Below are 279,131 nucleotides of genomic sequence, written 5' to 3'. Positions count from 1 at the left end.
TCTGGTTCATCGCATCTCCGTTTCCGTGCGCGCCTGTCAGTGGACGGACGGCTGATGGAGTTTTCTGGAGCTCTGCTGTCTTCTGAAAAACAGAATCATGTCTGTGTTGTAAACTCTGCTGCTGGAACATCTGAGCTCCTGCAGGAGCTGTTCTTACCTGAGTCCAGCCTGGGTCTTTTGGCTGTGGGAGCGTCGCTGTCTGGGCCTGTTTCATCCCATCTCCTTTTAAGTGGGCGTCTCTCAGTGGATGGACGACTTGTTGAGGTGTTCAGAACACTGCCGTCTTCTGAAAAACAGAATCCTGTGTTGTGGAACATCTCAGCTCCTTCACGAGATTTAGCGCTCATTGCTGTTCTTACCGGAGTCCAGCTTGGGTCTTTTCACTGCGGGGACGTTGTCCTCCTCGTCTTTTTCAACTCATCTCCGTTTGAGTGGGCGTCTCTCAGTGGACGGACAGCTGGTGGGGTTATCTGGATCTCTGCCGTCTTCTGAAAAACAGAATCCTGTGTTGTAAACTCCTCTGCTGGAACATCTGAGCTCCTGCAGGAGATTTAGAGCTCATTGCTGTTCTTACCTGAGATGCTCTCTTCCACACGTCCATCAGGAGGCGTCGTCTCCGGAGATGGCTCCTCATCCTGCAGCTCAGAGCTTCCAGAAACAAGACAACAAGCAGTTTCTCCGCATTTCCTGCAGTAAAGAATCAGCGCAGTGAGAAAGTACAGATCAGTACCTGCTGCCACACCCCCGAGTCCTCGCTGTCCCACTCGGTGTATTTGCTGCTCCGATAGGAGCTGCAGGTGCCGGAAGAACTGTGAGCAGGTTCTTCCTCCTCCTCCACTCCATCGGAGCAGCTCCACATGAGCTGGCTGGCCCTCTGCAAACTGAAACACACACACAGTCAGTCACCGAGTTCAACAAGGAGAAGAACCAGACGTCTAAGAGACTCTTACTAGCTGTCATGGCGGCTTCTCAGATGGCTGAGTGTCAGGAACGGTTGTTCCAGGATGGCGGACGGAGCGATCCGCTCACTGGGGCTGACGCTCAGCATCTTGCTGAGGAGGTCCACGAAGCTGGCCCGGTCTGCCTGCTCCGCCGGGACGTCCTCAGCCGGGGTGTCCTCAGGAACCTTCAGGGACGGAAGGAAACAACCAGAAGTCAGAAAAGACATTCAGACCATAAAAACAGGAGTTTTCCAGGAGACGCTGCATCACTCACCGTCAGAAGATCCCTGAGAGACCTGACGGGGCTCGTCCTGCTGGTGCTGGTCTCAGCTGTTGACTGAAGAGAGGAAACATTTCATTTAGACAACGTGTCAATGATGGTAGTTTAGAGAAAATCTCCTCTGATCCAACAACATTCAGAGAGAGACAGAGTGAGTTTTACCTTCAGAGTCCAAGCTCTGGTCATCCCCGAACAGCTGAGACCTCAAAGAATGTCTCGGTGTAATAGCTGACGTTCAGCACGGCGTTCGGGAGCATCCCAAGAACTGATACGATGACTCGCAACTGTGGGAAAAGCACAGAGTTAAATTATACTTTCTGAATTCAACATCGTCATCAGAGCAGACACTGCAGAACAAACCAGCTTCACCAGCTCTGAGTCCAGCAGGGAGACAGGATGATCTGTATCAGAATGAAATATGATCCTACCATATCAGCCTTGGTGTCCCCGTCCACCAGACGAGCCCTGAGCAGCATCTCCGCCGCGATGCAGCCCATCGCCCAGACGTCGATGGCCTCGCTGAAGGGAGCTCCAACCAGCATCTCCGGAGAGCTGAGGACGACACAAACACACTTCAGTCACTACGAGCTGCTCAAATGCAGCTGTCAGCCTGCGCTGCTGACACAGATGTTCCACATCTGGAGAACAAAGTCTGGTTTCTTACATGTATGGCAGAGTTCCCTGCACGTGGCCGGTCCTTCGGTGGGGGTCGGTGTGGGCCAAACCGAAATCAATCAGTTTGACCCGGAATGGATGCTTGGTGTGGTCCACCAGGATCACATTCTCGGGCTTCAGGTCCGAGTGGACCAGCCCGATGCTCTTGAGGAACCACAGAGCTTTGCACATCTGAAACAGAATGCAGAGCAGCATTAAAACCACCGGCATGTCCAGGGTTCTTCACTCATTTCACAGAGCTGAAGACACACGTGGATCAATTATCAATAAACCTGCTGCAGCTCTTTACTGTGACTCAGAGAAGAAATCTGTCTCAGGATGTTTCAGCTGGAATCATGAGGAAATCAGCACATGAGAGAAAAACAGAGCAGGACACATTAAAGAAGGTCAGAAAGTCAAACCTGTTGGACGATTGGGCGAATTTCCTGCAGTGCCAGAGAGTGAGCAGCCATGAAGTCATGGAGCGTGACCTCCAGCCGCTCTAACTCCAGGCACTGACGCTCCCCGACCATGAAGGACTCGACGAAATGGACGATGTTGAAGTCGGCAGAACCCCGACCTCTCATCAGCGTGAGGCAGGACACCTGGAATCACAGCAGATCACAAGAAGCCTCAGGTCAGACTCAGTGGTTTAACGGAGAGAAAACAGGTGAAATGTGACAGAATTCTCCTCTACTTCACCTCATGCTGAGAATCCGCGATGGCTTTTTGGTCGCTGATGATCTTCAGAGTGACCGAGCTCCGGTCCGGCGTCTTGGTGCAGAGGGTGACCGTCCCGAAGGACCCACTGCCCAAGATCTGCTCCACCTGGTAGTCCGAGGTGGAGGAAGAGAGCACCTCTCCAACGACTACCATGTTGGACTGGCCTGACCTGTCAGAGAAGAGTTGGTTATACAGAGACACCGAGATCACAAATAAAACTGCAGTTAAAATTCCTCCAGCTTCAAATAGAAATGATTCATTCATCCAGAACAAGCTTGTATTCAGACATTTCTTTCCTTGTGTGAGCGCCTGGCTCTGAAATAGGTGAACAGCAGTACCTGTTATACCTACATCCCCTTCTTTCCTTCTTCGCATTATATTTCCTCCACCAAAAATGTTTTGTTTGATATATTTTAACTACGTCTGGTACTTTACTGATACTTTTTTCTGTATTGCTGCTATTTTAATTAAACCGTCCACTATTACTGGGACTTTAGTGATAATGTACCATGGTTACTAGCACTTGGTACTAGTTCATAAAGTTCAGGTGAACTTACCAAAGTGTCTGCAGCTCTGGTGGTCAAAATAAAAGGCTTTGAAAGGCTCAGGGCGAAAAAAAAAACTCCGAAAATACTCATGTGGAGGTCTCCTGTGGGAGGGGCGTAGTGCACCCTGAAGCTTTGTTTGTTTTTCAGCCTTTTAAGCGTCCTGTAATTTCTGGTATTGAGCACTGGTGGATTTCACAGGGATCCTGCTCGGACCCTGCTCTTTATGGGCGGGGATGTGACAGCCCCCTCTGCTGGGGGTCTGTAGTAAGCTCCTGAGTTTGAGCTCGTGTGGAGGTCTCCTGTGGGAGGGACGTAGTGCCTCCTGAAGCTGCGCCACCTCCGGCCGCCCTTGTTAAAAGCCAGGCTTCCGCCTTCCTCTTGGCGCGCTCTCTCCACCTGCCTCACCCTCTGCCGCTATCGGGCGAAGTCGACACGCCCAGGCTGCCGTCCTCCAACAGCACCATGCACCGTGACTGCCACACCGCCTTGTTTTCAGGTTAACTTACTGATATGCTCGCACGCAACACGCACCTCAGCTCACTACACTTATACTAATTCCTCGCATACACATCCGCACTCTGACAACACCACACACACACTCACCTGATGGTGATTCCACTTACTGATTGCAAACCACATGCACTGCAGCTTACTGCGTTATGCTCACATCTATACTGACAACATACTGATAGCTTTTGTACTTGCTGCTTTTAGATGATTTAATTTAAAGAGAAGGAACCTTAATTAATGATTAAATAAACTATTTAAATCTTTTGCCATTGTCCTGTCCCCTCCTTGTTTGTTGCAGTCTTGAGCTGGGCCATAAAAAGGTGGGGGCTCATCGGGACAGTTATGTTTTAAATTTGGCCTTTGATCGGTTCTCCTAGACGTAATTATCAGTAGGTTTTTTTTCTCCCACGTGGCGTCTCCACGCCTGTTTCGCATGCTGGATAATTTACCTACTTTTGTGAATGGACTGTGATGTCAGCAGCCGACTGATGCTTGTGCAGTTCACTGGCGGGGAGGACAAGGCGCTTCTTGCTCTTTTTCATTTAATAAGGCGGTTTTTGGCATGTTTCTGCAAGGGATACAGGTGAGTGAAGTGTTTTTTGTTTTTTTGTTTTGTAGTGTGCATGAAGTTTATGGGTTTTGCTTTATAACCTTGTCTCCTGGTAGGCTTAGAGGACTGGTGCTTCAGCCGGACTCCTGGGGGGTGGTTTAGTGTCGTGGTGGTTGGCGGCTAGTGTTCAGTCGTTTTAACGACGATCTCGGGGACACTTTCAGGAGATCTTGGTCTCACTGAGCTCTGTGCTTAATCCATCCCACTGCCCGATCCACGTGAAGAGTCAGGGGGTCCTAATTTAGGTGAGATTCGGGTAGGCAGGCACAAGACTAGCGGAGGCACGGTCGTTTGACCCATGTACTGTGCACCTGTATTTTGATAGCACTTCACTCCACAATGTACTTCTTGTTGTTGCCTTTAGTGCGTTTTTTGTGGCTTTCTTCGTTCTGGCATGCGTGCGTTTTTTTGCGTGGCTCAATGGAGTTGGTAGAGGAATTTGTGGCTAACCCATCAGTGGGAAAACTTGGAGAACTAAACAAAAATGATTTGGTTGAAGTTACAAATAAATTTGAAATTCCGGTTAAAAGGCAGGATAGAAAAGCTGAAATTAGGAAGCAAGTTCATTTGACTTTGGCAAAAGAAAATATTCTTCCTCCTTTTGATGAAGATACTTCTCCGATTAAGGCTGGGGCCTCTGATTCAGAGTTGCGTAAATTAGAGTTGCAACTGGAAATGCGTCGCTTGGAGCTTAGAGAGAGAGAAATTCAACAGTTTGAGCTTCGTAAATTAGAAATTGAAGCAGAGGACAGATGCAGTTCAGAGAGAGTTTCAGTTCACTCAAGCCGAGTGGCTGAGGTAGTTTGACGTGAATAAATGCATTCGTCTCATCCCACCTTTCACTGAGAAGGATGTTGATACATTCTTTGTTTTATTCGAGCGGGTGGCTAAAACTTTAGCATGGCCTGAGAATGTGTGGCCTTTACTTTTGCGGTGTCTTTACAGGCAAGGCTCAGGAGGCTTACGCAGCCTTGTCTCCAGAAGAAAGCTTAAAATGTGACCAAGTTAAGAGTGCTGTAGAAAGGGCCTCAGAATTGGTGCCAGAGGCATATTGGCAGAAATTTCCAAACTTTAAAAAGTCAGACAAACAGAGTTACGTTGAATTTGGCCGTGAGAAAGTCGCACTGTTTCACAGATGCTGTGCCTCACAAAATGTAAAAAACTACGAACAGCTTCAGGAGTTGATTTAGATGGAAGAGTTCAAGAACTGTCTACCGGACAAAATTGCTTCATATATCAATGAGCAAAAGGCTTTAAATGTGTTGGATGCTGCTACATTGGCGGATGAATATGTGCTCACTCAAAGAGTTTTTGCACAATGTTGGGCCTAGTTGTAGCCTTTTCTTCAGCAGGCCTGAACCTCCAGTCGAGAGCGAGCAGCATAGTGGGGTTAAACACTTTGAGTTCAAAGGGCCTCCTATGTGCGAAGGGACAAGTTTATGTCACTACTGTCAGAGGCATGGACATGTTAAGTCAGACTGTCCTTTGTTAAAAAATAAATCCAGAACTTTTCATGCAAACCCTAAACGGGCTAGTTTGGCCGCGCCTGTGCGTAATGCTTTTAAACAAAAAGCAAAAAACGAGGGATCTGGAGTGCTCGACTCGTACCTCCCCTTCATTCGTGAAGGTTTTGTGTCACTGCCTGGTTGTGACAAGAAGGTGCGCGTTAAAATACTCAGAGATACAGGGGCATTTGACTCTTTCATCTACACTGACATTTTGCCATTTTCCAAGTCGGAAGCAGGCACTTGTGTTCCAGTTCGTGGAATGGGTTTGAATGTTCTATTTGTCCCTCTGCATAAAGTGTCTCTTGAGTGCAAGCTTTTTAACGGTGAGGCGGTTTTGGCTGTACGACCAGCGCTGCCCATTAAAGGAGTTTCCGTGATCTTGGGTAACGGACTGGCAGGTTCACAGCTGTGGTCTGGTGCTCCTATGTCAGCTGTGCCACAGGAGGCGGAACAGTCGCCGTTAATAATTCCTCGAGACGAAAGTGGTGAGAAGTTCCCGAATGTTTTTACAGCATGCGCAGTGACACGGGCTATGGCGCGCTGAAACAGTTAAAACGGAGAAGGATTTGACCAGTGTTAAAATGCCTCTGTCTGACTTTCCTTTATCCATGTCTCGCAGTGAGCTGGTGGCAGAGCAGCAGACTGACGTGTCTATGGAGGGCCTCTTTGAGCAGATGCGCTCCGTGAGCGACCTGGCAGACTGTGCGTGCGGTTACTTTGTCCAGGATTCACTCTTGGTGCGTAAGTGGTTACCGCATGCTGGTTTAGTTGGGGATCCCATGTTCCAGATCGTTGTGCCCACTAAACTGCGCTCAGATGTGCTAAAAATTGCACATGACCAATCAGGACACTCTGGTGTTGGGAAAACGTACGACAGAGTCCTGAGGCAGTTCTTTTGGCCGCGTCTCAAAAAAGATGTTTCTGCTCATATCAAGACATGCCATTGGCAGACATGGTCAAAACAGAGCTGTCAGCTTGTGTTGCTGACACGCATGTTCCACATCTGAAGAACAAAGTTTGATTTCTTACATGTTTGGCAGAGTTCCCAGCAGGTGGCCGATCTGCCTGTGAGGGTCGGTGTGGGCCAAACCAAAGTCAATTAGTTTGACCTGGAATGGATGCTTGGTGTGGTCCACCAGCATCACATTCTCGGGCTTCAGGTCCGAGTGGACCAGCCCGATGCTCTGCAAAAACCACAGAGCTTCGCCCATCTGAAACAGAGTGCAGAGCAACATTAAAACCACTGGCATGTCCCGGACTCCAGGGTTCCTCACTCATTTCACAGAGCTGAAGACACACGTGGATCAATCATCAGTAAACCTGCTGCAGCTCTTTACTCTGACTCAGAGAACAAAACTGTCTCAGGATGTTTCAGCTGGAATCATGAGGAAATCAACACATGAGAGAAAAACAGAGCAGGCCACATTAAAGAAGGTCAGAAATAGGGCTGAACGATATGGGCAAAATTTCATATCTCGATATCCATGCCAGATATCTCGATATCGATACGATATATTACAATGGATTCAGTGAAAGTTAAGCATTTTTCAGAAAAATAAAAACATACAGGGCATGAAATTCGTCAAAATTTTAACAGGCCCTCCAAATATTTTCAGCAGGTCCTCATAAAATTTTAAGAGGTCCTCACAAGTTTTAACAGGTCCTTAGTTTTCAATTTTTTAAAATGCTGATCAAAAACAGGATCCAACAGTAATTTTTTAATTAACTGTTGTATTTTGTTATGCTTGTTTAGTTCTGTTTATATCTATTTGCTGCACTGTGTCTGGGATGGTATATCTTCTCAAGCTATATGGCCCACCCTCAGTTGCAAATTTATAAAATGATTTTTATTTTGTTGCAGGTATGCATGTTGCTAATTGCTGATTGAAGCATCCCAGCTTTGACAAGTTCCTTTGGTGGTGGTGGCACATTAACCCTAGAATCCATACCAGCACAAACCACATTTCATACAATGTAGCTGCACCAAATTGAAACAAAGTATTTTAGCTGAGATCCTGCTGATGGCTGTGAATGTTAGTGTAGATTCTGATTCTATTCAGTTCTTAATCTGACCAGATTTTGTCTCTGTATGTATCAGACCCTAGAGGACCTCTCTCACTGATGTTCATGGATGTCGTTCTGTATTTGCGCCCATGCCTGAAGCTGTGATTGCCTCATTCAGGGGTGGAGAACTGTAGTATCGCAGTAAATCAATAACTGTTTCGGCAGATTTGCATATTTACAGTTACTACTGTTTACACCCATTGCTGTCCTTGTGTTCTAAAGTATTTGTTGTTTGGAGTTCACAGCAGCGCCTGAATCCAGCAGTACCTCATTCAATCCAGCAGAGGGCGCATTGTGATTGTTAGATGCATAGTGCAGCGTGAAGCACAGAGAAGAAGAATGCAAAAATGGAATCCCAGAGTTACGAGGCGTGTTGGTTATGATTGATTCATTAAAAGAGACGCAACGCAATTTCATGATAAAAAAAAACCCAACAGGCAGTAAGGACCGACTTATATGGCACCTAAACCGGCGGAGATTCCATCTCAATTGGTCCCCGCTGCCATTTTATAGGGAATTTCGCGCCCTGATAATACGAAAGAATGTAAAAAAAAATGCATTTTTTTTTTTTTATGAGAACTCACTGCTGCTACCACCAAATTCGTTTCTGCAGATTCTGAAACCGCCCTCTCTTCAGCTCTCATGTTGTTGTTTTGCTTACTCTCTCCTGCCCCTCCCTCTGATGTTTCTCATTGGCTGCCATCAGCTGTCAACCAGTAAACGAGGTTTGTGGTTGGCTGGCCTTACCTGTACACGGTAGGCATGTGCCGATATGAAAATTTGATATCACGATATTGGTGGCCCAAAATATCACGATTCACGATATTATCACGATATTTGGCGCGTTGCTTTTAATACTATTGAAAATGCCCAAAAACAGTGTGAAATCCATCAACATCTGTCAACAACACTGTGCATTTTAACATGCCTGAGCACATTTTGATAAAGTAGAGGGAAAAAATTAAACTTTTACCCTCGCCTGTTTTTTTTTCCAGATTCCATACTGAAAAACACCATGATAACAATGAAGCAGCCATAAAGCTGCCACTGACTACATTCAGCAGCTCCTGGACTACAACTGGACCAGGTTTTTATGAGATCAGCATAAAGCACACAGATTTTATAGTGTTTAGTTTGGATAGAACCAGGAGAACCCTTCATTTGGCCATTTGGAGACCAACCTATGCCAAACTATAATAAGTAGGTTTATAAGTTATTTGAAAGGAATCTGACTTTAAAATACTTTTAATTTCCACTACAGGAATCTGTATGCAATGCAGCCTTTGGCTCTGATATTTAGCCACTATATCATACATTTCTGCACAGTTTTTGTGCAGAAACTTATAATTTTGCACAGTATTGTGCACAGTATAAAATACTTTTTTTAATAAATGACTGAGCCATAGCATTTAGTTTCCAACTGAAATATATTTATAATAATAAAATCAATACAAAAATAGCCAATTATATGACAGGGAAAACAAAAAAAAAATCCCCTTTGCAACATGTAAACACATGAAGAAAAAAACAAAAACAATGTGCAATAAGCTGTAGAAACGCACAATGAAGATAAATGTGCACGTTTCAGAATAAAAAAATTGCCAAATATCACAGAAACAATCACTGATTGTGTGTGTCGCGTGTGTCTCGCTCTGCGGTGCGCACTGCTGCGTCTTTTAGAACCAAGATGGCGGCGGCGCTTGTGCGGTTATGCTAAAAGATGTCTCCCAGCTGGATGATGCCTCAGTCACGTGTATCATATCGTATGAACGCTCACCAGACGCGAACTTTATTTAAACTCCCAAGATTAACGACAAGCCCACAAGATGGCGACAATAACATTCAGGCGCGTGACGCGCTGTCACTACTGCAGAGGATTATGAAGTTAATTTTGGTCAGAGGAGAGCGTGGATAGATGGAAAATGACCACAGAACGGTAAGGAAATAAAACATGTTGTGTTTGGTGTGAATAGCTTTGAGATTTGGCGAAGAAGTGTGAGAGAAACGTGCAATCTGAGGCGCTGGCTGTGAAATGTAAAGATCGGTTTTGGGTTTGTTTTGCCGCTGACGGGAGGCGGTCGGCTCAGAGAAGATTCTGCCTGGTGTCTCTTAAAGAGCAGGTTTTCTAGTTTCACGCGAGGCCCAGTACGTTGGGATGGAGCACACGGATCTCTGGTTCTGTTGCGTTTTGTGTCGGGAGGTGCGCTGAGGGGGGCGGTACAGTGTCTGTCGGGCCGAACGCTTTAATGCCTCGTTTTAATCATCCTGGCATAAAATCACTTACTTTAGGGGTTTTCTATGGATGTGGGACTTTTGTGGTGGTTTGCAGTACATTTTGCTGCAGAGGCTTTGACACCTTGGGTAAGATCAGTAGCTGTTTCGGTAACGGGCTTGTCTCCAGATGAAACAGACGATATCTTGTAAATGACGTGATATGATAATCTCGGCTGTCCAATATCGTAAATCGCGATTATATCGTAAATTGGCACATCCCTAGTACACGGGCAAGCTTACATGCAGGGCAAGCAGGGGAAATCTTGATATCGTCGATTTTGAGAAACTAATGTCCTGAATGTTCATATCCCGATATCGATATGATAACGATATATCGTTCAGCCCTTGTCAGAAAGTCAAACCTGTTGGACGATTGGGCGAATTTCCAGCAGTGCCAGAGAGTGAGCAGCCATGAAGTCATGGAGCGTGACCTCCAGCTGCTCGAACTCCAGGCACTGACGCTCCCCGACCATAAAGGAGCCGAAGAACTGGACGATGTTAAAATCTGCAGAACCCCGACCTCTCATCAGCGTGAGGCAGGACACCTGGAATCACAGCAGATCACAAGAAGCCTCAGGTCAGACTCAGTGGTTTAACGGGGAGAAAACAGGTGAAATGTGACAGAATTCTCCTCTACTTCACCTCATGCTGAGAATCCGCGATGGCTTTTCGGTCGCTGAGGATCTTCAGAGTGACCGAGCTCCGGTCCGGCGTCTTGGTGCAGAGGGTGACCGTCCCGAAGGACCCACTGCCCACGATCTGCTCCACCTGGTAGTCCGAGGTGGAGGATGAGAGCACCTCTCCAACGCCGACCATGGTGGACTGGCCTGACCTGTCAGAGAAGAGTTGGTTATACAGAGACACCGAGATCACAAATAAAATTCTTCCAGCTTCAAATAGAAAAGATTCATTCATCCAGAACAAGCTTGTATTCAGACATTTTTTTTCCTTGTGTGAGTACCTGGCACTGACATAGGTGAATAGCAATACCTGTTATACCTACATCCCCTTCTTTTCCTTCTTCTCTATTCCTTCTTCACTATTACTGGGACTTTATTGATAATGTACCATGGTTACTAGTACTTTATTGATGTTTTTTAATGATTACTGCTATTTTACTTGTAGTTTTCCACTGTTATTGGTGTTTTATTGATCGTTTTTCACTTGAAAACCTGACACAAAAGATCTTTCTGCTCTTTATTAAAATTTTAAAATATAAGCCTCTCTCTTATACATGCCTCCTTCCATTAAAATCCTGGTGCCAGCTACAATTGAGACAAATAAAAGCCCCAGCTACTATAAGAGGATTTAAGGTAAGAGAACTTGCTTGGCAGTGAAAGAACAAGACTGCGCCACCAGGCTGTGCTCCTTGCATTTGAGGTGGAGGTCGTGGAGTTTCTCCCTTTTTCCCACTGACCAGTAAACTTTCTCCTCAATAGTCTTCGTGTTCCCATTATTCCTTATTTCAATATGTTGGACATACCCCTCCCTGCATCTTGCCTCCATCTGGAAGATAGTACTCTGGTATTGCTCCAAAAAGAGTCACTGACTGGCTCTAGTAATCTTCTTCCTGCCTTCAACTTCAAGAAGCTTGTTGGGCTAGAACCAGTAAATAAGGGGGCGGGGCTTGTACGAAAGGTCAATTAATTCATTCAGTTCATTGACGAGACAATGCTACTTTTTTTCTTTTTTCGATACAATGGAAATGAGGCTGCAAAGGACGTTTGTGTTGTGACCACTTTTTAAGTTTGAAATGAATAATTAGTTTGCTTAAATGAATCCTCCGACGTTCCTGTCCCAATACGGTGTGCTGTCTGTTTTGAAGACTCAACGCTCTCCAGCCTGAGCAGCTGTGTATCTCTTCCACTTTTTTCCCCTCCGCAGTGAACGAGTGAACGAGATAAGAGCCTTCAGAGGTAAGTGGACCTTATCGAGTGGACTGAAAGGTTGTTCAAGGTTGATCTGTTTGTGGGCAATTCTGACATCGGACAGCCAGCCAATCAAACTGTCCCGCAGATACCTCGACGAAACCAGCACACACACACACACACACACACACACACACACAACTGGAGCAAAGCAACAAACTCAACACACAGAATTACCGTACTAGACTTCCCTTTCAATATTTCACTTTGCGGAGCATTTCTTCTGACGATCAGACAACCATCTGCGGCCTGTTGGCGCGGAATCGGTGTGCAATGGTGTATCTGTATCTGCTGTGTGTGTGTGTGTGTGTGTGTGTGGGTGGGTGTGGGTGTGGGTGTGTGGAAGTCTCTCCTGTCTGCACGAAGCCTCTGGGGGTTGAAGAGAGAGAACGAGAGAGAGGGAGGCAGGAGACCTTTGGCCCGAAAGGGAAGTCCCAATACAGCCGCTGCCTGCCTCTTCTCTCTGACTCTGCATGCTCTGTCAACCTGCACACACACACACACACACACACACAGGAATGAAAACAAGCTCTTGTCTTTACACTGCCATAAATGTGTGCGAGTGTGATGGAGGGAAAGGCAGTCCCAGCTCCGAATTCGTCGATTTCATGCTTAAACCCTTCTTCTCGGCCCCGTGATAAAGAAGGTTACTGATCTCGGTCTCTCTCTCTGACACACACACACACACGCACACACTCCTTACCCAGTGGAAGTGTTTAATTAATGCTGACGCCGTGCTCATCGCAGGAGAAGTGTGTGTTGGTGTGTGTGCGCACACGAGACATTGTGAGTCCAGCTACATTATGAGGAGCACGAGTGGCCATTTAAATATTATGCAAAGCCCATTCTCACACACACCGAGGCCAATCTCCCGCTCAATGTCACCTACACAGTCTTAAGAAGCCCTCAATTAACTTATTAGTGATTCTGCGGAGCTTAACACGGGGAGCTAATGAGGGGAGAGTACGGGATGGCAGGAAACGGCCGCACGCTCTTCTCTGCATTTGGAACAATGTGTTTCAGATTGAGGGCGATCGCGGCATTTCTAAGCCCAGAAGTCTTTATGGTGAGATCCTGCAAAATAGTGCACTAATGGCGGCAACTGCAATGTGTAGTGTGATTTATAAAGTTTGCATTTCTTATATCTTTCAATCTGAAATTTGGCTTTTTGTGAAGATTTAAGTCATTTTCAGTAGTTCTGTGAAAACATGTTCGTCTTGCATACTCTGCAGTACAATAAAGAAAACTTTAAAGTTTATCGTCAAAGGTGATTGGAGCAGTATTTTACTGGTCCGGCTCACTCAAGAGCGAATTGAGTTGTATGTGGCCCAAGAACTGAAATGCCTCTTGTGCCTCTTGTTATCCGTTACACTCCGTCACCTCATTTTCTCTGTAACAGCTACTTGAGGTCACCTTCTTTCCAACCAGTGAGCTTAATAAAACCAACCCCCCCCCCCCCCACCAGCAGCATTATCATTCAGCATATCGTTGCTTTGCAGACTCGTACAATGACACGGCTTTTTTCTGAGAGTCTGGGCCGAGGAGCGAAATTCGCTGAACTCGCAGTGAACCCCACTCGATGTATTCTCCGTCTCGGTACAGTGACTGGAGGTGTTCACACCTGCTCTCTTTGAAATCAAAAATCAGTGCCGGGCGGCGCTTCCTTCTATTCATGCTCACACGTTTGGGACGGCCGGTGGTCGCAACATGGAGCCTGAATAAACAAGCGCTGTCCTGGTATTGACTCATGACCGCAGCATTACCATAATAATATATATTATTTATAAAAGCACACAGGTTATTATTGTGCTCACATCCTCCAGAACCTTCTTTTCCTTGGAGAGTAGACTGCTCGTAGAGATCCTTGTTGTCATATAGCTGATATCAGACGTCGGGCCTGAGGGCCCAAAAGCTTCAATAAATAGATAAAACTGCTTTATAGGGAACCATAATGCTGAAATTGAGATAAACCACAGTATCTGTAAAACCATTAAGTTTCAAAGAGGATGCAAACAAGGAGATCCTTTATCTCCTTTACTAGTTAACATGGCTGTTGACAACAGACAAACATAACAGGCACATCAGCCGGACAGCAAGAACAAGTCTGCAGTTACAGATGGCATAATATCTTCCAAAAATATGCAGAAATCCACACCTGAATTCTCAAAAATCACAAATACATTTGAGGAAAGTTCAGATCATAAAACAAAAAAAAAAAAAATCAAATCATCAACAATGTTATCACAGCAAACAGTTAAGAACCACTAATGTAAGAAATCTCACCTGTACTGGATCAGTGCACTCTAATTACCAACCTCACCTCCAGGGAAAACAAATGTCCTCAGGTTAAATATACTGACTAGACTATTATCTCTGTTTCTAAACCTTCCTCTTCCTCCACCATGAAAATTCAGCTAAAACTACTGTTAATTAGGTAGTTGTGGAATAACAGGCGTCTGAGGCCATTTTTAAAAAACAATACATGTAGTAGGCACATAAAAAAAGCAGAATGTTTCTTGTAGCCACTGCAGAGGGGTAGAATTCTCCTCCAGGAAAAGCAAATCATAATGTTGAGCTAAAAAAGTACGATAGAAAATAACAGGTCTTTAGAACTAGCAAAAGGTACTGACTGAAAAATGTATTATATCTGGCAACCACTTCTTTAAATACCAGCTAAGAAGAGACGGAATGTATAGAGACTGGACCGAGTTGATAACGTCTCTGTCGAGGAGTGGAGGGAGGCTTGAAGCACAATCAAGAACTATTAAAATGCATTCAAATAAAACATTTGACGTTGAGAGAATACAAATATAGATTGTAAAATCAAATAATGCACACATCTAAAACTGCAAATGCTTTTAACTTCAGTTAATGATGTTAATGATAACCTTCTGGAGTTTCTCTCTCCGTCTCTCTTGTGCATGTTGTGATGTGAAGAATCCTCTGAATCCTCTGAATCTCTTCTTCTCTGCAGATTTATTTTCCCTCCCTCTCTCTCTCTCTCTCCTACTCTCTCTCCCCCTGCAGGCAGTAACCGTCTTGCACAAAGTGACGCGATGGTTGTAATTGGCCGCCCTCACCGCCGCGAATCAGATCACGGCCGGCGCTGGGAGTGCTCTGCCGATTACCCACAACCCCCCTCTCCAGCCTCCCAACCCCACCCTGGAGATCAGCTCCGACGACAAGTTGGAGATGGCGGGAGGGGAAAGATGAGACACTAATTTTCCTCATCAGCCCCCCCCCCCCCACGCCACTCCGGCGCTGTGACAGTGGTCATCCATCGATCCGGGCATTATAAACAACCGCCTGTTCTTAAGTGGCTCCTTTTCAGATTAGCGCCGAGCTGATGGCGCCGAGCGCCCAAACGCTGTTTTCCCAGCGTCGGCTGTCAGCCACCTTTCTCCCGGTGCTCCGTTTCTCATTCCCTGCCTCGCCGCCTTTTCTCTCTGCAAAGAGAAAGCGCGGCTGATGAGATCTTTGAGCCTGTGAGCAATTGACTTGAGATTGCTCTGGCTCCTCAGACACTCCATCGACCCTGCGATGCCGGCGAGGGGTCACGCCTGATGTGCTCCTTTATTAGCTCAAATTAGGCCTCTGTGTCTCCGAGAAGGGAACATCCATCTCCGTATGCATTTGTTCTCCTTGTCCCATTTATTTACTTATTTGGCCGGGCGGCGGGGGGACAGAGAGCGCCGGCCGCCGCGGGCGGGGGGAAGTAAACAGCATCTTCTTCACGTTAGTTACGAGTCGCCAATGAGGGGTGAAGGTCGGGGAGCAGGAAGTAGTTGAGGCTCCGGGAAGCGAGGGAGAAGCACGCCGTAACAGCACCGAAGCGCCGTGTTTGGTTTTTCTGGGAACACACCACTGACAACGAAAGTCTTCTGAAATTCCGAAGAATTAAATCCCCACTCGTATGATTACAATATTCTGCCTGATTATCTGTTCCCTTCACTTGAGTCCTGGCCTGGTTTCAGTGAATGCAGTCATTTTATTCCTTCATTATTGGGGGCCGTGTCACTCCTGATTGGGGGGGCCTTGGCTGAAAACTCCTTCAAGGATGGGTGGACATCCATTACTGGAGAATTAGCTGCAGAAGACACAGCACCAGTGTGAATGAGGTCCAAAAAAAAGACATTTGAAAGTCCAAATGTTGGAAGTTTGACTGAAATTGTGAAAAAGAGACAGACTTAAACAAAAATACTGAATTTTATAGGTTTTATGTCATTAGTTATTGCATAAAATGTAGAAATCTTTTAAAACTTGTCAACTATAAGACTTTAAAGAGCATCCAGTAAAGGAAATCTTTTTTCTTTACTCTGTTCTGGAGACGTTTTGATCGTCTTTTCTTCATAAATTCTATGAAGTTTCTTCTGAGCTGCTGTTGTAATTATTTCCACCACTAGAAGTCCTTTTATGCATAAACACGGGATGTTTCTTCACCTTTTGAACCTCTGTGCAGAACACTTGTGTCCCACGTTGAGGGTTGTGTAACGCGGGAGTCATTTCTGTGTGAATAAGATGTGTGAGGCCTGCGAGCGGAGTATGAGCGGCGCTGCCGGGTGTTGACGGAGCCGCGGTCCGTGACGCCGTGAGGCCTGCAGATAGGCCGCCTGCCGGAGGGGGACCGTTGGAGAGAGTCTGGGGTTGAAGCCCTAAAATGCCTCGCTAATAAGGTTTCTCGCTGTCACATCGCATTCATCACACTGGGAGGAAGTTCTGCTGACTTATCATGAGCGGCAGAGTCGGACTCTCTGGCTTTGTTTCAGGCGCTTTTGGCTCCGACTACGATCGCTGAGTGCTTCCTCTCGTTATTAGCCGGGGGGACGAAGCGCGGATCCTCCATCAATGACTCGCCGCCGCCCGTTTCCACAGCTGATTCACAGCTCGATTATCGGCTCATTAACTCCCCGTATCAATTTATGGATTGATGGCCATGAGAGGCGGAGAACCCGGGGGGGCCGGAGGGATCCGGCTAAAGAAACAACTGTTGAGCAGGAGCAGTTTGGGAGGCGGCGCAGCATTTCCTTGTAAATGGAGGCTGGAGGTGCCCCGTGGCCTGACGAACAGATGGGGATCATCACGGGGACATTCTCCACCACAAAGACGGATGTTTAGCATGTGGTTTATGTGTGTGAAAAACTCAGTAAAAACAAAGTTCTGCGTGCTGCAGACAGGTCATGCATGATAATATCGCCGCATCTGGTGCAGGTGGCAGGAAATGATTCACCTTTGTATGTTATAAGGCTGAGACATGTAAAGTGAAATTTTATGGACGTTAAAATTGGGTAAAGTTCTAGTTGCCTTCACAATGACCTGAGATTCCATCCCTATTTTACATTTTCCGCCTTACTCACATACCTATTACAGGGCGCGAAATTCCCTATAAAATGGCGGCGGGGACCGATTGAGATCGAATCTCCGCCGGTTTAGGTGTCATATAAGTAGGTCCTTACCTCCTGTTGACTTTTTTTTTTATCATGAAATTGCGTTGCTTCTCTTTTAATGAATCAATCATAACCAACAGACACCACAGAGGAAGAAGGGCGCCGCAGCCGCTGCAGGCTCTCTCTGCATGCTGTTAGAAAAAGAGTGTGAGCCGGCAAGACGTGGTAAAATGTGCATTGATGCGATGCACCGTTTTTTCAATAAAAGAGAAGAACTGAACGATCGTTTCCGCACATTTTCTTTACGTCGTAGCAATTAAACTGTATCACAAGTAGTTTGTGTACTCAAAAGACCAAGATTCCTTGCAGATGGAACATGCGCAGAACAGTTTTTCATGTCCCTTTCGACCGTGTTTTTAAATATGAATATGACCATATTCAGGGTTTTGCACGTGTTTATATGGCTGTGCGCCATGCAATGTATTATTTCGTCAATATTCCAGTTACAAAGAGTTATTGCCTGCATATAAACGTACTCAATCTCGCATCATTCGATCTCGCGAGATCTCGTCCCATCCCTATTCAGAACACAATGACAGCAATGGGTGTAAACAGTAGTAACTGTAAATATGCAAATCTGCCAAAACAGGTAATGATTTACTGTCGGGGTGTAACGATAACCGATTTTGGATCGGTTATCTTTTTGTAACATAAAAGATCCGAGTGGATCGGACCACGGAGCCGAGATCGGTTCAGATGCATTAAGAACGGTCCGATGGCCCGGATTTATGCCCGCGCATCGGTTTTTTAAATTCAAGTGCATGTTATACCCAGTATGTATACATAAACACTGCCTCCGGTGCAAAACGGCGTCTCACGTCGCCGCCATGTTACTGCTTTATCTCTGATCTGAAAAGAGCCTGATTGTGACTTGGGAACCTGAACGCCTCACAGCTGAGCGACTTTCACCTGCTGCATCCAAGAGCAACACGATGATCACTGAACGACAAGATGCAGATAAAACAACAAGCAGAACAGTAAACAGCCACGCTAAACCCAAAAATTAAACCTACCAGAACAATGTTTCCCTCGTTCTCTCCAAGCCGCCGCTACGCCGCTCACATACTTCCTCTCAGAACTGAACTGTCCGTCAACAACACCTTTCCCGTTCTGTCTCGAGTTTAAATCTTCTTTCCACCGTCTCAGAAGTTGAGATGCGTCCCGTCGACTGATGTTGAAGCATGAAAGAATCGTTCAAATCCAGCTAGTTCGTCGGTGGCTAACAGCTAAGCTAACCTCTGACTGCAATGTTTCGCAGCAGGACGCTTTTACGAAGTGTCCCCGAACGCAGCACGGCGCAGGTTGTTCACTGAATCAGAGGGTTTCAGGTGTTTCACAGGTAATGAAGGCGGTTTAGGAGGAGCTGATACTGACAGGTTAATCGATGGCGTTACTGCCTCTGTGAAGCAGCTGCCTCAGATTCTTAAAATCATCTGGTGGGCCAGATATGATTGTTCGCGGGCCACTTTTTATTTATGTTTATCATTATTTTATTGATTTATATTTATATTGTGGCGTTCGAGCAGCGACTTGCGGGCAAGAAGACAAGGCAAGGTCTGCTCTATTGCCCAACCAAAGCTTTATTGTGAAAACAACCAAGCAAGGGAACATACACACCAACACTGAGACAAATTATGGCGGCCGTCGGCCCCAGGTCACCCCCCAAGCAACCCCTCTAGCCCACAGTCCGACACATAATAAACATAAAGGCAACACAAATTAACTCACAAGACAGTAACACAAAGGTGGAACATGACCATAATAAAAGCAAACAGCAGGAGCCAGGGCCGGCTCTAGGCATAGGCGAACTAGGCGGCCGCCTAGGGCGCCACGTCCCGAGGGGGGCGCCGCAGTCGTACAAGGGGCGCCACGACGCTCTGTGTTCCTTTTGCCCCGCTGTGCAGCGGTCCGACGCACTGCGCTCCTTGTCCTCGGCGCTGCCCGGCACTGATCGGTATTGTTCGGCATCGCTCCTCAGCGCACCCCCCCCCCCCCCCCCCCCCCCCCCCCCCCCCCCCCCCCCCCCCCCGCTCAACAAATGTCGGGACCGCTTGAAAAACACGCTCCCAAGGGGCGCTCGTCTCGGGCTCGCCTAGGGCGCCTCTGAAGCCCGGGCCGGCCCTGGCAGGAGCGCAGAGAAACCCCGCAAATGGCCCCAAAAGTCCCGAACGGGGAGCTCCCATAATGCCCCGCGGCTCCCTGGAACACTCAGTTCTGGGGCAGTGGCTCTCTAGCGCCCCTAGCGACCGCCGCGGTCGCTTCAATATATTATTTTTATTTATTTATATAAATTATATGTATTTATTTTATTTTGTAATAATTAATTTTTTTAATGTATTTTTTTATTCACTAGTTTTTTTCATTGGGATTGTATTTTAAGTACCGGCAGAGTTTGAAGTTGTTGAAATTACTGTTGTTGTTGAAGTCTGTTTTGGTTTACTCTGAATACAAAAAAATAAACAAAAGCTGTTTTGAAGTTTAATTTCTGTTTTTCTCTCTTAGTTACAGAGTGCCTGACAGTTACATTAAATTGTCAATTTGTATCGAATCGGATCGGATCGGATTGGATCGAATCGAATCGCTAAATATTTTTTATGAATCGTCCTTGAATCGAATCGTAGCCTGTGAATCGAGATCGAATCGAACCGTTTTGTGGGTCAAAGATTCACACCCCTAATTTACTGCGATACTACAGTTATCCACCCCTGAATGAGGCAATCACAGCTGTAGGCATGGGCGCAAATACAGAACAACATCAGTAAACATCAGTGAGAGAGGTCCTCTAGGGTCTGATACATACAGAGACAAAACCTGGTCGGATTAAGAACTGAATAGAATCAGTATCTACACTAACATTCACCGCCATCAGCAGGATCTTAGCTAAAATATTTAGTTTCAATTGGGTGCAACTACATTACATGAAATGTGATTTGTGCTGGTATGGATTCTGAGGTTAATGTGCCACCATCACCAAAGGAACTCGTCAAAGCTGGGATGCTTCAATCAGCAATTAGCAACATGCATACCTGCAACAAAATAAATAAAAATCATTTTATACATTTGCAACTTAGGGTGGGCCACATAGCATAAGAAGATCTACCATCCCAGACACAGAGCAGCAGATAGATACAAACAGAACTAAACAAGCACAACAAAATACAACAGTTTAATTAAAAAATTACTGTTTTTGATCAGCATTTTACAAAATTGAAAATTAAGGACCTGTTAAAACTTGTGAGGAACTGTTAAAATTTTCTGAGGACCTGCTGAAAAAATTTGGAGGGCCTGTTAAAATTTTAACGAATTTCATGCCCTGCTATTAGTCCACTTTCACATACATTAGTGCTATTATTTCTGCTTATCTAACTCATCGGCTTTTATTGTGTTTGTTTCATAGATTTACAGGTGGTTTCAGTGAATTTCAGTCCTGTGTTGATGTGAGATGTTTTGCTCAGGATTGGAAGCAGGATGCCTTCAGTGATTTACAAGCAGCCCATCATGAATTGTGATACCACTTCGAATCCTAAAGTTGTGTGAGTCATTCTACCAGACGTTGCCCTCAGTTCAGCAAGAGAAGCACAGGAAGTGAGACTGAAAGTGAAATAACCCAATGTCTTGATCGCTATTTTTCCACTAATACATCCAACTCCAACTGATGCATTTCAGCTAATGAACCTAAATTTAACAAATACAAAACACAATAAATGTTGACGGTACAGCAGAAAAAAATCTTCAAATAAAAGTCATGGAGAGCCAGTTGAGGAAAACTCTTCCCCCTCAGCAGGGGGCGCTCATCTGCTCTTCCTGTAATGAAACAGCTTTTCTTTCTCTCCTCCGACTGAAAGCTAAATGTCAGGCGGCCGACGTCACTCCGTCTCTTTCCACACGGCGAGAGGTGGGGATCTGGGCGGGTTTTGCTCACGGCGGTGACCTCGCGTCTCGTGCCCGAGCGCCCGGGTTTGTTTTTTGCTCCACCTGATCTTCGCTCGTCTGTTTGAGTTTGGGTGGAGGGAGCGCCGGCCGGGGGCTGATGGGAGCAGACAGAAGAGCACCGGGCTTATCTCCACCCCTCCCTCCCTCTGATCACAGAGAGGGCGAGGACCGAACCCCCCTCCCCCCTCCCCCCTCCCTCCTCCCTCCTCCCCGGCTCCGGCCGTGCGACTCGGGGCGGTGCGCTGGCCTTTAAAAAGTCAAACTTGTAATCTGATAATTAACAATCTGCTAAATTTCTCAAAAGGAAAACAGTCATGAGAAATGTCTGCCTCGTGCCCGTGAGTGGGATGACCTTTCGCCGGGGCTGGAATGGCAGGCGAGGCGAGGCGACTCACTTAGAAGCATTTAATTAGCTCTGCTCACGGCCGTGTGGCGGCCAGTGGACGGAGGAAGAGGAGGAGGAGGAACAGCACACACTCCAGTTCATCTGGACACGCTCATCTCTCACACTGTGGAACAGATAAATACTTTAATGGACACCTCTTGATATGTTAAACGCTGGACCAAAAGTTTCCAACTTTATATGTAAAAATGAAGCAATAGATGAGAAAATTAAGGCCTGTGGGATAGTTTAAAATATAGTAATTTTTTAGCATTTTCATCATGAAGAAAACGCATCGTTATTCTCTAAATGAATCAATTTAAATCCGGTAGTTTTTTTAAAGTGTGGGCGGACAGTCCCAGAGGCTGCCAGGGAGCTCATGGAGGTCAGGACAGTGCTCTTTCTCCTCACAGAATTTTGACTCTGAGAATTAATTATCATGGAAAGAACTAATTGGAGAGTAATACTAAGACAAATTCCGCTCAAACAATTTAGTCACTGAAGTTGCGAAAGATGCGATGGAATTAAATTAAAATAACAAAGTAGGCTCAAAAAACCCCACAACTGACGTCTATTTAAAGAGCAGTTTTTTCAAAAGAAATGCAAATGAATCTCAACAGCCAATCACATCATGAATCATAAATATACCGGAGCAACATGATCTGAAAAGTTTAGGTTTCAGAATCGAACCAACTTTTATTATCCCAGTGGGAAGCTCTGACTTTCAGCCAGTCATCCATTTTAGTTTGAACCGTTTTGCATTTTTATTTTTGAAATTTGTGTACGAATTTATGTTTTTTTTAATATTTTAGTCACTTTTTTTTGCAATGGCAATGTCATGCATTATACTTGGATTTGTAACTACTAGCTTTAAAAAATCAAAAAAGTTTCAAAACACCTTCCAGCAGCATCATTAGGTGGAAATTCTTCGGTGAGAACTCTGTGATTTCACTGGTTTTAGTACTTTTGCAAGAAGTTAGACGGAGAACAGGAGTGAAGGGAAGTCAGATTGTTAGAAAAAAATGTAGGTAGAGTAATTTGCTTTTTTTTTTGGGGGGGGGGGGGGGTAAGCAGGTTTTGCAATATTCCAGGTTTTCTTGTTCTTGCTGCCTCCGCGGGGAGTTTGGTGCTGCAGCCTCTCAGGTCACACGGTGCACCTTCAAAGTGTGACTCTGGAAAATGAAAAAATAAAAACAGAGGAGCTTTGATTCTGTCCTCCTGGTCTGTGTTTGTTCTCGCATGTGAACATGGGTTCGGGCCAGTCCCTCACCCCGGCGGCGGCGCGGGAACATCGCAGCCCGTCGGCCTCGTCCGGCGTGTCGGCGCTCATCTGCTGCAAACACGGCGAGCGGCGAGGAAAGCTCTGCTTCCTCCTGTGTCAAGAAGGCTCCCAGCCTGCTACAATACCTCCACTGCTCCCTTTACATACTGTATCCTGTTGGAATTAACCAAACTTTACTCCTGAAATCACTCCTGACGCAATGTCGGCTGTGATCTATGGGCTCTGAAAGGAGATGAATATATTTGGCGGCTCCAAGAAACAAAAACAGCCGGAGGAATCCATCGGAAGTCAATTCAGCAAAGTCAATAAAGGATCATTATTCCACCTCATCTCGAGCTCACGCAGACAAACGGAGTGGCAGATATTAGCGGCGAGAAGCAGCCCCGGCTAACGCACTTAGAGGGTTAATCACCACATTTGTATGCAAATATGTATTTAAGTGTGTGTGTGTGTGTGTGTGTGTGTGTGTGTGTGTGTGTGTGTGTGTGTGTGTGTGCGTGTGCCCCTATGGCAGGGCTGAATGAAGGAACGGGGCCCGGGCGGCAGGTGACATTCAGCGCCACTGTAACCTCCGCCGATAGCTTCCCCCAATGCTATTTGTGAATGTTAATTGCTTTTCGGGCCGCCGCCACCGCCGCCTCCGCCGCCTCCCCCGCCTCCCCCGGTCCCCTTCTTGTCCCTCAGCGGCGGGCTGGCAGCGCGGGACCCTCCCCACCGCCGTCGCCGCGTTTTGAAAGGTGAGAAAATCCTCCCCGGGATAACTTGAGCATCTCAAAAACTGGCACCTTTAAGATAAAAGCTCTGAGAGGAGAATAAAAATAAAGCTTCAATTACTGAAGGTGAGACTTTGTTTTCCATCAGCTGGACTAAAAAGGGTTTTTCTTTTGAAGGAAATACAGCGAGGACGTGAATATCAAGGATCTAAGCGTCTATATATTAATTTGTTCGTCTTTTTCTCATCTACAGTGAAGTTTGAGATCTTTTCATTCCTGACAGGAAAGCTTTGAACAAGGTAATCCAAAGGACTGCGAAAATTAAAATCTCATCTGCAAAAAAAAAAAAAAAAAAAAAAAGCCTTTTGATTCAGCCGTAGACAGAAATTCAGAAGATTAGCACCAATAGTTGTAGATTACGTTTTCCTTTTTGTTCTCAGCCTCCTCGTTTTCCGCCGTTCATTCCCTCCTAAACACGGATTCTTCATCTCCTCCATCCAGCTTTCCGGCTGAGGAGACGGAGGCGGAACATGAACTCTCCCTCTGATCTCAGTCTGACCTGCAGCACTGAGATCATGAGCACTTTTCTCACAGCAAATGAAATATTAAGGGTCCGAATCCCCGTCCTTCCTGTGACAGAAAGCCCGTTAATAAAGACTGGATGAGCCCTGGAGTTAGCCCGGCGTGCCATTGGTTAAAAGCCACTCTAAACATTTTATGAATGCAATGAATCTGCATTAAAACGCCGGCCGTTTAGTCTGGAGTGCCTTTTAATGGACTCTGTTAACCGAACAACACCGCTAACGCTGTTTCACGGCTACCACCTGCTAACAACCTCCCCCCCCCAACCCTCCGTTCTGTTTGCGTTGCTCGCAGGCTCCCCACCAGCCAGCGATATTCGAGCAGAAGCCATATAAATGCTAACAACAGGCCATTGATTTCCCCACGCATGCAGGCCGGGATCTCAAACATCAATCTTGTTAACAGACGAAGATTAGGAGGGAGGAACAACGCCAGATGTAAATCTCAACTGTCTCTTGTACAATACAGCAGCGCGTAGCGAACAGGGGGGGGGGGCAATTATTTGCCCCCTCCCCCCGATTAAAGCGGCAGTGGGCAGTGTGAGAGAAGAATCTGGAAGATCGGTCCATTTATCTTCGCTAACATATGAAGTTTAATGGCGTGATAAACTGAGAGGCGAGGGGGAATGAAAAGCAGCGTGCCGCAAGCCGTCGCCGCGATACGTCAGGAGGAGAGGGCACGGGGAGCTGTGTGTGCGTGTGTGTGTGTGTGTGTGTGTGTGTGTGTGTGTGTGTGTGTGTGTACAGTGAAAACAGTGTCCTGACAACAACCCTTTCACACTTTATTGAGCCCAGAGAAGTATGTGGCTCCGATGGGTTGTCAGCCAAGATACATCTCACAGTGCAGTACGTGTGTGTGTGTGTGTGTGTGTGTGTGTGTGTGTGTGTGTGTGCGTGTGTGCGCGTGTATTGAGAGCCAGGGAGAATATAGAAGCAGATCTGCTCATGTGAAATAAGATTTAAACGTGTTTTTAATCGTAAATATCTGCATATCTCCAGCCTGCTTTCGCTGTTGTGACGCCTCTCCGGATGAATTCTGTGAAAAAACATTGAGTAAAAGTAGAAACCCGCTGGTCTGAGAACATCACCTAAATAACAGCATGATTATTTACTTACAGAAACACATCTTTTCTTACGCAGTTAATTCTGACAACATGCACAACACAAGCAGTGTAATTTATTGTTTTACCAGTATGGGACTCACCCTGTGTTGCTGTGCTGCACGTTGTCTGTAACAAGTATGAGTACTTTCTCCATGGGGGAATTCCATGTCTCGTCTATCGATATTATCCAATATCCTTCATTTCTAAGCTCGTTCAACCTCATTTGACATTTTTCTATTAGTCAAATACAGTATTAATGTGCTAGCATTCTGTCACCATACAGTGACATCTAGTGGTCCCAGATGGTATCTACCAGGATATCTATAAAGTAGAAGAATAATCAGCCAAACAACAACAAAAAGTGCAATTTAAAACTGTTAAACTACTGTCAATAGAATGTTACACATAGTGTTGGTAAGGAAGTGTTCAGCTATTAGCCCGAGCTCACATGAGCCGGCTGTTATGTAACTTCATAATAATGACTGACTTGTTGTTTATTTTGTCTTCCTTCCGTGTTTTCCCTGTGAATTAGAAAATAAGTGAATTACTTTGCACAAGAATAAATGGTTCACTTGCTAGAATTACCAACCAAGTCCATTAGCAGGCATGTGCTAGCTGTTTCCTATCCTGGAGAGATGGATCAAGGTCATGTAAGCTGGCCGGATAATTAATGTGGACTTCGGTAAATACCTGAGAGGTGTTCGACGCTCTAGGAGGCCACAGAGGTAATGCAATGTGCTTTTTATTTCATTTTATTCCCTTTTTTTTTTTTTTTTTTTTTTTTGTCCTAAAAGTCTAATGACAAATACACGCTAGCACTGGTTTAACAGCCATAACATTTGAAGCTATTTATATCACTTACAAGACAAATATGCGGCCGATCTGCTGTTTCACTTTACGATCATTAGATCGGTGGAATCGGGGGGGGGTTGATGTATATTTTCCTGCATGTAATTTGAGAGTGACTCTAAAGATGGCCGCTGACTTCCTCGCCGTCCTCTTGGCGCTTCTCAATGGAGGACGAAGGCATCATAAGGCGTTTTAATCAGCGTGAGAGATTGCCCACATATCTGTTCGCTCTGTCACTAACGGCTATTCTTCCTCATTAGGGGAATGTTATCGCTTCCTCCCCCCACGTGCGAGGCGTGATCAATTCCTTCATCATTTAGGAGTGAATCAATCTCACGTCCCCTCTTCCTTTTTAAACTTCGATATCTCCATCGAGACGCGTGTAACGGCGTCTAATTAGCGTTGTAGCCTCGGGAGGGGAAGCGGCGCGGCGCCGGTACCTTCAAGGTGGGCTCGTGTGGCTCAGATAAGTCTTCATTAAAGAAACAAATCCCACGCAGCGGCACGGAAAGGGCAGGCACACAGTCTCTCTCTGGAAAGTTCACAGTATCCCCACGTTCGGACAGTTTGTGGGTTTCTGTGGATTTTGTGCACGGTTGCATTTTCATCACTTTTTGCTTCCTAGCGTCTCTTTTGTGAGTGTTTCTCACTCGGCTGAATGCCTTTCACCGGTCCCAGAAAGAGCATCTTTTTTATTTGCAGTCACAGCTGGGCGCATTGGCATTATGTGCTGTACCTTGCGCGACACAGCATGTTTTTGTAGCCTTGTATCATTTTCATCTGTTGAGGTTGCTGCCGGTGCAAAAGAGCCTCTGCACTGCTCTGAGACCTCGTTAGTTCAGGGTCTGCATGGAGTCGAAACTGATCCCAGATGTCCTGGGAACCAGAGCAACGATGGCACAGTGACGTGGAATGTGTTGATGGGAGGAATGAATAAATTCAAATTTGGTTCAGAAACAGAGAAAAAATGTGACACGGGCAATGATCTGCCACAAAAGAGAAGCTGTGGGGAAGAGAAGAGCAAAAGAAGAGAATCAAAACAGACTAAGAAAGACCTAAGAAAGAGTTCATCATAGAAGATATGTGATCACAAAGTCGACAAATAAAAGTCATGGTGAGCCAGGCGAGGAAGTGCTTGCATGAACAACGACTCTTCTGAAGGCTGAACCAATTCACACCTCCTTTTAGAACATTTAAAATGTTGTTTCAGCTGTTGAAAATCACATTGTCTGCTATTAGTCTCAAAGTAAAAGGCCCAAGTCAAGTTGTCACATCATGATCACATGGACATTGATCTATTAGCATAAATACTTCCAAGTATTTTATAGGATCTAAGACACACCTCATGTTCCATCAGGATTAACACAAACAGTGAAACATTACCCCTTTTCATACGCCAGCCGTGTTACCGCTGCTTGTGTAGAATCCATCGCGGCTCATGAAGCAACCTGCAGATTTCCTCTGAACCGGCTGACGACGGTGTAAATGCACTGAAACTGAGATTTCCCCACGTTAAACAGCAGCTTTGTCTTTAACACTTTGGGATTTAAGCGGCGCTACTTTAGCTTTGATCTATCTCATATTAAAAGGTGTTCGGACTGAAGGGGAATTAATTTTTGATTCGCCGCCGTACAGAGCTCAGATATAAAAATCTGTCCGGCTAAGAGGAAATACAGCAGCCGCACAACCTCAAGATCATGGATGAGCTTCGACATATGTCTTGATTCGATGCAGCGAGCTCTTCTGTCACCAACAGGTCGATCATTACCAGAATCAGTCACTGCACCTTCAACTAAAGGCTAATTTGCACATTAAGATATTGCACAATTCTGGTTTAGAATAATTTATTTATTGTAAACTTTTCAACACAAACCTTACTCCAGTAATTCGGCTACAAAACCACAACATCGGCGAAGGAACCAAGAGAGCTGGAACCATATGGGAACTTTTTATCAAGTCATTTCTGCTGAACTTCCTGTTGAATAAACAGGCGTGTTCGCTTCTTCTCTCTGAACAAAACTCTCATCTTCATCTTGGATTATATTCATTCTATTAAAAACACTTTTTTTTTCTCTGAGAGACTTGGCAACTGGAAGTTTATCCTTTGAAATAAATGTCTTTTAATATGAAGAAGTTGTCTTCCCCCCCAAAAAAAAATATTTGGCAGTTATTTTGTTAAGAAAAACAAGCTGAATTTAAAACTGTCCCACTTGGGGAAAAACAAATCTTAGATCAACATAATGGAGCTCAGCACTGAGAGCTGTTATATTGAGATTATTTCTGTTGTTTCAGAGCAAGACAGAGATTTATCCTTCAGGTGGAAAGGAACGAGCGGGCTTTTAGCGAGGACGTTCAGGAAGCATTGTTCCCTCAGCGTTTCCTTCTGTTGGGAGGTCAATACGGCGGTGAAAGCTTTAGAGACGCTTGTAAAAGCCGGGTGTAAAGTCTCGCCTTGCAGCACAGCAACAAAGCCAAAAGCTCAAAGCTGCATGTGGCAGGAGAGATACAGTAAGTGAGAATAAAGGAAGAGTCAGATGAGCTCATTTAGTTCTGCTTTTCAGCTTCTAGTGGAAATGTCAAGTTTATTTATTTACTCCAATCATGATCACGCACACCGTTTCCATTAAGATTTTATCTGGATACTGACTGGATTAGGAAAGTTAAAAGAAATAGCAACCCACCAAGTTTATTTAAGGATAAAAATGATATAAAATTGAATTACATTGGATTTTCAGACATATTTCACCATGGTGGTTCTATTTTGAGACGGTGTGACTTAGGCCCCATTTGCACAGAAACACTGTAAAAATGACCCTTTACAGGAGAAAAGGTCCTGGTTAACATGGTAGTGTTGTTGGTTGTTTTCATAATGTAACTAAACATGTGCTCAGAAAACAATGAGCTGTAAACATTAACGTTGTGGACAGACAACGAGGCTGGACTGTCATTATGGCGTCTGTCAACTCTAAAAATACCAAGACAATAATGATTTAGTAAAAAGCATGTTGGTTTTTGTATTTTATTAGAGTTTTTATCTTCTGCTGGTTGGTGTGAACAAAAGAATGAACTCTCAGCTGTAGTTTCTGAAGCTCCTCTGTTGGAACACCCCCCCCCCCCCCGGTCACCGGGACCTGTTGTTTCCCTCCCTCTGCTCTCCGTCTTGCTGCAGCGTCTGCGGCGAGGCGCGGAGACGGGACAGAGGGGAGGTATTATTTATTAATAGTCGGGCTCCCCAAAGCTCTGTAAAACATCCTGTTGAGCTCCCCGAGGTGAGCGCTCAGCTTCAAAGCAATTAAAAGCAAGGCTACGAGGGCGGGGCTGGGAGCGGAGGAGAGGTAGAGGGGGGGGGGGACGCCGCCGCCGCCGCCACCACAAGGCCACTGCTGCTCGGTCACACTGTGTCGATTAAAGCTCTCCAGCCTGGGGGAGCAGCGGGCCCCGAGCAGAACCGGCTCCCCAGGTCAGGGATCCCCTGTCAGAGTTTAAAGCCCCGCCGAGCCCCCCGGGGGCAGGACCAGGCCTCTGCAGGGGATTATGGGACCACAATGAGTGAAAGTAATGATTCTCTCCTTTTCTGCACTTCTGAGGTGAAGAGAGGTGAAGCCTTTTCTTCTTTATTTTATTTTATTTATCTTCAAGTTCTTTACTAAAACGTTAAACAGACATACTCAGAGAATATAGGAAGACGTACTACATCAGAAGCACCCAACTCGCCTGAAAATGGTTATTTTTATTGATGCCCAGCAATCGAATAAGAGGAGCCAGATTCTACTATTCATTACTGTTCTATTCTACTAATCCCAGCTGACTGGGTGAAGGCAGAGTCTCCAGTTATTCCCCGTTTCATGTTTCAAGTAAAAATTAATAACTTTTTGCATTTTTGTTTCAGAACCGTTTACGCAGAAATGCTGAAATCAGTGTAGTTCACACGCCAGGCCAATAGTCGGTGCTGTTGGTTGCTTTTGTACTGAAATCACAGAGATAATACCTTGGGGAAAATGCTGCTAAGCGGCGTCCTGGATCTGCAGTGTGAATATGAGCTTTCAGGATGATCTGCTCAATCATCTGGCGTGTGTTTACCCGGTGATATATCGGCGGCCCCTGCAGGGTGTTTACCCGCCCACAGCCTGCATGCTGGGATACTTCTGAGCCCTCGACGGTCTGTAAGTAGGAACGACTGGTCAGACAGAAGCAGATGAGCATCCAGCACAGTGACGTACAGAGTGTGGCTCCAGCAGCCTGAAGCCGGCCGGGAGCTGTGAAGCTCGCTGCATCGTCCAGTTATGAAGTGTTCCTCCTTCTCGCCGTTCTCCTCGTCAGCCGTAAACCTCGTAAACCCATGTGGAGCGGGGTTAAGCCTATATCCATCAGAAAACGCTGTCAGGCATCATAAATGGAGCTTAAGTGCTCTTTAATAAAGGTGGGCTTTACATGCCTCTCGGGCGTTTTCTCATAAAATCCTGAAAGGTTTTTGGCGAATCATCCTCACTTATGGGCCTGTAAATCCTTTGCATCCTGCTCTGGCCACAATGACAATAATAACATCTTTGGACGGCTTCATTGTGCCTCCAGGAGCCTCATAAAGCCCGGCGAAACGGCCCTCGGAAGAGGCTCTCCTCCGGCTCGCCCTGTTAGCCTCACATCCTCCCTCCGTCCGTCTCCGCCGCTCGCCGTCTGCCTTTCTGTTTGCTGTGAGCTTGATTTGATCAGAGAGGAAAATGAGGAGAAAGAGAAGGATCTGTGAATAACTCAGCAGCGCTCCCCGCCTGAAATTGAGACATTATGATCCGTGTATTAGTTCCTCTGCTTTGCCATTCCGAGCCACAGTCAAGGTGGTTCTGCGGTCTGTTGTCCTCTGAGGCACGAAGGAGGCAAGAGTTTCCCTCCAGGACATGAAAATCAAACTAAAGTACTCCAGAATTGATATATATTTTTGTGTATTAGTGAAGACATTTATTTAAAGCTGCAGAGGAGAACCAGCGTTACATTACTCCAGTCATTATTCGTTTATGTCGGTTCACTTCCTGGTGTCAACAGTCCGCAAGTTTTTGTGCAAAACAACGTAGCAGTTTAAAAGATCACATACCATATGTCAGGCGATACGTTTCTTAAATGTCAGGAAACGTCCACAGACGACTCGAGTGCAATGTTTGTTCCCGACGAGAGGAATCAGAAAAACCTCAGAGGGAGGCGGAGCTCGATGACACACGGGTGGAAACTGTCAGGGTGCGTTTTAATGGCGACATTTCAAGTGAAAATGTCTCATTTTTGAATTTTTTATCTCAGAAATGTTTTGCATTTACACTGCAACGTTTCAGATATTATGTGTGTTTACGGGAAAATACTGAGACAAGTTGCATTTTCACCGCCTACTAGCCCCCGAAGAGGGCGCCGCCATGCATCCAAGTCTCAGCTGGGAGTTAGTTCATCGTTTGTGTAAACAGCAGCAGTTACATCTTACAGACCATATCACACTGCGAATATAATTAAAAGACCGTTTTTCTGCCGTTCTCCTGTTCTCTTTAGGCAATCCGCTAATCGGCCTGGACGCCCAATTTAAAAATAATAACAATAACAATAATTACAGGAAGAAGAAGCCTCCGCCTGGTCCCTCTTGAACCAGGAGCAGTCAATATCAGCTTCTAGAAATATAAAGAACCTCGGGGTGAGGCATCGCAACAAAGGAATTAAAAAAGAAGAAGAAGAAAACTAAATTCTTGAAATTGAATTGAAGGTTTTTTTTTCTCTATGAAGGGAAAACATGGTGAAATCAAACTTATTTCCGATCACGATTCAGTGTAATGATGTTCTTGTCCAGAAGAGGGCGCATGTATAGTTTGAGTTCCAGTCTTATCTGATCTCCTGCTGAAAATGTTCTTCCCTTCACTTTCCATCTCAGCTCATCACTTCCCAGGAAACATTTTTTTCCAATATGTCCTAAAACTTTGGCAAGTTTTCAGGTTTTTTCCTTCGACAGCCTGCGAAATCACCCAGAGGCCTCTCAAGGATACCCAGCCCTTCAAAAGGAGGAACATTGTTCAGATTTTCAGCTCAACGGCTTCGTCCAGCAGGAGGCTTTAGGTAGAAACATAACTCTGGTCGGAGCTCTGCGGTCGCACTGATGCTCTGTCAACCTTCAGTGCTGTATTTTGTGTGATTTCAAAACAACACGGAGCTTTAAATCCAAGATGTGTCCACTGGAAAACTTTACATTCGTGAAATATGTACAGCAAATGGCTCTCCCATCTTTAAACATCATTTTTTTGTAAAGTGTCACTCTACTGACTCAGAAAATCAGTCAAAATGCTGAATCTGCTGGTGAATCTTATGTAGTTTTGTTTGGATGTAGAAGTAAATTAACAATTCAGCAATGTGTCCATTAAAGAAAGAATAGCTTTAGAATTGAAGTGGAAAAATCACATCCATAATAGCCTCAAGACGTAATCCACCAAGCAGAAACTATCCTTGATATCTGTGCCGTGTTCTTTCAGATTTAAATAACTCACACTCCACTATAATCTTATTGGCCTCAATGGGATCTTTTTTTTTTTTCCCTTCCTTCAAATTTATCCAAACAATGACACAAATGCACGAAGGCTCGTAAATGTTGGAAACGAATTTGTGTCCTTGGGGCCTAAATAAAGCGAGTAACCTCCAGCGAAGCCGAGTGAAAGCGAGAAGGACGAAGCCCGACAAAGGGCGGCAGGAGCGGCGGGAGTGTCGAGGCGCTCGGGACTGAAAGCAGACTATTTGATGCATTCAGTGATGAAATATAACTCACCCTTCACAGAGATGATAGCCCGCATTTAGAGAAAGCGCTTTATTGCAGTCATTTATGCATGCATACTTTTATAGCCTATCATAGTCGCTCTTTCATGAATACCTCAAAGGCAGAATGTTATGTACTCTAAAGTGCCGGGTTTTAATCTTCAAAAGCGCCCGGGGAAGGAAAGGTAAAGTACACCCAGGTATAAGCTCACTGTGTGTCCTCTCCTGGTTTTATGGGGGACTCTTAACAAACGGCGCCGACCCGGCCGCGGAGGTCAGACGCAGATAAGTCCGTCGGCGACGCCGGGGTCGCCGGATACGATCTGGAGTCCATCAGTCAGGCACGGGCCTCACTCCCTCTCCGCCGGCGTCCGGTAGCGTTGAATATGTGAGCCGTCCCCGCCGCAGATGCAAAGCCATTGATTTCGTGCCAGTCCTGGAAGCGGCGGTGGCGGCGGCGGCGGCTTGATTCGGTATCAGAAACGACTGAAGGAGCTGGCAGCTCTTCTGATTCCTCAGCGGTTTGGGTGATATTCGGTATCCGAGGTGAGGCGCGCGACCTTGGTTGCTGCGGCTTGTTCTCTTTAATTTGGACGGTTGTTAAAAGGCCCCAGGAGTGTTGATACAGCGGGGTCGAGCCCGGCGGCGGCGGTGGCAGTGGCGCCGCACCGGGAATTTTTGAAGTCACGCCGCCGCGGCCCGAGGTTGAATCCCACCGGGTTTCCTTTGGCATGAGCGAAATATTCTTTAAGCAATATTAACTGAATCCTCTCTAATGAGGATACACACACACACACACACACGCGGCGCTCAGTGCTTGATGTAATTAGAAGCGCCGCCGCTTCCACCGTTTGCTCCGCTGCCTCCAGAATGTCGACAGAAGCAGATACGATGAAGCAGCATCAGAGACGTTAACTCCTCGGCCTCTTCGGCCTCTTTCTACAACAATCAGCCATAACATTATGAACACCTCACAAACCGCCACACACACTGATTTCCCACCAACCAGAACCAGAACCCGGTCCAAACCCTTCCAAATCCTCTCACCTGCCTGTTCTGTAACACATCAAAGTTGAGGACGAAACGTCCATTCGCCGTCTTCTGCATCCCGCCCACAGCCAGGTGCCACCGCTACTCACTTCTGCCGTCGGTGGTCATAATGTTGTGGCCGAACGACGCTCGCTCTCGCCCTCACTGTCCTTTTCTTTGCCGTTTGAAGAGGCTGATGTAGGATTTAATGCACTGGTGTTTTGTTTTTTTCAAGCAAAAAAAAAAAAAAAAAAAAAAAGGACAAATGTATGACTTTATCTCTGCAGAAGTGGAGACACCTGCGCACCGTGAAGGTAAAATCATTTTCCAGCTGAAACGCTATCAGAAGGTCTCCTTCCTTGGCTTGTTTTTTGTGTGTGGGCGAAGAAGAAAAAAAGAGAGAAAGAGAGAGAGAGAGACTGTAGGATAACTGACAGCTCATGAAAAACTAGTATGAAGCAACATTTGGCTGGGTTTACAGTATGTGTCCTCTTCTGCATATGCGCGGCTTTGATTTTTATGAGGAGCAACATGAGAACGGCGGAGGAGCGTCGCGCTGCGATCTGCATTGTGATGCTGCATTGTGATTCACCATAAACCCTGACAGCGGCCTCTGTTTTTTGCCACATCACTGGCAGCGTCCCCCTCCTTCCCCCTCCTTCCTCCTCCTCCTCCTCCTCCTCCTCCTCCTCCCTTCCTGGCTGCGCCTCCCGTCCTGAAGCTCAACATTACCACCCAGTGGCGGCGAGCGGCCAGGAGCTCCAGATGCCGGCAGCCGTGGCGCCGGCGCTGCAGACAGGTGTCATGGCGGGGCTCAGAAAAGGATGCAGAGCTCGACCACGCTTTCTTTTCTCTTTTCTGATGAGCCGACGTCAAATCAATAATGGGTTCATTAGTCCTACATGAGAAAATCCCAGAGTGATCTGCTGCTGGGAAAATCAATACGGCCGTGCCCGGTCCCTTTCCTCTCCGTCCACGCCGTCCCTTTATGTCCCGTTTAACTGTGCAGCATAATCTCCCTTCAAACCGCTCTGTATCGCCTCGCTTTTGTATTGGAGCGGCGCCGCCATCTGTTGAGGTGGGGGCTGGAAATGACATCCCCCCCTCAAAAGTCTTCCCGCTTATCAGGCCCCCAAATCTTTTTTTTCATTCCTGTTCTCTGCAATCAAGGTCATGGTGTGAGCGTGCTAACAATGTGTGAGGTTATTTGCCCCCCTCCCGCCTTCATTACTATGCAATTAGCCGCGGCGCTATTCAATTTCCCCTCATTTCAGACTCTGCAGATCAATATCGCTCCGGCTGCCGGCTAAATGGCCTGTGCTGCTAGGAGGGCTTCTCTGCAGCTGAATGGGAGGTATCAATCACCGCGCTAAAAGAGATGTTCGATGCTGTAGTGGGCTATGGCCACACACACACACACACACACACACACACACACACACACGCGGAGGCTGTGGAGGAACAGTGGTGGGTGTAAGTGTGTGGGGAGTGTGTGATATTTGAGAGCGGGTGGCGTTGGGTTCGCCAGGGCTTGTTGTTGAGTCTTCCCTTTGTGTTTTCCTTCCCTTTGTGAGCGTCTTTTATGCAAAACAGCTCGAACGATGAGAGGAAGCAGCTCAGGTGTGTGGGCTTTTCTTTCTCTCTACTCTTTTATTGGCGGCGGACGTTCTTGCTGTGAGAAAAACAGTGTTTCGTATGATTGTCTATTTAATGCTGAGACGTCTCTCGAGTTTCCTGCAGACTTCCGCTTAATGAGGCGCTTCTCCTCCAGTAAACAGGAGTTTAGTGAAATAGTAACCTTTGCCACAAGCACTCTACGCCTGGAGATTTAAACTCATTTCAGTCCACATCCATATTACCTTGAGTGACCAGAATAACCTTTCAGACAGCTCATCTTGGTTCCTGTTAATTAGCGCGCTAGCGATTGCATTTAATTAAACGTTGTTTGACAAATCTTAACAAGTAAGAAAGTTTTAAGAAGAAAATGAGTGCGGGGTCAACACTGAGGCATGTTTACGGCTGTGTTAAGGTCTTCCGTTTCTGATGTTTTGCAGCATTCACAACAGATTTTACAAGTTTACACTCATTTTACGGCTTTAACGTTGACGATGCTTCGCATTAAGAGCCCGGATTTCCTAGATCTAACAGCTTGGGACTGAATTTTATTTGTTTTCCAACCAAATATTAAAGACATTTAAATACTATCAGTAGTTGTTCCTACTTTTGAAATCACGTCTTTCTCTGCTTATCGTCACCAAAACAAGTGAAGAGACGTTTTCTTCTGGATGGAGCCGGGTCAGCAGGCCGAGTTATGAACACATCACCTCTGCAGTCCATCAGCTCATTGTTAGCCGCCGCCGCCGCCGCCGCCGCCGCCGCCGCCGTCTCACATGAGAGCATTTAGCGGTATCACGGCTCCGGAGGAGCGATACGAGCCGCCTCGAAAGGGCCGGGTGTAACCAGATCAATGTCCTCCCATTGAGCGCCGAGTGCAGCGTGGGGGCCGGGGCAATCAGAGACCCAGACCGACTTCATCTCTGAAAGTAATTAGATGTGGCATCGACTCCGAGGCTCATTCGGGCCCGGTTATTAATGCCTGTAATAGACAGGCGGAGGGCGCCGGATCATGGTCGCGCAGAGGGTAGCGAGCCGGCCTCGCTCTCCAGCGGCCGCCGCTTCAAATAGTTTTTAATTTTCTCCAACTGCTGGGGAACAGTGTGTGGAGAGAAAAAAAAATAGTTGCATCAATATTTTAATGTGCTACAGGCTATACAAGCTCTATTAAAACGGGCTATTTTGTATTAAATGTGGGAAAATGTTCGGCTATTAGGCAGCTCTGCAGCCGGTGTCAACTGAATCATCCCGCGCCTCCTTAACCGCGCCACGTCTCCGCTTCATGTTTTATTCAGCGCCGCCGCTATACTGTATTTTCAATTTTGCAGACTCGCGCGGCGGAACAATTACTTTACCGTCACCAAAGAAAGACTCACAAACATCTTTAATTCAAGCCGGACGCCTGTGCTTCTCGGTGGGGTTATAACCGCGCTCACCTGGTTCGACGGGCGTTTGAGGAAACACTTTCAGATGAAAGAGTATTTTTTGCTGTTGTGCAAACTAAGGAATAGTTATTTAAGGCATGTGTTGAAAAATGAGCTGTTTTCAAAGTTAGCGTACCATCTATCTACAAACTGTACCTAATGCAAATTGTAGAAATATACAGAGATGCAGCTCATGATTAGCATGTAGCATCTTCTTATGCTGTTATCCCAGTCAATCTTAACCAAAAAATACCTAAATGATACTTTTATGAAAATAAAATTCATTTTATTTTACCATTTCTAGCACTGAAAAACTAAATAGATTAAAACTGAAGGCTTTCCTGATCACCTCACGGTGCTGTTGTCTTGCAAAACAGGATTCATTGTGCCAAATAACACATAGAACAAATTCAAACAGTCGTTAACATGAGCGATATGATGAAATAAAGTTAGTTTTTGCTACTTTTCATAAAGTACAGGCATTACGATATAAGTTACTGGTTGTAAAAACTACTAAGTTATTTGGAAAAGTAACTTTTATCCCTTCCTGTTGTCATTGTTGTGTTGATGAGATAAAATATTGATGCAGTCATTCAGCCGGAGGAGGAAGATGCTCTAATAACTGGATGTTTGTGTTTCTTCAGCTCATTTGTGCAGCAGGGATTTTGGTGTTTTACCATTTTTTCTGGACTATAAGTCACACTTTTTACTTTCTTTTCTTTTTAAAAAATAATTGGTTAGTCATGTTATCAATCTATCTATCCAATACACCTGTAGATACCACCTGAGACCACTAGATGTCACTGTGTGACAACAGAAAGCTGCTACTGCACCTAAATACCTCCATTGCTACTGCATTTTATTTTTATGCTTTAATTAAAAACTGGATTACAGTCGAGGGAAAAACATGGATAAATGCTACAAAATTCTCCTAATTTGTGTTGTTAGAATGAAATTTTAAAAAAATGTCAAGTCGCACACGCTGAAATGTGATTTCTACTTTCTGTGACGTTTGTGTTTTTAATCGATAGCAATTGTGAAATCAGGCCTATCAAACATGGGATTTCCACAAGGTTTTAGCGAACTCTTCATTATTTAAAGAAAAAAATAAATAAATAAAATGTAAACTCGGATACATTTATGTCAATAATTAGACAAATAGGATCAGATGTCCTGGTGTTTTCACATTTTATGTACATTCTAGAAAGAAAAAAAAAGACAAAATCCACATTTGTTTGTCCAGTTTCATTCTTATTGAACACAGATGTTTAACACAAACACGTTTATAAGATGTCTGCTGCTTTTAATACTGAGGAATCATTCAGGATTAGACTGCGATGAAGAGCGTGACAGAAGAAAAACGTCTTCCAAGTGGAGACACAGAGGGGATCCACGTCTACGCAGCCGTTTGTACAGGAAACAACAAAATATATAGATATAAATACCAGCAATGTGAGGAGTCTCATTCAGTTGTTAATATGGCACTCAGACGTCTGAATTCATCTCTCCGCAGGCACAAAGACACACCTCTTCTGTCTCCGAGATAAATGATAATCAGGTGTGCTACATCCAAAAGTAAAAACAAAAGAAGAAGAATGAATGAATGAATGAATGAATACAGCTGTGAGAAAGAAGGGAGGAAGCATGCAGGATTTATAAAAACACAAGTTGCATTACAAGAGATTCTCAGGATGTTTTGGTGCTGCTGTCACATAAAAAAAAGTCTGTTTTTCTCCATTTTTATGTGGTTTTCTTTGATGATTTGATGAGATTCTTCATGTGACAGCAGATTTTTTTTTCTTTATTCCTACATTCACAGTCACAGCGAGAGGCTGGGTCAGAACTACACCACAGCAACACACTGATATCCAGGTAAACATGACAAAAATATACCGTTCTTCAAAGTCCAGTGCTAATTATAGCCAGATTGTTAGGGTTTTTTTTTTCTTTTCTTGGCTAAATGGCCGCTTTTGTTATCACACTTCAATAACGACCATCACAAATCAACATTTTTTTTCTTTTAAATCAGACGACGAAATTGGTCCCATTATTGGTGTGTCTGGAATGGATTTGAAGAAAACAAGACGGTAAACAGAAGCAGGGGAAATAAAGCTGCTCGGATAAAAGCTTCGTCTTGACATTCTTAAGTGTTTCATAGATAGAAAGAGACAGAAGAAGAAAAAAAAACAGCCATGCCGATCACTCACAGTCTGCTCACACTATAAACTGTAACATTCCACCAAGAAAATACAATTTCATGGATTTTTTTTTTCTTCAAAACACACTAAAGTTTTCACACGAACACTGAATGCTTTGAGAGGAGGGGTGCAGTGGCAGTGTGTGGCCACTGGGCGGCAGTGTGGAGGCGTCCTGGCCTGTGTTCAGTGCAGCCTCTCCTCAGTGAGAGGGAGGTGGGGGGTGGGGGGGGGCTCCTCCGGCTCCTCGTGCACCAAACTGGAGGAGAGACTCTAAAGAACCGAGAGAGAAATAAAGATGAACAAAGATTTATGGATAAAGATTTCTCTTTGATTGAATTAAAAAAAAAAGATGTTTATTTTGTTCTGTTCTCCACCGTAGCTGCCTTGATGCCTTCATCTGTTTACAGTTTAGAGAGTGACCTTAATTTTCTGCCATGTGCTTCTTGTATTATTGTAATTAGTCAAACTGGCCTCATTAATCTCAGGAGGCGAAACATATCTGAGAGAAAAACAAACACCAAAAGGTCTGATTTCCTCCTTTCATCCTTCTAAAACACTGATTAATTTAACTTCTGAAATTAAAACATCTGCTCGCAAGTCACATTTCCACCGAGGTTCCAGGCTGTAAAAGCCACTGATGTTTTTTCAAAGGACCTCAAGCTGAGAAAAGGTTGTTAGATTTAAAGACTTCGGGGTTTTTCTTGTGCAGCTCGACTTGTTGCTGTACTCATCTTTTTTATTTTGATCATTCATTCAAGAAATGAATAGTCAGTTTTGGAAATTTTGCATCGTGGCTGAAATCCTGAACGAGACAGTGACAAAGCTTATGCATGTATGGAACAATCTGACATGCAATAAACTTACAGTGGCAGCATTTATTACTCTTTTATTTAAAAAAAAAAAAAAGGAAAATGTTCTGATTTTATTCAAGAAAATTTGTTTAAAGGCAGATTTTTGGGGGGCTTTAATTGTCAAACAATAACTAATAAAAGGATAAAAAACCTGCAACATCATTTCGAGCACTGATGTTTAGTGCTGCAATACCACTTTGCGCCACAGGAGGGTGTATTGAGTCATTAAAAGAGGGAGCGACAGCAGATGGTGGAAATAAATAAAAAAATCAAGAAAATCTCAGCTGCCAGAGCTCCAGAGGGAAAGCCTGGACGTTAGGGTGCCTCACTACCACTAGCGCTGGAAGGGGGGTGCTGCCGGGGCGCCACCGTGAGGCTATGTAAGAAACATTTCATTACCAAAGTGGCGGTGATAACATTAAAAATTGCTAAATCTATTGCATTTCTCTGAGCCACTCGTTAAGATGAGATAATGCGGTTAAACAATCTGTGCCTCCTTTAATTCATTTGGATTACATAAGTCATGTAATAGCTGCAGACATTCTAAGTTTCTGGCCACGGTGTTCGTCACGGGAATTCTGCTTTTCTGTTCGCCGTTTGCCGCTGGCTGTTCCATATGTTCATCTGTTCCTCGCTTGCTGTTGGTTTGTGGGACCTGTGTTCATCTGCTGATGTTTTTTTAATCTATCCTTACCGTCATGTCAGAGGTGGTGAGTTTTGGGGTTTAGACCCACCTGACTGTTTTTTTTTTCATCTTCAGCACCAAGGACAGTGCCTAAAATGGCAGCGATTTACTGCTGTGAAAGTGTTTTTGTTCTCCTCTGTTCTTGTCGTATAGTGAATTGCTACCGACCTCCTCATGGAGAAAAAATGTAATAGATTGTGAATTTGTTAGAACTTCTTAATGTTTATTTGAGTGTATCATGTGGCTTCCAGCCGGTAGCCTGAGTGGCGATGCGCAATCCAGCAGGGAACAAAATGCAAAGCCGTCACTCCTTCGTTCATTCAGCTGCCAGCCCCCTCTACTGAAGACACCTTACTGTGTTTTGCTCCTGCTCACTACCGCCACCCACTGGATGATAGAGTGACTCACTACTGCCACCCAGTGCACAGAAGCCATACTGCCTCAGGAAGGACTTATATGGAGTTATATGGTCAGGAAGGCATCTGTGATACTGAAAATCAGAAAATTACCATTCCTGCTGTTAGCTGGGAAGCTTTACGATGGAACAAGCCCGACCGTCTCTCACCTGGTTATAGGTGGACATCGAACACTCCTTCCTCCACCGACTCGATGTCCTCCTCGGCGATGACTGGCGGCGGCACAGAGACAAAGAGCAGACCGGTCAGTGCGAATGAAAAACGTGGATGACCTTCAGTCCCGTCTCGCCCACTACATCTGGCAGGCTGACATAAAATAGAGCCAGGCGGGACGCCGCTTGGGCTAACGTCGGATGAAAACACGGCCCCGGTGAGTCACCGGCCCTCCCCGCAGGGGTTCCCCGGTGCATTTCCATTGCAAATGGCTCTCGACTGTTAGAGAATCTCTCCAAATGTCAGAGCTACATATGTCTGGGGGAAGACAAAGGCGCAGAAAGCGCTGCGGCGCCTTGAAACTTGGCGTCCTGTGGGAAGAACGAGATCTTCACACTTAAAGGTGTGAAAAGAATTTCAGCCTTTTGAAAGTTTCCAAACTACGGCCAGAATGGACAGAAAGGCTTTACCCGTGTTCTGCAGGCTGGGCGGGGTGTTGGCGGGCGGCGGGAAGCTGTAGGACCGCGCCTGCAGCGCCGGCGGCGTCTCGTGGCTGATGCTCTTGGTCCTCTTGCGGCACTCCACGGCCAGGCGGCTCCGGCAGGCCTTGTGGCAGTTGACCCCGCAGGCTGCGTCGCGGCAGGCGTCCATGCGGAGGGAGAAGGACGACGGCAGGGACAGGTGGCGGGAGAGCAGGAGGGGCGGGCGGCGAGGGGAAGGCCGCAGGGACGGCAGGGAGAACCGCCGGGACAGGAGGCGGGACGGGAGGAAAGGGGAGGAGGAGGGGGGAGGGGACAGCGGGTCAGACAGAGGGACCGGCGCAAACAGGAAGACGGGGGCCAGCGGGAGCGCCAGCGGCGACAGGAACCTGCTCTGACACGCCATGCAGACACAGGCGCACTGGCACACACACACCGTGAGGCCCAGGGCGCCCGACAACAGCTCCCTGAGCTGGGGGGGGTCTGAGAGGGAGGGGCGGCGAGAAGACACAGGACATTTACACCACTGTCTGAGGCGGATGGGGGGGGGCCTCGAATAACACACACTGACGGGAAAGTCTCCGTGGAGAGTTAGCATGTTCTACCTGTGGCAGTTTAAGTAGGATTCAGAACTTTCAGGTTTGACACGATGTGAGAGCGATCCTGCTGTCATGTTGATTTAAAGTGAGATAAATAGACGGTTCTTCCAGTCTCGGCACCGTAAGTCAAACTGAAAGTGATGAATGACTCATCGATTGACTCTGTGAACCTGAAACTGGGTCGCTTTGACCTCAACTCCTATAAAGTGTGTGAAAAATGTTTGAAAATATCACAATTAATGTAGTTTTCCATCTCGTTCAGGGGAAATATTGTGGATTTTAAAACATCATGATATAATTGGTGTCTTTTTTTGTGTGGAAAAAGGGGAAAATAAAACTTTTAGATAAAGAAAAGATCAAAAGCATGAGAAATCATGTCGCACTAGGCGCAAAAAGCAGACGCTCACATCCTGAAGGGACACACACTAATGTTGCCTCAAGTTCTAATTCATAATAAATGAGGAAATTAGCTCAAATAAACGGCGGTCTCTGCGGGTATTAATACTTGATGACAGAAAATGTTGATTGGAATTAAAACTATCTCAGAAATTGAGTCTTTTTTGGGGATTAATGTGTTTTTAAATGACTGTGTGACTGTTCAGCTGGTCCAGATAGAGCCAGCACACACAGAAACACAGAAATCCCCAAATAAACCTCATTTATGTTGGGAGTTGATGTTGTGAGTTTTGCAACTTAATGGTTTCACTTCCTGTTGTGAGTACCGGCGCTGCGCCCTCTCGCCCCGCAGCACACTCCCAGCTGCCCCTGCTGCCGCGCCTCGGCGGGCGATTCGTTTCAATTACGCTCCCGCCGCTCCGCCCCCCCCCCCCGCCGGGGCGCGGCCGCACGGCGGTGACGGGGATGAACGGCCGCGGGGCTCGCTCATTGACTCCATCCACTCTCATTAATGGAACACGCCTGGAGCCGGCGGCCGGACTCACACACCCTGCTCCTTCACAGCAAAGTGGACGTCAGGGAGTGTGTGTTTCCACACAGAAACGCACTTTCATCGGACGGCGGCTGTTTAATCCCTTCCTAACTGACTGACTTTCTTTAACTTTAAGGCCGCAGCCGCCAAACTGCCACTCCTGCGGTTAATTAGCAAATTAGTCTGTGATCAGACGCCTTTGTTTTTTTGTTTGTTTTTCCTCACAGCACAAGGTGCGGAGTGCTGTGAAGGCAGCGAGAAACAACCTCAAAGGCCCGGAGGAGCATTAATTAGCCTTGTTGCCATGCAACTGGGATGTTTGATGAGGAAAGGCAGCGGCTCGGCGGACCTGAAAGCCCCGACAAACGAGGCGACGGGAGTAATGGAGCCGGGAGAGACGGCGGCTGATGGATGGAAGAACCTGAATGCGTCACGTTCTCCGAAGTGGCTCTGAATGTCTTTTAGAGAAACAGGCGGCGTCGGGCGGTACGACAGCTTTCAGGTCGGGTTATTCAGTATCGGTATTTAAAGGCGAGTCTGCAGGAGATGCGTTGAGCGTCTTCCAGTTGCATCCGCGTCGATGCAGCGTTTACGTTCGGTGGCGTCTCGGGGAAACGTTTGAGGTGAAAACGCATCGATTTTGCCTTTCAGAGAAGTTTCAAAAAGTTGTGTCCGCGGTTAAGTGTTGCCTTTTCACTGGAAAACGTGTGAATGTGGCCTCTGAAGGCATCTCACAACCTGCAGGGAGCCACTTACTTACCCTAATTTTGTTAAACCAATATAATCCTCACAAAACAGTCCTCCAGAGGAGGAGAACTCCCTGCTCGTCTGACTCAGTGAGAGAACGCAGAGCTGGAGGCGGGGAGCACACGCACGCACACACACACTCTGATATCAGATATGAGATCTCTGCCGGGGCCGAGCTGTAATCAATCAGGACTCCGGCAGATGGGAACCTTGCTCTTCATTTGCATTCCAGATCTGGCTCCGTTCCCAAAAAAAACCCCTCTTCTGCTTCGACATCTGGACGCCGGCATCTGCAGCTATTTAGAGAGCGCAACGCCTCGCCGATTATCACTGCTTACTTTAACGGCGGCGGCGCGGACCACCGGCGGCCCGTCCACTGAGGACCGCCGCCAGCCGGGCGAGTGTTTATGGAGCTAATGACCAGCAGGGGGAGGAGGAGGAGGAGGAGGAGGAGGAGGACTGTATGTACATTTGTGAAATGAAGCAGCTTCTTCAAACACTCGCCTCACTCCTGAGAGCCCTCCCGGTGTGTGTGTGTGTGTGTGTGTGTGTGTGTGTGTTGGTGAACAGGGCTTTCCTCTTGTCGACAGAGGCTGGAAAGAGGGCGGGGAACTGTTTGCCCTGGCTTGGATGACGTTTGCTTAAGCTCTCCTGAACCGGAGATGGTTATCTGGAGACGGTTCTGTGGACGGAGGGGAACCTACCTTTACACTTGTAGCCTTGCTTGTAGAATCCCCATATCTGCGAAGAGAAGAAGAGGGAAGGGCAGCTCATTAATTGTCATTTTTATTTCCTTTAACGGCACGCAAAGCTGGAAATGTCCTCTGATCTGACGGGTCACTATTTTTTGAAGAGCTTCAATATGTTCAGTATATTTTCAGCTCCAGTCGCACGATCGTCTTCGACACAGAGAAGTGGTGAAGTGGTAAATATTCATACACTGACACCGTTTCATCGCAGTGGGTATTTCACTTCCACTTCCCTTCCATTTCCTACATTAAGGAGATTAATTGGCGGCTCGTTAGCCTCCGTCCTGGACTCCAGGCCTGAATAAACTGAATATAGAGGATGAATTATGGAAGCTCGGGGTCATGCTTTAGCAGCATCCAGGTCTGTTATAGTGACATAATGTGTTGGTTTGGTTTTTCTTCATCATTTAGAGCTCAATATAACATATATATATATATATATATTTAGTAATAATGTAACTCGTTAAAGTGTATATACTATTCTTCAAGTTCAAACTCACTGCTCTTAGTTAAGAATAATCAAATTTATTGAATTTTTGTGATTTTAAATTGACTGATAAGGACACCATCAAAGACTGATTGGATTTTTTGCAAAAAAGTTCAAATTGATGTCTGATAGTGACTGTAAAAGTCCCATCAGTTTGGATAATTATTATTATTATTACTATTCGCCATCTTTTCGACAGACCGAAACATTGCAGTGAAGCCAAACACTGACTCCCACTGAAGCATGAACGCTTCAGGACCAATATCACTGATCTTTTATTCAGCCACACAAAGCAGTTCAGGAGTCATTTGCTCCATGATCAGACATTTCTGAGGACGTCCTCCAACAAAAAGCTGAGAGAAGTTTGAGTTTCTCTCTCAGACATGTAGAACCGGTGTCGCTGCTTTACTGAGCACATCAACAATGATGGTTTTTTAATGGATTTTGAATTTAACTGCCCCTAAATCCACTTTATTACTTAAAAAAAAAACGGATTTTCTACAATATTCTCCAACTTGTGTTGAACTGAAATGAATGGGCGCCGACGAAATAAGTAAAAACCAGGAGAGAGAGGGAGTTCATCTAAAAATTTATGCTTTGGAAAACGGTTTGCAGTAAAAGCCAAGGTACACACAATTAGCAATTTATGGGCTAAAACGTGTTGAAACACCCACCGGCTTCCTGTTTTACTGCCTCCCGGCGAGGCTGAGGGGGAAACGGGGCGAGGGGGGGAGAAAGAGGAGGTCGGCGGGACAGAAGGGGGGACGGAGGGGATGGAGGGGGGGGGGGGGGGGGGGGGGGGACATCAAGCGGGATGCAGCAGTGGGAGGGGAACAATGACATGAAAGAGCCGGCGTGGAGATCACACACCGCACTGCCACATCTGAGGAGGCACCAAACATCCTGACCTCTTCACACACACACGCACACACACACACACACACACACACACACACACACACACACACACACACACACACGGCCCGAGGCTCCACAACAAAGAGAAAGAACTCGCTTGAGCAACACGACTATCACCTGGGCCCTGCCTACACCGGCTGACCTTTGGAGCCTCGGCAGGCTGTGAAAACACACCGACTCGCTATTTTCACCGTTTTTTTGTTTGTTTGTTTTTTGTTTTGTTTTTTTGGCAGCGATGGGAAATGTGTCAGTCTGAGCAGCCGGTGGGACGACGGCGCCGAGTGTTTTCAGGGGTTTTGCTTTGGAAGAACAGGCCGCTGGGTGTGAACGAGGGCGAACGCTGAGCTGTGTGCGATCCCATCGGGGTCGAGACATCTTCAGAACGGAGGGCACGGAAAACAGCCCAAACAGGACGAGCATCCTTGAAACTGTTTTTGTTATCGCTTCGCTAACGTTCGCTTTGCAGAGTTTGTGGCAGAACTGCCGTCCTCCGACATCTCCTGTGCTGTTCGCAGCTCGTTTCTGACGTTTCTTTTTTTTTTTCCTGCAGCGGCAGTTCTTGGCTCTCCTGGAAGGTTTGGATTTAGATCCAGACTCAGAGTTTTGACTCAAATCCAGTTTTCTGAAACTACTCAACACACCTTTCTCTAAAATGAGACTCTAATCGACAGATCTATTTGCTATTTTGTGTTGTTTTTTTTTTTTCAGTCAAAGAAGTGTGATAGGCAGAAAAGCAGCCCTAGGGCATGATGATACCTCCGCCATGCTTTACAGTAGGTTTCTTTAATGCATTGCCAAAAAGCCCCATTTTCACAACAATTATTGAAGTTTAAAAAACTTCAAGTTTAAAAATGCTTTTTTTGTTTCAGTAAACTTTTGTGGTCCTGGATGTTGGAGTCCTGACTGGTTTGGTGTTTTCTGTATGTTACAGGCTGTAAGTCGCACTGTTCCAGCTCAGCAGGAGGCTTTCTTATGTCCTGCCTGCTGTTATTTATACCCACATTCTTCTTTCAATGATATTTTTATTTCTTTTACATCTAGGAAGCATCTGAATACTGAATACTAGGATGATAGATGATAAATTACCCTGCAATCTTTACAGTTCGGTACTTCTAATGCTGCAAATTCACCTTCATTCAGGCGACATGAGCTCTAAAATTCCCTATCTTAGATTTGTCTGGTTGCTTTTTATGAAAACTTCTTCGATATGTTAAAATACAGCATGCAGCCTTTTTTAAAAATCGAATCTAATCAGATCTCATGTTTAAGCTTCCAAACTTTATAGCTGTGAAAAAAGAAATCACATATCTTCCTGTCGGAATGACAAAAAAGAGCAAGAGAGTAAAAATTACGCTTTTGGAAAAGTTTCCGTTTGCTGAATTCACATGGATCTTTCTCAGTAATGGGTTTAAAATGAGGCGATAGAAAGTTTCCCGAGGACACGGTGACATTTCAACCATTACCAGGATTGCAAAAAAAAAAAGAAAAGAAAAGAAAAGAAACAGAGAGAACGACTGTATTGTGGCTTCATCACTTTCTAACGGCCTCCTCTCCAAAGCTGGAGCGGGTAAATTGTGTGTTTTTAGCTATTGTTTAGGATTTTAATAAACGTTAGCAGCCTGAATCTGAAGCTTCTGTGGATTCCTGCTCAATTATTGTTCTTTCATGAATGAAATGCGCTGCGTCTCCCCCCTGCTTTACTTCACTGCTCTGCTCTGTGTGCTTTCAGAGAATCTAATGAGCCTCCCTCTCCAGGAATAAGTCTTTCTTTGAGCTTTACTTTTGATTAACTCCACGAACGCTGGTATTTATTCTATACGTGCGCGTCAGATGTGATCCTGCAGCCGGCAGCCAATTAGGACGACTGGAAAAAATCGATTACAGCAGACCCACCGGTGTCTCAGACCGCCGATAATTAGCACATTTTGTCAGCCGTTCTTCGAGAAACAACACCACCAGCTCGAGAAAGAGTTTATCGTCTCTGCTAAAAGACAACTGACTGGATTTATGCATGAGATACAGTCCGGTCATTAGCCGTATTTAAAAGGGTGGTTCCTGCTTCATGATAAATATCTACAGTTCCAGAAAAGCTCGGGACAGAGCGGAATCACCACGAATAAGGAGTGTGTGAAGTGAAGAAACCGGAGGGCTGAACCGGAGCAAACCTCACTACATCGGGCAAAATATTGGGTCTGTTGGGTCACTCTGTCCCAGTGATGCCAGATTAAAACGTTCCGGTCCACTGTGTGGGAAGCAACAATTACATCTAAAAGCAGAAGAACGCGGAGTCAGGAGCTAATTATCCACGCCATACAGCATCAAGTGGAAGTTCCCGATCCGAGAGAAGGATTACACACAGCTCGATACTTCAACACGGGTTCATAAACACACCATAATCCACCATTTTAGCTAATTCAAGCACCTTGGTTTGTTGCGCTGTTTGTTTGTCTCTGCGTGACAGAGAGCTGAACTCTTCCTTATGCTTACTCCAGAGCCACTTTGCCTCTAAAAGATTGATTTTTCCACTAATTTAAGTTGCTAACCTGTTTAGCATTGATCTTTCCCAACAGAATTGCTTTCCTTGCTGTGTCTCTGGATGCAGAGAGACAGCCCAGAAAGGATTTGTGACGGCAATAATCTGCGAAAAGTCCTCTAATTGACAGTTTGGCAGCACCGTGGGGTCTTGAAAACAAACTGGGAATCCCCCGGGTTCCTATTCTGTCCTGCACATTTTGATAAACTGGACAGACGTGCATGCAGCACCATGTAAAAAAAAACAAAAGAGCTCCGAGCTTCCAGATGAAGTTACGCCGCAAAACGCTTAGAAAAACCCATCCAGGCTAAAGGAGAGCATGATGAGGACCGTTTTCACACAGAAGCCAAGAGGAAGAGTACAAACACACACACACACACACACACACACACACAGAGAAGTACAGATATCTTCCCAATCCTCATCTTTCCCTGCTGCTTCTCTGCAGAGCGGATTGGAAATGCCAGCGTCTCCCGGAGGACACGGCTGTGTTAATAAAAGCCCACACAAACAGCGCGCGCCGCGCTCGTCTGTTGAGCGGCGTGTCGGGCGCGTGCAGCGCCGGAGAATAAATGGCACGTCCGGGTCAATACGAGCGCTCCGCTCCTCGTCTCATTACAGCTGACTGGCTGTCTGAATAACACACGGCTGCTTCCCCTGACTTTTGGGAATGCTCAGGCCTCACACACACACACACACACACACACAGAGGCAGAAGAACAGATGCAACTGTTATCATCTTGCCCAATTACCTTCTTCCCATATTTCCCAGAATGCACCTTGAGCGTCTGTAGCTGGCAGTAATTGGCGCTGCCCTGACCTGACAGGAGGAGCCTCGGAGAAATGCGCCGTCACGCGCCGCCGAGGCTCATAATCAAGCGCGGACATTCTGCGCGGCGACGAGGCGGCGGGCGATCGGCGGGACCGACACAGAACACACCCCCGACCTTCTTAGAACCGCGGAACTCACTATCGATCGATACGAACAGAAGCAGAACATCAATGCATCTGATAGCCAGTCAAGAAAAGATCAATGTTTTGTTCAGAAGGGTTTATGCATCATGCAGCGACGGCGCTGCGCTGTAAAAATCTGAAACACTTCGCGCTGCGTTCGCCGGCTCCTCTGTTGGGTCGGGTCTAAGAAAGTGTGTGTTGCCATGATGAGACGTTTGGATCAGTTCATCCCACACCGTTTGATCACAATCCTGACTCAAAGTATTTATTTATTTATTTAACATTTATTTATATAAAATATGAAAACTGATATAGGGTTAAACCTGTTAAAAAAAAACTTAAATTCTCATGAGCTAACTGCTAAAGTCTGCCAGCAAACTGTAGCAATGAAATGGTAAAATAGCACCAATATAGCAGGTAAAGCGGGTCTATTTAATTGTTTTATTGCTTACTGAACATTTACTTTGACATGCAATTGTCTTTATTGTTATTTACTTAGTATTAATATTCATTTCTGGTATCAAGGAGGAGAGCTGTGCTCCGGAATAGTTTTTTACAGAACAATAAGAAAGTTTATCTATCAATAAATTTAACATAATACCAGAAGTAATTTTGTAATATTAGTTTTTTTTTTAGCTAATTCTTAATCTGTGCAAGCTAATTAACAATATATCAGTTGTTACCGTTCAATGTTTGACAGCATAGCATTCACTCATGCTAGCTTAGCAGAAGCTAACGCTGCTGAGTGCTAGCTTTCCCTGGCTAACCAGCTAAAACTAATAGGAAGAGAGTAAAATCTCTATCTAAAATATGACTTCTAAAGATGTAGTAAATAAGCTAAGATGTCTTCTCACTCTATTTTTAACCTCTTGACAGGCCAAAGCCAGCACTTTTTGCTAAAATTTTGCATTAAAAATAGTCCCGAATCTTCAATTGTGCTGTTTTATGTCATTTTCAGATAAGAATCCCTTCAGAAGAGACAGAAACCTCGTCAAAAAGAGGACTATTCCTGACATGTGAGCGGTGGGCGTCCACTCACAAAGCCGGCGCAGTGCTCGCAGAACGTGGGCTTGACGTAGGTGGCCTCGGTGAACGTGTGGATGAAGCCCATCTTGCAGTTGAGCAGCGAGCTGGCCTGGATGAAGTAGTCTATCATCTCCTCCCTGCTGATCTGCCCGTCTCTGCCGGTAAAGACGGAAAGACGTGAGCTCCGCGGGAGACGGGACGTGGGCGGGCTCGGCGCTTCAGCGACTTGGAGCGACTGTGTGGACAAAGTCTGCGGGAGCTCACTGATTCTTGTCCAGTTCGCCAAACTTGCTGAGGTAAGGGAAGTTGTTCCGGATCGCCTCGAACTCGTCCCTGGAGATGTGGCCGTCGCCGTCCGTGTCGAAGTTCTTGAAAACTGACTGTGAGCAAAAAATGTTTCACAAATTTAGAGAAGAATCTTGATAATTGCAGCAAAAATTAGTGAAATACATTGTGATGCCAATCTGCGTAGATGCATTGTGTACGGAATAATGCTGCCCAACTACTGCCTACTAAAGCTGAAGCCACTTTCAACACCAAACAATTGATTAGTCCAGTAACATAGTACAATAAATTCACAGACAAAAAAATTCGATCTCGTCTCCAGCCCCATTAACATAACGTGAAAAGTGAGATTTTGTTTGCATTTTTGTTTCATTAAAGTTTCATTTTTACACGACGACGCATTGAAAAGGATGTGGGTCATGACACTCTGCAGGCAAACGCTATTTTCCAGCTACCCGTGCACGTGCAGGAGAATGATTGACTTCGGCCGTAGCAGCATTTCAGAAAACTTGACACTTCCCCCCGTTTCCATGTAGACGGACTGGGAGCACTTTTGAATAAGTTCCACTTTGAAAGCCATTTTCAAAAAGCTGCGTTTTCGGTTCCTCGGAGCAATGTGGTCGAATAAACAGACCCGCAAGGAAGGTTTTGTTTTTACTTGAAAGCATTGTTGAGAAAACGGGATCTTAACCTGGTTCCTGTTGACATAGGTATAAGAGTTAATAATAATGCTTTCATATCTGGATTTTTTCTTTTTTTATTTTATATTCTCTGCTCACACTATTCTTTCCATGTGTTTGTTTTGTTTTTATACACAAATGATTCTGTTTCATATGTGTGTATCTTTGCGTGACTGCTGCTGAGTTTCTCTCCTGAGAGAAAACCAGGCCTGTCTTGTCTCATCTCTGTTAAAAGCAGAATAGCTGAGCTGTAGCGATGGATTCGCTCATAGTGACAGATCTACCTAATAAAGCGTCCGGCACATCTTGGCCGTTGGATTGACAGACATCTATCGTTCACATTTTCCCAGGAAAGGATTTAAGGTTTAACCAAGTTTTAATCCCTGAAGAACCGTCTAATTAATTTGTTAGAGAAAGAAAAAATGTGGAAAAGCCTCCAAAAGGAGTCAGTGCTGGTTTTCAGCGTCTTTATGATAGTGGGTCATGACGATGTTTCCGATGTCCCGCAGCCTTCACCGGACGTCAGGACACTCACCTCCACCATCTTCTCGATGTGCTTCTTGATGATCGTGGGGTCGGCGTTGGGCTTCACCGACACGGCCCAGTCGTCGATCATGGTGGGTTTGGGGTCCGGAGCGGCGGCGGGGCTGGAGTTCTGCTGCAGCCGGAGAGAAACCACAGAAATGTGAAGGAGGGGAAACAGGAGCGCAGCTGGAAGGTCAGTGGACGAGCGACTCTTCTTACCGCCGGTTTGCGCGGTTCTCTCTGCAGAGACATCTGGTAGATCTCCTCCTCTGTGTGGTACTGGTCCAGAGAGACCTGCAACAGCAAGACCGTGTGAGAAAACCGTGAGGAAATACCACGACAATGATGTACACACTGAGCTTCATGTATCGATGCAACAACACACACCAGTATGGTAGCTAAAAGGTCCACGTTCTGTTCTGTTCAGTTCAGACATGATCATCTCACAATACGTTCACACACACGTTCGTTGATTTAAAAATATTCTGTCTCCTCTTTAAAAGGGTTGCTGCCCTTAATAAAACTGTCTGCATCATATGACAGAGGCAAAGGTTGCAATCGTTCACTCATCACCTGATGTAGTTCAATTCAAAACAATGTCACCTGACTGGCTGCCCGTCACAGTCATAAAGTCTGTATTTAACTGCACTGCTGCACAGTATTCTGACAGTGACTGACATAATTACCCAAAACTTAGGGAAACATTCAGCGATAGGCTTTTTTTAAACGACCATTTCAGTCCTGGATGTCCTCATGAAACGGGCCGAAACACTCCAGGATGAATGTCAACAGCATCAATCTCACAACGGCACAGCCTGGGCGGGGAAAAGTGTTGCTGTCTCCATGGCAACAGGTGTATTTTGGTCAGGTAATCCGTCTGCAGGACTGCAAACGACACGTTTAGTCCAGAATCAATACACAAACCGCTGCTGAGCTATCCGCTCTGCTGACACTTCCAGAGATCGTCCAATCGGAGGAGAGCACAGCGAGCTAGCAACCTTTAATTAAAAATCAGGCGACCTCGAGATATAAAGAGCAGAAATATGAATATGGCCGCTGAGAGGTGAAGACATGAACTCTTTTTCATAACGCCTGAACCATCAGTCGGCGATACACTACAGAAAGCAAGACAACATTTTGCTCTCAAAGCTGGTGTGTTAGAAATGGAACCAAAACGAGGAAGAAGGAGTAAACTGGTGGCAGCGGCTCGCCGGTGCACGCGGTCCTGTTGAGGCCCCGCCCATCTGCTCTTAACGTCCATGTGTCAGATTTCACAGCACACCTTCAGAAACGAGGGACTCATGCCTGAGTAGACAGACAATAAAAACACCGTTTCCCTCTAGAGTTGCGTGACTCCCACTCTGTGTTCTCCTGGGACTTAGTTTAACAGCTGAGACACAGGTAATCGCAATCCAACTTCAAGCATCTGTGTACTCGCCAGTGTGAATGTTGTATTGTCCTCAGTTGTGTGTGGTTTCCGTCTCTCTTGCATGCCTGTGGGCTCCGTGGCTGAGGCAGGGTGTCAACACTACTCACCAGGTTGGGCTTTAAAAAGCTGAAAATGATATATTATTAATGACGATTCGAGAACTAAGCTTATTTCTGTTGTTCTGCAGTAAGATCATATATGAGATAGTGTTGAATTAAGCCAAAACCACTACTTGTATTCGCATATTCTAATTAAAGTGCTTCATTATTTGAGCGAGTTGCCCCCGTATGCACTTGAAGTTACCTTTAAAACCTCAATATTTCTTCAGACCGCGCCGTCTCTCTAACCGAAGCCTCTGAACACTGAGCACTATGGCAACAGGTGAGAGAGCCACATTTATTTTCGCCCACCTGTTAAGACACTACAACCGACGGCCGCAAACAATCATCCGCCGCATCCATTGTTGGCCTGGAATTGCTTTCCTGTGAGCCATTCTCTCACGGTAATTGTGTTTCCTGTCTTTTATTGAGTTGAACTAGTAAATAAGGAAAGACAAAGACCGTGTTTTCCTTGTTTGGGCGCGCTCGTTTGACGCTGCTGACGCTATTTCAGACCGACTGTTGACATGAAGTAACTCACGATGTTCAGGGCTCAAACGTTTTCAAGAAAACTGGTCGCAATTATTGAAAAGAGGGAAAAAAACAGGAGGTAAAACCTGCATATTTGAGCCTTCCTCTTTTCCTTATTTTGTCAGATTTATTGACTTTCCTTCCGTCTTATCGCTGCTAGATTCACTCATGCTGGATCAGCGCCAATAAGCACAGGCATAAGGTAATTGGTTATTGACTCTGTCCAGCAAACCTGCTCTGTGCGCCTTTGCTCCACAACCTGAAGCTGTCAAGATTTCTTCGCAGAAAACGAAAGAACAAAAAAAAGGAAACGAAAGTCGGACGGCAGCTGCAATCTCACACCAGCACCTGAAACTCAGAGGCAGAAATTGATCACCTGGGATTGTTTGAACAACTCGGAAGCCTTCCGCCTCAAATTCAGGAAATTCGTCTCACTGTCAGCCAAAAAAATGCTAAAACACAATGTTACTAAAACATGGAAGACAAGGGGTGTCAAACGTGAAGCCCGTGGGCCCAAGAGTGGCCCGCCAGAGAGTCCAATCCGGCCCGCAGGATGGAAGTTGATAAATTACATAGTTTGATAAAAAAAAAAAAAAGAACACTGAGAATGGTTCTTAAATCTAAAATTACAGGAAAAGGTTTTATTTATCCAAAAAGAGGTGCAACTGTTAGCGTGCCAAAGGAACAATCAGGGAGCTTTTAGAACACGAGTCAACATTTTAATTGAGAATAATTATTCCAAAAGTAATTCTTCAACCTGCTCCAACCCATTTGCACAAGTATGCACGCCAAATACTGTTTATCATGGAGTGGTTGGTAGCTTTCAGCCACAAAATGATAATTTACTGTTAATGAATCGCATTGGTCCCAACTGTCAGTGGCTTAAAAAGTTCATATCACATCCTGGCATGCACGTATTCACACACTCACTGCTTCTCACATCGATTAATTACTGTAACTTAACTTTGTTCTTTCAGTGCTCAACAGATCTGGATGCAGCAGCTCCCCTCACAGTCATTTCTCTGGTCTTTGCTCGTTTCAGCCGTTCTATGCTGTGTTTCATGGCTGACCAGTGTTTGTTGATGATTTTCATTCGTGCTCCACCACAGTATTGCACAAGACGCAAAAAGAGTATCGCTCCGCTGTCGTGAAGAACATTAGGAAACTGTTTTTCACGGTATTTAGCAGTCATTTTTGTTGGCAAATCTCATGTCAAAAGAAAACACCTTTACTAACATTGTTATTTATTACAATTTAACAAAATATAACGCAATGGTTACAATCCCTGGTATATGTCATCAGTTATTTATGTTTTATAAAGCTATTTGCTGGTCTTGTCCACTTGAGATCAAATCGCTCCGAAAGTGGCGGCTCAGGTAAAATGACTTTAACACATCCAAACTCCATGCAGTTATTCACCCAAACTCAGTCTCAAACTGGGGCTATATTCAGTGTGAAGTGACAGGATGAACCACTCCGCCACTATGTGACACACGTGGTCGGTAGCCTTGGCAAAGTTGCACCTTCACACAATTACAAGCAGTAGCTGCATAAATAGGCTGTAGAAGGTAAAGAAAGGGCTTTTTACAACATAGAGATGCAGCTTTTAACATGCACAGGCACTTGCACAGGCACGTGCTGCAGCTTATTGACTGAAAAGTGCTTTCTAAATGATCAATTGATTGATTTCTGCAGAGGTTGCCACCGTCATGACTGTAACTATTACATAAGAGCACTATTATCAGTTCCAAAAACACAGATTTTAACACGGATTTTAATGTTCCTCTTTGTTTCTTTGCAGTTTAAGTTAAATACTTGAGAAAACACCGGACAAATGAGTAAATTTGAGTGATTTATTGTTGAAGGCTTTACTAAACCTGGTGATATTTACATGGAGTCTGCGGGTCTCGCTCTGCGGGTCGTTTCAGAGGTGAAGCGAGCCGACAGGCTGAGCTCCACACTCTGCAGTGGGAGAAAGGAACAGTCAAAAGGTTCCGGTGCAGGTTAATAATTTAAAGTTCAGCGGTGAGGACTCTTTGTTCTGGATGAGAGTATCATTATTGTGGCAATAGAAAACATTTAAAAAAAAAAAAAAACACTCTTTGGGTGCTTTGAGTGTAAATGGAAAAGGGCTCTCACCCTTTTTCATGCATAAAGTTCAATTTGCTCCTCATTTGGAGCGCAGCGCTTGGAAATGATTGCATAAATTACTCTGTTCTCACAACAGAAACAGTCCACTCCAGTCTAAAAGTAGTTGTTCATTTGAGTGAGTTTTCATAATTCTTTATTGGATCAGACGTGCTCTGAAAACGGCTGCAGATCAGGTGTATCACACGCTGGTTCAGGGGCCACAAACATCATGAAAGCCCCTCCGAGTCAAACCGACATGTTCAACTCACTGTCTGGTGACTTTCTGAAATCATGATTGCAGACACGTTCCATTATAAGCACATGGGACATGAGACAATATTAAATATCAAACGACGTGTCAAAGAAATTTTCACCAAACTTCTGCCGATGTCTCAAATTTTTTAGGTTGCTTAATAACACCTTGAGTGTTCATCTTTATTTCATATGATCAATTCATTTTTCATTAGTTTCTTGAGAATTTTTGTCTCAAGAAAGTGTTTCTACCACTTCATAGATACATAACTTGTCCTACCACACCTAATCCAGTCAAACAACCAACCAGCCAGCCTACCAACCAATCAACCAGCAAACCAACTAACCAACCAACCATCCAACCAACCAGCCAGCCAACCAACCAATCAACCAGCAAACCAACCAACCAACCAACCATCCAACCAACCAGCCAGCCAGCCAACCAGTCAACCAGCCAGCCAGCCAATCAGCCAACCAACCAGCCAGCCAGCCAACCAGCCAACCAACCAGCCAGCCGATCAACCAACCAGCCAGCCAGCCAGCCAACCAGCCAGCCAGTCAGCCAACCAACCAGCCAGCCAGCCAGCCAACCAGCCAGCCAGTCAGCCAACCAACCAGCCAGCCAGCCAACCAGCCAGCCAATCAGCCAACCAGCCAGCCAGCCAGCCAACCAGCCAGCCAGCCAGTCAGCCAACCAACCAGCCAGCCAGCCAACCAGCCAGCCAACCAGCCAACCAACCAGCCAGCCAACCAGCCAACCAGCCAGCCAACCAGCCAACCAACCAACCAACCAGCCAGCCAACCAGCCAGCCAACCAGCCAACCAACCAACCAACCAACCAGCCAACCAACCAGCCAGCCAGTCAGCCAACCAACCAGCCAGCCAACCAACCAGCCAACCAAGCAGCCAGCCAACCACCCAACCAGCCAACCAGCCAGCCAACCAGCCAACCAGCTAGCCAACCAGCCAACCAGCCAGCCAACCACCCAACCAGCCAACCAACCAGCCAACCAACCAGCCAGCCAACCAGCCAGCCAACCAGCCAACCAACCAACCAGCCAGCCAACCAGCCAGCCAACCAGCCAACCAACCAGCCAGCCAACCAGCCAACCAACCAGCCAGCCAACCAGCCAACCAACCAGCCAGCCAACCAACCAACCAACCAACCAACCAGCCAACCAACCAGCCAGCCAACCAGCCAGCCAACCAGCCAGCCAACCAGCCAACCAACCAACCAGCCAACCAGCCAACCAGCCAGCCAGTCAGCCAAGCAACCCCACAACCAGTCAGCCAACCAACCAACAGACAAACAATCCAGCCAGTCAATCAAACAACCAACCAAACCAACCAACCAGCCAGTTAATCAGCCAGGCAACCATGCAATCATCCAATAAGACAATAGGCAGATAGTGTCAGGGTTTTCCTTCCTAGCAACATTTTCCACTTCATCTTAACAGACCTGGAGCGAATCCTTTGCCACCTGAGAGATCTATATTCCCCAGCATGCCCTGCCCCGGCCTCAAGGCCTCTCTGATTTAGTCCTTTTCACTACCGGGGCTTAGTTGATAGAGCAGGACATTTTTCAATCCGAAGATTACAGATCTTATCCCTCATCTCCCTGTGTCCATATGCTGGCATGGCCTTCGGTTTGATGCTGGTATGTGAATGGGTGTATAATAAATAATAATACAAAGTGCTTTGAAAATTGGCCAAACAGTGAAATAGTGCTATATAATTGAAATCTTAATCCAGGGCCTTACTACCTCAAGGTTAGTCAGAAAACAAACTCTTCACCATTACCTCACACTTAACTACAACAGCTTATCTGTGACTGCACACATTCTGGACGGGAAAAAAAAAAAAATCTATAAATCCTATGCCAGCGAGTGAAGTCAAACCGACTTAATGATTTTCTGCTCTGTTCCTCGTATTTCTATCGGATGATCAGAAACAGATTTCTAACATGTATGAGTTCAAATTGATATTCTGGATGAGTGACCCCTCCAGGCCGAGGCTTTGAGCTCAAAGGTTCATGTTTTGAATCATTCGGTGACTTCTTTTTTCTGGCTCTTGTCTGAACGCAGATTTTTCTCCCATTTGGCCGCGACAGTCTCTTTGACCGCGAGCCAGTCAAATCACAGCGGAAGAAAGTGCATCAAACAGGCAGCCTGTTACACTGGCTGGACACAAAGTGCTTTTCCATAAACCAATCGCTTCCTTCTCCTTCATCTCCATCCGAGTGATCAACAGAACTTTCGAATTAAAACATTTTTCTTTGAACTCACTGTGAGCAGGTTGAGCAGGTCCGTGTTGGCGTCCACGTTGGGGGGCGTGCTCTGGACGAGCGCCAGCTCTTGCAGGATGGCGTACAGCTGCTGCGTCTTGGCCAGGTTCACCCGCGTCCTCTCTTTGTCGGCCCAGTCCGGCAGCGCCACGTGCACGGCGATCAGGTCCTTCAGGTGCACGCCGAGGATGGGGAACCGGAAGCCCGAGCACTCGGAGAAGCGCTTGCGGTACTGGCTGTAGTTCCCGCAGGACGTCACCAGCTCGATCAGGCTGTTGAAGACCTGAAGATGGACAAATCGAGCAGGAAGGAAGTCACTGAAGGAGGCAGAGGGTGGACATGGGAGTTGGCAGCTGGCCTCAGGAGACTAAAGGAATCTAAAACATTCTGTGAATCGTTGCTCCAGATGGACTTACATAACTGTAAAGAGACAGTAACTCCCCCAAACCGATGCCTTCAACTCTGCGGCTCAAACTGAGAGCTTTAAAAGAGGCAGTGTGTAGGTGTAATGGGCACGGACTAGAGGCTTGGCAGGACCGACGGAGGAGATCTGGATCCCTTAACCGAGATTCAACACAACTTTCTCAGCAGAGTGCATCAGCGAGGCGAGATGCAGGGAAACGGCAGCGGCCGCCGCACCTTGTTGGTCTCGGCGCTGATGTGGGTTTCCGTGTCTTTGAGACGAGAGATGGAGCTGTTGCTCAGGCCGCCCACCACCGCCATCAGGGTGTTAAAGTTCTGCAGCTGAAGCAGCTTCTGTCGACGGGAGAGGAGAGAGAGAAACGAGGGGTCAGGGTGGACGTTGCAGAAAGTTCGCCAAAGTGTGAGTCACGGCCCAAAACGAGTGATGACCAGGAGAAACAGAGGTGCAAAGATAAAGGTTTACATGAATAATAAACAAATAAGAAGGGAAAGTGGCAAACTTTCAGAGTGGGCATGAAAAGTCACATAATGGTGTGAAGTGCTGTGTGTCGAGCTCGGGCTGACTCTTTGTGAATGGCTCTCAGCAGGGCTCCACGCTGCCCTTCAGCCTGCTGGCTTCTCGCTGGAGATCGATGGGGTCGCAGCTGCGTGGGAGGCCTGCCAGAGGGGATCATCTGATTCAGCTCAAACACCCTTTCCAATCAATCCGCAAAGCGGAGTGGAAGGCAGCTGCTGTTTGCAGAGTGTAGCTTTGCTTCCATGTCAGCGCGATAAATCAGGTACAAGAGTTTAAAACGTGTGTGTGTGTGTGTGTGTGTGTGTGTGTGATCGGACGAGGTGATGGCACTGAGTTGTGCACACTTTTCACAGAGAACAGAACAAACGGACCGGAAGTGAGCTTTGTGATCGGAAAGAAGGATCCATGTTTTCATTTTTTGAATTATTAAGTCTGCTCAGTCAAGGGAGAGAAAAAAAAATGTAAAAAAATAAAAGGGGTAAATGAACATGAGTCATCTGCAGCGCGCTCCCAATAGGTAGCTGAAATGGAACACGACCGGCGCACCCTGAGGGAGGCTTTAGGAAATGTCAAGTACATTAAGACCACCCCTCTGCGCCGCCTCTGAATGCATCTGAAATCAGCGTGAGGGTAATTTCTGTCCCTGCGTGCGCCTCCAACCGTCAGAAGGCGAGGCGCTTTAAATGAGCACAGAATTAATGCGGGTGTTGATGAGCTTCCTTATATGCAGGCGCCGAAATGACTTTCTGTAATGTGAACTGCGCCAGGAAGCGGGCGAGGGAGCGATTGTCATTATCAAAACAGAGCACGAGCCGCATCCCCGGGGCAGGGGGGGCAAACTGAGGTGAGCCGGACTCCAAACTGTGAGCAGGTTGGTCGAGCCAGAAGCCGAATGTGTTGCAGAACTGATCAACGGGCGGAGCTTTAGAAACAGCTCTTTGCATTCGATCCTCCTGAAGTGAGTGAGCGTGATTACTGCTGATCTCTGCTCTCTTCCAGTTATTTCCGTCGTGCCTCCATTACCTTGTGGCTCCGGCACTCAGCTCTGAAGCAACGCTTAATTACAGGTCAGGTCAGGGTTTGCAGCAGCAGGTTGAGTTCAGTGCAGAATTGATTCAGAAGGACGAGCGAGTAGTGGGTCACGGTGGTTTATATCTATTTCATGGCACAGCTGCACCGATCAATGATAAGACATAAAGCTCAGTGTGCAGAGATACGATCCTCCGGACCGATCGGCTTTTCATAACCCGCAAATCATTTCTATTGAAGCTCTTTATTAACGACCTTCTTACTCCTGTTGTATTGTATTAGCAGAAAGGTGTCTGTACTTTCCGTTGTCATGCTGTGTGCATGCTGCTTTTCTTTAGCAGGACCGAACAGCAGCTTTAAATAAGACAACTGGATTTGAAGAAAACCAAAGTTGGGCCCAAGGATAATTAGCCACGTCGGTTCCGTGTTCAGGGACGAGTTCTCTGGATTACACTGCTCTGCAGGTTTGGTTGGTGCAGAATGTAAAATGTCACTGAAAACAGGATACACTGACTTGTCATTCTGTTAAACATTTATTAATCCTCTTAGGAAACTCCCTTTTCTCTGCACTGGCCCATCTTTATTGGAGAGGTGAAACCACATGATGGCGCTCCGGGGAGCTAAGGGAGGTCAGAGGTCATGCTCAGGGAGCCACAAGGGCGGCCCATCAACCGTGGGATTCAAACCCGCAAACTCCCAGTCCCAGGTCCGCTTCTTCAACCTCGAGGCCTCCGGGGTTACGTTACTTTGTGGAAAACTCCCTAAACGCTCCTTCGTTGCTGCCATCAGGATCTAAAGGGCTTTAAAATAAAAACCCCTTTATGGAGTTGTGGCTTTATTTGGAGAAATAAAATCAATTTTAATGACGTTCTTATGCATCAGGAGTGTGGTTGGACTGCTGGTTTGTGATCTTTGGTAAATGCTAATGTCAGAGTGATAACAGTCACAGAGACGAAGCTAACGGTGTGATATTTCACGGATCCTGGCTTGTGCGAGTTCTCCGTGTTCACCTCTTCACCCTACAGTGTCAGCGTGCTAAAATGTGATAATTATAATTGAATACAGGGTGAGGTGTAGCCTAATGGGAATGGCGTTCGGTTTCAAAGAATCCGTGAGCCTGAGACGACCTGAAACACGGCGGCTCCGACGGAAAAGTCAGGAGATCAGCTCCGTTATTAAACAGAACCTGAGGCGAAAACGAATATCTGTAGCAAATGTCACAACAATCCATCAAGGCGCCGGGCAGAAATTTCAGTCAAAAACCAGGAAGGTCATTGTTTTGCCACTAGTGCAAATGCCAGGGAGGCAATTTAAAATTCACCCAGGGTCCAGGAAAAGTTGCGGCCTGAGCAGTCGACCATCGCGCTGTGCGGTGATGGCATTTTGAGGGGTGGGGGTGGGGGTGGGGGGGGCGAGAGGCAGAGATAGGGAAGCAGAAGGAGGTCATTCTCATTCTCTCTGCAGAGCTGCTCGCTATCGGCATCGGCCCTCACCTCCGCCGCGTCACAGCGACATGAAACGCTGGAACCAGTCCAAGCGCCGAGCGTCAGCGAGTGTGAAACAGTCCGGGGAGCTGTGAGGAGTGGGTGGGGGGAAGCCCCCCCCCCCCCGAAAAGAGCCCCACTGGGGCGTCACAGACTGAGAAACCGGCTGAATAAATTACAAAGTGTGTTTTCTGAAGGACAAGATAAAATAAACATGGCCGCGTGCGACGTCTCACAGCAAGTCCAGAGCGTACCTGCGATCAGTAATGAGGAAGCTCTGGGTTGTGGGCTATTAAGATTATAAAAAAAAAAAAAAAAAAATCCTTCCTCTGGCTTTCTGCAGCTGACTGAAGCTCCCGCTCCGCCGTGGAGACGAGTGCTCGGAAAAACTCCGACCATCTGGCACACTGAAGCAAACGATAACATCAAGCTGAAAGCAAATCAATTACCGCGGAGCCCAGGACGCCGTTTAAAGGGATGCTTTTGCAGTGGAGGCATGACAGCCGGCAGACGGATGCCTTATAAGGCGGCGGGCTGGCAGCGGTGTGGAGGAATTTGTGGAAGATGAGCTTGAGATTAGGATTAGAAGCATGCAGAAAAATGGTGTCTGGATTAACTTTTAGAAAAGTGATTTAATGTCTTAGATGAGCTTGGAAATGATTAGTGGCAACGCTGTTGTAGAGCTGCTGTCTCTCAGCATGAGTTTGGCGGTGGAATTAAATTCACTCAGTTTGCATAATGTGGCATCATGAGATGGCGGCCATATTGGATTACACAGCTGGAACATATAGCTACTGGGGCTGGGCACACGTTAACGCACTGCTTCCATAACGCCGACAAACATTTTATCAGGCGTTAACCACCCCCCCCCCCCCCCCCCCACACACACCACCACACACACCACACACACACACACACCGAGTTCCAGCTGAGTGTCAAAAACGCACACAGACCACAGCGCTTTTAGCGGTGAAATACGGTCCATTCCTCATTATTTGCCATATTGAACTCAGTCGAATTATCAGAAAAATCACGAGGGAAAGGCTGGTATAAGGCAAAAAACTGAAATCAGGAGCGCAAATATGACAAAAATGAAAGTGAAACTTAAATCTAGTGTTTGCCGGCTCCACGTTTCCGCCCGCTGGGCAGTCTTCAGGCGCTGAAAACGCAAAATAAAGTAAATTTCCCTTCAACTCACAATCTGGCTTGATAAAGGTACGTGTGAGGCACAATTCGGCGTGACTGAATTCATCCTGTCTTCTCTGTCTGAGGGTCGGCGATAGAATGAAGTTTGAGGAAGTGTATGTGCGCTCATTGCAAACTTCCATTTTTCATCTGCTCTGCTGTTGGTGGTGTGTGTGTGTGTGTGTGTGTGTGTCGGGGGGGCGCAATCCTGGTAAAGACCTGGTATTTTAAGCTATTATGAATCATATTTGATAAATTGGAAAATTATTATTGGAAAATTATGCTTCTTTCAGAATTCTTGCAAAAAGAAAAGAAAATCCCTGTCCCTGGCTGGAGGCAGGGTGATCATTACTTTTGAATTCATTTTAGTATTTTCCGCATAATGCGATTAATCGCAATTAATCGCAGAAACATTATGTGATTAATTGCAATTAAGAAATTTAATCGTTGCCCAGCACTAATAGCGACAGATGCTATATGGCTAAAGTACCGAGTACCTCCATTTTTCTCACGATTCAAAGCGTACTGAGCGTGTTTTGTGTAAGTCACGGCAGTGAACCGACCAGCGGACCGACCTGAGCCACTCTGATGAAGTGGGAGATGACGGCGGCCCGCTGCGGGGCGGTGGGCTTGCTCAGCACCATGAGCTGGATCCACTGGGAGACGCTGTTGAAGAGCGTGATGAAGCGCTCCAGGATGGGGTTGTCCACCGTGCAGCCGTGCATCACGAAGCTGTGGTAGTCCTGGAACTGGACAGGGAGACAGGCCAACTGTCATCCAACTATGAATCCATCCATACATCTATAACGCTGCAGCCTCAGGTTCAGGCGTGAAAAAGCTGATTTTGCACGCCGGCGGACCGGCGCACTGACCAGGATCTTGCAGAAGGACTTGTACTCCAGGTAGGTGAGGTGCTCGGCCAGCTCGCAGGAGTCCAGGTGGTCGAACAGCAGCGACATTTTCCTCTTCTTGGACACGGACGGCACCCGCTGGGTAACCTGCCGCTTCCATTTGTAGGACGGCCTATAGAGGGCGAGAAGGCAGTTCCCTCTTCATACGAGCCACAAAAGATCGTGTGAGGAACCGAGAGGGGCGTTCACAGTGGGAAATCAATGAAAGGAACCTCATTACATACAGTCCCACGATTCCTGCCAAACCCATAATGTGAAGGCTGACCGACGCTCAGCTGGACAAAGGCCTCCTCTGATGGGACACTAAAGGGAATTTCAAGTTCCCACTGCAGTGGATTTTATGGGAAAAGGGGAGTCGCTGACCCCCGCATAGCAAGGCAGCTTCCCAGAAAAGGCCGAGCAGAGACAAACAAGAGGCAGACGCCGCCGGCTCTCCACTCACACGCTGGACAGGTCAATGAGCTGGCTCTGCCGCTCGTTGCCCTCCGTGGTCAGGAGGTCTTTATAGTCTTTGATCTGGTCCACCAGCTCCGGGTTCAGATTGAACTCCGCAGGGAACTCAGAAATCCAGTACCTGGGAGAGAGAGACCAAAGGCAGAGAGGAGAGAGAGAGAGATGACAGGTAATCAGATAAAGGGAGGCAAAGTTATTTGCAGGCTGCACCATTCTAAACACTACATACCGCATTTATCTCTTTTACATCAACTGGAATGTGTCAAACACGCAGCAGGACCAACAATTTTTCTTCTTTTATCCAGTATTCATAATATTTGGAGACTTCACCCAAAGTTATCCAAATTTTTGCTCCAATAAATCAGATCAAAACCAGATCCAAAGGGATTTGTGCAATCAAATAAACAGCGAGCCAGCAAAAAAACCAAGCTTCACTGTGCACTGACAATGGGAGTTAATCTGGAATAATACCTGGAAGCATGTCAAACAACAACAGACCAGGAGGAGTCGGAGGAACCGGAATCAGAGCGTGAGTTTGGAGTTTTCAAAGCACGCATGCTGAAGGCTGAATTAGTCCTGTGTTTTTTAACTTTTTTCTTAATAAAAACCTTCTAAATGTGAACTTATTTGCTGTGCAGAACCTAAAATTTTGGAATTGTCTGTTCTTCTTCTACTGCTCCCAATCAGATCCAACGTGGCTCCTGAAGTGACCTTCATCGGAGTGTGTGATGTCAAGGAAAATCAAATTCCAACACAATAAAAATAGAGGATGGGTGGGAAAAGAGTGATGTTGAACTGGAAGTAGGACAGACTCCACGGTTATTACTTGATGAGGTGACATATCCTTAACCGGCGCTCGGCGGTGCAGCTCTCATCCTGAGACCTGATCCACGAGTCAAGGTGCAACCTGGCAGCGAGTTTTTTAATCGAAATGTTCCTTTACCTCAGCAGAAGACGTACACAAAGCATTTCTTTAGTGAAACAAAAAAAAATAAACTGATTCAAAGGATACTTGAGCACCAGCTTCTTGGCCAGTTCTGTTGACGGGACGTACCAGGGGTGCATCATCAGGAACATGCTGACCAAGGTGGGATCCTTCACGGCGCCCTTCTCATCTGTGGAGAGCAGAACAGACGTCAGCACTTCTGAACCCACGAGAGGAGGAGGCGAGGAGTGAGAGGACCAACCGAAGGCCTGGATGCTGGCCTCCACCAGCGCGTCCACCGTGGCCGACTGCTCCGACAAGATAGACTCCATCGCTGCTGTGTGCTCGGTTCGCGCCTCTCACTGGAAACAGAAAGCACAGCTCGGCTCAGAGAGAGCAGAGGGCGGCCCCGGCGCCGTGTTTTCCTCAGATCTGTCCATCACTGTCAGCCGCCGCCTGCATGACGGCTCACTTTGACCCCCCCCCCCCCCCCCCCCCCCCCCCCCCCCAAAAAAAAAATAAAATAAACAGAGATGTCAGGGTGAGATGAGAATCATTCCTCCTGAAGAAGCACGTTTAATGCAGCTGTCACACACATTTTACTTCAGGGCCACAGACAGCTCAATTCCGTCCTCAGTGGGTTCGGATCGGTAAAACAGCGCCATAAAAACCTTCAAATTTAAATGTTAACCTTTGTTTTTATTGTTTGCTGCAGAGTATACGTGATGAAAATGTCTGAAAATTACTACAGTCTCAATATAATGAAACCGTTTGGTGCAAAATACAGTGACATGTCAAAAAAAACAAAAACTCCTGCCACTGTTTACAAACAGCATGGTTGTGAGGATAGTTTGCATTGTTGCAATGGGCCAGATTGAAGCCCCCTCTTTGCCAGCTTTGGCCCACGGGCCTTATGTTTGACACCCCTTTGTTGGAATCTTAATATGAAATCTGATAACCAAGATCCTTTTTAACAACAGAAAGTGCAAAGATTCACATTTATTGTGCAATAAAGGACGAGGAAATGTCATCCTGATTGAGAGGAGCTGTAAAGAAATCTTTGCAGTAAAAATATAATAAAAAAAAAAAAGACAATTCTTCCCCAAGCAGTCGAGTTATTTATTCTTATATTATTTAATTCTAAGCTCTTGTCAAGTTAAGTTAAAAGCATCTGGTCCGAAACACTAATTTTGAATGTAATAAAATAAATATTGACTTATTTTCAGTTCTGATCGGTGGGAAAACAGTTGAAGCACGTTCAGTCACACCCAAGAGAAAGACAAAGCGCGGAGATAAGAATCGCTCACGCAGTTCGGTTCACAGACGCCTCATTTAGATTCACACTTCATAAGCATGAACTTTACAGCGAGGCGCGGTAAACACCCGGCGCCCCGGCGCTCGGCTTTAAGGAGAGACTGATAGTAAACCACAAGCCCCATCAGCAGGAAACCGCCATTTATCTCCTCCCGACACGCTTCAGCGCCTCATGTTCACAGCAATGAAGGGATGAGAAATAAACACTTCTGTTTATTAACAACCAGAAAAGACGTGTAATTTCAGTTAAAATGTTCACGACGCTTGAGTGGCGTCATTAGGCCGAACGGCACGGCGACGAGACGCCAGCGCCGCTACAGGACGGCTCCGCCGGCGTCCAGAAGGCTTGTGACGAGTGTGTGTTCGTATCTATTGTTCCTGACACAATGAGGCCTTTCAGCGCACTGTCTCCGCCGCCGCACGGTGGGCGGACACGCTCAATTACAGGCTTCACGGCCAGAGGAGGAATTATAATCCCCGCGAGGAGGACGAGGAGGTGAGATTAATCTTCAAATCTGTGTCGGATGAGATGAAACCGTGCGGCAGGCGACGGGCCGAAACGCTGCGCCGCCGGGTTATAAATAGACATGAAAGTTTCTGAGGCGGGGTGTCCAGGCCGCCACAGGAAGCCGGTTCATGCCAGAGAGCAGCGCCGAGCGCCGAGCTTCAGAGGAACCAGCACCTAAAACCTGCAGCTGCCGCCCCACAACCACGCCTCAAACACAGCTGTGGAGGCAGCTCAGCAAAACCAAGCAAACAGGACACGAAAGTGACTCTATGACCAGGAACTTGTTCATTCTTTGGAAGCTGTCCATCTGTCATTCATCCAATAATCACTTTCAAGACACTAAAACCTTCAACTGACGAAAAACTGTGGAGCAGAATGAGAAATTAAACCACAAAATCCAACATTACAAGACAAAGTACAAGAAGAAGAAGTGAAGGAATCAGCTGATTTGGACGGAGTTGGAAGGAAGCACAAGAACGCAAAAATAAATCCTTCAAATGTGCGTTTTAAAGCTCAGCTCATTCTCTGCAGGTAGTTTAAAACCATACTGATTTATCTGATCATGTTAAGCGCCGCTGCATGTGTCTGACCTCATTTACTCTCTAAGGAAACAGACGCAGCCACTTGTGAAAAGAACAAAACCTTCCAGCTTAGTGTTGCTATTATTAATAGAAACTCATCGAGATCAGACTGAACGAGTTCCTCTTCTGTATTCTGACAGGTTTTTTTTTTTCCCCTGTGTTTACCATAAAAGAGTGTGACAGTGCCGTGTGTGTGTCTGGCTTTAACATCAGGCTGTGTGTGTCCTGGTTATGCTGATACTATCAACACTTCGACCCAGGCACAGATTCTGTCCGCCGCTTTCTAAAAGACTGCTTTATCAGATCCGCTCCTTCTTTTTAATCCATTGTCTGAGTATTTTCTCCTGATCCCGGTTCTGCAGCCGCGAGGCGGCGGATTGATTGTGAAGTGGCGGCGCGCCGGGAGCCGCTTTGGTGTCATCCTGGGTTGCCTGGTGACGGCGGCCCGGGGCCATCGATCAGGCAGATTAGGGGGCGGGATGGGGCGCAGCGGGGATAAAGGGGAGCTGACGGGTGCCTGGTCAATCCTGGAGCCGCAGAGCGGCGCCGCTTTTACCGGCCAATGAAAATGTCACGTCCTCCGGCGAGACGGCCGCTCTGGCTTCATAATCCACAGGTAGAAAACCAGAGAAGCTCGTCACGGTTCACACAGAAACCTGACGTTTCAACCCTCACATAGCAAGCATTTACACTTCGTTACACTGCTTTAGTGGATTTATTGAGAATAAAAGTTGCAAATAATGTTTTATTCCAAGTCCAGCCAGGCTGTTGATGATATGCTGCAATGCATTCTGCACAACTTTCCCTTGCAGTAGACCCTGTTTGCACAAAAAAAACGCTGCTGTGTTCAGTATGAAGCGACCGAATGGACAATAACGAGGAGACGGACACGTCGGTGGAGGAAGTTTACAGTTGCTAAATTGGAATTAGAGCAAATAAATCAGAAAAAAGATTTATCTTTTACTTGTTTTGTACACAAGTTAATGTACAAAACAAAAAGGGAAAAAAAACTGCAGATAAAAGTTGTGGGGAGCCAGCTGAAGAAATATCTGTAGCTACGATAACAGTAGTTCCTAAAGGCTCGGAGCCATTTGGGGGGGTTACAGTGTCTTTAAAGACATTCCCACGAAAAAAAGGTAGAAAAGGTTGTTGATGATCTGCTGCAAAGCATTATGCACGATTTCACATGCAATAGACCCTGTTTGCACAAAAAACAAAAACTGAATCTCTTGAGCTAATTTGAAACACGAACATGAAGCGACTGAATGGAACAAGAACGAGAAGTTTACAGATGCTAAAGTGGAATTATAGCAAATAAATCAGAAAGAAGGATCACAATAGAATATGAGAAATTACACAAGTTAATGCATAAGACAAAAAGACAAAAAGAAAATCAAATCTGGTCTAAAAGTCTGCAAATAAAAGTTGTGGGGAGCCAGCTGAAGAAACATCTCTAGCTACAGTGACAGTACAGGCGGGGGGCTCGGAGCCATTTGGGGGGGTTTCAGTGTCTTTAAAGACATTTTCACAAAACAAATGTAGTAAACTATTGAAAATATTCCAATGCAAAAATGGTAAGACTTAATAATTATAACTTAAATTGGTGTGTTTAATCATAAGTTTTGCAGTTCGCAGTGAATGACACGATGCACGGCACAGGCAGAAGAATTCAAAAAGGATTCTGCAACAAAACGCTTCATATTCATGAAGCGAAATGTGCCGAATCTTCACCGCATTTGCACCGGTATTTAATGGGTCAGGTCTCCGCGTGTGACGGCGGTAACGTGTGAACGTGCGTGTGACGGCGTCAACTCAACCACCAGCGCCAAACCACCAGGAGAAAAATCAACACACACTGAGCTCTATAAAGCAGGCGACACGTCGAGAACAGGTCTGCTGTGATAGAGTTCATCGATGCAGAATTACAAGCAAATTGAGTGTTGAAGTCTTCATGTCTTTTGTTTTTCACCCTGAAATTGACACCACTGACTGATAATAAGACACCGACACACACGCAGGTAATGATATTCATCCTGCTATCGACGTCTCCATAATGGGCTCATCTCTATGCCAGTGAAGGCCTCCATGCTAATGCTCCGTCTCCTCACTGGCGTTGGTTCAGCCTCTGTCCCCTCTGCCTGGCATTTAGGGAAAAACATGTCTGATTGATAGCTTGTTTTTCATTTAATGGATAACAGTGAATAAGCACTCAAACACACACACACACGCTCGGTGTTTTCCTTGTGACTGACACACCTCAGCTTTGTTTGTGTTCTACTTTTCCAGTTTGGGAAGCGTCGGTTATCCGGTGACGTTCCTGCTTTGTTCTGGACTCCAGAGGATGAAGGGATCAAGAGTTCTGGAAAAGGCCTCAGCTCGACTTGAGTAATTCTCCTGACCTTTTCCTCGGCCGCCACCGGCACGCTGAGAAGTGGGGGCAACGTGTACGAGTGAGCAGAGACGGAGATGATCTGGCCAACCATTTAAAAAGGTCTTGGTGAAGCTGTTTCACCAAAAACAAGCAGAACTGCTTAGAAAAGAGATAAAATGGCTAAAATGTCCTTCCTTCCTGTTGCTATAAGAGTCTATAACTCCTCCCTGTAAATAATGTTTGCTGCATTTTGGTTAATTTCATCCATTTTGTGGTTATTTTATTGAGATTAATACATTTTTTTTCTATTCTATTCATGTCAAAATGATCTGGCAAATGCTTTAAAAGGACGAACTCAGTAAACTCAGGAAATGTAATGAAATGTTTATCATCCTAAACTGAATTTGAATCTCCATAAATGCAACATCGGACACAGTTTTCGCATATTTAAAACTTCAGAAGTTGCGTTCGCCTCATTCTGAAGGTTAAACATAAATCTGATCTGGTGGAAAATCACAGATTTATTTGCTTAACTCCTCATCTGGTGTGTAAATAAAACAGAAAAATAAGATGTCTGTGGACTCTGTCTCCACTAATCAGCCTTTCCAATTCAATCAGATGGTTTAGCGACTGGGAACCTGTGTGGATCCATCATTATCCTCTCAGTCTGAAACCCCAGAATATCTTCACAGGTACTGAAGAGTCTGTCTTTGAAAGACACGTCACGTTAAATCAGCTCCCCATTAGAAGAGGCTGCTGCTGCTCAGGTTGTGGCCATGAATATAAAAGCATAAGAATATGGACTTTCTACTTGGTTTTCTTTATAAAAACCAAAAAAAAAGGACCACATTTCCTTTAAACCATATTTCTGTCAGTGACAGTGTATTTTTCACCTCTTATCTCCATCCTGTTCACTGTTACCGTTCAACTTTCCATTTTCCCACAGTTGTCTTTACTCTGGAGTGTAATTCACTCCGTCAGTGCTCCTTTTCCTTTAATCATGTGCCAAAGCCAGAAAGTAGCAGCAGATTCAGAAAAACAAACACGACCTGCCGAAGCCTTTTAAAACTGAGAGAATAGTTTAAAAACTTCAAACGCTGGCAAAAAAATCAAACTTTGCTTGTATATCAAATAAAAGTTTCTGAAAGTGAGAATAAGTTCCGGTGACAGGAGTTAAAGGGCTTTGAAGAGCTCACATTAGACCCAGGAAACGTGTTTGTGGTTGGATTCCTGTTGCTGAGACGACTCGTTCAGGCTGGAGAATCTAGAATCGATTGTGAAACGTCGTCACGCACAGTTCATGCTTTTTAAATACGGGGACTTTCTGCTTATTTTCAAGGTTCAGTTCTAGCAGTCTAAAAATGAGCTTCTATTTGTATCTGAAGGTTTTTCACCTGCTCTGGCCTTGATGACTTTCAAAATAAAAGAACGAAAGCTGAATGTTGGTAATTCAGTGATTTCTAGTCCAATATTTTGAAGCACGCTGCCTTTTTTCAAGTGTGGAAAAGACGAGTTAAACCCCACAGGAGTGAGGAGCAGCCGTCACACATTCTACATGAATTCTCTCTGTTTTCTGTCCTTCGTGCTCAGAGCGAACACCACATCCCTCCCTTCTCTTTTCACGTTGCACACCCGGCTTATCTGCAGCCCGACATCCCTCCGTTTGTAGCAGGAAGTTGTAGCTCGGGTGCTGCACGATGGGACAGATATAGTTCTCCTGGGGGGTGGAGGGCGGGGGGGCGGCGGGGCTGCTGGTGGCAGGCTCTATTTACAGGCTGCGGGGGCACCGGGAGCAGGAAGGGGAACGTTTCCTTTTCCTTGGACACGCAGAATGCCACATCTGCGGGGGGGGCCCCGGCTGCAGACCCAGATTAGCGGCTGCGGCTGCTCCTCGGGGAGGGGGGGGGGGAGAGGAGGGGGGGATAAAGACACTGGGAGGCAGGAAAAGTGTGTTCCAGCTCTGTCGAACACGGACCGATCAGGCTGAAGAAACAAGGAGATAAGGGAGGAAAACACCAACAACTGCAGCTAAGAGTGCAGCATTCCTCACAGAGATTTACAGTTAAAAACGAAAAGAACATAGATCTTAAATTTGATATTTGGGGGGTTTTTTTTGCGAGGATGCAGCGGCTGCCAGAGTCTAAAGTTTTATCACCTTCCTCCAAAATGAAAGAGAAGTCAGGCGTCCTGCTCCACATCTGGCACCATCTCACGTCTCACTGCGCTGCCTTCACATAACAAGTGTCATGTCTCTTTACAGTACACCTCCTCCTGGCCCCCACCCACACACACACACACACACACACACACACACACACACACACACACACACACACACACAGTCAACAATGTGTCCTTGTCAGATTGTTTTCTGAGCTTTGTCTCAAGGCTTCCTGCTCAAACTTCTGCCCTTCTTTACCAGATGTGAAAGTTTGCTCCGCAACAAACACCGGAAGGGTGTGTGTGTGTGTGTGTGTGTGTGTGTGTGTGTGTGTGTGTGCGTGTGTGTGTGAAATGTGGCACACTCTGCACCGCTGACAGTCTCGTGCCGGGTTTGGCCTCCTCCGAATGTGACGAACACGTCACTTTTCCTCCACGTCCATGCGTGGGTCATCTCCTCGGCGCTCGCAGCTTCCTCCCCGAGCGCCGCTCGGCTGAACGACGGACGGTTTTGGTGTCGCAACCTCGTTGCAAAAGAGCAAGTGTGCCTGTTGCAACAGTGCATCTGAGGGGTTCTCCCTCCCAGCCAGCCGTTAATGAACCGGAGTCACGGTCAGGGTTCGTCTTCTGCTGCAATGCTGAAGTCAGGAATCTCACATCCTGTTGTTACACCGAGCGTCGTCTCCACTTCAAAAAAATTTAAAGCAACAGGCCTGATGAGTGTGATCCACCCATTCAAGAATCTGTTGTCTCATGCCTGGATAGTAAAGCGCAATCATTCCTCCAGCAGGGAGTTCAGTACTTTAGTAATTGTTGGAATTGTGATGATATTGTCAAGCTTTAAGCCTGTAACTCCATGAGTTCTGCCCAAAAAAAGAAAAAGAAAAGAAACAGATTGTGGATTCCCCTTTAAATCTCCTAATCAGGCCTCAGGTCAAGCATTATGCAGATGATACACATCCATCACTCACAGCGCTCCCTTACTGGAGGACTGAGTGGACGGGTGTTTCTTATGAATGTGTTCTGAATTCCAGGTCAAATTCAGTCGTGAACAATTACTGCTGCAGGTTAAAACTAACCTTTCCCACCACATATAGCTTAATTTACCCGTAAAGTAGTTTCATAATGAGTTTTTAAATTAAATTTGAATGTTGTTTCTGTCGTGCTGCAGAGTACATGTGATGAAAAATGTGTATATTTTAGCAAAATCACAGGAGAAAATCACTACATTCTCAACCCAAAGTCATTTTTGATGATACTGTCTGGTGCAAAAATATACAGTCAAAAGTTCAAAAGTGTTCTCCTCAACTGCTAGAGCAGCCACTTTCACAAGAAAGTAGCGATCACTGATATCTCAGCTCAGGTCTCACTCTTGTGTCCTCTATTCCTCGGAAGTCTGGCTGGATTGCAGCCACTTGCAGTCCTTCTTCGGCCTGCGGGCCTCATGTTTGACACCCCTGGTCTAAACCCAACATTTTCCCTTCTAATGACCAAACAAATACAACTCTCAGATTAACTCTAAAGACATTTTAGGTTCCAGAATTAACCAAAGAAACATGTCTGGATTGAGAAAGGAAGCTGCTGAAGGCTACAAATACACAGGAAGACCGAGCCACACCTCACCACCACTACAGAAATACAGTGCATGGTGTGAACTCGAGGAAAGAAAGTCTATTTTGAACGTGGTTTTTCACACTTAAAGCCTTAAGAGAAAAGACTCATGCACAGTTTTGACAAGCCTGTCAGTGCAGAAGCTGCATCTCGGTAGCGATGTCGAGTCTTTGTTTTATCGTCGCGGTTTGCATCAGTTTTCTGCAACACAACCTGTAGAATTCAGTGTGTCAATTAACCATAAACCACCACAAACCTGTTGAAGAGTCTAAAAGCTCCTGATGCAAACTGTTGCTAACGGGAGCGAGATATTCAGCGCATGAGTTCGTCACTGCCCGGAGGAATCGCACTCCAATCCTTCATGGAGGAGAGAGCAAGAAAGATGGAGGCGCTCGCAGGAAGACGTCTCCCCAACAACAGCCTCTGGATAGAGATAAGTCTCTCAGCGAAGCCGGAATTTCTTCAATTTGACAAACTGGGGTTGTTTTTTTTTTTTTTTCGAGCGAACATCTGCGGTTTTGCTGCAGAATAAGACACAACATCTGCAGGCTAATTTCTCCCTCGCACAGTGTTTATCTTCCTCACTTCCTCCTGCCTGTCAGAGTGTGCGAGCGGTTTTTACCCAGCAGCCGCGCCGAGCCGCTTCTCTCTGTGAATTCTGGGAGTTTCACACTCGGCTGCCTCTTCGTTACCCCAGTCCAGTTCCTGTTTATGTTCTCCGTATCCCTGAGGAGGACCCCCCCCCCCCCCCCCCCCCCCCCCCCGAAAAACGCCTCAATTTCCTGCATTCATGATACAACGCTAATTATGCTCATTCACATAAAGAAGAAAAAAAAAAGCTTGCAGGCAAACATAATGAAAAAAAAGGTGAAGAGAGGAACTGGTCTGCAGGGCGCCGCCTCAACGCTTCAGCCGCTCTGGTGGAACTGAAACGGGCCCCCACCCTGTAAACCCAGAGCGACCAAACCCCGGCGGAGCGCCATCTTCCAAATCAGTGTCAGTGACGATTCACCAGCTCACCCTCCCACCCGGCGGCGAGATCCAGTTTCACACCGTTCACCTGATTTACTGCTCTGACTCTTCTACCTCCGAACCGGGTTAACTCCGACAGCCAATCCCTGCCCAGCGCAGCGTGTCCAGATCTGAGAGCGTCTCTGTGGCTCCTCTGTGCAGAGACGTCCGTTTTACGGTCGCATTCCTCATCGTCACAATTCCCGAAACGCTGTCGTCCCTCCAAGTCGGTGGGAGTCGAATGGCACCGGATTCCAGCTCTGCCCACTCGGCACGCTCCACCATCTCTTCTGTGGCGCTTTAATGAGCTTCAGAGCCACTCTGTTTGATTTAAAGAGCGCTATTAGCAGCAAAAAGAGGCTATTATTTAACCCTACATGCATAAACTTCTAATTATAACAGCATCTGACTAAAAACTAACCCTAACCTAACCCTCGTCCAGGAGGCCTTCTCTGTGCGACGTCGGCCTCATCGCCGTGTGATTTACCTCCCGTCTGCTTCTCTTCATGGGCCTGCAGCGTCTAAACACGGCCTTCATCTCCATTAAAAGTTCCTCTAAACAGACGACTGGCAGGCAGGCGGGCTGAGCGGAGGGAATGCGAGGCTAATGAACGGACGAGCTTCTGAACAGGCAGAGTGCAGCGGACCGCTCGTCCCGGCCGTGGCCTCCATCCAGCGCACGTGTCTCTGGCTGCTCCCTGTGATTATTCGCTTTCGCTGCCTGATTCGGCGTCGCTGTCACCCTCTTCCCCGCGCTCCTGTTTAGTCTTAGTTCGGCCTCAGCCTCCGTCACAATGCAGCCAATCACGGCCCGCTCCTCCGATGAGAGGAGCTGCAGGTGGAGGTGGAGGAGGCGACCGGAGCGGCCGCTCAGGAGGCCGGGAGTAATTGCACTGCGGCAGCAGGGGGAGAGACGGCCAGAGCAAGACAATGCAGAGGTTTTTTCTTTTTTTTTTTTTAATCTCTTCTACTCGCAGTTTCCACCATTCTCCAGCCGCTTTAATCCTTGAAATCCCATCTATTCAGAGCCCGAGCGTCTCTCCGTTGAAGCACCACTTCAGAGGGATCACAGAGGCCACGCATGGCTCTGGAGAGCCGGACCGTCAAATGAGAATTTCAACTATTTGTCTTATTGATAGCGAGCTGTTGCGCCGACGGGACTGACGCTCAGCAGCAGCTGCCACGGCCAAATCGGAGGACGGCGAGGCGACGTCTGCTTCCCGTTAGCAGCAACAGAAACGCCCCGTTTACACGACAACGGTTTGACAACGATTCGCATGAAAACACGGAGTCGTGACACTCTGGGGGAAATCACTGTTGCTTTTGTCCATCTACTCATGTGCAGAAGAACTGTTTACGACAGCCGTGGGGAACATGCACAGTTGTGTTTTCCTTCGTTTCCATGGAGACGGAGTCGAGCGTTTTCAAAAAGTTCCACTTTGGGAACAATTGCCCCCCAAAAAATTGCATTTTCAGTGACTTCAAGCACCGTCGTCGTGTAAACGGACACCGAAAACCCGACCAAAGTTTAGTGTCTTCACTTGAAACAGTCATTTCTGAGGGTGATATGTGGAAGAGAGTTTCAAGTTGGTCACCTGTCTGCAGAACATGGAGAAGGAAAAATGCATCCTGTGGCCGGAATCAAAGCCAACCTTTCAAATCAAAAGCTGCCAATGGTTTCAAATTGAGTTTCAAAATCAAAAGCCCTCTTTGACCAGATTCGTTTGAACCCAAACAGACTCTTCTATTCAGTCATAAAAGTCCATGTCAGTAGTTTTAGAGTTGAGGGTGCACCGTGCAGCACTGTTTAGATGAAACACCTCAACACTCCCGATATTCCCTCACAGAAGAAGCAAAGCAGCAAAACTTTGGCTGCGAGTGCTCAAAATATCCTGCCAGGCCGCCAGCAGCAGCTTACAAGTCAAATCCTGCTGCCGTCGCATCAAAACAGGATCCAGCAATCACTGGAGACTTCTAATCCTGCTGCTGTGGGGGGAGGAGGGGCGGAGAGAGGATCACCTCCAGGCCTCAGCTGCAGCCTGCATGAGTGATCAGGTAATGATGACCTCTGACCTGTTCAATCGAAATCAGCCAATGGGAGTGATTTCCCGTCCACGCAGGGGGCATCAAAGCCAAAGCAGCACGAGGAGCTGCCACTCCCTCAGGCTAAATTTAGGAGCAGGCATTCCTCCATCCTCCTCTGCTCAGCGATGCTGTGAGTCCATGAAGGCAGATTCAGATCAGCAGAACCCAGATTCTAACGCATCTTCAGCGCAGAACCTGAAGTCTCACACTCATCCCTCCAGCAGATGTTTCACACGGTCTGCAAGTCTGAGCACAGCAGCTGGAATTACTTTTTCTGCACAACTCTCCACTGAGTCAGGGCGAAGAATGCTGTGGCAATCCGCCAAGTGCACGCGAGAGCGCGCGGGTGCAACGCAACATCTAAAGAGCCGATGATGATAGAGCCTCGCTGTGGAAACCAACTGCCGTGCGTAAAAATGTCCAAAAACGAGCGCGCCCGCGCGCTAAGCACCGCTCCTTACCTTCACGCCGGGAACGCACTGGACGCGGAAGCGTAGCGGAGGCGCCGCGCGCGCCGCGCGCGTCTCCGCGCCGGCGCTTGGCTGTTCGCACTGGAGGCGCCTGCGCTCTCTGCGCTGGTCACACATCGGCTGCACTCGGCTCGCTCCGTCAGCTCTCGGTTTTCACGTTTGTTCCCTGTTCCCTCTGTCTCGCTCTGCCAGTATGGATGTGTGTGTTTTGGTGACCTGTGGAGAGACTTTTTCTCCTCCTGTCCTCTTTTTTTCTGCATCACGTGAATGTCTGTCGCTGTGTGTGTGTGTGTGTGTGTGTGTGTGTGTGTGTGTGTGTGTGTGTGTGTGTGTGTGTGTGTGTGTGTGTGTGTGTGTGTGTGTGTGTGTTTGGGTGCGTACATGCGTATGTCTGTGTGTGTGTCCATCTCTCTTGTGATTAGACCCAAGTGACAAATTATAGACGGACGAGCAACACCGTCCGTAACTAATCGTTATTTAATTTGTTATATTTTGAAAATTGACCGGATTCTCTTGCCTTTTCTGTTTCCGACTTCCTGTCTGGTCCGATCTGCTTGATCCAGCTTGACACATGGCGCTCCCTGCGCTCGCGGCTCGCGTGAAAAATAGAACGAAGCGGAGCGGGCGCGCTGCAGAGCGCGAGCCGCGGCGCGCGCGGCGCTCCACTGCGCGTTCGGTGCGGCCGGTTAGATAGGTTAACATGGGAGGCGATCAGAAGCGCCGTGCGCGGCGCTACCGCGCGCGGCGCTTCCGCGTCCAGTGCGTTCGGGCCGTCAGAGTTTGGAGTTTCCCATGCTGTGAGGGCAGAGGCTGCAGAGGCGGGGGTTACCGGGGAAGCAGCCTTACATCACCGGGAGGGGGGGATCCGCAGGGTCCTGCGCCTCAAGTCCTCCACAAGTGTCGAGAGGATCCGTCTCCTGGAGGATCTGCTGTCTCTGTCTCAAAAATAAAGTCTTATCCGCGTGCGCAAGTTGTGACGCGCAGAAAAACAAAAAAACAGCGTCCGCAGCTGGAGCGGACAGCCTCGTGCCAGTCAGACCTTCCTCTGCGCGCAATCCAGCTGTGCGGCGCGCACCATCACACTGCGGAGCCACGGTCCCGCCTATTGGCAGTATCACAGCAACACCGCAGCCCCGGACGCACACGCACGTGCACATGCACATGCACGCACGCACCGTTACACACCATCACAATGAGCCCCGCGCTGTCAGGCACGCGACGCCTCGTCAGTGTTGCGCCTGCACGCTCAGTGTTATAATGATGCCTTCACAAACTTCGCCGTGCGCGCGACACTCTTGCGCGGCTGTGCAGATATTTCCGGGAATGCGATGGAACGGATCACACTGCGCAAAGATGGGAGATGTGCAGCTTATGGTCTCTTCAGGTGCTCGTATTGAATTTCCTCTCTCATCTCACACACACACTCACACACATCACACACATCACACACTCCATCTACCTGTTGCTGCTGGTGCCGCCGTCGCATGTTGCATTCAGGGCCAACAGGGAAAGACAAAATGGACTGAATCGCCATCGTTTGCACAAAATAAAGCAAAAGCAGTGCGCATAAGACAACATAACAATTACAGTAACTAACACATATATAATAGAAAATATCCTATTGGTAGTTAGGTGAAACGGAATTATTGTGTGTCTTATACTTGAACTATCTGTGTGTTCTTCTTTGGTGGCAACAAATCAATTTTCACATAATAAAAACAAGAATGGAAAAAAGATCCTGTTTATTTTCTCTTTATCAAACAAGAGTGTGAATGAAAAACAAATAATCACAAAATCTAATAATAATTCAGAGTTTTGCTTTGATACTTCAGATAAATCTGATATTTTGTGTTCACTTTGACCTTTATTTGACTTAAAGCGAAGCTCACAAAGAGATATTTCCGACGGCACATGAACGCAGCACAGTGCGGTCCAGCCCCTTCCAGGAAGAAACGGACTTTAAATCCTCCAAACTTTCGTTTCGCTCAATGGACAGTTTATCTGGGGAATAAAAGCACTGGTATTTGTTTCTTGTTGTTATTTCCTGAAGCGACAGATCATAAAACACCTTCTTGTTGATTCCTGCGGCCGCGTTGTCTCATCTGACAGTAAGTTTGTTCCACACTGTTTGGTTTTATTACTGTTTTCAGCTGGCATATTCCGTTTAACAATTTATTGCAAGTAAAATAAAATCCTTACTCCATGGACGTGGAAGTGTTTATGTCTTATTATCAAGTTGAAATTATGAGAAATTATTTTAAACATTCCTCCTGGACGACACTGTGGTGCGTTCATGCGAATCGGGAAGTCGTAAATTTCTCAGATGCCGAAGTCCAAATTTCCCTGTTTGGAGAGTTTCTATAAAAAAATCAACATAGAAATAGCAAATAGCATTTTAATCACCTTCTTGATCAAACATAGAAATGAAATGATGCTTGTTAAGATGATACTATTTACAGAAGTTGGTCACTATTAAAAATATTGGTGTTTCTGTTCACTTGTTTGCCTGTTGAAAAAAAAAACAGTTTTAACTCGTTTATTAAATATGTGTCGTTTAGAATTTATATTTATCATGTTCTGTTGAGTTCTTTTTATTCACAGTGAGGTTATATTGAGTACCATATCTTGTCGACTTCTGGGAAATTGAAGAAACTTCCCAGTTTGTCACTGGAAGTTCCTGCAGCCTTCAGATGTGTGTTGTCAGTACTGTTGCTTCATGTGCAAACAAAATGTAATTGCATTCCACTGGGAAAATAAACTCAACGGTTTTTAATCTCTTCAGTTTAGTTTGATTCATAAAAATTGCGAACAGAAAGCATATTAATGTCCTTAAACTTCACATTTAAAAAAGATTATAGATGGCATCACGTTTTTTAAAGCTATTTTTGCATGAATTTTGTGGACTTCACTTATTATATATTTTTATATGTTGAAATGTGCAAATAGACCAGATTGTGAAATCCCTGCTGACTTCTCAAATGCCTCTAATTACACAGCAGAAAAGGTGGAAATCCCCTCAGATCTGGCAACAAGCGCGTGCGTGTGCTGACTGGCATGGACAGTCGGGAGTTGGGAGCCCTGCTGGGGGAGTGCCTCCAGGCAGCAAAGAAACTGAAGTACAGCCAGCCGTCAGAGGAACACAGGCTGCAACACTGCAGATGCACAGGTCAGGCACCAGGTGGCGCTGGAGCGAAGCAGACCGGGTTCAGGTGTGGGTCCAGCTGGTCCAGATGGTCCCCCTGGTCCTCCTGTGTGCTCCGACTTCAGCTCACCTGACAGTACGCTCCATGCATTCAGGTGTTTTGGAGCAGGAGAACTCTGAAATCATGCAGGACTGCAGAACTGGCCAGGACCAGGAGTGCAATGCGCGCGCGCGCACACACACACACACACACACACACACACACACACACACACACACACACACACACACACACATACACACACACACATTTACTGCTCTGACTCTTTTAGTACGATCTATATATTTAATTAAATATCTATTACAGATTTAAGGATCAAATAAAGCAATTCCATTTAGATTACTATTGTGTGTAGTTTTTTTTAAAAATTTGATTTAATCATTTTTTTCTAGTGTTTTTGCTCATACATGTGCATGTGTGTGTGCGACTGTGTGTGGATGTGTGTGTTGTTATTAACTTTAAGCTACTTTTAAAGGTTTGAAATTTTGGTAACACTTTACTTGAAGCACCCAGTATAGCGCATTATAAGTAGTTATAAACACTCATAAATGATCACAATGCTTTATAACCCACTATACAGTATAGGGTTAGGGTTAGGGTTAGGTCCTGGCATTGTGATCATTTATGAGTGTTTATAACTATAGCTACACGTGCTATAATGGCATTATAATGCTTTATAAATGTACTTATAATGTGTGATACTGGGTGCTTCAAGTAAAGTGTTACCGAAATTTTAAAATAAAGACTGATCGAGTGATTGACTGACAGGTTGAAAGTTAAAATAAGCATTTGACCAAATATATAAACCAGCAACAAATACATTACCTATAAAAAGAAAAGCATTTGATTGAAGCTTTTGAAGCGTTGTGTCCTTGGGCAAGACACTTCACCCACCTTGCCTGGTATGAAAGTAGTGTGAGATTTAATGGTTGGTGGTGGTCGGAGGGGCAGATGGCGCAGACTGGCAGCCTCGCTTCCGTCAGTCTACCCCAGGGCAGCTGTGGCTACAAGAGTAGTTTACCACCACCCAGTATGGAGTGAATGAATAATGCAATGTAAAGAGTCTTTGAGTGTCCTGAAAAGCTCTATATAAAACCAATGCATAAAAGAAGCGCTGCATGTAAAGTTAGCATTCCTTCTCACTTTTTAAAGTTCCTTTTTTTATTTTAGCATTCTTAATCTTCATCAATTCTCTGTTTACATGACAATTCAAGTAAAAAAATTGTCTTATTTTTTCTGAAAAGAAAACACTGCAACAATTTGAAACTTGTGTAAATGAGTTTGAGACAATCTGAAAATGATGTAGTAAGCATGCCAGGCCATTAGTGGGCGCTGTTGATTGTTTTTGTAATGAAGTCTCACACACATCCTTACAATACACTCGACACATTAATAATGGCGAGTTCACTGACATTCGTATGGACTGAGGCCCGAACATTGAAAAAAAAAAGTGTCATTTTATCCCGTTTTACATGAAGACCGAGGCTTAGAGTTTTCGAAAAGTTCCACTTGTTTTCCAACACTTGTGTTTTCAGTGACTCTGAGCACCGTGTCCATGTTAACGGACATCCAGAACGCTATGAAACCCTTGCATTTTTACATGAAATCGCTGCCCCGTTGTCTGAAAGCAGTGCTCTTGTGCGGCCGGCAGGCGCCCTGTGTGCGGAGCTGGCCTCTCTGCTGCAGGACGCCGTGGACATGAAGTGGCCCTTCGTGCCGGAGAAGTGGCAGTACAAGCACTCCGTCAGCGCCGCCGACAAGACCAACCTGAGCGATCTCATCGGCAAGCACCTGCCCCAGCTGCTGGTACCAGCCACATCCTGGCACATACGGTCACGGTTTGAAGGAGAAACCATGTTTGGACTGGTGTGTGTTTCCTCTGCCGCCAGGCTCTCCTGAAATCCTCCATCCTGGCTCAGGAGGCCCGCTCGGCGCTGGCGGTGGTCTTTCTCATGGACCGCTTCATTTACTGGATCGACGAATCCAGCAGGCTGTTGAAGATCGCCAAGCTGCTGCACAAGCACTGGCGAGACGCCCCGATCGCCCCGCAGCTGGTCATCAGGCAGGCCCGGGTACACTTCAACTCCGGTAACCCAGTTTCATAGTTGCACTTTCATGTCTTATAGCTCTCGATGTAAACTCGTCTAATCTCACCTGGTCCCTCAGGCAAGTTGCAGAAGGCCGAGTACATCCTGAGCAGCCTGATCAAAAACAGCGGCGCCACAGGTAATTCCCCTCCCCCGTCACGTCGAAGGTGTTCGATGGTGAACGGCAAGCTGAGTGTCTGTTTGCAGGTTGTTGGGTGTACCAATCTGAAAGTGACAAGGTGCTGGTGCAGGCCGTCAGTGTGCAAGTGCGGGGGACGATTCTCCAAAAACTGGGTCAGATCAGTTTTACTACATCATTGCAATCAGTTCAGTTCTGTTTTATGACTTTAATTGTCTTTCTGGGGTTCGTTTTATCCAGGCCTGTGGCGAGAAGCGGCGGAGCTAATCTGGGCTTCTCTGGTTGGCTACTACTCACTTCCTCAACCTGATAAAAAGGTCACTTGATTTCTTCTGTACTGCTATAGCAGCGGCCCTGTTATGAAGGCATAAACTTAGCTAACAGTGTTATAAACCTTTGTTTTGCTCTGCTGTTGACTTCAAAGGGTATCAGTACCTCTCTGGGTATTCTGGCCAACATCCTGGTGTCTATGAACGATGAGGACTTCCGTGCTTTCAGCACCAATCCCGATATCGATTTTGTGAGTCCGACTGGCAACAGAAGTTTCACATGCATTGTAGGATTTCTCAAACCTATCCTTTACTCTTAATTCCTCTGTGCAGTCTTTACTTGGGGATGGGAGTCATCGCCTCCTCTCAGCTGCCCAGGCAGCTAAGATGGCCGTGGTGTACAGTCAGTATACGTCACTGTTCGTGTTGACCAACGCGGTAAGTCTCAGGGATGCCTACAACTGACCCGGGATGGTGTTTTAAAAAAGAAGCACTGCAAAATGGTGCAGTCAAGTCATCCAGTGTTCTCCAGCTAGTTTAAATTTAAGGGTTGCTATGGAAGCCTTTTTTTTTTTTTTTTTTTTTTTTTGGTGTGACAGCCAGATGGAGACATTTCCCTGTGGCGTTTGTTGTGAATGCAAGTGGAATATACACTCATGTGTACACTCATATTGCAAGCTAGTGATGCTTTTAAACAGTCATTCATCAGAAATTTAGACAAAAGACTTCGTTTTCAGAACCACTGCTCTACACTTGAATAAAGCTGTTAGGAAACCTTGTTTGGAATTCCCCGGTATGCACCAAATGTTGGATCACAGCTGTTGCATCAATGGATCAACCAGAACCAACAGCCTGTAGCTGGAGGTGTTATGGTAAGACAAGCCAAACGGAGAAGTTATTCATCCCGCCTACTGATCAAAGTCTGCTCAGACTTCTTATGGGAGGCACATAAATCCTCCTCTCTAATCGAACACAGAAATAGACTTTCGGTTCCCACAGTATTTTTATGTTGTTGAATTTCATCCAAGTATGAAGAGAACAGAAACAGAATTTTAGATTCATCTTCTGTTCAAAACTGTACTTTAAGCTTCCATCTTATTTTTCAGTCCCTAATGGTTTGTAATTTGACACCAGGCTCATAGTCTGGGTTGAGTTTTCTTTAAAGGTATTAATGTGTTGTTTTGAGGTGCTAAACTGTGGTCCTTCCCTCATTTCTTCCCTTGACGTCTTTCTTCAGGTGACTCAGGGGACCTGCCTGCTGTCCTACAGTTTCTCTGTGGAGTGCCCTGACTCCCAGAAGCACTCATTCCTCCTGCAGGCTGAAGAAGCGTTTGCGATCGGGCTGCTCACCAAAGCAGAGCGTGACGTGGTCACCAGCCAGCAGGAGCTTCACACCTTCCTCAAGGCTGCATATTCCCTCACCGTCACTCGCAAATGGCTCGGGACTCCTCCCAATGTTGTTGCACAGGCATCTCAAGCTTGCCAGGTAGCAATAGAAAAATTCTACCAATACTGCCAACCCACCACAGAAGAGAAAACCTCCCTTTCCGCTGAGATCATGCACCAGGTGGCCCAAGTCAAAAGTCTGCTGCGAGTGGAGCCATTTGAGAATTCAGACAAGGGGTCGTTCATCCCTGACAGCTACAGAAACATCGAAGACATCTCAGTAAAGTTCACTACGGAAGGTTTCTCAGAAATGATACAAAGATTTGAGCGGTATCATGCATCGGTGATCGAGACCTATGACGCAAACTGTGGAGGGGCCGAAGATGAGGCACATGGGTCACAGCTGTGCATTGCAGCGCTGAAGACAACTGCTCCCAACGCAGAACATAACACAGAGACTGGCCAAGTCAAAACACCACCAGAAGAAAAGCTCCCAGATCGCAGTTCATCCAGTGGACATTTACCTCATAACCTGCATCCCAATGTTGAAAACAAAGATGAGCTCGGTTTATCATGTCAGAGTATCTCCCCGCCCAGTTCAGGCTCTCCTTGGCCCAACAGCGGTGGAGTTATAGCAAACGCTGCTGTGAGGCAAGGAGCCAATGTCTGCAATCAGATCTACGTAGATACTGAGCCTGATGATTCTGAATCAGACAGCGTGCCTCAACCTGCTGATGAAAACACGATGCCAAACTCTCCGGGTCGTGACTCTGGGGTCAGTTCACAGGCTCCTCCAAATTCTTCAAAGCCCCCCACTTCCTCGTCCAGTGCCAGTACTGATTCTGGTGGGTTTGAAGTGATCGGAGCTGAAATAGAGATGAAGAGCACTGGAGAATTGGTGTCCTTATCCCAGCTAACTCTTCGTAGTTCCTCCAGTTCCCTCGGTGACAGTTTTGGTTCCCAATCATCATGGGAGAAAATTTCAGCTGACCTCAACTTCTCCTCATCTGGGAAACGTGAGCCAATTAGCCAGTCAAAAGCAGGAACCGGCCAAAGAAGCAAGTCACAAGATTCTGACGGGAGTTTCTCCTTCCTGAACACAAATGTCTCGGAAAAAAGCAATTCAGCTCCTGATCACATGGATAAGAACCACACATCTGGACAGGAAGCCTCTTCCAAACACAAGCATGTGAAGAGCTCTAATGTCGATCCCAAAGCAGAAACTGAGACTGATTCAGAGCATGGCTCATTTGAGATGGTAGAGGACATCCATATCAAACAGGAACCCAGTGCCAGTGCTTGTGAAAAGGCGAACCCGCCTCAGGAGAAGAACCCCCTCTGCTTCAGCTGTCTGAACCACAGCACCTTCACTGATGGCAGCCCGGCGGGGCAGTTCGTCTTGTCCCAGCAGGATTACCGAGCACTGCTGGCCGGAGTCTGCCATGAGTGCCTGCTGAAGAGGTTACACAGTGATAAAACCGAGTTCAAACTCAAGACACTCTCGACTGCCTGTAGTAAGTTCATGTCATTGCCGCTATTGTGATCTATGATCAGTGTTGTGGAAATATTTTTATGTGTGGAATATTTGCTTCTCTCTGTTCTTTCGCTCCACTAGACGCTCTTCATTTGAAGTTCTCTAAGACCACCGGACTGTGGACAGCCAGGGAAACCTGCCTTTACATCGGAGAGGATATGAAAATGGACGGCAATCAGAGAAGAGCACTATGGGTGCAGTTTTTACACCAGGAGGAGAGGTTGAGCAGGTATGAAGCTGCATGGGTTTGGCAACCCTTCAAATACTGTATTATGTCTTTAAAGGTGCATTGAGGAGTTTGCACGTTTCATGCGAAACAACGGCCCCTGCAGGCCTTGGGCGTAACTGCAGCTTAGTGAAACGCTCGTGTCTGTGGCTTGCGTCCAATTAGGTGCACGGAAGAGGGAAACTCCTTCCTTGCTCTTTTAGTAGCACGCAAGTAACCTTTAAAGCTAGGGTTGGCGATCTGAATGAGATACATTTTTTTAAATACTGGTTAAAATGATCTTTATGAGCCGATGGGAAGCAATTCATAGCGTGTTATTAAAGTAGTTTGGAAAATATCCACTATCTACAGCAGGAGTAAAACAGGAAAAACAGCAACCAATAGTCTTGCCGGGACACCTTTTTTTAAAACCAATCAAACCAATCAAATCCCTTCGCCGTTCGACCTGCCCCCAGCGCGTACATGTCAATGGCGTGCACTGACCCTGGTTCAGTGCGCGCGTAGAAGGACGGAGCGTCGTTGCAGAATGGTGGAGAAGAATGTTTTGGGGGTTTACTTACCGTTGAGTGTGTCATAACTTGGCGTTGTGCAAATAAAGAAAAACAAAGAAACGAAGCGCTGAGGACAGGTTACGCCAGGAACGCATTGGACGCGGAAGTGCCGCGAATGTCTCCGCGTCTCCGCTCCCAACGGGAGCTCCTCCAATGGGGTGGGAGCTGGGCGGAACTAGGCGGAGCCTTGGGGAGATGCTACATTCGTGCTACATGCTAGTTTTCCAAGATCGCCAACCCTAGCTTTAAGTTTCTTTTGCCTGGTGGGGTCTGTGCTGTAGTTGTGGCAGTGCTAGAAGCCGGTCTTTTCTTACTTTCTGGAAGATCCATCCTCAGTACTGCTCAGTTGTTGCTCGCTAGGCATCTGGCAGAGTAATGGCGGACAAAACGAAAGTTAAGTTAGTCAGGCCAGCGGGAAGCGCCTTACGTCACATCCTCTCAAAATCTCCACAAGAAATTCTGGTGCCGGACCGGCACTTCAGCTTTCAAGTGAATTTATCAATGTTTGTGGTACTTACAATGAATATGTCAGGGTACATTCTACACATCATTGAATATTTGTAACATATTTATGGTGAAAAATAAGTATTTTTAAAGTTCAAAAACTCCTTAATGCACCTTTAAGTCTAACTCATGTCTGGAATAATGCCCATAGCTATGTGGGGAAAGATTACAAGGAGCCAAGGGGTGTCCAGTTTCACCTGAAAGACGTGGAGAGGCAGATGACAGCCCAGTACTATGTGACTGAATTCAATAAGAGTCTCTACGACAAGGAGGTCATGGCGCAGATCTTCTTCATTCCATCAGAGGCGCTGCTGGTGAGGAACTGTGTGAACATCAAAAGAGAGGCATATTACACGAACGTTGAATGTCGTTCAATGGCTAAAACTAAATATGTATAACACATTTGTTATCTGAGATGAAGAGTTTTTTACAAGATCAAACAGGCTTCAAATGTTCTTGCTCTTCTGTGTTCAACTAGATCTTGGATGGGAACAAGATTGTTGGTTGCATTACGGCGGAGCCCTACATGCTTGGGGACTTTGTCAAACTAACCAACAACACTTATAAAATCGATCCGCGGTTCCAGGCCACTGAGTATGGCCTTGCCTTTGGGCACTTCACCTACCAGTTTTCTGACCAACAGGAAATCGTGGTAGACTTGCAAGGTACAGTATGTCCATGTGTGTCACCGAGGACTGGTCCACAATCCCATGAAAGTCACTGCGAGTGTGTTTTTATTTTGTTTCATAGGGTGGGTGACGGCCAACGGCAAAGGACTGACTTACCTCACTGATCCCCAGATTCACTCTACCAAAGTCCCTGCAAGTAGATCAAACTTCTCCCAAAAAGGCTTAAGAGACTTTGTGAATAATCAACATGGACCACAATGCAATGAGATCTGTCAGCTGCTGGAGCTGCGTCCGATGGACAGGTTGTGAAACGTTGTCCAACAGAAACTTTGAAATGATGCTGGCATTGAGTGTTCTCACGAATACCAAACATTTCCCAACGTACTAGTGCCGAACTAAACCTAAAAAGATTCCATGAATAGCAAACACAACACTAATAACCAAGAATTGCAAGAATTTGTCAGTTAAAGCTTGCTACCTTATTGAAGTTGTATTGTGGGAGTGAGATTATGAAAGCCTGCAGGATTCCTGCATCATGAAAAGAGGCTGTGCTGTAAATATTTCAGATTTTTTTTTTTTTTTAATTAATTAGAAATGGGAAATGAATAGATTAATTAAATTATTGATAAATGTTTTTGTACATTTGGCTGCTTTTTGTGTCCATGAATATAATGTAAAATTGCATAGTTTTTTTTTTCTTTTTCTTTTTTTACGTTTCAGGTTTTGTGTAATTTTTGTGACCTAATGTTAATTGTTTCTCACAATGTTTGCACTAATATAAATACATTTTTTTTCTTCTTTAATTTTACTGGTCTAGCCTTCAAGCCTGTTTGCCTTTGAAAAAGATTTGCCAGCGATTTGTGATTTGCGATAAAATGAGGTATGATTGTATTGAAGGAATTCATTGGCAATATTTTTTTAAGTCTGTTAATTGGATACTTTTCATCTCAAATGTAAGAGATTCAATTAAATGTATTAGAATACAATCATTCTGTCATTATCTGAACTAGATTGAGACTATTAAAAAATGCTAATGTTGATTAGTTTGACAGTTTGATTGTAAAGTATTGAACCTTTTCCACATTATTTTAATTTTCTGACAGAATAAATTATGGACTTCAACAATTGTTTGCAAAAATATTTGAAATGTCAGTATAATATACGAGTTTGCAATGAATGAATAAACCTTTTGACTCTCTGAAAATCGCATGACTGCATTATGTAATAAAATGTTTTTCTTCTGAAGAGATGTGTTCGCTGTTGTTCTCACTGTGTAATCTGATTCCTGTATAACTTGAATGGGAGTGTTCAGCATCACCTCATACTCTGATGTAATCTACACCTGTCCTGTTAAAAACAGCCATCCAGCCTGACACAAGCCCTCTCTGAAGCTCGCTGCGGCGGATTTTATCACACTTCATTGACATGAGTTCATTGAAACTGATTGTTTAAGATGCATGCGAGTTGTCATTAAATTTTTATTATGAATGCAACAACGTGGAGGCAATAGACCGAAAGTTACGCATGTAACTGTGGTTCTATGAATCCTGGATGACCGCCAGAGGCGGTGCATAAAGCACTGAATGATCATCTTTGCGCCCTCGCAGGTCGAGAATGTATACAAACAAAGTCACCTGTGACCTCCCGGTGGCCTACGCGCACCTATATAAGTTACGTGACACCGGGAGCCAGTCCCTTAGACTTTCTCGCGAGCACACGAGGATTCCGAGGGACCTGACATTCTGGCGGTCATCCAGGATTCATAGAACCGCAGTTGCATGCGTAACTTTCGTTGTATTTCATCCTGTCAGACCGCCAGAGGCGGTGCATAAAGCACTGGATGACACATACCAACAAAGTCCCGAGGAATCGAAAACAACCCCCGCAGAACAAGTTCTCACCTCAAGACGATGACTGTCGCCCCAGGACCCCTTGAAGCGGATGAGGCACCGCCACATTCACACGGTAGAACCGGGAAAATGTAGACGGCGACGTCCATGAGGCAGCCGCACAGATGACGTGGAGGGGAAGCCCCGCCATCGCAGCCCACGAGGTGGAGAGCCCCCTGGTCGAGTGACACCGCACACCATCCGGAGGCGGACGGCCCTGCGAAACATAAGCCTGTTGAATAGTGTCCACCACCCAGTGAGCAAGTCGCTGTTTGGACAGCGCCAGGCCCCTGCGAGGACCGCCATAGCACACAAACAGGCAATTAGAGTGGCGCACTGAAGCCGTGGCCCGGATATACACCTCCAAGGCACGAACCGGGCACAACGGCTCGTCCGCTGTTGGTGGCCCCAAGCGTGCCAGCTCGAGGGGTTGGATCTCGCCCCCGGCTGTAGCCCCCTTGGGAAGGAAAGTGGCATCAGGCCACAGTGTAACACCAGAGCCCTCAGCATTCCACTTAAAGCAAGACTCATGAACAGACAACGCCTGCAGTTCCCCAACATGCTTACCAGACGCCATGGCCAGAAGGAAGGCTGTCTTAACAGAAAGCCATTTCAGATCCGCCTGTCCCAATGGCTCAAACGGCGCAGCCCGCAGGGCCTCCAACACCACCGTCAGGTCCCACGATGGCGCCATGGGATGTGCCGGGGGATGGAGCCGCCTGGCGCCCTTCAAAAACAGAGACACATTCCTGTCAGAGCCCACCGAGCAACCGTGGAACCCCTGATGCCAGCAGGAAATCGCCGCCACATATACCTTCAGGGTGGATGGCGAGCGACCCCAATCCAACAGGCCCTGTAGGAAGTCCAAGACAGAGGCAACCGGGCAACGATCAGCCTCAAGTCCCCGTCCCCGGCACCAGGCCTCAAACAGTTTCCACCGATTCGAGTACAAGTGCCGTGTAGCAGGGGCACAAGCACTGAAGACAGTGCGTCCTACTGCCCCCCCAAACTTGGAGAAGGGCCCTGCAGTGGCCACACCCACAGCTGCAGGCGCTCCGGACTGGGATGCACCAACCGCCCCCCCAGTTGTGACAGGAGATCCCACCTGGAGGGCAGAGGAACGGGAGAGCTGCAACAGAGCCTGTGCAGCAACGGGAACCAAACCCTCCCCGGCCAAAACGGAGCCACCAGGAGGAGACGGTGACCCCCGTGAAGGACCCTCATCAGAGTTGGAAAGATCAGGGGAATGGGAGGGAAGACATACAGGGGAGACCGGGGCCAGTCGTGCGCCAGCGCATCCTGCCCCAGTGGGCCACTGCCATCCTCGAGGGAAAACCACAGGGGACAACGGGCGTTGTCCCTGGCCGCAAACAAATCTACCGCAGCCCTGCCAAACAATGCCCAAATGCGATCAACCACCTGTGGGTGGAGGCGCCACTCCCCGGCCCGGGGCCGCTGGCGAGACAGAAGATCTGCCACCAAGTTCTGCGCGCCCGGAATGTGTGCAGCCCTCAAGCTGAGAAACCGCGGGGCAGCCCAGGACAGAAGCTGCCGCGTCAGTGACACCGACCTCCGAGAACGCGTCCCACCCATGTGATTGATGTGGTGAACCACAGTGGTACTGTCGGAACGCACCAACACATGTCTGTGCCGCAGTAGCGGCAAGAAGTGGTCCAACGCAAACTGTACTGCCAATAGCACCAGCGCATTGATGTGGTCCAGGTGCAACGTCGGGGCCCACGTCCCCTGAGCCGAACGCCCCTGCCATGTCGCGCCCCACCCTGTGAGAGACGCGTTGGTGTGGACCACCTCCCTCTGAGACGGAAGGGAGCCCAGTGGAACACCCACCACAATCCACGCCCTGTCCCTCCATTGGGACAGGGATTCGAGGCATGGGGTCGACACGCGGAGCCGTCTGTACCTGTGCACAAACCTGGAGGGATCCAGGCAAAACCCATTGAGCCACATTTGCAGTGGCCGCAGGGAAAGCAGACCCAACGGTACGACCGTGGAGGCAGCAGTGAGCTTCCCCAGAAGACGCAGGTACAGGATGAATGGCAGGAGTCTGCCGGCATGGAAGACGCCCAGCATGTCCATGATACTGTCTACTCTCGGGGCAGAGGGCCGAGCGAGCATGGTTACCAATCCAACTCCACCCCTAGAAACACCGTGCGTTGCGCGGGCATGAGACTGCTCTTGGCCAGGTTCACCCGCAGGCCCAGCCGTGCGGCATGAGCTAAGGCAGCCTGGGTATCTAGTACAGCCTGAGCCCAAGAGGGGGCGCACACCAGCCAATCATCGATGTACGGGAGGATCGTCAACCCGGTCGCCTGCAGCGGAGCCAGCGCAGCAGCGACACAACGGGAAAACACCCTGGGTGACAGGGAGAGGCCAAATGGAAGGACGCGAAACTGGTAGTGGCAACCCCTGAACGCAAACCGCAGGAACCGCTGATGCTGTGCCGCAATTGGCACATGAAAGCATGCGTCCGTCAGGTCGATGGATGTGAACCAATTGCCCCGGGAAATCGCCTGCAGCATCTCTTGTGTGCGCAGCATGCGAAAAGGAAGCCGTTTCAGAAAAACATTGAGACCCCTCAAATCCAAGACCGGACGCAGATCGCCGGTCTTCTTTGGCACCAGAAAATAACGAGAATAAAAGCCCCCCGGATCCAGCCGGGGGTCGACGGGCACAATAGCGCCCCTGTCCAGTAAGGCCGCGATTTCGGCATCCAGCGCCCGTGCCCTCGTGGGGTCGTGGATGACCGTCCACGCGACCCGACCGGGTACGGGTGGCCGACGGTGGAATTGGAGGCGGTAACCCAGGGACAGTGTGGCCAGTACCCAGGCATCCGAAGTGTTGCGGGTCCAGTAGTCCAGCTGCCCCCGGGTAAACAATCCCACCATCGGCCGCCCGGCCTCACCTACGTGACCCCCGACCCAGGGAGGGTCTGGGGGGACGCTGGCCGGATGGCGCAGGCCGAGGAGACACCCTCGACCATCTAGCAGATTCCTGACGTGCCGTCGCGGCGCCACGGGCCGGCGCAGGGTGCCTATGGAGGCCCACAAGCCGGTGTCTTGTCTGAGTGGCCTGGGCAGTGCATTCAAGCGCCTCAGTGGCAGCTGCCCCAAAATGTTCACCAGGGACAACTGGAACGCCCCTCAGGGTCCTCCGATACGCCTCCGACAGTGGGGACTGAGCCAGCCAAACCTGTCGGCGTGTAAGCGTAAGCGTGGAGAGAAGGCGACCCAGCTCACGCGACATCAATGCGAACGTTTGCAGCGACGCATCCAGCAGATCCAGTGTCTGGTCCCCGACCGCTGAGGACTCCAGCGCAGCCGAGAGACCCAACATGAAATGGGACAGGGAATAACCCATCCGTTCCATAAGCGCACCTGTGTCATAGGCCCTACACAGGAGCTCGTCAGTCAGCCGACACTGTGAGTTAGGGCAGCGAGGGTCAGACCGAAGGGCCTCATCAGGAGACACAATCAAAGAAGCAATGGCCAGCTCCACAGGGGGCAAGTGGCCCAGGCCATATTGAGGTGCACCCTGCATGGATGCCAGAGCCCTGCCGTCAGACGTCAACCGCGACAGTGCCTTGGTATCAGTCCAACAGGCATGCAGCTGCTTGACATACTCCGAGGACGGAGGGACAGCGCAAGCCGGCCGTGCCCTCTGGTGCCTGAAGAAAGTGCTATCTGACGCTTCCGGGACCTGCGGAACGTCCAGATGCAGGTGGGCGAGAGCAGCGCGGACCACCGAGGGGCCAAGGGCCTCGTCACACTCCTGGAGACCAACGGAGGTGAGAGACCCAGACTCCGAGGCCCTAGACTCCAGCTCCTCAGCGTCCGTTCGAAACAGAGAATCAGACGCCGCCACAGACACCGCGTCCTCCTCACACCAGGACACAGTGTCCCGCGCCGACTCAACACCTGCATTACCACCGCCCGACTGCGGCTGGATATTAAGGAGGAGAGGCTTCATCTGCGCCAACTTCGCAGACAGAACCTCCACCTTGTTAACGAGTGTCGGGTCGGACTCACCCTTTTTGCGTCTAATCCGGGTAGCTCCAGCCGGGGTCCCCGTAGCCGGGCGCTTCGGCTGAGCAGCTGGCATGTAATCAGACAGCGCATCAGTCGTCGGCTCCAGAGCGGCAAGGCGTGAAACGCGCACCGCTCGGGGCATAATAAAGCAGTTAGGGCTAGCCTGCTCCGTAAGTCCCTGGCGCAGATGCTCAATACCCAAACAGGACGGGCAAAGGTCATGACCATCGTCCTGCTGGAGAGGCACCAGACAGGCTCTACAGGCTAGGGTGTCCATCCTGGCGTCACACCCGAAGCCGCAATCCAGTCGGGTCGGGCAGAAAACGCCACCCACGACCAGAGCCGACAGGCAGCACGCCGAATCAGGTCGGGCAGAAGACGCCACTCGTGACTCGGGACCCGCGGGGCACCGCCATACACACTACCCCCCCGCAGACCGCCAATCGGAGACGCACCGGCCGCAGGGAGGTCCACAACACAGAGCAGAGACGAAAATGGCCGCTCGTGGAGAAAATGAAAAAAGAAAAGGCAAGTAGCCACACACCGGCGTCCCAGACACGCGTGAACACACGCTGTACTGGAGCCACCAATTAACCCACGCAAGCCGAACACAGCTGCAGGAAAACGCAATACTCACCACTCCGGGGAAGAAGAAACAAGATGAAAATGAAACCAGCCGTCGGTGCCCGCACCCGCGTGGAAACACGCCGGCCGTCCGAGCCGCTTGAGCAGCCTCTGAAGGACAACAATGTTGCAACTCCGACCGAAGTCACGAGGCTCCCCGCAACAAGCGGCAGAAAAACACTGATATACGAGCATACGCTCACCAGTCCTGATCTCGAACCACTGCGATGTGAGAAAAGAAAAAGGGACTGGCTTCCGGTGTCACGTGACTTATATAGGTGCGCGTAGGCCACCGGGAGGTCACAGGTGACTTTGTTTGTATACATTCTCGACCTGCGAGGGCGCAAAGATGATCATTCAGTGCTTTATGCACTGCCTCTGGCGGTCTGACAGGATGAAATAGAACCGAGGTTTCTGTACATGTCGTGTTAGTTGAAGACCGCCACTGATGGCTTTGCTTCTGCAGCCACATCATTTATTCCACCACATTCACTGCTTCTGAAGGCGAAAACAATACAAAAAAGCCCTGTTGAGGTCAGAGGTCAGAGGACAGACTGGGTGGAAATGATAGAAAGACAAAAGGAACTCAACGAATCAGCTTTCCAACGAGTTATGAAGCGTTTTCCCTGCTGTCAGCTAACAGCCGGGATACGGTTCACACAGGTTCACCACAACTGGACCACAGGTCATCAGAAAACACTTTCTTTTGTTTCAGCCTGGACAGTCACAATGTACAACTGTCACTGAAGACAGCCTGGATACAATATATCTCACATATTTTTGTTGGTTTTCAAGCCACAGCGCGAAGTCAAGGCTGTTCTTCAGCTTCATTGTTCTCAATGCTGATTACATAAAACTAAATAAGAGAACTATTGAAACTTTTACCCCCATTTCTGTGCTTATGGAAGATGATCCTGGTGTTTTATAAAATCTGTGAAATGTTTTAATGAAACCTGAGCCTTGGTCTTGGTCCTTGGCGACACGCCATCCCACCCGGTTTGTGTTTAGCTGGACCGACATTTATTTTCCTAAAGGACAATAAAGTCCAAACACTCCCATGATCTGTGTTGTGATGGACAGCTGCCAGATCACCTGATCTGTACAGTCACCTGATCTAAACCCTCACAGATGGTTTGGGATGAGATGGACTGCAGATTGAAGACAAAAGAGCCAACAACCCAAACCTTAACCCCTAACCCTAACGTTAACCCTAACCCTCTGGGAACTCCAAAAAAACTGCTAAAAAGCCATTTCAGGCGGCAAATTTAATGAAGCTCATCCAGAAAAGATCAAGAGTGTGAAAACCAGGAATTAAAGTAAAGAATCTAAAATATAAAACATGTTTTGTTTCATTTCACACATTCCATAATTCTTCGTGTTCATTCTCAGTGTTAATATCAAGAATTTACAATGTAAATAGTGATGAAAATAAAGGAAAAAAACATTGAAATCAACAGATATTTTACAAACTCCAGTGAACTGAGGACAGAGCTGACAAACAGAGATAAGAACAGGAAGTAAACTGTCACATTTCAGGTAAACAGGCTCTTTAAATCCATTTTATTTGAAAAATAAATTTACAAAATTGCTAAGAATTTACTCTTACCATCTGGCAACCCCCCCCCAAAAAAACTGCTCAGGCCCTGATCTGGGTCCAAACCCCCCGATGACTTGCAGTTTTCCCTGCTGACTCCCAGTCAAATCACTGGATTCTGCACTGATTGCCTTTATAAGGACAGTAAAACTATATGGCTGAAGTTTGTGTGACCTTTTCCTTTAATTGTGGCGGCAGCGGGGTAAAGTGCCGGTGTAAAAACGGCGGGAGGTTCGTCCTGCGTGAGCCAGGTGACGGAGTCAGATGACCGCGCACCTCCGCAGTCATATGACGGTGACGCAACCGGCCGACAGTCACGTCCCCATTCCGCCCTGATCCACTTCACGGTTTCTGAGCATCCTCCGTTTATCAACAGTAGATACATTCCTCACCCCTGACCCACTGAGCACAGTCCTGTGGGTGGGATTTTCACACACTGTAACAACACGCTTCAATATTCATGCAGAAACAAATTAATCGGGTCAGGTGAGGCGCGGCCCTTCATAGCCTTTCATGGTCATCTCAGAGTGACAGCAGATTGATGAGGGCTTCCTCGATGCTGACTGGTTGATCGCAAAACCCGGAGGCCGGACGCCGTCCTCGCTGTCAGTGTTTATAAGGAAGACGGACCCACCGTGAGCGCCGCAGTGTTTGGGACAGGAGAGTGAAGTCTGCAAGCATGAGAGCCCTGGTAGTGTTGGCGTGTTTGCTGGCGGTCTGCGTGGCGCAGAGGCCGAGGCCCTGCAGTGAGTATGGACCCACTTGGACTTTTTTAACGGTCGGGATCTTGTCCTGATGCCACTCTGTCTGTCCTCCTTCCACAGGGAGTCCTCCTCTCTTGTCCGGCGCCCTCAGCGTGGTAAGTCTACGAGCTGACTCCAACTTTTGAAGTGAAACATTTCAAAAAAAGGGGAAATGAGAGGATGTGATGACACAGCGTGTCTCTGCAGTCCACACAGAACGAGAAGCTGTGGACCTACGCCAAGTACATCTACGACGCTCTGGGACAGAGGGTACGCATCAGGGAGATCGGGAGCTACCAGAACCAGACCTTCAAACAAGACGCCCTGCTGCTCTTCAGACAGGTGACTGAGCCAACGGCATCCCAAATCCAGACACTGATGATGATACGTGACGAATAACAGATAAAGAAAGCACCATTGCTGTATAAGTATGACTCTGTTCCTGTAAGAGAGAAGCCAAAGACGACTTGTGTTTACCGCTTTTAAATGAGGTCAGATGAGAAGATAAATTAATCACCTCTGGTAATCTCTTCAACAGAACCTGAATGGTTTCTGCAACGCTGACCTCTTTTACCTCCTTGTGTGCAGCAACGCAGGTTTTTTTAGTACTGGAAGGTTCTTGCTGAAAGCATTAATTACTCTGAAACGCAGCGCGAGGCCGAGGAGAATGGATCCATTCACAAATCAGACTAAACTAATCACATAATTAACTCTGGAACACAAAGCAAAACAAGCACTGCTACTTTTCCTCATTGGCCCAATAAAGCTAGACACTAATAAAAAAAAAAAAATGGCCGCGCTCCACCGCTTTTCAAGGTCTTTTCAACAACCCAGTGGTCAAACGCCGCCTCTCTGTGGACAGTTGTGGACGGTGAATCCTGGTTGGACCAGCTTAGACTTTTCATGTTGGTCTTAATCAACACATGTGCGTTAGCCATTAGCAGTTAGCCATTAGCATATACTAGCTTTTACTGAAATCTGAGTAGTCCTCAATTAATCTGGTTTTAAATAAGCAAAACGGGCCCTCAGACTGCAGCCTCAAAGCTTTGTAATCCTTGTGTAAAAGACAAAAAGTGTAACCCCCATCTGTCTTGTTCGCCCTGCGACTCAGGGGATCCTGTACGAGATTCACGATCATAACCGCACATGCAAGAGGGTGCCTCTGAAGAGTGACTTCCACCCACTCGAGGTCCCAAGAAACGCCTCCCTGCTGGGCCAGGCCGTGGTGGGCAGCTCGTCTGGCCCCGGACAGGGACTCCTGATCAACAGCTGGTACGGAGACATCCCCCAAACCGGAGGTGAGAGACCGTCTGACTACGGGAACCGTCCCTCCAGACACCCGTCCTTCTTTCTGAACACGTTTGTTTTGCCTCCCTCCTACCCTGCAGGAAAGTACCTGTTTACCGTGAGTGCGTTCGGCTGCATTCCTGTCACCGCCGCGGTCCAAACCAAGGAGTTCGGATGGGTCGCGACAAAGTAGGTTCACACGTAGAATAGCTCAAACATAACACAAGCCGCCACGCTGGCGTCCGGGTGAAAATCTCTCTGCTCTTCTGCCCAACAGCTACTTCAACAACGTCATCGGGATCCCGGATCCGTCCATGCTCAACCCGCCGGACTACTGCCTGAGGGCGGACATGGAGGACGTCGAGCCGGTGGATTTCTTCAGCGTGTTCCACAAAAATAACGAATGAGTCCAGTCTTTACCGCGTCGTACCCGGCATGTCTCCAGCGCTCCCAGTTCATGGGCGTGCAAGTGAGAGTTTTTTCAGTCAAAACAAATAACAAAAAACAAAAAAGAAGAAGAAGAATCATTTTATTTTGATCATGTAATAACAAATCTTTAACCTTCGGTCATTTCCTGTTCATATTTACCTGTGCACGTCTGCTTCCTAACTGTGAACGGGCGCCTGATCCCATTTTCAATTAAAAAAATTCAAGAATTTCAATGAATGTTTTGTTTTCTTTGTGTTTATGCATCACTTTTAAGACAAAAATTAAGTGTGCTCATGGGACAATATTCAGGCAAACGTATCGTTGTGACAATCAAAGATCGAGATTTTTACCTTAATAAATACCATAAAGTGACCTAATTCGATGACATTGATGCCTTAAGAGTCTAAAATCAATCGAGCATGTTTAATGTGCACCTGATCTTTAAACGCTGCACCAAGATCAGTTAACAGAACTATAATGTGGATGATTTTCTTGTTTTAACTTATATACAGTACAAACTGTCGCTATGGCTTCCAAGTGAATATCTCTGCTTTTTACAAGTTTATTAAGTTGAGAACAGACAGAAGCTGGGTGATTAGGGTTAGGGTCATTTTAGATGTAACTTTGTAGGTTTGTTTCATTATTGGACCTCACTTGAAGTGAATTTTGCAATAAATAAATAAATATACCTAATTGATCACCGTTACATGCATTCAAATGCTTCATCTCAAATTTTATCCGCAATTAGATAAAGCACTGAGCACTGTAAGATCAAACTAAGACTCCCAGATCAGAGCAAAACAAAGGAAATCCTCCCGCTGTGTAAGCAGGACTCTTAATACCCGCTATTATTATTAGAAGTGAGCAGGTGTAAGAAAACCCGGCAGTGGATACAGATCAGGAGCCTCCTCCTCCTCCTCCTCCTCCTCCTCCTCTTTTAAAGGGAAGTGAGCTCTGTGAGGCAACATCACTTCCTCTCCTGTTGTTTACCGGGAGGCTGCAGCCGTCGGACACCATGAGAGCTCTCTGCCTGCTCGTGTGCCTGTCGCTGGGCTGCCTGGCTCAAGGGCCGAAGAAATGCAGTGAGTACATGATTCAGCATGAATAAAGAAACACGTCCGTGCGTGTGGCTTTCACGTCTTAAAGGTGCCAGACCTGCAGCATGCCTTCCTCACTGTCTGTGCTGCATTTGCTTTAAAACTGATTTAATCCACATAAATAAATGAGACTTGCTTCATTTTGGCAGCATCGCCGCCTCTGCTGACTGGAAGCATGTCAGTGGTGAGTTGTAATTCTCTGCTTATATTACTGTTATTCATCTATTTTCAAGCTGTTGATAAGCAAAACTCTGCATTTTCCCTCCTTTCAAAGTTCACCCAGAGTGAGAAGCTGACGGCTTTTGCCAAATACAGCTACGACGCCATCGGAGAGCGCATCCTCCTCCGGGAGTTTGGATATTTCAAGAATGAATCCTTCCACTTCAACATGCTTCTGCTCTTCAGGCAGGTAAAAAGCAACGCTGCAGTGGATTTCACACTCTGAACCGTCATGTTACGTACACACTGCGGTGTATAATGGCGTCCCGTTCCCCCAGGGTCTCGCCTACAGGATAAACTACAGCAACCGGACCTGCTGCAAAAAGCAGCTGCAGTCAGACTTCCACCCGCTGGCCGTCCCCAAGAACGCCTCCCTGCAGGGGCAGGTGGTGCTGGGGGGCTCCTCGGGGCCGGGGCAGGGGCTCCTGGTCAACTCCTGGGCCGGGGAGATGAGCCTGCGTGAAGGAACGGGTACGGCGCTCGCAGACAGCAGAGTCATGTGTTCAGGATTTCCCCGCAGTCTCCCAGAATGCAAACCGACCGGCCGGTCCGGTCGCCTCGTGACGCTCTCCTGTCCTCCGCAGCCAAGTACATGAGCAGCGTCACCGAGTTCGGATGCATCCCGGTCAGCACCCTCTTCCACACCGACAGGACTGGTTGGATCATGACCAGGTGGGTGCATGATGGGAAGTATTGTCCTGTAAACCCATGAAAAGCTGCAGTTTCAGTGGCTCTGTGGACCACTGTTGTGTAAACGCACACCCTAAATGCTCTGAAACGTTGTGGTGTAAACACGACTTTAGTCAAAACAGAAGTGCCTGGACTTGGTTGGAAACACTTTTAATTTGAAATCAGTGAAGCCAGACTTCTAAAACTGAATCATTTAAGCAAATAAAACTCAATAATAGCGCTGTTTCATCATCTGTCACCCTCAGCTTCTTCAACAACGTGATCGGGCTGGTGGATCCTCAGGCGCTCAACCCTCCGGATTTCTGTGAGGACGCCAAGCTGGACGTGGAGGACGGTCCCGTGTCCTTCTTCAGCTTCTTTTGAAATGCACTCTGGGAAAAAAATGTGTGTAGGACAAGCCTGTTTGCACTGAATTATTGCTTAGTCGATTTAGAGTCGACTGTCCGGTGAGGTTAAAGGTCGCGCTGTCATTCTTTCTGCCGAGCTAGAGCGCTAACGAACAACAGGGAAGTAGGAAACGGTAGGTTGGCGTGAGAGACTGGCGTTCGTACCGACCGCCGGCCACATTCCTCAGAATCTTCTTGAGGGCAGAATGTTTGTTCTGTGGTTGGTCTTTTATTGTGGCGGAGGAGGAAGAAACACTAACGCTGCAGTGGCGTTACGTAAGGAGAAACTGCTCTGGTTTCGTAGCATTTATACGTTTGTGTTGTGTTGCTTTGGCTCCAGGTACAGCATGTGATTTATTAACTCCGATCGCATTTGGTAAAACTAATCATGATCGATAATTCTGTTTCTGTTCTGAAGACAATATTGTTGTTATTGGTTATTGTTTTGTCCTAAACTTCACGCTTCCTGTTGAGTTTTGTTAACTGTTGACATGCCAATAAAGCTGTTTTCCTGTGGTTCCATGGTGTAAAGGTTAGCACTCTGGACTTTGAATCCAGCGATCTGAGTTCGAATCTCGGTGGAACCTGGAAATTTAGTGTAAACGTCTAAAAAAATGTGTAGAAATTTGAGTGGCTCTTCAAAAATTCTCTTCACCTTCTCACAAATTCCACCTAGCTTTAAGCACAACTCGTTGAAATAGAATGATTTTGTGTGGTGTTGATACTAAAGCACCACTTTCATCTTAAACTGCAGTTAATATTAGCTGTTTATCAACTTAACAAGGTTAGCTGTTTCCAGTGGTTCCATGGTGTAAAGGTTAGCACTCTGGACTTTGAATCCAGCGATCCGAGTTCGAATCTCGGTGGAACCTGAGGAGTGACATTAAGGTGGATCTAACCAGCTAGCTCTGATTTAACCAGTCTAGAATCAAGCATCTCTCTTCAGTTCAGCAGAAAACCTGCTAAAAGTTTTTTTTAATTACCGACTGGAAAAGAAACTGACAACTTTCTGACCAAAATGAAAACTTTGAAGCCAAACTGGCTCTGAATCAAAGGAGCTAAAACCACAAATCTTGGACCTAACAGAAGGAAGACTCGTGTTAAAACAGGGAGAACTTCATTCTTTATACCCTCATCTGGAGGTTTCCACATTACTGACTGACCCCTGACTGACCCTCCAACTGAACCTGATTAGATTCTGACTTTATCTGCTTGTTGTTGTCATACTGTGGATTACTCTGGTGAAATCACAAAAAAAACTCTGATAAAGGCTCAAACAGTGAGTCAAAACAGATCAATCAAGAATGAAGAACCGACCAAGAAGAGGAAAGGAGCTCATCTCATCCAACAGGACTTTACTCATTGATGGTTCTTTTCTAAGAACTGCATGCTCCTGCATGTGTTGTGTCTGCAACATAAAAAGATTCTTGCGTCAAAAACATGTGTGGTGGCCACAGATTTTATTCACATTTCCAGAGATAAGCAGCTTTTCATTCTGGTATTTTCAATTATACACCCACACAGATCAGAGTGGAAAATATTAAGGAGATTTTCATGGTTTTCGTTCATAAATACATTAGATTTAATATTCTTTGGTGTTTTTAGTGGTTGTCCCATTTTTTTCCTTCCAATAACAACTTGTCTTGTGAGGGACTGTGTATACAAATCTATATAAATTCCCGTCTTCGATTGGAATTCATTTATGTTTTGGTTTTTTTGTGTTTTTTTCCCTAAAATGCTGTTGGTCCTCCACATGATGCAGTAACTCTTATCGACCACTGGATGGCAGTGCATCAAAAGTAATAACAGATGTCAGCACCTGTTACTGTAAATCACTGAATTACATTCAGGATGTGTTTTAGTTTTATACCAAACTTGGTGAAAACTGAATTTTAATTCAGCAGTAGACTGATTCTTTATTGCTCTCAGTTAAGCAGTGGGTGGAGCGGTCACTTGATAGCAGTAGTAACACACCCCTCGTAGCTCCCCGACCTCTTGCACCGCCACACGTGGCCCCGCGAGCCCCTGATCGCACGCCGCCGCCGCCGCCGCCTCCAGCCAGGGCAGCCTGGCGTCTGGGTCCTCGTCCGAGAACTGCAGCAGGGATCCGGAGCGTCGCAGGGCTTTCAAGCACTGCCTCAGCAGCAGGTCGGCCTTCCCCCCGCCCTCCCTGGACCTCAGCAGGGCGTCTGTGGTCCCCTTGTCCAGTATGAGGTCCACGCTGTCCGCAGCGAAGCGCGTGTCCAGCTGAGTGCAGTCCAGCTCCACAAAGTCCAGCCGGGAGGACAGGTTCAGCGGCCGGACGGATCTCGCCGCCGTCTGCTCCCGCATCAGCCGCACCGCCACGGGGGAGATGTCTGCGCAGGTGACGTGGACGGGGAGGGAGCAGCGGGCGTAAACAGACGGGCCTAAAGCCGAGGTCCCACAGCCCAGGTCCAAGACCTGCAGCAGGCCGTCGGGACGGGACCCGGTCCGCAGGAGGGGCAGGATCAAGTCCTGGACCGAATCGAAACCGAAGAACCACTCAAAGTTCCTGAAGGCGGGCGCCTTGCTGTTGGTCTCCGTGTAAAAGCGGTCCCAGGTGGCTTTCTTGTCCATGTTTTCAATCAGCTCGGCTGGACACAAACACAAGCACGAAATACATCTGACAGCTGAAAACACACCAAACCCCGGACAAAAGATGAACACTCCTGACTCAGAGTGACTTTATCTGCTTATCGGTCTATTCTATTCTATTATTATGCAACACAACATTTGTTTTGGTATTGGCTATGATTGGTGTACGATAACTTCCCACAGAAGTATGTTGATTTTAAGTGTATATAGTACAATCATGTCCTCCTCTAGGTCCCATTTCAAGACTTTTCATGTGAAAACTTGTTTGTTGCAATTCCATAAAGCTGCATCTTCAGTGGGTCGGCTGTGTAACGAGACACTCAAAACCCTTGTTGAGCTTTCACTTGAAATCGTTGTTGTGCTTTGAAGCCCTTGTTCTGCTTTAATCTTCACTGGCAGATCTAATTCTGCCAATCTCAAATCAAACACAGCTTCGACCCTCACTGTCACAACCAATGTACAGTAACGGGGGTCACTTACCTCAGATTGGGAACCTACATTACAACTTGAGAAACTAGCTATCAAAACAAATAGTTTTCATAATGGGACATATTAAAAAAAAAACTGTTAATCAATATTAGGTTTAAGGCTGTGATAATATAAAAAGGAAACAAAAAAGGAAGAGGAGAGATTTTAAGCCACGCCTACTTCTTAACATTCACCCGCTAGCTTACATCATGGCCAGCATGCGGTACAATAACATTTCATTTTATGAACATTTTCGGTCCGTAAAGTATTCGTGCGTCCGACAGAGACTCTACATACTTGTGAGAGAAGAGTACTGTCGCGCACACGCGGCTAAAATCCTCCAGCCGGACGAAGTCAGCGACTTTGTGAGCGCAGACATCTTGGACAGTGCTGCACGGATTAAACGAAGACGTCTCACTCTGACCGCGTTTCGCGCCGCAGTGGATTGAGTCTCCTCATCTCGAATGAGAACGCATCTTCTTTTGATTAACGATCTTTGTAGAGCACCGCGCCGCAGCGACGCTACTGCGCATGTGCGAGACCGGATGTAAACAAATCAATGTGACTGCGAGAAGCAGCTGGTTCATATTCATCAAAGACATGGAGGAAAGAAAATAAGCATGAAATAAAAATCATTTCTATCTGGACTTCAAGGTTTAAAAAAAGATTCATTTGATGAACATATTTATGACTGTATATCCTCTACAGGTGCACAGCACATGAAAATTGTGCTTGGAAGCATTGAATTTTTTAAGTTTTCCATTTTTGTACTTGCTGAGTGTAAAAATAAGACAAGTTAAAGTTTCATTGATATTCCAGTTGAGCTGTATGTGTGGTTTCTTACTTCAAGTCCATCAGATCCATTGATTTCCATCTTCAATTTGTTTTATCAACTCCTCCATGGAAAAACTACATGAACTGACTTCTTTAATAATGGCCAAAGTTTTCCAGACTCTTGGGGAAAAAGAAAAACAACATGACACCTCAGGTACGATGTAAATTGCTTTAATAAAACTCAATGAAACGCAGTGTAACAAAGGAACAGAATCAAACAAAAAGCAAGTAGATAACATTTACAACCACAAAAGAAAAAAAACCTGTACAACTCTAAATGGAGTAACTTCTATTTTTCCAAACGTTTTTTTTCTTCCTTTTTTTTTTTCATTTAACCATTTTGTGATGGCTGAGGGGGAACTGGGGGAAAAAGGATTCATGTCATGTGATTTTTATCTTTTTGTAAATTTTTTTTCTTCAAATACCATGACGATGAAGATGAAGATGATGATGATGATGATGATGATGAGGTGGTGGTGGTGGTGGGCCGGGAGTGTTATTTATACAAGATGTCGTAGTGGCCGGGTCTGTAGAGGAGGAAGATGCGGGGGTCGCCTCCCTCGGGGAAGACGTGGTGATTGACTGTCCCCCCCTCTCCTCTGTCCATGTACTCCACCAGGATGGAGACGTTCAGGGCCTGAGCTAAGGCGATGATGTGGATGTGGTCACTCTCTTTGGACATTGGCTCCACCTCCTTGGGACAGAAGAGAACAAAACAAGACGTCAAAGTCGAGTTTCAGACTCCTTTTTACATAACCCCAGGTTCTTCCTGAAGCGTGGCAGGAGGAGAGACGAGCCTCACCTGCTGACAGAACTCCTTGACGGACCGACCTCCCTCGATGAAGTGCTGAAAGAAGCCGTGCTCTCGCTGCAGGTATCCCGAGGTGAGCAGCCGCAGGTACACCACCACGTAGTCCGACACATTCTGGTCGTTGAAGGAGCTCAGCAGCTCCTGCAGGCTGGGCTGCTTCTCACACAGCTCGATCAGGTCCATGAACTGTCGGCACAGAGGCACACCTCACTGCGTGATTCAGGACGTCACCTGCCTCCAAGGGCTCATCTGATCAGAGAACCATCGGACTCACACATGCACAGACTGTTCAGCCAGACACAGAACCTTCTCACTTTAGTTTGGATATTAAAGTGTCCCAGAGAATTAATTAAAATAAAAAAGTCTGCCCTGCGCTGTGGCAGAAAACTCACAGTATTGTGGAAGTCTTCGATGGTGAACTCAGTGAAGCCTTCGTTCACCAGGTCCAGTTTACTTTTTGCTGCAACTGCTTTGAACCTGAGGACACAAAACATGCAGTACCATCAGAGTGGCTCGACACTTCTACCAGCAGGCCAGGACTATGGTGCCTAATTTCAGAGAAACAACTAAATCACATGAAATGAATCAAAATGCATGAACTGGATGTTTTTCCTCTTTGCAACAAAGTCAATAACACACTTGCTACTAAGTTTAAATGTGGCTGTTCAGACATACATGGACTTCAGAGTGTAAAAAGGACAGAGACATCATCCATCAACATCGCAGGTACTCAAGAGCGATGTCTGCAGTTTGGACATTCTTTATTATTAATGAGAACGACAAAGATAAGACACTATGTTCTACCAAATATCAAGAGGAGAAGGAAGACAGTTCATACGACACCAGAGACATCTGGATCAGCAGATTTAACTGCTCTGTGAATCCAGCAGCACCCAGCCATGTTTCATGCTAAAGAGTTCAAACACTAATAAAGCTACACACTAAACCTGACTCAAGTGTGACTGAAATACTCATTAAGTGTGTGGATAAGACTCTACGCACTGTGCCATCCACACTGCGGTCATGTACTGGAGCCTCGAAGGCTGCTGGAGGTGTTCACAGCAATGCACAGCCTTCATACTCTGCATTACAGAGTATGAATCAGTCTTTATGACTTAATAAGAGCTTGTATCGGCACTCTGGAACAGTAAGTGGCTTAAGATGATAACTCGTACTCCTTTAAAAAAGTGGCATCTCTAACTTAAACAGTAAACAAAAGCTGTTTGACTCCATGTTAATAGTCTTAGTTCCAAAATAAACCTTATAACGCCATCAAACTTGTTCTGAAAACCCGTTCTCAGTGCATGTGACAAAAAGCTTTGACCTAACAAGCACCCCAGTGGACTCAATTCCCGGTGGCTCTCACTTCTGAAGCTCTTTACTGTCGTCGAGCAGTGACTCCAGATGTGCAAACCCGAAGGCTCTGTAGAAGCAGTTTCCATCTGGTCGCGTCTTGCGAATGTACGAGTATTTTTTGTAAAGGTCCTGCATCAAAACAAGAGCACAGCGTGAACGCAGAGGCGGCGATGAGGCTGCAGTAACCCGAGAGCCGCTGCTGACGGTGGGCTGACCTTGATCTTGAGCTGATAAACCGTGTCTTCCTCGGAGTACTCTCTCTGCAGCACCGACAGGTCCTGTCTGTCCGACACTAGAGGGTTACTGTTGGCTATCTGCACACAAACACAGGGGAGATTTTCCTTAGTGCATGCACTGATGGGGCTGAACTGCAAGGAATTTTTAGTCCTCTAACAGTGTGAAGGAAATATTCACAACGTATGTTTGATCTGAATAAAGAGTAAAGCAAATATACGGTTGTATAGACTTCCAAAGCTGGGAGCTTGTACTGCAGGTGACAAGACATTATTTGTTCAACTTCACTCCTGAAGAAATGTGCTGAAGCGCACAGAAAAAGTGGCTTAGCCCACTCCATTAGCTGCAAACTGATGTTTGAATTCTAATTCACACAAGATTCAAACTGCTGTTGACTCGCTTACTGAGCCATCAGGAAGTGTTTTACACTTAAATATGTCATTTTCACTCTGAAACTGACTCAAGAAGCCAGTTCTAGCTGCAGATTAGACCCCACGATCTGACAAAGTTGTGTATGGAGAATAGGAAGAACAATAAAAACAATTTTAAAATAAGTCATTATGTTGTCCATGCCTTCCCAGGATGTTTTGAAAGTATAGCCAGAAATATTTAATCACATTTTAATACTGTATGATAAGGATACAGATCAAATCAGGTGCAAATGGAGAACGTGACATTCCTTTATTTACAACCTGTGAAATCGAAGTTTTTAATCATGATAGTGGCTCATGTGCTGTTAAAGATAGGGATCGTTATTAGTTTTAGATACTTGAATAACACAACACACAAACATAAAAACTGTAAGCTTGATGAGTCTGATTTAAGGGATTTATCTCACCTCTTGCTGAATCCGGTCCTGTTGAGCAATTATGGCCTCATCATAGGCAAGGCAGTTCACTCCTGTAAGAGGGCACGGACACAGTGAAAGGGATTAGAAACTGTAATACTGCAATATTATTTAATCATCTATGAATCCACAACCAAACGAAATGCAGTATAAAGTAAGACACTGCATCAGGTTTTAATGAGACATTCAGACAGAAATAAACCGTGGAATGCAAGCTGCACCTCAGTTTAACAGAGAGAAAACTAAATTTGGCAGTTGAGTCCTGAAGCATGGTGCCTACATGTGGCGACAAGTAACAGAGAAAGCTAAAACCACACTTAATGCGACTAAATAGCTACAGATCCAACTTTTTAAGCCGACGAGAAAGAAAGTGAAACCACAGACTTCGACGGAAGCGCTACAAAAGCTGTAAAAATGGCAACCATAAAGCGTTGGAGAGGACACTTGAGGAAACACGAGCTGTCAGGGTTAGCTACCCTAGCAGGGAGTGCGGAGACATCAGTTAGCATGAAAACAAGTGAACCCATAACACCAGCTAATGTCCGGCTGGCTCGACCTGAGCTGGGGAAAAACAAACAAATTCCAGCCACGGCGGAAAACCTCCCTCCAAATGTTCAACGGTTGGAAGTGTCGTGCGTTACACAACGTGTGTATATCGAACAAATGTCTCGTCTGTGGAGCTGCGCGGCTGTCACTAAACTAACGGTTTTTCCTTCTTTGTGTAGCATTAGCAGCTAGCCGTCGTTAGCCGCGGAGCTGTGGCCTCTGCCTGCGCCCCCACCGCGGCGGAGCCGCGCGGAAGCACGGCCGTGGCAGCGGCCGGGGCGCTCCGAGGGAGGTGGGTTTCGCTCGGTGGACAAACGGCGCCGGTGCCGGCAGCGTATTTTTGGCGGCGAGGCGAGTTGTCTCACCCTCCATCTCTCCCTGTGATGATTCCTGCTGCTCCTCCGCCATCTTAGCTGTCCAGGTCTGTTTCCTCCTCCTGCGTGACGTCACTAATCATGAACTTCCGCGCGGAGGCGCGCACGCACGCACGCACAGGCCAGGTGTTGCTGACTAGTTAGTTAGTTAGTTAGTTAGTTAGTTAGTTAGCTAGCTAATTAACTCACTACCTAGCTAACCTTTATTTAATTAACTTCCTACCTGTCTAGCTAGCTGCTAATTAGCTACCCTGCTAACTAACTAGCTGGTTAGTCAGTTAGCTAATTAGCTTCCGAGCTAACAGCCATTGGGTTAAATAGTTAATAGGCTAGCTGACTATAAGTTAGCTACCTAGTTATCTAACTTTCTAGTTAATGAGTTAATTGCTAGTAAACTGTGATTGTAATATCTGACCATTTTACCATAATAACAAACATGTCATTCAATGTGTTCAAACAGTGTGAAATGATTTTTTGCCATCACATTTCTTCTCCCAAATAATAACAGTGCTCTTTCTCTTGCCCCAGCTGTACTGTTTGTTTGTTGTTGTTGTTGTTGTTTTGGTTTTATTTAAATTCTTTTTTTTTTTCAAAATAAATCTTTATTCTCAGAACACTTTTCACACAAGTGTGAACACTGAATTTAAGTGAGTTCAGTGAGCTAGTGACGAGATGTGAAACAAGTGCACGAAACCAAAGTAATCATCCATTTTTTTATTGTCTGCTGTTTTTAAAGCCTTAAATTTGCCTTTAGTTTCACCTTTGAAGAGATGTGAGATGTTGGAAATGTGACCTGAGTTGAGATTACCAGTTTTTAACAATAAACACAGTCAGAATGTTTTATTTCCTCATGATCTTTTTTTGTTTGTTTGTTTTGCTTTATATTTTCGGGCTGATTTTCATTTTGTAATTCTGACAGGTGTTTTACTATGCCTAAAATAAAGTAATAACAATTAGTGTTTTAAAAAGCTTCAGTTGTACCGAATTATCAAAATACAACAAAATAAAGTCATCAAGGACAAATAAATCAATAAAAATAAAATAATTTTCTGATGTTATATGATGCTAATAATGTTTTTAAAAATTCAGCTTTAAGAAAATATTTTTTTAAGAGTTTTGTCTTTTTTATGATACATTATGCAACGTTCCAGTCAGTTAATAAAGACAGAAAATACATATACAACCAGACTTGTCTGAGCAAATTGTTCTTGAATTTGTGTCTCCTTTCCTCAAAGAACAAAACAGATCTCTTTAAGGAGAATGCAGCAGTTCACTGTAATAAAGAAAAGAAAATAAGATGAAAAGTCATAAAAACCTCTCTTGCTAAATGTTGAGTGTTATATTTTGATTTATATAAACTGTGTACAAAATGTAAGGAGATATGTATTTGATAGAAATAAAGAATATAGTAAGTATTTTTTTTCCTTTTCATTTAAAGAAAATTAAAGTGTGGGACTGTTCCTTGTTAATTCAGAATCAGACTTTGCAATGAAGCATTTTTATTGCCTAAAACTCACTTTATTTTCTCTCCTTTTGTGCCCAATTCATTTAGGGGACGACAACAAAATCAAAAGTCACGAAAGGCTGTGTCATCAGTCACAGGTAGGAGAAGGGAAATTCCCATATCCCCAGAGGGAAAAATGCGGCCAAAGTGGGAACTTTCCACTGCTCAGGTGTTTATGGTGCTTGTTCTGCCCACAATTTCTTCTTTTTTTTTTTCTTTCTTTTTTTCAATTTTGCTTATATTGTAAGTCACACAATATAACGGAATTGCAGGTTGGAACAGTAAAGCTTTAAAGTAATGGCTGTGTCTGTATCCCTCCTAACAATCCTTTCCCATATCCTTTACTCTCTTTTATTTCCTTACCTCAACTGGAACAACAGAAATTCTCCACCTCAGAGTCTGGTTCTGCAGAAATTTGAGTTGAATATGAACAGTTTTTTAGCTTTAGTTATGTTTTTGTCTAATGAGAGAAAACAAAAACAACTCTTGAATCCAATTAAAGTCTATCTGGACTTGTTAGCCATGCTTCATTGGGGAAAAGAAAAAAAACACATCTTCAGGTAAATAAAAAAAAAATCATGTACATTTATTTTCACCCATCAAAAAGAAATAAAAATTATTCCCACACAGGCTCCCATGTAATAAACAGAAATCCAGGCACGTGGCCAGAACCAGTCTTTCAGAGTTCAGTAGTTTGTGGCTCATTGGGGGTCCATGCACTTTCCAGCAGTACACACCAGGGGGCGCTGTCTGCAGCCACATTTCTGTCCCGATATTTACAGCCTGAAAACTAAAACACAATATTACACATTGTAAGAAACACAATAATACTTCATCGTTGCGAAAATAAAAAATAGAATTTTTTTTTCTTGGCACAATTTTCCCCACATCCGGGTTTGTAACAGAACCCAAAAATACTCAAAACACACAAAATATAATAAGAATAATCATGACAAAAGTCATAAAACCAACAGTCCACAAAGAAACATTGCATGCCTGGTTTTGAAAAAAGTAATTTCTCATGATGGATGGGCAAAACAAACAGAACATACCGATCTGTGGTCTCTGGGTGTATTTACACATATAGAGAATATTGAATAATCCCAAAAAAACTTATATATTCTCTTATTTTTCCTGTCTTGATTGTGTATATTTGCATATTTCCTCTGAAGCCTAAAGCCCTTTGTTATGACAGCTCCACAATATGATCTGGGTAAAATGCTTGAACATAAACAAAGAAAGAAACAAGGTGCGATTTGAATCTCGAGCAAAACACGTTGGTTTCGCTGTTGTGTCTGCTGTTGGACTTCTGATCTGATTAGTCGACAGGATTTAGCACCTCGTTCGTTTTGGTGGTTCACAGTCAGGCAAATGCATTTTCCAACGTTATTTCTTGGTGAGTAATAAAGACATCACTTTTCTCCTGCTTGTAAGATTAATTATGTTTTGAATCTAGAGCCTTGAAACCACCAGATTACTGTTTAATTTATTTTGATCATTATTTCTTCTATAAATCGTTAAAGGAGGGGGAAAATGATGCAGGGGAAATTTTATATGAGTTCATGCACAGTGTTTTGCAAGATGTGTATCAATTATATAAATAAAGATCAATTTAAACGTAAAGAAATCAATTGAAAAATTGAAAAATAAACCATTTCAATTTCAATATCACCCACATTTTGGAAGTATAATAGTACTCCCCCTTAAAGTAAACTAGCTGGTTTTAATTAGAAAATTCACAAAATATAATATCATGATTTTGAGATTTTTAGTGCTTCTTTCACTTTTCCTTTTGGTCTGATCGAGTTTTTTCTTCAGAAGTGAAGAAAGTCAAGCAAACAGCTCATGGCTCCAAACGACGTTATTCATCTATAATGAAATAAAGAGTCGCTTCAGAGGAGAAATACAGATTTCAATCAGAATGATGCAACATGGGGAAGATTTATGTGAGAAAACAGCTGGTATCAACAGACAGAGACGATTTCAAAAAAAAATTTGATAAATCATTTGCATATTTTCAGAGGACACATCGCTCCTCACTGGATCCAAACCACCTCGGCGCTTCGAGGGAAGACAATACGGAGGTATGCATGTTGCGGGCGTGGCCTCACACCAGCGAGCCGCCGGTGTTTTGGAGCGGATCCCACTCGGTGTTGTGTAAGGCAGAACTCAGCGCCGTCGTGGTTCACCTCACACTGAACGATGTCGCAACCCGGGTTCGTCTCCGCTTCAGCGTCTCCTGATCGGAATCGTCTGTTCTCCAGAGTTTTTCACTGCACTGTGGATCGGAACGGCTTGGTAGCTGCACGACAGGCTGAGTCTGAGGGGGAAACACTTGAGCTATACTATCTGGGCCTTGTGGATGAGGGAGGCGTGCGGCCCGCCCATGGGGCCGCCGGTCCTGGACTTGGGCCTCATGGTGCCGTTGGTCTGTTGGTAACGCGCGCTGAGCGCCTCCGACGCCTGCGAGCTGTTGGTCTCGCTGTCCTGGTCGTCGTGGTGCTCCTGGCTGGCGGGGCCGCCCAGCCCCTCGTCCACCTCGTCCTCGTCGTCCGGGTAGCCGGCGGGCGGGAGCCGGTGGGGCTTGGCGACCACGCTGCCCGGCCGGGAGCCGCTGTCCGACGGGATGACGGCGCTGCCGTTCAGCTGCCTGACGAGCTCCGTGGACGGCGCCGCGGGGAAGGACGAGGGCGCGATGGGGGGGTGGAATCGCGTCTCCTGCTGCGGAGAGCCACAGGGTTGCATCATCAGCATCACTGCGACGGAGGCTGGCGAGCGCATTGGCGAGCCAGCCGGGTCGCGTCAGGCTCCGACTTGCCCACTCACCAGGGATATGGAGCTGTTTCTCACATAGGTCTCCACTCGGAGGCGGCTCTCCTCGTCCCGATCCAGGGGCCTCTCTCTCCCCCGCCGGGAGCTGTTGTATAAAACTGGTCTGCCCAGGTAGTCGTAGGCCCCGCCCCCTCCTCCTCCCCCACGCCCACCTGAGATGGTGGATCGGCTGTCTCGACACTGAGCCTGCTCCTGCTGGCAGAACACACAACACACACCTCAGAAACGACAACAGGAGACGATTGTTCCTCCGCCTGCAGACCTCTCACAGCGTCAGATTCGCTGATAATGGGAAAGACGGTGTGTGTTGTTGACAGCTTGATAATCTCACCTCTGCTTTAAAAAAGTAACATTACGTAAATTTAAAAAACTGGCAGAAAAATTATAAACAATTTTGCATTCTTCTACATATTTTATTGTATTTCATTAATTAAAAAACAATGAAATCTATGACATGTATTAATTTAAAAAAGGTACATATGCATATTTTTTAATTCAAAATTACAGATTATCTCTGTGATTCAACTAAATGAAAATCATTTAGTTATCTGAAAACATTAATGTTAAAATCATTTTAATGAGATCTAAGGCTCATATTGAGCATCAATTGGACCTTAAATTGTGTAAAGCAGAGGGATTTATGGGTGAATTTAAGATTAAATGGAGATGAATGGGAATGCTTGAGCCTAGAGGAATCCCATAATAAAACTGAGGGATGCTCTTCATTCAGACTGGAGCCTCGATCCCAGAACCCCCCACCCCCCCACCCTGAGACTGACCCCGAGGGAAGACAGGCTGGTCCGCAGGGTGCCCTCCACCCTCAGAGGGATGTTTTCTTCTGTCTGTAACAATGAAAAAAACACGTCAGATTTGAGCTGAGATCAGGAGTTATTGAAGCTCTGCCTTTCAGAGGACGTGATTGACAGTGGCGGCGATGGAGCGGATTCAAGTCTTGATCACAGGGAATGTTTTCATGACGGCCAGCGGGAAGGCTCTGTCAGATCTCACAGGCCGAAAGCAGGAGGAATAATTCAGATGGCGGCTCACCGCTCCTCTGGTGTCGGTGCTGATGGAGTTCATCCTCCTGAAGGAGGCCTGCCTGGAGAGCGTGCTGATTTCCTCCCTGCGAGAGATCACGTGTTAAATCCCGCATTCTGCACGCCTTATTTAATTTTCATGCATTTTCCTTTGTCTCTGCTGTTGTTTTACACGTCCTACTTACACTGGATTTCACACTAATCCCCCCCCCCCGAACACACTCCGGCCTTGTTAACTGTCAGCCGCGCCGTGTTAATAAAGGCGGCCCGAGGAGACCGTTAAACTTTAATCTCATCCCATCTTAATTAAACATCACACACACACACACACACGCTCGCTCTCGTACTTCTTCTGAGTCAGCTCCCTCTTCAGCCGCTGGTTCTTGCGCTTGTGGTGGCACGTGATGGAGATGATGACGACCAGCATGAGGAGGAGCAGGCCGCCGGCCGCCGCCCCCACGATGATCATCATCAGGCTCTCCACGTCCGTCCGCCTCTCAGGAGGCACTGTGGAGGAAACGGGAAGGGTCAGAGGTCACCGACCCGCCCGGTCTCAGCTGGCTCTACTCAGACGGGCACCACGCTGACCTTTCACCTTGACCTCCACGTCGGCCTTCCCCACCCCCACTTCGTTCTTGGCCGCACACTGGTAGGTGCCGGCGTCCGACAGGTTCAGGGGTCGCCCGAACGCCAGCGTCCCGTTGTCGTAAGCGATGGCGCCTTGGGGCAGCTCGCCATGGAGCCTGCAGACAGAACAGAAACCGGTTCACATGGTGCAACCCAAAAAGGTTCAGGAGTTAGTTAAAAGACTTTTATAGGCAGGAAAGGGTTGAGATTTGCATGATTTCCCTAATTATTGCATGTTTTTAATTTTTCAATTTAAATAAATTAAGGTTACTGAATGGATTTTATCGCAGCTTTTTTCTTTTAATTTTGCATGTTTTCTCCATGTACACACACACACACACACACTTCTCTCGAGACACACTCGTCCAGTGTAGGTGTGCTTGCGTGTGACTCGTGGCGTCAGTTTCCTGTTGTTAGTTGACAGGAAGTGACACGTGCCGCTGTAGCCCTTCGGCTTCGTGCCTCCTGTTCCTTCGTAGATCATCTCCTGCAGTGGCTATTAATCGACGTTCTGCCGCCTCCAGTCTCCCCTCTTCCAACTCCTCTGCTTCATTATTTTTCCTCTCTGGACTCAGACCAACAACCCTGTGGCTCTACGAGGTCCTCAAAGGATCCACGCAACACAGGTTGAATCACATTTGAAAACAATATTAGCATTACTGGATTCAAAAATATGAAATGCATGAATTTAAAGACAAAGAGTTTGTCTCCAAGACGAGGTGGTTTGTAAAAACGCATCTCTACGAAATGTGCTCGGTCAGAGTTTGAAATCTCCAGCCCAGAGTGGTCCCTGTTCTTTCACTGGAGCGTTTCCGTTCGTTTTCGCGTGAGAGGCGGCTGGCGGAGCGGCTCCCGGCAGCGTGAGTCAGGGAGAAGCATTTCGGCGGCGCTCGCGATGGGTGTTGCCTCGGCGTTGTTGTTGTTGTTGTGTTGAGCACGTTAGATTCAGCCTGACCCTGAAACGCAGAGCGAGGCGGCAGGTTTCCACACACTCCTCACACCGGCCCGTTTTCAACACGCGCAACACATAAGATAACATCTCAGACAAATCCACATGTTCAGCCCCCCCCCCCCTTTTCGTTTTACAGCTCCCCCCTCTCCCCTCTCCTGTCCCCCCTCCCTCGTGTGAAACTGCCTCATCGACGCAAGCTGCAACACGACACTGTGACACCAGCTATTACTGACAAAGCCAACAGGTTTGCCCACTGCCTTGGCTGCGTGTGTGTGTGAGTGTGTGTGAGTGAGTAAGGACAAACCGACTACAACCAGACATTTTGACTGCTGACTTGGTTTTCTTTGTCAAATCTCATTAAACAGTTTTTTTTTATGCAAGACCTGTGCCCGGTAATCCTTACTCACTGAAGAAAGGTGTGTTTCCCGTGAGTAATTACACGCAGCGGCTGCATCGTCATCTGTGCAAAAAACAACAACAATGCGGCTGACCCCGAACATCGCCGCGCGCTTGTTTGTTGTTTGCTCGACCTGCACCTTGAAAAATGCGCAAACCTTCCCTCAACTGTCACTTGTGGTAATCCGCCGAGAGCGGCGCCTCTTCCACCTGCTCGTAATGCCCGGCTCGCATTTTCCGAGCCAAACCCGGCGCCACGCCCCGAGTCTAACGCAACCGGAGAGAGAGCGAGAGAGAGAGAGAGAGGGAAAAGAAAATGAGTCAAGCAGAAGAAGCCGAGGCATCTGAGTCAAACCCTCGTCTGGGTTTACGGTCGGTCATCGCCGCGTTTCGCAAATGACACACGGCTGTGTGGGTTTCCATCCACAGACAGAAAGGGTGGAGATCCTCCTGCCAGCCAATCCAGGAGGGTTTCCACACACACTATACACACCGCAGCGTTCCACTGGCAATAAAAACATCTTTAGTTTTACATTTTGTGTCAAACATGCATAAACTGCAAGAGCTGATATTTTATATACTTCAAGTCGTGCACTGTTTACATCCGTGCGCTCTTCCTTCGACGTGGAAAGTTGCACCTTCCCGAACCAACAGACGGATCCAGTTCAAACATGCACCCAGCGCCGCTGAAGCTCCGGCATTGTTTCAGCTTCTGTTTACACTGAATTATTCCTGTCTGAGACAAAATCACACCTATCTGAATTAATCCGCCCGGCTCACGTTGAACCGATTCTCTGTACATACGAGTGTCAAACCGCGCATGGTTGAGACATTACAGTCTTTATGTGGTAACTCATGCATCCCTCTGTTTTCTTTAGAATGACATTACAGGAAATACGAGAATATTAGAGGCTACAAAAGCTGTGATAATTATTAATGCAGGTGTTTCTTATAATAGCATTTAATACTTTGGCGTTTGGAAAAATCCAACTCCAATTTCCTAAAAATAACTATTTGGCAGCAGCTCGACTAAACGTGTGTGTTCAGTAAATACGGGTCCTGAGGATGACCTGAGCGCAACCTTCCATTTGCACGCCTTAAATCACAGGACAAATAACCGGAGCGGCTCCCGGGAAAGTAACAGTGATCAGACGCACGAGACGGTTAGTCATGCGAGAGCCAGACGGGGAGGAGGGAGGCTCTACCTGATCCAGGTGAAACTCCGCGGTCTGGGGTTTCCTCCGCTCACGCAGCTCAGGGCGGCGTTCTCCAGACCCACGTGCCAGTCGTCGCTGTACCCGGTCACCTCTGCGTCCGGGGGGTCTGGGAGGGAGGGGGATCAGTCGCATGGTTTATTAGCTGGAGCATCTTTTAACGTTGAGTGTGTGTGTCGTGTGCGCGCCACTCACAGTGGACCACCAGGCGGTTCTGGATCCGGCGGGGGCTCGGGAAGGTGGGGTGCCACACCAGGCAGTCCAGCTTCTTGCCGTTCATGCTCCTCAGGGGGTGCAGGGAGTAGAAGGAGGACACCGCCCCGTTGTCCAGCGAGCGGTTGGTGGACTGCCCGTTCAGCTCGGTGTCCCAGGAGAGGCGGGGGGGAGGGCGGGCCACGGACCGGCACGCCGCCGCCTGTCTGTACGACTGACCCTCCGCCAGGACGACGGGGTCCAGGGAGGAGATGGGGACAGCTGGACGAGGGGGTGGAGACATGTCACCGTCATTCACTGAGACTATCTGGTCTTTTTGTAAATAAGAGTACAAACACAACATGCAAACTACCCAATCCCCCAGAACTAAACTATAAAACTACTTGAAATAAACAGTCAGTAAGATATTCCTGTGTTTTCATTCCCGGTGGGACGAAGCACCATAGCAATGGATGGAGGGAATTATGGAGAAGACTGTAAACTAAATGACCAAAAGAGACAAAATACAAATCATTATGTGTGAGTTTTCATGTAGAATTAGGTGCAGAATGGTCCAAATGCTCACACATGACAGAAAACAGACCCAGGCCAAGGGCCACATTGGCCCAGTCTGCAATGTAGGGTCAACAAGTACCCGCAAGATGGATGGATGGATGGATGGATGGATGGATGGATGGTATCATTAGTTGGGGCTTGGTTGGTATTAGACTCCTGATTTGACCAGTCACATTAACCCTCTGTCATGTCAGTTCTCGGCGTGGCCGATCAGTTGTCATCGTTAGACGTACGACACGTTCTTAGCTACCCTTCCTGCCGAGATAATCCCTTAATGCGGCGAGATCAGAACGGCGAGGGTGGGGAGGGACTCACTCCACACGATGAGCGACACCGCTCGGTCAAAGTTCCCCGAGGGGAAGGTGTTGATGCGGCACGAGTATTTCCCCTCGTCCGACACCTCGGTGCTCATGATGACCAGCGACGAGTCGGTGGTGGGATCGCTGTTCCTGAAGCGCACACGTCGGGACCACGACCCGAACGCTGCAGAGAGAGGAGGAGGAGGGGGGAGGGGGTGACAGAAGAGATCAGGTTGAGGGAGTTCAGAAGTGACCCTCGGGGTTGCTTCAGTGGCTCTCACTTCCACGCACACGCCGACACGCTCGCCCGAAATAACATCACAAACTGCGCATTTGGCCGACCGTCCCATCCCGTTTGTCACAATTAGCATCAAATCTTAAATTAACATCACATAAAAATAAACGGTGTAAAAAAGAAGAGCGTGCCGGCAGCCTGGAACTGTTTCTGCAGTATCGCAGCTGCGCCGTCACCGTCTCTCACTTCATTTTACACTCTGCCAGGTCGTGAAGTCTTCGCCTCGAAGCGCCGCAAGTTCTGCAAAGAAGAGGAACTAAAGCCTAAAACCGACGGCTGACAAAACCGACTTGAAACGGCGTCGACGGAGGAGTCCGGGAGGACGAGAAGAAGCGCCTGGGCCTACCGGTCTGTCCGTCCACATGGTGCGCGGTGATGATCTGCTCCTTGGAGCCGCCCGGCTGATTCCGGTACCAGGTGACCTGCACCACCACGTTCTCGTCCGGCGGTCTGTAGCGGCACGGCAGGACGGTCTCCTCCTCGGCCAGAGAGCGCAGAGGTTCCGTCTGAGGGGGGTCCAGAAAGTCTCCCTGTATCACTGTCGGCAGAGAGAGATGGATTGAGGACAGAGACGACGGTTTAGACATTGGGTTTTATTGAACACAGGGCAAAAATCCAGGATCCATTGCTTCTGAAACCTTTCTATGGTTCCATCTCAAAGAAAACGCTACCGATCAAGGACATTTTCGGTTCATCAGGAACCCTTGAAATCTGTTCGAGGAACATTTCAGTCATGGTGACTAATAAAGCCAACAGAAAGTAGAAGTAAACGTGACACCGCAGATCCAATGACCTGAGTGCGATCTGGAAACGGAGGGTGAGGACGGGAGAGCAGCGCAGTGAAAACAGGCCGTCTGTCAGGAGGGCTGAGCACCACAGCAGATATGTGGCTCGACTTGTTGCTCGAGATGAGCAGAACGCACAGAATCCGCTTCGCCGTCTAGACCCAGCAAGGCACAAAGGGGCCTCACAGAACATCAAGGTCGAACCGCGACGCCTCTCTAGGCATTGTGGGTCTCATCTGGTCAGGATGCGACACTTTTTGTGAACCACAGATACGAGACAAGTGTTTTTTTGTTTTTTTTAACACTTCCCTCCCCCTATTTACAGATGCTAATCTATTGGGCGCAGACACAACAGGAAATGTCGCCTTATCTTCAAACTGCAACACACACACACACATCAGCAGAAGGAAGGTGTCGATTCCTCATTTTCAATATAATCGTTAAAAATCAAGTTCAGAAAAGCTTGCTGGGACTTGTCAGGTGTTCGTCTCGGCACGCAGTCACAATAAAACTGCGTTTCGTTCTGCAGCACACAATCCAAACAAGCATGAAACCTTAATTCCTCACTAGATCCCTGATGTTGGCGTGGACTGTACCCTCAGCAGGGCGCAGTCTGAAACGGCTAAGAATGAAGGTGGACGGCCTGCGGTAATGAGCGCTCGCAGCGTGACAAACCATATTTATCTAGCTGGAAGGACAATCGCTGCCTCTGTCAGGTAAATATCACCGCTACAGTAATTTGCAGCTAGAAACAGCGCTGCCTTGTTTTCACCATACGTCAGCGGCAGCTCTGAGCTAAATGCTAATTTTAGCATTAGCATGATGTTTTTCACTTGAGTTTTTTTGGAAGTAGATCAGATGAAAACGTAGGTAAAACGTCTAATCCTGTGAAATGCAATAAAGAAACAATGTGTGTAACGAGAACTTTCACTTTCCAAACAAAAGCTTTTCGGTGAGGCCGATTAGCAAAGTGTGTCTAACAACAATAAAGCAGTCAAGGACGTTGGTATTTTTCCAATAATGGAAATAAAAGAAATCCCACATGTGAGAGAAAACATATTTTGATGAGTTTTGTCCACTTTGTTCATTAGGTAGCTTCAATTTGTAAATCTGACAACCCGCTGGAAGAGGAGCAGAGGAGCTGGAACAATCACCCAAAACAGACAATTAGGTTGGAGAATTATATTTTTTATATTTTTTAGCCCAAAAGCCAACTCCACCCGAAATGGGTCGATTGAGCAACACAAGTAATCTGGGTTTTTAAAATAGGAGGGGAAATATGGGTGATATTCTGAAATATGTCTGGTAAAAGAAGCCCGACGTTGCAAATACTCAACATGCTGATCGAAGTTTAGAGTCAATATGAAGACTCAGCCTCTGAAATGGGATGCAGTCTTAATTTAAGGCTGAATATTTTCATAAATTCACTCATCGCCCGCTGTTGCTCTCAGTTTTGATGGAGGAACCTGGAGACGCTGTTTATGTCCAATCACGTTGGTGAAACAGACAGATTGAGATGGAAAACGACACATTCCTTCTCAGTGAGTATTTGGATGTTTTCTTTGATTGTCACCGTTGTGACCTTTCATGATGTGAAACTTGTACGTTTGGAGCAGGGCTTCCATTCATCCATTCATTTGGCTAAAAAGGAGCAAATCAGTCATAAATTATTTGTTTTCTAAACTGAAATCTGTGAGATTCACAATAAATCCATCACAGTGTTGACAAATCACATGTAGGTGTGTCGTTAATATCAAAGTTGTAGTTTTTTGTTGCACTTAATGAGATTAAACCACAACAATTATCATATACATATACATGTCACATACCGATAACTCAGAAAACATTTAAGATATGTTGAAATGTCAAAAATTACCTAATCATAATGTAAATTTTGATTTTTAGAGGTATCACAGTAGATTTATACAGGTCTTTTTCTCTCCTTTTATTTAGTTTTGTGTTGTTTTACACTTAAAACTTAAAAAAAGAGGTCAAAGGTGTACAAATGTGATTCCATGTAAGTGTTAGCATATTTTTGTGAGCTCACCAATAAATATATGAAACAGGGAAAAAAAAAAGGTTTCCACAGGTCGATCAGACAGTTGTACCACAAGTTTATCAATGTCATCAAACACACACTGACATATTAAACAATTCTGTGCATTATGTATTCGAGCTATAATTCTTCTCCAGACGTTGTTTCTCTTTAAATTCATTCGCTGTTAGATTATTATTGATTGGTTTATCCCTCACTTTTCTCACCTCAAACTACAGGATCAGTGTCAGAAAGCTACAACATATTTCTACATACAGGTCATTTCTGAAAAGCCACAGAGAGCGGAGAGAAGATCCCTGACTGAGACACGGCAATTACTCAAATACCCATTAAGTACTTAATCGGACAAAAACACAATGAAACAATTAGCTTTTCATTAGGACGGAGGAAGTCACGTCACAAAGGCAACGGCAGCAACAAACATCACCAACAGCAGCAGCTTCAGGAGCTGCATCAGGATGTTTTTCAGAAACTGTCGGGATGAATAAGTGGAAAGAATCTGATTCATGCGTTTACATGAAACTGATGACTGTTCTGCAGAATACAGGTGTTTTCTTTCCGTGTGTGTGTGTGTGTGTGTGTGTGTGTGTGTGAGACACTCTTAGGTGGAATTTGCCTGCGTTGCATTACTGGAATAACACTCATTCACTACTAATAGGAGACTGAAAGTAGTTGGTTTTTTTTCCTGGCCTAATATGCTTCTTGGAAATAAATATGATGCTGTACTTTTGGAATCCTGTTTATTTTCCCTATGAAGCATTTGCATCATGTGCTGCACAGCTGTGACGCTCAGAATGGGAATCAAGAATAAAGCAAGCTGTTAGAGGAGATGTGGAAACGCTGAGGCCCACAAACACATTAAAACTCATGCAGGAGGATGAGCATCGTCACACCAAAGAGAAGATCTGGGTCAGAACCTGGACTCACGCTCGGCCATGTTTTCTTGAATTTCCCCTAAATCATATTTACCTGAAGCCACAAAACGTGCTAGAGATCAGACAATAGCAGATCAGAGATGAGACCAGACAGAATGTTTATCTGTGAACGCTTCAGGGAGGCCGTGCAGACGGCCTGAAGTGTCTCATGCTCTCTAACCGGAACCACAGCATGACCTGAAAACATCAAGTATGTGAGTCCTGTTAGGTGGGGGGGGGCTGCTTTCTCTAACCACATGGCGGCATGTGTGGTTCATCAGAAATAGGAACAGGAGGGTCCAGCGGGCAGACAGGAGGAGGGGAGCTGCACCAACAGCAACCTGTTTTTCCTGAAATGTCAGGCAGCCGCAGGTGTTTTGCCAGCTCCGGGTGGAAGCCTGGCTATACGGAGTGTGCACAACTTCTGCATATGTGCAAACAAAACGAGGACAGCAACAGCTCGAGGATGACACAGTTCTGTAAATATTAGAGCTATATCCCTCCATACCACACCCAGATGGACAGAAGTTTGTTTACTTTATTGACAGAAAGTTTGTGCGTAAAAACGCTTCTTCTTACCCAAGATCCGCAGGACGGAGAGCGCCAGAGAGAGCCGGCTCAGCAGAGAGCTCATCCTCCCCCCAGACCCCGGAGGCCCTCAGCGCCGTGAACAGGTAGAAACGCGGTCGCTCACAGGTGACAGGTGGGCGCGAGGCGCACGGCGCGCGCTCATGCCGCGTGCTGCTGCTGCAGGACGGTGATCCCAACGCGGTGCGTAAAACTCATCCAAACTTCCATCCGCGCACGAAGGTATGGGTGAATAGATGAATTTGTTGGGGGGAAAGTGGAGTGGTTTAGTCCCGGGGAACAGCTGGAGTCAGGAAACGTTCGCCATCATCGAAGGAAGGCGCAGCTTTACCTGTTTGGGATACACCTGTTTGCGTTACGCCTCCCTCTCTCTCTCTCTCTGTCTCTCTCTGTCTCTCTCTCTCTCTCTCTGTCTCTCTCTCTCTCTCTCTCTCTCTCACCTGTTCCAAAAAAAAGTCACCTTTCCGGTTTGGTGAAAAACAGGCCGCGCGACAGTTATTCCTCGTCGCGTCTTTACTTGCTCGCGCTCGCAGCAGGAGCACGTGGGCCGGGCAGGTACGCAGCAGCCGTTTCAACTTCACGATCACAACAACCGGAGACAAAGAACCCGTCCCCGCCGAGGAGAAAACACAATGATGAGCCTTCCGTCCTGGGAGGATCGCAGAAAGCCGCGCCATTGTTTCACGCTCACGCGTGACCTCTCCTTCCACCCCGCGCACGAGGACAGCTCCATTTACAAATCAGTGTGATCATCCGGATCACAACACCAGTAACCACACGCTTACCGTTCAATGGAGCAGGGATCCCTGCGCTTTGTGTTCGGTAATTTGTTTTTCATCCAGTGGAAACGGGTGTAATGAAGACTTGTGGAAACAGCATAATGCTGTTAAATCCAACTTAGTGAGGCCGTATTCCCCCAAAATACCATCATACAGGTAAACAGACCATAATAAACAATACAAAAATGTCAAAAAACAGCGTGATTTGGTGAAATATAGCATAGTATTCATAAATATTTCACAAATACAGGTGCTATTTAAGTACAAACAAGGGTTGGGATTATGAAAACGAAATATTTAATAGTTTTCTTTTGTTATGTACAGCAGGCATCAGCTCCAAAAAAAACAAACAGATTTGAAAAAGTGAGGAGAGACAGCATCACTGCCATCATGTGGTCTCCAGGAAACACTGCTCATCCCAAAGCCACAACTTTTACATTCTGAGTTCAGAGAATTTCAACAAGCAGAGCAATACGAAGCTTCCCACCTCTCACAGGCAGGCGTCATATCTGAACAACTGTAAGAAAAGAGGAAACGGGCTCTAGAAAGCAGTACAGAAATCTACATTACTTGCTTCACAACGCTTTTTATGGCTCTTTTGGCACAAAGTCACAAATAAAAAGAGAAAAAGGAGTGAAAGAATTGGAAACCTTCCGTTTCAGTGCCTGGCTGGGTGTGAAGGGGGTAAAATTAAAAATACAGCCACAGTGAGAGCTACAGATAAAAAACATTCAATGATTTCTACATCCAGAGTATCAAGCAAGTCGTTAGAATTCACAAATTATTTTTTCTGGAAATGATCCACCTCTGTTGACTGGTTGGGATGAGTTTGGCCTGTTGGTGAAGTAACTTCAGGAGGAGGAGGAGGGTTAAGTACATGACTTTTAGAGAAGTTTGGACACAATATGAAGAAATCTTTTCTCTCTTTTTTTCTTATATAATGTGTTCAGTGAGTGGGACATGTGATGCAGTTAAAATCATGATCAGGAATCAAAAGGTTTCGCTGTAGAGCTCAGAGAGGACCAGTAGAAATCCTCCTCTAAAGAAACACAGAAGGATCCAGAATTTCCAGACCTGTTTGTTTTTCATTCGTTGTTGTTTCAGAGCAGTTAAAGTGATTCCTGCAACACTTTAATGTGTTTTCAGAGCCTGAAGGACCAGATAGTATTTATACAGTACAGATTTTTTTTTCAAGAATTCCCCTCCAGTATTTCTATTCTACTGCACTATAATGAAAATAATCCAATAAATGGAATCATTTTTGAATGAGAAACATAGTTCCTGCTTTAAAAAATATATTTTTTTCTGTAGTTATTATCAGAAAAAGTCAGCCTCTGTATGAAGGTTTTCATTAAATATCTTAATTATTGCTGCACTTCAACTTTTATTTTGAAATACATCTCTAAGTTTCAACATTCAAAATGCAGTTTGTGTTTTTTTAACTACTTAAGGGCGATTTATAGAATGTATCGGATTTGAGCTTGTTTTACATTGTAACCATTCCCAGAAGCATCCCTGTAGGCCTGAGTTCAAATTAAATATGTACAACAGAGCAGTTTAAAAAAAACAAAACAAAATAAAACATGAGTTTGGACGATCTGTTTCAGGTTTTTTGTGACACTTCCTCTAAACACAACAGAGAAACACACACACTGCCGTGCACTTCCTGTATCAAACAACATCCTAATACAAGCAGGGAGTCGTGTGCAATATTTAAATTAATTTAAAAAAAAAAAAGAAGAAGAAGAAGGTATTTGAAGGCGGACTTTCCCTCAGAGTCACTTCTTCATCCCGATGGTTTCGTACGTGTCCTTGGCATGAGGAGTCAGGTCCTGCAGGAGGAAGCAAAGCGATGTTTATCAGCTGATCTGAGGAATCGGGACGCTTTTCTTTGTCAGAGCAGGCCTGAGAAACTCACCGTGTAAATGCCGTCCTCTGCGTTCTGGCGGGAGAGAAACACAACAAGAGATTCAGCTGCTGGACATTTATGAGAAAACAGAACCTGCAACAACTGTGAGAAACGATGCAAACCACAAACCGAGAGCTGCCAGCAGGCTGCGGCTCCTCGTCACAAATTTAAACAGCTGGTTTCAAAAAAGCAGAACGGCACAGTGACAGGAAGAGGTCAGAATGGTTTCTGCCATCTGAACCTGTGGGCCACCGTCGTATTTGTGTGAAAGATTAAAGAAATGCTTTAAAAACTCATTTCAATGGGAGACGACGCTAAAAATGTTTTTAAGTTTGGATGTCTTTATGTGAGAAGCTGTTTTGTGTGATTAAAAAAAAAACACAAAAAGTTTACATTTCCCTCGCTAACCCTGACTGAACGAAGCCGAGCCTCTTTTATTTCCTCTCCACTCGAGCAAAACCAGATCTGCATGAAGAAATGGAGGCTCTGCGGCGGCCTGAGAGGAAGAACTGACCACAGCAGATATCACGAGAATAGTTAAATTCACCACACGGAGCCACACATGCATCACTTTGTGTGAAGCGCCTGCATTTAGAAGTGCTTTTTCTCACCTGCCCGGCCTTCTTGCTCGCAGCTTTGGCCTCTCTGGCGTTGTAGATCTGCAAGATAGAAGGTTAAATTAGAAGCCAGTGGAAGTCGTATTTATGGTGCGATCAGAGCAGACTGCGAAACTGCAGCAACAAAAGACACGAATGTTGTTGAATTATTCACAGATCAATAATATTGACTGTATAAGAACCAGAGAAGTCACAACCTTTCATGCTGTCCAAACACAAAAGTGGCAACTTCGCAACCGCTAAATCACTAATTTTATATATTTCACTGTGGGAAAGCTGCAGATATGCATACAAAAATAATTAAAAAAGACTGAAGAGGAACTCTTAAAAACAAAACTCAAAGATTTCCGCAATAAAGCAATGGAGGAAACTTTAGAGAAGTCAAACTGTGAAGCCAGATAAGAGACACTTCCTTTTTTTCTAATAAAAAGCATGTTTTAAAGACGCCTACTTTCTGATTCAACAGTAGTTTTTAATCAACAAAATGAGATAGAATAAAGATGTCTTGTCTGGAGTTAATACAGTGGTTTAGATCAACCTGCAGCTCCCTGAAACGTTCGCTGAATTACCATATATGGAAATAAACACTTTATCTTGTTTTTTAAATCATTTTGAAAAGGACTCTTATCTATTGGCTAAACAAGCATTAAAAAATGAAAATAAAAAATAATGGAAAAATGCTGAAAAACACAAGAAGTGGGGAAAAAAATAAATAAAAACCTAAAATGATGAGAAGAAAGGTTAAAAATGGGTTAGAGGTGGAAGTAAAAACACAAAACTGATTTAAAAAAATAGCTAAAATGTTGAAAATGAAGTGTAAAACAGCTAAAATCAGGGGGGGAAAACACAGCTAAAACCTAAGAAAATATTTATCATCATGAAACTTCAAAGTGCAACAGAAGATGTAGTTTTTGTTCTAATTACATTTTTAAATTTTATGAGCTGTGTTCACCTCATTTTAAATGATAAACGTGTTTTGCGGCTCCAGGTAAACTTGATTCAGTGGAAAGTCATTAAATCAGTACTAATCGGACCAGATGCTGAGAGTTTGCGGATTCAAACGGGTCATTAATCAAGTTTAAACATTAAGAGCGGATATTTTCACTCCAAAGCCGATCTGCTTTTCACTGAGTGAAGCTTTCTGGACCTCACTGCTCTCCCTGGAAGTGCTCTATGCAGACGACGCCTTATTTTCCAGGCAGATCTCAGAGACGCTGCGCTTCGCCTGGCGCTCCTCTGGCTGGATGTGCGTTTCATTTCTGCAGGATTTATCTCAGCGGGCTGTTCTCCACACCTTGATCCGGCAGTAGAGCGCGGTGAGGATGATGCCGTACAGGAACAGGATGCCGTCCAGCACGTAGCAGATCTCGTCCTGCCGCAGAGCCGCTGCGGAAACACCGAGACAAAACAGACTGAGCAACAGCGGCAGCGCTCGAGGACGATGTGAAACAGTCTGTGGAAAGAGTTCCGTCCGAAACGCCGCCGCTTCATGGGGCAACGCCGCTGTCGCCATGTCAGATTTCAACAGAGGCTCCAGCAGAAACTACAAATAATTCGTTTCATTTATTCAAAATTTACTTTTAAATTCTTTCACATTGAGGAAATCATTCACACTGACATAGTCCATTCAAATTCATTATTTCTTAGGATCTAAACCCCCGAAAATCTTGTATGTCTATTAATTTACCCCGATTGATGTGGTAAATAAAAAAGAGGAGAGAAGTCTACAAAAAACAAAGTTACATTGTATTTACAGTAATTTCATTTAATATTTCTTTATTTGTGTTGTTGAAATAGCGAATTAACAGGACAGAATCCCAAATAATCTAAAAATGTTTCCAAAGAGCTTATAGAAAACGTTTATCTTAACGCGAAGACAAAGATTTCTGCTCAACCTTGAATTCAATGTCAAAAAATCGTTTATGAATCGTTCTCTGCAACAAATAGCCCAACTATAAATAGCTTAAATATAATTCAAATTAAGACTCAGATCACTAAAATTTCAGGGTTTTTATATGCAGGTAAATTAGTATTTATTTGTATTCCATCTGAGTTGAACAGAAACATGATGGTTTAAAGTTCTATATGTCTTGTATGAATATAGAAAATGTGAATAGTTGAAGGAGAGTCTTTAATCTTTTTGAACATCAGCTTCATACTAAAATATGAAAGTATAAATAAAAATGTATATCATATTTCTGCGAGTCAAAATTAGGTTTTTGTAACTAAACTCTAAAAAAATACTTTATTTTATTAATTCACTTGTTCAATATTGATTCTTTTGTTCATTATAAATGTTTTCAAAAAATGTCAAAACATACAGAAAATATAAATGTACCAATAGTGGAACCTCTTTAATTCCCATCATGTCTTTTAAAAGTGTTTCTATCGGTTCAAAACTTTATTTTATCTCCTCAGTTTTACTTTGTTTTTCTTACAGTTTTATGAATCAACACTTTTAGTTTGTCTGCACACGTTTATGTCTCAGTAAATATCACAGGGAGTTAAAAACAACAGGTTTTACTACATCCATGAAGAGAATCAATTAAACGTATCAGAAAGATTAAATGAACTTCTGCTTCTTCCTTTCCAGTCACGATGACTGTGTGTTTGTGTGTGTGTGCGTGTGTGTGATCTGCACAGCTCCTTCCAGCTCATGATAACGAACTGTTGGAGCTGATCGCAGCGACTTGGGGTCAAAAATTCACCTCAGAGCTGAACCGGATGAGCACACGCATGTGAATAACATGCAAACTCCACACACACACACACACACACACACACACACACACACACACACACACACACACACACACACACACACAGCTCCCATCCCATACCAGACACAGGTTTTATGCATCCACATTTTTACATTCACGTTGTTATTTTAGCCCACCGTCCATCGATATGTCCTGTGAATACTGTAAATACGGGGTAAAGGTGTGATTCTGAGTTATTTTTCATTTTACGTTTTGTTTGTTTGTTTGAACTTCATTAATAAAACACTTTCCAGACAGGTTAGTGTTAAAAACAAAAGGCTTGTCAGATTTCTTGCTGAAATTACATGAAAATATTGTGAATAAATTAAGTTTTATGGTTAAATTGAATTGTTTTTTCCATATAAATATAAGAAATCTCCCTGTTGCTATTTTACAGATACATTTAAAGTTTACATTGCTGCAGTAGCGCCGCTGTGATGACCCGCTGAAAGACGTCATTTTCCACTTGATGTGAAATCAAAGGAAATGAATCACTTCCCTGGAAGCTCTGGTCACATGATGGCTCTCCTCATCGCAGGAGGCTGAGAGGTCAATACTGATCCGGACTGATCCGCTTCTGTTGATCGAAGGAGAATCAGTCCAACAGCTGCGACTAACTGGTTCTGAGTTTAGTGTATGGAAGTGATATCATCTCCACCAGCGTCCCCACAAACTTCCGTTTACAGAAACATAAAGACGTTTTTTTTTTTTGTGCTCAGTTAATTCAGTGAAATAAAAAGACCTCAGTGATTAATCTCATAAACACTGGATCTTTTGTAAATGTACAAATAAAATGTGGGAATTGTTCTTTTCTGGCCCATAAGTCAAAGCGATTTATCAATTGAACAGATTATAGGTTTGTTTTCTGGAGACGCAGTTGTACTTTGTATGAATCTGAGTCACAAATAACCCGTTTAAAGTTATTTAAAGAGATGAATTTTATCGTTTTATGAGTTTAGCTCAGTGATTTCCTGAGGAAATCGTGACAGAAAACTACTAATATTTTAGTTCCACTGTAACACCTGCCTGAGGCGCACTGAGGAAGGAGAAGCATCAGATTTGATCAGATTCTGAACGTGACGGACGGCCTCAGCTTCCTCCTGTCAGCGAAGCGGCTGGCTGGCGATGGCGATGGCGATGGCTCTCACCGCGGAGGCCAGCTTCTGACAGGAACTGAGACTGTGGCGGCACAGCGAGCGGCGGCACGCAGCGACATCAAAGCAGCAGCTTTCAGCAGCGGGGAGGAGGCGCCTCCACCCCGGGAGCCGAGCGTCGAGTTCAGAGCCCAGCCGGACGGCGGCGGGGGGGGGGGAGGAGAGGGTGCAGGGGTTACTCACCGGCTCGTCCGAAGCTCGTCCACAGAGGGACGGCCAGCAGCAGCAGCCGCCGCGCAGCCATGCCTCACGCTACACACTCCACACACTACACTACACTACACTACACACTCCGCTGGCGGACCGCCGGGGAGCTTCGCTCTTCAGCCTTTCAGCAAACAGAGGAAGTTGTGGTCTGAGCTTGAAGTCCATCTGCCTCAGCTTGCATCAGACCACTCCCCTCCCCCCCCCCCCCACCTCCACCCACCAGGGCGGACGTGCAGCCTGTCTGTCCAGCTCTCAGAAGTGTGAGATTAAAAAAACAAAAAAAACAAAAAAACAAAACCAGAAGCAGCTGCTTTACAGTCCATAAAATATTTATTGGGAGTATTGGAGCACTGTACAGCAGCGGCTGCAGGCGGCCTCCACCGCCGCACGGCGCTGAACACAGAACAGGAAGTGAGGCAGGCAGAGGATCCCCGGGCGGCTAGCGGTCGACTTCACCAAACACGATATCCTGTGTACCTGGAGGAGGAGGGGGAGGAGGAGAGGGTGAGTGACGCCGGGGCGTCTCCGGGCGTGTCCTGCGGGCGGCGCTCTCTGTCTTACCGATGATGGCCACCACGTCGGCCAGCATGTGACCTTTGGCCATCTTGTCCAGTCCGGCCTGCGGCGGGAAACAGAAACGCCGGTGAGGCTTCAGGGTTTTCGCGATTTGTCTCGTCTAATGAAGCCGATCAATAATTCATGTTCGGCGCTCGGCGCCGTCTCCTACCAGGTGGGCGAATCCGGGCGCTTTGATCTTGCAGCGGTAGGGCCTGCTGGAGCCGTCCGACACCAGGTAGACGCCGAACTCCCCCTGCGGGTCACCGAACACACACAGAATTCATTAAGGGGGGCAGGAAGTGGGGCGGCTGCTCTTCCTGGCGGGAGGAAGCCTGGTCCCACCTTGGGCGCCTCCACGGCGGTGTAGGTGGCGCCCGGAGGCACCTGGTAGCCCTCTGTGTACAGCTTGAAGTGGTGGATCAGAGACTCCATGGACATCTGGAAGAGCCGAAACACACCTTAAAAGACGAACAGTTCAGGGAGACAGAGGAGGAAGTTTAAGGGGAGCTGAGGCGGCGGGCTCACCTTCATCTCGGACCTCTTGGGCGGAGCCACTTTGGCGTCGTCCACCTTGATCTCGCCCTCCGGCATCTTGTTGAGCGCCTGCAGCATGATCCTCAGGGACTGCCGCATCTCCTCCACCCTGCACAGGTACCTGAGACACACACACACAGCGTCTTACACCCAGAGCCGGGCCGCTCGCCACACGGCGCCTCCTCTACCTGTCGTAACAGTCGCCGTTGCTCCCGATGGGGATGTCGAACTCCACCTCGTCGTATTTGTCGTACGGCTGAGATTTCCTGAGGTCCCACTTGATTCCCGAGCCCCGCAGCATCACTCCGCTGAGGGGGGAGGACACACACACACAAACACACACACGCGTCAGATGAAGTCCTGATTTCACTCGTCCTGCTCGTCTCCTCTCACCTGAAGCCGTAGTTCAGGGCTTCCTCCGCTGAAACCACGCCGATGTCCACCGTGCGATTCTTCCAGATGCGATTGTTGGTCAGCATCTAACCAGAGGAGGGAGGGAAAAATTAAAAATCAGCGCTGCTCTCGCGTTCATCCTGAGCATTTAAGTGGCAGACGGAGGCATCCAACCTCTTCCACTTCATCGATCCGGATGGAGAAGTTCTTGCACCACTCGTAGATGTCGTCCATCAGGCCGAGAGGCAAATCCTGCAACGCAGCACTGTTTCAAAGTTCTGACTGTTTCTGCAGCTCATGGAAAAACTTCTCAGCCCTGAAGCTCACTGCAATGAATATTAAACATGTGCAGACCTTTATTTGTTTATCTATTTTTATTTTTGCGGCTATCTTTAACTGTTCATGAGAGGCGCTTCCGGGATGTGAACGTCTCCTCCTCCTACCTGGTGGACGCCGCCGGGCCGGACGTAGGCCGCATGCATCCTGGCTCCAGACACACGCTCATAGAACTCAAACATCTGCAAGAATCCAAAACCACATGGATTACCGTCTGCAATCGCTTCTTCACACTAGAGACACAGATGAGCCACAGAAAACAGAGATCTACAAAACGTGGGTTCTCAGGAGGAAGCAGGATTCAGCACGATCGAGCAGCGAGGCTCCAACCTTCTCTCGCTCCTCGAACATCCAGAAGAAAGGCGTCATGGCGCCGATGTCCAGGGCGTGCGTGGTGATGGCCATGATGTGGTTCAGGATCCGGGTCAGCTCTCCGTACAGGACTGCAGGGACGGAACAGAACGCACGTTTACAGCTGGGAAAACGGAGCATTCATGAGTCCAGCGGGTCAGTCTCACTGAGAGGCTGCAGCAGTCCAACGATGGTTAAAATCACTAAATAAACAGAATGTAATTTAAATAAAACATTTTAAAAAGATTCTAACGTTGTCATTTCATTATTTTGATCTCCTCTCTTGAAACCAGCAGCAGCCGCAGGTAGGGACTTTTCTCCGGTTTATTTCAGATTTAGCATCTTTAACCTTTGAACTTTCGTTTGATTTTTAAATTTCCACAAGTCAAACACTGCAGGTCTGCCGGGAAGCACGTTAAATCCGATTCTCCTGCCGCCTGGTAGAACTGAGAAAAGTCTGCAGGTTCATGTAGGCACTACGCCACCTGCTGGCAGACAGTAGTTTATGAGATTAGTGTTACTGAACATTTCTGCACACATCGTCTGCGAGCCTGATTCCAGCTGCTTTTTGAACTACTTGGACATATTTCCACCTTTTCTAAGAGTAGCCCTCAGTCGCTTTTTGAAACAAGTAAAAGGAACATTTTTGTCTAATCTGTCCATCTAACGTTAGAGTGAGAACATTTAAATTAAAATCAAGCCGTTTTTTAAGGTTCTCAAGAAATATCAAAGTACCAATTTCACAGCTTTTAATGGGCATATTTCTCGAGCAGTGGACATTCTGACGGTACCTCTGATCCACTGGGCGCGGGGCGGAGCCTGGATGTTGAGCAGCCTCTCCACGGCCAGAGAGTAGGCCTCCTCGTTACACATCATAGACACATAGTCCAGACGGTCGAAGTAGGGCAGAGCCTGAAGCATCAGAGAGGCAGGAATCAGGAAAATCTAATTCTGTCGACGCGTCTCTCTTCAGACAGAGCCGTGGGACGGGGGGGGGGGCACCTGCAGGTAGGTCTTGTACTCGATCAGCTTCTCGGTGCCGCGATGCAGCAGGCCGATGTGGGGGTCGCACTTCTTGACGGACTCTCCGCTGAGCTCCATCACCAGACGCAGCACGCCGTGGGCAGCGGGGTGCTGGGGCCCGAAGTTGATGGTCAGGTTGGACACGTCCTTCTCTGCGGGGGGGTCTTTGTCTGGAGGGACGAAGACGAAGATGTTAACTGATCAGGTGCGGCTGTGCTTTGGGCCTGAAGCTTAACCAGGTTGAATCTACACTTTGACCTCTGCTTCTTGCGTCCTGAAGTCATTTACCGTTCCATGGAGGTGGAGTCCACTTCTCATTGACGGCGGTGGGGTACATCACCGCCCCGGCGTACTGCTCCATCCACTCTGGATCCGGCTGCCATTGCTTCTGCCTGCAAATCATTATTCAACTGTGAGGCCAGAAGCACTGCACAGGCTCTCCACCTGCCTGACAGGCTGTAATCTCATACTGATGAGGCTGTGATTTGGAAAGGATGATCATCTGGGCAACACCCAGCCTGGCAGGCTGACACGGATTAACAGATCTGACCAATCCAGGACGGCTGATTCACCTCCACAGCCACACTGTTTCAGGGTTTGATTGAGCTGAGATTAAAATCTGTCGGAATAAAAGAACTTCTCAGTCCCATGTTTCATATTCAACTGCATGGATTGCTCAAGAAAGAAAGTTGATACAGAGATCATCAAGAAAAATCTCTGATTTGCAAAATAAAATAGGAAGTCAGTCCGTTGGTTAATATCAATGTATCTACAGGTTGTGGAGTTACATAGATTTAACTGTGTTAACACAAACTATGTAGGGATTGATTCAGTGTACTTTATAATATCATCTTAAATCAAAGCTCTGCAGATAATTTTGTGCGTGCATGCTATGCTACTGGCCTAAATATGTAATGCTGCATAATGGAGCGTTACAAAACAAAGTGACATAAGGCGACGGCACCCTGAAAACAACATAATTCAGTCACGCTGAGTAGATTTAGCAAACTGAGCCATTTAAAGGATATTTTTACTCAACGCTAACTGATGCATGAATGTAATTCCTCCGTTTAAGATGGAGTAAAATATTCAGGATCATCACATGATGGACACCAGCTTTTTTAAAATGAAAATATTTCGTTTATAGGAGTGTAGTCCTCCTCATAGGAAGCATTTTGACCTTAAACTGAGTGAAGATGTCAGATCTGAAAGGTAAACACTGGTGACACCGGCAAGCTAACCTCCGAGCAGCTTAACAGGAAACGCAGGAAACACCACTGCTACTTCAATATACACATCCGACAAACACCCTGTTAATTAAAAGCACGTTCGTTTTGGTTTTGTTGTCATTTTGGCGAGAAACTGCGTTTAGCATCGTGCTAGCGTTAGCCTCCCGGTGCGCAGTCACGTACAGCCCAAGCTAACAGCGCGAACAAAACCGGGCGGCGGACACCGCGCCGCGCGCCGCGCTCCTCCCGCTCGTCCTCGTACCTGTTCTGCAGCAGAGCGCAGCCGGGGCTCAGCAAATTCTGGCTTAATATTAATTTTGTTGAAGGACGTCCGAGTTTAGTAAGCGACCTCAACATTGTGGACGCCATGACGGCCAATGACGTTCTTCTTCTGCGGTGGCTGCAGCGCCTATGGAGGCGTGAAGGCAGAGCGCGCCACCTGCCGGAGGAAAGAGGTACTGTGCTTTATTAAATTGCCTTTTTTAATCATTATATTCAATACATAAAAAAGGCTGAAAAAACCTTTACTATTTTAAATCCGTTTTTTAAAGTTGATTTTTAATCACTTGGTTGTGTTTTTTATATTTCATTCTGTAAAACTAATCAATAATTTGTCAAAAATTTTACCTAACACCTGAGCCATTAGAGTTTTTTCTGTTTGTTCATAATATTCATCAGTAAAAATGACATTGAGAAGAATAAATTCCTCAAAAAAGTTGTTTTTTTTAATGAATTTTACTTCACAGCATTTCTCCACTGCTTGATTATCTCCTTAAATGCTTACATTGTTAATCACATTCTATGGGAGCAGCTGCAATGCGTGGCGCTCAGTCCATCCTCTGGTTCTTCGTTCTTCTCATGAGCACTTTGACATGTGGAATGGAACCTGCAACCTTCACACTGACAACCACACTACCAACCAAGCCATGCCACAGCCGTCCATCTGGTGCAATTTCAGTCGCTAAGAGGTTTATAAAGAAAAAAAAAAAATTAATCTGTGAAGTTTTATTCCAGCATTCCTGAACCTACGTAGTAACAGAAGCCAGATGAAATGGAAGACACTTCCCCACATGGACAGCAATGTCCTGAATGAGGACAAAGTCTGAGATTAAAGTCAGAGTAAAACACTTTGAGATGCTTTCGGTTGAATTTGGTTGGTTTGATCTCGTCTTGTGGCTGAAAACTGTCAAGACAGACAGAAGATCTGTGGCTCCTGATCACGTCACCCTGTGGCTGAACAGCATGATGTGCTGTGTTGGGTTTTCTTGTTGTTGTTTTATGTTTGTACATGATTTAGTCTTCCTGACCCCATCAGTCACACCATCCTGTGTTTTTTTTTTTTTGTCAAAATATTCATGCAATGACACATAAAAACAGATTAAGAGTGTACACAAGAGATAGTTAGAGACAACCGAAGCAAGACTATTATAAAAAACAGTGCTTTTATTTATGTAATACTGTGGAAAAATAATTACATACCATTTTTAAAAAATATTGAAGATAATGAAATTAAAAAATGAGTTTGATAACGTTCGTTGTACATCTTTTGAACAGTTTTCTCCTTGCTACGAAGAACAGTACAATAAGATAAACATTGGATTCTTCTAAATTCAAAGACACAATAATACAGGATACAGTCCTACCAGAGGTATAAAAGTACTGGAACAGGATTGTGAGAGAAATGATATGGACATATACTGTAACACACACACACACACACACACACACGCACCCTCGGGCTTGGACACACACTCACTGTATACACACAGACATGCATACAACAGTCAGGCATACAGTAGTATGCTCTCCACACACACACACACGCTCACACGCTCGTGCGCGCACCCATTCACACGTCTATACAAACACGCTGTACAAATCGATGTGCGCGCCCACGCACCTGCCCCTCGCTCACACTCGCACTCCCACACACTCTGCCGGTCACACACTACTACATGTCAATATTTGTGGACGAGCGTTTCGTCGAACCTCTCTCTCTCTCTCTCTCTCTCTCTCCGACACATTCTCCTCCTCTGGTCGCTTCATTTCTCTTTTTTTTTTTCTTCTTCTTCTTCATTATTATTATTATATTATTTGGCAGACTGACAATGAGGAATGATTCAAAAATGGAAATGTATGACAGGTTCCCCGATAAGGCCACTCTAAACCCAACATCTGTTTGTTCTCTCTCTCCGTCGGCGCCCGGCTTGTCGTTTCTTTTTTCCCCCAAATAACAGGGAAGAAAAGAAGCGTCTGGGGCGACTGGAGGCCGATAGAAGGAGCTCCTACTGCATATATGCGGTCTGCGGTGGAGAACAACATGAACACTTGGCACTAGGTCGACGCACTGATGCACCTGTCTCTCGTCCTGGAACCGCCCTCCTCGCTCGCCGCTCCCACTTTTGGTCCGTTTACGTACACGTTACACGTTTATACATAGACAAAAATAATTCTGTAATGTTCAAAAAATAGAATACAAAGCTCTAGTCTCGGTGTGCAAATAAAAAGGAGACGTAAAAACGCACAGATGCGGGCGGGGCGCGATTCGGGAGGAGGCCAGCAGAGGGGGGCGGCGAGCATTTCCCCCAGCAGAAGGAACTGAATGTCAGAATATAGTGAAGAATCATAAAGTTAGCTGTTGTGCAAAAATCAGAAGTCACTGAAGTTAGGCTGTTTGCTCTCCGAGTAAACAGAGACGGAGGTGAAGTGGAAGTTTTGATCAGAAAGCGAAGCGTTTCCAACGGAAAACGGAGCCTCATTGCACAGAACTTTGTCTTTTTTCTTCCTTCATTTGGACCCATGTGGCGGCCGACCTGCTTAAAGCTTTGCTCCATTTCTCACTGGAAACACTGCGGAATGTTCTGCTGGTGAAGAGGCGTCCATCTCCCACTGCCGGAGGGGAACATGCAGACCCCCCCACCACCCCCCCTTCGGCAAATCGCACCCCGGACATCGATCAGAAAGGACGTCTAAGCATGAATAACCGTGGATGCAGTGCAAAATGATGGCGAACCTTCCCGAAGCCTCAACACACACACACACACTCACTCACTCACACACACACCTCCCGCCGCCTTCCCTCCCCCTGCAGCAGCAGTGACGCTGAGCAGACTCCGTCCACGCGCGCTCCACCAAGAAGGCGAGCGGCGGATGGAAGGGACGGCGAGCACCGGCGGAGGTTTCTGTCTGACAGTCCGTCTGCTGCGAGACGCTCGTCTCTCATCGTGACACAAAGTCGGTCCCACACGGCGAAGGCCGTGGCCTCCCGTCCTCCTCCTCGTCCTCCTCTCGTGATTGTGACTTGCGCGGTCCGCTCTCTCAGAGCTCTCTTCTCCAAACACATCGGCAGCGAGGGAATTCAGGACTGCGTGGAATTTCCCTTCCCCGGCCCGCCCCCGTCCTCCACGGGTTTCTGATTTGTGCATGTGTGTGTCTGTGTGTGTGTGTGTGTGTGTGTTTTGAAGTGTTATGCAGTGTGTGGATGTGTGTGTGTGCGTGTGTGAATGTGTGTGACACTATTTATAAGCCGCCTCCCGCCGCCCGCCCGGCTCGGACGCCGCGTCTCACACGTGAGTCTGCATGCGCTGCGTGTGGCGGCTGTGGGAGTAGTCCGAGTGCTGCGAGGTGTAGGAGAAGCGGGTGGAGCTGCCGTATTTGCCCAGTCCGGGCTCCGAGCCCGCGGGGGCGGGGCCCCCGGCGCCCACGCCCACGCCCACGCCGGGGCCGCCCACGCCGCCGGGGCTCCCCACGCCGTACATCTCGTAGGAGGGGCCGGCCTCCAGCGGCGCCAGGCTGGACGGCGCGAAGCCCATGCGGTAGGTCGGGTAGTGGGAGGGGTAGCTGTAGTTGTCGTAGGCCAGCTGGGAGGCGGAGTCCAGCAGGCTGCAGTCGCCGGGGAAGTCGGCGCCGGCCGGCGGCGGCGGGTTGGCCGGGCCCTGCTGGCTCTGGCCGCCGCCGCGGGTGAAGGTGTTGAACTGGGCGTAGCTGATGTGGGAGAGTCTGGAGGGCGGCCGCGGGTCGTAGCAGGCCTGCGGGCGGCCCGGCGAGGTGAGGGGCCCCGGGGGCACGGGCACGGGGGCGCCGCCGCCGCCGCCGCCGCCGGCCCCGCCGGCCGCGGCCCCCGAGCCCCCCGTGCTGCTGCTGATGGACGCGGCGCCGCCCGGCGTCCCCGTCGGCGAGCGGTAGTCCGAGTAGTGCATGGTGGAGCGGGAGGCCGGGCGCACCTCGTCGTGGGTGGAGGCGCGGACGTTGTAGTAGCCGTTGGTGGGGTCCTGGAGGGGAGAGCAGCAAGAATGAAGCGTTTTGGAATTATCTGATGGTAAAGGTAAAAATGGGTTTAAAAAAAATGAAGAAAATCGGAGATGTTCTTCATTTTTTAATCAATACATCATTTTAACACCAAATCAACATTTTGTTTATAATGAAGCACCGTATTGGCCCGACTATATTACGATATTTTATTCCAGAAATTATATTCTCAAAAACGGGGTCACGCTATAATCGAGGACTAGACTGTCGTTACACATCCGCGCCACTAGAGGGAGCCAAAGTACCGGTGACCAGTAAGCAAACCCCGCTTTAATAACTGCAGTAATATTTCTTGATCTTAAATCACATGAAATGTTATCTCTGTTGTGAGTTTTCCTGGAATAATTGCACATTAAAAAGTTGTTTTTATGAGTAACCGTATTGTCTTCAACATATTTTTATTTTCACAAAACGATATTTGAACAATAGGGGTCGTCTTATAATCAGAGTCGTCCTATAGTCGGGCCAATACAGTACATTACCATAAATCGAACATCAGTGCTTGTTTGGACTCAGTGTCACAAAGAATAAACTCCAAATACACTTTTAATACAAGCGAGAAACAAGCTGAAATTAAAAAAAAATGAATAAAAAATAAACCCATGCAAAATAAATAAAGACAAACCGTGTTTATTTGTGGGGCTTTGAAGCTGCGCAGTATAAAAAAAAATAAGCTTGATCTCACACATTGAGAAATTTGTAGCGTCTCTCCCTGCAGCCTGGCGTCCACACAAATGACTCAGCCGACACACACACACACACACGCTATTCCTGGGCTTTAAGTAGAACCGTGATCAACTATTCTAACAAGCTAACGTCTGCCCCGTTTAACGTCAGGCTCAGGAATATAAAAAACAACAACAACAACTGCAGACGGACGCTAATTCACCGATTCTAAGGAAACAGAAGCAGAACTGGCTCCGTCCTGCCGCCTCTCCGCCCCGCTCTGTTCGGCATGCTCCGGCGCTTCAGGCGGCGCAGGGAAAGTGAAGTTTAAAACAGAGAGCGAGCGAGCGAGCGAGGGAGAGAGAGGGCTGTCGGGGTGATCTAACCACCTCCTGGGGTGGATTCATGTCTGACTTCCTTCACGGTGATCCGAGGCGGCGCTCCGGCTCGAGGGGCGGCGCGCTCGCCCTCACGAAATATTCATGGCGGGGAGTTCCAGGGGAGCGATTTGGCAGCTCCTCGCGTGAAAAAGAAAAAAAACGCATCCATCACCTTCGCCCAACCTCGCCGTGTCAAAGAGTGTGAATGATTCATGCCCGCTAAATCAGTATTAGTCGTCTTGAACTCGGTTCTTTGGAGAAAATGGTCTCGATTGGGGCCGCGTCGCTTTGTTCCGCCTTTCAGTGAAAGTAATCAGAGAGAAAAGTTGACTCACAGCAGGGGAAAAAACAAAAGAGCAAACCGCAGTACTAAATATATTTACTCCAGGCTATCTGTCGTTTTCCATTTAGACTGCAGTTCTGATCGGAAACACTAGGGGTCAGTGTTGTTCCTCTAGTGTTTGTTAAAACCAATAAACCCGAACCAAAACGCACCAAACCTGGCGCGCATGTCATGACCGGCGAAACATTTGGTAAAATGGAAAAATGAACCAAATCAATGCAAAAAAAAATTAGCTCTCTAGCGCCACCTAGACACTAAACTGGCCACCGCGGCCTGTAGGAATATCGTAGAGAGATCAAACCAACGCTCGCTGGTTCGTCTCATCAAGGCCTAAATATCTCGCACCGACATCCCTGAACTCAGTCCAACAGGAAGTCCACCATTTACCTTCCAAAGTAAAAATTCATTCAAATTCACACCACACAAAAAAAAGATCTTCTTCTCATATATGTGTGCTTTACTATACCTTTAAATTAACTGTCAAAATAGACAACTGGCTTAAAAATGAACGAATAATTTGAGATCGTTTCGTGGTTTCTCTGACGATCCGGTCTCACCTTGAGGTCGTACTCCTGCCGGGTGTCCAGGGTGTCGCTGCGGAGGTCGGACTTCAGCTCTATGTCGTCTTTAAAGGGCTGATTGGAGGGAGAGAAGGACACAGAGGGAAGAAACTAAAGCGTCAAACAACAACGAAAAAAAAAAAAGAAAAAAGAAAGAAAAAGAAAGAAAGAAAAATAAAAAGTGCCACAACAAAAAAAAAAAAACAGGAGAAGGAAGAAAGGCAACAGAAGGGAAAAGAGGAGAGAATGGTAATAAAAGTGTTAAAGAAGGATTAAGAAAGGGAGAAATCACAGTGTTTGTGTTTGAGTGGAGAGGTTACTGAGTTAATCTGGGTTTTTTTTTCTACGGCTACAGGCTGTGTCAACAGTCCGGGCGGAGGAACGCCGGCGCCCTGCCGCTGCTCACCGAGTACATGGCCTTGACCATGCGCGAGGCCGTGGACACGCTGCCGGAGTCCTCCTCCAAGCTGTGGCTCTCCTTGTTGATGGTCTCCACCTTGATGTCGGGCTTACCCAGCGTGACCCCGCGCCGACCTGCGGGGGAAAACACACGGCCCGTCCGTCAGCGGCGGGGATCTGCTTTCTCTTTGCTTTTCCAGCTTCTCCAGGCGTGGAAATCCTCACACTCTGCGTTTCAGCGGGAAGTAAAAAGGAGAGACGGACTCACTGCCTTTGCGCTGCCGGTAGAAGATCAGAACAAGAACCAGCAGGAAGATGAAGAGGAGGACGGTGCAGCCGACGGTCCAGCCGGCGATGATCCCCACCGTAATGTCCTCTGAAACAGAGAAGAAACAAAAAAACTTTAATTTTCAGCTCTTTTCTTTCAGAACGAGGAGCGGCGCGGCGGACGCACCCATCTCCTCCAGCGAGATGATCATGGTGCCGGGGCCGAAGGCGTTCCAGGCCGTGCAGTTGTAGGTGGACAGGAAGTCGGACTCCATCACGTTGTTGATGGTGAGGGTGGAGAGGACGCCGCCGCCCTCCGCCGCCGGCTTGCTCTGCTCCACCGTGTAGCGCTCCAGCAGCGTGCCCTTCTCCTTCTCCCACACGTTCTCCTTCCACGCCCACACCTAACACACACACACACACACACACACACACACGGAGTTTGCATGTTCCGCCCGTCACCCGCAACAGTTTGTGTGGAAGTTGGCAGCAGAGCGAGGATCCGGCACGTCCTCCCGGCTGCAGAGCCACTAAGAGCAGCTGTATAATTCAGCAGCGCGGCGCCGTGCGGCGCCGGGTCAATTATGCATGAGCCCACATGTTCCCATAATCTGCCCACTTATTCCGGGGAAGGAGAATCTCCTGCAGTGGCGTTTACTGGGACAACTGTTCCTCCGCCGTCCTTTTATATTTTATAAATCCCCCCTTTTTCCGTCCCGGCCTCCGCCGCCTGCATTAAAAGGAGCGCGGCGGCGGCGGCGCCAAGTCAGGACGGATCACTGGCCGAGGCGGGGGAGCCGGGGAAGCGCCGCTCGCCCGCCCGCTCGCCGGGCGGGGGAGCTAAAAGCGGAGCGGCTTAGCGTCGGTTTGTTTATGTGACGGGATGGAGGAACATCGGAGGGGAGTCTGAGGGTGAGTCACCGCTCGGAAAGGAAAGGGGACAAGCGCCTAAAAGCGCCCGCCGCGCCGGCGGAGAGCCATTCAGGACGGAGGGAAAGGTGGAGCGCGAGCGAAACTGCCGCCAGGGTGGAAAAACGCAACCTTCTGCTCGCTTGAATAATTGACGCCGGGGCAAATAATCTGGACGTTTTCACGCGTTACTCACGATCTTGTCGGGCGGCGGCGTGCTGGCGATGTAGCACTTCACCTCTCCCCGCTCGCCCCGCACGGCGTACTGCACCGAATCGCTGGAGATGATGGGAGGACCTGCAGGGGCGAGAGACGGAACCTTTACACACAACCATCCGCAGGAATCAGCTTCAAGCCCCCCACCCCCCCCTCCCCTTGACCTTATTACCCGCTCAGAAAGAATTAAAAAAAATAAAACGCCTCCCAATTACAGACAAGCTGACCTTTCTGAAAGAAAGTGACACATCTAATCTAGCGGCGCCTGCTGACCGTTGACGGTGAGCGTGACCTCCGTCTCCCCCACGCCGATCCGGGGGACGATGGCTTTGCAGACGTACTGACCGGCGTCCGCCTGGCTCACCGACTTCAGGTACAGCTGGTTGCTGTTGCTCAGAACCTGAAGGAGAGAAAATAACGACAACGATAAACGAGAAGGATCAACAAAAATGTACATGAACAGCGGGTCATCTGTTTTTAAATGCTGGAGGTGATTTTAAAACCCCCGACTCCTGGAAGCGTGGCGGGTCGGAGCCGGGCAGCCGGTCGCCGGAGGAAGTGGCGGTGATGTTTACACACACCTACGAGCCGCATTCCTGCCTTCTGGCTGCCGCCGCCTCCGACGGCGGACCGTTAACCCGACCTGACTGCGGAGGCTCGCTTCGTTACGCTCAGAGCCGCTGAAGGGAGGCGTCCTGATGCGACTCCGCGGCGGGAAAACGCCGTTATTTCCGCACGCTAGCTCATTATCTTCACAAAGTTCATCTAAATATGTATTATCAGCCTGTTTAAACACACTGCATAAACACTAACTGTGAAAATCTGAGCTGTTTTCAGTAAAATAACAGATTTAGATTCACTGAAAAGCAGCATTAAATGGATTTAGGGTCACGACTACTGCTACAGGAAAATTTATGAGCCAATTTATGGAGTTTTTTTGGAAAAAGGCAACTGAATATAAAAGTAATTAAATGGTTATTATTCTAAAATAGTGTTGTCTTTTTAAAAAAACATTGGGAGTGACAGGAAAAATCAGTCTTCTATTGTTTTTTTATCATAAATCCTGATAAGAATAACTAAAAAAAAGGCTAAAATAGGAATTACTGTGTTTGTACACACGACTTTACTACTGAACTTTTTGTGACATGCAGATCATGAAAAAGTGAGAAGTTGAAACTATCTGTAAAGACTCAGCTGTTCCGTCGTTCTACAGAGCAGTGTAACTGAAACGAGCGTGGCCCCCCCGGCTCCTCACCATGTTCGAACCCTTTTTGAACCAGGTGAGCGTGAGCGGAGGGTTTCCGGCCCATTTACAGTTCAGGGTGACGTCGGAGTCCACGTCCACCGTTTTAGGCTGCGGCTCCACCAGCAGGATCGGGCCGACTGAGAGAGAGAGGGAGAGGGAGGGAGAGAGAGCATGCGGTTTGTTGTGTGTGAGTATTAGTGCAGCAGGCCGCTCGGCTGTGTGTTCCACGCCGGCCGGCTCCAGACCGGGGGAGTGTGTGACTCACAGTGGACGTCCACCAGGATGCTGACGTTGGTCTTCCCCACCGCGTTGAAGACCAGGCACGAGACGGGCTCGGTGAAGAAGGAGTGGTCGGCCTTGGTGGTGAACACGTTCTCCCGGGCGCCCTGCAGCACCACGCCACCCTTCGCCCACCTGGGATCCAAACACACAGGTTACGGTTGTAAATAAAAAAAAACGGCGGTGCGGCTTTAAGAGGCCCGGCGAGGAGAGGAGACGGCAGCAGACCTGTAGCCCATTATGGGAGGGTTGGCGTGAGCCTGGCAGGTGAAGGTGACTCGGTCCCCCTCCAGGACAGAGCGAGGCTCAATGGACAAGGTCACAGTCGGTGGATCTGGAGGGGAGAGAGAGCCGGGGAGACTCACGGAACAGCTCCACAATCTGAACAGGCGGTGCAGGCCAAATGGCTGCGCTGCGTCGCTTAATTCACCCTGTGAGCACCGGGGGGCAGCAGTGAGTCGCTCGTCTCCACAGCTCCTCAGAGGTTAAAACTTTACATTTTCACTCAGAACGTTTCAGTTCCTCTGGGCCAGAGTGTCAGAATGAGGACTCACTACACCCCCTAGTGGCACAGAGAGGCATTACACGACCATTACTGCGACCCCGCCAGTCGGTGGAGTTTGGTGAGTGGCGCTCACGGTGCACGTTGAGCGTGACGGTGGTGTTCTTCCCGGTGGGGACGGCCAGGTTGGTGGCCACGCAGCTGTAGGTCCTGCCGGTGTCGGTGTCCACGGGGTGGATGGGCAGGTAGCTGCGCGTGGTCACCCTCTTCCTGTCCGACAGCACCTCCTGCAGGCGACACGGCAGAAGACGACTGAGCGCCCGCATCCTTCTGCTTCTCCGTCTAAACGTTGGATGTTTGGTGGGTGTGTGTGTGTGTGTTTTGGGTCAGGAGGCTTACGGTGGCGCTGACGGCGCCGTCTATCGGCAGGCCGTCCTTCAGCCACTCGATCATGGACGGCGGTTTGGCGCCTCGAGACACGCAGCTCAGGTTGTAGGACTCCCCGGCGTTCAGCAGCACCTCGGGGCCGCCGTCGATCACCGGGTCGTCCGGGGGGACTGGAGCAGGCGAGACGGCACGGTTAGAAACACACACACACACACACATGACACAGCTGAGAGTGTGTGTGGACGCACTGAGGACGGTGAGTTTGGCCCTCCTGGACCTCAGGGCGGCGTCCGGCGCCTGACACTCGTACAGGGAGTCGTCGGACAGATCCGCCGACAGGATCTCCAGGTTGTACTGACCCAGTTCCTGCACCCGCAGCACGCGGTACCTGGGCCAGGCTGCAACGCGCACACACACACACACACACACACACACACACACACAAACCAAGCATTAATTCGAGAAAAACCTGAAAATGTTTGGAATTTCCTTCCTGAAAACCACAGATTTCTATTCAAACATGGCGGCAGGCTTCATTCCGGCGGCTCAGTCCTGTGTTGCGAGTATTTTTTTTTTTTAAACACACACCCCTGACACCACGCAGCGTGTTGCAGCCGATCGGATCTCTGTCATGCATGAAGTGAGACTTTTCCAGCCTCGGCCGAGACGCACGGCCAGCGACACGCACGGAGACAAACGCTTCAGCAGACATTCACACATTTCCCTGATCTGCACACACACACACACACACACACACACACACGACACAGCCGTCCCGATCCTCCCTTTCCCTTCCCCCATTCGCCTCACCCACACACACACACACACACACACACACACACACACACACACACAGCCCAGCTGTGTCGCTGCCCAGCATTCTCACCATTAGGTGGCAGCCACGCTCTCCTCTATCGGCGGCGGGGAAAAGATGAATGCATGATGACAGCAACGTTTTAGAGGACTCAAATCCACTCCGGTCGCTGGTGCAGAATTCATGTCTGCTGCCCAGACGCAGATCGCATGTGAAATTTCCCCCCCTCCGCCCGGACCGACGTGCGCGCACGTGCGGCCCTGCGAGCCGCGCTCTCCGCCGCCCGCCTAACCTTGCGCGTCCTTGCTCTTCTGCATGCGTTGGTGCATGTGTGTGGATGCGTGTACGTGCATTTGCATGTGAAATGTCGAGGGCGAGAAGGCGTATGAAAAGCCAAGGGAAGGAGAGTGGGTGGGTGGGTGGAGGGGGGATGGAGGGGGGGTGGAGGCGGCGGCGGCGGCGAGGGACAGAGCCTCACACGCAAAACAACACACACAGTGTATATAAGCATGAAGTGGCCAGTGTTCATTCACATGTCCCTGGTTTTTAAAGAGGCTTGGGCTTGAATCACTGAACCATTACGGTAATAAGATGATAGAAACGAGCAGAAAGAAAGAGAGGAAGAAAACAGAGAAGGGACAGACAAGGACAGGCAGGAGGACTGACAGTGTGTGTGTGTGTGTGTGTGTGTGTGTGTGTGTGTGTGTGTGGAGCTGCGAGGACGAGCTCGACAAGTTAAAAGAGGAATATGAAGCGAGGAGTCGGTGCGGGAGAGAACGAGGGATCTGTGATGAAGAGGTCGCAAAGGAATAGCACGACAGACGAGAGGAAGAGGAGGAGAGGATCCGGAGTCACGGGGATTCGGCTCGTCGCCGCGACGGAGAGATGGAAGGAAAAGAAAATGGGAACAATTGGCGAAACAAAAAAAAAGTGAGGAGAGGCAGAGGAAACTGCGAGCGGGAAGCGGCGGCGGCGGCGGGATGACACACGGGCCGCCGGCCGCCTCCGGACCCGGCGGTTAAAAATATGCCCACTTGTTTTCACCAGTAATTGCGCCGCCCCGGCGTATAACCCCTCCGGGCTCATCAGCGCAATTCTGCAGACGCCGCGCAACCCGGCCGTGAGACGCGGCGCTGCGCCTCGAGTTTCGTCAGTGTCACGCAAAATCAAACCGGAACAAAAAAAAAAAGAAAGAAACCGAGGAAAGGGAGAGGAGAGCGAGGCTAATCGAGCTCCGACATCAGCCAGTCAGTGTCAGCCGCCGTGCCGTGCGACAGAGGTGGTGACGTGACGCCGCTCCAACCGAAACGAAGGGTGTCAGTCCGCCCCGCGTGCCCCGGGGCCAGGCAGCCCGCTAACCCCCGTCGACTGCTAAATTTAGCCGGGGCGGAGGAAGTGACGGGGTATCTGCTGTGGCAGTTAAGGTGTCTCGCTGTGGTCCGTCTGCTCGCTCGGTCCGGCGGCGGCTAAAACATTCAGCGGGCGGGGGGGGGGAAAAAAAGAAACATTTCGTCAGCATACAATCAGACGACCGCAAATAAATAATGTGGTGCTGACGCTGGAAAGACCCCTGGAAAAAAAAAACACACGGCGGTGAGCAGAGCTGGGACAGCTGATCGCGTCTGCTTAGCAAATTTAGTCCGTTTTCAAACTACCAGCACACTTTTCCTGAGCGGGAGCGTCACAAACGCTAGAAAGTTTTAGTAGTACGGCCGTATAGTCTTTCTAAACGCCACCTGAACACGCATTTCCTGTTTTTTTTTGGTTTGATGCAACACTGAGTTAGACGTCCGCCATGTTTTTCAGCGTGAGGACGGCGGTTTCTGCCGTGCATCGCTCCTCCACGCCGGAGGTCGGGCGGTCTCAAGCTGCTGCCCGGACCCGGAGACCTCCGCCACACCTGAGTCTTAACAGCCGGAGCGAGGGAGCGACGGCGGGCCCTCAGGAGTTCGCCGGGCTGCAGGAGAGGCTATAAATAGCGGGGTTTTATCTGTCCGATGGGACGGAGGCCTGCCGGACAGATGAAGAGATGATTCAGGACTATGGAGGACCGACGCTGCGCTATGCTAGCTCCAGAGCCATAGCTATAACGCTTATTACGACATCTTGCTGGATTCTAACAGTGGGAAAAAAAAAAAAAAAAAAAAAAAAAACCATGACTGCAAGTCTTTCCTCCACTTTCCACCAGTAAAACGGCCGGACGGAAAAGATCAGAACACAAAAGTAACTTCTGCAGCTTTAAAGCGACGCCCGTCAGCGGCTGCAGTCCGAAGAGATCAGCCTCAGCTCCGCAGAGACCCGTCTTAGTCACATGGCGGACGCGGCGCGGCGCGGCGAGGAAGGCCCGGGGCCGGCGTGTGATGCCTCACCCCGGAGGTCCTCTCCGATGCCCAGAGCCAGCCCATCCTTGGTCCACTGAACAATGCCGGAGTAGTTGAAGACAACGCAGGACAGGATCACCCTCTGGCCCCGCACCACCGACTGGTCTGCCGGCTCCTGAGAGAATCTCGCCGTCCACACTGGAGAGAGGGGGAGAGAGACGGGGATGAGTCTGTGAAAAACACTGGGGGGGGGGGGGGGATAAAGAAACCAGACGGCACTCTGTCTGCCTCTAACTTTTATGGTTTATTGATTAGAAACGAGGCCTTCGACCGGCGACGGCGGAGCGCCATAACTACCACCTTTGATCACGCCGGTGGCTCGCAGCCATTAGGCGAGAAGACGGAGGTGTCGGGGAGCGGGGGAATCAGAAGAAGAAGAAGAGGAAGAGGAAGAAGAAGAAAGCAGTGGAAGAGGCGGTTGGTGCTGACTCAGGAGAGGAGAGCTGCGAGATCAAACCCGACAACTCCAGCCGTCGGGGCGTCTCACACCCATTTTCTTCTCGCTCCTGGCTTTTATTTCTTCAAAAACTGCGCTGTGCCGCCCCCCCCTCCCCCCCTCCCCTCGTTTCTCCCCTCTTCATTCCTCCCTATGAGTCATCTCCCAGGCTTCCACTCCCCAACCGAAGCTACAGTGGCTGTCATTGTCTCCACCGGACTCTCTCTCTCTGCGCTGTGGAAGTCCGCCGCCACGGCCACCGAATCGAGGTGGGAACTATGGAAAAAGCCGCTCCACGTTCCACGCCGCGCTGTCACAACTCCTAATTAGCCGTCCCTCCAGAACGTGACGCCCGCCCAACGGCCCCGACGAGGCAACCCCATCTATTTCATTCTCCCTCTTGCTATGTGAGCGGCTGTGGCGCAGTCGGTCGACGGTGAACCCACGGCCTTCCTCCTCTCCTTCGCTTCTCGTGTGTCCTTTACCCAAACGGCTTGGCGCCACTCCCTGGATTTTCGGCCTATATGTATGCATCCCCACTCGCCTCCTTCACTTTGTACATCCATAACGCTGTCTACCGATGTCCTTTTTGCCTGAACTGATTTTCCCTCTGCTACAGCGCACGCCGCTTTCTTTCTATATACATATATAATGCCGTATATGTCCTTTTACCCATAATGCTTTCTATTTCTGTGTTCCTCCTCCTTGCTGGTTGGAAGGGGGTTAGAGGCGGACTGTCACAACTCATTTATCACATTAAATATCAGCCCTCCAGCACTTTCTCTCCCTCTCTCTTCCTCGTTCCCCACGCCGGCCCGTCTCTCTCTCCTCTCACTTTCCTCCCTCGCTCCCTTTTCTTCACCTCCTACCGTTTACATCTCCCCTTCTCACATGTCCTCTCCACTTTTTTTTTTCCTTTTTTATCAACTACTTTTACCCCTCTGCTTCCCTCACGCTCCCTCCCTCCCTCCGAGCCCTCCAGCACTTTTTTTTTTTCCTTTCCAAAGGTTCCCATCGCTCTCATATTTTAACAACTGCCATATGCCTCTGCGCCCGACCTCCCGCCTCACCCGCCTCACCCTCGCCGTGACCCTCGGGTCGCCGTCGCTCTCTCCCCAGACGTGCACTCTCCCCCTATCACGTCACATTCGGTGCCATTTTTTGCGGAGGTACAATATGCCCTGATAATACAAAAAGCAAGGCAGTCATGCAAAAAGATCTGCGGGCCGATCACAACAATGGCTTCTGACAGTGCGGCGCATTAACATTCGGGAGATAAAGGAGATGTGCGAGGATACACGGCGAGGGGGGGGGGGATCGGATGCAGATGGAGCTTCGCGGCACGCATACCTAGAATAACTCAGGGCCCGACATGAGGAAGAAAAAACTAAATGAATCCCTAATTTGCTCCCAGAGGAATGCCCAGATTAACTGGATTAATGAATGAAGATGAAGAAAACAAGAAGGACTGTCTATGAGAGGTTGAGAGCGAAGAACTGTGAGGCGGGAGCAGGAAAATGTACATTTCATCAGCGGGCGAATGCATCAATTTAAAGTTATATGATTCTTCTAATGACCACTTGATGCAACCTCGACTGCTTGTATTCCGATAAATCAGGAATCTCCAATTTCCTTCTGGCAGTCGGCAGTCGAAGCATTTCCTCCTCCAGGACTCAGGATCTCTGTAGTGAATTTGCAAATTATGAGGATATGGAGGCCATTAAAGCTTTAAAATGCTTTCTCCGTCGGCCTTTGGCCGTCTTTAACGACAACTTTAGATTAACACACAGGGTTTTTCTTGTTTTTTTGGTTTAAAGTTGTAATTTCCCATTAGAAATACTTGTTCTTCCTTCATCTTTTATATTTCTTACAGATTTAACGACGAGTGGCGATGATTGGACGGTGATTAGTCTAAACAAGACGTTTAAGGCTGCGTCCCGACAGAATAATCAAGAAGAAAAGCGCGGCTTGCTGCAGCCACAGTTCAGAGCGGGAAACTGTTTTTACATAATTAATGCAGTGATGAAGACGTTCCGTTATCGCAGCGCTACCACCACGCGCAATACATTATGTTATCATATTAATACTTTATTAATCCCTCGGGGAGAATTCTTCCAAGATGCGTCTTAAAACTTGGGAAGTGACGCTGAGCGGCGACTGGATTCCGACGGGCGGAAACACTCCGGCGTCTGGCCTCGCCACAACCACTCCAGACTGGTTTCAATGCCAGGTGGAAACGGGGCCACGGCGGTGACCTCCACGCCGCCTGACTCCAACCAGCCTGCTTTCAAGGTCTTCCTCATCAACCGGTGCGACGCCGCCACCGAACCCTGCTCGTCCTCCACGAATTAAAATTCCACGACTTCAAATAGAAAAAAAGATAAGTGCGATAAATCATAATTAATTCGCAAAAACTGTGAAATTAACTAATCAAACAATCTTAATTAATTAAAAAAACCCTAATTATTTCAGATCTGGTGGCCACAGGGCAGAAGTCAGAAGCTTTGGAAGACCCAAACGAGGAGGAGGGATCCAGCACGAGTTAGAGGAAAGAGAAGAAGCACTGTTTATTAGAAGAAGAACCTGGAAGCTATTAGAATCATCAACAGGATTGTATTTATTTCAAACTGCATAGACATCACAACATTCACAACTGGGGTTGATTTACTGGGAGCAAAGTTGTAGGTTGTGAATCCAAAACTGAATATTATTAAGACAGTCGACACCTCTCTGTTTTCCTCCCACTTTTACATCCTGAATGCAGATTCATGAAATCAAGCTGCAGAAACGCTTCTGATGAACTTAAACCAAAAGTATTACCTCAAACCCAAATCGCTGGTTCCCATTCCTAAATGGCCACAACCATAAATCAATCTTTGACGCTCACTTTTATCAGATTATAATGGAAATTCTGAAGTCAAGATGCAGTATGTAAATGCTTTTAACAGTAGGATGGAGGTAATTAGATGGGACATACATGGATTGCAAGATCTTCTGGATCAACACGTCATTATAGACAGAAGCTAATTGTAGACGAAGGAGATTTGCACATCCTAATTTCAGAAAACACGAATGTTTCTAAAGCTAATTACTGGAATATCCGCCGTGGATTTGTGCCTTCATAAAGGCTTGAAAAGCCTTTTTTCTCAGACGTACACGTTGTAAAGAGAGTTTAGCTGGGTTTAAACTACCCTGCAACCTCGACAGTAGCCTGAGGGCAAGCAAATCCTTTCCTCCACCACCTCGGATACGCTAGCTGGAGGTATTCCCTCCGCTGCCTCTGTAAACCGCGGCTATAATCCAAGCTGAATGCCCGTGAGTGGAGGCTGTGCACAATCTGCAGAGAAAACAGCCATGCAAAGGCTGAGGACCGAAAACACTGACTCATTTAAACATGTGCTCGTCGCCTTCTGATTTCCATATTACCCAGTTAACACTTGTCAACACGAGCGTGCGCGCTGGTGCCGGGTGTGTTGAGGGAAGGAGATCGACACGGAGAGGCAGCGGCAGGGGCGGGAGAGCGCGCGCGCAAGTGCACGGGGAGCTTGTATTCTTTCATTATGTGGGTTATGCTGCAGTGACAAATTTAGAGTGTGTCCTGATTTCCTTGAGTCACCGATCCCCAAGACGCCACCGGGAGACTCCGAGCGTCCGCGCCGAGAAGCTACGGCGGCGCTGTGACCGTATGACCACACGCACACACACACACACACACACACGCACACACACACACACACAAAAAAACACACGATGACCCAGTGTTCACCACACGGGCTAACCACTTCCTGTCAACACACACACACAACACGACCGCCCCGAAACCCCAAACGTATAATCGACACGCCGAGGCGGTTTCCTGAACACGGAGTGAAAACCGTCAACTCAACGCAGCGTCTCCGTCTCCGTTCGGCCTGCTTCCCTGTCGGGGGCCCCGGTCAAAGTTTGGGAAGGGATTAGGACCCGGGCAGCGGCCCCTGGCAGACGCCGAGAACACCGGCCGCTCGCTCGCTCGCTCGCTCGCTCGTCAGAGCAGACGCAGAGCCAGAGGCACACGCCGCCTCGCCGGGTGACTCACCGGAGAGCGCGGTGCCAGCAAGCCGCCGCCATTTAGCCCCATGGCAACCTCTCGCGCCACACGATGGTGTTTAAACAGCAAGGTAATGAAGCGTCAATCTGAAAACTGCCGAAAGGCTACATGCATGTAAAAGACGTCTGGAGCTATTTTTAGAAGCCGCGCGGCTCAGATGTGTGCAGCAAAAATCAACTTTTTACAGAAAAAAACCACATCATAGGTCAATAATCAACCACAAAAAGATGAAGGCCTGATACTGATACTACCGCCATCATAAACACACAGGACCCCACCTCCAAAGACACACACACGCACACACACAGAGTCTGAAAACCTTTAAATAGACTGTAAACAGCTTCTGCCCCATGCAGCCGAACTTGTGATGCCCTTGAGCAAGTCGCCAAACCCAGCGGAGGTCACAGACGCTGCGGGGCAGCAGCGTATGTGTGAATGGGTGAATGTGACAAACAGTGCGAAGCGCTCTGCAGCTGCTCAAGCGAAGAAAAGGAGCGGTATGAGCGAGCTGACGCGCGCCTCGTCCACGCCGCTACCTGTACGCGCCGCCTTCAGTATCCGTTAGAGGAGGAGCTGTGAAGCTGAGAGGCACCGGGGAGGAATTAATTCAATTTGTAACACGGCCTGCTGTCAGGTGCTGATGGCCGAAGCTTGTTTTCACCTTTTTGAAAACACCGGCCCGCCTCCGCCTCGACGGGACGGGACGGGACAGCGGGGCCGGACGTGATGCCGCGCAGAGGACGCTCCACTGGCGGCATTCAGCCTCGGCGAATCCAAAGCTATTAAATAAAATGCCTTTTGTATGGATTGTTATGCATCGATCTAATTATCTTTGTGTCTGCCCCCCCCCCCCCCACTGCACCCCCCCCCCCCAACCTGCCTCCTTCTACCTCCCCTGCTCCTCTCCAGCCAATCCCCCGCTTCAGCTGGATCGCCGACTTGCGTCACCATAGCAACAGCTGACGTGTAAAGTAGCAGCCCCCCCAAAAAAAAAAAGTTTTTCTGTACGAGTGTGTGCGGAGCACACCCCGCGTGTCTGTGTGTGTGTGTGTGTGTGTGTGTGTGTGTGTGTGTGTGTGTGTGTGTGTGCATCTGTGTCTGATGAAATCCTCCCCGCTGCTTGGTACACCCATTTTTCTGGAAAAAAAAAAAAAAAAAATCTTATGACCTCATCCTCCCTCCACCTATTCAATTAATAGTCAGGCGGTCTCCTGTTATTCCTCCCCCCCCCCCCCCCCCCCCCCCCCCCCCGCCCCTCCGCCCCTCCCCAGCTTCTCCTCCATCCACTCCAAATTGATTTTGTTATCTGTCTGAATTCGCCCGCCGCGTGCGGCCGGCGCGTCGGCGTTACGGAGAGACTGCCGTGGAAACGGGATGCGGGAGGCGGCAGAACAAAGGCGCCGGCGAGGAGGTCCGTCCTCGCCGAGCTGTGAAGTGTGATGGAGGATGACATCATTGTTTCGGGACCCGGTTGCAGCCATAGGAGTCATGCGGCACTGAGTCAGGCGCGCGCCGCACGCCGTACTACACGTACACTCGGCTGTCAATCAAGGGCATCTCTCCATGCATCTGTCAGCAAACCTCCACACACACACACACACACACACACACACACACACACACACACACACACACACACACACACACACACACACACACACACACACACACACACACACACACACACACACACACACACGGCGCTGTTCCTTTTAGTTCCTGAAAAGCTGGAGATATGAGGCTTTAATGCACTACAGCATTACTCAGCCAGGATGTATATATAAATACATGCATATACGCCGCGCTTGCATGCAGCCGGCACCAATTTTGATGCATTTATGCATGATGTTTGCTCTATATACCGGATGAATAATGTATAAATAGCTGCAAGTAGCAATTATTTTCATTATTAGCTTTGGCTCCGGTCCCGTCTCTCAGCCCATGGTGGCAAATCAAAACTGTTCGCAGAAAAACATGAGAAAAAAAGCAACGAGTTTCTACTACTGGGGAATCTGGAAGCGGTGATCTGAGCATTTAAGCCAGATAATTCAGTGAAAAAAAAATAACTGTGCAGGTCAACAGAGGACACTACATTGTCAAACTTATAAAACTAATGAAGCGGCAACATAATTCAGATTGATAGATTGGGATGTAATACATTTATTAGTCTCTGTAGGTACACTTTAAGACTAAAACGACTGAAAATAATCAACTATCAAAACTACATGCTGTGTCAAACTCTACCCCCAAGGTGTATCTACATGTAAATACAAAGAAAAATAATATATGATCATAATGCAGGGTAGCACAACATGATTTGATACAGTGTGATACGTTGTGGAGGGCTGTGAAACAACATGATACAATGTAAGCTTCAATGTCCCCCTGGGAAAGTCAGAAGAATCCCAAAAAGAAACACTTAAAACAACAACACTTCTTTCTTTAAAGCTATTGTGGAAAAAAACAAAACAAAACCCCAAGTTTCAACCAACTGCTGACAGCGAAACGCAGCTAAACTGTGATATCAGCATCATAAAAGACTGAATAAACCGTGATGAACTCCGCTTCCACACACTCGTCATTCTTACGCTGCACATTCTAAATAAAACAGAACTTTGAATATGACGGAAAAAATGCAAGTAACGTCATATAGTTTATTTTTCAAATGCTACGAACTAGTTCTAAAAACAGCATCTAAGTATAAAATCTCAAGGCGTTACAAAGTTACTGCAATGCTCAACAGCGTCACATGCTCTCCGAAGGATGAAGCAATTCAAGATCATTCAAGCTCCATCAAAATGAAGACCGGTGAAGACACACCGAATGAAATGAACCAGAACAACACCACTTTTTTTCAATGTTGTGTTTTTTTCTTGTTTCCTTGTGGGGGAATGTTTCCTGCACAGCTGTAGTAAGAGCGACAGTGACAATAAAAACAATCCATCACATCTGAATCAAAGATGTCAATAATATGTTAATGGGACTAAGAAAACCTCACCTCTTTTATGAATGCTGATAATAACTGTTATTGGGTCAAGACCCTGAACTGGACAAAGCATCGTAGGAGATGGATAAGCAGCGATGTGTGATATAAAATAACAGTGTGATGCAATGTCCGCGAATGATAAGACACTACAGCACAGTTCAGAATGTTCTATGAACTATGCAACACAAAGTGATACATCCCTAAAACATGTCCAGAATGTCCCCTGACTTTGGTGTCACCTGGAGGAGAATGGATGATCTCTTATTGCATTTGAAGGCACCACGGGAGAAACTCAACAACTCAACAACACAACGCCTCAAAACAACCTCCACCAGCGTCTGATGGATCCGTCGGAACTCCGACAGCAAGCAGCTTCCTCATCTATTCCCCCGTCTGTGGGAACTCTACCACCTGTGCCTGTCTCCACTCAACAACATGGCCGCTTTGGCAGGACGGCCATAATAACCCATCGCCATGGCAACGGGGCTATAGAAACAAGTGAGAACCGTGGAGGGAGGGAAGGTGGAGGGGGGGGGGGGGGGGGGGGGGGGTGGAGTGAAAGGAGGCGACCCACTGGGCGCGCCGACACCGCGTCAGTCAAACACAAAGGTGTCTCCTGGAGGTGGGGACGGAGCCGAGGGGAGATTAGGGGCAGAAGGAGCCCGCTCCGAGACGCCCTGCCTTTGTCTGCCGCATTGTCTGCCTGCTCGCTCCTTCCCTCCATCATCTTTTACCTTGCCATCCTCCCACCGACTCGCACTTAGGGCCCTCTTCCTTTCTTCCGGAGCTTTGTGGCCTTGCCCCCGTCTCGTTCCCTACTGACTCCCTTTTGTCCAGCTGGCATCGACTGAGAAATTATGGCTCCTTCGTCCCCCTTCACCTTACTCCCTTTACGGGCCACCTTCTCTACTTTGAAGCACATCTGCTTGCCTTTCCTCAATTAGTCCTCCGTCTTTGTCTGTTCATTTCAGAGCCGTTGTGCGCCGCGAAAGGTGCCGGCGCTCATTTCCCCGCGGTGTTTGCAGAGTGCGCCGAGCGCCACCCTTCCATTCTCCGGCGCTCCTCTCACACACGCGTTTCACATCTGAAGGGTTTTATTTGTACCGAACCTCTGTTACAGACATTGTTACCATGGTTACAGCCGGTGAGGACCGCTGACACAATGATAGACACGGTGGCCATGGCAACCCCTTGATCACTGGTGGGTAATATGATAATTCATGGACGAGGCATCGGACACATTACGGCCACGTGAATATGCTCAATCGCTGGAAAGCCGGCGCCGGCGCTGGTAATCCACGAGTCTTTGTGCGGCCAACACGCCGAGCGGCTGACAAAGGATACTCCGCTGTTACCAAGGGGGACCACAACTAACAATAGCCGTCCTTTGGATAAGCTGGAGCGAGGGCATGCATACACCAAACGGCCATGACATTACGGCTACGTGCTGAATCTCTCTTGATCGCGGCATCTGTAACATTTCGTCCTCAGAGTTGATGTGCAGCGGAGTGTAACGATTTGGCAAAAGCCAATTTATGGCCAGAACTGCAGCATCTGTTGTGGGTATCTATACAAACCAGTGAGAAAAAAAAAAAAAAAAGAAAGAAACCTGTGAACTGGCGAAGGGCTGGCCAAGGCGCTCTGAAGCACTCTGAGAAGTGAGCGTAGCCTGAACTCCTGCAGCAGCGACAGCCGTCACAACAATACACATTTCATTACAGTGTTGTTGTGAGCGGCGCTGCACAGCTGCTGAACAGCGAGGCCGTCGATGGCGAGCCCTCGTCCACCGCAGACGGCACTCACAATGGGCATCTTAACGGGACCGCTTAGCGATGAAAGACAGCGGCCTGGTCTTTTACATCCTGCGGTCGGCTGGGAATGAGTCCATTCCTTCATATGCACAGCGGACGCGGCAGTGGAAGAACCCCCGACTCCTCCTTGAGCTTGAAGCCAAACACAACGGATGTCCATGTCTTGGTGGCTCGAGAGACTCTCAATGTGTGGTCATAATGTTGCGGCTGATCGGTGCACCACGCGGAGTGCAGCGCACGGGCCGGCGCCGAATTCAACTGGCACAATCAATATCATAATGAATCCATGATTCCCAGCAGTGGTTCCCCATCGATCGCCGCCAGCGGGCCTCGGTCCCCGAAGCAGGCACCCGCGCCATCGGCCGTGACGGCGCCGGCGTCACGGCGTGACGCCAGAGCTGGAATCCAAGCAGGACTGTTTCACAAGCGGCACGCCGTCAATAAATCACCTCCTTCAAGGTCTGCTTTAATTCAATCCGGTGCAATCTAATTTTATTGGTATGTACTGTAGCTTCTTGCAATGTCATCTGTCACAAAAAAAAAAAAAACATCCCATAAAAGCCTGGGACCTTGACCTCAGAGAGCGCTGTAATATTCATACGGAGCCGGCTGCCAACACCGCCACCAGCGCACACAGGCGCCGCGAAGAGGAAGCCTGTTTGTGACAGCAAACACAGGAAGGCCAGATATGCGAGGATAAATCCAGGCCGGACCGAAAAATCTGTGAACAGCTTCAACTGGTGGCGATGGCGGAGCTGGCTCTGGGCGGAGGGCGTCCGGCGCCTTGGGCACGTTGCCATTACTCAGCATTTGATCTAAAACTAACTCGTTTTTCGACCCGAGGCAGAAAACTTGGAAGGAAGTCTGTCATTTTCATAGATCAGATAACAGGGAGCAGCTTTCTTTTGTTGTGACTTGGTTAATTCGTTCATCGGCTTCTTTGTTTGGGTGAATTTAAAATACTACGGCATGCGCCGCAGCTGCTGGGAGTCCAGTCCGGACAGGGACACTCCCGGTGTTCCCCTGCTGCAACACACCTGAATCTCATGCCAGTACCGTGACGAAACTCCGCGGGGAGCCTGAGAACGAGTCAATCATCGTCACCAGCGAGGGAGACGGGACCGCGGCCCTGGAGGACCAGGAGTCCTCGTCCCCAAACGGACCTCCTTCAGCTGATGCAGCAGCTGCTTTCAGTCACTTCATCTGTAAATACTTTGAATTGATCATATCAGTTTCCATCTGCTAACTGTTCCACATCGTGGCGTCTAAATATGAAGTTGTTGGATTAGCTGCACATTGGAAAATAGTTACTTTACTAATTTTTTTTTACTATGGGGGACAGCTGTCTTGTCACGTCCATCTTTTGTCAGCAGGTTTCTGCAGCAAAGATCCCGACTCCTCCTGCACTTTCCGCAGCTTCTGTTTGCGCCGTGGGGGAATCTGCTGCTCCTGTTATGGTGCTAATAGCTGCCGTCCTCCGCGTTTTATAGCTGAACTTTTCTCCAGATAACTTCTTTGTTGTCTCTGTTACTTTGATAAAAGCGGAGCGCGCTCACTACCAAGGACGCCGACATGCGCTGTGAAAGTGGCGGCCCGGCTTCTTTACGTAAACTCCACCGTCTCCTCGCACACGACTCGACGAAAACTCAACGCTCATTCGCAAAGGTTTGGATTTTGAATTCCTGAAATTCTCCCACTATAAACACATGAAAACATCCAGAAGTCACTCAGAACGCCAGCGCATTGTGACAGTTTGTATCACGGGTTAGAAATGTTACATTCCACATAATTACTGGCTGAAAAAATGACGTAAAACACAGAAAACTACACCCACTGATTTGGGGTCCTGGTTTGAATTAAGAGAAGAATTCTGTAAAGACTACGCCGACACTTTAGAGCACTTTTGACAGTTTGGGGAGAAATATCACCATCTGAAGCGAGAAGCAGTTTCTTCTACATCTTACGGCTAAATTATTTCCCTCTAACTCCAAACGAGGTTGAGTCTAATCTCCTCTGAACGCTGTTTTCAGGTGAGCTCATTCTTCGACTAAAATAACTTCCCGACATTGTTTTAACGAGCGTGCTTGGAAGCCATTGATGATTATTGCCACTCGGAGATGGCCGGCTCATTATTTGCAGCGCGCCGCGATCTCGCCCGGAGGCTGTTGTGCTGCGACAAGACGAGCGGCGCTGCGCGGCGCTGGCGGCGAGCGATTCGGTCGGACGGCTGACCCTAATGTTGTTGTGATAAAGGGAAGACGGATGGAGGGAGAGGAATCTCTTTGTCTGGGGCCCGCGGTCGACGGTTCCGTCCCCGCCGAGGAGCAGAAAGTGGGAGAGCAGAGCGATGAAGTGACATCATCCGCGTCAGCCACATTCCTGCAGAGGGAGGGGGGAGGAGGGGGAGGAGGAGGAGGGGGAGGAGGAGGAGGAGAATGTCCCTAAACTTTTGAGGTTACAGCCCCCCTGACGCACACGCTCGCCCTCCTCCATCAGGCGCGCGCACGTGCTTCCAGGGCGCGTGCATGTCGGCGCTACAGTACACGGCCTCCCTCTTCCTCATCATGTGCTCCCTGTTTCAATTCATGTGCCTCTCCTCCTCCTCCTCCTCCTCCTCCTCCTCCTCCTCCTGCTGTCCCCTCCCCCCGCTGCCTCCCCCGACCCTCACCCCCCCTCCTCCACTCTCTTTTTCTCTCCGCCGACCAGAGGAATGCGAGAACCACATCTGGAAGTTATTAGAGAGCGAGCGAGAGGGCGAGCGAGGGAGAAAGAAAAGGAGTAGATGGAAAGAGAAAAAGTATGGGTGCTTGTGGGGGGGTGGAGGGGGGGGGGGGGGGGGGGGGGTCCAGGAGGGGACAGAGAAACTTGGTAGAGTTTGGTATGAAAAATCAGAGAAAGTCAGAGAGGAAAGTTAATCACAGCGCTGCTTGATGGGAATTAAAGGGGTGGGGGGCTGGGGGGGGCTGGGGGGGGGGGGGGGGGGGGGGGGGGGGACCCAGCCTTTGAACCGGCCCCACGACCAGATTCCGTCTGAGAGAGCGGCTCCACTGTCCCCGCTGAGGGGAGCAGTCAGGCCTGAGTAATGGTCCCTTTCTCTCTGCCGCTGGCCTCCCGACCACTCCCCCCTCGTCCCCCCCCCCTCCCCCCTCCATCCTCGATTTTTTTTCCCCCCTTTCCATCCAGCAGCACATTACAATACCCCCCCCCGCCCCTCCCTCCCCTCCTGCACCACTTCTAAAACAAACAACCCCAAAAAAAAAAGTAATCACTCTCGATCACCCACCTGCCCACGAGACCCCCGCCCCCCCCGGCCCCGCCCCCCTTCATTCCTCTTCCAAACAACTTTTCCACCCCCCCCCCCCCCCCCCCCCCCCCCCCCCCCCCCCCCCCCCCCTCCCTCCCCCGTCACCCCAAATTGCTCCTCGCTGCAGAATGTGGCGGTGCAGTTTGGGAAAACAAGGCCAATAGATTCAGTCAGATGTGATGAAGTGTTCCTCTCTCGCTCGGGGGACTCTGCATAAAGAAACATTTTTAAGGGGAGGTTGTTGTTTTTTTTTTTTTTTTTTTTTCTCTCGCTCTCCTTTTTAAAACTCGGATGCCCCCAGCTTGTCAAACACAATCAGATTACGGGGCTTTTAAAATCCGGGGGAAGTTGAGGATGCTCGGAGGGGAAAACGTGCACGCCATCGATTGAACCTATCTCCCGTCGCGAGTCCGATGATCAATGATCCGGTTATGTTTCCTTGTTTGTTTGTTTTTTTCAGCGTATCGTCTTTCTGCGAATTAAAAGCGTATTAGGGGTCGCCGGCGTCCGGGGGAATGCGCTTAAACAAACACATCGGCTGGCAGACGAGCAATCAACATGTCACACGCTGACAAACACCCGCCGGGACAAAAATGCCAAGAATCTGTTGATTGAACCGAAGCCGGCGGGGGAAGCAGCCGGCCGGCCTGTACATTAAAGCACGATGGACTCCGGTTTGGTGGCTGCTCCACACGGCCGGCCGCCAAATGAGGACGCCGTTCGGTAGACGGGCCTCGCTTGTCGGTGGCGGGACGCCGCGCAGCCACATCTTCACGTTGGAAAACGGACTTCCTCCTCTGCCACACGTGTCTCTTCTGATCTTTCAGAAAACCGTCATAAACAGTCCTAAACCACACGGCTTTGCCCATCAGCCACTGTGGCTCCTGAAGACTCGTACCAACGCAGTTTTCTTGGTTTCTGAACCTCGCTGCAGACACCCATAACTTCACTTCTTTTATAAAGCGTCACTGCTACGCTGTTGTCCAGCTTCCTCTGGCGTCCGGAGTGAGAACCCAACAGAAAAACCAACATTCAGACACTCTTCATGCCTCTGAAAGTCAAGCTTCAGCTCTCCGGCACAGACTGACGCAGTCGGCACAGCCGACTCCCGGCATCCAGAGTAACTGGAACACAGTGTGGCTCCGGGGCGGCGGACAGCCACTTAATCCCAGTCTGAGGCGAAGGGGCCTTTTCGCAGGCGACCTGCGGGCGGCGGGAATCGAAACCTCCCCCCTCCAGCCACAGACCCGTCCGAATGACTGTACCGTCGGCGTTTGCTGGCGTCCCCCCCTTCACCGGGAGACGTGGCTGAGGATGAATTTCAACACTCTCCCCTCCAGAGAGGCCGTGGTATGTACGTGGGGGTGGATCCCATCCTCGCTGGATTTCCCTGGGGGCCGTTCTGCAGCCTAATCTGAATTCGTGTCTGTGTGGGGTTAAGTGGTGCCTCTGGACTCGCTCTGTGTCGTGAGATTGTTTGTCTATGTGGATGTGTGTGTGTGTGTGTGTGTGTGTGTTTATCCTCACCTGGGATTAGCCCTCGCCGCTCTCAGACCGATCGATGGATTCAGATCCATCGATACGGCGCATCCAGTAACATCATGTATTGTGATGGGTCTAATTATAACTCCTCCTCTCTGATGTGCATCAAACCATCCGAGGCTCCCAGGTATCGTAGACACCCTCGTGACATTTTGAGCCTTTTCCTTTTAAAACACACCGAATACGTTCTGGTTCCCACAGTTTGGACTAAACGTTCATAAAAGCAAAACGAGACATTTTAGGCTGTACTCCAAGCTTTGGCAGACACGTTTACTGACATCTTAAACTCCAAACAACTGCTCCACAGAGTCGGTAAAACAATCAAAAGACGACCTGTCGGCGGACAGAACCGCTAAATTGTTGTTCTCTTACTTACTCGAAGGATATGAAAACTCACTCCTAGCTGTCTGATAGGAAATTTTACCACGCAAATGGAAAAAAAGAAGAAAAAAAAAGCCCACATGTGCTAACAGCAGCTCCCCTCACGCCACATGAATCAGCGATCGGGTGGAAAAAGAAACCGGTGGGTTTATTAAATGGAAAAAGCCACAGATTACTGCCGGCAAAAAGAAAAATGCTCGAAATGCTGTAAATCAGCAGTTTCGGCACTCGCGCTGGATTCTTTATGAGGCTTTCCTAATTCTTCATTTTTATTTGAACTATTACAGCCCACTTTGAGTCATTAACATTACCCATAGAGCAGTTGGAGCCGCCACTTCCCTGATCAAACAAACCCTCGAGGAACCCTCCGTTCTCCCACCCTGCGAAACGCGCCCGACTCTTCCAGCCTCTGAATATTTTCTTTGCTGAGCACAACACAGGAATCCGTCTGAGCGGTCTGTGATTCACGGCTCGGGCCGCGCGTGTGATTCACAGCCCCAGCGTACAGTAGAGTAGAGTACGGGCCATGGCGGCGGCGGCGGCGGCGGCGGCGGCTCGTGGCCTGGATCTTGCACAAAAGGACAGAGGTTGACAAATGGTACACCTGCACCGGAGCCTTTGTCCGAGTCAGCACTTCCAGGATGTAAGGGCGATGTGGTGGGGGCGGGGTGGAGGGCAGCAACACTCATTAGGAAGTTAAAGCAGGGAGTTTGTAGTGATTGATTATACAGTAACATTTAACAGCCGCGTTAATGGCGGCGTTTGCTCGCGACTTATTACCGGCCGGGATACTAAATCAATCTCCCCCCGTGGCCGTGCCGGTGAAAACCTAGCGTGGTTAGTCCTGTTTGCGAGCTGTATCATCGACTTTTTAATAACTCGAAACGTTCTGACGCACCGAGGCTTTAATTAGCCGCCCGACTAATAACCGTCCAATCATTAGCGCTGGTGGGCAATTACATGTGTGCAAATTGCAGGCCATGAAATACTGTTTCGCCAGTCTAATGAAGAGATAAGAGGCTGAGAGCGGCGGAGGGAAGACGCCGCCGAGGTGCGCTCACTTCCAGCTCTTCTGGATTATTTAAAAATAAATAAATAAAACAAAATCAGCGAGACCCTGACATGTGCCGCTAACTCCCGATAATCTGTTGTTGGGGAAAGCCTTCCAGATCAAAAACATCTTCGTGTTTGAGAGATCAACACGAGGAGATAATGGATTACACAGCGGCAAGACAATGGGACACATGGCGCCGCATGTGTGGAAGGGTAGCGGTGCGATTGGGGATCACGTCGTGTCGTGTTTTGTGTGTATGTGTGTGTGTGTGTATTCGTCTCATTTCGATGATCCTTCCACCCCCCCGTGCCTGGAGAGCAGAGCGTGCCGGGTGAACCCTCGGCGGCGGCGTTCTGCCGGGGCGCAGCCATACAAAGCCTGGCAGACACGGTGACATCATCCTCTCTCCATACCTTCCCCCTTCCTCCGGCACCCCGCCCCCCCGCCGCCGCCGCCGCCGCCACCTCACTACCTCTGATGGAGGGGGCGACTCCAAGCTGGCCGTGCACGCTCGCCGGTCAGCCACAAGGTAGACAATGGAGGAAGGTGGGGGGGGTGGGGGGGGGGGACAGATGCAGATCTGCCTCAATCAAACAGGTAGCCGGGAGAAATTACAACCATCCTCCTCCGTCAGCCTCCTGTCTCCTAGCAACTCGGCTACAGCTGTGATTACCATAAGCCAATAGGCTACCTGGCACCCCACAGGTATGGGGGGGGGGGGGGGCACTGCTGCACACCTCATTGTGCTGCTGACATGCACAAACAGGAGAGGAGGGTGAAGGCAGGTAAGGGGGGGGGCAGATGAGAGCGGCGGAGGGAATTACATGTGGAGGCAGGAGGATGGGGGAGTGGAGGGGTGGAGGGGAGGGGGGGGGGATGCTGTGGAGGTGCAGCCGGCATGTAGAGCAGCAGCAGCCGGTCAATCACTGCCATTCCCGTCACGTCCTCACCCCCCCCCCCCCCCCACCCCCCCCACCCCCCCCCCCCACCCCCTTCCTCGATAAGCGGGCACCGGAGGGAGAAAAAAAAAAAGGTCATTTCGGCCGATGGTGGCGCGCGCGTGTAAGTTCATGGCATGCACGCGGGGCGTGCGGACACGCGCATGAAAAATACACACCTACACCCCCCCCACCCCCCTCTCCACCTTCTCAAAAACAAAAACCCTCATGACAAAAAAAAAATAAAAGTGTGTGATGATCTATTGCTGCGGTGCAGACGTGCAGCCACGCAGGCGCGCGCCCGTAGCTGCACGCGCACACGCACGCAGGGATGAGGTGATCCATTGCTGCGGCTCATATGGGAATGCAATGAAATCATGGTACGAGGCTGTCTGGATTCTTTTTTTTTTTTTCCCTCACACTCACACACACACACTCTTTCTCTCTCACACACACACACACACCGTGTCTTACCAGTTTGAGAAGTCAGCAGTAAAGTCAGGAGCAGCAGCCTCTGCATGGTTCAGCCGACCCACAAGTCCGTTATTGGCTCAAACCTCCGTGAGAGCAGCATCAAAAAAGACGCGGACTTTCTCTGTAAACACGCGAACAACGATAATCCTCCTCCGCGGCTCGGCCACGCGCTCCGGCTCGCCTCTTACAACATCTCTCTCTAGGATTTAAACCCTCTCCGCTCTTATTCCTCCTCCTCTTCTTCTTCTTCTTCTTCTTCTTCTTGTCGTTCCTCTTCTTCTCTCTCCAGCGACTGTCCGCTTTCTGCTCCACGCGCAGCCCGTCCACCAGTCACATCGCTGCGAACCACTTCCGGTTTGGCCTTCAAAATAAAGCTCGGCAGTCGTTTAAAAGTTTTGAAACTTTTTTTAAACAAACTTTTTTTATCTGTTCCTATTTCTCTTTTGAACTCACTTTCACAACTTAAAGCGTGGAAACCCTTCACGCCGATATTTGATTCCAGAGTCCGTCAGCAGAGAGCGTAGACCACAATGCCTCTGTGCTCACCTCCCACCAACAGTTACATTTAAAAAAAGAAGTTAGATATTATAATTGCAATCTTGACATGTTCACACAAAGACTGCAATATTATGCAATATACGGTAACTTTTTCAAATAATTTTTTTTAATTTTCTATACTAAATGTTAATGATTGATATTTAATTATTGCTTTAAAATTATTTTGTCATTACATTATTAATAATAGAAATAGTAGCAGTAATACTCGCAGCAATAGTAGTATTATTATTACTGGCTGAAATACATAGATACAAAATTACGTCAAATGATATTCGGAGAACTGGATTCTACTTCCGGTACTGTCCTCATTGTAACGTCTCTTGCTTCTTGCTTGACACTCATTGGAGGCGCATTCCTCTCTCTCTCCCTCTCTCCCTCTCTCTCTCTCTCTCTCTCTCTCTCTCTCTCTCTCTCTCTCTCTCTCTCTCTCTCTCCCAGAGGAATATCATCATTGTGACACATTTCTTTGGAAACTCTTTGCACACAACCTTCTGGATCTGCATCCGCATATTTTTTCTAAACCTCATCTAAACTTAAAAATAAATGTATACACACGACCGGTCGGAGGTTTTGGACACACCTTAATGTTTTTTTTTCTTTATTTTCTTGACAGTTTACATAGCTGATTGTCACTCAGGGCATCAAAACTATAAATAAAGACATATGGAAATATGTAGAAAACAAAAAAAAAAAAAATGTACGAAGCGAAAATGAAAATACAGAAAAACATTGTGTCCAAACATTTGTCTGGTTGTGAGTGTATGTTAAACTTTCCAGGTCTGATTGTTGCTGCTGTTGGAAACAGGTGAGAATCATCTGTCATGACTGAGGAGTAGAACCGGAGGAGGTCTTCTGTCACACGCTGCTGTGGAGGTGATGCTCCCGGAGGTCCTGGTCCCTGGAGCGGTCTCTCCTCACACAGCAGGGGGACGGGGGGAGCGGTGATGCTGCAGCGCCCCCTGGCGGCTGTAGCCGTGAAGGACTCCTGGAAAACATCCTTACTATGATTTCTCTTCACAAAGATCAGGACAGCCTGGAAATACACACATTGACTTTTCCTTTTTTTATTATTATTGTGAGGAAAAACCTGCGGTGAAAATATAATTATTATTGTATGTGTTCTAATGAATGGATATATTTATTGTTAAGGCTTTGTGGATCATCACCACGCTCCTGTTTCTGGTTTATAAACCTGTAATACTGAGCAGGATTGAAAATAACATACACAGAATAAACATGTCATTCATGAAAATAAAGGTAATTTGAAGCTTTCACCACAAAATATATGTCAGATTAGTTTATATGGTTTTGTCTTGGCTGTAAAAAAGGACAATGGAATGAAAATGGATTAATTGTCAGAGCTTTAACGTGTACCTTCAGGTGTATTGGTTCTGTACCACCGTCTGTGAAAACAATATGTCTTGCTTTCTTAACAACAGACAACGGAAAAGAAGAAGAAGAAACATCAAAAAAAAATAAAATGAAATAGAACAACAGCAAAGAAAACCAAAGCATAGCTAGCTGGAGACCTCTAATTCCCATCTCACACTCTTTATCTCTCTATTTATTATTATCATTACTAATTTTTTAAACGTCCACTTATTCACAAAATTTAGCCAAGCATGGAGGTCTTTCTTTACACATGAGACTCTGGTATTTACTGCTACATCAGATGGTATGAAATTTATTTTACTTTTGGTGGATTTTGTCCCCTTTGTTCTATGTCTATATATTTGTTTCTTTTGCTGTGAGTGTCTTTGTCGGATATTTCAATGTCAAGACTTCTCTCCTATTAATTTGTGGTATGTGCAAGGCTTAATAAAAAGCTAAAATGAGGGGGGAAATGTCATGAAGTCTGGATTTATTTTTTTTACAGGATCGCCTGAAAGGACGCAACAAAAATCTGTTTCTGCAAACGCAGGATAAGAGAACAAAAAAAAAAGCACCGCAGGTCTGCCGTGTGGCACACAGAGTGACTCATCTCTGCCGGGACTCGAACCCGGAGCCTCTGGATTAGAAGTCCAGCGCGCTATTCCATTGCGCCACAGAGACTGCGCCGGGATACAGCGGGCCTGCTACGGTTTAGATGCCTCCCATCCTCCCGCATTGACGTTTTCTCCGCATCCCCGCAGCATCAGGACCACCGAGCGGACATCTTTGAAGTTCCACCGCTTCTCCACCAGAGGGCGCTGTTGCTGCGCGCTGAGGACAGGATTGCGTCAAACTTCCGGTGGTCTTACCGGAAACGAGGAGTTTGGGTCTAAAAATAAAAGCACACACATTTCACGTAATCGACGCTTCAAGAGGCACGTGAATGCAGGCTTTAATTGTGAAAGAGCATTTACAGGAAGTGCATTTCATTTAAGTAAGATTGATGTTAGTCGGTGAAAAAGAGGCAGGATGGTTCATATACGAGCTTTATGTCTCGTTTTTCATCAAAATATAACATATTTAAGAGGTTCTATTTATTTTTATTAGCGAGGTCAGTTTTAGAATTTAATGGAACGTGATGTCGTGCAGAACTAAAAACGTGTTTCCAAACGACGGGCGGTGCGTCAATAAATCTCGTCCGATCCCGTTCTTTTTTTTTATTTACCACTAATCCTCCGAGGATTAAAAAAAAAGATAGCTCTTTTGAGGATTTGGTGCATTGCTGCTGCAGCAGGTGAAAAACAGTGGGATTACATCAAGATTGCATCAGAATCCAATTACGCACCTCCTCCTGCAGCCTGTGTGACACCCACATTCATTTCATGTCCTCTCACACACACACACACACACACACGCACACACACACGTTTGTACAGCTATATGTTGTGAGGACATTCATTGACATGATGCATTTCCTAGCCCCTTACCCTAACCCTAACCATCAAAAATGAATGCCTAACCCTGACCTATGCCCTAAACCTAACCTAAACCCAATTGTAGCCCTAAACCAAAAATCAAGTCTTAACCCTCAAAAAGGCCAAAACATGTCTGTCAAATAGTGAGGACCGGCAAAAACGTCCTCACTTTCCAAAAATTGTCCTCACTTGCAAGGTTAAAAACCCATTGTCCTCACAAAAGGTCCTCACAACATATAGCTGTACACACACACACACACACACACACACACACACACACACACACACACACACACCCTGTTTCTGCACTTTTCTTTTCAAGGACATCCAGATTGAGGTTTTTATCTCGTGCACAGTCCCGCAAATTACATGCGCATCATGCAGACAGCAGACCGTGTCATCTTATGTGGAAAGAAAATAGCAACAAAAGAAGTGATCTGCAACAGTGAAGTGTCTGAAACCACGAGCAAAAAGGGGGAAAAGAGAGTTGAAATTCCTGAGACGTCTGAAACTGGAAACAAGCTTTAAATGAAATGAAACTTCAGGACTTCAAGTTCAGTTCAAAGAAGTTAAAACACACATACACACACGAAAACTTGTAAACAATGATGGCAACAACTGAACACACATAAAACAGTTTTAAAAAATCAACCGACAGAGGATGAGAATGTCTTGAACAGTGAGAAATTAAAACCACATCACAGTTTTTACCCATTGCTTGAACACTGTAGACACATGCTTACAGTTTTTCACAATTGCTAAAACACTAAACCCCATTAGCTGAACCAAACTCTCAGTGGCCTAAACTCATTTTTCGAATCAGACACTCTTTTGGCAAAAACTTAAACACTGTTCAGGTCCTATGCTCAATTTGCAAAACCATCTGCTCTTTTTTGCAAAACCTTAGACACATTCTCAGTCACTAAACACATTTCACGACATTTTTGCAAAATTGTAATCACTGGCAGCAAAATGTGAACACAACTCCAACACAACTGTCATCTTTTACACACAACAGCTCAAAACTGAACACACATATTTCTAATGATGTGATCAGACCAAGTGTGCACAAAGACAAGATGCTGGAGACTGAATCTCCAGGACCGTGACTATGCAGGAGTGTGCTTTTGTTTTGTTTGTTTTGTATTTATTTTTTTGTTATGACAGTGAATTTAGATATCACTTTGACTTAGATGCTTTTTTTTTTTTATGCATTTCCAATACATAAAATAAAAATTTTCTGTGCACTACACACTCTGAAAACTGCTGGGTTACTGTAAAAATAACCCACATTGAGTGGAATTGCTGACCCAGCACTGGGTCCAAAAGGGACCGAGCCAATGCTGGGTTATTTCTACCCAGACATTTGGGTTGAAGAGTGGACCCTGTGTGCTGGGTCAGGATTTATCAGCGGGTCTGGGAAGGTTACTTTACAGTAAAAATGTAAACCCTTAGAATTCAGAAACACGTGCCCTCTGCCATGCAAGGCTGTCAAACCCTCCACTGGAAGCCAGCTGGGGCTCAGTGCAGTTCATTGACAGGTAGAGGAAAAGATTTGAACTAACAACCTCACAACTACTAGACAACCACTCTACCAACTTTGCCACAGCCACACATGAGTATGTGGAGGGGGATGTCATATGTCTTTTCCTTCTTAGCCATTGCAATAATCTTCTGTGAGAACACAGGACTCCAGTTTTCTGTTGCGTTTGTTGTCAGAAGTCTCCAGATGCCAGAAGGAGAAGGAGCTGCAGGAGTGTTCAAAATGGTGATTTTGTTCAAATCATCAAGTCACTCTGCTGGGTCGACACAATTCATCTAATTTGGGGTAAAAGTGACCCAATCTGCACAAAATCTAGGGCTACCCAGGAAATAGGTTGGGAAAAGAACCCAGCAGGTTTAAAAGTGTGGACTGCTGCTGTGTCCTCAGTTATTTCATGTAGAGTCTAATGAACGATCTGAGGTGAAGATGTTTTTACCTGCTGTGTGTGAGATCTGAACGCATAGTGTGGTTTTGATCACAAGAGAACTGGTTTTGAGGCGATAATTCGATTTTGACAGAAATGTCTGAGGTTTTTGTGAATGTAGTGTGGATTTTTGGATTTGTGTTTAAGGTTTTGAGAAAATGGATGGAGGTTTCAAGAAATGTGTTTTAGCAATTGTGAAAAACTGTAAGCCATTTGGAGAACTTTGCAAGCATGGAGGCAGGGAGAGCGAGAGGCAGAGGAAGAGGAAGACAGAGCGAGAGAGGAGGATGTGGTCGAAGAGGCCGAGCAAGGGCCATTACTTCGAATTACATAAGAGTAACTTTGGTGGACCAGATCATAAAACATGGTCTGACTGTGAGGGAAGCTGGGCAGAGGATCCACCCTAATCTGAGCCGTTTCACAGTTTCATCCATAATCAGGACATTCCGACTGGACAACAGGTATGTCTTCTACTCTCTACTCTACTCAGACTGTATCTAGAGTATTTACAGTACTGTACCGTATCACGTTACCGCGCTGTACTGCAGGGTGGCTAACGCTCTTTTTCAAACAAAGTGGCTGCTTTGTGAAACATACCGTGATAACATGTTGAGATGTTTCAGTACTGTGTATGGTAAATACAGTTCAGTACAGTATATACAGTATTGTAAAAAAGAAGCAAACAACAACTATTTGTGGTTGCATTTTTCTACAGAATGGCTAGAAGACCTCCTGGGGGGGCGCCAGCGCCTGTCCACCCAACAGCAGGACCTGTCCATAGTGAACCCAGTCAGAGCAAACAATGCAATCCGTCTCCACCAGCTACAGCAACAAATACCTGCAGATCGGCACGTATTCAACAACGTAGATCGAACAAGCGTTTCCGCTCTCGGACGCATCTTGGTAAAGCACAACATGACCATGAAGCGACTGTACAGGCTCCCATTTGAGAGGAACAGTGTCAGGGTGAAAGAACTTCCACATGAATAAGTACAGCTGACTGTTACAGTCCTTTACATTTACAGTACAGAATGGGTGCAGTTGTGAAAATTGTGCCAAATTTTTGCTTTTTGTGTTTTAGCAATCGAAAAAAACTGTAAGCCCACACACAACTGTGCTTTTCTGTGTTGACAGTATATTTTTTTGTTTTATTTTTGCTTTAACTGAATTTACTGTGTTGTAAAATTCACTACTGCAATGCAATGATTTTGGATTGAGTTTTTTATTTTTTGGTTGTTGTGAAAGCGTGCCTTCTGTGGAACTGAATAAAAAGAGTGAAAACAAAAGGCTGCAGTGTTTTATATAAAGTAGACTAGTGTGTTGCTGCCGATCTGAAAGTGCTTTCATAAGATGCAAGTGAGTAACATTTTGTCATCAGAGAGACATTTTGACAAAGGATTGTTAGGTTTTGATCGCAGAGTTTCAATTGACATAGATGTGAATGGTTCATTTCCCAGTGTTGTGTCTCATTTGCTTGTGTGTAGAGTTTTGACACAATGAGCCAAGTTTTGCAAAACGTGTTCAAGCAACGGACAAAAACTGTAAAATAACAAAAAGATAAAAGCACTGCAAAGGCCAAAATGCAGTACATTTTTTATTTAAAAAGTAAACTTAAACTAAAACTAACTGAAACTAAACACGTAAACCCACTAAAAGAACTAAAACACCTTTGATGACCGGTGAGTAAGACAACTCAATCTGAATAAAAATGTATCAAACAGCGAGAATAGACGAAATGACGAAAATGCTGAAAATGTTACAACGGTCAAAACTGTGATCCCAAAATTACTAAAAATGATAAAACAGCTAAAATACCTCCAAACATCTAAATAGTCTCAAAAAAATAAAAAGAGATCAAACAGTAAAACCACATAAACAATTTAAAGAAAAGGCTACAAATAGTAGCTATAACAGAACATCAGCAGTTTTTTTACTGCAGATTTGAAATTGAATGACTACAACATGGAAACACGATGAAGATACTTTGGATTAATTTGGTGGAAAGGTAGTGAAAATGGCTCTTTTTGATTACAGAGGTTGCAGAATGTACGGCCTATGTGACCTTTCTGAGCTGTTTGGAAACCAAAGCCAGGTGAACCAACAACGGCCTCAAAAATTAGGAAGTGACTGGCAAAAAATTAAAACAGGCAATTGCTCAAGATAAAACAAACAGCAAAAAAGCAATCCTCTGGCTTTTATCAGAAATGTTTCTAAAGATGATCAACGTTCAAGATTTTGACATTTTGTTTCTGCAATACTCTTAGAGTTTCATAACTTCCTCTTTCAGCAAAAGCTAAATGAGAAATGTACATTTTCCTGGAGTTTCACTTTGCTTTCAGGGCATCTTTATCGTCTGACTGCAAACTTATGAAATAGGATCCAAGTTTTATGGGTTTGAATATACATATAGATACAGGTAGCGCCTCTTCAGCCTCTGGTTTGGAACAAAGGAGACTGAAAACACCGTTTGCATGGTTTCCACTTTATTTATGGAGGGGTTTTTTTTTCGTTATTCTGTCAGAAAAACAGAACAGTTAGAATATTCAGCAAGTCTGAATCTGCTGTCTGAACAGAAAAATAACCTTCAATACAGTAAAAAAAAAACAGATAGTTACAGTGATTTAAACTATAAATTACACAAAGTATGAAATCCCATATTTTATTGTGTTCAACTGTGGTTTATAATGCTATAAGAAGTCATGATGTAGAAAATCTTCACTCAGCGATTCAGTCACAAAATTCTCCATTCGAAGATTTAGATTAGAGAAAAATGGATGAAATCACAAGTTCCTGCGGTTTTCAACATCTTCAAAACATTTTTTTTTTTATTTCTGGCTGGCTCCAATTCTCAGGAGCCAAGAAGAAACAGGATTTTAACATGAGGAAACTTTTCCAGTGAAAATACAAGGAAAACATTTGCCTTGAGAGAAACGCCTAAATGCAGAGTTTGAGAGTTTCGTTGTTGCTGGCACGAATGCTTTTGGACATTCAGAGAAGTCACAGTGATCAACACGAAGAACGTTTCCCTGGAACCAGCACAAAAAAAAAAAAAAAACAAAAAAAAAAACTAAAGCAATCACATTTCAAACAGAAAAAAAGTTACTTCCACATCTCTAAAGACATCATCCGATTCCAGAGTCTTAGATTTAAAGATTTACAAGGACAGCATCAAGACCAGGTCTTCAAGTAGCAGATTCCATCTGCGCTGTCGAGAGCAAACCGTCCAACCCTCAGCGATCGGAGAACTCAGAAACACACAAAGGCTCAACGGCTGGACTGGAAGCGCCGTCAGACTCCAGATACCGTCGCTGCGTCAATAAATACACAAGCAACCCCTCACACAGAGCAAAGACACACTTTTTTTTTTTAATCATTGATTGCATTAAAAATACATTCCATATAAACTGCAGGTGATGAGTTGTACAGTAATCTCTCGGCCGTCGTGCCAACTGTAAACTGGAATGTGTGGAGTGTCCTGATAAAGATATCTCGTTCAGAATAACATCCCGTTGTCTGACCCCGTCCGAGCAACAGCCAGTAGCTGCCGTACTTTTCCTTCCTGCTGGCAGGAAGTGGCACTTTGAGCAGGCCTCAGCAGTTCCCTTTGCCCAGCTGGGGGTCCAACACCAGTAAAATGCGACAGCTGTCCTCCTCCTTCTCCGGAATGTAATGGTTGTGAAAAGCACTCTGGGAACAGGAGAAAGGAGAAGTCAATGAAGTCGTGAAGCTGACCCAGATGAAGGAAGAGCAGAATCATCATCGATCTGGAATGAAGTGGGTGAATGAAGTACTGATGAAACACCAGAGGAGGAAAAAGAAACCTGTCACCTTGTTGTTGTTGTTAGCAAATTCACTGAGGTAATCGACAGGCTCAGGTACTTTAGGGAGGAGTGTCTCCTTGTTCCTGTTTGGGGTGGAGAGTGAAATATGAGAGGGAAACACTGGAGAGACGGTCCCGAACGGGGGAGGATGAACGTACCTCTGGAAACACACGCAGCTCAGGACCACCACGAAGGCCATCAACAGCGGGACGGCGAACGCCACGTACACCAGCGCGTTCGGACCCTCATCCGGAACCGGGCCTAAACACACCGGCGGGTTGGCTGAGACTCATCAGCGTTTCACGCCTTCAGGAGGAATCCAGACAGACGAGCACGTACCGTAGTGCTTCCAGTCGCTCCACGGCGACGCCCATGTACCTTTCACTGCTCTGATAGCGAAGGACTTCTGGCAGTGAGGGAGCAGCTCCAGCTCATAGGACACTCCGTTTCTATGTAGAGACTGAAGAAAGGAGCAACATTTACTAAAACGTGTATTGAAAAGTGGACCAACTGTCCTTTCTGGCGCTCCCGGTCCAGATGTGCTGCTGAAGAGGAGCACTGTTTCTGATCTGAGCACCACACATTCCCAGGGAATTCCCAGGGAATTACCCCCCACCCACCCGCCCACCTCCACCCTCCACCCTCCACCCCTAACGGGAGCTGGCGCACACTCCCACGTCATCTTATCCAGACAACGTCCCACGACTCCGAGCAAAAAAGAAACCCTATTCTCCAGAGGGCCGTTCTCAGTCTCAAGTACAGAGTCAACTGAGGCAAACACGGAACAAAATTCAAACACAGTGATGAATGCCTTTGGGGGTGTTCTCTTGATGCTCATTGACCAGCCGTCTCTCTGGGAAGTATGCCTTACCCTGTTTACAACATCATTACATCCCTGTTCAGGCCACTTGTACTTCGGTGTGATGAGTCCTATGTGGCTAAATGGAAAAGTTAGGAGCTGAAATACCATTACGATGAGTTCTTGCTTGTATGAACTGTGCTAAAGCAGTGTTGCAGCTTGGGAATTTCTCTGACTGTTCAGGCTTTACTGCCTGGCTGCAGACTGTCGGGATGTTTTGGACTCCAACAACAAATCAAGATGCTGTTCTGGCCGGTGTTTGATCCACATTTTCTAAAAATGACTCTTCCTGGTGTGAACTGACGGACATTCGAAATGCGTACTGTTGGTTCTCTTACCTTATGTGTCTCACCACATTCAGTGTACTTTATCTCAATGGCCCATCTACGTGAAGCTGCAGACAGATCCCAGCTGATAGTGAATTTGCTGCCATTTTGCATGACATTCCATTTCCCTTCCATGTCCAGTATCTCTGCACAGAGGAAGACATGCTGGACGTTATGCTCACTGTAAAAGGGGCTTCTCTCTAAAGTGGTCAGCGTACGCACCGTTGTCCTTTAGTGCTCTTTTGAAGGTGTTTCTGACCGGCTGGTTGCCCACAGTTGCGGTGAAGAGGGCGAAGAGGACGTGACACCAGGTGGCCTTCAGCTCGCAGCCGGACTTCACGCCGTTCGTCAGCGTGTAGGACGAGCATTCTTGTAAATGCAACGGAGGGTTGTCATCGCTACACTCATCTGCTAACCTGGGAGGCAGTCCACAAATGCACGTCTCTTACTTATGCTTGGCCATTCAAGGTGATTTGTGCAAAGTTTATTAACAGAAACGGAACAGATGAAAAGTCATACCCATAGTAAAATTTGAAGTCTGAGGAGTGTCCGTCTGCTGACCACTGGCAGTGAGTGTTGCGTCCAGAATACAAGGTGCAAGTGAAGTTCTTCACCAGCTCTGAAGGGAACACCAACAAAATGCCGCATACATTAAAACACAGGGAACAGAAGAACGCGCGCTCCAGAGGTAATGTTAATGTTTGTCTCCTGAAAAAGCAGAAACGCTTCAACGGTTAACCATCTCTCACACATCTCACTGCCTCAGGGTTTCTTCACCTTTATCTGAGAAATGTTGCCATTACAAAGTCACCACTGCATAAGCTAACTCCGATCATGTGTGAGCCAACAAAAACTTTTGCAAGCTAAAACCACGAAGAACAGCTGAAGAAAGATAAACCAGCTTGAAAATGGACTCAAATAGTCAAAATGGCTACAATGGCTAATAGAGCTAGGAATTGCTCAAGAGAGGTAAAGTGACTAAAAAAGGGTAAGAGGAATCTCTGAAAGGATGACTTTAATTGATGGAAAGTGGCGAAAGCGTATGTTTTGGACTGAAGGTTGCAGATCTCTGGTCAACACTTCCTCACTGATGTTACCTGGGTAAGAAAGGTTGAAGACCGCTGGCTCGCTCTCCGAGCCATTGCAGACTGTAGCGATGTTCCAGGGTATGGATCCTCCCTCCATCACCACAAAGGTTTCCATGTAAGGCTCTGTCTGTACCGGAGAAAAAATGCACTGAATGAATCAACTGAAACAACCCAAATTGTATCCAGACGTTTGAACAAGCTGCTGGCTCCAGGGAATCACTGACAACAACAAAAAAACACATCCGTGACACTTGGGTGTATCGTGATACCCACATGAGCTCTAAAACATAACGAAATGTGTTCCAAAGACACTGGCGGACACGTACGTATGTTTCTATGCCGTGTGATTTGCTCTCTGTAGACACTAGATATTTGCAGTTTGTTACTGGGTGCTGCGGAGGATTCCAGGACAGGCGCAGCATGAAATCATCGATCCACTCGTAGGACACGTTTTGGGGCGGGAGGACTCCTCCTGAAGTGAACAGAAACAAGCAGGAAAAGATTTGACCTCCTTTTTTAATTTAGTTGGTGTGAACCAGTGAAACAAAGGAAGCTGCTGAAAAGAGCAGCTGAACTTCTAGGAAATGCCTGAGCTGATGTGTCACAATGCAAATGTGGCAAGGAGGGAAACAAGCTCGTAACCACAAGGTCGTAGTTCAATGTCCACTGCAGGGCATAAACAATACTGTTGTCTGATTAATTCCCTTTACTGTTGTTGTTTCGCTGCACTGACAGAGGGATTCTGTTATTATACTATAGGGATTTACTATTACTATTATCGGGATTCACAGAGGATGGTCTACTCACTCTGTGAGTTTACAAAGGATTATTATTCCTCCAAAAATCCAGACCAAGCCCAGTTCCGCTCTAATGACCATGTAAATGCCCGAAAACTGGTCAGAATTAAGTTTTAATGCAAATATCTACATGTAAATTAGGCGCGACTTTATTCCTGTCGTTCTGCGCATGCTCCGCCCTGATGACGCAACATTCCAAGATGGCGGCCCGCGTCCCGCGGTTCGATTCGTACGGAGACAGCTTACTGAACGGGGGTTTTAGAACAATCGGATATAATGAAACGAGAAGATATACGGGTGGCTGCATAACAATGCGACTTTTTTTTCAAAGCTGAAGCGTCAAAGTTAATCGAGAAACAAAGAAGAGAAAAAAGCTGTTTACTTCCGGGAGACGTCAGTACGTCACGACCGTCCCCTGTCCAATCAGAACGCTTTTCAGGCCCCGGTGTGAGGGAGGATTAAATCCTTTGTTTTTTCCCATGTCAACAATTTCGTCCTTTAGTTACAATTAGAAATGTGTTGGTGAGGGAGAATGATTCCTGAAGATGAATATTGATTATAATATAATGCATTGCTTCAGAAAATCAAACATATATGAACTGTTACTGATTATAAATTAACACTGGACAGTTAAATAGAACTATTTCCTCATCTGATTTACTATTTCAAACATTAACATCTCAAATCAAAGATTAAAATCTCCAAAACTCAGAGATGATTTCCTAATCTACGAAAGTAAAATAATAAAATCTCAAAAAAGAAGAAAGAAATAGAAACTGAAATAAAAATCCATATTAAAATAAAACTACTAATGACAAGGAAAATGAAAGAAAATAAAATTAATAATAGGCTATGAACAAACTAAAGTTACAAAAGATTCAGGTTCTTTCCAGAAAAGAAAAATTAAAAATAAAAATATTTTGTAAACAAATGTTTGAAATCTAACTTCAGAACTGGATGGATAAAGAAAGATCAATACATGGCTGCTGTCCAAACCCCTGTTTGTGGTCTGATGTGGATTCTTGCCTTCTGTGTTTCTGACAGGAACAAGTTAAGAGTTTCTGGCAGTAAAAATCCGTTCCTCACAGCAGTCCTTCCCGAGTATCGTGGTTCCCTTCACTGTGAAACTCCCCCAGAATACCACATAACAGCAGTTTGTACAATCTTTCAGAACCCTAATCTGCTTGCCTCTCATTATTCAGATAAAATTTGCATGTTTTGTTGCATGTCCTGCTTTTCCGGGGAACTTCTGCTTTCTGCATGGTTTTTTTTTTTTTTTTTCCCCTATCGCTCTGCTCTGATGGAACGATTTTTATTGCATGTCACCTATCTTTCCGTAACACTTCAGAATCAGAAGCAACTTGATTGGTCGAGTTTGTGCAAGAGTTGGCCAATTTCTCCATTTTTCATCATGACTGTTTCATTTCATAATCAAACACAGATCATTATATGCTGCATTTTACTCTGTCTGCTGCTCTTCAGTTACAGCCTCTGATGGCTTTTCCCACATAATCTCTCCTCATGAAGGCCTCTGCCAGCCGTCCCGGCCCCTGACCCCTGACCCCGCTCTGATATCCTCTGTTATAATGACCTCCTCCCCGAGCATGGTGGGAATGCTGATTAGACCGTTCCCGTCAAAATCCATGTGACGTTCACTTCCTCTAGACAAACAATTTGGCTTATTTAAAGATTATCGAGCTTATTTAAAGATTATTCTTGTATCTGATCTAATGCAATTCTGTCTATTTTGTTCAGAGAAAGGGGATGTCAAGACAACAAGTCTTATGGATAAATTCATGTGGCTCTTCGGTCCCTCTGTAGCGGCTCCATGAAGCTTTCACAACATGAAATGTGAATAAATATTTAACTTATGGTGACATGCCAGAGTGCTTTCCAAAATGATTAGTCACTCTGGGTACAAAAGGGATTAAAAAAAAAAAAAAGGTTAAAAGTGGGACAAATTGCTGAAAACACAAGAAATGGAGGGAGAAAATGATAGAACAGCTTAAACAACCTGAGTTGTTTCAGAATTTACAGCAAAAAAAAAAAACCTTGAGAAGAGGAGCAAAACTGTTAAAATCAGGTGTAATACAGGTGAAATGCAATAAAATGTTCACTATTCTGAACTGTAGTCAAAACTTTACAAATGCATCATAATAAGATGCAGTTTTTGTTTGTGCATCAAAACTAAATATGAAACTTCACATATTAGCCTCATTTTAAAGGTTAAATGTGTTTTGTGGCTCCAGACCAGCTTGACTTGGTGGAAAGCCAAAAAAAAAAAAAAAAGGCTGTTTTGGTCATAAAGGTTGCAGAATCCCTGCTCTGCAACATTCCTAAAGGGCCCATTTCTGGATTTATTTTCTTTGAGGGATTACACCTCAGGAAGATCAAAGCTGCAGTTTTTAAGGAATATCTAATCATATTATTCTCGTCATTTTAAAATCTTCATCTGAACTGACAGGTGAAAATATTCTTGGACACAGCAGTGAAGCTGGGATTCCAGAGAAGAGTTCGGACCACGGCCCGGACCTCTCCAGATGTGGAGCTGAAAGGTCCACTTCAGCCACAACTGGCTGCGTTCCCTGTGGGAGGCAGGCGGTCATTTCCAAGCCTGCTGGGTGGTTCTTTTCTGTTTGAATCTACAACTGTGTAAGACTGTTAAATTCATTTTTGCATTGAATTTGAACTGTTTTGTGAGAATTATTATCAAATAAGGTCCTCATCTGTGTGTAATGCCATTTACATCCAGTAGGTGGCAAAACTTTAGAAGGAAACTTACAAAAACTAAAATGTTTTGATTTAGTGACTGAAAATTCTTCTTTTTTTTTTGGATTCTGTGAATTTAGCCACATGACATGACACAACTGGCCAAAAGGTGACAGTAAATTCAATGTGCGTCACCCGACCGCCCACATGAGGTGTCAAATAACGGAAAAGTGGACATAAACACTGATTGTTTGTGTTTTACCTTCAGGTCAGGTCAGCGCTTCTACAGGTAGTGTAAAGTTGCTAAATGTGGAGTCAAGGACAGATTCTTATCGAGAAATATGTTTTTTTAAAAAGGTTTTTCTTAGTGTCGCGGATTCAGACATCATGAAAAACTGCAAATTCCCAAATAAGCTGTCATCATATGTGCGACCCCTGGTCTCGGTGGAACCCCTATGAAAATTCTCTGACCCCGCCATTGCTCAATAAATGTTAGATCTTAATAGCAAATCCCATCTCACGATAGGAAGTATCAGTATTTCTATCATATCTCTACTCCGGATTCGAACCAGCATCCGCTGAAGCCCGAGAGTGTTCGGTGAAGCGCGCGCCACTGCCGGGAAACCCCGCTCTGAGAAAACCTTCCTGGATAGTTCAACATCTGGGACGAGACGCCGAGGTTTCCTTACCGGGTTTGCTGTGAGTGGAGAAAATCAAGCAGCTTAAAACGACCAGAGGTAAAACCTTCAGCGGAGGCTTCATCCCCGCGGGTCCCTGGTTCGAACCCCGAGAAGGAGGAAAGTTGTTCCGTCTCTTTCACTCACTCTGTGAAGAAGAACTGAGGCTCAGCTTCTCTTTCGCTTCCAGACTGGTGGGTGGGATGAAGTCTGCCTGTCTGGAAATGGGCGGTCATATGTTTTCCCCTTTTTTTTTTTTCTTTTCTTTAGCTTCCTCCTCTTGATTTGGAAACGCTGACGCACGCGTAAAGACGCGTGAGGAGAGACACGCTCCAGAGACGCTCCTTATTGTTGTTTGTTTCTTTGTTCAGCTTCATTAGAAAGATGGATCCTTTCACCGTCGGAGTTGTTTCACTAAAACTATCCGATGTACACTGAATAAACTGAATAAAAACACAAATATATGGTCTCACCTTCATCTAATTATGATTTCATTTTACGGATGATAAAGATCAGATTATGAATCGGCAGCATGGAACAAATTTGTGGCTATAAACTGTCACACACCATTCCATTGTCTTCCTCCCATTATTAATATTCCCCCTTCCAGTTTGTTCAGTATACAATGAAGTTGTGTTTTTGTCAAAACTCTTGGTCGCATTTGGCTTTAATGAGGTCAGAAAGCAAAAATAAGTATGTGAAATTACAATAAGAGCTGTCACAATTGTTTCATTTTGTCTTTTAAGTTTTATTTAAAGGGGTAGAGCTCAGTTTTAAATATTAAATTTTCAATTATTCACACCCACACACTTTTTCACCTTTGCCTGATGGGCAGCAAGTGAAGAAATACGCTCCTCGTTGATGGTTTAGTGTTTTAATCACAACGATGAGGACAACATGAACAGATACTAACTATACAAACAGAAAGGAACAAGCTATCACTAGTCATTCTAAGACAAGAATAAGTCACAGAAATAACATACTGGACTAGCTAGGCTTGATAGATTGCACTACTAACAAACTTGAAATACTTACAATAGTAATATGTATCAACATGAATATATTCTGGGGAAGTAAGAACGTTCCCAGAGCCGGACTCTCTCAAAACAACAACATTGGCTGTGTTCGAAACCGCATACTTACGTACTACTCATACTAACTTATTGAGTATGCAGTGTGTTTACACTGGCAGTATGCGATTTTGAGTATGCGAGAAGTTCCCGGATGCATACTGCATTCGCCAGAAATGTTGAGTATACATCGTGTGTTCACTACTCATACTGAAATTGCCCAAGATGCAACGCGACGGACATTTGAATAAACTTTATTCAGTTCACAATGACTGTTTCTTCATGATGTACATTTAGCAAGCTGAGTATGGTTCTAGATTTAATCTTCCCTCCATTGTTTGTGCTCGTAGGCATGTTATGTTACGAGATTTCTGATTGGATTGACAATGATTAAAAATAGTAAAAACAAAAAACAAAAAAACAAAAAAAAAACCTTACATCTGAGAACAAGTCCATGCTGAAAGCGACCATGATGTACCGAAGACGGCGAGCCGATCTTTGTTGAAGAGCCGAAAAAACTCTCCGTCAGTAAAGCATCATAATTGGCATAATAAGTGGTCCGTTAACGGGACACCGGTCCAAACGGCGACGTTAAGCGAGATATATTACTGAAAGATTGCCTTCTTGTTTTCAAAGTAAAAGCACAGATTTATCATTGAGGTTTTTTTGAATGTGAAAGGGAAAGGGGTGGTTTATTTTGGTGAAAATAACCGGAAGTGCGTTGCTCACTGCGGCTGGCTTGAATTTCGCCGAATTCGTCCGAACAAAATCATAAACGGCTGGTATTCGGTCAAATAAACGACACACTCGGGCTCTAAACCACCACTTTGTCGCCTAATTTAAAAAAAAATCTTGATGAAGTTATACATTTGACGAGTTTAGAGCGAAAGTGAAATCAGCTTTAGCAGATCGATTTCTGCTCATGGAAGAAGTGCAATGCATTGTGGGTTATTATGTAGTATTCTGTTGTGTAAACGCTTCGCATACTGTTTGATGGACTGAGTAAGCAGGATGCAGGATGGATAGTATGAGTATGTAAGGATGTAGTAGACAGTATGCAGTTTCGAACACAGCCATTGACTCACTCCCACAGGAAGAACATAGCAGAAGCCCAATACTAGCCCTGCACTGCCACCTAGTGGACGGCGGTAAACTCTGCATCCCCCCCAGACCGTAAAGCTAAAACACAAAAGGTTAATGGTCTCAGTCCCAACTGCCAGTCTCAGGAACGTATCGCCTAGGTGGCTTCCTTGTGCGGCTCGGCCGTGGAGGACAGGGCTGCAGATCAAAGCCCTCAGGCAGGGACGAAGGGGATGGCGGTGGCGGAGCTGGGGGAGGGGAGTCCAAGGGCAGGATACCATCCAGGGGCTCCATTACCGGAGCAGACCCGCCCAAAAGTGGCAAGGGGGGAGCCAAGGCCACGTCCTGTGGACCATCTGGCGGAAGCCGACTGGGGCAAGCCAGCAGGGGTGGGCAGGCAGGGGCCATGAGAGGCGGTGACCCACCCAGTAGCCGTGGAGCACAAGAGGCGGACGGTCGCTGTGGGGCACAGGGGTCGTCAGGTGTGTAGCCACGGAGAAAACGTCTGTTACGCAAGGTAAGGTGACCTGAACCATCGACCCTGACCCGATACTGGTCGTGACCCAGGGACTCCACCACCACCCCGGACCTGTCCCATTTGTTGGGGTAAGGGCCCTGCTGGTTCTGAAGGAACACCCTCTCACCCAGCGCCAGCGGGCGGAGAGGTCTCGAATGGGCCTGCAGTGACTCCGTAGTGCGGGACATCCGGGACCGTAAGGCATCCTCCTTTGCTGCCCACGCCTGACGCCAGAGCGGCCGGAAATGCGGGTGTGAGAACTTGTCGAGCTTGTTAGCAAAGGACAGGGAACCACGGAGGGGGCGGCCGAAGATGATCTGAGCCGGTGACAGGTCACAGTCAGGGTCAGGGGTGTTGCGCAGCTGCAACATCGCGCGCAGGAAGCGGTCCTGGTCCAGGCTGCCCGTCGGGCTGGTATTAGACATCAGCAGACGCTTCGCCGTCTTAACTGCGACCTCTGCCCTCCCATTCGACTGCGGGAAGCTGACAGATGAAACCCGATGACTGACGTTCCACAGGCGGAGGAAGTCTTGTGTCAGGCCCGCTGTGAACTCCGGGCCGCCATCGCTGGACAATTCCTCCGGCACGCCAAAGGTGCCGAAGAATGTGCGGAGGTGGCGGACCAAGCCCGCTGCGCCTCCCATGACCGTACCCGCTGTAGAGCTCAGGACCTCCACCCAACCAGAGAGACGGTCCCCGATGATCAGGTAGTGGCGGCCCTTGTAGTCGAAAAAGTCAGCGAAGACTGCCTCGAAAGGAGTGGACGGCGGTGGGGACGGTATAGGGGGTGTGGCCGCCTGCGACGGAGCATTGCGATTACAGTCGACACACCCGCTCCTGGTCGCTCTGATGTCCCCCGCCATGCCTGGCCAGTAGACTATGGCACGGGCATACCGGTCCATCGTAGAGACCCCTTGGTGGGCCGCATGAAGGCACCGGAGGACACGTCCACGGAGGGAGGGGGGTACCACGACACGGTCTTGATAGAGCAAGACGCCGTCCTGCACATAGACAGACCCACAGACAGGTCCAATGCCGGCTAGGGTGGGGTCATTCACATCAATCTCCTCGCCGCGCTCAAGTAGGTTAAGAAGGCGTCCAAAGCATGCATCGGCCGCAGTCACCTGAGCGAGGAGGGACCAGGGGATGGCTCCGAGCTCCTGCATGTCTGCCCGTATGGAAGCCATGTGCGCGTGCTCAGTGTCATCACCAACACTCGGCAGTCCCAAGAAGGGGCCAGTTGACGAGCAGGAGGGAGAGGGGTGCCTGGATGCGGCGTCAGCAGCGTGGTTGCTCCGGCCAGGCAGATGTACAACGTCGAAGCGCCACGGGAGGGTGCGCTGTTTGAGCCTGAACAGACGGGAGTTCGTGATCTCATCCAGTGTACGATCACCAAAGATCTTCACAAGGGGCTTGTGGTCAGTGACCACGACAAGGTTGTCACAACCCTGCGTGAAGTACCGTGTCTGCTCCAGACCCCAGGCCACAGCCAGGGCCTCTCCTTCAATCGCTGCGTAACGCTGTTCTGCCGGGGACAGGAAGCGAGAACCAGCTAGGGTGATCCTCCACCCACCTGGGCAGCAGTCAGGCACACCTGCGACACAGTCACAATGCTTCTGGAGCAGGAAGTAGCCGATACCACGCCTGGACCAGTCCGGGCGGAGACAGGTACGCTTCTGTGTGTCGTATATCTCAACCCCTTCACGGATGGACTCGATGATGGCACTCTTAGATGACTGGAAGGCCTGCTCTAGCTCAGCAGACCATGCGAATTTGCAGCGTGGGCTGAGAAACGGCTTGAAGGGGGCCATAGTGTCGCGCAGCTGGGCGTAGTTCGCCACCTGGTTGACTAGGCCGAACCAGCTCCTGATGTCTGTTGTGGACACGGGTGTAGGGAAGTCCCGGATAGCGTCCAGGTACTTCGGGAGTGGCTCAATGGCTGTGTCCGACACCCTAAAGCCGGCAAAGTCGACACTCCTCTCTGCGAATTGGAACTTGTCGGGGTTCAACACGATCCCGGCCAGGCCAACACGCGTAAGGAAGTCAATCATCCTCCACCAATGCTGCTCCAGGTCTGCGTCGTAATGAATGGTGTCATCAATGCAGCACTCCTTACGTTCGAAGTCCGAGAGGACGGCATCGAAGCGGCGGTTGTAGCCATCCCCTGATGACAAGAAGCCCTGCGGTGCCCTTGTATAACGCCAACGACCAAAGGGTGTGATAAAGGTGGTCAGATGCCTGTCCGACACCCTCAGGGGCACACTGTGGTACCCATTCCAGGCGTCAGTGACTGTCTTCCAGGTGTCCTTGGGAATGCGCCGCGCAAGATGGAAAGGGGGCTCAGTGGCGAACGTCTCCCGTTGACAAAACTTGTTGAGGGGCGAGAGGTCCACCGTCCTACGGGGAGAGCCATCGTGTTTCTGGGTGACCACCATCCGATGGCACTATGTCACCGGTTCACCGTAGGGCACACGCTCGATGACGCCAAGAGCCTCATCCCGAAGGAGGTCCTCATATACCCTCTGCTGCCAATGTAGGGGCACCACGGCCGCAGTGTGGCATGCCTTAGGCACGGCTCCCGGGTCCACGTGCATCTCAATAGGCGGCCCTTCCATGCATGGCAGGGCCCGGTATGGACAGGTGTTGAAGGTGGATGAGGCATATCTCTGGAGCAGCCAGTCCTTCATTCGATGGTTATTCTCAGGTGTGCAGGGAAACGGCAGGCTCGTGGGATGTGGGGGGGGGGACTGTATGCTGGGGGCATGAGCATTGGGAGTCCTGGGGGGCACCTGCCGTAGCACAGCCACCCGTGGAGGGCCTCGTGGCATTGACTGACGGCGGCCAGCCTGCTGTATAGGCTGTGCTGGGACCATGCCCCTCTCTGGGTCCACAGTCAATGTCACCTGCGGGGAAGTTCACTGGGAGGAGGCCGAGGTTGAGTAGCGATTCATAGGAGAGGTACATACCCCGGACCGAGCTGCTCACATACACCATTGATCGACAGGATGTGGCCCGGCCACTACTGGGGGCTGTAGAGAGCTTAGCAAAAAATGCACCCTCAATGGCGATAGGGGAGCTGTTAGCAGACTTCATGCTGAGGTGAACCGGGTGCAAGTCATCCTGGGAGAACCCGCAGGCGAGGAATTCCTTTAGGGACCACAGGTCTGATTGAGCTCCAGTGTCCGCAACGGCTGACACCTCAGCTGTGATAAGTGTCCTGCAGGTCCGGACGCCCCCATTGGGCTCGTCCAGGGATATAGTGATTGTCGCTTGGGGGTGGTCTCTCACCTTCGCCCGTTTCCACTCACCCTTGGAGAAGATGTGGTGCCCGAGTCCGATAGGTGTACGCACTTGGCCCCTGCGGCGCTGCCCATGTCGGGACCCAGAATCGACAGACGACACCCAGGATATCGGCTCCAGCTCCAGGGAGGACTGCTGGCTGTTGACAGGAGGCGGCGAAGATTTGCGCCATCGGGCCCTGAAGCAGTCCTTGCATATCTTGTGGGGTGTCGAGTTCCAACCACGAGGCCCCTCCGTGAAGACGTTGAACGTCCCCTTACATTCTGGGCATGCGGCCTGCCTAGCTCTCTCCGCTGGGCTGGGGGCAGGGTTGGGGGTGGGCAGAGGGGTCGCCCTCAGGCGTCGAAGCGACGACACGGCTGACAGAGCGGGTGACGGGATGGCGTTGCGTGCTGTTTCATTGCCTTCAACTAGTGCCACCACATCATTGACATCCATGTCCAATATGTTGGCTGTCCCCAGCATCTCACGACGTATATCTGGGTCGGAAACCCCGTTAAGTAGCACATCCCGGATGATCGAGTCAGTGTAGTCTGCGGCACCATCCGCGCCACACCCACTGCACTTAGTCCTCACAGTGTATGCACACGTCTCCGCCTTCCCCCGCACCCTGGCGGCAAATGCCCGGAAAGTCTCGTCACGCTCTTGGCACAGCAGTAGAAGCTCTGTCCGGAGGACACATGTGGCAACAGGGATGACTGCCAGCGACCGCATGGCTCTGGTGAGGTCCGCCAAAGACCCGGAGATGGCGTCGGGGTAGGCCTTCAGCAGGCTGTCACCAAGTTCGGGCCCAGCACACTGAAATAGCTGGACCGGTGCCTGTGCGTCGTCTATGCCCGAGGAAATCCGAAAGACTTCCCACCGACGCATGAACATGTTCCACTCCTCCACAGAAACACCAACGTTGACCTCAGGCCGGTTCAGCTTGGGGCCTCTGGGGGTCGTGTCCGGGGCCGTGGCGTCCGCGGCCAGTGGAGTGCTCCGGTGGTTAAGTGCGTGGGCGGACACCAGCGCCACGGCGACAGCCTCGGACGCACCATCAGTTCTGTAACTACAGCCCTCCACTGGGCATACAATGACGGTCGGGGCCACTACAAGAGGAGTGTTCTGGTGGGCGAGTGCATGAGTCGAGAGAAGGGTTGGGCCCAGCGCGATGGTGAGGGCTTCTGTCATGTCATCGGTCTCGAAGCCACAACCTGGCACAGGGCATTTAATGATGACCATAGTGACCGGCTGATAAACCTCTCTTTAGCTGTCAGTCAGTAGCTGGAAGAGCGGCGTGAGGCTATTGGCTCCCTCATGAAGAAATACGCTCCTCGTTGATGGTTTAGTGTTTTAATCACAACGATGAGGGAGCCCTGTGAACAACATGAACAGATACTAACTATACAAACAGAAAGCAACAAGCTATCACTAGTCATTCTAAGACAAGAATAAGTCACAGAAATAACATACTGGACTAGCTAGGCTTGATAGATTGCACTACTAACAAACTTGAAATACTTACAATAGTAATATGTATCAACATGAATATATTCTGGGGAAGTAAGAACGTTCCCAGAGCCGGACTCTCTCAAAACAACAACATTGACTCACTCCCACAGGAAGAACATAGCAGAAGCCCAATACTAGCCCTGCACTGCCACCTAGTGGACGGCTGTAAACTCTGCAGCAAGAGCTATTTTTGCAAGATTGCAGTCGCTCCTATTTTCCTGTGCAGCGCACTGAAGGCACAGCAATATGAGTGATTCGGGTGGCCTCAATGACGTATAGAATTACTAATTACTAATTATTAATTCTATACGTCATTGGGTGGCCTGGTAATCCTTAAGTTTCGATTTGTCCGCCATTACTCCGCCAGAAACTTACCAGCAACAACTGAGCAGTACTGAGGATGGATCTTCCAGAAAGTAAGAAAAGACCGGCTTCTAGCACTGCCACAGCTCCAGCACAGACCCCACCAGGCAAAAGAAACTAAAATTTTGCTCGAGCACTGCTAAAACAGTGAGGAAGGAGTTCCCCTCTTCTGTGCACGTACATGGGCACAAGCCACAGACACGAGCTTTTCACTAAGCTACAGTTACGCCTAAAGGCCTCAGTATACTTCCCCGTCGCCGCTACGTCGTTCCCACGACGTAGACGTCGTAGCCCTACGACGGGCTACGTCGGGCTACGTCGGGGCTTGACGTGCGCCTCCCGAAAATTGTGACTTCGCGTCGTTTCGACGCGTGGTGACGTGAACGTCGAGGGCTGTGATTGGTCCGCTTTCGCGTTGTTTATAGAATAAAGTAGAACTCACCCGAAATGCTTTTCTGATCCGAACAGTGCTTCGGGAGAAATTGAGATCCAAAATTGAGCGGCGCACATCCCCATACTGTTAGCAGTGTTAGCACTGTTAGCAGACGGGGCTACGTGTATAGCCGCTCCTCAAACGGCTTTAATCGTCCAAAAGCTCATTAGTTTCACCAATATTTCATCACGGTCTGCTCAGCCTCTCCTCCACCACAGCCCGGTGTCACCAGATATGTCGGTAACGCTTCCTTTTACAGTACGGTAATTACCATGTATTAACATGGTAATTGCAAGGTAAGTACCATGTAATAAGGAGAAGTTACTGTAAAATTACCATGTAATTACAGGGTAACTATGTTGCTAATTACCTAGTACTTTTAGAGTAATTACCAAGCCAATTCCAGGCAAATACCAAGTAACTACCTGGTAGTAAGTATTAATTACTGGGTAATTATAATGTATATAGCAACTATGTCGGTAATTGCCAAGTACTTACTAAGTAATTGCTAAGTAATTACCATGTAATCATTGGGAAATGTAGACTTTTTACTAGGTATTACTAGGTACTGCTAGGTGTGTACGCTATGTATTTCCCTATTAGTCAAGTGTTTTTTACTACTTACCTGGTAACTTCTTAGTATTTCCCAGTAACTACAACATTTACCTGGTAATTACGGTTGAACTGTAGACTACTGCAAAAGGAAGTGAGGCCTGCCTCCACACTATTACCTGGTAACTACTTATTCGTTACCCAGGAACTCCAAAAATACCTACCTGGAAATTACATAGTTATTAAAGTGAATTTGTACTGTGAAAGGAAGTGAGGTCTGTTTCCGTGTTATTACCTGGTAATTACTCATTTATTACCCAGTAAATAGAAAAATATTTACCTGGAAATTACATAGTTATTAAAGTGGATTTGTACTGTAAAAGGAAGTGAGGTCTGTTTCCATGTTATTACCTGGTAATTACTCATTTATTACCCAGTAAATAGAAAAATATTTACCTGGAAATTACATAGTTATTAAAGTGGATTTGTACTGTGAAAGGAAGTGAGGTCTGTTTCCATGTTATCACCTGGTAATTACTTTATTTAGCCTGTTACTCGGAAACTTTCACATTACTCCACACACTTGCATCAAAAATGCAGCAAACCCCATCAGTGTGTGTGATACAGTCTCTGAACAGCACACTGTATCTGTCAGGAGATCAGAGTTTCCATCAAAAACCACCACCACCAGCCATCACATTACATTAAGATGAACGCATTATTATTACACTTCCTCACTCCAAACACCTCACTGTGACAGACATGCAAAAACAAGAGAGCTGCCAAAGATAAACATTTTAATCAAATGGAGTTCAACTTCTTATAAAACAATTTACAAAACAGTGCACATTTTTAGCAGTCAGGCACCTTTTTTTTTTAAGAAACAGAACAGATTTCTTTTGCAAAAAACAAAATACAAATAACAAGTGATAAACAATCACTATAAATCAACATTAATAAGTACACTGCTCCAGTCTTGTGAATTCACATCATGTGTTTTCTGCAGACCCGTCTACAGGAACCCTTGATCTCCATCATCCCGAATACCCAGGACCGCCGTCGCCAGGTGTTGTCACGTTGTCCACGTCCAGACTTGTACCCCCCTCGGCATGATGGAAACGAGGACAGCACAACAGTTCCTTCTTAATGCTCAGGGTTTATTCACTTTAACATCCAAACCCCAAACGTGAGAGCTGAAAACATACAAATATACATATTAATAAGCAGAAACTTACACAATTAACAAATATACACATTGCACAAAACACAAATACCTTTAAACCTTCAAATATACACATGAAATCGACATTACAACCGAAACATTCACCCAAGCCTGAACCACAGCCACCCAGCACCAGCTGCAAAGCGCTCCATACCACCACTATAATAATCAATAAAACACCAAGAAAAACGAAAATATACACACCTCACTGACTGCATCACATTGTAAAGGAGGTAAGCCGTTTGTTTTTGCTCTTTTCACGGAGTTTTTTGTTCTTATTTTCTCTCTCCGCGTTTATCTGTGCACCACTTAATGTGGTCCTACCCGGAACGTTCCGCCGTAAACACGCTTTCTCTCATTAGAGTAGGAACCGAAATTTAATTAAATATAAATATCACCATACCACCAAGTGTCTGCAGACGATCTGCCATTAATAAGCTTTCTCTCAGTCGAGGTAGAACCGAAATTTAATCAAATATAAATATCACCGAGTGGCGGAACTAACCGTCTGCCGACGTTCCGGGTAGGACCGCATTAAGTGGTGCACACAAACGTGAAGACGTGCTGTCCTCGTTTTCATCACGCCGAGGGGGGTACAAGTCTGGACGTGGACAACGTGACAACACCTGGCGACGGCGGTCCTGGGTATTCGGGATGATGGAGATCAAGGGTTCCTGTAGACGGGTCTGCAGAAAACACATGATGTGAATTCACAAGACTGGAGCAGTGTACTTATTAATGTTGATTTATAGTGATTGTTTATCACTTGTTATTTGTATTTTGTTTTTTGCAAAAGAAATCTGTTCTGTTTCTTAAAAAAAAAAAAAAAAAAGGTGCCTGACTGCTAAAAATGTGCACTGTTTTGTAAATTGTTTTATAAGAAGTTGAACTCCATTTGATTAAAATGTTTATCTTTGGCAGCTCTCTTGTTTTTGCATGTCTGTCACAGTGAGGTGTTTGGAGTGAGGAAGTGTAATAATAATGCGTTCATCTTAATGTAATGTGATGGCTGGTAGTGGTGGTTTTTGATGGAAACTCTGATCTCCTGACAGATACAGTGTGCTGTTCAGAGACTGTATCACACACACTGATGGGGTTTGCTGCATTTTTGATGCAAGTGTGTGGAGTAATGTGAAAGTTTCCGAGTAACAGGCTAAATACTGAGTAATTACCAGGTAATAACATGGAAACAGACCTCACTTCCTTTTACAGTACAAATCCACTTTAATAACTATGTAATTTCCAGGTAAATATTTTTCTATTTACTGGGTAATAAATGAGTAATTACCATGTAATAACATGGAAACAGACCTCACTTCCTTTTACAGTACAAATCCACTTTAATAACTATGTAATTTCCAGGTAAATATTTTTCTATTTACTGGGTAATAAATGAGTAATTACCATGTAATAACATGGAAACAGACCTCACTTCCTTTCACAGTACAAATCCACTTTAATAACTATGTAATTTCCAGGTAAATATTTTTCTATTTACTGGGTAATAAATGAGTAATTACCAGGTAATAACATGGAAACAGACCTCACTTCCTTTTACAGTACAAATCCACTTTAATAACTATGTAATTTCCAGGTAAATATTTTTCTATTTACTGGGTAATAAATGAGTAATTACCAGGTAATAACATGGAAACAGACCTCACTTCCTTTCACAGTACAAATTCACTTTAATAACTATGTAATTTCCAGGTAGGTATTTTTGGAGTTCCTGGGTAACGAATAAGTAGTTACCAGGTAATAGTGTGGAGGCAGGCCTCACTTCCTTTTGCAGTAGTCTACAGTTCAACCGTAATTACCAGGTAAATGTTGTAGTTACTGGGAAATACTAAGAAGTTACCAGGTAAGTAGTAAAAAACACTTGACTAATAGGGAAATACATAGCGTACACACCTAGCAGTACCTAGTAATACCTAGTAAAAAGTCTACATTTCCCAATGATTACATGGTAATTACTTAGCAATTACTTAGTAAGTACTTGGCAATTACCGACATAGTTGCTATATACATTATAATTACCCAGTAATTAATGCTTACTACCAGGTAGTTACTTGGTATTTGCCTGGAATTGGCTTGGTAATTACTCTAAAAGTACTAGGTAATTAGCAACATAGTTACCCTGTAATTACATGGTAATTTTACAGTAACTTCTCCTTATTACATGGTACTTACCTTGCAATTACCATGTTAATACATGGTAATTACCGTACTGTAAAAGGAAGCGTTACCGATATGTCATATATGCAGATATATGTTTGATAAATGCACGCGTGTCTAGATACGCACGTCTAGAAATCTATGTCTATAGATCTATGTCTAGGTAAAGCCGGAGCTACGGAAGCCGCATTGTTGTTGTGACTGCTAGCGGCTTGGCAGAGGAGAGCGTTCCCTTGACGCAGGAGCAAGATATGTTCAGTAGCGGCGTAGGGTTGCCGGCGTAGGAACGCCGTGGCGGCGACGGGGGAGTATACTGAGGCCTTAAGGCCTGCAGGGGTCGCTGTTTCGCATAAAACGAACAAACTGCGCTGTGCTCCTTTAAACTTGAAAACAAGGACTCCAGTTAAACTGTTTAAAGGGGCTGTATCATGCTTTTTTAGCTATTCCAAACCCTAGAAATGGCATTAACATGGTAATAGTTTATTTTTGGCGCAAAGGAAAAGTCATTTTGTGTGAAATAAAAGATTTTTTGGGGCTCCAAAACAACAGTTTGCACATTCTTCCACATCACCTAAGCTTTTTTTGTTTTTAAGCCTGCATGTATGTGAATGCCACTTGAATGATGGTTTGATTCCTTGTTCTTGTTTCCTCATGTGTGAGGCTGTGTGTGGCCACAGCGCTCTGAGCAGCAGTCTCTTGACCGCGGATGTTTTTGTTGTTGTTGTTGTTGTTGTTGTTGATTGGAGTGGAGGAGCTGGAGTCACGTCCAAGCCCGTCACAGTGCTTTTACGAGCACAGAATTTAATCACCCTGCAGACACAAAGCAGGACCAAATACTCATCGTTTTTCCACTGACTGGGAAACAGTCCAGTTTTCACGGGAACTGATGCAGTGTCTGTTTACCAAGTGTGTTTGCCCACACATGAGGTGAAGATACACAGCTCAAAATGTTTCACTGGGGTTAGTTCAGGTGACCGTAGAAGGAAAAATACATAATTTATTAATAACTCGATCGTGTGTTCTGAAAATATCAAATCTCAGTAATTGAGTGCGGTCACATGGTGTTTTATTTCAGAATTGGTTTATTCTGAATTAATAAATTCGAAGTTATATTGATGGGTGTTGTGTTTACAGGCGAAAAACGAAGAATTGGAACCTCTCTCACGCCGGGGTCTGTGACGCGTTCTGATTGGACGGGGCGGCCGTGACGTGGTGACGTCTCCCGGAAGTAAACAGCGTTTTTCTCATCTTTCTTTCTTGATTAACTTTGACGCTAAAGATTTGAAAATGTTCGCGTTGGCGAGTGCTCATAGATCCGCTAGTTTTATTAAATCCACTTCTTTTAAAACTGCCGTTAAATAAATCGTTTCCATACGAGTCGAAACGCGGACAGCGGGCCGCCATCTTGGAAATTGCGTCATCAACGCGGAGCACGCGCAGAATGACCAGAATGAAGTCGCGCCTAATTAGAATAAAATTCCTCTTCCAAAGGAGAGTAAACCCGCCGGTGTTTTCTGATTTAAACTTAATTCCGAATAAAGTTTTCAGGCGTTTACATGGTCATTTTAGAGCAGAATTAGGCTTTATCCTGATTTATAGAGGAATAAAAAGTCCCAGACTATTCTTTTTTTTTTCCTTCTCTGACAAACTTGTTTAAAGGCCTGTTCAGGTGAACACTGCACCAGACCCATCAAAATGGAACATATATTCTTTACTCAACTGATTAATGAGTTTGTTATAATGTCAGTTCTGTGCATTGCCCAAGGAATGAAAAACCAAAACAAATGATCAGATTCAAGAGAAGATATACATCCCATAAACATCACATTTTTTCAAAGAAGAACTCAGATCAGGTTCTTATTTTACACCACACTTGTTATGTGTTTATTTCCATCCCACCCACCTCCTCCCAGCCTTTCTGTCATGGCCTCATCTTGTATTGAAGATGCATCTAATCTCTTCTGCCTTGAAATTCATGACAGGCTGCAGATCAGGTGAGTATTTTAGTTTTCAGGCAATCTCTCACTGTGTTTCTGAGTCTTAGCTGGCGTGGAGAGCGCCACCTGCTGCATCTTGGTTAGGTTTTTAATGAATGACAGCAACTGGGAATGCAGGAACTAACTGATGGCGTGTGTGAACGACAGTTTGGATTAAATACAGTAATAATGACAATTAAGATATATATAGATGAATAATAATCGTAACCACAGAGGTTTAACCTTTTATTTGGCACATTTTTGGCACATTTTCTGCCCAGAACACATACATTTGCTACAATATAGGAACAAATAAATAGACATAAACACATAGTTGTCCCACTCTTTCCTTTCTCTCTCTCTCTCTTTTGTTTTGTTTTACTATATGCTTAAAATAAAAATTTATAAATAAATATAAAGAAAAAAAAAGAACAATGATGCCAACCTAGAATCATTTCTAGGGATCCCACAGCTCTCCAGTCAGTACCTTCAAGAAAAACACAAGAACAGGAAATTAGGATCTTATCTTCATGTCAGATCAAACGGTCTACAATATGCTGATGCAGCTGCAGTGGAGACGTCATTTTCCTGTTTCTCACCTCCTTCGGGTCCAAGTTCTTGAGGGGATCCAGTGAAAAGCCAGCTGCTGGTGGAGACACACCGTCAGCTGTCCAGGTGAGACCCGGGACGGCGGAGACCTGGTGCTGGAGGGGGACGCTGGACTCGTCAGACACCAGGTATGGGTGCAGCAGCATGTTCTCGCCCTGGCCCTGCAGGCCAGAGACCAAAACTGTTCTGGAGTTGTTGTTTTTCACTTGGTCTGTTCGTCTTTCCTGAATGGATGCTTGAGAGGAGTTCAGGAAACAGCAGCCTCCCAAAAACATGTGACATTAGGGTGTTTTGATGAATTGAATGGTATATTTAAAGCACACATGTCCATTTTCGTGAGAATTGAGAGACTGTGGTGATTGAGAGGCATCTGGTTCACACATGTGATACTCTGAAGTATTGATTGAAGCAATGGAGGCATTTGGGAAACATCTGGAAAGCAACAGATGTATATCATGTGTTTTTTTGGGAACATCTGTAAATTCAAAGCAACTACAAAGCAGAGGACTTAATTGAGGAAACAGCGGATTAAGAAACTTTATGTCTGACTTTTGAAGCATTTAGGGAGAAAACTGAATCAGCATGACTGCTGTATGAAGTATTCGATGTAACGTCTGTGCAGTGTCCAGGAAAACACACCATGGCGTGTTGGTGGATTGGTTCCAGAGGCACAGTGAATAAAATCTGTACAGAGCAAACCGGAATAACACATCTAATCACTCTGTATGACAATACTTGAGTAATTTATCCAGTAGAGTCCTACCTCTGTGCTGCCGAGGGTCAGGAGGGCGACTCCATCAACACTCCTGTCCTCTAAGTGAGGACGGCTCCACCTGGAACAACCCGCCGCCTGGAGCGCAAACACACACTTTCATTAACCGTTTGAAGACCCGGAAGTGTAGAAATCCACATCAGAGAGACTTCCATCCAGCCCTGATGGTGTGTTGACTTGAGGTCGGAGGTGAGCGCTGGACATTGCAGTCAATCCATAAATTACCAGCAGGTACAAACACAACAGGAAAGCTGAAGATTTCACCTCAGAGGGGGCGAAGCTGGCCTCCAGCTGCTGGTCTTCGGTCCTAACAATGGAGCCCAGGGGGAAGTAATGTTTGTGTTGGTACGATGAACTCACTTTGGGCGGTTTCTAGGGCGTGTATAGAGGCACACGGTGGTGAAACACTGGCTATGCAATGAATACAGTGTTGAGCTGAAGTTGTGAAAATTAAACCCAGAGTTAGCTGTTCAGGAACCAAAGCAGACAGTGTCGACCTTCCTGAACCAGTCTGGGATTTGGTTCCTTCTTCGCCACCATCTTCTCTCACCATGTCTGCGCCGAGGCTCATCGTCGCAGGCGTTGTACTCTCAGCATCCAACTGCCGCAGAGTTTCGATCTTCTCTCGGAGCTCCCCCGGCGTCCTGAACACAGACGGGTTGAACCGGTGACGACCTGATCCGAACGGCGATCGATCGGCGGCGGGAAAAGACGGAAACGTACCGGACGCTGCAGCAGGGGCAGGAGCTGAGCTGGGAGGAGACGGACGCCGGGGCGGGGGCGCTGGACATGATGAAGTCCCATGTCTCAGCGCTCAGCTGCTCGGTACCTGCAACAGTCTGCACACACACACACACACACACACACACACACACACACACTGTAGCTAGTCATGTAGCTGGGGGGGATCCGGCCTGCTTTAGAAGTTACTGCTACATTTCAGAATCAAGTTTGGACTTGGAGCTGATGCAGGGACGTGACGGCGTCTGTCAAAACCAAAGAGTTTCCTCTGATCAACCACCAAGGGGAGAAAGACCGGAGCCAGACAGTGACATGGACTGAACCTGACGGTGGGTTGTCGGTACCTCCGCTGGGCCCGGCAGCGCTGGGTTGTTGGCGCTCTGGAAGGGATTCCCGGCCGAGGCGGAGTACAGGTGATCCGGGCCCTCGTGGCGTTGGTACAGGCGTTGAACCCTGACCCTGGAGGTGCCGCTGGATTCAGCGACGACCCCGCAGTTCTCCTGAGGACAGAGCGCAGTGGGATCACCGGACTGTGATGTTTGACCCCGCTGAACGGATGCCGAGCGGATGAGGACCTTGTTGGGGAAGGCGGCCCTGCAGAGAACAACGGTCCTCACTGCCGGCCTGGAGGCGGAGCTGCTGGGAAACCCTGTCTTCTGCTCCACCTGCTTCCTCAGAGTGGTGTACCAGCGGTTCTTGATGGAATTATCGCTCCTGAGGGCAGAAAGGGAGTCACTCCGGGTCCAAAGCCTGGTCCGGACGTGGTCTCTGGAGCGCCGCCTACCTGCCACGCAGCATCTTGGAGATGGCCGCCCAGCGGTTTCCCAGCCTCCTCTGGGCTTTTGTGATGATGCTGTCCTCCGCCTGGGTCCAGTTCCCCTTGGTGATGGCCGGGTTCAGGTGGTTGCACCAGCGCTCGCGGCACTGCTTCCCGTTCCGTGTCGACATGTGTTTGGCGATCGTGGTCCAGTTTCCCACCCCGTGCTTCTGAATCAGTGCCTTCATCTGCCCGGACGCAACGCAGCACGTTCGTAGATGAGAGCAGCGATCGAACAGTGACACTGAATCCTAACTCCGGACGCCTCAAACCAAGATACGACCCGATCCGTCTTCACCTTCTGATCCTCCTCATCGGTCCACGGACCCCTGATCAGCTCGGGGTTTTTGATCAGCTGCCAGCGCTGCCGACACTCGGTGTTTGATTTCTCTCCCTGACAGAACGCGGGACACACAGGAAGAGGCGGGGCATCAGGCGCTGTGTTGACACTGTCCGTCCCAAAGCACGTCCATCCTGCCTGAACGCAGACACTCACTCTGAAGTGCTGAGAGACGAGAGTCCAGCTGCTCGCTCCGAACGTCTCCACCAGCGCCGCCAGCTTCGCATCCTGCGGACGGACACCGGCCTTGTGATTGGGTGCAAAGCATGCTGGTTCCTTCACTGTAAGAGCCAAAGTTTGAATACTACCTCCGCCGCCGTCCATCTGGATCTGTGCTGAGTCGCTCCAGATTTGCGTCCAGTCGGGCATTTTATTGTTAGGCCGCAGCCAGTCCTCATTCTGAAAGAGGAAAAACATATTTTAAATACATTTTTAAAGTCACAATCTTGGCAATTATACAGCTTTGGGTTAAGTATTTCAATCATAGATTACTAAAATGTCCTGTTTGAGTCTTTAAATATCACATATCACTCTCTTACAGTATTCTTTATGTGCTGCAGTGTAATATTTGATGTTATAAGTGCAGTTTCTGTCATATTATGTGCAGAATACAACATTATGGACATCACACGTCTTCAAGACAGAGAAAAATTTTGTCAAATGTGAAACAATACAAAAAACAAAAAACAAAACTTGCTGTTTGTCAATTGAATTTAATTCCCAATTTAAAAATACCATCATTTGTAATATTTTCAAGCCATCACTTGTTGTGGTTTCACTTATTACACTTAACTACCAAGATTTGCCCCTTTTCAGACACAATTTCTATGCAATTAACCACAAAAAAAGCCTCTTTGGAAGAAAGTGCATTGTACTTAATCATCAGATCTGCTTTATTCAAACTGCAAATAAAAGCAGAAAACCGTGTAAACATAAGATTAATTATGTTTTCAGTTCTAATATAACACTTTAAGTGATTTGCAGATTTGTTCCATCCAAAAATAAACTCAATTTGACAATCTTGCCACATAATAAGGAAATTTGGCTCAATAATATTTACTTTTAGTAATAAATTACAGGTGTCTTTCACATAATAATCATCTAATGAGAATTACAGAATAACAGGCTGATTGTGACTGAAGTTTTAACAGCTGGATAAATAAATACACACATATTTAGACAACTTAACTGATGTTAGAGGAAAGTAGGAAAGTACCTGCCTCAGAAAAACAGAATCAGCTTTGTAATTTCACACATAAATCCATAAAACGGGTTAAATAAAGATTACAGTGGAGGCCGTTGTGTCGGTAACGATCAGTTAAGAGGTGATAATAAATGATCCCAGATGTCACCGACCTGATGAAGATCAGGAAAATGAAGCAAACAAGCAAATCAAAACAAATTCTCAATAAATTCAAATCACTTCAGTGATTTGAAAAGAAAACTCTTTTCGTCGTTGGGGCCAAAAGTGAGCAGTAACGGAGTTCATCGGCTTATTTCGGAGCACCTGAGTTTCCATGGCAACAGCAAGAGCTGCTCTGATTGGACGAGGAGACAGAGAGCTGAAAGGTGTGTTCAGGAAATAGATTCAACACAGTTTGAGAGTTTTTTATGTCCAGTTTGTCATCATGTTAGATCTATTGATTATTTAATACGGTCCATGATTCTAAAATTAAAGAATTAGCAATGTACATCTATTCTATTCTATTTTAGATGAATAGAAGTGAAGCTGGTGTCACAGAGATAAAGAAAAACGCATAAAACATAAAATGTCATAAAAAAAACAACAACAACAATAATAAATTGGTTAAAAGTGGAGTACGGATATTGAATGTGTTTTTCTTCTGAACACCTTTGGCATTATTTCTGGATATAAAGAAAATTTCATGAAAAAAGGATATTTGCCGACTAATCAGGCTGTTAAAAACATCACTGTCATCCACAACGTTTGAAATATCGAGTGCAGGAATAAAACACCTCGGCATTGATAACACACCATTTGCTCTCTGCAGAATCAAAACTTCACCGCTTTGTTCACTGCAGACAAATCAGATTTAAAGAGATGGACTTCCTCCCCACTGTCTCTGGCAGGAAGGATGCAGATTGTCAAAATGAACGCGTTACTCAGATACCTGTACTTATTTCTGTCTTTTTCCTAAGTCATTTTTTTAAACCTCTCACCAGTGTTGTCTCCTCCTTGATTTTGGGCTGATAAACGTGTGGGAGCAGGTCAGTGGGCGGGCCCGGGCTACGACTGACTTCATTTGAGAGTAAAGGCCTCCGCAGCCTGAAACCGTGCTGGATGCTCCCGGGCCCTCAGCAGCCTGACTCACATGTTTGGTCTTGTTCAAAATGAACTAATTTCTGGCAGTCTCCGTTGAAGTCTGTGTCTGATATCTTAGGTTTAAGCATCAGTTCATCCCCTCATATGGATATTTTTGGTCGGCCACCTGATAATCGAGCTACTTCTGCTGCTCAGGACAACATTGTTGCCTTTGCCTCATTGATTGCTAGCAGGAAAATTCTTCTCCTTTGGAACTCTTCACAGCCACCTTCCTTCCCGTGTGACGTCTTATCTGACCTGGGGCTTACTCTTAGGGAGTGCTCTGATGAGTTCTATACGCACTGGGGGCGTCTGCTCCAGTACTTCAGGAAACTTTCACCTGAGTCACACTGAGTCACACTATTGCCTGCTGATACCTGTCAGACCGCCATGCCCCGCCCCCTCCCTGAGTCAAGGCAAACCTGAGCACGAACAAATCTCCGTTCTGGACGTTATGCCTGCTGAAGCGCGGGATCCTCGCCGGCTGAGACGGTGTGTGTGTTGTTTCAAGAGGATGATTTCGGAAGTTGAGGTTTCGGGGGTGGATGATACATCAACTTGTACTTTAGGAAGTAGAGAACTGGCTACTCATGGTGATGTGTCACCGGATACGAGGAAACACACAGACAGACTGGAGGGTTACACCAAAACAACAGCGACACTCGAGTATGTTCAATCATTTTATCGTCCAGTTTGAACAAGACCCTGTTTCCATCTTTTTTTTTTCTTTTTCCTGTTTTCCAAATAATAAAAAATAAATCACACAAACATTACAAATTCCCCTTTAAAGACATAAGTCTATTAGTTTCCACACACACACACAAAAACAAAGAAACACAGAGAGAAACAATCTGGGGCTCAGGTCAGACGTTTCCCCAAAGAAAGTTCAAGCACAGTGGATCAATCGTGTGAAGGATGGATAAACGGCCCTGCTGTGCCGTCCTTGACTCCGTAGCTACCTCTCTTTCCACCATTGCTGTGCTGCTTCTGCTTTGTTGGCTCTCGACACCACCTTGTGGCACAAACAGGCATTGCAAGATGACGCCGGCCAGTTCGCTGACTTCAGTAGACACCAGTGTACTATCGATACACATATCAATAAATAAATCCAGCATCAAGCCGGCCGCTGCTCAGAAAAGGGACGCATGCCTAAATATTTATCGATCACAGCGTAATTCATAGACAGTACCTTAATCTAGAGAATGAAAACAAGGCTGTGGCGTTACAGTAGCAGGCGTATAATCACTCCGGCGGATCAGCTCAAGCATTTAGAAATGAACTCATCATCAAACAGCAGCTAGCTCTGACATGCTAACCCGTGTCCTTCCTGGGTTGACCCACATGGTGAGAGGGAAATACGAAGCAGGAACAGACTTTTCTTTTCACGCCACACTGTAACCAGTTTCTGACCACGGCTGCTGCCATTCGGGCGCTGGACGCCACTGTCACAGTCTCCATCTGAGAGGAGCAGCAAAACCAGGGGAGTACGTCGAAGGTCCCTCCAAAGACGGTTCTGAGAGGTGGAGAGGTTCTTGTTCTGGGCGGGACCGGGCACCGTCCCTCTGAGGATCCTTAAACAGTTCCACTAAAGCGCATCCCATACACGAGAGCGTTCAGGAGTCAGGAGTTTTCCTGGACGGTGCTGTTTTCAGCCACGAGGATGAGTTTGCAGCACTCCACGGCTTCGGGCATCGGCGTGTACAGGTGGCTCGACGTGCTCGGCTAAAAGGAAAAGGACAGGAGCGAAGCTCAAGTGACTGCCACACACAAATACAGCAAACACTGCCATGCTTTTCATGAACCGCACCATCAAGTCCTTGTTTCCGTTCACCATCATTCCCTTAAATATGGCCGAAGGATCGGGGATGCTGGGACAGAAAATGTCTCTATGTCTGCAAATGAAAAACAAAAAAACAGAAAACAGCATTGTAAATTAAAGATACAGGGTAGCAGATAGTGTCAGTATATATTCTGGTTCCTGGACGTTTTAGAAGCTCAAACACAAACAAGTGTTCAGGGATGCACCTCTTGAAGCAGTAGCAGGTCAGAACCAGGCAGACGGACAGGACGACTGAAAGGACGCTGGCGATCACAATCGTGGAGCTCAAGGACAGGACGGGAGGAGTGTTACCACCTGTGGTGAAAACGACAGTTTGTCATCCTACCGACCAGGGGCGGAGCGGCTCTCATTTTCAGCCCTGGAGGTTCAGTGGTGTTTGAAGTAGTATTTCCAATTCATTGCAAGAAAGGGCAGCTTCAACATGTAAATTTCTTTCAACACAACTGCACTGCTCTGCTCTGGTTGTACAACACTGGCCTGTGAAAGTCATATTTTACTTTCCCAACCCTGATCTTCATTATATTCAATCCAATAATATGATGGATTCTGTGATCAGTCCTACCTGGATCGCTGCTTGGTGCAGGGCCTTTTCCCTGAGGGACTAAAAAGAACAAGGTTTTTCAGTTATGCAGCTTCTCGTCATACTGTTATTTAATTAATTTATCATGTCATATGACACACGTGAACACCGGCCCTTTCGTCCTCCCGATCAGCCGCTGCTACAGATAGATCAGATCACAAAGCCATTTTCTCCTCATGTGTCGTTCGGAGTACTGCCACTAGAGGGCTCCAACGCCTCGAGCTCACACTCAGGCCGGATGCTCATTTGAATTTTCTCTTTCATGTTTCAGTTGGAAGATCTGCTGCAGAGCGAGAAGTGCAGCTGTCTGATTATACATGTTGCACTTAAAACACAGTTTTGTGCAAAAAAAAAAAGAAAAAAAAAGACATATATGCACAAAGTTACAGATTTCACATGCAGAATTTATACAACCTGTTGCATAGACACACACTTGTGCAACAAATGACACAATTCTCGTGTAGACGTGCATGTGTGTGTACATGTTTGGATGTGAGCTTGGTGAGCACTGATAAAACCACGGATTTACCGTAAGTCATGGAGCCGCTGCCATCGCTCGGCACCTCGATGCAGTAACGGCTGGTCTTGACTTTGTACTTAAACTCATAGCGACACCGGTCATCGTAGAGAATCTTTAAAGAGCCGTCTTCCGTGGCGTCCATGTGAGTGGTTAGACAGTTCTGGAAAGAAAAGAAGAATGAATTTAGATCATATTTAAAGATGAGCTGCCGTCTCTGTGCAGCACTGATTGAAATGTGAGAGTAGATCGATCATGTCTTACTCTGGGTATTTCACATTCTGTGTAGCAGACCTCGTATTCCCAAACACAAGCCGTTCCAACGTCTGGACTGGTCCACGTCAGACGGAGATGGTCTCCGTCCTCTCTGATGCTCATCTTCGGCAAACGTATTACTGGAAAAAAGAAACAACAAATGAGTCGTCCATGTTTGAGCTTCTTGAGGTGTGTGGCGGGAAGGGAAGCACCAACCGAGAGCAGCCTCGAAGGTTTTCAACTCAGACTCGGTCTCTATGAGCACGCACGCGTCTTCGTCTCTCAGGTAACAACCGTTCCTTTTCCCGTCCACGTAACGCTCGTCACACTTTTTTAGACTCGTCATATTCTCCTCACTTTCTTCACAACTCCTGCAATTACAGAGAGAAGAGAGGTCAAGGCACGCGCAAGAAAATCTGAAGATCGACTGCAATTCTCTCCTTCACCACTAGGAGGTGGTATAATTTTCAAAAACCTAAATTTTTCTCACTGAATTTTATATGAAGTTAATGGAGATAATTTATAGGCTAAGCTTCAGTGTTATAAATGATGTCGTTAGTAATGTTTGTTTCAAATATCAGGAAAATCCAGAATTCAACCATTTTTTTCCTGAAGTAGTCTAATCTGTATGCCAGTAAGGTGTGTGTGTTTTCCTTCATGTTGCTCTGTCATCCTCACCCGTACGACAGCGTTACGTTCAGATCTGGATCGAGCGGGATCCAGGAACAGTTCATTCCGTCGGGGTCCGTCACGCATTTAAAGTCCTCCACCAGCTCCCCTGTAAACACACAATCAGCGAAAAACATGACGAACTGGCACAGAGGAAATGACCCGAAGAGGCCGGACGGCAACACAGGCTCCATTTTCATTCACCTCTCGGCTTCTTCGTGGTCACGGTTTTGCTGGTGTTTTTGCTCTTCCAGTTGTCGCAGGGCGGAACGCCGACGACTTGAACGTCGATGTCCCATCGACCCGAGCCTGCTTCTTCTGTCAGGTATCTGTCAACGTCCTGCTGGAGTATGGTTTTCCTATGCTGGGAAAAAAAAACCAACCCAAAAAACATGTTTAGAGTAAATAGTCTTCATATTTGATTCTTGGCATTAAGAAGAATTAAAATAATCTGTAAAAACCATCAGGATAGTCTGGTTATCCACCGTTTACTCAAAGCTCATTCATTCATCAGATTTTATTTGCTCTTGGACTCTCAGATCTGAGTTCTAATGACAAAGAAAAGCACATCATTCTTTAAAACCTGGAAACCTCACACAGAAAGGCCTGAACCCGGACTTTAACCTGCAACCTCAGAGGACTAAACACTGCAACACGAAACCACCTTAAATACCTAAGCAAGGAGAGATTTTAAAAACACTTCCTGCTCTGTGAATGATTGATCTGAATGAAGGAACAATCTTTTTTTAGACTCAGATTAAAATCTCATGAAATCTAAAGATTAGCCACTGACTGTGAAAACGCATTTTCATTTCAGAAAACTTTCACATTTACACAAAAACAGCAGAAACACAAAAAAATTTACTTTTCTCTAATATTTTAGTGTCAGAATGAGTCAGTTTATTCTTACTGGCATTAAATATTTACTATGAAATGAAAGAGCACCAAATACGACCCAGAACTGTGCTGCTGTATGAAATGCGATCGCTGTTTAAATAAAAGAGGAGCCGTCCATCCAGAAAGAGACTCACTGGACCCGTTGTGCTGAACGCTGCCGTCGTTGGCCGATACACGTAATACTCGACCTCGCAGCTCGGGGGGAGGTCTACGGGTCTCTCCCAGGTCCAGGACACCTTCAAGAAGAAGCCATTCAGCCACTCGAACGAGATCTCCGACACAGGAGGGAGGGGATCTGTGGGAGGAGAGCGAGAGAGGAGGATGAGAGAGGATTCCCCAGATGGGAACTGGGAAAAAGAAAAAAGAAACAGTGTTTATCATCTTTACTACATCCATAAAATTAAGTTTGACACACTTCTCACTAGACGTACCTGCACTGTCAGATCAATATGGAATTTTTTTTGGAGAAAAAAAAAAAAAAAAAAGACAACAAGAATCTCTCTCTCAGTTTAGATATCTTACATCTTATGATCTATATCATTGCATCATATTAGATGGAGAAAAGCTCAGAAATGTCATGCTTTGGGCAATCTGTAGCCACGTTTATATGATACATAGCTAACAATGTCTGGTATCTGCTCTTGAGCTTTAGTTTTCAGTATTATTATGAAAGCACCTCAACAACACTTTCAGTCTGACGGCTCAGCAAACAAGCAGTGGAACCGGATCAGATGAAAAGAATGCCTCATGATCCCAGCGAGACGTGCAGAGACCTGAATTTGACTGTGAATAGCCTGAAACATTTTTGGCAGCCCCTCCTTTTTATTTTTCAGGCCAAGAGTGTCTCCTCAATGGAATTTACTCTGATCAATCCAAAGAAGTCAAATCTAAAACCAGCTGACATGATTTAATTACAGTGTCTGAAACAGGTGCAGTGAGAAGATGTTTCAATTAAAATAGTCAAAACAGAAAAGTCACTTCAATTCAATTCAGCAGTTTGAATAAAGGAGTCAAGAAAATGTCAGAAATAACGTTAGACCATTAATGAAGTGGGAAATAGCACTGTACAAACACTTCACTGTTGGCTCAGTTTTACTTTATTATTTATTTGATCTTTTTTCACAATAATGAATATTGGAAGAATAAAATGCTAAACTGATTGGAATTTATTTGTTTGGCAGCTAACAAATAATAATAATAAAAAAAGCAAAACTGCTGAGAAATTGGTTCAAATGGCTAAATAACTGTTTTATTACGTTATTGGCAAATCATGGGGTTTGCTTGATTTTAAACAACTCTCTTGTATTATAACAAATCCAATATGTTAGTTATATTTACTAACAAAATTTGCATTTTTTTCTTCTTTATAAAGATTGTAATCTGGGATTATGATGCTCAGGAAGTATTCAAGCGGGAGGTGTGTCGCTTGTCAGTGCGTTTACATGGGACTTTTTATTCCTCTTTAAATCTGAATGAAGGCTAATTCTGCTCCAAAATCACCATGTAAACGCCTGAAAACCTTTTTCAGAAATAACTTTAAATCCGAACAGACCGGCGGGTTTATTCTCCTTTGGAAACAGAGTTTTATGCTAATTAGGCGCGACTTCATTCCGGCCTGTCCGTTCTGCGCATGCTCCGCTGTGATGACGTAATATTGAAAGATGGCGGCCCGCAGTCCGAGGTTCGATTCGTACAGAGAGGATTTATTTAACGGCAGGCTGAGAAGAATTGGATATAAGTAAGAGAGCGGATGAACTGGAGTATAACAATGCGGACATTTTCAAAGCTGCAGCCTCAAAGCTAATCGAGAAAGTAGGAAGAGAAAAATCGCCGCTAACATGTTTTGTTTACTTCCGGTTGGTGTCTTACGTCACGTCCGGCATCTGTCCAATCAGAACGCTTCGCTGCCCCCAGAGGGACAGAGGATTCAGTCCTTCGTTTTCCCCATGTAAACACCAAGCTCAGGAATACAATTCGGAATTGTGTAGTTGGGAATAAACCAATTCTGAATTAAATCCACCCATGTAACCACACGGTGTCAGGTGAATGCTGGGAACTGGGAAACGAGACTTTTCTCACTGCTTTCCACTGAAACTGCTGTCGCTCACTCACTCTTTCGCAAATTCAGTCAGAGTTTCACCTTTTTCCTCAAGTATCAACATGTCCCAGTGAACATCAGTTTTCCAGGGGTTTCTAAACTTGACTTATGCCGCATGAGGTGGAGGGTTAGTGGGGATAAGCGTGGCATGGCGCTGAGCATGCTGTGATGCGAAAACAGGAGGTGCAGGAAGCCCTGTGTGTGGATCTGTATACACAAACTGCAGGAAGCACTCCGCTGACAAAAATGGCTTTGAATAAACACTATGGGACAGTACAGCTCTCTTATTACTGAGCTACGTGCATGTTTACACAGCAAAATACATCCTTAATATACAGGATAATAAAGCTAACCTGTGGGAGCGAGTCCCCCAAACCCACTGATGATATTCTATTCACAGGTGAGGATTACTGAACTCATAAAAAGAAAGAAAAATACAAATCTGATCCAGAGGGACAGAACCAAACAGCTCAAACAGACATGATTTTTATTTTTATTTTTTCCCTTTTTAATATTAATTTTCTGCATTTTTTACTTGAATATTTAATATCTAAAAATAAAACTGATCTGTTCACCTAAGGCTGTTTCACCAGAGGTGTTTTTAATAATTAAAATTCATTGTTAGGTGAAAAAAAAAGACTTGGCACATTAAAAGTGTATCTTTGGCTAATAAAATACAACAACACAGGAATTTTTTTTTGTTTTCACAGATTGTCCACATGATTTCTAAACATTATGAGGAAATGTTTAACATTTTTCTCTGTCAGAAACCTTTATCTATTGATTTGATCAATGCTTTCTCTGCTGCATCTGGACTCGGCTTGAACATAAAGACATGCAAACTCTTACATATTGTGACATCCCTGCTATTTATTGTAATATATCTGTAGATTACTGACTTAGTAATTGTCACTAAAGGATGGCGAAATCAGATGCGCTCACCATTTTGACTGGATTATTGACAAAAAGCTGAAGGAATTTCTCGTCTCACATTTGCTGATAAGGGTCTCAAAAGACATTGATAAGATGCTCATATCCAAAAACTCTGCAATAATGATCTCATCTGATAAAAACGGCCTTAACTTTTCAGACTTTTGCACCTTAAATAATGCATCCAAAATAAATTGACTGAAACAATTCATCTTCAGTTTGGTATTTCATACCAAATTTTATTCTCTCTGAATTATAAGGCTTCAATTTACGATAATTTTGTGTATCTAATGTTGAAAACATCCCTTGAAAACTATCCTACTTCGAGGAAGAGATGCTTCTTTCTTGGTCATTGACCTAACATCCCTTCTCCCTGCATAAACACCATAAAAATGGAATAACAAAGACATCCTGCATAGAAATAAATCCTGATTTTACGCACACTGGTTCACTCACAGCTAACTTTTCCTGGAGTGAGAGAGGGGGAAAAAAAGCTTTATCGTTAACTTTATGATACTTTTAGCCAAATGGCATATTCACAAATGCTGTTAAGCAAATGAGAAACCACTTCTCTCCATCTTTGCAGATGAGGCCAAGCAACATATGAAAACTATGAGATAATCCATCAGCATGGAAGCTATTAAGACCTTTGATTTGTGTGCTGTCTTTAATGTATCTCTGTCTATTGATGCTCTGCAGCTTTATCCCCGGTTGTCATTACACAGCGCTGCATTATGTTGCTCTGTAAGGATAATTAGAGCAATACAAGAAGTGTTGTTTTGTTTACTTGAGATGATGAAAACCGAACACGCCAGATGACAACACGTCCCGCGGAGCAGGAATTCAGACTTTAAATACTGTTTTCCGGAAACCCAGAGATCTGGGGTTGATTATTTTTTCTTTGTTCATTAGCAGAAGGTGAACGCTGAGTCTAAAGAATAATAAGAACTCCAGTTCTTTTAATGCGCTCCGGTTTCCTGAGACATCCCGCATTAAAAAGTACTCTGTACTTCACAATGCACTATAAATAAGCTGATGTACTACAGTCAATTATATAAACACACTGATTTGGAAACAAACCCCCACATATTATGAAATATCCTTTAATTGTCTTTAATTTCGCACGATTTGTTTTTGACGCTCGACTGACGAACAAAGCAAGAAAAAGTGAATTAAATGCATTAAGCTCCCAGACAACCGATTAAAAACTAGAATATCTCCACAAATTATCATCTGATCAATTCAAATGAATCCACCCGAGTTGTAAGAGTTTGTAACCTAATTTATTCTCGAGAAGATCCGAGTAATAAACAGAGAGGACGAGAGCGCGGACGTGCGTCAGGAAGCCCGGTTGAACTTTGGTCAAGTGAAATGGGTCAGCCGTCAAGAAAGAGGTGATAAACTGTTGATTTTACTCTCTTTACCTGCTTTGCAGAGGAATCCCAGTGAGGAGACGGCGGCCAGGAGCGCGTAAACTTGGTGCGTAACCGTCATGCTGCCCTCATGAGTCCGTGCGCCTTTTATTCCATGTGTTCGGCGCGTCTCCTCTCCGGCTGGGAGTCAGGGAAAGAAGAAGGAACTGAGGATCGATAACTCCGTGTCAGAGATTTATAGAAGGAAAAAAAAAAAGAAAGGAAAAGAGTTGAGACTAAGAAAACAGAAGGGAGTGAGACTAGTGGCGGAGCGCGCGCCCGGATCGACCTGCTGCGTCCTGACTGGCTGCAGAGTCACAGCCGGGCTGCCGGGAAGCAGCAGAGGGGTGGAGCGCGAGTGGGAGGTAAAGAAAAACTCTGATGACATCAAGGAAAACGCAACTCTAAACACACGAGAGAGAGAGAGAGAGAGAGAGAGAGAGAGAGAGAGAGAGAGAGAGAGAGAGAGAGAGAGAGAGAGAGTGAGAGAGAGAGAGAGAGTACTTTACGCACGCGGGATGTTAAGAGCGGGGAATCCAAAGCCTCCAGGAAGACATCAGGCTCTTAATGGCTTAATGAGGTTTAATGCTGGGGTGGATTTACAGGCTGTAATAAAAACACTGAGAACAGAGTAGAACATGCAAACTCCCGCTGGATCAGAACCACCCCACGGGCGCGGATTAATTCATCATTTATAGGTTTATTAGTCATTTTGCTCTCCTCCTCTGTGCCCAGCTGTGCAGCAGTTCAGCCAGTTGAAAAGTTAAAGCGCTTTATGGAAATAAAACTGCAGGCGGAACACTCCACCAAAGAACTCACGAGGATTTATTGGAATTATAGCAGCTGATCTAATAAAAAAAAAAAAAAACATTTGAGGGTTTTTTTTACCCAATTGACTTGAATTTGTTGTGAGGGGACAAAAGATGCAGATAACCAAACATTAACTGTCTCAAGACTTGATAATTCAAGTGATTTTTAATTAGAAATAGTAAAAAAAAAAAAAAAAAAACCTGACTTCCGGTTTGTGTTTCGACGTCAAACAATTATTCATTTTGTACATAAATGATTTTTGCCAAAGTGTCCAACCTTGGGAAAATTCTATTTGCAGATGATACCACACTATTTTATTCAGGTAAAAGCATACAAGAAGTCACACAAGTGGTGAACGAAGAATTGAAAGTAATAAAACTCTGGTTTGATCTAAACGGATTGATCCTAAATCCCCCAAAAAACACATTTTCTGTTGTTTAATAATAAAAAGGAAAAAGTGAAAGTAAAACTCGAAATAGGTAAATAGATTATAAATTACACCAAAGGGAAAGTTGGGAAAGCCATTTCTGTGTTACACAGAGTTAAGTTTTTTTTTTGAACAGTTGTGCTTTATTAACATTGACTTTACCTTATCTCACTTATTGTGTTGAAGTATGGGGCACGACATGTAAAACCTATTTACAGACAATTGTCATTTTACAAAAAAAGGGCTTTAAGGATAATTACAGTCATTACCGAGAACCATCTCATCCATTGTTTATCAAACTGAAAGTATTGAAATTCCAAGACATTGTTGATTTAAGTATCCTAAAGACAAGGTACAAGGCCAAGTGGAAATTATTGCCTGCAAATCTTCAGATTATATTTGAAATAAGAACTAGTATATACAATCTTAAAGGAATAGACGTGTTAAAAAAAACCCAGATTCAGAACCAAAATGAAAGAAAGAAGCATTGCGGTGAAAGGAGTGAACTTATGGAATGCTCTGAAACAGGAAACCAAAGAGTGCAAAACAATTATGACATTTCAGAAACATATATAAAAAAATCCACGTTGGATAAATATGAAAATGAAAAACTAAGTTGTTGCGGTGAAAAATTCGATTGAGTGAAATTGAGTTTTTGAGTATTGTTCATTTGTATCAGTTTAAATAATTTGTATGCAAAGGGGCAGATGTAATAAGATTGTTCTTCTTTCTGCTCCTTTTCTTTCGTTTGTTTTGTGTCCAAACTGACATTGTTGTATTTTCGTCATTTTTTTGTTTTTGTGTTGTTGTTTTAAACGAAAGAAACAAACAAATAAACAAACAATAAACAAACAAACAAACTAGTCGAATAATCACACGAGGTGCATTCAGTCATAGAAACGAGTCGGATTGTTTTCCCCACAGGTTTTATTTTGAAAAAAAAAAAAAAAAAAAAAAAAAACTTTACAAAGTAAGTTTGACAAGCAGCTGCACCTCAGTATACAGTGCAGTAAAATTAAAAATAATAATAAAAAAAAAAAACTGACTCTTTGCCAGGACAGACCCTGAAAGGAGGAAATACGTATAATACAGACTTTCATTTACAGCACGGATCTATTTACATCAGCTTAAATATTCTTCCTCCGCTGCTGGGTTCAGTGTAGCACTTGTGAAATACTGTGAGGAGACTTCCTGTCAGGAGGGGGGAACAAAAAGTGGAGTGGAGCACAGAAGGCACTGGATGAGAGGAGGCCTCCATCCTCCTCCGCCGGGTTCACGCCGTCGTTGCACTGAGGTCACAAGTTTGTCCGCAAGCAGTTTGTCTCTCTTTCAAACGGCACACAGACTGAAGGAAAGGTTCTGCTGATTGTTTTGGAAGCTCGCTTCCTGCCAGCCAAAGCAGCTTTAACATCACAGCAACACAACCGCGGAGAATACGTGCACAGCCGAAACACTTTCCCCTGACTGACACGAGTCTGACGCTCCCGATCGGCCGCCAGTCCAACGATCCGGGGTGACAACGACAACGAAAACAGGATTTTCTGGTAGCGCGAGTCGAATGACGATGAAAAAAAAAAAAATCGATCCGAGAGGTTCTCAGCACCAGGATCCACAAGAAGGACGAAAAAAGAACAACCTTATTCCACCTCAGTCCTCACTTCACCGGAGAGTCCGAGTTGTTTATTTGGTGTTTTCACTTGAAAACGTCCTCGTGTGAACGGAGCCGTCGCCGTTTTAAAGTTCACTAAAATCAGGAGGGAGATGCTTCCTAAAGATCTACGTCACTTCTCTGACTTTTCAAAAATACTGATTCAATAAAACTTCTTTGAGAAATAAAAAAGATCACACTATTTGTCCAGGTTCCACCACTTCCTGTATCCGCTGCACGTTCCAAAACAAAAGCCCTGATTTCAATCTTGCAAATAATTTAAGAAAAGTGAGAAAATTCGTTGTATTAAAAAAAAAAAAAAAAAAAAAAAAAAAAAAACCCATAAAAACCAATGAAGTGAAACTCAGTAGCTTTAAAATTTAAATAAAAGATAAAGTTTCAAATGTTCTACAACCTGGAAATGTAGATCGGCATCAACTAAAGGTTCTCGTTTCTTTGTTTCAGGAAACACGACATCCAGACACCTGTCTATCCGACTCATGTCTTTCCTCTCCCACTCCGGCGGCGATGGAGCCCGCAGATCGCAGCTCTGAATTCTCCGCCGTCGTGTGACCTCTACCTGTTCCAGATTGCACTTTGACCTCCGCAGCCATCCCGACACTTTGTTGTCGCCGCTATCTGGAACGCCGCGGCGAGACAATAAAAGCCGACGCAAAGATTGACATCTTGACAATTTAAGCAGGCAGGAGGAGGTGAGGAGGTCAGGAGGGGTCAGGAGGGGTCAGGAGGGGTCAGGAGGGGTCAGGAGGGGTCAGACGAGCAGGACGGTGCATAGATCTCCGAGGCCGCGGCGCAGAAAGAGGAAGGAAACACTGCTCAAAGGTTCGCAGGCGGTCAGAGGCGCGGCGGAGGGAAAGTGCGGTGCAGCCGAGCGTGACTCGGCGGGGCGGCGGCGTCCCGCTTCACCGGCCAAAGGTGAAAGGTCAGCCCAGCTCGGTGGACGTCCCGCTGATGGCGCGGAACACGTGCAGCGAGTTCTGCAGCAGCGAGCGCATCAGGTCCTCCGGGTAGATCTGCAGCCGGAGGGGAGAAGAAGAAGAAGAAGAAACCGTGAAGACGCAGATCCAGGAAGTCATCGCCGCTCGCCGCAGCAAGACACAGGTTGTGAAATCACATTTTTGTGGTTTTCTTTTTGGTTTCTCAAGCTGTTTGACGGCTGTGAGAACCGACGGTGCAGCCCCAGAAAACACCATCCCGTCGCTTAGAGGCCACAGACCCTGCTCCAACCTGGAGTCTGACCTTTAACCTCTGTCGATGCAACCTTTACATTTTACTCTTCAAATTGTTTTTCTTCTTAATTCCAGAAAAAAGTCATTAATTTTCACTCCTGATGAGTTTAACTTTGCTTTAAACATTTGGTGTTGTTTTCAGTTTCTGTCAAAATTTCCACTTGATTCACAATTTTACTCTTGAAAGTTTAATTTTACCTTGTAAAAAAAAAAAAAAAACCTCTCATTGTCAGTATATTCCACTTTATTCCCAACAACGTTGATATTTACTCTTCAAAATTAATATTATAGTGTCTAAAATGTTTTATTTATCCAAAACACTGAAGGTTTTTCCCATAATTTTACTTTTTCTTAAACATTTCTGTTTATTCTAAAAATATTCTTCATTCTTCTGTCAAAAATATCAACTAAACCGTCGTCAAATTTTATTCTATTCTTCTTTGAATATTTCTACTTCATCCTCGTCTTTTAATCCAACCTTGATTCTTAAACATCAATTCTGAAAAGACTAAATTTATATGACAAGTTTTTTTTTTTTAGCATTTTTACTTTATTATAAATAAGACGTCAATTGTTTTCAGAAATTTCATTTTTATTTTCCAAATTTTTTCTGTTTTGTCAAAGAATTTCTTCATTAATATCAAAAATTCAACAGTGAATAAAATTGTATTTCATTTTAAAATGTATTTTATCCATCAATTGTCAAAAAACTCAAGTTCTTCACTTTTATTTCCAACTTTTTCAATGTTATTGCTCGTTTTCACATTTACTTTAAAATTTAAAATCTTAAACATGCATTTATTCACCAATTTATCCTAAAAACGACTTGATCTAACCGTATTGCGGCCTTACATTGATGAGAATGTTTGTGCATTTTGTTATTTTTCCACATCGGAGAAACGCTCCAGTCGTTTCAGAATTAATGACCCTGCCGTGGACGATCTGAGCGGAGCGAACGTAATGTGATTAAAGTGCAGCGCGGAGTCATCAGGGCTTTGAGAAACGAGGCTCCAGGACAGACGTGATTCAGCAGAGTTTCCTTCTCCTCGCAGTCGGAGTAAATAACCCGGCCGGCGTTTACAGGAGCCGAAGCATTCTGCAGCCTTAAAAGGATCTGGTCTGGACCGAGCGGCGAGCGAGTGGAGGTCTGCGCTCAGAAGTCCGCGCGCGAGAGTCTCGGAGATCGTATCGGAGGCCAATTTCACGCCGACGCCTCACGGCGGGTGAGGTTGTTGTTGTGGAACGCGTCATCGGCCCCGCTTATCACAAACCTCTTCAAACTGCAGGGCCGCTCCGTGAACGGGCCGCTCAAGTAAACACCGAACGTGCGTGCTGGAACCTGAGAGAGGCGACGGGAATGTCGGCGGGTTCGCCCTAAACAACGCCTGCATCCATTTCTAACCTCAGGAAGACGGTTTTTCAGCGGTCGGTGCAGAATCGTCACGTTACCTGCTGATCCTCAGAGCTTATTTGGCAGCACAGGGGAGAGAAAAACCACAGCGGTTAGTTCAGAGAAGAGACGATCAGACGTTAGCAGAACAGAACGCAGAGAGCGGAAACCCTCAGCGACTTCACGGAGCACTCCTTTCAAAGAGTTCCATGCTGCGGAGGAAGCGCTGCAGAGGAAATTCAGTTCTCGGCGGGGCTAAATTAAAAGGCTTTCCCGTCTCAGAGCTCCATCAGAGCTAATCAGCATCCGTCACGCGGCGGCGGCGGCGGCGGCGGAGGGCGGGGCCGGGCGGAGGGCGGCGGGGTCACCTGCTCGTGGATGATCTCCGACAGCTCCTTCACCATCTCCTTGAAGTTGGCCTTCAGGCCCTCGTGGTACTCCAGCTGGTCCTCCTTGATCAGCCGCTCGTTGATGTCCAGGGCCACGCTGCAGGCCTCCACGAAGTGCCTGAAGAAAAAAACAAAACAAAACAAAAACAAACAACAACCGCTGTGGTTTTTCTGTGGTTTTTCCTCTCCCTTGTGCTGCCATAACGCTACTACTCGCGCTCTCAGGCGCGAATGTCGCCGTGCAGAAAGGAAATGGAAAAAAGACAGACTTCACGGATCTTTGAGGATGTTACAGTCTTTCGAACTGCCAAAAGGCTGTCAAGACAGCAAAGACTCAGCATATGTCTAACCTTGTGTCCAACAACTGTAACAACCCACAGACTCTTTTCAATGTTCTAAATAGGGTCGTTAATCCTCCTGAGTCTTCTGGTATTGTTCCATGCCCCTTTCTTTGTGACAAATTTTGTATTTTTTTTCCTCTATTCGCTCTTCAATTGTGTGCAATTCATCTGATCCCAGTACTGCCCCTCTGTGCTCAGCTGCTTTGGGAGAGTTTGAGGCCGTCTCCCTTTCTGAATTAAGTGACACAACCTATAGTCTCAATGTGTCAAACTGCCCTTCAGATATTTTACCAGCCAAGATTTTTATTGATGCTTTTGGTGCTGTGGGTAACTTCATCTTAAAACTGATAAATAGATCTCTCCTAGAGGGCTATGTGCCAATCTCTTTTAAAAACGCTGCTGTACAGCCTCTCTTAAAGAAGCAAAACTTGGACTCGTCAGTCTTATCAAACTATAGGCCAGTGTCGAAACGGCCTTTTTTATCAAAAGTTTTAGAAAAGGTTGTTTACGTTCAGCTTCTTCAGCACCTTAAATCAAATGATATCTTTGAGACATTCCAGTCTGGTTTTAAATCTTTACACTGAAACTGCCCTTTTACGTATTTTTAATGATCTTCTTTTAATTGCAGACTCTGGTAATTCCTCTGTACTGATACTACTGGATCTTACAGCAGCATTTGACACTGTAGATCACAACATTTTACTTTCTCGTCTGGAGTCTGGGGTCTTGTGCGGGGATCAAAGGCACAGTCCTCAAATGGTTCCAGTCGTATTTGGCAGACAGGTCCTTCTATGTTAATGTTGGCCCTTTTAATTCTAGAAAGGTCCCTCTTGACTATGGTGTGCCTCAAGGCTCAATTCTAGGGCCAGTTCTATTCTCCTTGTATATGTTGCCTCTTGGATCCATTTTCAGGAAATACAATATTTTATTTCATTGTTTTGCTGAAGTGGCCAGGCAAACTCTTCTACAAATGTGGAAAAATGTCTTAAAGATGTTAAAGACTGGATGTCACTAAATTTTCTCAACTTAAATGAAAACAAAACCGAAATTGTGACCTTTGGTAAATCTGCTCTGTCTACATTTAATGGTGTGCTGGGGCAAATGTCATCTTATTGCTGCCCTGTTGTAAGAAGTCTGGGTGTTTATATTGACAGCGAGTTTAAAATGGAAAAACAGATTAGTTCAGTGGTTAAAACTAGCTTTTTCCAGTTGAGACTTTTGGGGAAGGTTAAGCCTTACCTCCCTCCCAATCAACTGGAAAAAGTCATTCACGCACTGATTTCATCCCGGATTGACGACTGCAACTCTTTGTATGACGGCCTGGACCAGTCTTCTATCCGCAGGCTTCAGCTGGTCCAAAACGCTGCAGCTCGGATGCTTACAGGAACTCGACGCTGGGAGCACATCACTCCAGTTTTAGCTTCCCTTCATTGGCTTCCTATTAGTTTTAGAATCCAATTTAAAATGTTGCTGCTGGTTTTTAAATCTTTGCACAATTTCGCACCTTCTTATTTAACTGAGCTGATTACGCTGCGTACCCCACAAAGCACCTTGAGGTCCTCCAACCCACTTCTTCTGGACATCCCATGGTCTAATCTAAGAACTGGAGGGGACCGGGCATTTGCTGTTGCAGGCCCTGAACTTTGGAATACTCTTCCTATTAATACCAGACATGCTTCCTCTGTTGAGTCTTTTAAATCATTGCTGAAAACCCACTTCTTTTCACTGGCTTTCAATTCAAGTTGATTTGAAGGCTTTTGGTATTGTAATTTTATTGTATTACCAGGTTTTGTTTTAGTCTTGTGTTTATTGTTTATTATAGTTGACCTTTCATTATATAATGGCGGTTTAACAATCATGGAAAGCACTTTGGGGCAGTGTGTTTCTGTTTTTAAATGTGCTATATAAATAAACTTGAACTTGAACTTGAACAAAAACATGCTGAATCAGGCCCCAAAGGCAAAAACAACAACATCAACCGAACTTCCTCATTTCTACCTGAAGACATCCTTCAGCTCTTTCATCTTCTTGCTGCCGGACTGGCTGGACTTGCTGTCATCCAGGAAGGCTCTGGCGTACGCCATGGGGCCTGCGTTCACCTGCACGCGCACGCGCACACACACACACACACACACTGACTCAGTCCGAGCGAGCAGGAGAAACCTGCGCCTGCCGTCGTATCGCTGGCCGCTGGCTGGATCTGGCCCACCTGCACGGAGACGCAGCCCTGCAGCTTGAGCTGCAGCTGGATCATGTCCACCTCCTGGCTGGAGCACAGCTTGGCCAGCTCGGCCGTGCGCGCCCGCATCTCGTCGATGGCCACGTCCACCGGCTTCAGCTCCACCTGCTTCTCCGCCACCACCTCCACCCGCTTCTTCACGTAGGGGAAGGTGTTGGCGGCTGGAGGGAAGGCAGCGCCGCGTCACGTCACGTCTCGGCTTCGTTCTTTTTCATTTTTAAACCTGTCGTACTTATGAGGACGGTCCTCCTCTTGCACTGCTCCTCCACGCCGCCGTGCTTCTTCCCCGACAGCGTGTACGGCGTCTCGAACACGAAGCGGCCGATGTTGTGGCACTTCTCGAAGTCGGTCTTCTTCTCCGGCGCCTCCTTCTCCTCGAAGTACGGCTTGACGAACGTCACCTGGACGTAGGCCAACTTGGCGTCCAGGTCTTTGGGGTTGACCTGCGGGATCGGAGGTGGCGTTCAGCCCAAACGTGTCCAAAAGCACACACTGCCTCACATCCTGACTCGAGCTAACAGCACCTTGTTGGAGTCCTGGATTATTTTGACGTTCTCGGGTCCAAACTTCTCGCCGTAGAGCGTCAGCAGGCGCTGGGAGATCTCCGACAGGCCGGTGAGTTTGGGCTCCTTGTAGATGTACTCCTTCCCATCCTCCTCCTCGAAGAAGCCCTGGTGGAAACGCAGCGAAATCATAATTAATAAAAAAAACACACCGATGGAACAAAAATCTTTTTAATGTGAAGAATGTTGGTATTTTTTTGTCATAAAAGGAAAAGTAGCTGTTTGTGTTCATCAGTGATGACAGGATGATGGATTACTGAGATGATGTCTGCTGTAAAAATAACAAATGAACCACACCACTTGTCACAAACAGCAGCTAAATCCAAAGCCGTCATGCTTCAGTGTTACAGTGGTTTATCCGGTCCCCGGTCTGCAGGATAGGCACGGTTTGGCTGTTTGTCACGTCAACGTGACGCTCCGGGGCTGGTTATCAGATTACCTGAGCCAGTTCGCCTCACCTGTCCGTAAAAAGCCACTCTGAAGTAGGTCCCCAGCATCCTGCGGCCCGACTGGATCACCTCCATGATCTTGTTGTAGGCTCGGTGCAGGGTGTCGTACAGCCGGCTCAGTTTCTGAGGGGGATAAAACAATGAGTCACCGGAGAGGGTCTGGGTCAGTAGGGCGGCGCTCGGCGAGTCTGAACCATTCCAGCTCGTCGTTCAGCATATTTCTGAGACTGACAGCGCGGCGCGCGGCGTGCAATGCAGCCAAACCAGCTGGAGGAGTACCTCGTACTCGTGGCGCTTCTCGTACACGGGGATGACCAGCTTGGCGACGTGCGTGATGAGCTCGTAGCGCTCGGCCTTCCACAGCGCCTCCACGCACACCTCCAGGTGCTCCACCAGCACTTCCTGAAACGTAGGAGCGAGGTCGGAGGTCACTCCGGAGGCGATGCGGGTCGAAGTGCGCCTGGAAACCAAAAGCGCCGCACCTCGGTGTAGTACACGTCCTGCATGCCCGTGTCCTCCTTCATGGCCGCCTCCTCGTCAATGTTGAACGTGATCCTCTTGAAGGCAGCGAGGCCGCTGGGAAACAGCTCTGAGGGAAGAAAGTCAACGGAAGAACTTTGTCCAGATAAACTCAAACAGATCACTGCGGTCGGAGCGGAGGCCAACGCCGCAGGGATCAATTACACCGAAGTTTGACGTCAGTCATCAGCGGCTTTGTTAGAGAGGAATAATCATCCAGTGACTAGTTACATCAGGTTGTAAAGGTGTGTGTGTGTGTGTGTCTTACTTTTCCTGTGCAGGTATTCAGCAACCAGCGCAGCGACGTGAACGTAGCACATGGCGGCCTGCAGAAACAGATGGTTGAGAGAACATTTCAGAGTTGAAAAAGGCACAAAATCACATAAAATATGCACAAAACTGTATTTGACTCCCGTTAGTGTGGAAACATAACCTCATCTGAACTGATCAAGCCTTTCTTCATCATTCATAACGTCCAGAAACTGTGTGTTGATCAGGAATCGGGCCACAGGGTTAATTTTAGAGGCTGGGCTGAGAAGCTGTTGGCTGCAGTCCCCTGACCTTTGACCTCTATGAGCGTTCTCACGATCTCACTCAATGATAAACTGAACACACTGTAAACATGAGAAGCTGGAACACAAACATGCGGGGTCGCTTTGGGTCAACGAAATAAAAGAAAACGGAAAAAAAAACCGAAAGGAAAAATCACGTATCTTTGTATAAGAATCACTGAAAAAAAGGAGACACTGAATGAAGCACAGGAAGAACATGCCAACCGAAGTCAGCACGGGAGAACAGCTGTTCTGCTGGTAATTATCATATCACCTCGGACAGGTCGCCGTTCTTCAGGTGTGCCCGGGCCATGCTGTCCAGCCAGGTGCGCCGCAGCTCGGGCGTGCTGGCGTAGGAGCGCGCCAGGCTGTACTGCAGGTCCAGCAGCATCTCCGGGTCCTTCTCGTGCTCGCGCATCTGCGCCGTGGCCATCAGCACCGTGCGGATGCGCTTGGTGAGACCTTTGACCTCCGAGGGGAAGGCTGTGGACTGAGAGGGAGAGAGAGGAGGGTGAGGAGCGAGCGCAGAGCGGCGAGAAGGCTTCAGCCGCCGCCGCCGCCGCCGCCGCCTACCTTCATGACCTTGTCGCTGTTGGCGAAGTTGTTGATGATGGAGAGCGACTCCTGGAAGCGCGAGCTGCCGGTGAGCGCCACGTCGGAGATCAGCTGGCTGACGGCGATGATGATCTGGAGGGGAGAGGAGGGGCGGTGTCTCCTGGCGGACTCGGCGGGGGGAGCGAGGGCGGGGCGGGGCGGGGCGGGGCGGCGGTACCTGCAGGTGCGTGCGCAGGAAGGTCTTCCTCTTGGTGTACTCGTAGTTGTTCCTCATGAGCAGGTAGAGCAGCGCCGAGGCCTCGGCCCGCAGCGAGCCCAGCTTGGACACGCAGCACTTCAGCACCTCGCAGCACAGCGCCTCGCACAGCGTCACGCGGCCTTTGAACAGCACCGCCGGGAACTGGCAGGGGGGGGGGGGGGGGACGCCTCATCAGCTCACCACACACACACACACAGAGAACCCCCCCACACACACACACCTTGTTGATGAAAGCCCGGAGCGCCGCGAACACGTGTCTGATGGCGGCCTCTGATTGGCCCACTCTGAAGAAGGCGAGGTAGACGTCGAACAGCTTCTTCATCAGCGGGTTGTGGCCGTCGCCGTCCAGCAGCTGAGTCTGAAAACGAAGGGAAGCAACCGAGTGGAGCAACACGCCGAGCGCCAAGCAACAGAGAAACCAAAAACTCTACAGGCTACCGAGGCTGAAGAGACTTTCTGCAGGTTTCCAGCAGTTTGATCATCAGAAATAGAAACAGTGGAAAGAGAGAAACGCTGTCTTTGTATTTTGTTTCATTGTTATTATCATTAAAGTTGTTAATTATTTAAATCAACATAGCTGTAATTATAGCATTTTTCTGAATTTATGGATTTATTCTGGGGCTGTCAAAAGATTGATTATTTTTTACATCACGATTAATCACTTCATCGCCAAGATTAATGACGCTTTGATTTGCTTTATTTAAATAATGTTGTTTTGCATTTCAAGCCAGTTTTCAGTCCAGGACATCAAGCATCCATCAGTCCGTCAATCAGTCCAGAAGTTGAATTTAAAGTCATTGTTGGGAGTTCCAGCATGGAGACTTCCTGCAGACACTGACCTCTGACCACAGCGTTTTGATCGGGAATCAAACACAGAGAAAGAACTTCCTTTTTCACCTTGTTGGATTTTCTTTCAAAATAAAGCGCCATGTAGACCGACTCAACACAATGTCTGTGTTAAAAATATTGTTTTCAAACAGAAAAATGAGACTTAATTCTAATAATATTCAGAGAGTTCTTTATGCACCTGGGAGGAGGAGATTGAATTCAGTTTGTTTTTAGGTTAACAGAAAGCAAATATGATTTAAGTGGGTTGTTTAATTTGACCTGTTATAAAGTGATGATTAATATATAAATTAAATGAGTTTCTGTTGTGAATTATGGAAACTAAACAGTGCTCAGCTTACAGTTCAGATTCATTCGGAAAGTCAGAGACTTGAGATTATTTTTAGCTGAATTTATGTTTTAGTCAAATTCAAACTTCTTTCAAGAAATATTTATAACAGGTATAAAAGTAAAGAGTTTTTTTTTTCCCTGTTGGTTTGTGAAAAGATTTGAGTTATGGCTGAAACAAGCCGGAGCGGAGCAGAATGATAATTACACATATTGAACATTTCCTGCGGCTGAAAGCTCGTCCCTCTCTCTCTCTGACATGTGGGGAGAATTAACCAGCGCTCCGCCGACGAGTGACGGTTCGGCTCCAGCAGAAAACACGAGAAACGGCGTCGCCTCCGGGCCCATCCGACAACAACGCCTGAGATGTTTATCCGCGCTATCAACGCAATGCCACACGCAGCCAAGTTTCAGTCGGTGTAGTGGTGCGTGAACGCCGTGGTCACGCAGCTCGGCAGGTGTGAGGAGGAGGAGGAGGCCGGGTGTGTTTTCTGGTGTTTCTCCAAACACAACACACTCGCAGAAACACCCCTGGCTCCACATCGTGACCGACGGCACACGCAAAAGTGAAGATGTCTTCAGCAGATTTACGTTCCTGCTGTGCAGCTCATCACGAAAAAAAAAAAACAAACAAGACGTAGTTTAGAAATGCGGATCCAAGCGCCGCTCCACAGCGCTGCTCTCTGGTCCGGTGGAAGGGTTAGCGTGAGCGTCGGCGCCGGCGCTCGGGTCTGCTCTGCGTCTCAGTCACGATCTGTAATCACACTTTTATGTGTCTCTGAAGTGGAAAGGCTCCGTCGCTCTGCTAAAGAAGTCACCGAGTAACCCCACTACACACTGCAAGTAGATGTTTACAGAAGTGCGTGTGTGTGTGTGTGTGTGTGTGTGTGTGTGTGTGTGTTCTGACCTTGAAACACTGGGTGAAGAGGGACAGGACGTCCAGCACACTCAGACACACCTCGGTGGAGATGTTCCCCTCCAGGAGGGCCTGGTGGTGGATTTCTGCCTCAGACGGGCCCGTTCCTACACACACACACACACACACACACACACGCGCGCATGCACACACACACACACATGCACGCACACACACACACACAGCGTTGGGTCGTATGTTAGAACGATGACCTCCGTGTTTAGTTTGCTGCTCTTGGTGAAATGCCCGTCGGCGTGACGCGGCCGTCTCGGTCGGCGTTCGTGTTCGCAGGCCGTTATTCCAGCCGCCGGTCGCTGTTCCGGGATCGACGCGCATGGCGAGCGGGCCGGCCGGGCCGGCCGGCCGGCAGCACGTACCGATGTTGAGGGTGAGCGAGGCCTCCATGGTGGAGAACTGCTGCATCTTGGTCAGCATGAAGCTGGCGCGGTTGCAGCGCATGGCCGGCATGGTCTGCGACTTCCTGTCTGAGGAGAAGAGCTTGGGCGTGCACGCCTCCTGGCTCCTGCGCAACAACAAAAACAAACAAAAAAAAACCGCCAAGCGATGGACTCAAGAGGCCTGGAAACCCGACACGCCGCGTCGTGTGGCGTCAAATTACAGAAAACTGTCAACTGATCCGCAGGACTGGTCTGTGTTTCTGTTTGTTTCTTCATTGTCGAATTGGAAAGGAACAAAATAACGACTGTTGTTTTACAATCGGCCCTCGCCAAGGAGACGGACGTGGCGCAACGCGGCGGCTTTACCTGCCGATGTTCCTCTTTCCCACGTATCGGAACTGCAGCAGGCAGGTCCTGCAGGGGGTCAGAGTCACAGCCTGATAAGGACCTGATAAGTCACCGCGGGTTTTTTTTTTTTTTTTTTTTTTGCATAAGCGGCGGCGGTCGCCGCGTCATAAACAGGCCAGACGTTACTCACTCCAGCAGACTGAGGAAGTTCATGATGTCCTGCGGGCCGATCTTGTTCCAGTAGGCCATCAGAGTGTCTGCGAAAAAAAAAAAAAAAAAACAGCAGCGCCGGCGGTGAGAAGGAAACGTCTTCGCTCTGGCGGGGCGGCGCCGGGCGAGCACCCACCTTCCGACAGCGTCTTGGCGATGTGCAGGAAGCAGAAGAGCAGCCCCCGGATCTCGTACAGGCCCAGCCGGCCGCCGGGGGGGGGCAGGGGGCCGCAGCTCAGGGTGGAGCAGCGGCGCTGCAGCTGCAGGCCAAGCACAGCGTCACTAAACGGTGTGTTTGTGCACTGAGACGCAATAAACTGCTGGAGAAACACGACCGAGTCACATCGTTACTGTCAGACTCTCTGCTTTCTCTGGTCGGTTTGACCGCCGGACGGCCTGGAGCTTCAGCCGAAGCACTTTCCCCAACAGGATCTGAGACTAAAGTCACGTCAAAAGTCTCCTCCGACACCCTGACCGATCCCGGCTTCACTAATCCCGGCAAACAGGCGGCGGTCGTGTGTATACAGCGGCGCTGGAGAGCGAGCCGCGCCCGTTCCAGAGAACCCTCCAGCCCGTGTTTACCAGGCTCGCCTCGCCCTCCTCCTCCTCCTCCTCTCACCTCCAGGCTGTCCGGCGTCCCCGGCTCCATGAACAGGGACCCTCTGGAGTCCTCCCGCCTCACGACGTGGCCGTTCTGGGCCGGCAGGCCTGCGGAGCGCATCGGACGTCAGGTTAAAAAAAAAAAAAAAACCTCCGAGCCGGCGGGACTGATGGTGGATCACGCGCGCGCTCACCGTGCTCCCTGTCGATGGCCGCGCTGATCCTGCGGCTGTCGGCGGAGCCGGTCGACATCAGGTCGTCTCTGGAGCCCTGCAGGGAGGAAACACTCCATCACGCTCAAGGTTTTCGAGACGCCGTGAGGACGGCGAGGACGGAGGGGCGGACCGTGAGGCCGGGGCTGGAGGAGCAGGGCTGGGCCGCCAGCGGCTTCAGGTTCTGGTAGAGCAGCTCGTACAGCGGCATGTAGAGCAGACAGATCCGCGCCTGCTGGTTCTGGAAACACAACAACAACAACAACAACGACGCCACGAGACGCCGCCGGAGGGGCAGTTAGAGAAAACAAACAGCCTGAGCAAATAACGCTTTTTTTTTCAGCTGCCCCTTTATTGTGGGAGGACGGACTGATTTGCACGCGGAAGCGCGTCCACCGTCACCTTGAACGCCGTGTAGCGGTCGTCCATGGCGTGCTTGATCAGCAGGTTCTTGAGCACGGCGACGGCCAGCTGCCGGACCTCGGGGCCCTGCTGGAGGGCCTCGGCCACCTCCCTCAGCAGCAGGCCCACCAGGAAGTGGTTCCGGCAGTAGTCCTCCGTCAGGCTGGACTCCAGACTCTGCTCTGTGGCGGGAAACCGGGACACCGTCAGCTGGAGCTCATTTAAAGGAACGATCCGTGAAATGTGTTATTCTCCCCAAAGCCAGAGCTGCAAGCAGGAGGAAATCCAACGAAAAGTCACCAAAATAAAAGCATACGATTAGACTACAACGGATTAAATATATGCTTTTAAGGTGAAATTTTAATGTCTAGTGAAAAAATGTGTATCAATAAAACGATCGTTCATTTTTCTTCTACCCAAATTAACGAAAAAGGGGAAAGTCTTCCTCTCTTTCACTGACCTGTGGAAATCTGAAAATAGCACAAAGAAAACCCATCAAACGTTCAAAAGCTCCGCTCACAACTCGGCTGAATCTTTCAGAAGTGAGACTTCAGATATTTTCTGCTGCTCACTTCTGAATTCTGTATTGATTCTTCATTTATTGTTTTATGTGTTGCACTGCGTGTCAAATATCAGATCTAAATTAGATCGAGTACTGCGATATGCAGACGATGTTAATGTCTTAATATCTTTCTTTCGCACCAAATTCACACCAGATGTTTTACTATTAAGGTGTAATGTCTGCGAGATGATTGCGCTTCATATTAAAACTTGTTTTTAGAATTTGCAGAGCCTGAAACCAACCGACTGCAGCTGAAGTCAGTGCAGCTTGATATCATATCACCAACTTAATGTTCTCATGATATCGACGTTGGACAAGATGCTATAATAAAATCACTGAGTAAACTGCAAAAAAAAAATGTTTTTATGAACCGTATTATTCACGTTCTGCAAATCTACAATGTAATAACCTAAATATGAATGAAAAAGTGTCATTAATGATAAATTAACTTAATCTATTCAGGTTCCTGTAATAATCACAGATCATATCAATAATCAACATCACTTTGATGATTTTTTTTAATTGAATCTTTCCAGCCTTCTGTGGCTTTTGTCCAGCCGTCTTCAAATCTGCTGCAGCTGTCACACTGAAAATGAGCAGTGTTCATCTTAGAAACACTAAAACACTCACTATAGTTTCAACATTTTGATGGTTTTCTTTGTGTTAAATATTAAAGCACATTGCTGATCGTTGCATTTGTCTTTAAACGTGTGAAGATTTTTCTGTGTTGCACCTGTCAAAATAGAAATAGAAATGAAAATGCGCTTCGCATTAAAACAAGCAGCAAACGAACACAAACAGTTGAAAAATCATCAGCAAACCAGTCGAACAAGATGCAACACTGCAGAACAGAGCTACAGGCCGTGTGACCACGGCTGGAAACGCTGCGAACGGAGAAGAGGAATCAGAGCGGCGTCCCGCCGAGAGAGGAGAGGCGAGGCTTCAGTCGACGCCCTGCAGGTGTTTCTCTACAAGCAGACAGGCGGCGGGACGGAGAGAGGAGGAGGAGGAGGAGGAGGAGGAACGCCGCAGCTTCAGGACAGACGTCTAGCTACCGAGGAGTCGGCCCGGCGGGACGGGAAACAAGGTTAGTGCAGGTCGGATGGAGAGCGGAGGCGAGCGCTGCCGCCGCCGCCGCGGTGAGCTTCACCTACCTACAGGCCCGAAAAGCTCCGAGGCGTACGGAATAAAGTCTGACCACAGGCACAAACAACACAACAACAACAACAACAACAACACAAACACAAAGAGGGTGGAGTGAAAATAAAGACACTCGGGTGAAACACGGACAAACATTTCTACTCTCGACTTTCACTTTTCTGTTCGATTAATGGCTGAAAACATTCTCGGTTCTCGCTACCGGGCCGTTTGGAGGGAGGCGAGGCGGGAAGATGAGGAACCTCACAGCCTGATAACATCAGTATCCACACCACAACACACACACACACACACACACACACACACACACACCGCTCTCACCCTGCACTCTCTGCAGCTTGGTGCGGCCGAACGCCATGGGCAGGTTGAGCGGGATGAAGTGCTCGTGGTTGCACACCGCCATCAGGAAGTCGAATTTCATCTCGGTCAGCACCTGTTGGAACAGGAGGGTGTGTGTGTGTGTGTGTGTGTGTGTGTGTGTGTGTGTGTGGGGGGGGGGGGGGGGGGGGGGGTGTGCCGCTTTGTTAGTCAAATATCCCGCTGACAACGTCCACAAAACACAAAACACCAACAGTCCGCATTCAAATCAGGCGGTGGAAGGTAAACAGGCCGTTACAGGACGCCTACCTTGGGGTCCTTCAGGCCGAAGTGACACATGTAGTCCTTGACCAGGCCGAACCCGAAGCCTCTGTTCATGAAGGTCAGGCACCTCTGAGGAGACCAAGCACAGTGAGCGCCAGGAAAACACGGGGGGGGTCCCTCAGAGGAAGCCCGGGGTCCAGACCTTGATGAAGGCGGCGAGGCTGAGGTTGACGCAGCGCGCCTCCTCGGGGATCTCCATGTGGCGGATGGTGATGTGCGGCATGACGGACAGCACCAGCAACTGCAGCGCCTGGTGGAAGCTGTCCGGGAAGCGCTGGGCCCGCGGCATCTGAGAGCGGGCAGAGACAGGGGAGACTCAGCCACGGGACGGGAAGCCGCCCGGCGGCGCCGCTCCGGCGGGAAGCCGCCCACCTTCATCCGGTTCCCCTCCATCAGGTACTGAGCCATGGACTTCGCCATGGTTTCAAAGAAGAACCAGGAGTACTGCAAAAACACACAGAGGGAGCTCCTTCAGCTTCACGATGCGTCTCTTGGCGGAGCTGCGCCCCCTGCGGGCCGCGGCCGGCGCCGCACACCTTCAGCAGCTTGTTGCTGGTGTTGAAGTCGGCCGTCTGCTTGAGCACGGCGGTCACCGACGTGGCCAGCAGCTCGTGGGTCGTCGTCGAGTTTCCCGAGGCGCCGTTGTTGGTCACAAACACGTACTGAGAGCAGAACAAACAAAAACACACACACACATCACTGAAATGAGGCGTTTTCATGGAAAACAGCTGAAGGATGGAGGTTTATTTTTATATTGAAGTCTGAAATAAAGCTGATTTGTCACAAACTGTGTTGATCTGCATCATGACTCATTCTCAAACATTAAAAAAAAAGAAGCAGCTCCAAACATTCTACTTCTCTTTTAATACAAAAAAGATCTTCAAATTACCTTGATGATTAAATATAATTTCAAAATAAAGCTGGAGAATATTTTCTCCAATGTGAAAATCATGAGTATAATTGAAGATTCAAGTCTACTGATTTCATTTCTGTTTAAATTTAATGTTATTATCAAGAATAAATGTGAATAAAATCGGCTCCCTCTTGATATTTGTGTTTTTTTTAATCATGGTTTAAAACATTTTCATGTTAAATTCTCAAAAATACAAATAAATTCCTTAAAAAAAAAACACAAAAAGGTGCTGAAAGTAGTGTACCTACAAAATAAGACATAATGCAGTAAAATCCATAATGTCATATTTTGTTGAATATAAAAGATAATAAGAATATAAAAGGAAGAAGAGACCAATTTGTTGAAAATACACAATTCAGGGATTCAGACTGAATCAGATTTTACACATTTTGAGAAATAAAGTGTCTTTTTTAAGCACCGCATCACTGAAAGTGGTGAATCACTAACGTCTGACCTGATCTCATGAGCTTCATTGCTTTCAGGACTTGTTCACTTCTTTCTCCTCGGCTTAACGCCAGATTTGAACTTTCCCAGATCTTTCTCTGTGGCGTCTTGTTACCTTGACGAAGGAGCGCAGGTAGTTCTCCAGCCCCTCCTCGTGACACCGGGACACGATGTGGATGATCACGCTGCGGGAGAGAGGCATCGGTCACTCTGACGGGCCGTGAGACGCCGTGGACGGCGGCCGGCGGGGAAACTGACCGCAGGGAGTTGACGGCGATCTCGTGGGCCTCTCTGGTCGCCGCCGTGAGAACCTCGAACAGCTGCATGAGCACCGTCGGCAGGAAGGTGACGATGACCTGAGTCTCCATGGCGTGCAGGCACTGTGGGGGGGGGGGGAGGGGACTTTAGTTAAGAGACGGGAACAGGAAGTGACCGGCGGATACAGGAAGTGACCGCTTGCCTTCAGGTACTTGACCAGCTCGGCCGGGTTGCCCTCGGACGTGGCCCTCATCAGCTGGCAGTGCTGGAAGAACTTGTGCAGGTGGAGGTCCTGGGGGTAGACGGTGGACGCCACGCGGGCGCGCACCCTGAACAGCGGCTTGGCGTTCTCCACCCACTTGATGTCCGGCTGAGACTGCAGAGACGGGCGCTCTCCGTCGGGATGCGGTTTTTCTCAGAACGCTCCAGCGTTGTTTGTGCATATTTTTCCTTTCCTACCTTCCTGGCGTCCTGACAGAGATACCCAGCGGGCAGCGAGGCGGCCACGGCGAGCTGCAGCTCCAGGGACTGCATCCGCCCGTCCTTCAGCAGCGGCATCCAGGAGTAGCCCACTGCAGGAGAGAGAACGCTGTCATCCCGCCTGCGGCCACCAGGGGGCGAGCCCACCCCTTTCGCCACCCACCCAGGGACTCCACGCCGTCCCGCTTCTTGCCGCCGGCCTTGCTGCCGGACTCGCAGCTGACGTGGTAGAAGGTGAAGAGGAGGTGGTGCTTCTCGTGCACGTGCACCGGCAGCTCCAGCTTCACCTGCGGGGGGCGGCAGAGAGCGAGACCAGCGCCAGGTGATCAACACGCTGCAGGTATCGGTCAGCCTGGGGGGGAGGGGGGCGGGGCCTGAGGGGGGTAATCCCTCTGAGCATGTGGACTTTAGAACCCTAATCCGTCTAATATGGGGACCATATGGACCCACGCCCCCCCCCCCCCCCCCCCCCCCCCCCCCCCTCCCCCGATCCCGAGACAGATTTGGGGGATTATCACAGTGCCGCTGAGCAATGCGGCCCCACCTCGTCGTAGAACTCGGGGCTCTGGTTGTGGTGCAGCACGGCTGCGTAGGCGCTGCCGGTGAACAGGGAGTCTCCCGGCTTGCCGTAGATGCACTGAAACACACAGAGGAGAGAGCGACAGGGCAGGGACCAGGAGAGGGGGGTCAAAGGTCAAAGCACAGCCTGGAACATGTCGGAATGATACTGTAAACGCAAGTTTTTGATGGAATCTACTTTCTCTCATTTCCTGAAGTTGATTTTTGGTCCCATAAGTTTGATGAGTGAAGTAAATCCATCATAAATTAAACTTCCACTGACAGAACTACGGATTAAAAGAGTTAATTCACTTTTCCATGACTTTATTCCCATATTTTTTTAAATTAAAACAGTTTGAGAACTTTCAGATTGTGTTTGTTTCTGTTTAATTCAAGGAATTAAAGCTGATTCACTGGGTGGTAAACGGAACAAACAAACAAACATTAACCGTCAAGTTTTAGACGTCACTGAGACTTAAATGCACGCACAGGGAGAACATGCAGCACAAAAGCCCCCCAGACTCAAACCGGACACTCTCTCTCTGTGAGGCAGGAGCAGCTAATCACTACACATTCCAAAGACTGAAGGTCATTTATCATGTAGAACAATTAAAAATAACATTATGAATGGGAAATCGTGTGCATTTGCTTTTGATAAAGTGTAACTACAGTGGAAAATGTGTTGCAAGTAATGAAAGTAAAACCTCCAGGGATTGATGAACTTGATGTACAGTTACTGAAATTAGCAGCTGATGTGATTTCGATGCCTGTGTGTCACATTATTCATCTAACTTTAGAAAAATGTAAATGCCCTGTCAAATGGAAAACAGCTAAAATCGTTCCTATTCCGAAAAACACTAAAGAACCCTTTTCTGGGAAAAACAGTAGGCCTGTTAGCATTTTGCCCATTTTGAGTAAAATTATGGAAAAGATAGTTCATGATCAAATCACTCAATATTTTTGTAAAAATGGTTTGAATTCACTGAATCAACATGCGTATAAGAAAGGGCGCTCCACAACGACTGCCTTAGCTCAGATGACTGATGATTGGTCAAATGATATTGATAAAGGGAAATTAATTGGGACTGTATTGCCTGATCTGAGCGCAGCGTTTGACTTACTTGATCATGATTTAATGTTGGAAAAGCTAAGTTGTTATGGTTTTAAAAACTCTGCAATTCTACGGATTAAAAGTGACCTTATTAATAAAGATTATACCGTACTGTTTAATGGTAGTTATTCTGAGACAAGGCCTCTCTCAGGCGGAGTGCCGCAAGGGAGTTGTCTAGGACCATTGTTATTTTCCATTTTGACAAATGTTTTGCCTTTATTCTGGAGCATGCCACTCTTGTTCTATATGCAGATGATTCAACTATTTATGTGTCTGGTGACAATATTGTAGAATTGAATACACGACTGAATAATGAATTAAAATTAGTAGAATATTGGATCAATGAAAATAAGTTGGTAATTAATGCTGAGAAATCTAAATGCCTGGTCATAGGTTCATCATATTGTTTAAAAGACTCTCCTGTTTTGCGTTTGTCTGTAGGAAGCACAATCATTGAACAAGTCACTGAGGCCAAGCTGCTGGTGTGACTGTGGACAGCCTGCTGGCCTGGGATCAGCAAATAAAACTGATATTAAATAAAATGGGCAGAAGTATGGCAGCAGTTCCAAATTGTAGAAAATGTGTACCACACCGAATAAGGAAGATTTTAGTTGAATCAGTAGTTTTGTGTCATTTAGATTATTGTTCCGTTATTTGGTCAGCCTCTACAGAAACTAATATCAATAAACTACAAGTTGCACAAAATAAAGCAGCTCGGCTCGTCCTGAACTGTTCTTTTAGGACAAGCATTGAAGACAAGGATAACCAGCTGGTGTGGCTGCCAGTAAAAAGTAGAATAAATTATTCTCTCACAAAATTTATTAGAAATATTATAATTACAAGAACACCAGAAATACTCTATAATAAGCTGACCTTGTTCAGTGATGTGCATCAGCATTCTACCGTCAAACAGCTGAGGGACGTTTTCTGTTCCCCGTCTGTCGATCCAGTCGCATTCAGAGATCGGTGCACTATAGAGCGGCGGCGGCCTGGAACCGTCTGCCGCAGTTTCTGACTTCACAGATGCACACTAAGGATCGACCGATATGACTTTTTCAGGGCCGATGTCGATGCCGATTATTGGTACTTACGGAAACCGATAACCGATATGTCGAACCGATATTCATTTACAGTAAAAATGAACGTTTAGCCATCAAAATTTAGCTGTGGGTGGGACAGTGTTACACAGCCCAGAGTAGTGACTTCAGGCAGACAGAGAGACGGCTGTATATATGATTCAAAGAGCACGTTTTTAAATGAATTTATTTTATCGGCTATCGGTGGAAAAAAGGCCGATTCCGATTATTAGCGAAATGCCCAATATCGGCCGATATTATCGGCCAGGCTGATAATTGGTCTATCCTTAATGCACACAACTCATTTTTGTAAACAAATGAGACTATTTTGATTCACTCAGGAATAACATGGAACTGGTTATTTAATACTGTATAATGGTGAGCTGTTTCGTCTGTTTTGATATTGTTTTGTTTTTGTTAATGTCGTCTTTGTTGGAAGTCGTGTTGTTGTATTGTCGGTATGAATGTTGTCTGTACATCCTGTTGTTGACGTGATGCTAAGTGTCGGTGCAGAAATATTTCTGATGAAGTTTAGACCGCAGGAAGAATAGCAACTGTTTTAACAGCAGCTAATGGGGATCTGAATAAAACAAACAAACAAACACCACTGCGACCCGCCAGCAGCTTCATGCTGGAGAGTTGATTTGAAACATTTGGAAGTTTGCTTTAAACTCCATTTTATCTTATTTTTCAAATTTTTTGAATACATTTTTTACATTTTGTTCAATTATTTTTTTAATTCCATAACATTATATTCAAGTTTTGACCCATTATTTCTATATTTTGTATTATTTAAAAAAAATTTAAAGTCATTTTTAGCCCAGTTTTCTTGTCCTTTTTATGTTTTTAGCAGCATTAGTTTCAGTGTGTGCGTTTATGTCTAGACTAGTGTGCTTCCTGAGGTTTTTTTTGTCAATCATTTCTGAAGAACTTTGTTACATTTCACTCTCTGAACGGTGTTTTATGAAATAAATTAATCTTCTGTTAGTCCAAATCAAAGAGTAAAACTCAGAAACGATGAGGACAAATGGGAGTTGGAGTGTTTTTGAAGACGTGTTCCCTCCCAGAGCGGGCCAGGCTGTCTGAAACGAGAGGCGACGGAGTGGAAGGCGAGCGTCCGGCCGGCTCTGCTCTGTAACGAGGACGCTAACGAACGCCGGCGTCTGGAATGAGCGATTAAAAGACCTGCAGATCCGGCCGGAGCTCCGGAACCTCGATCAGAGAGAAGATCTGGCCCTGAGGAGCGCTGCAGGACAAACAGCACATCCCGGAGCCCTGGATGTGGGCCGATGGGGGTCCAGATTACCGGGGAGTGATCTGACTGGAGGAGCCTGTCGGAGCACGTCGGCGCCGCTGCTCTGCAGGTTATTTACGGACCGCGCTGATGCGAATCAGGCGCCGCTGCAGGAGCTCCTCTCCTCTCCGCTCGGCTCACCCTCAGAGGACACGCCCCCTCCTCGTCCGAATCCCGGAACTGGATGCAGACGGCGATGTTCCTGGCCTGCGGCGGGGCAAACGGCGAACAGCGGTCAGCGGATCGGCCGCCGGGAGAGCGACGTCCGGACGCCCGGCCCCGAGCCACGCACCTTGGTGAAGGTCTTCTGGTTGTCGTACTTGAGCTGCAGCGGGTAGACGTACATCTGGTTCTTGTAGGCGGTGAAGGGGTAGCTGAACCTGGCCTCGGCGGGCAGGAACTCCTCCACCTCCACCGACACGCGCTCGCAGCCGTCCTCGAAGGGCTTGACGGGGATGTAGGAGGAGGTGACGGTATCTGAGGAGACGGGGGACACCAGCAGAAGCACAGGACGTCGGCGTTTCTCTGCTTACAGTGGATTTTTAGGGGAAAAAAAGTAAATATATTCAGTTTTTTTCCCACTGATAGGACGGAGATCGTACTGGAGAAGTCGGGCGGGACGCATTCGATGGTGACGTTCAGCTGTCCGGGGATGGTCTGCAGCTTGCTCTTCTCAGGTCTGACAAACAAAGAAAAGAGATTTCAAATTAAAAGCCCAGCTTGGCGGTGGTGGTGTCTGCAGCCGGCGGCGGCGGCGGCTCACTTCCTGATGTCGGCCAGCAGCTTGAGGACGTCCTCGGAGGAGATCTTGCCGCTGTCCTGCCGGTAGAGGGGGGAGAACTTGCCGTCCATGTCCAGGCTGCCCTGGGCGTCCTTGAACACCTGCCTGGAGACACGGAGCAGCGGTGAGCCTCGCCGCCGCGCCCCGCAGGGCGGAGTTTTAACCCCTCCTCTTACTTGGCGGCCCAGGCGAAGGGCATGCGGTACTGGCCCAGGCGCTGGCACGTCTGCTTGGCGGCCTTCAGCACCTTCTGGGCCGTCTGCGGAACGCATGAGAGACACGTTACAGACCGCCGGAGGTCACGGGGCCGTGCGGGAGCGGCGGCGGCGGCGGCGGACCTTGCTGACGTCGGACGTCTTGATGTACGGCTCGGCGCAGTGGGCGATGCCGTTCTGCAGCACCTTCTCCACGCGGGCCACCAGGAAGATGTCGGCGTGCGGGTTGGTCACGGAGAAGATGCCCTGAGGGGGACGGCGGAGTCATGAGCAGAGCGTCCTCCAATCGGACGGACGGAGACGCTTCAGGCGGGTCCAGACCTGCGTGGGGAAGCGCAGCAGGGCCTCCGGGACCCTCTGGAGGACCGGCAGGCCGTTCGCCTTCCCCGAGTCTCCGTTCACCATCGCCACGCCTCCTCCTCCTCCTCCTCCTCCTCCTCCTCCGTCCGAGTCGGACGACGGCGACGCGGCGGCGTCCGTCAGCATGTCCCTGACGCACTGCGGGTTCAGGTCCACGTGGAAGTCGGCCGAGATCTTGCAGCTCTTGGAGACGTCGAAGAGGGCGAGGCTGATGAAGAACGGCTCCACCTGGCGAGAGGAGACGCCGTGACTTCAACAACCGGAGCTCAGCCAGCCCAGAAAACCGCTAAAAGACTTGGAATATTTCCCAAAATGCAACAGGAAGAGGAGATATGTGCCAAGAAACACAAGGAACAGACATCGGAGCAGTGGAAACCTCTGCTCTGGTCCAAATATGAGATCTTCTCAAACAGAAATAAATAGAATGAATGTTTTCATGAAGCGACGTTCAGAATCTGCATCAGCGTGAAGCCAGAGCAGCAGAGGAAGGAAGGAAACCGACTCCGGGTTTAATGACTACAGTCATCCACTCGGGATAAGTGGCACTTAAAGCACTGCTGGCTCATGCTGGCGCACACACACACACACACACACACACACACACACACACACTGCTTCCACCCTGTTTGTTTGGAGCTGCTCGGGTTTATTTCTCCTTCCATTAGGTTTTCAGGACTGGAAACACAAGGATGGAATCGTGGGTGTGTGGCCTGGTTCTCACAACCGAAGGAAAATATCCTATAAATATGAAATGGAGAAAGCTCTGGCCTGCTTCAGACAGTCTGTCACCTGCTCACTGGATTTTTCTTTATTTAAATGTCAGGAAAAAAAAAACAATATTTAAGAAATAAAAGATTTTAATCATGTTTTCATTCAATTATGCAATTTAAAAATGTGTGAAAAAAGATTATTTCATTAAAAAAAAGGGGGAATTTTGTGAACTATTGAGTAAAAACATTTCATTCCACTCTTGTCCACAGGGTGTCAGTGTAGAGTCAGACATTCAATACACCACCTAGTGGTGGAAACTGGTACTGCAGGGCAAAACAGATAAGTTAGCTGATTATTTATTGTTACTAGGAAATGATTTAACTGAACTCCAGGGGTGTTTGAGACACTGAGGAGGACGGTGGCGGATGTGGCGGTGGCGGAGGCGGCGGCGGTGGACCTACGTTGGTGAGGACGCCGTCGCCCCTCTCGCTGACGCAGCCCTGCAGGCTGAAGGTCAGGTCGTGGCAGCTCACCACGATCCGCCGGCCGAATCGCTCCTCGAACGGCTTCACGTCCGGCTCGATGCCCGAGAAATCCAACCTCTGAGCCGGGATCAGGAGGAGGAGGAAGGGGGGGGGGGGGGGGGGGGGGGGGGGACGGGCGGCGGTGGGAGGTGTGAGTGTTTAGATCAGAGAGTGAGAATCGATAGTGGAATAAATAAGTCATGTGAGGACAGAGCGCACCTGAGTGTCGGGATCCAGGGAGAAAAGCTTCTGTCTGCCTTCGTTCCTGTTCATCTTATTCAGCTGCTCCGTCTCCCTGGCGTACTGCGCACACACACACACACACACACACACACACACACACCTGACTGTTAGAGCGCAGACAGACGAATGAGCGCAGCCTGAGGTCAGAGTCTGGCTCGTCTGGTAGACGGTTTGAATCCCCGGTGGGATCAACGCCGCTGCCCGAAGGCTTTTAAAACACTCGCTCGCTCACACAAAGAGGCGCTACTCCATCACACCAGAAACAACAGACTGCACACCGAAATGGACTCTTATTGTTCAATTAACCTATTTATTTTAAAAAACCCCACCTCTGACGTGAAGCTGAGAGGATCAGAAAGCTCAGAGCTGAATCACTGATCAGGCTAAATGTTATAATCTGACTGAACCTGTGAGGCGGAGTTCAGGGATTACGGAGCTGGCTTCACCTTCATGAGCTCGGTGTGTAAACTCCTGCCGGGGTTCTCCAGGACGCTCTCGGGCTTCCCCTGACTGCTGCTGTCGTCGTCTGGAAGGCCAAGGAGTGGAATCAGCGTCGCGTGACGGACGGATGTGAGGGCACGGCGTTCAACGGCGAGGCTCACCCAGAGCGCAGTCCAGCGCCTCGGCGCCGTTCCTGCGGTCCTGGCCGGCCTCGGAGCCGCCCTGCAGAGCCTGCTTCAGGGTGCACACCCAGTCCTCCATCTCGGCCTCGCTGTCGGCGGCCAGGAAGTGGCTGTAGCGGTCCTGCATCTTCAGCTCGAAGCCGTTGCGCCGCATTTTTGGGCTCTGCGGGGGGAAAAAACATCACAAACACCTCAGCAACAATCTGAAGGGTTTCACTGAAGACGGAACTGGAACCGACCTGGACGACGTCGATGCAGGAGTCCAGGTAGATGGACCCTTTGGTCTCTTTACAGTTCTTCTCGTCTTTGTACGAGTTGAGGATGTAGGAGCCGTCGGGGAGCTGGGACAGGTAGAAGTACCTCCGTTTAAACACCTGGAATTCACAAGAGAGCGCAAGTTTGAAGCAAAATCAAAGTCATTTTTTGCTGTAATTCATTCAAATTGACATCTGTGCACACTGAGTGGCATTTATTTAGATTTCTGTACACTAAGAAATACAAATATGGAAAAATGTAATTCAAAATAGTCTCAAAAAAAGTAGAAATTACATTATTTCATATCTATAAATACAGACAAATGTCAAAAAACTTCCGTTTGTTGATCTGTCTTCTTCTAGTACAACATTATTTTTAGAGACAATGACGTAAGAATGATTATCGTCAGTACTTTGACTTTTACCTGCTTGTTTTATTCGTGTTCTGATTTAAAAAAAAAAAAAAGGACAACCTGTGAGTCAAGACTGTGGGGAAAAAAAAACCCAGAGTCAAAGACAGCGACAGGTGGAAGATGAAGAGACATGTTCCGGTCCAGGGAGGCAAAGTGAAGCCTTCACACACCCGGCGCGCTACACACACGGCGTGGTCTTCTACACGTACGAACACTAAAATGACCCTGAGAGTCCTGCTTCTACTATATTAGCCGTCGAGGCTTCTCTAGTCAGAGCCGTGTGTTTCAGAGCTGCTCTACTTCCTGTTTTCAAGGGCCATAAAACCACAAAACACAGCGAGTGCCTTCGCTGCAGGAAGTGTTCGGTTGGGTTGATTAGCGGCTCTCTCTCGGCGGCGCCGCGGTCGCTCACCCTCATGGAGACCGACAGGCTGCTGTTGATGTTGGCTTTCTGCAGCCAGCCCTGCTTCATGATGCCCCCCCGCTGGGAGCACAGCGACGACGTGTCCTGAAACACACACACGCACGCACACACACACACACACACACACACACACTGGGAATCAGTCGAGGCTTTTCTCTGGTTTCTAAATCGCGTCAGTCTTCTAAAATGAAGAGTCTTGGTTTGCAAAATAGAGCGAAGGCATAAAAAATGCAGCATCACTCCTTACTGTTCCTGCAAGACGTTAAATATTTAATTTCGATGCGTTCATCGATGAAAGACGGAGAGGGAAGAAGACGCAAGGCTCAGAACCGAATGAAAACAATGATATTAAGATGAAATATGAAGCCAATCATGAGATTGACGAGTTTTTGAAGGGTATTTTCTTATCTATTTCCTGAATTCCCTCTAATGATTGATACTGGTGCTCAATATAAGCCATAAAACTGTAAAAACTTATCATATGCAACATGTCAACATGTTGATTTTGGTGTTTTGGGGATAAAATCTGAATTTAAGAGACGAGCAAATGGTTCAACCTCTTCTAGCGAACGAACTCTGAACACAGCAACAGAGCGGTTAAACATTTCCATCATCTTCTGGCTAAACGAGGAGAACTTTGCTGCACCGCAGCAGAGGAACATCGATCACTGGCCCGCTGGACGCTAATGCGCCGGGCCTCTCAGAGGATCTAATCAACTTAATGCAAAGCCTGGAGCCGGCGTGGAGAGGCGGAGGGAGGAGGACGCAGGCGGATGGAGACCGGCCTCTCTGTCCTCCGCCGTCTCCTCCTGCTCCGTCCTTTAATCCAATTGGCTGGCAGGCGTCCTCCAGCGGCTCGGTCGTCCTTCATCCAGCTATTGTCACCTGCTTCACCGAGCAACGGCCACAAATCAGCGCTGAAACGGACATTTATACCAGACCGTGTGAGTCCAGCACGGTGACGTCTGTCCCCCCCCCCCCCCCCCCGCCCCCACCCGATTAAACCTCCCCTCTGGCTAACTTTATCTGCATCCGGAGAGGAGGAAGAAGCAGAAGAAGATCGATGAGTTCTATTTATAGAACGCAGAGGGCTTCTGGTTTCACCGCCCGGTCACATGATCCCGTCCGGCTGCATCTTCCCCAGAAACGCTGGCTGAGCGCAGCGTGACGGGACGGAAACCAAACCGCTGGCCCTCGCCGCGGCGCTCGCCGCCGCTCACCTCGTCTTTGGCGTCTTCGTCCACCTCGAACACGTGAGCCGGCAGCTTGTCCGTCTTCAGGCCTTTGCTTCATGAGGAGACACAGACTTCTGTCAGACCGAACGCACCTCAAATCCTCAACACGTGGGCTGCAAAACATCTGGCTGAACTCTGCAGTGCGTGCGTGTGTGTGGTGTGTGTGTGTGTGTTTGTGAGCTCCAGCTGGTCCACGTGAGCAGACTCAATCCAGAGAGCATGTCAGGCAGGAAATGATTCATGTCAGCTCCAGAGGACACGTCCAATCCCCCCCAAATCTCCCCCCCCTCACCTCGGCAGCATGCGGAAGTCGCCCGAGTAAGCCTCGTACTTGTAGTTGATCACGTGCCAGTCGGTGTTGTACATCTTGATGCACTGCCAGAGCGAGGGGGACACGAGAGGAGGAGGCGGGGTTAGCGAGGGGAAACTTCTGACTCCCCGCTGCTGCTCATTGAGCACGAGAGGGAATATTTTCCTCCTGACTTTATTTATGTTTTCCATGTGTGAGCAAAGTGTAGTGTTCTCTAAAAGCTATCAAGGGTCCAGTGTCGCCATTTCCTGCCTCAACCGAAGGAGACTCTGTCTCGTACCTCTTTGGCAAACAGGCTCCTGGCCTCCCGCTCGGCATTCTGGGGCACGGCGGGAACAACGGTCCTCCTCTGCCGGGAGATCTGGGACTCCTGCGGGCCGAAAATTAAAAAAAGACAAAAAAAAGACACATTAATAAGTGAGCGGGTCACTTCCGAATCGGAGAGAAGCCAGCGGAAGGCAGAAGAAACATCTCTTCTCTGGGGATGCAGGGGTCCCAGGAGGGGGGGGGGGGGGGGGGGGGGTTAAACACAAGGCGAGATGGGTCACTAAGCAAAACCACATGTGTCTGCAGCAGCACCAAATAAACAGAGCTGAGACGGAGCTGGCCGGGCCTCCGACCCATAAATAACCCAGCGGGGCGGGCGGGGAATAAACGCTGACTAACAAGGGGAAGACGTTTCTTTAGAGACAGATTTTACTGGTTTTTTGTAGGAAAAGAAAAAAACATGTGCAGGTGTTTGAGCACGAAGCATCTAAAAACTGCAGCTGGATCAAAGATAAAGTTAGTTCAGGACGGAGAGTAAATCATTTTTGTGGATTATTAGACATTTATTACACCTTTTGCTAGTTTTCAGCACCATTCCGTCATAACGGGGTTTTAACTCACACGTGCAGGATAATAAATCTCACTGCGGTCCAATTTTTTAACTGATTGCACAAACTGGACGCAGAGATTGGCGGACACGTCAACCCAAGAAGAGACAAGGCGCTGAATCAGTGCGGTGCGGAGGCTCACCGACACATCGTCGACGGGGCAGAGCAGCAGGTCTCGGTGGGGGTCGCTGTGGATCTGGGCCTTCCTCTGGAACACCACGGCCTCGTAGTCCAGCGGCTCGATGAACTTCGGCTGCTCCTGCAAACAGAAAGGGAGCAATCAGCAGGATTCGGACCTCTCGGGGAGATGTTGACGGCTCTGTCGGTCCACCGTGAGCTCCTCCCGCTGCCGCGGAGCCGGTTGCAAGCGTGACCGCCACCAACGGAAACTTCTCACCAGCTACGCAGCAGCAGAGCCGCCGGAGATCAGAGAGGCAACCGCAAGAGTTCAGAGGACTGTCACGGGGCGAGGAAACGGTTGCTCAGAGAGCAGGAAGGAGGAAACAGCAAAAAGATGACACAGGAGACGAGAGACGACACAGGGAGGGCCCATTAGTTCGGCCTATAACAGATAAACAGAACATGTCCCTGTTTTCACTTTCTTCCAGAAGCTGAGGCAGTGCAGTCGCCCCCCCCCCCCGCCGCCCGCCGCCGGCTTAAAGCCCAGCCTTCCACAACTGGGTCAGGATGTGACGGCGAGCTCAAACCTAAACCACTTGGAAAGATTGAAAATTAATTCCAAGAAAGAGCCCCGTTAAGCTGACGCTGAGCAGACCGAGCTGTGGGGCGGGGGGCAGATTCCGTTTGGGCTGCAGTCAGGGCAGAAGCAAGAGTCGGCCGGGTCGACCACCGCAGACGCCGATGTACGAGGGGAACGACGGGGGAACGACGGAGCTCTTTTACTGCGTGGATCAGATTTAGAGCTTCACTCGCCAACACAAGCTGAAACTGTAACATAAAAACGTATTTAATTCGTAATAAGTTGACATTTTGTAACAAAGTTCTAGAAATCCGGCAATATGGAGACTGTTTAGCTCCACGTACATCACCTGCTAGGGCTGTTAGTCATGACTTTATTGGTACTTTACACAGCAAACAGCTCAATTTATGAGTTTCTTCGCTCAGCGGACAATGGAAACTATCAACTATAAGGCTTATCTCACTAATCAAATGCAGTGTGTGCAAACAGCAATCACAGATTTTAATTATCAAAAGGTGTGATGAAACCCTCGAATTGTATTTTTGGGCCAATTTCATGTAACAGTATTAGAAATGAGGACTGACACTGAGGTGAAGATAAAACTCTATGCAGACGACATTGTCATTTATTTATGTAGAGAAAATCAGAACAAACACTTCAGGAAACACAAAAGTAAAGTGAAGGCTCTGTTCACACAATGTTTAAAAGTGAAAAACAGAAAACTTTCATTGCATTCTGGGTGTCCGTTCAACCGACAATGGTGCTCAGAGCCACTGAAAATTAAACTATGATCTTAAATTTCTTGTTTTATTTACCTTTTTTTATTGTCTGATACTGCATTTCTATCGTATGTGCTTCTCTGTCCTCATATCTGGTTTAATCTGCTGTTCAGAGATCTCCTCTGCCCCGTGTGGTTAGTGTAACTGTCTGCATGACAGATGGATTAATGATTGATTTGATTGATTATTGAGTTGCGCTACGGGTGCGTTGATGAATGAGAGGGCACACTGGGACGCTGCAAACGAACGGCCCCTCATGGAATAAAATTGGGAAAAGCTAAAAAAAAAAAAAAATAAAAGCTGTTCAAAAAAGGTCCAACTCAACGGAAATGAGGAAAATGCAACTTTTTGAAAAGGCTCCGACTGTGGTCAATAGTTTGAGAATAGAGTGCACGTCCTGCATTAACATTTTGCCTCACACGAGTCCATGAACGCTGTGAAAGGGTTAAAACCCCTCCTGCCATGTGTTGAGGAGCCAGTAAAAGGAAAGTTCTCCCTCTAACCAGTAATTTGGCCGGTTACATGAACATGTTCTCTGCAGATTTTTCCACCAGACGCTGGCCTTCCTTGGCCGTCCGCACAAACCCCGTGTCTCGCATTTTCTCAAACCACTAATCAAAATAAAAAACTTCCCGACCCTAACGCCGGTATGTTCCTAAGCCTGTGCCTGGCGCGGCTTTAGAGCTCCCGTTTAAAGGTTCGGCGGTGAAAAACACTACACCTAGGAGTCTGCAGAAACCATTATGGCACGGCGGCGGCAGAGGCGGCGGTCCCCGCAGCCAGAACAGCTCGGCGCGCTGCTTCCTGTCATGTGCAGCTAGTTGAATCACAGTGCAGGAGAAGGAAGCACGGCGAGGCCACTTCTGCTTTCACACATGAAGAGCGAGGCGTCACCGGCCCAAACGCTGAGTGAGGTGCTTTTGGGCGTGGCGGAAGCAGTGGACACACTTTCCCCTTCTCACCACGTCTCGCGCTTTCAGTCCGGCTGCAGGAACAGTCAAACGCCAGTCGCCCAGATGTGAGGCCGCGGATTTTATTAGGCTTGGCAGTCGGACATTACGCTGGATGGATGGGGACATGGACACACACTGTCCCACGGCTGACCCCACTAAGTGCCGCAATCTGTGTGTGAAGGAGCCGCACAGCGACTCATTACAAGGGAAATAAAGACGCCCAGGAAGGTTTTCCTCGCCTCTGAGGCCAGGATGTTCACAGAGCTTCCTGCTAATAAGAGCTTAAAACTTCTCACATGACATAAATTCAGAAGAGAACCTGAAGAGTCGCTGGTTTAATCCACACAGGAAGTGAGACATGCGTCGTTCACCCTGCCAACATTCCTCCACAGAGCCTCCAAAACCACAAAGGGAGCAGACGTCTTATCAGACCCCGTGAACACAGCGCCGGTGCAGCCCCGACGCGACACACACGGGCTTCTTCACACTCCACCGAACAGGACCCGCTCCCCGTCTCACTCTTTCAGGGAGTGAGTCTGAACCGAGCAGAAAGAGAAGAACAAAAGCAAAGCCCAGCGACGGGCCGTTCTGCCACCTGCTTCAGCAAGCTCAAACGCTTTCCCTGAAATAAAACCACAAACAGGAAACGAGCTGCTGCTTTCACAATGATGGTTTTCTTCTTCTCATCTGATCTCATCTCATCCACTTCTATTCTAATGGTCTGGCTGGGGAACAATGATTAATGTTGTCATATCGGATAAATGTTAGGCCTGTGCTTCATTTTCATTTCCTTCTTCCGCTTTCTGAAGAACTCCACAGAAGGTGAGGCGAGGGAGAGAATATGTTGACGTTTCCAAACAGTAACAGACGGCAAAACAAAGATAGAGAAGTGGATAACAACCGCCTCTCATATGACTGTGTGTGAGCTCCAGGAATCCAGCGATCACTGAGACATCAGCTGATGGGAATTCCCACAGCTTGTTGACAAAACAAGCTTCGAGTTAACTTTCTTCCGGAGAACATGTCAACTCTGTTTCTCCTCTTCTAAAGATGGAATTAAAAGAACGTGAGCAGCTCTCCAGAGAGGGACCGTCACAGAGGAAGTTTGGCCACAGCGTGCCCGAGGGAATCCCCTGGAGAGAGCGGGACGGAGGCTACGAACCCTACACAGAGCCACGTCTGTTCTCAGACAGCCAGGCAGCCATCCAGCCCCGTGAAACGGTCCGCCGGATCCTTCAGAGCGGGCGCACGTGGCCGCCGGCCAGACACATTCCCAGCTCTGTTGGGGGAAATCGGGACCCTATCACGGGATTGTTCCGCTGGGGAGGTCTCTGCGTCAGATCACCATCATGAGACAAGCGGGCGAATCCTGAGGGGGCGAGAGCGTCGCCTCTGGAGCATCCTCAGCGGCGTGCCGCTGTCGTGCTGGAGTTGGCAGACAGAAAGGAGGCGATGCACTAAGTTCCAAGACCGATGTGCCACGAAAAACAATCCGTGCACATGAACGCTGCATCAGCAGGAACCTGCATGTGATTCCATTCAAGCCACTGCTGTTAATCCCTGCAGGCTGCTCTAAGCCTCAGGCGGTCCTCCATTCATTCGGGGGACAGACGGAAGTCCATCGCTCTGCACGGATCAATACCCAGCAGCCATGGGGACGACAAGAGCTACCGTCTTCTGCAGCGTGTGGCCAAGATATAGCAAGAAGAAAGACACACACACACACACACACACACACATAGGGGAGCCATGCTGCAGCTGCCCAACTGGCACTGCTCCTCGTCCGCCAGCACACAAAAGGAGCCGCGCACGGAGCGCGCGCCCTGCGTCCCTGGATGAGCAGGACACAAGTAGAGAGGGAGAAATGAAGAAAGAGCCAGAGAGCGCACGGGAAGGGGAGGACGGCTCACCACCGGGTCCACGGAGCTCCGCACAGCCTCCAACACGCTCTGCCTGACTTCCGCCGCCGTCCCGGGCTTACTCAGCCGCTTGGTGAATTTCCGCACCTCCGACATCGCGTCCCCGTGGCCCCGTTAATAATCCACTCCTTCTTCTTCTTCTTCTTCTTCTCCTCGTGAGCCGCTGTGGCTACCAGCATGCCGCGGTACCGGAGTGTGTGTGTGGGAGTGTGTGTGTGTGTGTGTGTGTGTGTGTGTGTGACAGCCAGATGTGAGGCTGGACCAGCCGGCGGCTCACGTCGCGAGGCGAGGCGGGGCCGCGGCTGCTGCTCGCGCTGCTGCTGCTGCTGCGGGTGATGATGGTGGTAATGATGATGCAGGAGGGGATCAGAGAGAGTCTGTCAGCGCGAGATGCTTCACCGCCCCCGACTTCCTGTTTCCCCCAACACAAAGATCGTCACCGTGACAAGATGCACAAACGAAGAATCCAATTTGGTATATAAAAAAAAAACACAAGCTATTGTTAATAATTTTAAATATTTAAAAATATTCCCTTCAAATTTACTATCCTCCTGGATTGTTGGGACAAAACACACACACACAAAAAAAATCATTTTTCACTAATCATTAAAAAAAAAATCTACTGATAATTAAATTAATTTAGATATTTGATAAAAATATTAAGTAACTTAAATTTTAATCTTGTATTGGACAAAAAAGTTTTATGAGCTTTTTTTAAAAGGAAATTCCCACTGCACTAACATAAAAAAAACTTTTAAACACTGAGTGAAAATTATTAAAATGATCAAATTAAAGCTATCACACCATTATTCCCTCAAATTTACTATCCTCATAATTTTTAGTCCTTTTTTTCATAATTTTTTTTTTTAAACCTCAAATCCCCACAAAACCATCCAAGTCAAAATATATATTTCGGCAAAAAAAAAAAAAAAGTTCTGTGTTTGAAATGGTGATCTTGGATATGTCAAGATCGAGATATGTCAAGATGTCAAGATAGATTCAATTGCATTGCTTTATATATATATAAATTTCAGATAATCTTTTGTCCTCGTGGACAAAAATGGTTAACTGACCTTTTTTTCCATCTCATTGCCAAGACAGTATTATGAAAACTTTAAAATACAGGGCTAAAAGTATTAAAAATGTCTGGTAGGTTTAAAGTAAATCTTATCTTATCTTTGATAAGCCAAAGTTGAATATGTCGGTATTTAGTTTGAAGTCCATGTTGTTCTCGTGGCCCAATCTGGCTCTTTTACTTCAAGAAAAACGACTTTCAGAGCATCTTTTTTAAACTCTTACTGTTATCCAAGTGTAATTTTAGCCTTTTTGGAAGGAGGGTTTGAATTGTCATGTGAATCACCACAATGAGGTATGAGACATTTCCTGTTGGTAACACCGACAGTTCCCAGAATGCACCAGAAAAACTCAGGACATGGTGAAAAATCACACCATTAAGTCAGGATTGCTCAAATTACTCCTGAGATTTAAATTTCCATATTTTTTTGTAGATATTGTACTCCATTTGAGGCCCAGAAGAGCTCGGACTGGACTGAAGCTGCACGTGCACCCTGAACTGAACCCAACATCCAAGTTTAAATTATACTGCCACCTATCGGATTTGACTGCAAGCTGCAAGAAAACAGTTTTCACAACTCAAGGCAACACAGAATGATGCTCACGTTTTCTGAATTTACTCGGGATGCTTTCTGATTACACTTGAGGCTCATTAAGTCCAAATGCATTTTATTCAAATGATAACAAACACAGAGAGAAAAGCACATGTGATAACGTTGTGTCGGGCGGGGTTTGCTCATGACTTTTCACTGAGGCGCTGGAATTCGTCAGCAGCCCAGGTTTTCACTTTTATCTCTTCTTTTATCCTGGAGTATTCCTGCGCTAAAGCCTGGAACTCTTCCCCCAGGACCTGGAAGGAGGTCAGTTTGGACTCCAGGGACTGCTTCTCCTCTTCGCAGGCCTTCATCTTGGACTCCAGCTCCTTCCTGAGGTTTGAGACGCCGCAAACAATTTAGATTACCGTAGACGAAGACGATCACTGAATTAACCAACAATGAGAGAGAAAATAAATGAATACTGGCCTGATTTTTTTGTGAGCAGCTAAGGTGTCAGGTGTGTATGTCTGCAGCAGAAGATCATTCACCTCAGACCTGTGGAGTAAAAACAAAGCACCACTGAAAACAGAAATGTATATATTTGATTCAGAAAATACTCCCAATAAGATGCAAAAAGCAGGTCTTAGCTTATCCTCAGTCTTTTTTACGTAATTTTTACATCTTCTAATTCACAGAATCTTCCGGTAAGTCTTTGAAAAGAGGGGGACGGTAGCTCACTTTAATTTCTGATGGAGTAACATGCTTTTGTTGTTGAGGTAGTCCACTTGCTTCTCATCCAGGTCAGCCTGGACCTTCATCCTGTGGTGGTGGATGAACGTCTCCAGCAGCTCGATGCACTTCATCAGCTCCTGGACGGCCGAACGGAGGAGGGAAATCAGGGGAAAAGAAACCCAAGCGACGAGATTCTGACTTGTGATGATGACCTGATTAATATTCCTCAACAAGCCGGGAAGTCGACTGGTGCAGAGCAGATTACAAACAGACTGTTGTTGGTAATGCTACAGACAAAGTCTCAGCGCTCCACATGCTCTCTGGGGGACTTACAGAAATGTAGATGTGGGTTTGTCTCAGTAACACAACTCTTTTCTCTTCACAGGTCTCCTTCAGACTCTCCGCTCTCTTCTTGTCTTTCTTCAGCTGCCCTGGCAGCTGAGAAAGTTTCATGGTCTTCGCATTCTCGTTCTTATTATCTGCGCGGGATCAAAAAAACGACACCTTGTTCAGTGTGTGAGGAGACGTGAAGACGCTTTCGTATGAACCTGCTCGGCTTCGAATCACCGTACCCAATTCGGGATCGTAGTATGTGAGGAGGCTGAGACACTTCCCCTTGAGGTGCTTCTCCAGCTGTGGGGCTGCGCTGATCTTCGTCCTCCGCACTACCTGGAGAAGACAAAAAAAAAAAAAGAAAAAAAAGAAGAAGGAAGCTGATGAGCTGATGCACCTCATTCAGCCTGCGGCAAGCAGGCGAAAGGCACGGTGCTTGACTGGCCTCCTCTGGTGGCAGGGCCTTCTTCACATCCTCGGGCGTCAGGCCCAGCAGAGGAGGCTGATCCTGGTGTGTGGTGCTGCTGGGATCCAGACGTTTGACACACTGAGCCGCCAGCAGACACTTCTCCATCGTCTCCAAGAACTACACCGGGAGTTATTCATTTGTTAGCATCAGATCGTACTGACTTAGGGCTCCCAAAAGATCAAAAAGTGTTGATATTAAACACAATTTTGAAGATTACAGTATTTCAAAATGACACTTGTGAGGGTGTCCTCATTGCCGTCCATGCTTCTGTAAACTGTTCAGATGGAATGAAAAGTGAAATGTACCGTGTTCTGGTCGGGGGACACATCAGTGTGTTGCTTCTTGACCAGATGTTCCTGGATCATCTCCTCCAGCCCCCTGTGGAGGCTCTCAAACTGCAGCCAGTAACACATCTGGTGCTGCAGCTTCTTCTCAGCCTGGCAAAAGGAAAACAATTTAATCTGTACAACAAAGCAATATAAGGATCTCTGGGTAGATGCATGGCTAACATTGGGAAAGCTTGAATTCATGTCCATCTGTGAGGAGAAGAGCTTGTTTTGTCGGGTGATGTGGATGTTGGAGCAGTCCTACCTCGACCAGCTCTGCCGTCAGCTGCTTCGTGAGTCCATTCTGATCGATGTGCTGTCTTAAGGAGGCCAGCAGCTTACAGAACTGAGGGTTCTGGGTCAGATCTTCCTCTTTCAGGTCACACAGAGGGAAGGAGGCGAGAACTAAGAGGAAACACTGTAATAAACATCAATAGGCCAAACACACACACTCACACACACACACAGCACAGACAAATATAACTCAAACGAACACATTAGACCCACACACAGTCAACTTGACTTCATCTGTACTCAAAGAAATATCGAAATAACTAAAAACTAATGCGAACAAAGCACGTGACAACACCCGATTCATGTATTTAAGTTATAAACGTGATACACCGCTTACTCTTTTCACGTAAACGCCAGCCGTCCAGCAGACCCGTTTCATCCGTGGTCTCAGGACTGTCGCACATTTTCTGCTCCTCTTAGTAGAATCTCAGAAGAAAAATCGGAAAAATCCAGCTCTGTCAAGACTTTTCAGCGGCGAAGTCGGTAAATAAACGCTTACTTCCTCGTTCGAGTAGCGCGCGTCTGGAAGATGGCTTCCTATTGGCTAGCGGGCTCACGTGGTTTGCGCATAGCCGAGAACGGCGCACGTGCACGACGACAACTCAAAACATTCAATTCAATTAATATCTTCGATAAAGATATTGCAATGTTACATTTCATTACGTTTTTAAACTCGTTAGTTTGTTTTAGGCGTATTCTTACAGAGGAGAGGATTTTTGCGTGTTCATGGTCAAATCTATCATGAAGTAGCCTATTAAAAAACACGTTATGTTTCATTTGAAAAGCACAAGTGATTTTAAATTTAAACCTTGACTGGGTTTACTAATATTTCAATGGGACTTGGATATAAAAAAAAAACCCTTTGATTCAGTTAAACAAAATCCTTCATAAACATTTTGTAAAAAACGGAAGAAGTTCATTTTACATTTGACCCTTATTTGTATAAGAGGAGAAACTATTGACACAAGAACGGAACAGATATTCATGTATGAAAGGGGGGTAAAAGTAGAAGATTCGCCTGTTCCCTTAATCAATTACTAATAACAACACAGGTTCTGAAATAGATTTAAGTGCAAATGTAAACAATACAAATATAGATCTCACACACACACACAAACACACACACTGTTATATCGGTGTGAACATACTATTACCGACACATATGATGAATAATGGTCGTTTGATGAGCAATAAACTAAATCATTTTCTCAATAAAAACTTGACTGGACATTGCATGAAAAAATATAAATCACTTACCATATTGGACTTTCTTTTATTTTGAAAATGAAAAGATAACTCTTAGCTTCCATTTGTAATCAGTGTTACATGATACTTAGATTTATCATCTTCTGTCGCATCACTACAGGTAACGGTTTTGCTGTTTTTGATTACTTCAAGTACAGATATTTGTCATAAAATGGATTGAGTAACAGTTTAAAAAGTAATCAGGAAAATAAATATTAATGTTCAGATTTAAATACAGTGACAAAACCCAAAATCTTAATCTATCCAGCACAGCCTGAATCTCATGCAGGGTTGCCAGGTGCTGGAGTCTATCCCAGTTTAGTATGAGTGAGGATTAATGATGAAGTTTGTGAGAAAACAGTGCACATAAATGACGTTCGAAGCTAATCAGCCTTATTCAAAAACAGGATTTCATAGTAGAGAGGATGAGCTTCTATCTGGAATCACTGCTGCTGAATGCGGGACTCTGTAATGTTTTCCACATTGTAAGATATTATTAATAACAACTGTTGAGATCGATGTGCAGCAAAAAACCGGGGCTTATTGTGCTTGCAGATGATTTTGATTTCAAGTCTTTAACTAGGATGGGTCTGCTTGCTTTGTAATCTCAATCCCAAATTGGTATAATGTACTTTCTCCAAAACAAAACAGAACGATTTACACTTTTGGTTATTTAGAAATTATTGTCGCTCACTTGGAATCAATTCATGCTGTGTGTGGCCTCGCCCTGAGTTAAAATGACTTTAACACCTCTGGTCTACTGACTCAGATTATTGGAATTATAGGTATGTAACTGCCTGCAAAGGGTTGACTCTTTACAGTCATGCTTGTGAGACGATGTGTTCACGTCTTCTTTTTAGGATCCAAACTGGAGATATAGTAAATTGTAATTTAAACAATGTGTACCTTTTGTATTGACTGAGAAGTGTAGCTTTATACACCCCTCTCTGACACTGGATTGAGTTAAGAGGACTCTCTCGCCACTTCACCCTTCCCCCGCCTGATTGTCACCCACTACCTCTTATCACCTGCTGATAATATTGTCACTTCGGGGGATACAGATTGCACTTTCAGAAGAATTGAGCTAATTTAGGACTGCAAACAACAACTTGACTTGATCTTTGCGCGTGGATCGGTGACGATGAGTGCAGTGAGGAATGAAATAATCAAACCTATCCACCTGAGTAACGTTATTTATCCATCTATCCATCTTCAACACTGCCCAATTCAGGATTGTGAAAATTCTTCTCAGAAGTAAATATAAGCATTCTAATTGATCACATATGCGTACTTATAATCAAAGGACTTATATGTGGTGATTAGCTGACCTGCCATGACCTTCGCCCTCTCATATAGAGGGTCCCACAGTAGTTGGTATTCTTGTTCTGTGTGGCTTTCCCCCATGACCTCAGCTCTCTCATATCCGCCTCCCACAGCTGTTCGTTTCATTTAAATATTCTCCCTATTTCCAGTTATATTCATACCGAACCAGGCTCACACCCCTTGTTAGTGATATAGTAATCCAACAACTTTTTTTATATGTAGTTCTGCATAAGGTGGAGGGAGAACAAGAAATGGCCTCAATAAATGTATTTATATCCTCCCCAGTCTCAACGTGAATGTTTTTGCCATGTGATGTAACTTCAGCTCGGGACATATTCCGTGTAGTAACTTCACGGTAGTGCTGTTTACACAATGGACGGTGGTCCTCACTCATCAATGAGTGGGCAAAATTAGATGTGTGAGCCAGTCGATTTGAGCAGAAACCTAATTGACGAGGAAGCCCGCCAATGGAGTGTGTCGGGATGCGGCTCTCTTCATTTGATTGGATGCTCGTGCGGACCGGCCCTTATTTGCTGAACCAATCAGCGTCAGCAACAGTTGATTGCTGGGGTCCTGAGCCAATCACAGCAGCGTATGGCGCGGTGGGCGGGGCTAAGCGAAGAGGGGTGGGGTGTTCGAGGTCATTCAGTCTCTCTCCGATTCACTCTATCGGCGTGTGTTGGAGGGGACGGGTTGTAGGAGTAACGAGTCGCCGGGCGGTAGCGCATCACCAACGCCTTTCGAGGAAAAGAAACGCCGCGGAAATCTGCGCCGCAGCCTCGAAGAAACGACCCCCCTCCCACCCGGTGACGACTTCTGTGAAAATTATTCAACGCGGCGACTGCGCCACACGCATTCAGTGGTATCCGATGCTAGCGTGTTAGCATCCCCGAAAACTGACGGGATCAAGGTGTTGGTAGCCTGCTAGCCTCCCAGCTAATTACCCATCAGCTAGCATCCTCCCGTCGTAGCATCATTAGCTCGCCTCTCCTCTCCGCGCACGTCGAGACCTCGCCGACGGTGGTGGTGGTGCCTGTCGGAGTCGTGAGCTCCGAATCCCGCATCCAGACAAAAACGGAGACCAACGGCGGACCGGCTGCTGCTGCTGGAGACAACGTCTGCGTTGCAATAGTTGACACCATCACACCCATCTCCCCAACCCCTTCACCTCCGCCCCTCTATCCTCCACCCGAAACACTGGAAATCCACAAGCGGCCGGAGAGCGGCGAAGGGCCGGCGAAGCTGGGGGTGGTAACGCTACCGGACTCGCAGGGAGTCATCCCGGCTACAGACAAGCTCAGCCGTGGGGATCTACCGACAAGTATGGACGGGCTAGCCGTGGAAGTTCGCGGCTCGAACGGGGCCTTCTACAAGGTAACCTGGTCAGGGACGCAGTTTGTTGTGGTCGTGGTTAAAGTTAAGTTTCTAGTTCAGCCGCTAGGTTTCGCTTCTCGGGAGCCCAGCCCGGCTAACCAGTTCCCGGCTAATGCTAGCTTGGGTCCGCTCCTGACGAAATGAACCGAAGTTAGTCTCGTATTGGGTGCTATCGACTGGGCAGTGAAGAGAAAAAAAACACACATTCAATCTGATTATCTTCACTCTTCTTTATAAAATTTAACACATCATTTAGTTCTTATACCAAACTGACATTAACTTACTCGAAGTACCGTTTTAACTGTGTCCAAACGATCGACCTCATTGGATAAAGATAATATCCTAAATCTGTGAAATCTGCACCATGCTGTTACAGAAAGGGTTGAAATCGTTATTTTATCGGGGTCCTATTCATTATCTGTGCGACCACGTGTAAAAGCTGGAGTCTGTAACTAAAATAGACATGCTCCTACACTGGTTTGCCTCATATTATTACACTTAAATCTAAATATAGCTAATTTCTCTGAGTTATTAACCCATTCAGGCTGGCATGAATCTGACAGTTGGTGTTAGAGTAAATTCCTCCTATACATGTTAGTAGAAGTAAAAATATAAAAATTAAAACAAAGCACTTTTGATTGAAGTGTCCCTTAAGTTTCCCCTTATGGAGTGAGTCGGAAGCTAACTTCAGGCTGTCCATTGTGGGGTGGGCAGCTAGCTGCAGCTAGCTCCTCTGCTAGGTGCACTTGTCATCACCATGTATGGCCTGTGTTGTTAGGTTTTTACCAAATGTCACCTTATTTACACGCCTCGGCGCTGCAAACAGACTCCCACGGTTCACCAGTTTCCCACCACACTCCTCTGAACCCGCGGCTTTGCCTTGCAGTGTCGGGAAAGAAGCGTTTTTGAAGCCGAGCACAGCTGCTAATCATGCATCTGTCTTTGCATGTAGCTTCCTATGATGTGATGCTACTTCAAAGCTCACACACTTGATTATTGTTTTGCGGTCCACTCCGCGTTTTAGCTGCAGCGCCGGACCTGTGGTTGTGTGGTTGGAGCAGAGAAGGTCCGGCAGGGGTGGTTTCCTTTCATGTCTGTGTGATTTCTCAGGGGAAAAGTGTCCAAACACATGACTGGGAGTGTTTTCTGCTGCTGTGTCACTGTTTTTAGACGGCAATCACACAGACCTGCAAATATAGAAAGGTCACACGATACAGTCTTAAGATGTTTCTGAAGAAATGAAAACTGTGTTGTTGTTTGCAGTGATTTTGATCTGGAATGTTTCTGATTTGTATTTTCCTCCTGTGACTGGATGAATCTGGTCTGCTGGAGCCTCTGATCTGGTCAGACGAGCACATGGCAGGACAGTGAAGACCCTATATTTACTCTCCTCATGCCGCTTCACCTGTTGTTCTGTTTTAGAGGGTGACAGTTTGCCGCGGTGTGAATGAACACTTTCCACCAAAGCGCTGTTATCTCTCGCCTCTCGCTGCAGATGACAGAGTCATGAGTGTGTTACTGACATTCTGAACGTCATCTTCTACTTTATGAGCGAGCCTCTGGCATCGGGACCATTCTTTTTGCCTGGATATCGTTGATAACCACGTGAATCTGAGGCGAGGATGCTGCGGCCCCTCTCTTGCTTCTGTCTTTCCACCAGTCGGGGGTTTGCCTGCCCTTTGACCTGGTAGCGCCTCAGAGGAAGCCATACTTATGCTGGCAGGACTTGAACATGCAGCTGTCTCCCGATGCAACCTTTGGAAATTGGAGTATGACTCAAAACGGTGCTCATTGCTGACTTTTCTTCTCCTGTTGCTGCTGCTCCTGTTCAAAGGTGGATTTAGACAGGATCGGTTGAGGGGTGCACATTTGTGAACCCTTCTTTGTTTCATGACAAAATCCTGGCCAGTTAGAGGGACCAGAGGTTTAAAAGCCTCTGACGGCCTCTTTCAGTCCCGCCGTCAGTAAGGAATCACTCCTGATGTCTTATTACGCCTTTCCATCACGGGTACAACTGTTTCCCAGATGAAATTAAAAGTTCATGACAGACTGGCTTGACAGTCGAGCCACGGGGGAAAAGTCCCAGTGCTCCCCGTGGCTTCTCAGCAGTTTATCTTTTTAATGATTCCTCATTTTATCATCAATATTTAACGGCTGACTCGGGCTGAATGAAGAAGATTAGTGTTTCTTTTGAAACCCTTCAAGGAAGGATCCCACTGTAACTCGGACCGAATGCTAATGCGATGCTACATGCTACCACCAATAACTGCTCATTTACAGTCAATGTCTTCCGATGGAAAATCGAAAACCAGTCGCTCAAATTTTTAGAGATTGTGCAAAATAGTAATCTTTTTACAACCTAAGCAGGCGAATCCGCGGCCACTTCTTAACCTGCCGGTAGCTGAAGATACGACTGTCCCATTTATGGTCGTGTCACAGCGCGGGACAGGCCACGCCCACCCGGTCCCTCGTGTCTCCTCTTCGCTCGGCGCCATGAGTGTGGGTTAAAGTTTATGGCGTGCGGTGACAGGTTTGTGGAGGGCCGTGATGGACGAGTAGCGTGTTGGAGCGGTCTCCATCACACAGCTTTCCATACAGGCCGGGCGTCCTCCCCGCCTCGCCGGCCTTCCTCCTGCCAGCACTATCGTCTCCCACCCACAGCCGGGGCTCGCCGGCGAGGTTTCCAGACTGTGTGTGTGCTGTCAGGAGGAGTCCTCGTCACTCCGTCCAGCACAGCATTCACAGCCAGAGAACTGTGTCAGCTACGTGATGTCTCGGCTCCCAAAATAATTCCGTTTTGGGTTTATCTGTGTTGTTTACATGCCGAATCACACTCCTCCCTCTTTGTTTTCAGGGTTACATCAAAGACGTCCATGAAGACTCGCTCACAATTGTATTTGAAAACAAGTAAGTCGGAGCCCCGCTCTCCTTACATTGGGGGGGGGAGTGAAGCTTGAACTGGAGTAACTGCTTTTAAAACTGTCCCCTTCAGCACCTGTGCCCGACACGCAGCTGTCCACGCACGTCTCCCATGCTTTCCTACACTCCGGCCACACCTTCTGCCCCCCCCTCCACCCTCCCTCCACCCAGCCATCCCCCGGGTCCCTCTTTATCTGCTTGGCTCACAGTGTAGATCAGGGTCCACCTAAAAATAGGGACCCGAGGTATGCGGGGCAGGAGGTGCGGGGGGGGCAACAGCGGCCCTGTGTCATTTTGGGATGGCTCCTTCTCCTTCCTTCTCCTCTTACTTTCTCCGAGCACGTGGTGGGAGAGGAAAGTGAATGAATCACACTCGTATGGTGGAGCTTTATTTGAATCCCCAGCTAGAAGTGAATATATGAGAAGTTTGTTTCCACGTTAAAGCACATCAGGCGGTGAACATTTCTTCATCGCTGAGCCTTTTTGCCTCTAACATGGAGTGGTTTTCCGACGGCCCCGCCGCGGCGGCCGATAAGCAGCTCCTAGACCGTGTGTAATTTGGCGAACCTGTGCCTGTTGATAAGCTGACAAGTGTGTGATTTTCTCCGTCCCGCCTCGCCCACAGCTGGCAGCCAGAAAGACAGTTGCCCTTCAGCGATGTGCGGTTGCCCCCGCCGACCGATTACCACAAGGACATCGGTGAAGGAGAGGAGGTGGAGGTGAGGCCCGACTGTTTGGATCTCTACACCTCTGTGTGTTTGACACGTCGAGGAGTCGTTGCTTCCACACAGATCAGGTCTGGGTATCGGTGTTAACGTGCCGCCGTGTCTCCCTCCAGGTCTACTCCAGGGCCAACGAGCAGGAGCCGTGTGGCTGGTGGCTGGCGCGGGTCAGGATGATGAAGGGCGAGGTGAGTGGCGGCCGTGAACGGAGCAGAAACGCCGCCAAAACGGCTTTCCTCTTGGTCGGTGAGGGCGCATGGCTGATGGAGATCTTCTTAAAACCCGTCTGTCTCTTTGAAATGCCTCCATCTTACAGCAGGAAACTACAAAGAACAAAAAATCTGAAGAAAACTGCTTTTCGAATCAGGTCATTTCAAAAGTAATCAAAAATTTCCACAGATGATTAAAGGAAACTAACAAAATTCAGGTGATTTTGTTGCTGAGTGGAGACGAGAGAAAGACACGCCTCAGGTGGGCGATAAGACCCAGCCCAGTCGTCTTCCTCTGTGTTTATTAAGCAGTAATATCGGGCTTATCAATCATCTCTGGCTTCGCTGTGTTGCTTGTCGCTGCCTCCTGAGCTCTGCGTGCGTGCGTGTGTGTGAGTGGTGAAGACGGGCGTATAGTAAGATGAGTTCAGACCCTCGATGCCCTGATTGGCTCTGACGTTGTACCTTCAAATTACGTTTCCCATAATCCCCCTGTGCTGCTTCTCCACGCTGACCTGCTGTGTCATAATTGATTTATAGCAGATCCGGTCAATCGGGCACCGTTTGTGGGTTGTTGTTTTTTTTTTTTTTTTCTTTCTCTATCTTGATGTCTTGCGATCCTTCCTGCCACCGGCGCGGCTGCAGGTTGAATAGTGGGTCAGTGGGATATGGCGGGGAGGGCGGCGGCGCCGTGCCGAGGGACTGGCTGCTGGCGTAGCGCTGTTATTTGGAGCGGTCTGATAAGAGCCCGCAGGAATGTCTCGCGTTGACTGATGGCTTTAATTCAGGCCTGAAAGCATGCTGCGTGCGGCGTTCGTCTGCCTGCCGCTCTCTCTCGCGGCCCTTCCTCTTTGTCTCGGTTGTCTTTCTGTTGCTGTTGTCCTTTGATTCCATCGCAGATTCCTCTGAAATAGCAGACAGCAGAAAATCTTAATCTTCATTGTGAAGATTTTTTTTTACCCACTATGAGAATTAAATCAGGAAGCCTCAGTAGCCTGCTGATTCCAGTGTGTGTGTGTTTGAACCTGTACCTCCATGCTCTCCTCAGTTCTACGTGATCGAATACGCGGCGTGCGACGCCACGTACAACGAGATCGTCACAGCGGAGCGCATCAGGCCTCTAAACCCCAACAGCCCCTCCTCTCGAAACTCCTTCCACAAGGTCCCCATCCCAGTCCCAGAAGACCTGCGGGACATGTGAGTCTAAGAACCGCGCCGGTCCGCGCCGGTCCGCCTCGCCGAGCGCGGCCGTCGTCATAACGATCCGCCGCTGCCGGGTCCCACGCTGACTCTCCTGTGGATTGTTTTCTTATCGACAGCTGTGCAAATGACAGCATTCACAAAGACTTCAGGAAAGCTATCGGAGCCAACTGCATCTTCTACAGCGCCCAGACACACGAACTCATTGTCCTGGTGAGTCTCTCTGAATACACAGCCGCCGATGGGAGGGATAGCGCACAGGAAGTGAAGCCGTTAGATCACGGCCATGTTTATTTGGGCACTGATTGGAGTTTTCCCGTCGACCTTGTGTTCCCAGTCTACGAACGACACCACAGTAAAGCGTGCCACTCTCCTGAGCGACATGCACTTCCGCAGCATCCGCACCAAGCTCATGCTAATGTCCCGTAACGAAGAGGCCACCAAACACCTGGAGGTGAGCCTCGCCCGACCGTCTCTCTCCACCCCGGCTCTCCTCCCCCCGTCACGCCGCCTTCTCTCTCCCCCCCCTCCCCAGACGAGTAAGCAGCTGGCGTCAGCGTACCAGGAGGAGGTGCGGGTCAGGGAGGACCTGATGGGCCTCGCCATCGGCTCGCACGGCGCCAACATCCAGCAGGCCAGGAAGGTGCCCGGCATCACCGCCATCGAGCTGGAGGAGGAAAGCTGCACCTTCAGGATCTACGGAGAGGTACGCGGTGTGTGTGTGTGTGTGTGTGTGTGTTTGTCCTCATTGTGCGTGGAGACTCACTCTGCTGTCTGCGTTGTGTTTCAGACCCCAGAGGCTGTCAAGCAGGCCCGAGAGTATCTGGAATTCAAAGAGGACTACTTTCAGGTACCCAGGAACCTCGTAGGTGAGTGAACGACGCCGGCGTTGCTGAGAGCTCATTCCGTCGGCCACCGCGGCTCACTCCATCACCGCAGCACACTCCTCGCCGTTACCCTCCCAACGCCTCGATCGTGACGCTCGTCCCCCCCCCTCTGCCCCCCCCTCCCCCCCTCTGTCCAGGCAAAGTCATCGGCAAGAACGGCAAAGTCATCCAGGAGATCGTGGACAAGTCGGGCGTGGTGCGCGTCAGGATCGAGGGGGACAACGACAAAAAGCTTCCCCGGGAGGAGGTAGGCAGGCAGGGGGCTGGCAGGGACGACACTGCCGGCAGCAAAGAGGTGAATGGACCGCACCGCTGGTCTCCCCCCGTCGCCGATAACTGCCCTAACCCCCTCCACCCCGTCCCCCCCCCCCACCCCCAAAGCAAGCCCAGCTTCCTAACCGCGGCAGAGTGTGACCGTCCCGTGTGCCGTCTGCTTTGACTGCGCTCCATCCTCCTCCTCCTCCTCCTCTTCCTCCTCCTCCTCCTCCTCCTCTTCCTCCTCCTCCTCTTCCTCCTCTTCCTCCTCCTCCTCCTCTTCCTCCTCCTCCTCCTCCTCCCTGTCGCTAGTGCTTCAGTGCTCGTTGCTTTCAGAACGCTCGGCCCACTGCTCAGCATATGTCAGTTATACTGCGTGTGTGGGCGCTGTAGCCGTCTCTGATGGGTCGGTATGTCTCTGTCCAGTGCGCTTTATGTAATTCCTGAGCTTCCAGTCACTCCTCTAGTCGTATCTCCCTACTCCAAAATGTCTCTTCCCAAGTTTTGATATCTCCTTTTCCACCCAGTTCACTGTTACTGCCTGTTTTTCCTCCTGAAATTAAAAAAAAAAAAAGGTCTTCAGCTGTTGAATAACCGGTTCTGTTTGTTTGATGCTTCGTCAGGGCATGGTTCCCTTCGTCTTTGTGGGAACTAAAGAGAACATCAGCAACGCTCAGGCTCTGCTGGAGTACCACGTGTCCTACCTCCAGGTCAGTCGCTCCCGCCCTCGCCTCTAGGTGGCAGCACCGGCCTGCACTGTCTGTCGGCGTCACTCAGCGAGAGCTTTGACGGCATAAAGAGTGTTTTTCCGTAGTTCCAGTGAGTGTGTTTGGTGCGAGTCCAGGCCCGTTTGGTGCCGGCCACACGAGGAAGCTGCTGAGAGCGCCTCATTTTGCCCTTACCTCATGTGCTTTTATTAATAGCCCCTCTCCCAGGGACGGGGGTGAAGGGTATGCCGGAGTGTAGATTACCAACTATCTGGACCCCTCAGCCTTCAAAAATAACCCCAGACCCCCGCCCCCGCCCCGCCTCACTTCCTTCACACCGAGGATCAGCTGTCATTGGTGGAGACAGCTGCCACACCGTCAAGCCAGACCCCCCCCCCCCCCCCCCCAGCTCAGAAAGTGCTGGCAGTGCATAAGCCGCTGTTGCTCAATCTCCTGGTGTGTGAGGATGGCTCATGTGAGAAAAGATGGCGTTTTGTCTCATGTGAGGATGACGATGGTCAAATGGAGATGCTGTCCGAACCGTGTTGGAATCTGGGACAGTGAACGGTCTCTCAGCTGTCCCCGCACCGTCAGAACCAGGCGGTGGCGTGAAAGGATGGACTGTGAAGTAAAGCCGTGTCCCGGTCCCGCAGGAGGTGGAGCAGCTGCGCCTGGAGCGCCTCCAGATCGACGAGCAGCTCCGTCAGATCGGCGTCGGCTACCGGAACCCCCCCAGCAGGACCGGCGGCCCCGGCAACGAGCGCGAGAAGGGCTACCTGACCGACGAGAGCAGCAACTCGCTGCACGCGCCGCGCAGCTACGGCGGCCGCGGCCGAGGCCGCCGCGCCTCCAACAGCCAGTACTCCGGATACGGTGAGCGAGGAGGGAGGCGGCGGTCCGCCCGCCGTCCGGCGTCCGCTCGGCTAACGCTCGTGTCCGTCACTGCAGGCACAAACTCCGAACTGTCCAACGCCTCCGAGTCGGAGGACGTCAACGACCGAGACCAGCGGCCCCGCGGCGTCGGCAACGACGAGAGGGGCTCCCGACGGGGGGGCCGCGGCCGGGGCGCCAACTCAGGACGGGGGCGGGGAGGGCCCGCGGCCAAGCCCTCCAACTCCATCAGCTCAGGTAGAACCGCAGCTCCACCCAGCAGGAGGCCGCTCGCTTCACTGCGTCACAGATCCTCCAGTTTCCGAAGAGACCCCGACAAACGTAGCGCCGCTCGAATGAACTCGTCCTCCATGGCGTTAGATTTATAGCTGAAGCTTTGCGTGCGGCGGCGGCGGACCTGGTCCGCTCTGAGGTCGCCAAAATTAGATTTGCACTTGCAGAAGAAAATCACGGGACAGTGAGAGGAGGTGTGTCCACCACCGTTTGGCTTCTCTGTAATGTTTGAACGCCCTGTGGCGTGAAAGGAAAATATCCATCAGTCATAGACGGACAGAAAAATGTGAAAAAGAAATGAATATAGGAAAAAGGCGGCGGCGTGTGAATGAGAGAGTAACGGCGAGATGTCCTCTGACGTGTCCAGTGCTGCGGGACCCCGACAGTAACCCCTACTCGCTGCTGGAGGGCGAGGGAGAGCTGGCGGACGCCGACATCAGCGACGGCACGGGAGGAGACCGCCGCCGGCGGTCCAGACGCCGCCGCAACGACCAGGAGCCCAGCCTGATGGACGCCGCCACCGAGTCGGACGGCCAGGCGGGCCCCAGCGAGAACGGACTGGGTGAGAGCCGGGAACCGGGGCGCCGCGCCGTCACCGACGCTAACCTACGGTGTGATTTTTTTGTCCCCCCCCCCCAGACGAGGAGGCGCGACCTCAGCGCCGCAACAGAAGCCGCCGCCGCCGCAACCGCGGCAGCCGCCCAGAGGGAGGCTCAGCCAGCCGCGACCGGCAGCCGACCGAGAGCGGTGAGTCGACCTCCGCCGGGTCGGAACTCCCAGAGTCCAGAGGCGCCTCGGCTCACTTCCTGTTTCCTTCCAGTGACCGTCGCCGACTACATATCCCGAGCCGAGTCCCAGAGCAGACAGAACCTGCCCCAGAAGGAGAACCACACCGGCCCCGAGCCCAAGGTACACACACACACACACACACACACACACACACAGCCTCCGACCCCAGCCTGGTGACCTCTGTGACCTCTCTCCACCGTCAGGAAAACGGCACCAGTGCTAAAAAGGACGAGCGGACGCCCTCCAAGCGTTCCCCCAGCAACGGCGTGGCCTCGGCCGGCGAGAGCCTGACCCTGGTCAACGGGGTGTCGTAGAGCGGCCGGCCCCCCCACAGCCCCAACCAAACCCACGTCTAGAGCAAGACTCCATGGCAAACTCTGTCCCTGCTTGCATTAACTTAAAACCTTAAAACCGATGAGTGAAAAAGTACCTGACAAAATACCTGAATTCATACTACGAGAGTGAAAAAGTACAAAAAAACGACAAACGCATCTACTTAAAAACACACGTTAACGGTGTATGCTATCCTATCTATCAGTACTTAGTGCTTATTTAAAAAAAAAAAAAGAAGAAAAAAAAAAAAAGAAACCACACGACTAGCTTGCCAAAAAAGAGCTGGTGGATATGACTTGATTTCTAAGAATACTGAAACACGAGAAACAGGACGAGACTCTTTTTGTTGTTTTTGGAAACAATTGTCTTTATTTGTGTCTATTTTTTTTTTTTGTTTTGTTTTGTTTTGTTTTGTTAAAAGTTTTATTTCGTTCATTGTTTATCACTGGTTCGGACTCGGCGGTCGCTCTCTCAACCAAAACAGACGCGTCTCTTAAACAGTGTTAGGAAGTTGAGGACGGGGCGAGGTGTGGAAGGCCGTAGGGAGCGGCGCTCGAGCCCGCGTGACGCCGCGCCGCGCCGAGCGACCACAGACCGGCGGATTGGAATACTGAGACATTGTGCCTTGAATTTAAAAAAAAAAAAAAAAAATACAAAAAAAATGCTGAAAAAAATAACTTTTTTTTTTTCCCGTTCAGTTTGTTCTTGTTTCCTGAGAGGAAGAAGGAAAAACGGGGGGGGGGGGGGAGTCGGCGACGGCGGTATTCTTTCCCGGTTGTTTGTTTTTTTCGGGGGGTTTGGAAGCGGCGAGGAAACGGGGAGCGGCCGGCCAATGGGAGGAGGAGGGGAGGAGCCTGGTGCCAAACGGCGGCGTCCGCGGCGCCCGTCCCCCCACACGGACGGCGTCCGAGGAGTCGGTTAACGTGCGTCTGCGACGGTCGCCCGTGCCTGGGAGGAGGAGGAGGAGGAGGAGGAGGAGGGGGCGGGGCTAGGGCGGAGGGGGGCGGGGCCAGCTTCCAGCCACACTTTAGTGTCTTGACGAACCACTGCGACGGGCCGGAGCTCGGGGAGGGGTGGAGGGAAGAGGGATGGCGCCGCCACGGCCGCCCTCCGCTGGAATGGCGCGAGAAAACTGCAGGACGAGGAGAGTTTAAAAAAAAAAGAAAGAAAAAAAAAAAGAAAAGTGGCAAAACCCAAGCGAGGTGTGGAAGGAAAGCGAACCTCAGTAGCTCTCCGCTCATGTTGTTACTGTTGTCTTGGCTAAACCGCTCTCAACTTCTTCTTCTTCTTTTTTTTTTTTTTTTTTTTTTTGGTTGCTATTTCCACATCTTTAGAAAAAATCTGAAATAAAAAACTGAAGTGAAATCAACCTCTTCTGTGGAGACGAACCTTGATTTCTCTTGTCTTGTGAGTGGAGTGGTGGGCGGCGGCCGTCTATTTTTCTAACCTGCATGGCATTTAGTTTTCCGGAGTGGTGGGGCGAGCTGGCGGAGGAGGAGGAGGAGGTGGTGGAGGTGGAGGTGGCGCCCGCCCCGTGCATGAGGAACAGCATTAGGGTGTTTCAATTAATCTGACTTACCAAGCCATTGTTTCATTCACCAGAACTGCTGCTAATGTACACACTGAATGTCCAACTAACGTAGAAACTCCCGAAGAGAGGAACTTTGTGACTGGAACAGCATCTTCACCCCACCCCACCCCGACTTTTTCTTTCTTTTATTTAAATGTTTAACTTAACGAGTTTCAGAGTCTCACAGAGTATTAAATAAGTGAAAACGGGGGCGGAGGGAGGGCGACTCGGTGCATGAGAGGCGAGCGTTGTCCACATTGACCAAAGGTTTAGAGAGCCGGTGTGGGTTGACCCCCAGATGACCCCCCCCACCCCCCCACCCCCCAAGATGCTGCTGCTGCTGTTCTTCTCCACATTTCTGCTCACCCAGTGTGTCGCCTTGTTTGTAGAGGACGTGCGTTCACGTTTGCCGGGCGCTCCAGTGTTTGTACAGTCGGTTCAGTTGCATGTGTGCGAGTTGCAGGACGCAGCCCGACCCGGTCTGTCCACCTTGATACCTCATTGTGTGAGTACTGTACCCCCTGATGTATCTGTAACCCCCTCCCCCCTCCCCTCACGTCCTGCTGGCTGCCCTGTGTGTGTGTGTGTGTGTGTGAGTGTGTGTGAGTGTGTGTATGCTGGTTGTACAGTCGACTCCTCACTCTGTCAGATTTTTTCTCTGGTTTTCTCACTCATGTTCTGATGGCAATAAAGGACTTTTCATTGTTTGGTATACACTTTCTCTCATACGTTTCTTCTTTGTTTTTTTATTTCTAAGCCACCCAGGAGCGGTCCGGTTAGACCTCGAACACGTTTCTTCACGGAAATTGTAGAAGATAAAAGTGTTGCTTGAGTGCTAAATTTGTCTCAAGCTATTTTTAAGCAAGTCTAAATTAGATTCAAATGAATCTGCCCACGAAATTTCCAAAGTAAAAAAAAATTAATCAAGATGCAAACATCTAATTTTAGAATTTGCAATTTCAGAATTTCCCCCTAAAGCTGAATATCCCTCATTTATCATCAAAATCCCCCAGAATACAGAGAGTCCTGGAAGTTTCCCTCATTTTCCCCTCAGGATGCCAGCTACTCTTTCACTTCCCGACCTTCAAGGCCTCTGGGACGGGAAACTGCTCTTCTTCCTCACTGGAATCAATGGAAGATTTAGCATGGCAACTCTGGAACGCTTCATTCTTAACATTTATAAAGGTTACACTCAAATGTTTTTCTGAAGTCTGTTGCCCACTCCTGCAAAAGATTGAAGTAATTAGGTCTCAAGTTCACAAATGGGAAGCTAACTTCATAAAAAAGGCATATAAAGGTCAAACCAAACACCTTTTATGTGTAGATAGTTTGATCCAAATATGTGTCTGTGCATCATTTTTTAATTACATCTGAACATTTTTAAAAAACTAATTGGTTTCTTCAGCAACCACGCTGTGGGAATCACTATTTGTTAACCCATGAATTTAAGCACACTTCAAGAGATTTTGTAGCTGAAGAACCGTTATTCACATTCATATTTTTGATTGCATGGATAAAATATGAAATCAAAAGCCACCCGTCTGTACAAATGCGTCATAAAGAGACTGCATCAGGAGAGAATTGGTATACTATGACAGTAAGAAGGTAGTATGTCTCAGGAAGCAAATAAACAGGAGACGGCTTTCAAACATCTCACAAACCCCATTATCTGAAGCACGGTGGTGGCAGCATGGTGCCGGTCGGCTGCCTGAGCTGAGAAGAGACTGACTGACAAAGCTTCCATGTTGTGAAGTCCTGAAGTTATTGTGGTGAGCAACGGAAAATCAAAACGTGACTTTTGACAATTAGAATAATTGATTTCCTTGTGGTTTTGACTCATCTTCACCCCCCCACCCCCGTACAGAGGAAAGCAAGTAATATGAAACAGTGTATTTTACACACACACACACACACACACACACACACACACACACACACACACACACACACACACACACACAGAGTCCTTTTTCTATCCCTGTCATGAGTTTCAAATTTAAAAAAAAAAAAAAATTTCAATTATGAAACTTCAACGTCAAAACTCTAAACCTTATTGTGAATGCCACAATTAAAATATAAAATAAAATAAATAAGTCGTCAGGTTGTATTTGTGTCCTGACTTGTGTTGGTCTGTGTCTCCCCCTTTTGGACATGTGTTGTCAAAACGTTCCTCACCTCTTCAGTCTAACTGAACAGGTGGAAAACACCAGCATCATGTTGGACACTGTTGTGATCAAACATGATGCTTCTTTTGATCATTATTATTTTGAAAGTATTATTTATTGAGGGACTAAATATTTTTTTTCCGTGTGTGTGAACGGTCCGTGTTTCTCAGTAGATATCTAAATCATGTCAAATGATTTAAAAATGATACACTTCTGTTCCTTTTTCCTATTTCCAGACTGTAAATCCCTCAAATGTGAACAGAAACAAAAAGTGTTTTAGTAAAATAACTTTGGATGACGCATGACGCAGCAACGGAAACCTTTGAACTTCCTTTCCCTTCGTCCAATCACAGCGCGGGATTTTTGATTGACAACTCTCTCCACCAATCAGATCCCGATGTTCGACCTGCCCGCCAGCCGACGCGCTCTCTGACGATCCTGTAGTTTGGACTTTGCAGTTTGCGCTGTTTTCACTTAGACGGTGAGTGTTTTGCGGCTTATCTCGCTTTAACTGTGCTTAAACCGCTTCGCAGTGGTAGTTTCCTTCACTCCCCGGAGCAGAATAGACTTTAATTTGCCGTCTGATGCAGTCGTAGTGATGGTAGTGGTTAGAGGCAAATATTAGCATGCGAGTAGCTAACCGGCTAACTACTGCACGGACAGGAAGCAAAACTAACTTCGAGGATTTCAAATGATTTAATGGTTTTTTTTTTTTTCCAGCGGTTTAACTATAATAACTAATGTTTGTGTTTTATCAAGAGTATACATACTCACGGTGTTGACATATGACCCTGTTTGGCGGTGTAAGCCAGTGTTGATGACATGCTTTCTATTTCCTGATGGTGACAGGCGAGCTGGGCGATCTGCCCTTTGACTGAACTATCTGCACTTTGATTGGTTTGTTTATCCTCTGCTTGAGTTACCTACTACTCCACGCTGGGTCCTGATGTTTATTTTGATTCCCCCCCCCCTCTTTAGGGCAACACACTGGAGTCAAAATGGTGAAGATTTTCATTGGGAACCTCTCTCAGCACACAGAGAAAGATGAAATCGAGTCTCTGTTCACTCCGTATGGCACAGTGACCGAGTGTGCAAAGTACAAGAATTACGCTTTCGTGCACATGGAGGATCGCAAGTCTGCAACCAAGGCCATCCGAGAGCTCCATCTGTACAAGCTGAACGGCAGACCCATCAACGTGGAGCCCAGCAGGGGGAAGGACCAGGGTCCGGTCAAGCTGCACATCGCCAACGTGGAGAAGGGCTTCGAGCAGGAGCTGCGGGAGCTGTTCGAGGAGTACGGCACCGTCACAGAGTGCTCCATCGTCAAAAACTTTGCCTTTGTGCACATGTCAAACTCCGACGAAGCCATGGATGCCTTACAGGGTCTAGATAACTCAGAGTTTCAAGGTAAATCTGCTAAATCCATGCATACAACACTGAGGAACAAGTGATGTAGTAGATAACATCATGCTGTTAAAAGCTTGGGTGCTTATTCCTGATCTGTTCTGATCAATGTTGTCTCTCTCTCTCTCTCTCTCTCTCTCTCTCTCTCTCACTCTCAGGAAAGCGTATACATGTTCAGATCTCCAAAAGCCGACCCAGAGGCGAGGAGGAGGAGTATCCGCCGCCTCCCGGTCCTGGCTATTACCCTCCTTACTACCCAGGGGAGTACATGGAGCCCCACTACAGGAACCGCATGTCTGCGTACCCTCCTGCCCCTCCCCCGCCTCCCCCACCCCCTCCACCGCGACGAGCCGCTTACCCCGGCGCGGGATACGGCGAGCGGGATTCCTACAGCGTGGTGGATTACTACCAGAAGTACAGAGCCCATCCTTACGGCGCTGGGGCCTACGACGACCGGAGAGCGAGCGCCATCCCCCCTCCGCCGCCTCCCCCCTCGGGGATGGTCCGGGATCACCTCAGACTGGACCCGTACGAGCGGCGCTCGCTCCCCGCGCCCTCCGGCTACATGGCACGGGACCGGAGCCCCATCAGAAGAGCCCCGCCCCCGCCGGCGCCCTCGTCCGGGAACGGGTACTCCTACGAGCGGTCTCGACTCTCTCCAGCATCGAGGCCTCCGCTTTACCCCCGTCCCCGGGATTCCTACGCGGACAGGGTTCCTCCTCCGCCGCCGCCGCCGCCCCGCTACGCCAGCTACTGAGATGTCAAATCCAAGGTGAGAATGACGGAAGGGATTCATGAATGTCCTGATTTATGAATGTTTTTGAAACCCTGAAACGGTGCGCTGACAGAAAACACTCGGAGCCATCAGAGCTTCCTGATCATCATCCAGCCGTCAGCTTCAAACATGACCTGCTTGCGCGACGCCGCAGTCGAGCGCGCCCCCTTGACGTGTGGTGTGCTCTCTTTCCAGGTTTAGAATATGACGAGGTCGTCGTCGCCTGCGGACGCACACGGCGCTACGCGCTCCCCCCCGCCCGCCCCCCCCCCGTCTCTCGTCTATGGCGGATTGCGTCGCGCTCGCCTGAGACTTACTGGAAGATGCTGTATTGCGGACAGCCATTTAAAAAAACACACACACACACACACAAAAAAAAACCCGAAACGTAGGATTCCACATCTGCCTCTCCTCCTCCTCTGCTTGAGTTACTGTCCGGATCCCGGAGGTGACTTCTCGTGTGACGCAGTACGTTTGATGGCCACTCACTTTCCGTCTTTGCACATATGACGTCTTGGAGATTCTTTCATAACAAGGGAATTAATTTAAATCTTAAATATCTATCTGCACATCATCTGTGTTGAAGAGGGTTGATCCTTTGCTCCTCGGGTTGAATTTGAAGAGTTTTGATGTGATTCAGGGTGTTGGGCGCTTGTTCATCTCGGCTTTAATGACATAAAACCCTTCCAGTGTGGCTTTGTTTTCTTTCACGCTTTGTGTTACCTCTCTACTTGCGGAAGTAGACTCTGCAGCATCGTTGTGTATGATTTTTATTTACTTTACTCCCTGCTTTTTAATAAAAAATATATAACCAAAACCAAGAGCTCCAAACTGTCGAATTCTTCCTCGCTGGCGTCCTCCAGCCTGACGGACTCTGACCGTTTAGGCGCTTCGCTCTCCACACGCTGCTCCACGGCCTCGCTAGTTCTCGGCTCGACTCCTGGTAGGTGATAGACCCCCGCCCCGGTGTGTAGAAACCCTCCAGGTCTGCACCCGGGCCCTGCCGAGCCCCGAGTTGTGTTCGTCTGAGCGGGCCGGTCTCGTCTCGGCTTCATCTTTGCATCCGACTCAAAACGATTTCCGACCCAAGCTTTCCGTTTCCTCTTCATCTGCGACACACTCAGAGATCCAGGCTTCTTCTTCTGTGTTGTTTCTTTCCTCAACATTCAAACGTGTGTGTGTGTGTGTGTCTGTGTGTGTGCCTCATGTTGCATGCTGCGTTGGGATTCCTGGTGTTTGTGCTCTCTGTAGGTTGTTAGACTGTACAGGAGATGGCGGCGAAGGTAAGTCCTTCAGGCTGAGTTATGCTCCTCCATCAAATCCAGTTTATCACCAGCAATTCAGCGCCATACCACTAGGGGGTGTCAAGTGTCCGAAGGCACACTTGAACCGACACATTTGTGATTCGATTTATTTCTTGCGCATAAAGAACAAACCAGAAAAGTGAATGATGAACATGAATGGAAGTAGTGCGGTCTGTCTCGCTTCGAGACGTAGTTACAATCATCAAAAGATGAGATACTGACGCCGTCGGGTGACGCAGAGCCGTTGCCATGATTCGGTAAACTAGGCTTTGCAGTTTGAGTTTTATTAATGTCAAACACATTCTTGCCTCCTATTCCAGTGCCTTTCCCCTGGTTATAGACATCCAGAATTTCACAGATTTGGGAAATCATACAGTCTAAATTTGCTGAATGATTTCCCCAGTAAATTTTAAAAATGCAAATCTTGATTTTTATATTTTTTTTTCTCTATAGTTTGACTTACTGTCGTCTCCCACAGGACCGTCGCTCCTCTTGTTCCGGTGGATTTCTGAGGGCGAATCCAAGCCAGCTGAGCGGATGTGGTCACGGCGTCTTTCAGCAGAAGGTGAAACAGGATCCGTCTGCTTCGCCACGTCCTTCGTTTTCAGGAGAATCGTCCTGATCGAACCGTCTCTTCTTTCTGCAGGCGCCGGTCGGTCCTCCTGTCGAGTTTGAGAGCTGGACTCTCACCAGTCCTGGTTCCTGTGTCGTGCGGCTGGACTGAGCTGGACACTTCCACGGTCCGGGTTCAAATCCCATCCGCGCCTTTCTGCGTGGAGTTTGCATGTTCTCCCCGCGTGTATGAGGCCGATTGGTGTATTCGTGAGTGTGTTGTGTGGCTGTTTGTCCTGGGATGGGTGTATTCCGGGACGGCAGAATCAGTATCGAAAATGGACAGATTAGTGTGGGGAACATGTCAGAAACTGGATTAAGTTGTGAAGAGCTGTATTTTGTATGTTTCTAAATGAATAAATCCTTTTTCACATTCGATCCCAGGTGCTTTATGGTGATATTTGATTTCTTGACAGGAGCTCAGGTAATTATTTTGGTGTAAAAAGCCGAATCTCTCACATCAGGCTCAGGTGTGGAAGAATGTGAGTCACAGTTCCAGTATTTGAGAGTCCGTCGTCGTCAAGTCCATAAAAAGCTTTCGGCCATGTGGTTTCTCATAAAAGTGGTCAGTGTCCCTGAAAGATGGCTTATCGTTGAATTATCTGATCCCGAGAGTGTCTGACTAACAACAGCTGATGACACCTGCCTTACTATTGATAACACGAGACGGTGGGCGGTGGACAAAAGATGCATCGGCGTAGCTGCTTCCCTCAAAGAAAAGACAACAAAAGAAAGGAGAAGTGTCTTTTTTTCTCCTTCCTTTACAGGAAGCTGTGTGTAGAATGAAGCCACTGAAAGTTGAGGGTTTCCTGCGAACACGCTCGCCTCTTGCTCGGCTGTTGGGAAATCATGGGTGGTGGTTTGAGTTGAGTTTATTTTGTCTCTCCTCGTCCTATAAAGCAGCTGTTTTATGGGAGATACTGGATTAGTCCCGTCTACGCTCGCAGCAATTCGAGTGCTTTATGGCTTTGGCTGCGATCAGTGTTTTGTTGGTGGTGAGCCACAAAACACAGATGACTCTCAGCCTGGATTTCTCAACAGAAACCTTTAAATTTTAAGGTTTTATGATGAAACTGTTGCACTAAAGTTTTCATACCGATCTTGAAGGGCATACAGTTCAGCAGTGGGCGTTATGTGATGGAAAAAAACTCTTCTCCGTTGTAAACAATGCTCCAATAAACCGACCATGAAACAGTTGTGATTGCAGATTTACTGCGCTAATCAAAGTTCTGTATTAACCTTTGTTTCAGATTCCTTCAGAGTCTTCTCATTATCTTTGAATAACCCAACTCATAACTCCAACAGGTAATCTGACTCTTTAAAGAACGACCCCGCTGTGACTGTTTTCTCTGTTCTCTCAGTGAAACTCAAACCGGACCAGGACTTTCTGTTTATCAGTTCAAACTGAGGTGTAATCAGTGCAACCTGAGCAATGTAGTCTTGAAAAACCTGTTCTCACGCTGATACCAGGCCCCCTGTATAGTGCTCTGTCAGTGGGTAAAAACAAACACCAGGAGTAGAGAAGCTATAAAGACTTTATTGTACACAAGTTAAATATATGTAGAAAAGTAGAAGTAAAGCAAAAGAAAAGTAATCACAGTAAGATGCAGTGTCTGAAACTTTAAATATTCACAGTCTGTGTAGGAGTGAAGGCAGCAGTGAGTCCTGGTCTGGGTTCCTGGTTCTGGTCCATCATGAGTCATAGATCAAGCTCTCGTCCACCTCCAGGGGTCCAGCTGACCTCTGATCTCCCAGGTACCCGGTTTCAGCGACGGGGGTCATGCTGGGCACGCTGGGGGCCGTCTCTCTGCAGGGGGGCGCGCTGGGGATCGTCTCTCTGGAGGGGGGCACGTTCAGCACCTCGAACTCCACCTCGAAGCTGGCCTTGGCCTCGCCGGGCTCCCGGCTGAGCAGCAGCTGGTACTCCCCGAACCGGACCAGCGCCTTGTCCGGGAGGTCCAGCCGCTCCAGGTAGCCCAGCGCCGAGCCGTTCACCGACATGCGGCCCCGCTGGCTCAGGTTCTGGACGCAGAAGAGCAGGTCCGGGCAGCGCGCGCTGCGGTAGGCGTGCAGGGCCAGCTGTTTGCGGGACACGCGGGGGTCCTCCAGGGCGAAGGTGCAGGACTGCGAGTCCCGGCCCAGCCGGAGGGGGTCGTCCGCGGAGCACGTGGTCCTGCGGTCCACCGGGAGCAGCCTGAAGAGGCCCCGGGAGTTCTGCTGGGGGTGGTGGACCTGGATGCGGAGGCACGTGAGGAGGTCCTCCTCCGTCTCCAGCGTCTGGTTCACGTTCATCCCGCAGGAGGAACGGCTGCGGGGCAGAGGCGGTGCGGGACTGACACGCAGGCAGGAACACGCTGCGGGGGTCCGAGCTTTAGGAAAGGCTCTGAGAAGTAACGGAGTAACGGAGCAGCGGCAGAGGAACCGGGAGCGTCTCGTGCGCTGCGCTCCCCGCTGCTTTTGAACGCAGGAAAAGTTTCGTCACCGACTCACAAGACCCGCTTCGTTCAGGGGCAACCCGGAAAAAAACACACACTGTAACAGCAGATGGTTTAAAAACATTACAAACAGCGCAGATCGGGAGGGAAACTCACTTTATTGCTGTATTTACTTGCATTATCGGTGCGTAGAGAATCCACCAGCCATAAATCCTTGCTCAGAAATCGAAGTTATGGCTCTTCCGTTCATTTTCCGTGCTGCGATGTGAGCCCCTGAACGCAGCACAGAGAGAAAAATTCCCGTCTGACGTAACCGAAGACCAACAGGAGGCTGAATGCTTTCATATCTCTCTCCTCCACATCTCAAGGCTTCACCGCCCGGCCGAGAAAACACATGCTGGACGGGAAACCATGTGATAACATGCAGCTGTTCATTCAATGACCGAAGCAGTGTCAATAATGTTTATATCAGAGTTTATGTCAGTATACAGTATAATCCAGTGAGTCAATAAGTCGTCTATATCACCCACTATACCTAAGCAATTTGTACAAGGATATTATCCCCAAGAAACTTGGTTCTTTTTATGTATTATTATTATATTAATACATTTTACAACTATTTAAGATATTCTATTACATTCATGGCAAGCATAATTATGACATTATTCACCAATACTACATAATTGGTTGATACAAATGGCTTTAGACTTTTGACCACCAGGCTAAAACATTATTTCCAATGTAGAATTCAGAATGTATCGATGTCTGACTTATCAAAATCTAAAAAAAAAAAAAAACAATCTAGATTTAAAGACTAATGACTGGAGGGTTAAAGAGCACCTGGTTACCCTGAAACTACTCAGGTATCTCTCATCAGTTCAGAAATCGATTTCAATAATGTTCACATTCCATATGTTTGAGACTTTAATTGAATCATTAAGTAAATGATGAAGTGAAATTAAATTTGAAGCCAGTTCTTTAGCAGTCAATTTAATTTGCCTGCTTTAATTATTTATGCTCTAATTGTATTTCTCGTACAATAACATTATGATCCACAAAGACAGCTTACAAAACATGAATTGATTATTTCTAGAGTATAAAAACATGAGTAAAAAATGTAGACGATATGGTTTCACTGTCAGTTCAAACTGTACTCAGTAGCCCCTTACATTATATAGATTTTAAAAGCATTTGAATAATTAAACTTTGTGAAAATTATACATTTGAAAACACACCCAAGGGAGAATATACACCTTAAATGGAACTAACTTAAGTTTAACACAAAGAACTGATTCTTTTGAAAATTATATTTCAAAGACATTTAACAACTAGAGGTTAAGATGAACTTCTAATTTTAAATTAATAAATCAATCATTCTTATTTATGTTTTGCTTCATTTCCACCTTTTTTCCCCGTTTTGAGGCAAGACACAAAACCTTCCCCAAAACCCTGAGCCAAGTTTCCCTTTCCGATAAAAACCCAGTTTTCTGTCTTACAGCAGGCTGGTGTTGCTGCCGGATCTACATACCAGCCCAGGAAGCAGCTTTTAGTTTCACTTTGACATGTTGATGTAACAAATTACATTAAGCGGCTAAAACAAGTTGTGTTATGTGGAGTCCTGTTTTAACTTTGAACCGCTGTTGGAAGAAAGACAGTTAGCCTTTTAAGAAGGATATTAGTGCTTACTGGAATCATGAGAGGATATAAAAAGTGGATTTTAGAGAAGCAGAGGTTCTCAGAAGAGCTGATGCTGACGGAAATTATGAAAATGTGTGAAATGTCATCAATGATTTCCTAAATCTGAAGAATAAGGAACAGAACAATAGGTTGAAGGTGGCTGTTGTTGATCTCAAGTATTTCCTTTTATTTAAGATCTGCATTCAGAGCACCTGTGGGTATTAAAGTATAAAAGCTCAGTCCAGTGTGGTTCATTTTCCTCCAGGGATTTTGCTCAAGTTTGAGCTGGTTGTCTAAATATCTATCACAGCTGGGATGCAACACAAGTTTAAATGTGACACAATTCCTCTCCCGGAAGCCAGACTTTTGGTTTATTTGTTTTCCTTATATAGGCATATCTTATTTTCAATCTTATTTTCATTTGTGACTTGGAAACTGAAACTGAATATTCAGTGTTGTAGCGCGACCTTCTGGCCAGCAGGGGGCCGCTGCGCTCAGCAGCAGAGAAAAACTCCATAGAAGAAGAAGAAACAGCAGCAGTAGCAGAAGAAGAAGGCCGGCTGACCGGAGTCTTTCATTCACGCAAATCCCTTCAAAAACATCTCGATTCTTCATCCAGCGGACAGTTTGTGAGGGTAAGTGGATGTAAACATTGTTAGAATCACTCGTGGCTTCCTTCGTACCGCCGCGTGCCTGAAATATCCTCCAAGCTTTGCGTTTCTGCCGCGGCGCTTTGTTAGCACTGACATGCTAACTCGGCTAACAGCTTTCAGTCGATATTATGTAAAAACTGTGATCAGGATCAACGATTAGCTTCGATTAAGTGACCGGATTGTGTGTAGTTCGTAGCGTTAGTTGAATAAAGGTATTTATGTGTTATGTTTGAAGATTCTGCCAGATTTGTGGTTAATTTGTTTATCATCAGCTCCATTGACGCATCCATTGAACGGCCTGTGTAGTGAACTCTCGCTTGCTAATTGCTAAAAACATCTATTTCAACTCTCTGATGTGTTTATTTCTCCAAACAGCTCTGTAGCCATGGTGAAAATCTTTGTGGGGAATCTTCCCCGGGAAGCTGACGAGGAGGAAATCAAGGCTCTGTTCACCCAGTACGGCACGGTCACAGAATGTGCCATCATCAAGAACTACGCCTTCGTCCACATGGACGACCGCAAAGACGCCACCAAGGCCATCAAGAACCTGCACCTCTTCAAGCTCCACGGCACGCAGATCAACGTGGAGGCCAGCCACGGGAAGAACCAGGGCTCGGTCAAGCTGCACGTGGCCAACGTGGAGAAGGGAGCGGACGACGAGCTGCGAGCGCTGTTCGAGGAGTACGGCACGGTCACGGAGTGCGCCGTCGTCAAGAACTTCGCCTTCATACACATGTCCAACTCCGACGAGGCCATGGACGCCATCAAGGGGCTCGACAACAGCGAGTTTCAAGGTGTGACTCGGGTGCGGTGCATCTGTGGATCGTCTCGTCTTGGTTTTGTTTAGTTTGACCGTTGGATCTGCTTCTGTTTTCAAATTCAGGGAAACGGATCCACGTGCAGATTTCCAAGAGCCGGCCCCGACATGAGGAACGGGAAGAGTACCCCCCTCCTCCGCCCGACCGGCCCGGCTACTGGCCCCCGCACTACCCGGGGGAGAGACCCGAGCCTCCGCCGCCCGGCTACCTGAGGGGCCGCATGGGCCACATGCCCCCCGGCTACCCCGCTCCTCCTCTGCCACCCCCTCCCCCTAGGCGCTCTGTTTACCCCGACCGCCCCTACGAGGGCGAGAGGGACCGCTACGGCGTGGTAGATTACTACGAGAAGTACCGAGCCCGTCCGTACGGCATGCCCTCCTACGAGGACCAGCGTGTCGGCGCCCCTCCCCCGCCGCCGCCTCCGTCAGCCGTCGTCCGAGACCGTCTCATGAACTCGTCGCTCGACCCGTATGAGCGTCGGCCACTGCCCCCCCCTCCTCCGTCCTCGTACTACGGCCGAGATCGCAGCCCTCTGCGGAGGGCCGGCGCCCCGATGCCCCCCGCCAGTAACGGCTACTCCTACGAGCGCTCCCGACTCTCCCCGGTATCCCGGGTCCCTGCATACGGAGTTCCACGCGCAAGGGACCCCTACGAACGGCTGCCCCCGCCACCGCCTGCACGCTACGCTTATTGAGCGAGGCCTCAGCATGTGAAGGTGAGAATAGGTCTGAGGTCGGCCGATGTTCAGGCAGACGGCGGCCTGTGAACCGCCGCGTACGCCGGAGAGTTTAAAAGAAGCATGCGTACAGGATGCCGCTCCAGAGGGAGCCTTGTAGCTAATGCACGTCGCAGCAGTGGGTCAGATCCAGCTGCAGGGTCTGAGCTCCGCAGGCGAACAGCGTCCATCGAGGTGCAGGCAGCGTCCGGGCCATCCCGCCCTTCTCGCGAGCTTACTTGTGTGTTTGCTCTTTTCTTTCCAGGATCGTCGTCCCGCTGCGTCGCCGCCCGCCGCCTCCTGATGTGCGTGGCGCTATCCTCTCCCTGTGTGCGGCTCAGCGCGTTAACGTTCCCCTGCGACGCTCACAGGACGAAGCGAGTTGCCGACGCCTCCGTCTGTTTTTTGCTTTTGTTACTTTGGGACAGTTTTTACTCGCATCCTTTTTCCTCTCCTGAGTGTCTTTAGTCTGTAATTGTGCTGTAGTGCAAATTAAGCGTTTTTGTTTTTTATTCCTTTTTTTTTTTTTTTTAACTTTTCGGCCTAAATAATCCTGATGTGTGTAAATTGTAGATTCAGCAGCAGTTTGCAGGCGATCCTTGTGACTGTGGAGGCCTGCCTGAGCTGAACTGTTTGGTAGAACTCCAGGTCGTCCATGTAAACCCGTCTCCACTCCAAATCGAACCTCCATGCTGCGCTGCTGTGAAAACTGCTGAGAGGAGTTGACCTGTGCAGTGTTGTTGAAGCTGTGACCGTTACCCAGCGCTGAAATCCCTCATCAGTGGCGTTTCTCTCCTCCTAAATAGCTGCTCTCTCTCTGTTTCTGCGTCTTTTGTTCACTAAACGCAGCAGACTTTGTCAAAACCGTGTCGCTCATCACTGAAGTCTCTGTTGATCTGTCCGGCGAACCCTCCAAACTTGTCGCTCCTCAAAAACTTCTTCGCTAGTGTAGAGAAACAGCTGATGATTTGGGGGGAGGGAGGGGGGAAGGGGGGGGCCAGAGGCTGCTGGAGACCTTCAGACTCGTCAGGTAAGTGAAGGTCTTTAAGGTCTATTGCATTTCAGACTTGATGCCGTCTTCCCGGCCGGCTGTTCCAGTTTCGCAGGTCCACACGAGTTCAGCGGCGCTCCGGCTCGTCCCCGTGAGCCCGGACGCCAGCAGCGCCGTCCGCCTCAGAGGAGGCGGAGCTCTGGACGCCTCCTCAGCAGAAAGGATCCTCTCACGGCACGGTCACACACCGACCCTGCTGCCTTTAATTCTGGAGTTATCGATCCTTACTGCTCCGTTTTCTGATGAAAAACAAATTTTTCTTCCTCTCTTCACCAAAGGAATCAAAGATGGAACGTTAAGTTTGAGGATGATAGAACTGGCATTTGCTGATGAAGTTGAGAAAAGTAGAGCCAGGTTTGAGTTTCGAGCTTTTAATTAGATAAGTTATCAGAATTTCTAGATTTGTAAGTTTATTGAAGGGATAAA

General features: G+C 47.3%; 18 protein-coding genes, 1 long non-coding RNA gene and 3 other non-coding genes across 37 annotated transcripts; 8 read left to right on the top strand and 14 right to left on the bottom strand.

Moving 5' to 3' along the window:
• Positions 1-39,023: 39,023 nt before the first annotated feature.
• LOC115383963 (RAS guanyl-releasing protein 2) lies at positions 39,024-79,295 on the bottom strand. 3 transcript variants are annotated; one of them, XM_030086215.1, is made up of 17 exons: positions 78,984-79,295; positions 66,289-66,388; positions 66,114-66,216; positions 65,928-65,984; positions 65,091-65,222; positions 64,610-64,760; positions 64,313-64,486; positions 59,739-59,855; positions 59,101-59,382; positions 52,595-52,669; positions 52,386-52,505; positions 51,150-51,265; positions 50,899-51,040; positions 44,923-44,959; positions 41,936-42,094; positions 41,462-41,524; positions 39,024-39,630 (listed from the first exon to the last, which is right to left on the bottom strand). In XM_030086215.1, the coding sequence occupies exons 2-16, from the start codon at positions 66,356-66,358 to the stop codon at positions 41,466-41,468; spliced, it is 1,794 nt and encodes a 597-aa protein (XP_029942075.1). In that variant the 5' UTR covers positions 66,359-66,388; positions 78,984-79,295; the 3' UTR covers positions 39,024-39,630; positions 41,462-41,465. The 3 variants fall into 3 exon arrangements, with proteins under 3 accessions (XP_029942075.1, XP_029942066.1, XP_029942058.1); XM_030086206.1 differs by having other exon boundaries at positions 52,386-52,508; positions 78,967-79,294; XM_030086198.1 differs by having other exon boundaries at positions 52,386-52,508; positions 78,984-79,294.
• Positions 79,296-80,102: 807 nt separating this feature from the next.
• alpk1 (alpha-kinase 1) lies at positions 80,103-89,909 on the top strand. 4 transcript variants are annotated; one of them, XM_030087995.1, is made up of 14 exons: positions 80,103-80,245; positions 81,137-81,303; positions 82,992-83,146; positions 83,230-83,428; positions 83,507-83,566; positions 83,635-83,721; positions 83,807-83,883; positions 83,991-84,086; positions 84,169-84,273; positions 85,073-86,735; positions 86,837-86,984; positions 88,188-88,350; positions 88,515-88,701; positions 88,787-89,909. In XM_030087995.1, the coding sequence occupies exons 2-14, from the start codon at positions 81,192-81,194 to the stop codon at positions 88,972-88,974; spliced, it is 3,240 nt and encodes a 1,079-aa protein (XP_029943855.1). In that variant the 5' UTR covers positions 80,103-80,245; positions 81,137-81,191; the 3' UTR covers positions 88,975-89,909. The 4 variants fall into 4 exon arrangements, with proteins under 4 accessions (XP_029943855.1, XP_029943854.1, XP_029943858.1 ...); XM_030087994.1 differs by having other exon boundaries at positions 81,134-81,303; XM_030087997.1 differs by lacking the exon at positions 80,103-80,245 and having other exon boundaries at positions 81,002-81,303.
• Positions 84,385-88,237, bottom strand: LOC115385910 (uncharacterized). The gene is made up of 2 exons (XR_003931205.1): positions 88,151-88,237; positions 84,385-87,031 (listed from the first exon to the last, which is right to left on the bottom strand). It is a non-coding gene; the product is annotated as an uncharacterized LOC115385910 (long non-coding RNA).
• A 7,422-nt stretch (positions 89,910-97,331) lies between the features above and the next one.
• LOC115384350 (ependymin-like) lies at positions 97,332-99,510 on the top strand. The gene is made up of 6 exons (XM_030086609.1): positions 97,332-97,564; positions 97,643-97,677; positions 97,769-97,903; positions 98,673-98,859; positions 98,950-99,037; positions 99,126-99,510. Exons 1-6 carry the CDS (start codon positions 97,498-97,500, stop codon positions 99,253-99,255), a joined length of 642 nt encoding a protein of 213 aa, XP_029942469.1. The 5' UTR covers positions 97,332-97,497; the 3' UTR covers positions 99,256-99,510.
• A 724-nt stretch (positions 99,511-100,234) lies between these two features.
• On the top strand, positions 100,235-102,189 carry LOC115386046 (ependymin-like). The gene is made up of 6 exons (XM_030088238.1): positions 100,235-100,359; positions 100,524-100,558; positions 100,649-100,783; positions 100,872-101,064; positions 101,178-101,265; positions 101,529-102,189. The coding sequence occupies exons 1-6, from the start codon at positions 100,293-100,295 to the stop codon at positions 101,644-101,646; spliced, it is 636 nt and encodes a 211-aa protein (XP_029944098.1). The 5' UTR covers positions 100,235-100,292; the 3' UTR covers positions 101,647-102,189.
• trnaq-uug (transfer RNA glutamine (anticodon UUG)) lies at positions 102,185-102,256 on the top strand. The gene has a single exon. It is a non-coding gene; the product is annotated as a tRNA-Gln (tRNA).
• A 213-nt stretch (positions 102,257-102,469) lies between these two features.
• On the top strand, positions 102,470-102,541 carry trnaq-uug (transfer RNA glutamine (anticodon UUG)). Its single transcript has one exon. It is a non-coding gene; the product is annotated as a tRNA-Gln (tRNA).
• Positions 102,542-103,060: 519 nt separating this feature from the next.
• On the bottom strand, positions 103,061-105,137 carry cskmt (citrate synthase lysine methyltransferase). The gene is made up of 2 exons (XM_030088237.1): positions 105,051-105,137; positions 103,061-104,284 (listed from the first exon to the last, which is right to left on the bottom strand). The coding sequence occupies exons 1-2, from the start codon at positions 105,130-105,132 to the stop codon at positions 103,599-103,601; spliced, it is 768 nt and encodes a 255-aa protein (XP_029944097.1). The 5' UTR covers positions 105,133-105,137; the 3' UTR covers positions 103,061-103,598.
• A 605-nt stretch (positions 105,138-105,742) lies between these two features.
• LOC115386026 (ubiquitin thioesterase OTUB1) lies at positions 105,743-109,812 on the bottom strand. The gene is made up of 7 exons (XM_030088207.1): positions 109,747-109,812; positions 108,827-108,888; positions 107,970-108,068; positions 107,765-107,883; positions 106,791-106,875; positions 106,390-106,584; positions 105,743-106,281 (listed from the first exon to the last, which is right to left on the bottom strand). The coding sequence occupies exons 1-7, from the start codon at positions 109,787-109,789 to the stop codon at positions 106,084-106,086; spliced, it is 801 nt and encodes a 266-aa protein (XP_029944067.1). The 5' UTR covers positions 109,790-109,812; the 3' UTR covers positions 105,743-106,083.
• Positions 109,813-111,824: 2,012 nt separating this feature from the next.
• Positions 111,825-124,367, bottom strand: nectin4a (nectin cell adhesion molecule 4a). Of its 2 annotated transcripts, none has more exons than XM_030088272.1 (11): positions 124,014-124,367; positions 120,026-120,217; positions 119,401-119,568; positions 118,513-118,791; positions 118,309-118,426; positions 115,717-115,871; positions 115,476-115,635; positions 115,139-115,214; positions 114,871-114,933; positions 114,086-114,286; positions 111,825-113,980 (listed from the first exon to the last, which is right to left on the bottom strand). In XM_030088272.1, exons 1-11 carry the CDS (start codon positions 124,066-124,068, stop codon positions 113,600-113,602), a joined length of 1,848 nt encoding a protein of 615 aa, XP_029944132.1. In that variant the 5' UTR covers positions 124,069-124,367; the 3' UTR covers positions 111,825-113,599. The 2 variants fall into 2 exon arrangements, with proteins under 2 accessions (XP_029944132.1, XP_029944133.1); XM_030088273.1 differs by having other exon boundaries at positions 114,086-114,283.
• Positions 124,368-126,529: 2,162 nt separating this feature from the next.
• Positions 126,530-131,582, bottom strand: fcer1g (Fc epsilon receptor IgFc epsilon receptor Ig). 2 transcript variants are annotated; one of them, XM_030088425.1, is made up of 5 exons: positions 131,424-131,582; positions 128,622-128,713; positions 127,322-127,369; positions 126,720-126,743; positions 126,530-126,633 (listed from the first exon to the last, which is right to left on the bottom strand). In XM_030088425.1, exons 1-5 carry the CDS (start codon positions 131,482-131,484, stop codon positions 126,580-126,582), a joined length of 279 nt encoding a protein of 92 aa, XP_029944285.1. In that variant the 5' UTR covers positions 131,485-131,582; the 3' UTR covers positions 126,530-126,579. The 2 variants fall into 2 exon arrangements, with proteins under 2 accessions (XP_029944285.1, XP_029944284.1); XM_030088424.1 differs by lacking the exon at positions 131,424-131,582 and adding an exon at positions 130,049-130,668 and having other exon boundaries at positions 128,622-128,693.
• Positions 131,583-131,753: 171 nt separating this feature from the next.
• Positions 131,754-136,265, bottom strand: ndufs2 (NADH:ubiquinone oxidoreductase core subunit S2). The gene is made up of 14 exons (XM_030085511.1): positions 136,134-136,265; positions 134,931-135,034; positions 134,622-134,812; positions 134,411-134,531; positions 133,599-133,711; positions 133,376-133,450; positions 133,107-133,184; positions 132,933-133,018; positions 132,728-132,847; positions 132,531-132,660; positions 132,348-132,443; positions 132,175-132,258; positions 132,009-132,066; positions 131,754-131,924 (listed from the first exon to the last, which is right to left on the bottom strand). The coding sequence occupies exons 1-14, from the start codon at positions 136,238-136,240 to the stop codon at positions 131,887-131,889; spliced, it is 1,401 nt and encodes a 466-aa protein (XP_029941371.1). The 5' UTR covers positions 136,241-136,265; the 3' UTR covers positions 131,754-131,886.
• Positions 136,266-137,946: 1,681 nt separating this feature from the next.
• On the bottom strand, positions 137,947-166,826 carry kirrel1a (kirre like nephrin family adhesion molecule 1a). Of its 3 annotated transcripts, none has more exons than XM_030085483.1 (15): positions 166,542-166,826; positions 149,517-149,666; positions 146,582-146,731; positions 146,346-146,503; positions 146,083-146,233; positions 145,673-145,778; positions 145,431-145,579; positions 145,175-145,302; positions 144,193-144,319; positions 143,900-144,000; positions 142,982-143,198; positions 142,796-142,903; positions 142,535-142,662; positions 142,126-142,239; positions 137,947-140,142 (listed from the first exon to the last, which is right to left on the bottom strand). In XM_030085483.1, the coding sequence occupies exons 1-15, from the start codon at positions 166,585-166,587 to the stop codon at positions 139,435-139,437; spliced, it is 2,541 nt and encodes an 846-aa protein (XP_029941343.1). In that variant the 5' UTR covers positions 166,588-166,826; the 3' UTR covers positions 137,947-139,434. The 3 variants fall into 3 exon arrangements, with proteins under 3 accessions (XP_029941343.1, XP_029941359.1, XP_029941352.1); XM_030085499.1 differs by having other exon boundaries at positions 142,126-142,203; XM_030085492.1 differs by having other exon boundaries at positions 142,799-142,903.
• A 2,251-nt stretch (positions 166,827-169,077) lies between these two features.
• Positions 169,078-169,151, bottom strand: trnar-ucu (transfer RNA arginine (anticodon UCU)). Its single transcript has one exon. It is a non-coding gene; the product is annotated as a tRNA-Arg (tRNA).
• A 6,049-nt stretch (positions 169,152-175,200) lies between these two features.
• On the bottom strand, positions 175,201-182,377 carry LOC115385180 (uncharacterized). The gene is made up of 10 exons (XM_030087173.1): positions 182,202-182,377; positions 178,333-178,478; positions 178,016-178,133; positions 177,438-177,537; positions 177,141-177,334; positions 176,931-177,064; positions 176,073-176,193; positions 175,892-175,994; positions 175,741-175,816; positions 175,201-175,599 (listed from the first exon to the last, which is right to left on the bottom strand). The coding sequence occupies exons 1-10, from the start codon at positions 182,272-182,274 to the stop codon at positions 175,504-175,506; spliced, it is 1,161 nt and encodes a 386-aa protein (XP_029943033.1). The 5' UTR covers positions 182,275-182,377; the 3' UTR covers positions 175,201-175,503.
• A 20,263-nt stretch (positions 182,378-202,640) lies between these two features.
• Positions 202,641-211,433, bottom strand: LOC115385196 (uncharacterized). The gene is made up of 11 exons (XM_030087174.1): positions 211,184-211,433; positions 206,866-207,026; positions 206,039-206,198; positions 205,844-205,943; positions 205,382-205,536; positions 205,175-205,305; positions 204,923-205,073; positions 204,376-204,414; positions 203,999-204,107; positions 203,781-203,865; positions 202,641-203,695 (listed from the first exon to the last, which is right to left on the bottom strand). Exons 1-11 carry the CDS (start codon positions 211,251-211,253, stop codon positions 203,594-203,596), a joined length of 1,263 nt encoding a protein of 420 aa, XP_029943034.1. The 5' UTR covers positions 211,254-211,433; the 3' UTR covers positions 202,641-203,593.
• A 1,951-nt stretch (positions 211,434-213,384) lies between these two features.
• On the bottom strand, positions 213,385-246,951 carry dock11 (dedicator of cytokinesis 11). Of its 4 annotated transcripts, XM_030085342.1 has the most exons (54): positions 246,627-246,951; positions 242,427-242,543; positions 241,690-241,779; positions 241,392-241,474; positions 241,085-241,151; positions 239,853-239,948; positions 239,013-239,147; positions 238,753-238,936; positions 238,597-238,676; positions 238,127-238,210; positions 237,845-237,985; positions 236,634-236,900; positions 236,436-236,558; positions 236,274-236,356; positions 236,080-236,202; positions 235,919-235,995; positions 235,609-235,793; positions 235,458-235,523; positions 231,822-231,914; positions 231,441-231,564; positions 231,257-231,369; positions 231,000-231,173; positions 230,798-230,919; positions 230,655-230,724; positions 229,719-229,844; positions 229,555-229,626; positions 229,325-229,471; positions 229,168-229,251; positions 228,862-228,973; positions 228,537-228,575; positions 226,821-227,002; positions 226,552-226,659; positions 226,401-226,476; positions 226,226-226,314; positions 225,743-225,866; positions 225,587-225,653; positions 225,415-225,462; positions 225,028-225,173; positions 224,642-224,757; positions 222,782-222,919; positions 222,520-222,702; positions 222,321-222,434; positions 222,022-222,237; positions 221,465-221,522; positions 221,160-221,266; positions 220,957-221,079; positions 220,687-220,800; positions 220,190-220,336; positions 219,898-220,108; positions 219,636-219,826; positions 219,425-219,525; positions 217,065-217,203; positions 216,756-216,771; positions 214,989-215,090 (listed from the first exon to the last, which is right to left on the bottom strand). In XM_030085342.1, exons 1-53 carry the CDS (start codon positions 246,729-246,731, stop codon positions 216,766-216,768), a joined length of 6,186 nt encoding a protein of 2,061 aa, XP_029941202.1. In that variant the 5' UTR covers positions 246,732-246,951; the 3' UTR covers positions 214,989-215,090; positions 216,756-216,765. The 4 variants fall into 4 exon arrangements, with proteins under 4 accessions (XP_029941197.1, XP_029941184.1, XP_029941192.1 ...); XM_030085337.1 differs by having other exon boundaries at positions 213,385-216,771; XM_030085324.1 differs by lacking the exon at positions 216,756-216,771 and having other exon boundaries at positions 213,385-215,090.
• A 1,484-nt stretch (positions 246,952-248,435) lies between these two features.
• On the bottom strand, positions 248,436-250,871 carry haus4 (HAUS augmin-like complex, subunit 4). The gene is made up of 9 exons (XM_030087945.1): positions 250,737-250,871; positions 250,371-250,510; positions 250,085-250,216; positions 249,756-249,896; positions 249,550-249,646; positions 249,311-249,456; positions 248,984-249,114; positions 248,732-248,800; positions 248,436-248,635 (listed from the first exon to the last, which is right to left on the bottom strand). The coding sequence occupies exons 1-9, from the start codon at positions 250,801-250,803 to the stop codon at positions 248,446-248,448; spliced, it is 1,113 nt and encodes a 370-aa protein (XP_029943805.1). The 5' UTR covers positions 250,804-250,871; the 3' UTR covers positions 248,436-248,445.
• A 2,756-nt stretch (positions 250,872-253,627) lies between these two features.
• On the top strand, positions 253,628-264,177 carry fxr2 (FMR1 autosomal homolog 2). Of its 2 annotated transcripts, none has more exons than XM_030086485.1 (17): positions 253,628-254,341; positions 257,196-257,248; positions 257,886-257,979; positions 258,099-258,170; positions 259,240-259,388; positions 259,511-259,604; positions 259,729-259,845; positions 259,927-260,097; positions 260,182-260,260; positions 260,416-260,525; positions 261,157-261,243; positions 261,894-262,113; positions 262,189-262,368; positions 262,772-262,966; positions 263,044-263,151; positions 263,225-263,313; positions 263,397-264,177. In XM_030086485.1, the coding sequence occupies exons 1-17, from the start codon at positions 254,291-254,293 to the stop codon at positions 263,505-263,507; spliced, it is 1,980 nt and encodes a 659-aa protein (XP_029942345.1). In that variant the 5' UTR covers positions 253,628-254,290; the 3' UTR covers positions 263,508-264,177. The 2 variants fall into 2 exon arrangements, with proteins under 2 accessions (XP_029942345.1, XP_029942336.1); XM_030086476.1 differs by having other exon boundaries at positions 260,416-260,573.
• A 3,483-nt stretch (positions 264,178-267,660) lies between these two features.
• On the top strand, positions 267,661-271,734 carry LOC115386008 (RNA-binding protein 4B-like). Of its 2 annotated transcripts, XR_003931241.1 has the most exons (5): positions 267,661-267,742; positions 268,240-268,668; positions 268,824-269,437; positions 271,223-271,309; positions 271,391-271,734. XR_003931241.1 is itself a non-coding variant. In XM_030088136.1 (4 exons), exons 2-3 carry the CDS (start codon positions 268,260-268,262, stop codon positions 269,420-269,422), a joined length of 1,008 nt encoding a protein of 335 aa, XP_029943996.1. In that variant the 5' UTR covers positions 267,661-267,742; positions 268,240-268,259; the 3' UTR covers positions 269,423-269,437; positions 269,636-270,261. The 2 variants fall into 2 exon arrangements, 1 of the variants encoding a protein (XP_029943996.1); XM_030088136.1 differs by lacking the exons at positions 271,223-271,309; positions 271,391-271,734 and adding an exon at positions 269,636-270,261.
• A 1,145-nt stretch (positions 271,735-272,879) lies between these two features.
• tifa (TRAF interacting protein with forkhead associated domain) lies at positions 272,880-273,975 on the bottom strand. The gene has a single exon (XM_030087895.1). The coding sequence runs from the start codon at positions 273,646-273,648 to the stop codon at positions 273,049-273,051; it is 600 nt and encodes a 199-aa protein (XP_029943755.1). The 5' UTR covers positions 273,649-273,975; the 3' UTR covers positions 272,880-273,048.
• Positions 273,976-275,987: 2,012 nt separating this feature from the next.
• Positions 275,988-278,166, top strand: rbm4.3 (RNA binding motif protein 4.3). 2 transcript variants are annotated; one of them, XM_030087988.1, is made up of 4 exons: positions 275,988-276,103; positions 276,497-276,915; positions 277,005-277,654; positions 277,920-278,166. In XM_030087988.1, the coding sequence occupies exons 2-3, from the start codon at positions 276,507-276,509 to the stop codon at positions 277,631-277,633; spliced, it is 1,038 nt and encodes a 345-aa protein (XP_029943848.1). In that variant the 5' UTR covers positions 275,988-276,103; positions 276,497-276,506; the 3' UTR covers positions 277,634-277,654; positions 277,920-278,166. The 2 variants fall into 2 exon arrangements, with proteins under 2 accessions (XP_029943848.1, XP_029943850.1); XM_030087990.1 differs by having other exon boundaries at positions 276,037-276,103; positions 276,494-276,915.
• The last annotated feature ends 965 nt before the right edge of the window (positions 278,167-279,131 follow it).

The sequence above is a fragment of the Salarias fasciatus genome, chromosome 3, assembly GCF_902148845.1.
Source record: "Salarias fasciatus chromosome 3, fSalaFa1.1, whole genome shotgun sequence".
Lineage (NCBI taxonomy): Eukaryota > Metazoa > Chordata > Actinopteri > Blenniiformes > Blenniidae > Salarias > Salarias fasciatus.
This window is presented reverse-complemented; position numbering and strand designations above follow the sequence as displayed.

Coding starts and splice junctions, on each gene's coding strand:
- LOC115383963 (XM_030086206.1), bottom strand. CDS start 66,358: ATGGAGTCTATCTTGTCGGAGCAGTCGGCCACGGTGGACGCGCTGGTG. Junction 52,670..59,100: donor ACCTGCTCAACCTGCTCACA/GTGAGTTCAAAG, acceptor TTGCTGTTGCAG/GTCTCTCTGGACCAGTACCA. Junction 41,525..41,935: donor GCCCAGCCTGCAGAACACGG/GTAAAGCCTTTC, acceptor TGCCGCCGCCAG/TCATCGCCGAGGAGGACATC.
- alpk1 (XM_030087995.1), top strand. CDS start 81,192: ATGGACAGTCGGGAGTTGGGAGCCCTGCTGGGGGAGTGCCTCCAGGCA. Junction 83,147..83,229: donor AGCACCTGCCCCAGCTGCTG/GTACCAGCCACA, acceptor CTCTGCCGCCAG/GCTCTCCTGAAATCCTCCAT. Junction 83,884..83,990: donor TTCCTCAACCTGATAAAAAG/GTCACTTGATTT, acceptor TTGACTTCAAAG/GGTATCAGTACCTCTCTGGG.
- LOC115384350 (XM_030086609.1), top strand. CDS start 97,498: ATGAGAGCCCTGGTAGTGTTGGCGTGTTTGCTGGCGGTCTGCGTGGCG. Junction 97,904..98,672: donor CCCTGCTGCTCTTCAGACAG/GTGACTGAGCCA, acceptor CCTGCGACTCAG/GGGATCCTGTACGAGATTCA. Junction 98,860..98,949: donor AGACATCCCCCAAACCGGAG/GTGAGAGACCGT, acceptor CCTACCCTGCAG/GAAAGTACCTGTTTACCGTG.
- LOC115386046 (XM_030088238.1), top strand. CDS start 100,293: ATGAGAGCTCTCTGCCTGCTCGTGTGCCTGTCGCTGGGCTGCCTGGCT. Junction 100,559..100,648: donor TGACTGGAAGCATGTCAGTG/GTGAGTTGTAAT, acceptor CTCCTTTCAAAG/TTCACCCAGAGTGAGAAGCT. Junction 101,065..101,177: donor GAGCCTGCGTGAAGGAACGG/GTACGGCGCTCG, acceptor TGTCCTCCGCAG/CCAAGTACATGAGCAGCGTC.
- cskmt (XM_030088237.1), bottom strand. CDS start 105,132: ATGTCTGCGCTCACAAAGTCGCTGACTTCGTCCGGCTGGAGGATTTTA. Junction 104,285..105,050: donor ACAGTACTCTTCTCTCACAA/GTATGTAGAGTC, acceptor GTTTGTGTCCAG/CCGAGCTGATTGAAAACATG.
- LOC115386026 (XM_030088207.1), bottom strand. CDS start 109,789: ATGGCGGAGGAGCAGCAGGAATCATCACAGGGAGAGATGGAGG. Junction 106,876..107,764: donor GACAGTAAAGAGCTTCAGAA/GTGAGAGCCACC, acceptor TTGTGTCCTCAG/GTTCAAAGCAGTTGCAGCAA. Junction 106,585..106,790: donor TCGAAGACTTCCACAATACT/GTGAGTTTTCTG, acceptor CTGTGCCGACAG/TTCATGGACCTGATCGAGCT.
- nectin4a (XM_030088272.1), bottom strand. CDS start 124,068: ATGAGCTCTCTGCTGAGCCGGCTCTCTCTGGCGCTCTCCGTCCTGCGG. Junction 115,872..118,308: donor CGGAGTTTCACCTGGATCAG/GTAGAGCCTCCC, acceptor TTCTGTCTGCAG/GCTCCATGGCGAGCTGCCCC. Junction 115,215..115,475: donor AGGGAGCTGACTCAGAAGAA/GTACGAGAGCGA, acceptor GATCTCTCGCAG/GGAGGAAATCAGCACGCTCT.
- fcer1g (XM_030088424.1), bottom strand. CDS start 130,165: ATGGGATGGGAGCTGTGTGTGTGTGTGTGTGTGTGTGTGTGTGTGTGT. Junction 127,370..128,621: donor CGCTCTACTGCCGGATCAAG/GTGTGGAGAACA, acceptor TCTATCTTGCAG/ATCTACAACGCCAGAGAGGC. Junction 126,634..126,719: donor CAGAGGACGGCATTTACACG/GTGAGTTTCTCA, acceptor TTCCTCCTGCAG/GACCTGACTCCTCATGCCAA.
- ndufs2 (XM_030085511.1), bottom strand. CDS start 136,240: ATGGCGTCCACAATGTTGAGGTCGCTTACTAAACTCGGACGTCCTTCA. Junction 134,813..134,930: donor GACTCCACCTCCATGGAACG/GTAAATGACTTC, acceptor TCGTCCCTCCAG/ACAAAGACCCCCCCGCAGAG. Junction 134,532..134,621: donor AGTACAAGACCTACCTGCAG/GTGCCCCCCCCC, acceptor CTGATGCTTCAG/GCTCTGCCCTACTTCGACCG.
- kirrel1a (XM_030085483.1), bottom strand. CDS start 166,587: ATGCAGAGGCTGCTGCTCCTGACTTTACTGCTGACTTCTCAAACTG. Junction 143,199..143,899: donor CGCCGCCGCCCGACAAGATC/GTGAGTAACGCG, acceptor TGTGTGTGTTAG/GTGTGGGCGTGGAAGGAGAA. Junction 140,143..142,125: donor GGCAGGAGTACGACCTCAAG/GTGAGACCGGAT, acceptor TCTCCCCTCCAG/GACCCCACCAACGGCTACTA.
- LOC115385180 (XM_030087173.1), bottom strand. CDS start 182,274: ATGAAGCCTCCGCTGAAGGTTTTACCTCTGGTCGTTTTAAGCTGCTTG. Junction 177,335..177,437: donor GACTTCAAATTTTACTATGG/GTATGACTTTTC, acceptor ACTGCCTCCCAG/GTTAGCAGATGAGTGTAGCG. Junction 176,194..176,930: donor AATGTGGTGAGACACATAAG/GTAAGAGAACCA, acceptor TCCTTTCTTCAG/TCTCTACATAGAAACGGAGT.
- LOC115385196 (XM_030087174.1), bottom strand. CDS start 211,253: ATGACGGTTACGCACCAAGTTTACGCGCTCCTGGCCGCCGTCTCCTCA. Junction 205,306..205,381: donor AACCTTCGAGGCTGCTCTCG/GTTGGTGCTTCC, acceptor TCTTTTTTCCAG/TAATACGTTTGCCGAAGATG. Junction 205,074..205,174: donor CAGAATGTGAAATACCCAGA/GTAAGACATGAT, acceptor TTTTCTTTCCAG/AACTGTCTAACCACTCACAT.
- dock11 (XM_030085324.1), bottom strand. CDS start 246,731: ATGTCGGAGGTGCGGAAATTCACCAAGCGGCTGAGTAAGCCCGGGACG. Junction 229,845..230,654: donor ACCTGCGCTCCTTCGTCAAG/GTAACAAGACGC, acceptor TTCTGCTCTCAG/TACGTGTTTGTGACCAACAA. Junction 229,472..229,554: donor TGGAGGGGAACCGGATGAAG/GTGGGCGGCTTC, acceptor GCCCGCTCTCAG/ATGCCGCGGGCCCAGCGCTT.
- haus4 (XM_030087945.1), bottom strand. CDS start 250,803: ATGTGCGACAGTCCTGAGACCACGGATGAAACGGGTCTGCTGGACGGC. Junction 250,511..250,736: donor CTGGCGTTTACGTGAAAAGA/GTAAGCGGTGTA, acceptor GTTTCCTCTTAG/TTCTCGCCTCCTTCCCTCTG. Junction 248,801..248,983: donor TTACTCCATCAGAAATTAAA/GTGAGCTACCGT, acceptor TTTACTCCACAG/GTCTGAGGTGAATGATCTTC.
- fxr2 (XM_030086476.1), top strand. CDS start 254,291: ATGGACGGGCTAGCCGTGGAAGTTCGCGGCTCGAACGGGGCCTTCTAC. Junction 259,605..259,728: donor CACACGAACTCATTGTCCTG/GTGAGTCTCTCT, acceptor TTGTGTTCCCAG/TCTACGAACGACACCACAGT. Junction 261,244..261,893: donor ACCACGTGTCCTACCTCCAG/GTCAGTCGCTCC, acceptor CCGGTCCCGCAG/GAGGTGGAGCAGCTGCGCCT.
- LOC115386008 (XM_030088136.1), top strand. CDS start 268,260: ATGGTGAAGATTTTCATTGGGAACCTCTCTCAGCACACAGAGAAAGAT. Junction 268,669..268,823: donor AGATAACTCAGAGTTTCAAG/GTAAATCTGCTA, acceptor TCTCACTCTCAG/GAAAGCGTATACATGTTCAG.
- tifa (XM_030087895.1), bottom strand. CDS start 273,648: ATGAACGTGAACCAGACGCTGGAGACGGAGGAGGACCTCCTCACGTGC.
- rbm4.3 (XM_030087988.1), top strand. CDS start 276,507: ATGGTGAAAATCTTTGTGGGGAATCTTCCCCGGGAAGCTGACGAGGAG. Junction 276,916..277,004: donor CGACAACAGCGAGTTTCAAG/GTGTGACTCGGG, acceptor TTTCAAATTCAG/GGAAACGGATCCACGTGCAG.